Source organism: Drosophila obscura, unplaced genomic scaffold (assembly GCF_018151105.1).
Source record: "Drosophila obscura isolate BZ-5 IFL unplaced genomic scaffold, ASM1815110v1 contig_74, whole genome shotgun sequence".
Taxonomy (NCBI): domain Eukaryota; kingdom Metazoa; phylum Arthropoda; class Insecta; order Diptera; family Drosophilidae; genus Drosophila; species Drosophila obscura.
The window spans coordinates 400,419-627,593 of NW_024542866.1; the positions used below are offsets into that span (position 1 = coordinate 400,419).

General features: G+C 38.0%; 7 protein-coding genes, 1 long non-coding RNA gene and 2 other non-coding genes across 24 annotated transcripts; 6 read left to right on the top strand and 4 right to left on the bottom strand.

Moving 5' to 3' along the window:
- Positions 1–6,078: 6,078 nt before the first annotated feature.
- LOC111075299 (neuronal acetylcholine receptor subunit alpha-7) lies at positions 6,079–167,120 on the top strand. 5 transcript variants are annotated; one of them, XM_041595670.1, is made up of 16 exons: positions 6,079–6,389; positions 6,671–6,935; positions 25,449–26,554; positions 58,894–59,033; positions 70,641–70,685; positions 85,142–85,251; positions 87,866–88,046; positions 93,330–93,405; positions 93,592–93,786; positions 95,393–95,479; positions 117,149–117,258; positions 125,504–125,658; positions 125,783–125,899; positions 162,121–162,283; positions 166,055–166,198; positions 166,251–167,120. In XM_041595670.1, the coding sequence occupies exons 3-16, from the start codon at positions 26,461–26,463 to the stop codon at positions 166,257–166,259; spliced, it is 1,626 nt and encodes a 541-aa protein (XP_041451604.1). In that variant the 5' UTR covers positions 6,079–6,389; positions 6,671–6,935; positions 25,449–26,460; the 3' UTR covers positions 166,260–167,120. The 5 variants fall into 5 exon arrangements, with proteins under 5 accessions (XP_041451604.1, XP_041451605.1, XP_041451606.1 ...); XM_041595671.1 differs by having other exon boundaries at positions 6,759–6,935; XM_041595672.1 differs by having other exon boundaries at positions 6,079–6,360; positions 6,797–6,935.
- LOC121405084 lies at positions 158,245–158,412 on the top strand. Its single transcript, XR_005968371.1, has one exon. It is a non-coding gene; the product is annotated as a U1 spliceosomal RNA (small nuclear RNA).
- Positions 159,501–160,842, top strand: LOC111075296. Its single transcript, XR_002607912.2, has 2 exons — positions 159,501–159,981; positions 160,056–160,842. It is a non-coding gene; the product is annotated as an uncharacterized LOC111075296 (long non-coding RNA).
- A 20,165-nt stretch (positions 167,121–187,285) lies between the features above and the next one.
- Positions 187,286–189,175, bottom strand: LOC111075294 (28S ribosomal protein S30, mitochondrial). The gene is made up of 2 exons (XM_022368481.2): positions 188,618–189,175; positions 187,286–188,558 (listed from the first exon to the last, which is right to left on the bottom strand). Exons 1-2 carry the CDS (start codon positions 189,073–189,075, stop codon positions 187,340–187,342), a joined length of 1,677 nt encoding a protein of 558 aa, XP_022224173.2. The 5' UTR covers positions 189,076–189,175; the 3' UTR covers positions 187,286–187,339.
- A 1,668-nt stretch (positions 189,176–190,843) lies between these two features.
- On the top strand, positions 190,844–198,844 carry LOC111075288 (peptidoglycan-recognition protein LE). Of its 6 annotated transcripts, none has more exons than XM_022368471.2 (7): positions 190,844–191,018; positions 191,148–191,408; positions 191,504–191,803; positions 191,863–192,095; positions 194,638–194,702; positions 197,890–197,901; positions 198,365–198,445. In XM_022368471.2, the coding sequence occupies exons 2-5, from the start codon at positions 191,171–191,173 to the stop codon at positions 194,686–194,688; spliced, it is 822 nt and encodes a 273-aa protein (XP_022224163.1). In that variant the 5' UTR covers positions 190,844–191,018; positions 191,148–191,170; the 3' UTR covers positions 194,689–194,702; positions 197,890–197,901; positions 198,365–198,445. The 6 variants fall into 6 exon arrangements, with proteins under 6 accessions (XP_022224163.1, XP_022224162.1, XP_022224159.1 ...); XM_022368467.2 differs by having other exon boundaries at positions 190,845–191,018; positions 191,863–191,976; positions 198,365–198,844; XM_022368470.2 differs by lacking the exon at positions 197,890–197,901 and having other exon boundaries at positions 198,365–198,451.
- On the bottom strand, positions 198,810–199,890 carry LOC111075291 (protein stunted). 2 transcript variants are annotated; one of them, XM_041595660.1, is made up of 4 exons: positions 199,765–199,890; positions 199,525–199,655; positions 199,236–199,277; positions 198,810–198,992 (listed from the first exon to the last, which is right to left on the bottom strand). In XM_041595660.1, exons 1-3 carry the CDS (start codon positions 199,794–199,796, stop codon positions 199,264–199,266), a joined length of 177 nt encoding a protein of 58 aa, XP_041451594.1. In that variant the 5' UTR covers positions 199,797–199,890; the 3' UTR covers positions 198,810–198,992; positions 199,236–199,263. The 2 variants fall into 2 exon arrangements, with proteins under 2 accessions (XP_041451594.1, XP_022224167.1); XM_022368475.2 differs by lacking the exon at positions 199,236–199,277.
- Positions 199,891–200,266: 376 nt separating this feature from the next.
- LOC111075287 (glycosyltransferase-like domain-containing protein 1-like) lies at positions 200,267–202,700 on the top strand. Its single transcript, XM_022368466.2, has 3 exons — positions 200,267–200,417; positions 200,481–200,763; positions 200,820–202,700. The coding sequence occupies exons 1-3, from the start codon at positions 200,333–200,335 to the stop codon at positions 201,574–201,576; spliced, it is 1,125 nt and encodes a 374-aa protein (XP_022224158.1). The 5' UTR covers positions 200,267–200,332; the 3' UTR covers positions 201,577–202,700.
- Positions 202,701–204,193: 1,493 nt separating this feature from the next.
- Positions 204,194–205,614, bottom strand: LOC111075290 (abscission/NoCut checkpoint regulator). The gene is made up of 4 exons (XM_022368474.2): positions 205,469–205,614; positions 205,150–205,409; positions 204,608–205,094; positions 204,194–204,540 (listed from the first exon to the last, which is right to left on the bottom strand). Exons 1-4 carry the CDS (start codon positions 205,514–205,516, stop codon positions 204,277–204,279), a joined length of 1,059 nt encoding a protein of 352 aa, XP_022224166.2. The 5' UTR covers positions 205,517–205,614; the 3' UTR covers positions 204,194–204,276.
- An 835-nt stretch (positions 205,615–206,449) lies between these two features.
- LOC121405073 lies at positions 206,450–206,617 on the bottom strand. Its single transcript, XR_005968360.1, has one exon. It is a non-coding gene; the product is annotated as a U1 spliceosomal RNA (small nuclear RNA).
- A 7,825-nt stretch (positions 206,618–214,442) lies between these two features.
- On the top strand, positions 214,443–218,132 carry LOC111075297 (DDB1- and CUL4-associated factor 6-like). 5 transcript variants are annotated; one of them, XM_022368482.2, is made up of 5 exons: positions 214,443–214,532; positions 214,998–215,127; positions 215,196–216,482; positions 216,534–216,934; positions 217,004–218,131. In XM_022368482.2, the coding sequence occupies exons 2-5, from the start codon at positions 215,016–215,018 to the stop codon at positions 217,193–217,195; spliced, it is 1,992 nt and encodes a 663-aa protein (XP_022224174.1). In that variant the 5' UTR covers positions 214,443–214,532; positions 214,998–215,015; the 3' UTR covers positions 217,196–218,131. The 5 variants fall into 5 exon arrangements, 4 of the variants coding, with proteins under 4 accessions (XP_022224174.1, XP_022224176.1, XP_022224178.1 ...); XM_022368484.2 differs by lacking the exon at positions 214,443–214,532 and adding an exon at positions 214,858–214,878; XR_002607913.2 differs by lacking the exon at positions 214,443–214,532 and having other exon boundaries at positions 214,896–215,127; positions 217,004–217,510; positions 217,876–218,129.
- Positions 218,133–227,175: the final 9,043 nt, after the last annotated feature.

Genomic DNA, 227,175 nt, shown 5'->3' on the forward strand with positions numbered 1-227,175 from the left:
ATCAGATTAAAAAACCTTTAAGCCTTTGCTTTCGATAGTGTTTCATTCCCAAATTGTTTTGCAATAGATATCTCGAAAACATCTTTATTTGATTTGGAAATGAAAATATTTTTGCGTTGGCAATCGCATCATATTATCCAAAAAAAAACAAAAAGTGGGTAAACTAAGAACAGACGACATTTTTACCCCTGGCCGATATTGATATCGATATTTTATTTGTCAAATCCGAATTTACAAAATTTGCAAAAACGGTCCTTATAGCATATTTCCACAGGCCAGCATCCATTTCGGGGGTGGTCCGTAAATTTTTGCCGTTCCGAAAATTTCCCAGTTATTCCACCATCCATCTGGGATGTTCCTAATTCTCACGTTTCTGTGCGGTATTTTTTCGATTATTGTTAAATGCAACCATAAATATTTGACACTCACAACAAAAAATCGGAATTCACTACGAAAATGTAAACAATGACAGACAGGAAAATGGTAAAAACATCTGATATGTCAGAATTGTCTCAGGCAGTAAAACTGGGTTTGTTGACTATCCTCTGGGAATTCTTTTATGAATGCTCTGCAAAACTCATAGTATATTGCACACGCTGTTTGCTGACAGCCGACTGTTCTGTACTCAGAAAAAGAACCCAAAGTATGCAATGCTATGGCTATACAACTTTCCTTAAAAAACTCCTCGTTGTTTTCGGGTACATCTTCCTCCCAAACCGCTTCTTATAAAACATAGAATATATAATTGTATTTATAACATTGATTGAATTTAGTATAAGCAGTCACAAATGACTACGCTTCAGTGTTTTCAAATCAAATCCATTCCAAAAAATTATCCTCGTCAATGTTGACCACGTTATTATCATTATCCATGTCCAGCAATATGATTAGATTGTGCAAGAATATATTTTGGTGCTGAATCAAATTCACAACCATTGCAAAAATATTAATATTAATTTAAATTATAAAAGAAAACAATTTTCCGTCGCACCAAATTGTGTGCATCAGCTATTTTTCATGGATGGTGGATGGCTGATGGTGTCAGTGGTAATCGGAGTTTCCCATCTGTCAAAAATTCCCATCGTTCCTCATAGATGTGCTGTGTGGGAAAAGGCTATTAAGCATTAATACCATTTGATTTTATATTAATTGGCTAAAAACAGCTAACTTAAACATTAGTGACTGGTTGTGCTGTACAAAAGTAATATTATACAGAACACACGTATTTTTGTTGGTATACAGCTGAAAATACACTCGAACCACACTTGGGCAATTCAATATAAACACATAACTATCCAAAAACATGTATTAACAATAAATCTACATAGCGTGACCTGCTTTTTCCATATTTACACATTCAGTTAATATTTTGGATCGAGTTAACATTCAAGCTGCAAGTTTTTCAATGTGTTCCAACTTTTTTTTACAACTTAAAGCACCACTGAATCAGCTGACTTTAAAAGCGCGCAAAAAATGGTAATGGTATTCCGTAAAAATGTTCTAAAATTAGTTTTATTATAACCGTAATGAAAAAAAATTAAGGGGTATATTGTATTTAGGTAAGATTGGATGTGTACAACGCAGAGAAGGAAACGTTTCCGACCCCATAAAGTATATATATTCTTGATCAGCATCAATAGCCGAATCGATATATCCATGTCTGTCTGTCCGTCCGTCTGTCAGTCCGTCCGTCCGTCATGTTTGTCGCCCACATCTCGGAGACTATAAACGCTAGAGTATCCAAATTTTGTTTCCAGGATCATGTGATATCACACTGCCACATATATGTTTCAAAATACCCCTTTTTTTTAGATATGACATTTTTTGAAGTGTCATATATTTTCTAGCGGCTAGTGCACTATGGGAAAAAGTAAAAAATGTTGGCATTAATGTTATGTTTTTTTGTGTAAAATATTTTAATGCGGTTTTCATTTTTCGATTCCTTAAAACCAAGATAGAACGAGAAGGAACATGTGAGTTGCTTCTGTGGACGCGACTCTTCTTTTATACCCGTACTCAGTCAGTATATAGATTCGTGAGATTATGACTTTTTTGGAACTTTAAAATAGTTTACATTTTTTTTGTTACTTCTGTTATCTACATCTACAATGTCGATTCCACATTCAAAATGTAGATTATATATACACAATGTAGATTATACATCTTCTCCGCGAAAGGTCGCGCATTGCTAAGGGCAGAGTGTGTGCGAGCGAGAAAGAGAATAAGTAGTGTCAGCAGCGCCGGAGGAGGTGGGGGTAGCCACTGCCAATTAATTTATTGGCTCTGGCTATAATAATGATGCGATATGATGCAGATTCGGCAATCTGGTAGATATGGTCATTCTCTACGATAATACGCTTTTACTTCTCTGGTATCTTTAAAATTGTGGCTGCCACAGATTTTCGTTCTTTGTGGCAGCGAAAGGGGCGGAGTAAAATTTTGAAATACACTTGTAGCAGTGTGATATCACATAAGTCTGTAAACAAAATTTATTTTTTCTCTAGCTGTTATAGTCTCTGAGAACTATGCGCTCATCGAGACGGACAGACGGACGGACGGACAGACATGGCTTTATCGACTCGGCTATTGATGTTGATCAAGAATATAAATTCTTTATGTGGTCGGAAACGACCACTGCGACCCTCTGCGTTACTCACATTCAATTTTACCACAAATCTAATACACCTCTTTACTCTTTTTGAGTACGGGTATTTAAACGCATGTGGAATGGCCTGTGTCACAGTGACACAAATACTTTTGAATGATGCTAATAAAATTGTATTCTAAAAGATCGGAAAAGATCGACAGCTTAGTCAGTGGAAATCTTATAGGGATATGTCGAATGCATTGTAGCAACTGTAAAAACCAGACAAAAGTTTTGGCAAGAGGTTCAATAACTATTGGCTAAAATCCTTTTGAAGCGTTGGCAGGACCTTATTGAACCATGCCCGGCCTGTGTTAGGCCTCACGAAATATGTAGAACATGTAACATATGTAGGTTTTAATTTAAGTTTCGATGCTTTTTTCGATTTTCTTAATAAACAGCAGACTAAACATTTTTCAAAAATAGATTTGAGTGTGATAAGATGCGGTATTTCCATGACACAGCTGTATGCAAGTACATACATGTACATATGCATCATTAATATCTGAGCCGGGTTCAGAGTACATCGGTCATCTTTCCATTGATTCGGGAAAAGCAGACACAATTGGATCGTTCTTCTCTTGTGGCAAATGGATTTGATGGAACTGCTGTGAACACTGGACATAAAAATGTAGTCATTTGCTTATTGGAAAGAAATATCTATCAACCCTCGCAGTGGTTTGTGTCGTATGCGAATGAATTCCACCATCACTTCGCCATTTGCTTTTTACTGTGCACGGTATCACAGCAAAGCCTAAAAGCTTTACCGTCGGAACAATAAAATACTCGAGAAGTGTCTTGGCTCGAAACCTGAAGCTTTTGAGGCCACACAAATGGAAAAGAGAAAAGGAATGAACCCATCTGTCACTAGCTTGACGCATATTTCCACAGCTAAAGTGTTTCGAGTAAAATTCTCAAATTGTAGGAAATTAGTACCTGATTAAATCAAGTTCGCGAGGTTCTATACTTTATTTTCATTAGTGGTTCTCTAAGCTTTTATTTTTCCCAATCTATTGAACTGGAAGTTTTTATTCCAGTTATATTATATTTTTGCCTCCTCTCGCTCATCAGTATCTTTCGAAGAGACAGTTAATAATATTGGTATTGGGTCATGAGGTAAATTGAAATATTTATTTGAAAATGTATGTGTTCAAAAAACTTTATTGTACATTTAACAAAATTACAATATTTATCTTGTCTTACTTTTCGCAAAATTACAATCATCGAAAAAATTTAACTTTTTAATTACGCTTCGAACAGAACCGACTTTTTCCGAAAGATTAAATTTTTACAGCCGTACTCAAAAATAGTAAAGGGGTATATTAGATTTGTGGTAAAAGGGGATGTGGGTAACGCAGAGAAGGAAAACGTTTCCGACCCCATAAAGTATATATATTCTTGATCAGCATCAATAGCCGAGTCGATATATCCATGTCCGTCTGTCCGTCTTGATGAGCGCCTATATCTTAGAGACTATAAGAGCTAGAGCAATCAAATTTTGTTTCTACACTCATGTGATATCAATTTGAAAATTTCGCCCCGGCCCCTTCTGCCACCACAAAGGACGAAAATCTGTGGCAGCCAAAATTTTGAAGATACCAGAAAACTATACGCAGTATGATAGAGAATGACCATATCTACCAGACTGCCGAGTGAATCTGAATCAGATCGGATCATAATTATAGCCAGAATGAAGAAATTAATTTTCAGTTGCTTCCCCCGCCTCCTCCAGCAAGAGACCCGCTACTTATTTTCTTTCTCGCTCGCACACTCTACCTCGTTATGTATGCGAGCACCCTCTAGCGGAGGAGATGTAGAATCTAAATGCTACATGTATAATCTACATGTACGATGTAGAATATACATTGTAGATGTAGATAACAAATGTAGCAAACAAATGTAAAAATTTTTTTTTTTAATTGTACATAAATCATAATCTGAAAAATTTATATACTGACTGATTACGGGTATAAAAGTAGAGTCGCGTCCCCAGAAGCGACACACACGTTCCTTCTCGTTTTTTTTTTAATTTTCTTTAGTTTTTAAAGTAAAAAATGTTGAAAAGTTGACAAAAATGCCGCACTAAAATCATCATCATTGCATTTGAAGAAAGCTTAATAATTCCCAGACGGTAAGCTGACACAAAAAAGGGCTTAGATTCAATTTAGAGCTGGATCTATTATCTTTTCAAAATGGCAAAGATGATTTCAACCAGATGTAAGATAATTAAGTAATGTAAAAAACCGAAGCGCTATCTCCAAACAAAGCATAAACAAAGTTCAAATTTGTTAGAATTCTTTAAGAAAAATTCTGCCGTAAAAAAATAAATCATTAAAAAATGTTAAGCCCCAAGTTGAACGTAAAAATTCGGTTCGGTTCTTTGAGAATCGTTTGTGTGTGTTATCAACACGGTGGTTTTCAGGACGGAATACATTTTTTGGGATCAACCTAAAAATGAACAAATTAGCTACAGTCGTGTCTCCCACTCCCACTCCAAAGCGGAAAGCATGGCTTGACTTTTTTATTTCTAGGTGTGATTGCATTTCACCGAAATATATAAAATCTTTAGAAAATACTAGCTGAAACGAGCTTTATAGACGAGCTTTTTAGGACAACTGATTTCGTTATAGATTTATTTGATAGCCAAAACCATAAAATTCATATATAGTTCCCCAATGGATATTCCATTCCTACCGTGAGTATTTTAAGACAAACCAAACAATTTTATCTATGAAGCCATGATGTCTTTGTCAAACGTAAAACTGACGCCAAATAATCGCCTACTGGAATAAATTATAAACATAAAAAGGTATAAAAAGCCAGCTATTCAAAGCTTAAATTATGGTGAGTACAAGATATTCCGGTGGCTGTACATAACTATGTGCAATTTAAAAGCTTTGCTTTAGGGTAAACAATGGTGTGTAGGTAGTAATTGTACCATTTATGGTTAGTTTTGCAACCATCATTGTTCGAATGGATATCATCTGGACACGACTAGCACGGCTTTCCCATAAAACTGCAAGGCCATGTGGACTCTATATTAATGATTCTCATGGTACTGAGGATTCTAAGCTAAGCGAGCTTTTCCATTCCATTCTATCTATGTATGTATATAGCTATGTTTATGTTATACAGCTGCAGAAAACAGTATAACAGTTCTAAGGGGAAATCATCAAATGTGGGACGAAGTTCACTTTTAATTCTGAAAGGGGAAGCTTTGATGATTTTATTTGTTTACTTTTCGTAACAGAACGGTAACAGTAACAGTAACGGTAACAGCCCAGTGTACAGTGGCAGGCTTCGCCGTAACAGGATTCGAGCATCCACTGTAAACGGTCTTACGCTTCTGGCCAACTATTAGGACCAGAATGAAGCGACAGCCGAGCCACGTGCCTCTGTCAGACGGTAAGAGAATACGGGTTCACTTTTAGTTTAGTCGAGGCTGCGTAGTCGTGCACATCGTGTGTCGTTCATTTTCCGTAGTCGTGGTTATCGTCCCGTCGTTGGTGCGCTGTCGCTAAGCTGTCAATGCTCTTGTCGCAGTAGTTGTGGAATCGTGTGGCCTCGTGCATCGCCTGCCTGCATCTCCGTCGCTTTTTCCGTCTCTCATTCAAGTACGTGGTCTTGCACGAAACGGTCGAGGTCGAAGCCCGCAGGAGTAGGAAGGCAGTTCTGTTTTTGGCAGCAGCACCAGGAGCCCACAGCCAGCGAAAGCGGTAGGACACGGACACGTGCGAAGTGCGAAGTAAGCAGCCAGTATACGTATACGCAGAGCACTGCAGAAGTAGGGGAATACATTGATAGCTTCGAGTCTGGGCTCTCGACGCGCAATAAAGTATCTACAAGAGATCAGGCAGATCAATTTTTTTTTGTCGTGCAATTTTTTTTCGGTTACTGTTGGGCTTTCAAGCTCGTTCATCGTGGGTCCACACTAACATAAAACACTACAGATGCAAGTGGCAATGAGCGACATGCCAAATAAAAATAATTTTTTTGAGGGATTGTATAGATTTTGTGTCATTATAGCAATGTTAGGTTTTTAGTCATCCCAATCATACCATTCCGTTTTCAATTCGATTGTCATTCGTCCTGGATTAAATGACCATCACTTGAGGTCAGACATTTAGCCCGGTTCTTTACGTAAAATAAAAGTCCCAGCTGACGTCGAGAAAGGAGCGAGAACAAAGTACATAAATTCTCTAAAGAAAATATGTATACAATGTAACATACAAACCACAAATCAAACCGTCAATGACAGTTTCACAGCCACAGCGGGAAAATATTACGACTGGTAAGCAAAAACAATTTAATAACATGTTAAACGGTATGACATGACTTTGATTAATATGAATAAATAATTTAGTCACCTACACATTCCTCACACTTACAATCCGATGGAAGGATTGTCGACGCAAATTTAAAATTAAATACATCAGGTGCAACATAAGAAATGCCATCTTTATGGTGGTTTGCCGCTTTCCATTTTTTAAACTTTTTAAATGAGAAAAGTTAGCAAGTCACACTGCCTCTAACTACACTACTCGACAAAATCGAACTTTTTTTTCCTCAAGGATCCAAACCGACTTTTTCTGATAGATATGGGGATTTAAAATTTTTTAAAGAATTATGGTTTCCGCTTTTGGGTTTTTTTTAAGCTTTTCAGGGTGCGAAGCTTGCTGAAATGACGCTAGTAAGCCCAAACCTTTGTGTTACAGCTTAGCGATACTGAGCGTACCTTAAACGACCAAATAACGCACCTAATAGGGCACAAGAAATTTTTTTTCGACACCCTAGTTTAAGCAAGTCGCACAAAACTCCTATTTCCAGCGGTGACCAGTTGGGCTCCTGCTGTTAATACCCAAAAAGAAAGCTCAACCGTGTCTGGCTGGAAGCGCTACCCTGAAAAAAGCAAAAAAATACCAGTTTCAAAAACAAAAAAAGCGCCATAAAAAAAAAAATATATCATCAAACCATTTCTAAGCCCCAAATCTTTAAGAAAAAGTTCGTTTTGTTCCTTGAGGAAAAGGATCGTGTTGCTGGATTATTCATAGTCCCACATGTAATTTACATATACATATCTATGTATTAAGAAAAAATGTTTGTATATTGAGCTATGAAGATTGGTGATTTACTGCAATTAGAGCTACAAGCAGGCTACATATTTGAAAGGTAAATTTTAAAATTTCAATTCTTTTCCATTTTTTTCCCGTTGGTTGGAGATTTTGGGCGACCTCCTTGAACAGCGTCTGCAAGCGAAAAAGCCCCAGTCTGAATCTTTGGAACCACTTTAATTAGATGTTATCAGATGGTGCACTTATGTACATGCAATCTGGGATTCATTACACATTTATCTGTCTTCATTTTCTTCAAAATCTTATTGAACCGTGTTTACTTCATTTCCCTTGCTATCAATTAAATGTGTTAATTTAGAATTTAAATGCAAAACTTATAGAGTACCGACTAGTCGAACATTGGTTAGATTTACTATATTTTTAATTGGTGAAATCTTGTCTGTCACCCCCGACACTCAAACAGTATTGTTTTGTGGTGGAATTAAATTTCTCCGTTGCAGGTACTATAGAGGGCGCAGCCTCGCAGATTTTGCATTAGATTAAGCCGTTTTCAAGTGGAATTTCCCATAACATAAGAACAAGCACAAGAACGTTTCCGGCCACATAAAGTAGATATGTATGTATATATTCTTGATAAGCATCAATAGCCGAGATCTCAGAGACTTTAAGAGCTTTAGCAAGCCAATTTCGTAATCAGACCACACCTAAAAGATTTCTGAATCTATACAATATATACATATAGCTTTATATTTAGTTATCTGAATATATTGCTAGAATAAACAAAAAATCTTCCGTGGCTACGCTACCCCTTCCACGCACTTAATCTCTCTCTCTCTCATACACACTCTTCTTCGTGCAGTGTGCGCCTCCTCCTTGCGGAGGAAATCGAGATATAACTGCTGGTGTTGTTGTGAGAAAAGTGGGTGGGGGCAGAGACGCAGAGATGTAGCGGAATAAAGAACAGTTGCGGACAATCAGAAACAGGTTATCAGGTGGTGAGGGGCGCGACGTCGTTTTTCCGCTTTATGTCCCCTATTTCTCTGTCTGTTAAACGGTCGAATATAGTTAATTAACTAACGATTTCAAAAAACAAGCATGGAAAACTCATTAAAGATTAATTTTGGCCTTGCCAGATGAGAAGGATTCGTTAGATGTAAAAATTGTCAAGCAAAAGAAATCTGGCCATTGGTGGTGGTTTTTTTTCCGTTTTTTTTGGGCATAAAGTCATTTACAATTTTTATACCCGTACTCAAAAAGAGTTAAGGGGTATATTAGATTTGTGGTAAAAGTGGATGTGTGGAACGCAGAGAAGGAAACGTTTCCGACACCATAAAGTATATATATTCTTGATCAGCATCAATAGCCGAGTCGATATAGCCATGTCTGTCTGTCTGTCTGTCTGTCTGTCCGTCCGTCCGTCCGTCTTGTTTGACGCCTAGATCTCAGAGACTATAAGAGCTAGGGCAACCAAATTTGGTTTCCAGACTCATGTGATATCACACTGCTACAAGTGTATTTCAAAATTTCGCCCCGCCCCCTTCCGCCCACACAAAGGACGAAAATCTGTGGCAGGCACATTTTTAAAGATACGATAAAACTAAAAACGCAGTATCGTAGAGAATGACCATATCTACGAGACTGCCGAATCTGAATCAGATCGGATCATAATTATAGCCAGAATGAAGAAATTAATTTTCTGTTGGTTCCCTCTCTTTCTCCAGCGTTGCTGACGCTACTGATTCTCTTTCTCGCTCGCACACTCTGCCGCGTTCAGTGCGCGAGCAACCCCTAGCGGAGGAGATGTAGAATCTAAATGGTACATGTATAATCTACATATTAGATGTAGAATATACATTGTAGATGTAGATATCAGATGTAGCAAAAAAATGTAAAATGTAAAATTTATTTTTAAATTCTAAAATTCTAAAAAATCATATGCTCAAAAATGTATATACTGACTGAGTACGGGTATAAGTAGAGTCGCGTCCCCAGAAGCGACTCACACGTTCCTTCTCGTTTTATTTTTAATTTCTACACACCCTAGTTAGATAAAATAACATTTAACTTTAACGTGTGGAGCAACCATAGTCTGTTAGCGCGCTGTTAAAGTTAGCTGATTTTGTACATGTTTTGTATGAAATTGGCGGGTTAAATTTTACAACTTTGATTGCTTTTTCTGTCGAAAGTTTCCACAAAAGTGAAAGGGATTGCTATGCAAAACGATTGTCCAGGTATTTAAAAATGAAGTTTACAAATATTTGTGTCTATGTTGTGTTTTTGTCCAATTGTGACGTGTTTTGTCTATTTGTAGTTTTAGAATGACCTTAAGATATTTAGTTGTGTTTCGTGGATCAGTACTTTTACATAGCAAATATTAGCAAAGAGTTTTAAATGACTAGTTATTAACCAAAATATGCAGATTAATGAGACGTTTGGAGCAACAACAACCGCTCATAAGACGTAGTACAGCAGCATATATTTTAAACCAGAGTTGGGCACGCCGTGGCTCTTTCAGCTCCCGCGGCTCTTTCCAAAAGGTTTTTCGGGAGGTGCCAGCAAGTCGGCTCAGACGGTCGTCGCTCGCGTTCAGCGATCCATGAATTTTTACAAAAACAATGCCACAGAAATTTGGCGTCAAAGAGACGGCAAAAATCCTTCGAAGGCGCGATCTCGAGATTGCAACAACACATCATGAGTCTTGGGCTACGCACATGAAAATCAGAGCAACAACAAAGTGTATTCACTTTTCTCGCCCATTCTGTCTGGCTCATGGCTGCGACGCGTCGCGACGGGGGTTGTTTTTTTTGGTTTTTTCTTCCTGGCTCTTTCCGTTAGTTTTCGTGCCTATCACTGTTTTATACTATCACTCAAAAACATTTAAATGACAAGCATATAATGTATGTTAATAAAGGAAAAAGTGAAAGAACTCGTCAAATTTATTAATACACTCTTGCCGAAGTGTAATCTAACACCTCGTTGCAAGTCGGCCATATCGGTTATATGACAGCTATTTGAAATAGTGCTCCAAATCATATAAAACTTGGTTGGTGGTCTTGGGACCGTAAAATATGTACACAAAACAAATTTTAACTCAAAAGCTTTAAATTTTGAGTTTATAAAAAATAACGGTCTGTGTAAACTGTGTATTTTAATGGAATCATTTTAATGAGCACAATAATAGTCCAATGCATAAACAGATAAAGTACGTTCCCTTTATATTTTAAGTACCATCTATGATTCTATTATATCCGGTACTAAAAGAGTATAGGGGCTTATTCGATTTGTGTAGATGCATGTATATATGTAACCGCCAGAAAGAAATGTTTCCGACCCCATGAAGTACGTACTATATATGTAAATATATATTCTCATTTGGAATGAATAGCCGAATCGATATATGCATGTCCATCCAACGCCTAGTCTTATAGACTGTTATAAGAGCCCAGAATCCTGTGATATCACACTGAAACACATTCACAAATAGTGAAAATCTGTGGCATACACAATTTGGAAGATGCGAGACAACTGAAAAGAATCATCGAGAATGACTAATTTTATACCAGGACGAGTCATCTGGATCAGGTCGGACTATTTTTAAAGCCAGAGTGAAGAAACAATTCGACGTGGATGACTTTTCCTGTAGCAAGCTCGCACTCGCTAGCGCCACTTCTCATTGTACTATATCTTCCTTGTGCAGTGACGTCCCTTTAACGGAGGAAGTGAAATACAACGGCTGGATGGTCGGTGGGTAAAGAGAAATGTAGCGGAATGTGCGGTGTGGACATCGCCATAATATTTATCAGTGGGTGGAAAGAGGATAGATGACTAAATTGTGTTTACATAAGCCATACGATTGCTTATATACAAACTGAGTACCGTTTAGAAAAGTGTAACAGCACGTGTGTCCCGACTTACGTCAAGACCGGCTTTACTTGTAATGAAGCCTAGGGGCGAATGTTCAGAAATTTTGCTAGGAATTAATTTAGTTTAAGTCCATTATATTTTCTGATGAATTAGTGAATATAATTTTTGGAAATGCTCCTGTGATATTCCACTGCATCAAGTGTATTTAAATGGTTTGTCAGGCCCGCTGATGTCATTTCAAATCAGGAAAATCTGTGTCATCCACAGAAGACACAATAAGTCCAAAAACGCATAACTTAAAGGACAGTCATAAATATTGGGTATGAAAATGCGTAAAGATAGTCAGGATGAACGCAAAAGGTGGAAGCGTTCCTATCGGTTTGGTCCTTAGCTTTATATTACTTTAAGTACTATTAATGTGGTCCCGGGTTTTTCAGTTATACATTAATCCAGGACGACAGGTTTTATTATATTTAGTCTTTATTTGTGGTATTATTTAAGATTTGTTTTGATTACAATTACAATTTACGGGAAATGAATTCGCTCTTAGTTATTATGCATGTTTCTCGAGGGAGACTGGCACCGAATTACTTGACTCCGTGTCAAGTTGCGGCTTTGTTCTCCCCTCTCTTTGCTCGAAGGCAGGCCCCTTTTAGTCTCTCTCCTTTTCTCTTCCTCTGATGATAAAATTATATAATCGCATCATGACTCTACAGACTCTGTTTCTCTCTGCAGCTTCCCACCAAATCGTACATTGATGCTAATGCAATAGTGAATTTTTTGAGGATGCATACGTAGATCAACCCTAAAGTGGCAAAACATCGTATAAAGCACATGATTTTGCTGATAATATGACACCCTTTCCTTCGCACGCTATTCCTCCAAAATTAAATACACTTACATTTTTTTTATTTTGTTTATTTTGAAAAAAATACCGCCCTAAAATCACCAATTTTGCATTTGAAATCTTAGTATTTCCCAGACGGCAAGCTGAATCTACAAAAAGTTTGGGTCTACTTATAGCTGAATCTATAAGCTTTTCGGAATGGCAAAGCAACTGAAAGTACTTAAGTTATGTGAAAAAAGAGATACCTTTAAAAAATAAGCAGAAAAAAAATTATTTTTTTGAATACTTTCAAAACAAATTCTGCTTCAGAAAGAAAATGTCATTAAAGATTTGTAATGCCCCAAATCTATCAAAGAAGCTGTTTTAGTTCGAAAAGGAAAAAAAGTGTGTAATTAGTGTAATTAACATCTTTGGAACGACGGTATCAAAGTGCTTGAGATTCCAAAATGATGGGCTCATGCGTGAAACGGACTCTGATGACAAAAGTGGTTTGGTTTTATCATTTATTTTTGCTGGACCTGCTCCCAAACTTAGAATGTGACTTAAAAATAGAGCATGCCAGCTGTTCTCCGTGGCCTGCAGCAACACGTCTCTTTCACGAGTGGACAGCCTTAACCAGAGGCTATTCTTCTATCAGTAGTTGTTCCCCGGCATCTTCTCCACCGTGCTGTACAACAACCTCAAAAGGAGACTAGGGCTGCATGGCGCTCATTGCAGGATTTGGTATCGGAGCCAATTAGTGTTGCATGCTCTCTCTCTAGATCCCCTGGTATCGCTGTTCGAACAAGTGATAGATTGATTTGTTGGTGAAGTCTGGGAGGTACAAAGATCGAAGTGGGAAAAAATTGAAATAAACAGAGAAGGCGCGACCGCTATTAAGTTTTGTTATAATGTTTATTCATGCACTGGAAGAGAGAGAGAGAGAGAGAGAACGACCGCGTAACAGTGATTAAGCCTATTAAGGAAATTAGTTATTTCATTATGGGTATAATAACACTAGTCAACACGATTTTTCCTCAAGGAACAAAATGAACTTTTTCTTAAAGATTTGGGGCTTAGAAATGGTTTGATGATATTTTTTTTTTTTTCTATGGCAGAACTTTTTTTTAAAGAATTTTTGAAAACTGGCATTTTTTTAAAGCTTTTTTCAGAGGTAGCGCTTTTTTTTCACATAACTCTAGTATGTAACGTCTGGTTGTAAAGAACTTTGCTATTTTGGAAAGACAATTAAAACATCTAGAAGTTTAGCCCAAACACTTTGTGATTTCAGCTTACTGTCTGGGAAATATAAAGCATTGAAATGCAAAAATGATGATTTTTGTGCGGTATTTTTTACGAAATTTTGACTTTAAAAATTGATGCAAATTTTGTGCATTGTTGTCCATTTTAAATGGTTTTAATTTTACTCAAATATGACTGGTTTTTCTTTTTCTAAATTTAATTGAAACCTCTGTCGCACGGGATAAACATTCCTAGGTAAATAGCAGCTACAAATATACAGGTTAGCCGAGATTGAAATATATTTCTTGTATATTTATACCCGTACTAAAAAAAGAGTTAAGGGGTATATTAGATTTGTGGTAAAAGTGGATGTGTGTAACGCAGAGAAGGAAACGTTTCCGACCCCATAAAGTATATATATTCTTGATCAGCATCAATAGCCGAGTCGATATAGCCATGTCTGTCTGTGGGTTGCTCGCGCACTGAACGCGGCAGAGTGTGCGAGCGAGAAGGAAAATGAGTTGCGTTGTCGTAGGCAGGAGGGGGCAGGGGAAGCAACTGAAAATGAATTTCTTCATTCTGGCTATAATTATGATCCGATCTGATTCAGATTCGGCAGTCTGGTAGATATGGTCATTCTCTACGATCTCGTCCTTTGTGGGGGCGGAAGGGGGCGGGGCGAAATTTTGAAATACACTTGTAGTAGTGTGATATCACATGAGTCTGGAAACAAAATTTGGTTGCTCTAGCTTTTATAGTCTCTGAGATCCAGACGTCAAACAAGACGGACGGACAGACGGACAGACAGACAGACAGACATGGCTATATCGACTCGGCTATTGATGCTGATCAAGAATATATATATTTTATGGGGTCGGAAACGTTTCCTTCTCTGCGTTCCACACAGCCACTTTTACCACAAATCTAATATACCCCTTAACTCTTTTTTGAGTACGGGTATAAAAAGGTCGGTATATACTGGAAAAGTATCCGAAGTATTTGCTTGTTTTTTGGTATGTTTAGACCCACCTCACCTCGAAAATTATATTAATTTTATATATATTTTGCCAGCAAACACGAAGCAAACATTGCAATAAGAGTACACAAAACCAAATGAAATATTTTAATAATGAAGACAAATATAATCTAATTAATGCATTGTTATATGAATGACAATTATATGGATATTATAATTTATTATTTTTTATTAATTTTCATAAATATAAAACAAATATTGTTTTCAAAAAATTTGTCATTTACGGTGGTCGGCACGGGAGGCGTCGCCATCTGCTGCTGCTGATAGTCAGACACCAATAAACTTGCCAATAAAATGTTGGGAAGCCCAGGATGTGACTGGGGAAGAGCGGCCCCAGCCGAAGAAGTGCATTTTATTAACTTTAAACAAAACCAAGCAGCGGTCTGAGCAGTGTAACCGTTCGGAATGCAGTGCACACCTCTGGTCACACCACTGGTCGCTCGAAAAATATATGACATCTGTTTGCTAGCAAAAAGTTTTTCAATCTGAGTACTAGGCTTAATTATAAAATTCTAAAAAATCATATGCTCAAAAATGTAAATACTGACTGAGTACGGGTATAAGTAGAGTCGCGTCTTTAGAAGCGACTCACACGTTCCTTCTCGTTTTATTACAAGCTTTTAGTGTACAATTTTTTTTAAAATTGCGATTTGTTTTTATTCCTATCTGGAACATTTTACTCGAATTCAATGTAGCATAATTGCTTAAACAGGCCAAAACTAATATTCCAAAAAACGGAAAATTCAACCCTAGCCAACATTTTGTCAATTTTGTTTGCCCAAAATGGGTTTATTGTCGCCATAAGCCCCAAAATCAATATCGGATTTATGATCCGCTGCAACTGTTCAATTTTTACTTTGAATAAAATCATTTTTTTGCTCATTTTGTTTAAAACGATCCATATGTGCAATATAAGATGTTGTAAAAAAAAGAGATAGTCGGACTTGTAAGTCGGCACACTGCAGCAACTGAGCTATGGCTGGAGTTGTACGGAAATGTAGCAATAAACGACAAGGGTTAACAGGTCTAAGGGACGAAAATAATAGATCTGAAGAAAGTGCAAATATATTGAAAAGTTGTCTTTAACGTCTTTAACATCTGCATTTTCTGCAATCTTTGTGTGGAGTGAACTGAAAATTCACCTAAAAATTGTCCGAAATTGTATAAATCCTGGGATTAAGCTTCTAGCTTCTGGACTTTGCAAGTATTTGGTGTTACCTTCCATGTGGGAGGAACAAAGGTAAGGGATTTTCCAATGGCGCGGACCTGCATATCCTGGCACTCCCTGGAATCTTGCTTGCTGTCTGCTCGTTTGTTTGCTTATTTGTGGCTGGCGATGTTTTCGACCGCTTACGCCATTCAGCCGCAAACACATCGCACCTCACGACTCGGCTCAACATACATAATTAAAGCGTGTTATCCTTGTTGACTCTGTTATTAATCCACTCCAGCAAGTCGCTGTGTTGCGCTCCGCTCCTCTCCTCTCCATCTCCCTCTATAGTACATACTATCTCTATCCTTTCTCTCTGTTTTGCCTGCTCTTCGTCTAATTCCCTCCCATATCTCGTCTTCTTATTCGCTGTACCTGGTTCCTTCTTTCGAGTCAGCAGCACTATAGCTTATGTGTGTGCATGTATTTGTGCTAGAGGTCTGAAATTTTATTAAGGGAAGAAGGTTAATAAATGGAATTTTCAAATTGTAAAATTGTTTATTTAGGTTGGCCCCAAAACATCCCCTGCATCCGCAGCTACTGCCCTTCTTCCTGCCCTCTTCCTTTGGCCCATAAACTGTTCAGAGTACGAAACATTTTTGTTCTGGGTTCTCCGCATTCCCAAGGCCATTACAGGCTACGCAACTCCCTCCGACAGCTTCGGGGTATGCGTTGCGAGTGCGAGTGTACGAGTAAAAGTATGAATGTACGTACATACATACGTATGCACATATGTACATATATACATATATAGTCGGAATCCTTTTTCTTCGGAAGGAAGCGGTTGGCATATTGGCATAGCACTTTGACATTTTACGGGTATTATCCAAAGCTACCCAACGTGGAAAAGTCATTACTCTGCCATGCCGTGTATTTCATCTTACGCGATTGGGTTTCTCTGGTTTAAGACCTTTAAGAATAAACAAAGTTTGTTTGAATCTTCGGCTGCAGGACAAACACAATTTCCCTTCATATTTCTGCGTATTTTTTTTTTAGTTTTTTTTATTATTAAGGTACTTTCCACCTAAGAGTTTCTTCATTTAGGAGATACGCTATGGACAATGGACCTTTATCTTTATTCCACCTGAAAGATGAATAATGGTTAAGCTGAAAAAAGTGTCATTAAATGTTGATATCTCCCAGAAACCGATTTACTTGAAGCTTGCAGATTTGAAAGCTATCCAGTATTTATATTATATTCGCATCATATCATATTATCTATAACGCTCACGAAATTGTTTGCTTTTGCCACTTCATTTGGATTAAGGCCGCACTGTGCAACGTCAGAGCGATGGACATGACCCTTTTAAAACAATTTTACCGGTACACGCTGTCGCGTCCGGCATGGACGCGTCCACTTGGCGGCACACTGGGCACCAGATTATGGGTGTCTCCGCATGTTGTCCTTATTAGCAACAACTTCAGAGTCTACAGCTAGCTTCCCGTATATACTTATGTACATATATTAAAACATTTCATAAGGAGTCCGCTCCCGTGATATCTCACTGAACGTGTGTTCATTTTATAACTACGATCAGCGCCTCTCCGCCCTCATAAAGTGAGAAAATCTGTGGTGCTAACCATTTTTAAGATACAACGAGAAGAAACGTGTGAGTCGCTTCTGGGGACGCGACTCTACTTATACACGTACTCAGTCAGTATATACATTTTTGAGCTTATAATATTTTAGAATTTTAAAATTAAAAAACAAAAATTTTTTATTGTACATTTTTTTGCTACATCTGTTATGTACATATACATCTACAATGTATATTTTACATCTAACATGTAGATTATAGATGTACCATTTATATTCTACATCTCCTCCGCTAGAGTGCTAGCTCGCAGAGTGTGCGAGCGAGAAAGAGTTAGTGTAGCGGGTCTCTGGCTGAAGTAGGCGGGGGAAGCAACTGAAAATTAATTTCTTCATTCTGGCTATAATTATGATACGATCTGATTCATATTCGGCAGTCTGGTAGATACTGCGTTTTTAGTTTTATCGTATCTTTAAAAATGTGCCTGCCACAGATTTTCGTCCTTTGTGGAGATAGAAGGGGGCGGGGCGAAATTTTGAAATACACTTGTAGCAGTGTGATATCACATGAGTCTGGAAACAAAATTTGGTTGCTCTAGCTCCTATAGTCTCTGAGATCCAGGCGATTATCAAGACGGACGGGCGGACAGACGACAGACATCCACTTTTACCTCAAATACAATATACCCCTTAACTCTTTTTTAATAAGGCTATAAAAAAATTTGATTGGTTTCACGCTGCAACAGCCTAAATTCTTTTCAGCAAACTCACTTTTCCTGATATTTTTTTAGCTAAAAAATAAATATTTAATGAATTTGTTTGTGGGTAGAGTTTTTGTTTCATATGTAAAATATGGTATTTCTTGGTAATGTTTTTTCCAGAGTTTAGCTTGCTTTTTTCCATGCATGTACATAATCCAGAGTATGATAGACTTAGTTTGGAAGAATTTTGCAATCTTGAACCTTACACGTCAAGTCAATTTCTGTCATTTACTTTAATGGTGTTCGAGCTCTATGTTTTTCCAGAGCCAAGTCGCCACCGCTTTTGGTTCTGTTGTTTCATTTCCCGATGTCAATGTCCATTTCCATGTCCTATCCAATATTGCTCTCATTATTTTTTACTCAAAAAGATAGTTAAAATTCTTAGTGCATGAACATGTCTGCGACGGGGATCGATATTTCTCTCATTCAGACGTACATTTAAAAAAAGAAAGAGAAAGCGCAAGCATACATACATATTAGGCTGGGACAACATTCGACCAAAAAATTATTTTTTTGTTTTTTCAATTTCCAATTGAATTTTTCCAATTCTATTCTTTGTTATTCAATAAAATTATACAATTTGTTTCAAGTTTTTAGTTTAATGTTTGGGGGTTGCTACCACGAAAAGAAAAAAAAATGTTTGGGTAAATATACGATAAAACTAAAAACGCATTATCGTAGAGAATGACCATATATACCAGATTGCCGAATCTGAATCAGATCGGATCATTATTATAGCCAGAATGAAGAAATTAATTTTCAGTTGTTTCCCCCGCCCCCTCCTGTCGACGACCACGCTACTCATTCGCTTTCTCGCTCGCACACTATGCCGCGTTCAGTGCGCGAGCAACCCCTAGCGGAGGAGATGTAGAATATATAATGGTAAATGTAGAATCTACATGTTAGATGTAAAATATACAATGTAGTTGTAGATAACAGATGTAGCAAAAAAATGTAATATGTACATTTTTTTTAAATTCTAAAATTCTAAACTTCTTGAATTTCACCAATCGATAATTTTTTAACAGAAACTAAAAAAACGACAAGGAACGTGTGAGTCGCTTCTGGGGACGAGAACTTATATCTTATACCCGAGGTATACCTAGTTTTACTTAGTTAAATCGTCCCCATCCCCAATTCTTCTTCTTTTTTCAGTGTGACCATTCGACTATCGGACTGTTGATAGTATCGATGACGCCTCGCATATTAGAAAATACAATCATATTTGTCTTTGACACATCTGCTCCTACATAAATAAATATTAATTAAATTCTTAGACCTAATTGATTTAAAACTAAAGTAAGTACTACAATTCCTTGACTTACAAGCTCAAAAATGTACATATATACTGACTGAGTACGGGTATAAGTAGAGTCGCGTCCCCAGAAGCGACTCACACGTTCCTTGTCGTTTTTTTTAGTTTCTGCTAAAAAATTATTAGTGAAAATCAAGAAGTTTAGCTGCGGCTGATATATTTAGTTAACTAGTTCGCAAAAACTTGTGCAGGTTTCTTACTGCCAATTACTGATTAATGACGATATGAGTGGTATCAATATATATGCAATAGATTTCACTAATTACACTAGTCAACACGATTTTTCCTCAAGGAACAAAACGAACTTTTTCTTAAAGATATGGGGCTTAGAAATGGTTTGATGATATTTTTTTTTTTCTATGGCAGAACTTTTTTTTGAAGAATTTTTGAAAACTGGTATTTTTTTTTTAAGCTTTTTTCAGAGGTAGCGCTTGTTTTTTTTTCATAGCTCTAGTATCTTACGTCTGGTTGTAAAGAGACTTTGCTATTTTGAAAAGATAATTAAAACAGCTATAGGTTAAGCCCAAACACTTTGTGATTACAGCTTACCGTCTGGGAAATATAAAGCATTGAAATGCAAAAATGATAATTTTTGAGCGGTATTTTTTACGAAATTTTGACTTTAAAATACTCAGAAAAGTCGAAAAAAAATTGTATCTTGTGTCCTCTATTTTTGTGTATAGGTGCGTTAATTTGGCGTAGTTTAAGGTATCGCTCCTTAAAATCTATGGAGAGACTTTGGAGCTAAAATTCGTTAACCAAACCTAAAATATGGAAAAAATACCTTTTTGAAGGCGGCGGGCCCAACTGCCAATTGGGAACAAAGCAAACGAACAAGGGTTGTTTATTTGGTACCTGATCGCGATCCCAATTCCCAATGGGCAGTTGAGCTCGCAACCTTCCAAAAGGTATTTTTTGTTCATTTTTTCCATATTTTAGGTTTAGTTAACGAATTTTAGCTCCAAAGTATAGATTTTAAGGAGCGATACCAATATGCCAAATAATACTATACAAAAAAAATAGGACACAAGATAAAATTTTTTTTCGACTTTTTAATTTTTAAAGTTAAATTCGTAAAAAATACCGCTCAAAAATCATCATTTTTGCATTTCAATGCTTTATATTTCCCAGACAAGCTGTAATCACAAAGTGTTTGGGCTAACTATAGCTGTTTTAATTATCTTTTCAAAATAGCAAAGTTCTTTACAACCAGATGTAATATACTAGAGCTGCTACCTCTGAAAAAACCTTAAAAAAAATACCAGACTTCAAAAATTCTTCAAAAAAAAGTTCTGCCATAGAAAAAAAACCATAATTCTTTAAAAAATTTTAAATCCCCATATCTATCAGAAAAAATCGGTTTGGATCCTTGAGGAAAAAAAAGTTCGATTTTGTCGAGTAGTGTTATCCAACTCATTCAAAACAAATTTTTTTTAAATTTTCTTAATTAAAATTAATAGCCTAATACAGCCTAATATAAATGTACATACGTAGGGGCACACCAAAATCCTGTCACTAAACCATAACAGAACTTGGCTGGAAAAAGGTCAATGCACAGAACTCTTTCCTGCCACCCCTCGGAATGGTGGAAAGTCAAATATGAGAGCTGCCGAAAATAGTGCGTATGTTCGGCCTGTGACCTTCATAACGATTTGCATCCACTGGGTGTAAAAAAGGTCACTTTACAAAGGGCGCCCGAATCGTGGGACCCCATCCAGCCACACATTTAGGCATATGTTTGTACGATTACCAAGCAGTACGCATTCCTGGGCAAAAGCACTGTTAAATTATTGTCGCCTCAATTTTGTGCCTCCTGGGGCACACACAAAGCTATTCTTCCCGACATACACCTTCAGGTTTGCTGAATTTTCGAAATCGTTACTTCGGAACACATTTATGTATATACATATATACTTATAGGTATATACTATGGAAAATGCGATGGAAACTGCGAGAGTTTTCACTAGGTTTTTCCGCGTTACGGGCCTACAAGATTTGTCCTGTAGGGCTGTATCCTGTGTCGCCATCAATGTTCATCAATCAGAAGTTAAGATTACACGCTCAAATGCGCAACAAGGCAAACAATAGATCAACACGTGGCAAAACTATCTCCTTCACTGGTTTCATCTGCATGTGGATGGGCTGGGCTGGGGGCAAAGATTAGGATTTGACTTAACAGCTCAACAAATATCACTGCTCCCTCTATGACAGTCTAAGTACAGTACAACGACAAAAAATAAAATTCCCCGTGTATTTTCATTTTGTAGTACTCATAGTATTTCTCTTCCATTTCGATTACCGCTCCGCAACTCGGCGAAAGAAATCGAACGGCGAGCAAAAACGTTTCCTTAATCCAAGAGTTCTTGTGGTTGGAATGCCAGTGAAGTACATACATACAGACATAAATATATGTGTAAATATGTATGTATGTGCTACATTTTGCAAAGAGTTTCATATGTCGCTGACTTGAGTATCGACGGAAGCTTCCTATTTTGTTCTTCCATTTTGCCCCATCCTGCGGGACACTTATTTCTTTCGTTTATTTCATTCAAAGCAAAAAACAAAACTGCAAAGTAATGCAATTTATCGGAAAACTTTGCTGCCGTTCTGCGAACTTCGCAAGCCGATATTCCCACTATGGAATATGCGCTACTTAGTTTTACATTCACTTAATACTAGTTGGTAAACAATTATTTACATTCATTTTATTGATAATAAGAATATCATATCTGAAAGCCATTAGGTAAAAAAGAGCAATACTACCGAATAGGTGTAAGTACATTTAGTTGGAAGGTTATAAAATTCCCTTTTCAACCCATTAACTTTTTTATCCGAGCAAAACTTATAAAAAAAATGAAAAGCCATGAAATCGCGATTTTTAAATTTTTAAATACAATTTTTTTTTGGAGTATATTGCAAGTTTTAGGTATGGGGCGGGGGATATATACTCATTCAGGCCTACACCCTAATTATACCCGTACTCAAAAAAGAGTTAAGGGGCCTATTGTATTTGTGGTAAAAGTGGATGTGTGCAAGGAAGAGAAGGAAACGTTTCCGACCCCATAAAGTATATATATTCTTGATCAGCATCAATAGCCGAGTCGATAGAGCCATGTCTGTCTGTCCGTCTTGTTTGACGCCTGGATCTCAGAGACTATAAAAGCTAGAGGAACCAAATTTTGTTTCCAGACTCATGTGATTTCACACTGCTACAAGTGCATTTCAAAATTTCGCCCCGCCCCTTTTCACCCCCACAAAGGACGAAAATCTGTGGCAGCCACAATTTTAAAGATACGCTAAAACTAGAGAATGCCAAAATCTACCAGACTGCCGAATCTGAATAAGATCGGATCAAATTTATAGCCAGAATGAAGAAATTCATTTTCAGTTGCTTTCCCTGCCCCCTCCTGCCAACGACCGTGCTACTCATTTTCCTTCTCGCTCGCACACTCTGCCGAGTTCAGTGCGCGAGCAACCCCTAGCGGAGGAGATGTAGAATCTAAATGGTACATGTACAATCTACATGTTAGATGTAGAATATACATTGTATATGCAGCAAAAAAATGTAAAATGTAAAATTTTATTTTTTAATTCTAAAATTCTAAAAAATCATAAGCTCAAAAATGTATATACTGACTGAGTACGGGTATAAGTAGAGTCGCGTCCCCAGAAGCGACTCACACGTTCCTTCTCGTTTTTGTCTCGTGCAGAGTACAAAAACATTGTCGCGCTGTGTAATTATTATGTTTTTAGTAAATGATTTAGTACCTACATTTAATTTGATGCTAATCTAAAATGCTCAATTGTTAAACTCAAAAACCAATCTCTGTCAATATAAATTATAAATACATAGATACTGTGCAGAAATGGAGTCAGATTTCATCTGGGGATAGTTTTTGAAGGTTTCGAATTTCAAGCAGTTCACGCCAGTTCCCTTCTTTTTATATCCGTACTCAAAAAGACTTAAAGGGTATATTGTATTTGTGGTAAAAGTGGATGTGTGTAACACAGAGAAGGAAACATTTAAGACCCCATAAAGTATACATATTCTTGATCAGCATCAATAGCCGAGTCGATATAGCCATGTCTGTCTGTCCGTCTTGTTGAGCGCCTAGATCTCAGAGACTATAAGAGCTAGAGCAACCAAATTTGGTTTCTAGACTCATGTAATATCACAGTGCTACAAGTGTAATTCAAAGTTTGGTTGCTCTAGCTCCTATAGTCTCTGAGATCTAGGCGCTCATCAAGACTGACAGACGGATATGGCTATATCGACTCGGCTATTGATGCTGATCAAGAATATATATACTTTATGGGGTCGGAAAAGTTTCCTTCTATGCGGTACACACATCCACTTATAGCACAAATACAATATATCCATGAACCAGATTATACAATTTAATAATGAATACAATTACAATTCAAGTAATATGAATAAAAAGCAAGAGCTGGCAGTCCCAAGTAATATAAATTTATTATATTTGTAAGTACTTTTCTTCTACATATGTACATATGCCCATGCCTATGCTCTTCAAAACATGATATCTTCACGAAAATCCTTTTTCGAATTTAAGCAGTTATTTAATATGCTAATTAATACATATTACCATGAATTTAAATATGAATACAGAAAATATAATTATTTTATTATCCAACCAGTCAATCGCGAAAAGATTTTTAAAGAAGAAATTTTTTTAAACATCTTGCGGTCTCGAAAATTGTCTTATTCGCACACTCGCACTTGCAGGTTCTGTGGGTACTCACACATGTAAGCACATTATATTTTTATACCCGTAGTACGGGTCCTGTACCCAGCCAGTATATAAATATGTGAGCTTATGCTTTATGTAGAATTCTACATCTTCTCCGCGAAAGGTCACGGACTGCACAGGGCAGAGTGTGTGCGAGCAAGAAAGAGAATAACTAGCGTCTGCAGAGCTGGATGGGTGGTGTAAGATACTGAAAAATAATTTCTTTATTCTGGCTATAATAATGATCAGATCTTATTCAGGATCGTCAATTTGATAGATATGGTCATTCTCTACGATACTGCGTTTTTAGTTTTCTCTTATCTTCAAAATGGTGGATGCCACAGATTTTCGTCCTTTGTGAAGGCGGATGGGGCCGGTGCGAAATTTTGAAATACACAACGTTCTGCTTTATTGGCTTCTTTTTCTCTTCATTTTTCAAACACTCTTGTCGGCATCTAGATCAGGACTGCCAACTCATCTTAAATCAGATTAGCTTAAAATGCAGAGGTGTGAACTTCAGTCACACTCGACAAGATCAGATGTGTTCCCTTTTGCCTCTCAAAATTAGGTTACGATCGTAAAATTTAAAAATATATTTTTTTGCAACTATGATTTTTGAACCAAAATCTGTCCTGCTGGTGACATTGACCCCGCTCTCCCGCTTCTGAAAACCAATAGTCCCAGGAAAGCTTTCCAATTATCCACGGATGAATTTGGTATTTTTTAAGATTAAAGTTAGAATATTAAGGACTTATAAGAGAAAAAAAGTCTGTTCTGGTATAATCCAATAGCAAGGGAAAGCTCGCTTAGTGCCTCAAGAACCTATTCTCGCTCCACCAAACGATCGAGTTAACATGCTTTCTTCAAATTTGAATGTGTTGCGAAATTCGCAAATTATAACTGCTGACGTAATGCTTTTAACTTTCCTGCCAAATCGCTTTCAAAACGAGAGGGGATGTTGTGAGTAGCTGCAGTAGCCACTACTGTACTTTTATACCCGTGCTCAGTCAGTATATACTCGTATGTACATTGTACATATGTCAGCTTATAATTTATGTGGAATTTTTATATATTTTATCAGTTTACATTTTTTGTATACAACTGTCATATACATCTACATGATTAGAACATAGATGAATTCATTTTATTAAATACAAATGTTATAAGATATATTATTCCCACTTCTTTTGCAGCTCTCCTAAAAAAAATGCCAACTGTGAACTACGCCAACATTTTTCATCGAATGAAGATTGTGACAAATATTGAATGAAAAAAATGCAATTTTTGAGCATAAGCACTTGAAGAAATCGATTAAGAAAAGCTATTAATTGAGATAGAGTATTGTCGGAGCTTAAAAGCAATCAGACTGGATATTCAATCAGAACATACAGGGCGGTGTCGTAAAACCAATATCCCTCGACTGATCCGGACCAAGATAGAAACAAGAAATTAAAAGTCCTGTGTAAACTCCGGAAACATTCTGCAGATGCCCATCTCTTCATAAATCAAACTACCCCAAGCCAAGGATAAGTTACACACAATAAGTACAATAAGTAGTGCTTGTCACCAATGTTAAGAAAAATTCCTTGTCGGGTTGCCATGACAGTCTGAAATAAGGACAGAGATCAAGAGACCACCGAGCCGACCTAAACCCAGGCAAAGGCACCCAGACCAAACCAGACTAAAGCAACAGTTCAGCTACAACGGTTACGCGAACAATTTTCTCTGGGTATTTTTGATAAATGGCACCTTAAAGTTAAAGACCCATACCTGAAAGGACAACGATAAACTTGAACGCCACGAAAAGTATGCCGAGATAACCAAACCGAAGAGCAGCCACTGACTGACACCAACGGTTGAATTTTTGGCATCACATCAGCACCATTCCAATCCCATCCTATCACATCGCTCGAGCATCAAGAGATTGTGATGACATAAAATGGGCAAGAAATAGGTAAGAAAGAGCACTTGTCGTGGAGAACTGTTAGCGCTTGTCTACTCGTCCGTCGGATTCAGTTTGGGTGGCTTATTGATTACGGCGATCGACCGGACATTTGTCTAGATAGCATCCTCGTCTTTGTCGATGTATTTTTGTATTTCTGATTAGCACACATTGCTGCCATAGCTCGAGTGATACAATAAGGTGATAAGACCGGGCAAAAAATAAATCGGTCAAGCCAATCTATTCAAACTTAGTTGGGGAGAATGAGTTTCTTGGAGCCGTACGTATCCTCTAGATCCGCCGTTGACGCCGTCATATGGCTGGCTTATGGCCTGGGACTTCTCATTATGCTGCCAGGTGAGTGGCTTGATAAATATTCATAAATATTGAAAACGTTTTCATAGAAGTTTTCGTGAATTCGTGAATTGATATTTTAATTAAACTTCTCAACTAAAATTTTTCCTCTGTAAAGAGGGAAAATTTGTAGATTCTTAATTTTAGAATTATAAAAATACGTAAATATGTACATTAGGCTATGCCAAAAATTGAACAGAATTTAATTTTTTTTAAGCGGACACCCCTTATTCTGTTCTTTGTTAGAAAATAATTATTAATTATTAGAAAATAGTTATTACAAACTTTTTTTTTCAAATTTTAGTGTAATGTTTGGCGGTTGCTACCACAAATAGAAAATACATTTTTTTGGTTAAATATACATTAACAAAAATTACATTCGTCGGTTTTTTCAAATAATATTGAAACTTAGAAACTAGTTCATATTAAAATTTTTTTCAGTTACTGTTAAAAAATGAACTATGCGTGAAAATCTGGAAGTTCAGCTGAGGTTGATATATTTAGTTAACTTGTTCGCAAAGACGTGTGCAGTTTTTTTTACTGCCAATAGCTGATTAATGACGATATTAATGGCATCAATACATATGCAATAGATTTCAACACATTATCCAATTCATTCAGCAAAACAAATTTTTTGAATTTTTTTTGTTTCAAAAATTTTGTAAAATTCGGTACCAAACTCTAAAAAATGTTTTTAAATAAAAAAAAAACTTATTACTATCCAGCTCAAGATAAGAAAATTAAGGGGTGTCCAGTTTAAATTTGAAAAAAATATTTTTCTGCTTCAATTTAATGTACATACATATATATTTGATTTTTGTTATCCCATTTTGGAGTTTTCACTGTTTGCCAGTTCTCTTTTCCACTTGATGTGGCCAAGTGCCTTAATAAGTGTATCCCTATGTCCCTTGCCAAATCAAGCTTTATTCATTCGAAAAGTTAATGCATTGATTTTAATAAACGATGTTTGTATGTATGTACATATGTGTCCACGTATATTGAGACCATATAGTATGGTTAAAAGATTAAAGATAAAATATCATTAAATTATATTAAAAAGATTACTGAGCCTTTAGTAAACATAATTGTTTGAATAATTCGCAGAAATATCATGATTTTATATTTTTAAAGATCAATATACAAAAAAAAACCTTTATAAACACAGGAAACACATTTTTTGAAGCAGTAATGAAAAAAATCAGGAGTGTATTCACTGAGAAAATTTAAATAGATTCTTCTCTATTTTCATTCTGGCTGTCATAAAAAATTGTAATTGTTAAAGCATAGTATCCAGCACCGCAGAATCGGAAAATTCCTGTCAAAATTCATATAAAAAAACTGTGGCAGGAATTTTTCGTTTACGTTTCCTGGCTTGAGTATCCAGCAACATGAGCGAAATCCACAGATTTATATTGATGGTTGCCTATCGGGACCGTGTGTGGACTGCGAGAACAGATGATGCACAGCTCAGGAATATATACTTTACAATTCTTCCTGAAGTGAATGGTGCAAGATGTAGGCAAAAACTGTCCGCAAAACCAAAAAGAGAGATGAAAATTATTATTTTTTGTTTTTCAACAATATATGCCCCCACTAACACAATCACTTCATCGTCAGAGTGTATTTTTATACCCGTACTCAAAAAAGAGTTAAGGGGTATATTAGATTTGTGGTAAAAGTGGATGTGTGTAACGCAGAGAAGGTAACGTTTTCGACCCCATAAAGTATATATATTCTTGATCAGCATCAATAGCCGAGTCCATATAGCCATGTCTGTCTGTCCGTCCGTCCGTCTTGTTGAGCGCCTGGATCTCAGAGACTATAAGAGTTAGGGTAACCAAATTTGATTTCCAGACTCATGTGATATCACACTGCTACAAGTGTATTTCAAGTAATTTCGCCCCGCCCCCTTCCGCCCCCACAAAGGACGAGATCGGAGAGAATGACCATATCTACCAGACTGCCGAATCTGAATCAGATCGGATCATAATTATAGCCAGAATGAAGAAATTTTCTGTTGGTTCTTCCGCCTACTTCAGCCAGAGACCCGCTACCTATCTCTTTCTCGCACACACACTCTGCCGCGTTCTGTGCGCGAGCAACCCCTAGCGGAGGAGATGTAGAACCTAAATGAAACATGTACAATCTACATGTTAGATGTATAATATACATTGTAAATGTAGATGTAGATAACAGATGTAGCAAAAAATTTAATTTAATTATTTAATTTAATTTAATTTTAAAATTCGAAAAAATCATAAGCTCAAAAATGTATTTACTTACTGAGTACGACTCACACGTTCCTTCTCGTTTTACCTTTTTTTATTCTAGAAGAATTTCAAAGTTGGCTCTGTTTAAAAGGCCTGGAGACAGGCCTTAACAGAACAAATTTGTTAAAAAAACTGAGCGGACTGGCTGTAACTTACAGTACTTCCTTTTTATTTAGTGTGCACTTTTAAACCCCTTTTTTCAAACCTCTGCAACCACTTTATGTGGAACTTGTTTCGCATGTTTATTGTATTACACTACTCGACAAAATCGAACTTTTTTTCTCAAGGATCCAAACCGAGTTTTTCTGATAGATATGGGACTTTAAAATTGTTTAAAGAATTATGGTTTTTTTCTATGACAGAACTTTCTTTTGAAGAATTTTTGAAGTCTGGTATTTTTTTTAAAGCCTAGTACTCAGACCGAAAAAAACACTTCGCGAACAGAATCAGGGTTGATATCCGTATGAAACCGGTAAGAAATTTTTTACGGCAAAAACTGTTTTCTAGGCTCTGTACGGAAGGCAGTACTCAGATAAACAAACAAAATGGTCGTTATATACTGGAAAAGTATCCGAAGTATATGCTTGTTTTTTTGGTATGTTTCGACCCACCTCGAAAATTATATCAATTTGATATAATTTTCCAGAAAACACGAAGCAAACATTGCAATAAGAAAACAAAAAACCAAATGAAATATTATAATAATAAGACAAATAGAATCTAATTAATGCAGCATTATATAAAGGACAATTATATGGATATTATAATTTATTATTTTTATTCATTTTCATAAATATAAAACAAATATTGTTTTCAAAACAGTTTGTCTTCACGGTGTCAGACACATTACCTTGCCAATAAAATATTGGGGAGCCCAGGATATGGCTGGGGAAGAGCGGCCCCAGCCGAAGAAGTGCATTTTATTAACTTTAAGCAAAACCAAGTAGCGGTATGAGCAGTGTAACCGTTCGGAAAGCAGTGCACACCTCTGGTCACACACTGGCTGCTCGAAGAATATATGACATTTGTTTGCTGGCAAACAGTTTTTGGATCTGAGTACTAGGCTTAAAGCTTTTTTCAGAGGTAGGGCTTTTTTTTCACATAACTCTAGTATCTTACGTTTGGTTCTAAAGATGTGATTCCAGCTTACCGTCTGGGAAAAGCATTGAAATGGAAAAATGATGATTTTTGTGCGGTATTTTTTACGAAATTTTGGCTTTAAAAACTCAGGAAAAGTGAGAAAAAAATGATATCCTATATTCTTTATTTGTTTGTGTATAGGTGCATTAATTAGACGTTGTTTAAGGTATTGCTCGTTATATATGGAGAAACTTTGGAGCTAAAACTCGTTAACCAAACCTAAAATATGGAAAATATGAACAAAAAATACCTTTTTGAAGGTTGCGAGCCCAACTGCCCATTGGGAACGCGATCAGGTACAAAATGTACAACCCCTTTTCGTTTGCTTTGTTCCTCCTCCTCCCAAACGGCTAGACCGATTTTAAGGAAATTTTTTGGAATATTTAATAGGTAAATTTAAAATATAAATTTTAAAAAACAAAGGAAGGAGGCGGGGCGAAATTTTCAAACACTTGTAACATTGTGATATCACATGAGTCTGGAAACCAAATTTGGTTGCCCTAGCTCTTATAGTCTCTGAGATCCAGGCGACAAACAAGACGTTCAGACGGACAGACGGACGGACAGACAGACATGGCTATATCGACTCGTCTATTGATGCTGATCCAGAATATATTTACTTAATGGGGTCGGAAACGTTTCCTTCTCTGCGTTACACACATCCACTTTTACCACAAATCTAATATACCCCTTAACTCTTTTTGAGTACGGGTATAATTAGGGCAATGTACCATAAATTTAACAGGACGACAATTTTCATTGTTGGCAAGTTCAATGCTCAGCCTCGACGGGAGCAATGAACTGACATCTGTATCACAGCCAAACATAAAGTGAAAGAGTAAAAACAAACGGCACAACGACACAAACCATAGCCATATCCTAATGACGGAAAGAGGAGAGGATTGCCCAAACTAAAGGCCAACCCAGCCGTACAAGTTTCGCCGGGTATTCCTCATCATTGGAAGGAGCTCAAACCACAGCAAATGTACTCGATCAATTCTGCCCTCGCCTCTGCTTCATGGCAGTGCTGATGGTGAGGACTGTTTGTCGGTTGCTTGAATCTGAAAAGTCGCCCAATATACTATGGTCTGAAGTTCAATGATCTTTGATGTTCGAAAAATGATTTGGAATTGTAAATTTGTGTACTTGATTGTTATAACATACAACCGCAAATGACACTATCAAAAGTGTCAAAGAAATCTATTACAGGCGAATTTCAACTGAGTTTCGAACCATGTGTACTGACAAACGTCGCTTCGCCCCCAAAAAAGACGAAAATCTGTGGCATCCACAATTATAAAAGATACAAGAAAACAAAAACTACAATTTCGTAATAAATGACCATGTCTACCAGATTGTCGAATCTGGAACAGATCGGATCATTATTATATCCGGTATTTTCAGTTGCCTACCCCGCCCCCTCCAGCGATGCGGCGCTACTGAATATTTTTCTCGCTCGCACACACTCTGCCCTGTGCAGTGTGCGTGAAGAGAAGCTATATGTGAGCTCTCTGAGTACGGATATAAAAGTAGAGTAGCGGCCACTTCAGGGACTCACAACGTTCCCTCTTGTTTTTTCTTATTACGTAAAAGTTGTCACTGACTGCGATTGGATTTTAAGCTGTTCTAAGCTGTACGGACTCAAATGTGCTCACGTAAACAACCGTCTGTACGCGCTACAGCTCCGGGCTTTCTATACTGGGACTGTGCGCTGTGCACCACTGCAGTGGTCCAAATGGCCCATATTCTGGCAAAAATTCAAATATTTACATTTTTTTAAAGTTTTTTTTAGGTTTATTCCGATTTTTGCGAACTTCCGATGCCCTGGACTTTTGCTGCTTTATCAGACCATTTTCACTTCGTTTTGCTCAAGTCAAAGATTTGTACGAACCTGTATGCAAGCTATTTAAATGGGAAAATAAGCAAATAAATATGGAAAGTAGGAACCGGTGTGTGCACACTACGTATGCTATATATAACGTTCTTATTCACTTTATTTGTTTTTGTATTTTTTTTGCTGTTTTTGTAAGAGGCATTTGCAGACTATCCTACATGGAGTAAATGTGACGGGATTACGAGTAACGCGGGTTATCCTCTATGTTTTCCACATGTCCACAAGTCTTCTAAAAAATTTTACTTATCTTAGTCTATTCCTTTTTTAGCCATTTCCTATAAATTTATTAAAATTATCAATAAAAATGAAAAAATAAAAATCTCATTCTCTGTACTATTTTTTGTTAGCGATGAAATACAACAAACCTTTTGTAATATTAATCGTCATACAATATTTTTTCATTAAATTTACAAAATGTCAGATTTTCCCATTTTTTTCAGTTTCTGGCAAAATTTTGACCATTTGAAGCATTGTGCAATGGCTGAAATGTTGTCACAGTCAAAGCCACATTCGTATATCGATTTTCATTATGAAATAAAGTAAACAGCATGTTTATATGTGGCGACGTTCGTGGTGTGGCCGGTAGATTTGACAGGTTTCACTGCTGTGTTCTCTCCAAACTTAATCAAAAAAATTTGCCAAGCTTGGAAGGGATGCCGCGCAAAGATTACTGTCCCATCTGCTTGGTAACGATGGGCATCAGGTTTGCGATGTTCGTGCGAAGCAAAGCATAACCAAAATGAACGACTACGATGTTCCAGAGTAAAATGTTCAAGACTCCGAACCTTTTGCAAGTATGGAATTTTTCGCATTTGGCCACATGTGTGTCTTTAGCGTAAAAATAAAAAAATCGATTACCAGAACCAAAAGACTTTCATTTAACGAGAAGGAACGTGTGAGTTGCTTCTGGGGACGCGACTCTACTTATACCCGTACTCAGTCAGTATATACATTTTTGAGCATATGATTTTTTAGAATTATAGAATTGCTACATCTGTTATTTTACATCGTACATTAGATTATAGATGTACCATTCATATTCTACATCTCCTCCGCTAGGGGTTGTTCGCGCACTGAACGCGGCAGAGTGTGCGAGCGAGAAAGAGAATGAGTAGCGTGTCTTTGGCAGGGGGATGCGGAGGAAACAACAACAAAAATTAATTTCTTCATTTTGGCTATAATTATGATCCGATCTGATTCAGATTCGACAATCTGGTAGATATGGTAATTTTCTACGATACTGCGTTTTTAGTTTTATCGTATCTTTAAAATTGTGCCTGCCACAGATTTTCGTCCTCTGTGGTGGCGGAAGGGGGCGGGGCGAAATTTTGAAATACACTTGTAGCAGTGGGATATCACATGATATCACACCAAATTTGTTTGCTCTAGCTCTTTTAGTCTCTGAGTTTTAGGCGCTCATCAAGACGGACGGACGGACAGACGGATGGACAGACAGACATGGCTCTATCGACTCGGCTATTGATGCTGATCAAGAATATATATACTTTATGGGGTCGGAAACGATTCCTTCTCTGCGTTGCACACATCCACTTTTACCACAAATACAATATACCCCTTAACTCTTTTTTGAGTACGGGTATAAAAAGGTTCACTTTTACTCCACCACACTGATCTAGAGGTGAGGAGTATATGTACATACTTAAATTCGTAAAACCAAATAACAGTATCTTCATTACAATGTATTAACAGAAAATTTTTTTCTTGCCGTTTAAAATATGTACTATCTACATATGTATGTATGTATATATGTATGTTTTCTAAAAGTAAGCCGTTAAGGATTGGTGCTGCCATTAAAGGCGAGAAGAAAGTAGAGTACTTCTTAGCTTAAGGTAGGGGTACGGTACTAGCTTGTTGCTGTGTTCCGTCTGGTTGCAATGATGCGCTCTGTCATTGCACTCCCAAGTATTTTAGACATTTGCATAAGTAGGCAATGCCAGGGAAGCACTAGCACTCTCCTCCAACATACTTGCCTCAGCATGTCTTGCGTTGGTGCAGCCTTGTTTGCGGTGAAGGGCAGTCTGGTCTGCCAGCTTTGGAGGAGGCTAAGCATCAAATGAGGAAGTTACGTACATCTTGATTTTTTCCCTAGCAGAATGGGGAGCTAGCCGTGAATGATGGGGAATCGAGTGGAATGGAGAGTGAAGCGGCGCGCCGCGTATACATAAGTGGATGGGGGATGGGCGTTTTCGAGTTTCGTGTGCATAAGAAGCTTATTAATGTCTGCCTCGTACCGCTTTCGTTACATTTTTACACTTTAACCATGCTGCGGGCGTGTCAAGACGACTTTGAAAAAAAGAGCATAAATCCCAACTAACGAGCCTACATACATATATGTATATGTGTGTATCTATGTATGTATGGTTTTAAGTATTTATATATGTATGCATGTATGTGCATACGTAGCTAAAAAGGCAACTGGAAATATGTGTGTGCCTGCCACAATCCAGAACCGAAAAAACAAAACAGCAAAAGAGCAAACTCGTTACAGACTTGGCAGACCTCTCCATATTAAATATTTAGACGCATATATCTAAATACACACATACATATATAAATATGTACATATATCTGTATAAGTCTCTTTTTTGGCCCTGCATGTCTCCACCTCTCTTTAATAAAACGAGCGAGGGTACTAAAACCTCGTTGACCTGCAGACTTCGGGGCTTTTTTGCGGCCCCCAGGCTGATGAGGTATTTAATAAATTATGCGAAGCAACAACGTCTCTTTCTATTTTGTTCTTGTCACTTTCCCGTCACAACGAAAAATGAATGCATCCCTTCAGACGAGGCATATGCATGAATATGCCGCCTGTCCCCCATGAGATTAGGGGCATCCTTGTGTGCGCCATTATGTGGAATAAAAGGCCTGGCAAAGGGCGTGCTTTTTTTTAATATTGCATAGATATTTAATTAATTAAACAGTTGCATTGGCAGCAATTCTTTACATTGGGCTCTTAGCTCGGTGATTGCGGAGGTGAGTACTACCCGGGTACTCGTAGGTCCATCCCCATCCTGTTCTCAATCCTTGCTATATAATGCCTACTATTAGTGTCTGCTAATAATAATATAAATGAATAGATTACACTCGCCCGAACCCATTATTATGTATTTTTATACCCGTACTCAAAAAAGAGTTAAGGGGTGCATTAGATTTGTGGTAAAAGTGGATGTGTGTAACGCAGAGAAGGAAACGTTTCCGACCCCATAAAGTATATATATTCTTGATCAGCATCAATAGCCGAGTCGATATAGCCATGTCTGTCTGTCCGTCCGTCCGTCCGTCCGTCCATCTGTCCGTCTTGATGAGCGCCTAGATCTCAGAGACTATAAGAGCTAGAGCAACCAAATTTTGTTTCCAGACTCATGTAATATCACACTGCTACAAGTGTATTTCAAAATTTCGCCCCGCCCCCTTCCGCCACCACAGAGGACGAAAATCTGTGGCAGGCACAATTTTAAAGATACGATAAAACTAAAAACGCATTATCGTAGAGAATGACCATATCTACCAGACTGCCGAATCTGAATCAGATCGGATCATAATTATAGCCAAATTGAAGAAATTAATTTTCAGTTGCTAACTCCGCCTCCCCCTGCCAAAGACTCATTCTCTTTCTCGCTCGCACACTCTGCCGCGTTCAGTGCGCGAACAACCCCTAGCGGAGGAGATGTAGAATATGACTGGTACATCTATAATCTACATGTTAGATGTAAAATATACATTGTGGATGTACATGTAGATAACAGATGTAGCAAAAAAATGTAAAATTTAAAATTTTTTTTTTTGATTTTAAAATTATAAAAAATCATAAACTCAAAAATGTATATACTGACTGAGTACGGGTATAAGTAGAGTCGCGTCCCCAGAAGCGACTCACACGTTCCTTCTCGTTTTTCATACAAATATTGTTCGCAACTCATTCACATTCGCAGATAATAATATTCAGTTTAATTTCCAACAAAAAAAAAAGTCTGATTTTCAATATTCCTCCAAATATTGTATCAAATCTACTAGTTTTAGTTAAATGTGAGTGAGCAAACGAAAGACTGTCGATATAGAAATGTTTTCGATTCCACATCCAACACCATCAGGGCCATCGGGAGGATGTTGAGGCTGTTCAGTACTGCAGGAGGAAATTCACGGCTAGAGCAGAAGTTCGGACAACTGTACGGCTCCCGGCGATACGAGGGCGGGTATCGTTTGGCTCGGGACAAATAAACCATAAAAAAAACAGCAATTGTCTGTCCGTAATCAATTTGGTTTTTTAGTGCTGCTGGTATTTTAAATATGTTTCAAGTTTGTTGGCTATCTTCTCTCTAGCGGCAGATTCTCTAAGTTGATCATATTGTGATCCCAAACACCTTCATTCCGTCGTACCATTGATTTTAATTATTGGTGAATTCTGTCTCCGTGTTCATTAATATCGTGCCCTAGGTTTGCGAAAAATATGTCAAGTGGGAGGACGTGCATGAAATGAAAATGCTTTGCATAGCAAATCTGGGTAGGGTTGCCTGGGCAGGAGTGTATAAATTTAGTCCGTTCCATATGGACAACCAGGCCCAAAAGCTGCTGACACGGTCGCGAATAATGGCAAAGGTCAGGGTGCCTTGCCTTGCCAATGAGGAATAGTTGCGGAATTTGGGAAGGTAGAATGAGGCGATTGAAATGGCACAGCGGAAACTTTTTTTCGAGCTGCTTTTAGTAGGGCGGGTTCTGGGATATTCAGAGTATGCCAGTGCCAAACAAATTTTGCAAAATTCGGTAGCAACCTCCAAAAATAAAAATAATAACTTTAATATTACTATCAAGCCCAAGATAACAAAATTATGGGGTTTTCCGTTTAAATTAAAAAAAAACATTTTTTGGCTCAACCTAATGTATTTCTTTGTTAAATTGGCCTCCAATATTAGTACTTCTGAGTACAAGCTTTACATATTTAACTTTTGAAGTCCGAACCTTGAGTTTCGTGTCCATCAGAATGCATTCAATTGATCATGGACGCAACTAAGATCTAGGCACTCATCGAGACGGACATGCCTATATCGGACTCGGCTATTGGTGCTGATCAAGAATATATACTTTATGGGGTCGGAAACGTTTCCTTCTCTGCGTTGCACACATCCACTCTCAACACAAATACAATATACCCCTTAACTCGTTTTTGAGTACGGAAATAAAAAGGAATCACCAATATAAAAAATTTTAATTTTAAAGTTCGTTAGATTGCAAGGCGGATGCATAAAATCTAAAAAAAAGTTTATTTGCACAGAGCGACAAAATGAACCACCTGCCATAAGTCGTATTTTTCTTCTTTCAGCTGTCCTTAAACCCATAGAGTTATCCTCGTATATTTTTGTAAGTTTGTACAATTTTATTGCTGGCTGTGTTACTTCGGTTTGCGTGTTTTTTACTCACATTTGGCCTCCATTGTTTGTGCCGTTGACCCCAAAAGTTCCGGTAACGGAAGAAGAAGAAAAAGAAGCACCGGAAAACAGATGCGTTGGGTGCAGGTCGGGGCCAGCGACAACATAGAAATAATTGTATAGCTGGCATACACTGAAACACTATGGGTTCATAACACCAGTTCAGTGCTTGGATATGATCCTGCACCATCTTCCTGTTATCTTCAGACCCTGTGCACAATCAGCGATTCGGATGATCTAGCGAAAAGTAATAAAGTTTTCTTCAAGATGATACCAGTAAGGTTCAAAATGAAAATAGTTGTCGCAGAAGTAAAACGAGAAGTAACGTTGTGAGTCACTTCTGTGGCCGCGACCCTTCTTTTATGCCCATATGTGAGCTTATGATTTATGTGGAACTTTTAAATATTTCATCAGTTTAAATTTACATCATTCTTAATGTAGATTCTACAGCTACAATGTAGATTATACATCTCCTCCGAAAGAAGTCGAGGCAGAGTGTGCGAACGAGAGGGAGAACGAGTAGCGATGCAGCACTGGAGGGGTTGGCAGCTGAAAATTAATCTCTTTATTCTGGCTATAAAATTGATCCGATCTAACCAAGATTCGGCAATCTGATAGATATGGGCATGCCACCGATTTTCATCCTTTTTTTGGGGCGAAAAAGGGCCGGGGGAAATTTTGAAATACACAGTGTGATATCACATGAGTCTGGAAAAAAATATTGTTGGTCGAGCTCGTATAGTCTTTGAGAACTAGGCGACCAAAAGGACGGAAGGACAGACGGACATGGCTAAATCGACTCGACTATTGATGCTGATTATGAATTTATATCCCTTATGGAGTCGGAAAAGTTTCATCTCTGCGTCACACGCATCCACTTTGACCACAAAACTTATCTCTTCGAGTACGAGTATAAAAAACTATACGTTATAACTTTAACATTCAAAAAATCAAAAAAAATCTATTATAATATTTTTATTTATTTAATCTAATTAAAAATGTTCTAATAATCTGGATTTGTTTAGTTCGATTTGATAATAATGATCTAACCATAAATACAGGAGAGGTCATATGTCATACTGACTTTATCTCCTCTGGAGTCGTCTCAGCTTTTGGCAGATTACGGGCAGGACTTAAGCTTTGACTGGTTCGGATGCATCTGAAACTAAAAAAGTAGTATCTAGTTTCGGCTAAAAGGTGACAGTCGACTAATTGGAAGAAAATCCACATGAGAACAATTTGCTGAAGCCTAAAGTGGAACGATGCGGGCCCTGATGTGGGCCCTTCTTCTCTAATCGACACTCTGGTGGTATTGTCTGTTTTTCATTCACTTGCAAAGCTGCACAGCCATACAACGATGTCAAGTTGTTTCTTTGCACATCTTCATCTTCTTCTGTCAACCAATTAATCAAACAATCTATTGAGCTCCGCAGGGTGCAATGACAGACTGCCTGCCACCTGAACCACTTCAACTACTCAGAATTCAGCTCTCATTGTTGTCCGAAAAATGAGACCTGAGATTTTGTGTTACCCACGTATTTTTCGGAGGATTTGGCAAACCTCTCGAGTCCAAGACTCTAGTGTTTTCTTTGGCTCCCCCCTATATATAACATTTTGAGAACTGTATACGCAATTTTATTAAAGAAATGCTAAATATAACATACAGTGGCTCACAGCCTAAATGAACCAGACGAGAGAAAACTTAAAAGTGGTATAACTTCTGAACAATCTAACTTACCATTGAAAATCAAAGTACTGATAGAAATCTATTTAAACCTCAGCAAAACTAGCTTAATTTATTTTTAAATAGCATTTTTGTATAGCAGTTTCAACAATCAATTTAAAAAATACTGCCTTATATCATCCCACAGCATATTTTACTTTTAAACTAAAAGTTTATTTATTTTAGGTTACTGTCATTGTTTAAAAGCACTTTTCAGCCATTTTTTCACGGATTCGACCAATTTTATTGTGATATATGACGTAATTTTTCCCCACCCCTCTGTAAGTTCTGTTTGTAAGTCCTTTTTTATGTTTTATAATGTTCAGATTTCCGAAATTATACCACTTTTATGTTCTTCTGGTCGTCTTCTTCATTTAAGCTGTGACCCACTGTATGAAGCCTTAAGTAAGTTCTATGCCAGCACTTGTTCGCAGGCACATCAAGCGCAATTAGCCCACGTCCTCGCAACGGACGTGCGGGCTGCATCTTCCAGTGCTTAAATTAAATTAAGACGCAACTGGCTCTTTCTAGAAGTACATAATAAAATATTTACACCCGAGAAAGTATAGTCCAGCCGGCCTGCATTTTCTTCAGCACTCAGTGCCGTGGTACGTCGTGTCTTAGTGGACCATCCCTTCCTTTCTGTTTAGAAAGAGGCAAAACAATTGATGTCTAATGGCGTTTACATGCCCGATTATAATGCCGTGAGTGGCGGCGATAATGCATTTAAGAGTTGAGGGCAGATGCGGCCTCTGCTTCAATGTCTCTGCTGCATTGTTCATGCACATGCATCTACCTTGCCAGTGTATATGTATATATGTATAAAAGTACCTATGTACGTAGGTATGTACGTCCCTCGTTGCCTGCCTTTGTCTCCACTGGACTATGGGAAAAAAGTCTACAATTTTGGCATAAGTGAAATTTTTGTTGTGTTAAATATTTTAATGCGGTTTTAAGTTTTTTAGTCCCTAATGACAAGATATTGTAAAACTAATTTTAGAAAATTTTTAAGGAATACCGTTAATTTCTTGCGCGCTTTCAAGACAGCTGGTTCAGTGGTGCTTTGAGCTGTAAAAAAAACTTAACTCGATCCTAAATATTAACCGAAAGTGTAAATATGGAAGAAGCACGTCATGGTATGTAGATTTATTGTTAATACATGTTTTTTATGTGTTTTGATTGAATTTTCCAGTGTGAGGCTCAAGTGAATTTTTAGCTGTATACTAAGAAAGTTACGTGTGTTCTGTACAATATTACTTTTGTATAGCACAACGAATCACCAAGGCTCAAGTTAAATGGTTTTAACCAATTAATATAGATTATATATTATAGAATCAGCTGGTTATAATGGTTTTGGCCCGTTTTCGAGAAATTTTACATTTTGCAGGTGTCTATGAGTTCACTCATGCAGTGCTGCTTGATGTTTGGATCAACAACAAACGCGAAGCAGACGCTGTAAAAAGTTATATTTTATGTTGATGAAAACTATCTCACTGAAGGCCAATCGATTAAAATTTCAAAGAACGTGACTAATTTATTGCCTATTTAAACAACCACTAACTGACATGCAATCGCATGTTGAAGAGATTCAAATAAACTCACAATCAATCAAATATATTTTTTAAGTTCAAGCATATTTGTAAGTATTTTTATCATAAATAATGACTAAAACCCATTTTGTATAATAAATACGACATAAATGGGATTTTTTTTAGCATGGGGGCGGAAAGAAGACTTGGTCCCAAAAACTAAATTTGTTTTCCGAAATTAAACTTTAGTCTAACGAACATTCATGAAAATTTGGAGAGGTCTAGCTTTTTTAGAATAAATGCCAAAATGTGCTCAATTTTTCCCATAGTGCACTTGCCCCATCTTCGATATCTTAGTGTGGGTAAATACCAGCGCACATCTACGAGCCTACCCTGTAGTACGGATAAGCGATGTGTAAGCAACCACACATCGATGGCAACGTCATGCAGCTCGATGACATAAGCGATGAACTGCCATACGATGGGCTGTTTACTTTAACACAGAGATGTCTAGGAACATAATCGATGACATAGTAAGCGAGAAATAACCGAAAGTAAGGCCTTAATAAGCGATGAATTTCCCTAATAAAGTAAGGCCTTAATAAGTGATGTATTTAAGTAAAAAATTTGGCTATTTTGAGGAAAAAGACATGGGTAAATTCTGTTCTAAAATTATTAAATTTATTTTATTTATTGTTTTCTTTTAAAAATATAGATTCACATTTTTGTGCTTTGTTTTCTTTTTTCCACAGAACCTTTTTAGTTTTGTTGATTTGCTCATGTTCGTAAGGCCGTCATGCTCATTCCGAGCATTTCAACTGAATCGCCTTTAAAATCAGATAGGTTAATTAAAATATTTGTATTCGAAATTTATAGAATCTGTTCAATTTATTAACAATTCTCTGAGTAGATCAGCTATGGTAGATCAGCAGTGCATTTGCGCCAACAACAAAACACCCGCCAAAATATGTACCTGTTCGACTTAAGCCTCGCATTTAAGTTGGTTTTTTCTGTTTTCATTGTTGGAAATGAAAAATTTCGTGCAAAACGCATATAATTACGCAGTTTCACATTTTCTTCATACAACGCACAATAGACGTATTTTTAATTAAATGACACACTGTACTAACCTGATAAAAATTTTACCCAAAATAAACAAAACCTGCGTCTCACTTTTCACCGCACAATTCTAACTACGTTGTCGACTCCGACGGCAAAACCGAATTCTGTTACGGAACGCATCGTAACAGAAAGAAACAAAGAAAAACGAGAAGGAACGTGCAAGTCGCTTTTGAGGACGCGACTCTACTTATACCCGTACTCAGTCAGTATATACATTTTTGATTTAGATTTGATTTTTTAGAATAAAAAAAAAAAGTTACATTTTAAATTTTTTTGCTACATCTTTTATCTACATCTACAATGTATATTCTACATCTTACATGTAGATTCTACATGTACCATTTATATTCTAATATCTCCACCGCTATCTGAAGGAGGCGGGGGAAGCAACTGAAAATTAATTTCTTTATTCTCGCTATAATTATGATCCGATCTGATTCAGATTCGGCAATCTGATAGATATGGTTATTCTCTACGATACTGCGTTTTTAGTTTAATCGTATCTTTAAAATTGTGCCTGCCACAGATTTTCGTCTTTTGTGGTGCCGGAAGGGGGCGGGGCGAAATTTTAAAATACACTTTTAGCAGTGTGATATCACATTAGTCTGGAAACAAAATTTGGTTGTTCTAGCTTTTATAGTCTCTGAGATCCAGGCGCTCATCAAGACAGACGGACGGACAGACATGGCTATATCGACTCGGCTATTGATGCTGATCAAGAATATATATACTTTATGGGGTCGAAAACCTTTCCTTCTCTGCGTTGCACACATCCACTTTTACCACAAATCTAATATACCCCTTAACTCTTTTTTGAGTACGTGTATAAAAAGACTAAATAGAAAATGGGTCAACAATGAACAACCTCAGCTGGCATGCAGTAAATTAGCTTTGACATCCACTTGTATTCCTTACTAGTATTTTGGCTTTTAATAGAGACTCAAAGAGTCAAGGACTGAAGTCGTGAAAATGGATATGTTTTAACAAAATGATGTTTATATTTTCGACGCCTTAAGGCCAAGTTATTATTATGTATCTCTGGGACTATTCCTGTATATAAGATATATAGAAACCTATAGAAATGTTAGCATTTTGCATCTTCCACTTTCAGCAAATCGAGAGAATGTTGGGGTTTTTCCTAAATATTTTTTACCGATACACTTAAATCTTCGCGACCGGATAATGAAGAGTATTGCATAAGAATTGATAAAAAATGTATGCACTATGTTGTCAGCAGCAGTTAAATACATTTTTTTTTTGGAATTTACATAAGCTATTTAAATATGATATTTACATTGTGATAAAGTGGATTGAGTAGATTTCAAGCAATATATCTTATATCTTTTGAATTAGCAATATATATGTATTCCCCAAAATCTTGTTATACCTGGTACTTAAAGAATATATAAGAAATAGGGGTATATTAGATTCCTGGTGGTGTATGTAACAAGGAAAGCGTTTGGTTTGATAGTAATGTTAAAGTTTTTATTTTTATTTTAAAAAATTGTTTAGAGGTTGCTACCGAATTTTACAAGAAAATTTAAAAAAATTTTGTTTGCTGAATGAGTTGGATAATTTGGTGAAATTTATTGCATATATATTGATACCATTAATATCGTCATTAATCAGTTATTGGCAGTAAAAAATCTACACAAGTTTTTGCGAACTAGTAAACTAAATATATCAACCTCAGCTGAACTTCACGATTTTCCCCAATCGTTAATTTTTTAATAGTAACTAAAAAAAATAAAAAAATATTGCATTTGTGGTAAAAGTGGATGTGTGTAACGCAAAGAAGGAAACATTTTCGACCCCATAAAGTATATATATTCTTGATCAGAATCAGTAGCCGAGTCGATATAGCCATGTCTGTCTGTCCGTCTGAGCGTTTGCCTGTCTGTCTGTCCGTCTTGTTGAGCGCCTAGATCTCAAAAAATTTAACAGCTAGGGCAACCAAGTGTGGTTTCCAGACTCATGTGATATCACACTACTACAAGTGTATTTCAAAATTTCGCCCCGCCCCCTTCCGCCGCCAAAAAAGACAAACATTTTAAAGATACGATAAAACTAAAAACGCAGTATCATAGAGAATGCCCATATCTACCAGATTGTTCATTTTCAGTTGCTTCATCCGTGTCCCCCTGAATGAAACACGCTACTGATTCTCTTTCTCGCTCGCACACTCTGCCTCGTTCAGTGCGCGAGCAACCCCTAGCGGAGGAGATGTAGAATATACATTGTAGATGTAGATGTAGATAGCAGATTTAGCAAAAAAATGTAAAATGTAAAATGTTTTTATTTTAATTCTAAAATTCTAAAAAATCATATGCTCAAAAATGTATGTACTGACTGAGTACGGGTATAAGTAGAGTCGCGTCCCCAGAAGCGACTCGCACAATCCTTCTCGTTAGTTTTAAATATTCTTGCTTTAAGAATTTAAAAGAAAATTCTGGACTATAGTGCATTGGATACAACTTCTACAACGTGTTACGACTTCTTACTTTGGAAATAAGTAAATAAGTTTTTTTTTCAGATCAACAATACACTCTCTAGGATGCTGCAGGGCGGAAAGCTACAATGGGTTGAATATAGGCGGAAGGGGTCGGCGTGGTCCGATTCGTCCGACATATACATTTAACTTCCTACATTTTCGTCATAAATATGTTGGCACAAAATTAATTTTGTTCAAAATAGACAAAAAAAAAATATTATATAAAAAGAAAATCTATTTTTATAGACACATTTTTACTCCGGCCAGTCTGTTCCATTATTCTAATTCACCTTTTTTTTTAAATCAGGCCTCGTCACGGCAATATTTATTGTGGTTAGGAAAAGGCGCTGCAGCTCACGTACACGTGTATTACAGTGGTTTGTATCAATACAATGATTCGTTTTGCCTGCTGTATATACATAACTAAGACAATACGCTTTCAAAGCCAAGGAAATGTTTCCCGCCCTTCAAACTCCACTTAAATTTTTTTCTAGCTAGACTATGCAGTTTGAAAATTAAATGTAGGCATTTGTTACAATATTAATCTTTACAAATATATAAATATGTTGGAAAGCTTATGCACAAATAAGGAGGCCAGCGACTGGAGGCAGGAAGTGAGAGCTGGACACCAAACATCAGTGATCGGGTAAAGTTGGAAGCTGAGGTAGAAGCATTCGTCTCCTGCCAATATCTCGGCATAAGTCTCCAGACACCGACTCCAGACATGCAAGCTATTCTTTTAGTTCCTGTCTTGACTCCAAGAAGGAACGTGTGAGTCGCTTCTGGGGACGCGACTCTACTTATACCCGTACGCAGTCAGTATATACATTTTTGAGCTTATGATTTTGTATAATTTTATAATTAAAAAAAAAATTCAACATTTTACATTTTTTTGCTACATCTGTTATCTACATCTATAATGTATATTCTACTTCCAACATGCAGATTCTACATGTACCATTTATATTCTAATATTTCCTCCGCTAGAGGGCGCATAGTCTGCGCATAGTCGAGGCATAGTCTGCGAGCGAAAAATAGAATGAGTTGCGGGTCTCTATCTGAAGGAGGCGGGGGAAGCAACTGAAAATAAATTTCTTCCTTCTGGCTCTATTTATGATGTGATCTGATTCAGATTCGGCAATCTGGTAGATATAGGCATTCTCTTAAATAATGCGTTTTTGGTTTTATCGTATCTTTAAAATTGTGCCTGCCACAGATTTTCATTCTTTGTGGGGGCGGGGCGAAATTTTGAAATACAATTGTAGCAGTGTGATATCACATTAGTCTGGAAACCAAATTTGTTTGCCCTAGCTCTTATAGTCTCTGAGATCCAGCCGACAAACAAGACGGATGGACAGACAGACATGGCTCTATCGACTCGGCTATTGATGCTGATCAAGAATATATATACTTTATGGGGTCGAAAACGTTTCCTTCTCTGCGTTGCACACATCCACGTTTACCACAAATACAATATACCCCTTAACTCTTTTTTGAGTACGGGTATAAAAATATAACAGCGGCGATGGGCACGTTCATCAGGACGATTTGATCAGCGCTCAATAATGGATTTCCATAATGGGGCAGATACAGTTTTTGGGGGATTTTCATTTCTTTTCAGTTTATTTAATGAATATATTTTGATTCGTTTTACTTTAGCAAGCTGAAATGGAAAGCTGGAATGCCCTGTACGTCGCTCGATATTGTTTATTTTGGGTCGTCGCCCGATATATTATTCAAAGCATACATATGTGGGCATAAATGAAATGTCTAACTCCCAAATAGCTACTGCACGTAAATTCCTTGATAAATCGATGGTATTTTTATACCCGTACTCAAAAAAGAGTTAAGGGGTATATTAGATTTGTGGTAAAAGTGGATGTGTGTAACGCAGAGAAGGAAAATTTTCCGACCCCATAAAGTATATATATTCTTGATCAGCATCAATAGCCGAGTCGATAGAGCCATGTCTGTCTGTCCGTCTGTCCATCTTGTTTGACGCCTGGATCTCAGAGACTATAAAAGCTAGAGGAACCAAATTTTGTTTCCAGACTCATGTGATATCACACTGCTACAAGTGTATTTCAAAATTTCGCCCCGCCCCCTTCCCCTCCCACAAAGGACGAAAATCTGTGGCAGCCACAATTTTAAAGATACGATTAAACAAAAAACGCAGTATCGTAGAGAATGACCATATCTACCAGATTGCCGAATCTGAATCAGATCGGATCATAATTATAGCCAGAATGAAGAAATTAATTTTCAGTTGCTTCCCCACCCCCTCCCACCCACGACAACGCAATTCATTTTCCTTCTCGCTCGCACACTCTGCCGCGTTCAGTGCGCGAGCAACCCCTAGCGGAGGAGATGTAGAATCGAAATGGAACATTTACAATCTACATGTTAGATGTAGAATATAAATTGTATATGTAGATGTAGATAGCAGATGTAGCAAAAAAATGTAATATGTACAATTTTTTTTTTTTTTCTAAAATTCTAAAAAATCATAAGCTCAAAAATGTAGATACTAACTGAGTACGGGTATAAGTAGAGCGACTCACACGTTCCTTCTCGTTTTTGTTTCTTTTGATACTATCATCCGTGTAATGTTATTAAAAACGTAGTTAGCAGCACAGCAGAGCTGTGGGCTGGCGAAGCGAGTGCCCAGGGAGCTTGCCCCCTAGTCTATTATATACCACATACATATGTATAGGGTGTCAAATAACACTACTCGACAAAATCGAACTTTTTTTTTCCTCAAGGATCCAAACCGCTACTCCTCCATATCCAATATCAGACAAAAAATTTTTGCCTTTAATTCAAAATCATTAATTTTTCTAAATAAACTGGTCCCATCATTTCGCTGCCGCTAGCACATCTATTCCAAAACGTTTTAAGCTTTTACACATAGCTAACGAAGAAAGATTTTAAAAAATTACAACAATTTCGAACTAAACGAGAAGGAACGTGTCAGCCGCGTCCCAAGAAGCGACTTACACGTTCCTTCTCGTTGAAGTTAATTAATGTTATTAATACCGCGTTCATTCAAAAAATGGTCGCCATGACTTTATTGGCTTAAAAAAGCCACCTTCACCTTGTTTGTCCCAGAATCTCCCTGAGAAACTAACCGTTTTGACTGCTTTGGTCTCTGGTGTGTTGTCGTCGATCTACGGCTTATCCAAGGTCACGAAAGAGTACAAAAACTCGTCCTTGTTTTGGTTAAACAACGCCAAAAACTCCCTCGAAGTTGTCTCACAAGTGCGTTTTTGGTCGCAATCTTGCGGAAAACTTTTTCATGTATAATTTTTCGGTCAATATGCAATTTACAGCTCTTTTTGTAAATGCCTACACATTCATTTAACTCAAGAACTTTCAATCGCCGATCATCCAGTACATATTTTTTAATTTTTACCATCATTTCTGATGTGGTCACCTCATTTGGTGGCCCATTACGATGTGCATCTTCCCAGCTCGAACGACCTCGCTTAAACTCTGCCACCCAATATTTTATTGTTGTAAGCGGAGAAGAATTTAATTTTAATTTTTAATTTTGGTTGGGCTAAGACCTTTCAAATGAAAGTATTGAATCAAATAACGATGACCAACTTTGTCCATGTTTGCAAATTAATTTAGAGCGTTCTCAAAATCTCTAAATCGAAAAAACTGCGCAAGGTAAAGGCTGCTCGTGTTTGGTCTTTCAGTAACAATAATGTAAAATATAGAGTAGCATTTGATGCTGTCAAAGATTGTGTGAGCATTGTATCAATTGAAATACTCATTTGCGTTTTGAGTCCCGAACGGGCGGTTCAAGAGTTTAATAACCTTTTTACACTGGGCGCGTCTGCTATCGATATAAAATAGACGCAATGAAGCAGAAAAGGCGTTTACATTGGCAGACGTGCGTCTTGAATTTTGATTTGGGTGCTTAATGACAAGGAAAGAAAAACAAATTTTGAGAAATCAACAGAATTATGCAAGACGACAAGAAAATAGACGAAAGAGAATTGATTCTCATATTTATTTATTATTTTCAGACAGTTCTTTGTAGTTTGTTTGAGTTCTTCTTCAAATTATGAAAACCATCGAAGTTTGTCTCCAGCAGTGTCCTAATGGCATCAGGGGGTCCCAAAAATACCGTATGATAATAATACAATCAGTTTCAAGTATTTTATTTAATGATTTTATGTATATTTTCACCTTTTAGCACAACCATACATTTTGACCGACAAAATCAAATTTTTGATCTAAAAGTTTTTGTTGTTATTAGTGGTGATAGTTGCGCTGATAGGCAGAAAATTGTAAAAATGTGCTGTTAAGCGCAAAAGCAATCGAATATATCGAATATACGCACATTATTCAGAGACCGACGAAACTTTTTGCCACCACTAGGGCCCTATGCTTAACCTATGTAAAAACGAGAAGGAACGTGTGAGTCGCTTCTGGGGACGTGACTCTACTTATACCCGTACTCAGTCAGTATATACATTTTTGATCTTATGATTTTTTAGAATTTTAGAATTAAAAAATAAAATTTTACATTTTACATTTTTTTTGCTGCATATACAATGTATATTCTACATCTAACATGTAGATTGTACATGTACCATTTAGATTCTACATCTCCTCCGCTAGGGGTTGCTCGCGCACTGAACTCGGCAGAGTGTGCTAGCGAAAAGGAAAATGAGTAGCACGGTCGTAGGCAGGAGGGGGCAGGAAAAGCAACTGAAAATGAATTTCTTCATTCTGGCTATAATTATGATCCGATCTTATTCAGATTCGGCAGTCTGGTAGATTATGGCATTCTCTAGTTTTAGCGTATCTTTAAAATTGTGGCTGCCACAGATTTTCGTCCTTTGTGGGGGTGAAAAGGGGCGGGGCGAAATTTTGAAATGCACTTGTAGCAGTGTGAAATCACATGAGTCTGGAAACAAAATTTGGTTCCTCTAGCTTTTATAGTCTCTGAGATCCAGGCGTCAAACAAGACGGACAGACAGACATGGCTCGATCGACTCGGCTATTGATGCTGATCAAGAATATATATACTTTATGGGGTCGGAAACGTTTCCTTCTCTGCGTTACACACATCCACTTTTACCACAAATCTAATATACCCCTTAACTCTTTTTTGAGTACGGGTATAAAAATGTTTGTGCTTTTATAACGTCAGTGCACAAGTACAGAGCGGACCAATCAAAATCCCTAATGAGGTTATTAAGCTTCGTAAACTCGGCTTTACGAAAGCAGCGGACACGTTCAGATAGCCTACCCGTTCGATCCAATACAGTATGCCCAATATCGACCAACACTTCGAATGTAGGATGGTAGGAGTCTTCAGGTATAGTGAGCGGAAGGGCCCGGGTTAGCAACGCTATGGTCGGATCCGTGACAACGCACAGACCAAGCAATCGACCCGAGGAATATTTTACTTGGTTGACTTGAGACAGGGATAGGTCTAGCAAGCCGTCGATAAAGTCATGTCGTGACATGGGTACAAGGTTATTAGACTTGTTTACCTAAGACCAAACAGTACCTGTCAAATTGAAATCTCCAAGAACTATCATATGGTCTTTATCTGATAGCGATGAAGAAACAGTTTGTAAAGCGGACAGGTGTTGCTCGTATATTAAGATATCCGAGGAAGGTGGAATATACGAGCAAGTAATGAAAATGGAAAAGCCTGGGAGAATCAGTTTTACGCACAGGAATTCCAGGTCTTGTTGAACCTGGACCATGAAATATTCCGACGTGAAGTTTGAGTTCACTGCAATGAGGACCCCACCTCCACGTCGAGACGAACGGTCATTTCTAAAAATTGTGTACCGACCTGCCAAAACTTCGGAACTGAGGATGTCCGGCTTTAACCAGGTCTCGGTAAACACAATAACATGGGACGAGAATGCGAGACTCTCAAGAAAAAGAGTGCTGAGCTTACTACGCAAGCCTCTAGAATTCTGGTAGGTAACTAAAAGAGAGGAAGTTAGTTTTTTGGATGGGTGGAAGTAGAGGTGGAAGATGAGGGTAAAGATGGAGCACTGGTCTGACTACTAGGAAGAGTTATGGGGGGCTTATTCTTTTTCTTAGCCTTACACTCTTTGACGACCAAATTCTCCGGCCAAAACTTGGCGGAGCAAATGGTGACAAATTGAGTCGGGGAGACTCTTATCTTAAAGGAAGATATCTCCCTGGCGTAAGAAAAGTTAAATTTGTCCACCTTTAAGCCAACGGCTTTTATTTTGCTTTGTAAAAAAGCGGTTACATCATTGGATGTGAGGTCAGGGGCTAGCCGCGAGACAAAAACTTGTCGCTTTGTTGGGACTCCCACCAGTGGTTTTGGCACCACAGACCTAGTACCTGTGATGCCAGTATCCGGTGGTCCTGGGGCATCTATTAGCTGGTGGGAACGAAACTGATGGGATAATTAAGGAGTTGGGTGCGGACTCGACGGACACGGACGCTACAGACATGTCTACCTGCATACTCTCCGAAGTGACGCATTCGGCTCCCGAATCTGCATCACCAGCAGCGATCTTTGCCCTTGGAATAGCAAACGTAATCAAATGCTGCACTAAGGGAGTGGTCGGAGTAAGTTTTTCGGCTGCCGGCGAACATGAAACAGCCGGCTCTTGCAAGTCCCGCGGAGTAGACTTCTTGCGCCTCGGAGACTCAGCCAGCAGCTGTAAACTGCTGAACTGAGTGTCCATGGCCAAGAGCCGATCTTATTGCTGTTTAAAGCCTACGATCAGCTCTTTGAAGCCTTTCCGCGTCTGCCTCATGAACAAACGCAAGTCGTTTTCCACAGCACGACATTCCTCACAACTATAATGCAGGCCGTTATTTAGGGAAATGGCCTCACCGAGATCCCTACACGGCTGTAAACAGCCTATTAGAGTCTATGCGACAGGCAGGCCGCTTTTGACTTCCGGTTCTGACATTCGCTATCGATAAGTTGGGGTCTTGCCCCGAATCCTTTGGTGGGAGAAGTAATTTGCATATATACACAGTTGGAAAATTACTTGGCAATTTACAAGACGTGCTGCATGGGGAGGGAGTGTAGTGGCAGTAACCACTACAGAATGTTGAAGTGCAAAAGCGCAATTAATAACAGGCAAACACATTCAGGCTATGCTAGACTATTCCATTCAATCACGCTCCACTCCCAACCAGTCTCACCGTAAGCTGCACATCCCCTCCCCCTCATCGGATTCGTTTCGGCCTTAATCGCAACCCGTGTTTGTGATTCTATGCAACTTTAAGGGTGAAACTTTCTGGAGGGGCTGCATTTTATGACTTCCAAAGCGGAATTCGATTTGGAAGACTGGAGGGGACTGCTACGAATATTTATTCATTTATTTATTTATTTATTGGTCAAAAGTTATTAGGAAAAAACAACAGCCCGAAAGAAAGAGTTTCTGATAGCACAGTAAATATATACATGCATATGTATCTCCTTAGTATCCATAGTAGAATATCCATAGCTGTCTGTCCGCCCGTCCGCACTGATGGGCGCCTCATCTCAGATCTCAGAGACTATAAGAGCTAGGCAACCGAATTTCGGTCACTGATGAAAATTATCTGGCTGTACGTTTCACGAGACTGCCGGCAGGGCAATTGACCCTGAATTAACCGAACCCCAAGAACGCGGTGAACTAATCCATGAACCGTCGAAATGTCCAGTAAACAAGAACTAACTCGGGATGGGAAGTCAAGTCATTGTCGCACTGTAGGACCTCAGCCGAAAAGACGTGGCAAAAGTCAAGAATTTGATGAGCGCTTTGAATAAAATAAATACACTTATCCACTTATCTAATGGAGAGTTTTTTCAGACACTAAAAAAAAGTGATTTTTTCTGTTTTAGAAAGTTTTGGTATGTTTTCAAAGAAAATAAACTTATTTATTTTAGATAAAAAATTTTTGGTATAAAGGAAACTCCAAAAGTTATAACACAAATGTCCTTGTTTTCGAAAGAATCCTTAAATCAAAAATAATTTACTTCTTCATATAATTTTTATATATACAAAAAAATTCATTACAAATTTTGGGTAAGGAAAAACAAAATTTCTTTTATGGCGTTTAAGAACACGACTATTAGGAAATACAAAATTTGTTATATTAATATTTAGTTGAACCTCCTCTATTTTTATACCCGTACTCAAAAAGAGTTATGGGGTATATTAGATTTGTAGTAAAAGTGGATGTGTGTAACGCAGAGAAGGACACGTTTCCGACCCCATAAAGTATATATATTTTTGATCAGCATCAATAGCCGAGTCGATATAGCCATGTCTGTCTGTCCGTCTGTCTGTCTGTCCGTCTTGTTGAGCGCCTAGATCTCAGAGACTATAAGAGATAAGGCAACCAAATTTGGTTTCCACACTCATGTGATATCCCACTGCTACAAGTGTATTTCAAAATTTCGCCCCGCCCCCTTCCGCCCACACAAAGAACGAAAATCTGTGGCAGGCACATTTTTAAAGATACGATAAAACTAAAATCGCATTATCGTATAGAATCCCTATATCTACCAGACTGCCGAATCTGAATTATATCGGATTATAATTATAGCCAGAATGAAGAAATTAATTTTTTTTTGGTTCTTCCGCACCCTCCTGACAGAGTGACAGTGCGCGAGCAACCCCTAGCGGAGGAGATGTAGAATCTAAATAGAACATGTACAATCGACATGTTAGATGTAGAATATACATTGTAGATGTAGATAGCCGATGTAGCAAAAAAATGTAAATTTTTTTTTTATACCCGTACTCAAAAAAGAGTTAAGGAGTATATTGTATTTGTGGTTTACCAACCCGAAAGGAAGACAAGTGTATAACGCTATAATAACCCCACCAAACAAGCTAGACTTTATCTCTCCGGGCAAGCCCACATATTGGCCCACAGATCCAAACAAGCAACCCGACTTGATTGATTTTGCAGTTACACGAAGGGTGCTGCAAGCTCAGACTAATGTAGATCACTTAACAGATCTATCATCGGATCAATCGCCCATTCTACTTCACCTTTACGACCATCCACAGCTTTCGGAACGCCCACACTTTCTAACTTCTAGGAAAACAGATTGGCTCAAATACAGGAAGTACATAAGCTCTCATATTGATAGCTGCCCAAACATTAATTGTAAAGATGACATTGATAGGTCAGTCGAAGCATTAGTATCCTCAATGTCACTGGCGGCAAAACACTCAACACCAATATTAGCACCTAATAAACTTTCCAACAGCAGTCGTATTTCTAGGCACATTGAAAAGAAGGCTTCGCCGAGAGTGGCAAGCACACAGATCACCTGCCTCAAAAGAGCGGCTAAAAATAGCTAACCACCAACTACGCAGAGCCCTAGAAGATGAAAAAAACCGAGCTAAAATATCCCATATGGAGCACCTCTCCCCAACTAGAAACGATTCCCACTGTGGAAAGCTACATCAGCCGTATGTCCACATATCGAGAGTGAATCACCTTTGCCTACACAAACAGAAGAGTGGGCTCGCGGCAACAAAGAGAAAATTCATTTTCCGTCCATCTAGAAAACGTCTTCAAACCACACCCAGCAACAAATAGCTTTGTGCTCCCACCAACCAACAATCCCGAAGCTACTCCGCCTATCATATTCCAATCAGGAGAAGTCACAAGGGTCATTAAAGACCAAATCTCAAAGCAAAAGAAAGCTCCGGGCCACGATTTCATCTCCCCTTAAATGATCATAGAATTGCCGAGCTGTGCAGTGTATTTCCTTACTCTGATATTCAACAGCATGATCATATAGGGTTATTATCCTCAAGAATGGAGGAAATCAGTCATCACAATGATCCATTAAGCCGGAAAAGACAAGTCCAAGCCATCATCATATAGACCTATCAGCCTTCTGCCTTGCCTATCAAAGATATTTGAAAAGCTGCTCAAACAGCACCATCCCGATGCACCAATTTGGAAAAAACATGGAACCATTGAACAAGTAAACCGTATAACCTCTGAGATAAGAAATGTATTTGAAAGACGAGAGTATTGCTCCACTGTTTTTCTGGATGTCGCCCAGGCTTTCGACCGCGTTTGGCTTAATCTACAAAATCAAAATATTACTTCCACAGAACATCCATGGAATATTGGAGTCATACCTACAGCAAAGAAGTTTCGCAGTACGATGCAAAGATTACCTCTCTGAATATCATCCAATTGAAGCTGGTGTACCGCAAGGCAGCGTGCTTGGACCGACACTGTATATCATGTTCACAGCAGATCTACCGACAAACAGCCTAACGACAACTTCGACATTTGCTGATGATACTGCCATATTAAGTCGCTCCAAGTGCCCAAGAAGGGCCACGGATCACTTATCATCTCATCTCGTGGCCTTAGAAAAATGGCTAGCAGACTGGCGGATACATGTAAAAGAGCAAAAGGGCAAGCATGTCACCTTCACGTTAAACAGACAAACTTGCCCTCCATTATGTCTGAACAATATCAACATTCCACAAACCACCGAAGTAACATACCTTGGTGTTCATCTGGATAGAAGACATACTTGGCGTAAACATATCGAAGCGAAGAGAAATCTACTTAAATTTAAAGCTAGTAATCTACATTGGCTAATAAACACCCGTTCACCACTAAAACTGGAGTACAAAGTCCTCTTGTACAATGTAGTTCTCAAACCCATCTGGACATACGGCTCCGAGCTATGGGAAAATGCTTGCGTTAGTAATTTAGAAATAATCTAGAGAGCTCAATCGAAGATAGTAAGATTATTAAATCTAGGATCAGTTAAAGATGAAATTGCCAAAATAAGAGCAAAGTATCAGGCCAAGCTTCAAGCCCATCCTAATAGACTTGCGCAGTCTTTAACTTGGCACACTAGCCATACACGACTCCGGGGAAGAGACCTCCCCACCCAGCAATAATATTTAGCTAGGGACGTACTCCAAGTAATTAAGTGTAATTAATTAAATAAATATTATTAGGTTAAGATTTGCATACTTGTCGTTAGTCTCTAATAGGGAAGATTCGATAAATATAATGCCGTAATAAAAAAAAGGAAGTAGAATCTATATGTTAGATGTAGAATATACATTTTAGATGTAGATAACAGATGTAGCAAAAAAATGTAATATTTAACCGCGTTTACAGATCCGTTAATTAGTGCTAGATGACCAACCCCATAATAAAAACGAGAAGGAACGTGTGAGTCGCTTCTGGGGACGCGACTCTACTTATACCCGTACTCAGTCAGTATATACATTTTTGAGCTTATGATTTTTAAGAATTTTAGAAAAAAAAAATTTTACATGTTACATTTTTTTGCTACATCTGTTATCTACATCTACAATGTATATTTTACATCTAACATGTAGATTATAGATGTACCATTCATATTCTACATATCCTCCGCTAGGGGTTGCTCGCGCACTGAACGCGGCAGAGTGTGCGAGCGAGATGGAAAATTAGTTGCGTTTTCGTCGTCTGGAGGGGTGGCAGGGGAAGCAACAGAAAATTAATTTCTTCATTCTGGCTATAATTAGATTTGGCAATCTGGTAGATATGGGCATTCTCTACGATACTACGCAGTTGAGCTCGCAACCTTCCAAAAGGTATTTTTTGTTCATTTTTTCCATATTTTAGGTTTGGTTAACGAATTTTAGCTCCAAAGTCTCTCCATAGATTTTAATGAGCGATACCTTAAACGACGCCAAATTAATGCACCTATAAACAAAAAAATAGAGGACACAGGATATAAGTTTTTTTCGACTTTTCCTGAGTTTTTAAAGTCAAAATTTCGTAAAAAATACCGCACAAAAATCATCATTTTTGCATTTCAATGCCTTTTATTTCCCAGACGGTAAGCTGTAATCACAAAGTGTTTGGGCTTAACTTCTAGCTGTTTTAATTATCTTTTCAAAATAGCAAAGTTCTTTACAACCAGACGTAAGATACTAGAGCTATGTGAAAAAAACAAGCGCTACCTCTGAAAAAAGCTTAAAAAAAAATACCTGTTTTCAAAAATTCTTCAAAAAAAAGTTCTGCCATAGAAAAAAAAAAAATATCATCAAACCATTTCTAAGCCCCAAATCTTTAAGAAAAAGTTCGTTTTGTTCCTTGAGGAAAAATCGTGTTGACTAGTGTTATTCGTACGGTGCGTTAAATATTAGCTGTTTTGATTAAAAACATAATTTTTTTTAATATTAATATTGTGTAACATCTCCTTTGGCCTCTACAACGCATTTACAACGCTTTGGCATAGATTTTAATAAATTCTGGCATTGTTCTTTTGAAATAGAGTCCCACATCTCTTGCAGTTTTATTTTTAGGTCAGAATAGCGATTTATAAAGGGGTACAAAATCCGGATGGTCTTGTTTGTTTTTTCAATAGTTTTTATCCAGATTGATCCCTAGGAATTTAAACAAGCATTCCCATGAGATTCCCATGAAACATTGGGCTGAGCTTCAGTTTAGCATTCAGTTTAATTTTCCATTTAGCAAGGAAACTGGACATTGAGTTAAGTGAGTGCAGCAAGAATTGGTATGTCGCTAATGCAAACGTTATACAGGATGGGACCAAGCACTGAGCCTTGTGGAATCCCAGCTCGTACTATTTCATTTTGGAGCTACTGCCATTTACGGATACATAAAAGTTCCTTTCAGATAGGAAACTTTGTACAATTTTTAATAAAAACGAAAAGGAAAGTGCGAGTCGCTTCTGGGGACGCGACTCTATTTATACCCGTACTCAGTCAGTATATACATTTAAGAGCTTATGATTTTTTAGAATTTTAGAATTAAAACAAAAAAATTAACATTTTACATTTTTTTTGCTACATCTGCTATGTACATCTATAATGTATATTCTACATCTAACATGTAGATTGTACATGTTCCATTTAGATTCTACATCAGAGGCCGGCAGCGTCGTATGCACTGTCACTAACCATACAGTATATAGATGTGCCAGTTCATACAACGAAAGGGGCGCAGCTGAGTTTGAAGCGTACGTTCCCAGGTCTTCGGCTCTGGGGCTGACCGCGTTCGGCTCTGGGAATGACCGCGTTCGGCTCTGGGAATGACCGCGTTCGGCTCATGACGTGACACGAGCCGACGGACAGCAAGCATGTATGTGTTGTGTACGTGTAACACTCCAAAATATATGATTGTATGCATAGAATAATTTTTAGCTACCGAAACTGACTTTGCTTGAGATTTCAGTTTACGTAAATGTGTGTGTGCGATGTATTCTCACATTCTGTGCTTGTGTGGGTTCTACAATTTTTCGCCGCTTGAATTGGTTTTTCGTTTTGTTTTGAGGGCTGATGTAGCGACCTGAGCTGACCTGGCGCAACATAAATGAGGAATGGGCAGAGTGGGTGGGGGTGGGAAATAAATACAACATATAAAAATAAAGGATTTTATCTCCGCTCATATCTCCTTAATTAAAATTAGATTCGCTAAAGCTCTGGAAAATGTTCTACTAGATGTGTACATTTATTTTATTCAAAGCGTTCATAAAATATTTTTTAATTTTGCCACCTCTTTTCACCTGAGTCCCCAATGTAAATATACACAGTACACACAAATAACAACTTTAAATTTTAAAGTTTAAAACCAAAATCGACCTATTCAGGGCCGGATCACGGATTTCACGCCAGTTCCTTCTCTTTTCATTTGAAATAAAAACTTATAAATTTAATGTTTGTTTAATTAATTTGTATGTTTATCAGTGGCTATTATATTTTTTATCCATTATTTGGAGTTTTGTTTTTTCAACAAATTTTTCTGTTAGCCCTATGGGGGCCCTCGGCAAATGCTAATCTGGCCCTGGACCTATTCCCGTCGTCAGACTTCATATTTTGTTGGCGTATTCTGTCGCTCGACTCGACGCGGGCCGAGGCATTGACGAAGCCGAAAGCAGAGGCAAAGGCTAGCTCAAAAGAGAATGGAAGAAATTCCCCGCGCACCCGTACCATGAAACGTCAAACGAAAATTGAACGAGCATTTGCTCCTCGTGCAACATCTTTGTATTGTATAGTCTTTGCTAAGAGTTATACCCCGAGAAACAAGTCATTCCCACCAAGCGGCATACAAAATATGTAAATTCTGATTTGGCAATAACCGAACGATTATAAAAAGTGATGGGTGTTATTTATGGAGCTAAACATCTAAATAAACTCATACTTAAAAAAAAACACCACATTATCCTCCCCGCAAGGAACCTCGACTGATCATAATGGCCGTGCCGAGCCCTGATGTATATCGATCTCTTAAAGTTAACATAACTCTCCAATGTTGTTTGCTTACTTGGCTCTAGTGCTTGTGCTCGTATATCATTGTGTCGTCCATCATCGGCTTTTGTTTTCTGTGCGAGTCTTGAAAAGGGCGTCTGCATTGCAGAACCACTTCAAATCCGATCATCACTGGACGTTTCTGACTGAAACACATCCCACAAATATTATAAACTTAGCGAAACTAAGCCAAACTCATTGTTATCGTCTAAAAACGGTTCCATCCGGGTCCGCCTTTTTTAGTTGCATATCTCGGCAAATCCTTCAATCGGCCCTGTGCTGCAAAATAAAAAATTATTCATTAAAACTCAAAATGGCGTTTATGGCATAAATGATAAGATTACACATATACTAACTAAGTATCGGGAACAAGTATCACGTGTGCCGCGACTCCCAATGTACCAACTGGTTTTTCATCGCAATTTTATACGTTTTGTTGTAATTTTTCCATAGCTTGCTTTGCTGGCCCGCACGAGAAGCGCTTGCTGCATGCCCTTCTGGACAACTACAACAGCTTGGAACGGCCAGTGGTCAATGAATCAGATCCATTGCAGTTGAGTTTCGGACTAACGCTCATGCAAATAATCGATGTGGTAAGTGCCAAGCTAAAAAATTATAGAGTCAGATTGGGTTCCATGTAGTTTCGGTTTCGGTTTTGCCTACATATACATAAATATATAAGTACATATCTAGCCAGAGCCCGTGTAAAGGAAAATTTTTGCACGGGGCGAAGTTGTTAAACGGCGCCCCATATCACCCTTTATATTCCACATTTTTGTTGGATGAAAATTAAATAAAAACGAGAAGGAACTTTGTGAGTCGCTTTTGTGGGCGACTTTATGTAGAATTTTAAAATATTTTAGATTCTAAACTTTTTTGCTACATCTAATGTCCTAGGGCATAACCCCCTGGTTCCCGATCGATAACCTTGCGATTACACTACCCGACACAATTTTTCCGCTTCGTACCAAACCAACTTTTTATACCCGTACTCAAAAAAGAGTTAAGGGGTATATTAGATTTGTGGTAAAAGGGGATGTGTGTAACGCAGAGAAGGAAACGTTTCCGACCCCATAAAGTATATATATTCTTGATCAGCATCAATAGCCGAGTCGATATAGCCATGTCTGTCTGTCCGTCCGTCTGTCCGTCTTGATGAGCGCCTAGATCTCAGAGACTATAAGAGCTAGAGCCACCAAATTTGGTTTCCACACTCATGTGATATCCCACTGCTACAAGTGTATTTCAAAATTTCGCCCCGCCCCCTTCCGCCCACACAAAGAACGAAAATCTGTGGCAGGCACATTTTTAAAGATACGATAAAACTAAAAACGCAGTATCGTAGAGAATGCCCATATCTACCAGATTGCCGAATCTGAACTAGATCAGATCATAATTATAGCCAGAATGAAGAAATTAATTTTCTGTTGGTTCCCTCTCTTTCTCCAGCGCTGCTGACGCTACTGATTCTCTTTCTCGCTCGCACACTCTGCTGCGTTCAGTGCGCGAGCAACCCCTAGCGGAGGAGATGTAGAATATAAATGGTACATGTACAATCTACATGTTAGATGTGGAATATACATTGTAGATGTAGATAACAGATGTAGCAAAAAAATGTTAAATGTAAAATTTTTTTTTTAATTTTTAAATTCTAATAAATAAAAAATCATAAGCTCAAAAATGTATATACTGACTGAGTACGGGTATAAGTAGAGTCGCGTCCCCAGAAGCGACTCACACGTTCCTTCTCGTTTTTGATAGATTTGGGGCTTTAAAAAGGCTTTATGACATTTTTTAAGAATTTAAATAAAATGAGTTTTTTTATGCCTTTTAACGCCTATTTTTTTACAACTTTAGTATCATACATCTGGTTGTAAGCATTTTTGCCATTCTAAAGAGCTATATGTGCAGGGTCTTCTTTTTGGGCCGAGGAGATCCTCAACGCAACCACAAGTTGCTCTGCTGCGTCGGACACGTGCCGACGAGCATCCTGTAGCCGCCGCCTTAGTCTCCTGACCTCTCGGCGTTTTGAATGTAGCTCGGCAGTCCACCAAACTACTTTCCTCGCGGCTCTGGGCGTGCTGCGTCCCAGCACTCTGTCGCACACACTGTGCACTACAGAGCGCAGTGCAGCCAGTCGGTTGTCCAACGGCGATTCGGCGATGTCCTCCGGCAATTCGGATGTCTCCCTTGCCACCTCTTCCTTGAACAATCGCCAGCGCGCATTGAAAAGCTTCCAGGACGGCACAGGAGCAATGCTCTCAACTGTGTCGGTCGGATCACGCGTCACCTCAACATGGATCATGTTGTGGTCGCTCGTATCCCATTCCCTCACTTCCCAAGCGTATGTGGCCTACATAGTCGCAGCTTGATTGGCGAATGTTACATCAATGTCGCTGTGAGCTCTGCGGTTATCGAATTTAATCACCCGACTGGCCTCGTTGAGCACGCCGGCTCGGTTCTCGGTAATACACTCAGACAGCAGCTCACCCCGTGCATAGTTAGCTTGCATGCTCGGAGAGTTTGCTAAACCACGCTGGGGATACTGCGTTCGCGTCGAGCCCAAAGATGACGGGAGTGCGACTGGCCAGCAACAGCACCGCATCTAGGTACCTGAGGTACGGCGCCAAGTCGGTGTTGAATTGGCAATATACCGAGCATAGGATGATTGAGCCAAATCTTCCTTGCACTCTGACGCATACTCCATGTTCGGTGGTAAGGGGGTCTATTGGCGTGCAGATGGCTTCCGGTTCATCGACGATGATTGCAGCTTTCGGGTTTCCGTCACGAAAGGGGCGGTCCTGGAATACTCGCATTCCCGAAGGAAGGCCAGTAATCCGCCCTGCTCTATCGACATACGGCTCCTGGATCAAGGCGAACAGATGGCCAGAGTTGCGGATGATGGATCCAAGATCCACCACAGCCGCTCGGCCACGGCCACTAATAGCTTGCATGAAGCTGAGCACCCTCGCCAATACCGCTGCGTAGATCGGGCATGCCGCTTACAGCGTGGAATGTGCTAACCCTTGAAGCGGCAGTTTCGGCAGTCCACCGGGTTGGGGCACTTCGAAACGTTGTGGCCGCGCTGTCCGCACCGGTGGCACACGTTCTCCTTTAGGCGGCACTGGGACAACTTGTGGTCGAAACCCACACACCTGTGGCAGGCGTAGGTCCTGACCAGGGAACGACAGCGGCATCGGAACCACTTGATATATACGCAATCGCGTAACACCACCTGTGCCTTCGCATCGACCTCCAGCATCACGTTGACCGTGGCGCCGTCGGTGACCGACCAGGGTTTGCTGCCCAGGTGAACCGTCTTTTTAAATTCCGCAGCGGAAATGGAATCCTCTAGGTTCTTGGTGAAGAGCTCCTCCATGAACTCTTCAGGCGTGATGGACGTGTCGACGTCATACACCACGACCTGAGGCCTGGTCTCCGGGCTCTTCCTCACTTCCAGTCCTGCTTCGTGGAACTTCGCGCTGTCCACTACCTTCTTGAGCTCACTGAACGAAGGCGTGCGAATGATCGCTCCTCCGCTCTTCAGCTCACGAACCTCGTGCACTCGGACTCCGAGTTTGGGCACAACGTCCTTCCTCACTCGCTCCACTAGTTGCTTCCCCGTCTCCTCCGGGTTCGTGCTCTTAATAAGAGCCGACCAGGTTTCGCGCGGCCTCGCGATCGGTGGGGCGACAGCGCTCGGTGCCGGCAAGCCTGGGAAGGCTGCCGCATACGCAGCGGTGGGAACAGCGGTGGTGGCAGCGTGGGCAGCGGCAGCGGGACTCTGTGGAGGCGGCATACGTGCCCTCTCCTCCAGGCGCACCTTGTCCCCAGCCAGAGCCATAACCAGCTCGTCGTACCTATTGGTAGCGACGAAGACTGCCATGGCGGCCTCCGGGGTCATGCCTCCATTGAGGACTGCCTCGCTAACGCTCATCCTAATGGACGATATCTCCGCAGCAACAGCCGAAAATCCAGCCGCAGCAATGTCAGTTGCCTGGCATGTGGCAGCGGTGACGGTAGCGGCGGTGGCAGCAGTGGTATTGGCAGCGGTGGGCGCGGCGACAGTGGTAGTGGCAGCAGTGGTGGCGGCGGCGCTGTTGGCGGTGGCCGACCCCGCCTACGGGCGGGGACACTCGACGACGAGCTCGCCCCAACACTAGCCAGGCTAGCGTCGCTGGCGTCGGCCTCCGTGTCCACCACCATGCTCTGGCTCCCTCTACCGGTTCTCTCTGACACTAAGCCTTAGCGGAGACACGAACCAAAAGCGCTGCTATCAGAGTTTTCAACCAAGCTTCGAAAAAAGCTCGACTAGAAAGCTCTAAAAGCTCAAAGCTAAACAGCTGATGTCGAGCTAAAGCACGTGGCCAAGTCCGTGCCAGTTCTTAATTGATTGTTAAGCATAGTATCTAGCCCTGCGGAATCGAAAAATTCCTGTCACACTCCATATAAAAAAAACTGTGACAGGAATGTTTCGTTTACGTATTCCTGGAGTGTGTATCCAGCAACACGAGCGGAATCCACAGATTTATATCGATAGTTGCCTATCAAGAACGTGTCTGGTCCCGCTCCCAGTGTGTGCGATCAAGTGATTCTGTTGGTGGCGGCAAAGATTCTATAACACAACAAGATGCGTAAAGAGGAAGAAAAAAATGTATGCCAGCAGCACAATTTTTAAAGAAATCTAATGAAAACGAAATTAAGGTACTGCAAAACTTACGAAAACAAATACGGACGGTGGTGCAGCGGCAAAGCTACATGTACCATTTAGATTCTACAACTCCTCCTCTAGAGAGCGCTCGCGTACATACCGCTGTGGCAACCCGGATCGCGGCCCTCTGGCAGGGCCAGCAACAGCCTCGAGACGAGATGGCAGCTCCAGCAACGGACTCTCGACAAGTTAGCAGCTTCAGCAACTACGACGACACGCGACAAGACATTGTAATAAAATATTAAGAAATAAAGAGTTATACTAAACGACAGATAGAGCGTACATTGGCCAAGCCGCCAAAACGCGGCAGAGTGTGCGAGCGAGAAAGAGAATGAGTAGCGTGTCTCTAGCTGAAGGAGGCGGGGGAAGCAACTGAAAATTAATTTCTTCATTCTGGCTGTAATTATAATCCGATCTGATTCAGACTCGGCAATCTGGTAGATATGGTCATTCTCTACGATACTGAGTTTTATCGTATCTTTAAAATTGTGCATGCCACAGATTTGTAGGGTCTTTTGTAGGGGATCTGAATCAGATCGGATCATAAATATAGCCAGAATGAAGAAATTCATTTTCAGTTGCTTCCCCCGTCTCCCCCTGAATGAAACACGGTACTGATTATCTTTCTCGCTCGCGCACTCTGCCGCGTTCAGTGCGCGAGTAACCCCTAGCGGAGGAGATGTAGAATATGAATGGTACATCTATAATCTACGTGTTAGATGTAAAATATACATTGTAGATGTAGACGTAGATTAGAGTTGTAGCAAAAAAATGTAAAATATAAAATTTTTTTTAATTCTAAAATTCTAAAAAATCATTTGCTCCAAAATGTATATGCTGACTGGGTACGGGTATAAGTAGAGTCGCGTCCCCAAAAGCGACTCACACGTTCCTTCTCGTTTTTTAATATTTTATTTTGTTTTTAAACCTTGAAAAAATTGATATTTTATCGATCAGTCAAATAGACTCAAGTGCTTATAACACTACTCGACAACATTGAACTTTTGATTTAAGCTGTGAACCAAAATGACTTTTTCTGATAGATTTCGGGATTTAAAAATTGTTGTAGTACTTTATTATTTTTTTTATGTTGTCATTTTTTTTAAGGAATTTTTAAAATCTGGTATTTTTTTTCTTGGTTTTTTTAGAGGTAGTGCTTCTATTTTTCACATAACTTTAGTATCTTATATCTTGTTGCATAGAACTTTGCAGTTCTGAAAAGCTAACAAACGCAGCTATAAATCCGACCCAAACCTTTTGTATCTGCAGCCTAACGCCTGGACGATATTAAGCTTTCAAATTCAAATTTCATCATTTTTTGCGGTATTATTTTTCGAAATGTTGATTTTAAAAACTCGGGAAAAGTCGAAAAAAATATCTCTTGGCCAACATTTTAGATAGACGCATTAAATGGGCGTCGTTTAAGCTATTGCTCATTAGAATCTATGGATAAACGGTCAATTTGGAGCCGTTTGACCAAAACAACTAAAAAATAATTTTACCTGAAATTAATGCTTTTTTTCTTCACATAACTTAAGTATCTTACGTCTGGTTGCATAGAACTTAGCAGTTCTAAAAAGGTGCTCAGTGCACCTATAAATCGTTCCCAGAAACTTTGTATCTGAAGCTTAACGCCTGGAAGATATTAAGCTTTCAAATTCAAATTTCATAATTTTTTGCGGAAATTTTTTTTTTACGAATTTTGACTTTAAAAACTCGAGTAAAGTCGAAAAAAAAATAATTCTTGACATGCATCTTTAGTTTTAGATAGACGCATTAGCTAAGCTCGTTTAAGGTATTGCTCATACCGTTAACCAAACATCAAAAGTGAAAAAATAGACAAAAAATACTTTTTACCAAAAATTCAACCCCCTTTCGTTTGCTTTGTTTCCAATTGGCAGTTGGGCCCGCAACATTCCAAAAAGTATTTTTTGTCTATTTTTTCACTTTTGAGGTTTGGTTAACGAATTTTAGCTCCACTGTTTATCCATAGATTTTAATGAAAAATACCTTAAACGACGCCTAATTAATGCGACTATCTAAAAATGTTGGCCAAAAATTATTTTTCTTTCAACTTTTCCCGAGTTTTTAAAGTCAAAATTTCGAAAAAAAAAAATACCGCAAAAAATGATGAAATTTGAATTTGAAAGCTTTTCAGGCAATAAGCTGCAGATACAAAGTGTCTGGGTCGGATTTTAAGCTGCATTTGTCAGCTTTTCAGAACTGCAAAGTTCTATGCAACCAGATATAAAATACTTAAGCTATGTGAAAAATAGAAGCACTACCTCTGAAAAAAATACCAGATTTTAAAAATTCTTAAAAAAAAAATTACACCATAAAAAAAAATTAAGTACTACAAAAATTTGTATTTCCCGAAATCTATCAAAAAAAGTAATTTTGGTTCACATCGTAAATAAAAAGTTCAATTTTGTTGAGAAGTGTAATCACTCGAAGCAAATAATATAATATTTTAAAAAATTACACTACTCGCCAAAATCGAACTTTTTTTATCCTCAAGGATCCAAACCGACTTTTTCTGATAGATATGGGGATTTAAATTTTTTAAAGAATTATGGTTTTTTCTATGGCAGAACTTTTTTTTGAAGAATTTTTGAAGTCTGGTATTTTTTTTAAAGCTTTTTTCAGAGGTACGCTTTTTTCACATAGCTCTAGTATCTTACGTCTGGTTGTAAAGAACTTTGCTATTTTGAAAAGATAATTAAAACAGCTAGAAGTTAAGCCTAAACACTTTGTGATTACAGCTTACCGTCTGGGAAATATAAAGCATTGAAATGCAAAAATGATGATTTTTGTGCGGTATTTTTTACGAAATTTTGACTTTAAAAACTCAGGAAAAGTCGAAAAAAACTTATATCCTGTGTCCTCTATTTTTTTGTTTATAGGTGCATTAATTTGGCGTCGTTTAAGGTATCGCTCATTAAAATCTATGGAGAGACTTTGGAGCTAAAATTCGTTAACCAAACTTAAAATATGGAAAAAAAATGAACAAAAAATACCTTTTGGAAGGTTGCGGGCCCAACTGCCAATTGGGAACAAAGCAAACGAAAAAAGGTTGTATATTTGGTACCTGATCGCGATCCCGATTCCCAATGGGCAGTTGAGCTCGCAACCTTCCAAAAGGTATTTTTTGTTCATTTTTTCCATATTTTAGGTTTGGTTAACGATTTTAGCTTAAGTCTCTCCATGATTTTAATGAGCGATACTTAAACGACGCCAATAATGCACCTAAAACAAAAAAATAGACACAGGATATACGTTTTTTCGACTTTTCCTGAGTTTTTAAAGTCAAAATTTCGTAAAAAATACCGCACAAAATCATCATTTTTGCATTTCAATGCTTTATATTTCCCAGACGAACTGTAATCACAAAGTGTTTAGGCTTAACTCTAGCTGTTTTAATTATCTTTTCAAAATAGCAAAGTCTTTACAACCAGACGTAAGATACTAGAGCTATGTGAAAAAACAAGCGCTACCTCTGAAAAAAGCTTAAAAAAAAATACCTGTTTTCAAAAATTCTTCAAAAAAAAGTTCTGCCATAGAAAAAAAAAAAATAACATCAAACCATTTCTAAGCCCCAAATCTTTAAGAAAAAGTTCGTTTTGTTCCTTCAGGAAAAATCGTGTTGACTAGTGTTATGAGAAATACGTTGTACGAAAAGAAATTAAATAATATTTCCAAGAAAAAAAGAAAAACAACCGCCTGTGTACTGACATATTACAGCAAGTACTGCAGCAAATCCAAAATCCCCCTCCCCCGCAAAAAAATTAAAACAAAACAAGACGCCAGCGCGCTGGTGCAAAGTCCATCCAAGCGTATAAGAAGCTCAAGTTTTGTGACTAGCAACGCAGAGGCTGTCAAGTACAGGCAAGTCAAGTATATACAAGGGCGTACCTAGGTTTTTAGCGAAGGGGGGCCCCCTTTTTGTGCCCCGTAAATATGTTCGCTGGGAGTCATTTATTGTATTGACTCGGAAAATCACATTAAACAGCAAAAATGTTCAATGTAAATTAAATTACAATTTTGTTTCATACTAAGAAGTATACCGAAGGGGTTAGTCGCTTCCCCCCTGGGTACGCCCTTGCATATGCATATATTGTATACATAAATACGCGTATAAGAAGAGAAAAATATGCCCACAAAGAAATGAAGGATAGACAGTGGAACAAAAATGTATTTGAGGTTTGTTATTTATTTGATATTTGGAATGAAAAAGTTGAGAGAATGTTATAAAAGGGAGTATTTAGTATAAATTATTGAAAGAGTAGTAATATATAGTAGCATGATTAATTATAATAATAAATAATAATATGAAATCTATTTTTTTTTTTACTTATAATGTATGACAGTATTGATTCTCTGATCTCTTTAGCCTCATTTTTTTACCTATTATTTTTTTTGAAAAGTCTTTGCTTGTGCTAACTGATGTCTCGCTTTCAAAAGTATACAAATAGTCTTGAATATTTTCTACATCAATAATAATGTTATGCAGAAGGCACTTTGCTTTTATTAATATTATGGCCGTTTTAGGAACAAAATCTATTTCTCTTTTCATCAAGCGCCACTTTTCCGTTAAAATGCCAAATTCGATACAACGGCGGGCAGAAGAAGGTCTTTCATTAAAAACTGATATTGATTCAGTTGAACGTCTTGGGTAGGGCCTCATGAGGTATTTGGTCAATGGATATGCTTAATCTCCAATAAAAACGAGAAGGAACGTGTGAGTCGCTTCTGGGGACGCGACTCTACTTATACCCGTACTCAGGCAGTATATACATTTTTGACCATATGATTTTTAAGAATTTTAGAATTAAATAAAAAATTTTACATTTACATTTTTTTTGCTACATCTGTTATCTACATCTGCATATACAATGTATATTATACATCTCCTCCTCTAGGGGTTGCTCTCGCACTGAACGTGGCAGAGTGCGCAAGCGAGAAAGAGATAGGTAGTGGGTCTCTGGCTGAAGTAGGCGGGGGAAGCAACTGAAAAGTTCTGCATTCTGGCTATAATTATGATCCGATCTGATTTAGATTCGGCAATCTGGTAGATATGGGCATTCTCTACGATACTGCGTTTTTAGTTTTATCGCATCTTTAAAATTGTGCCTGCCACAGATTTTCGTCCTTTGTGGGGGCGGGGCGATGTTTTGAAATACACTTGTAGCAGTGTGATATCACGTGAGTCTGGACATCAATTTTTGGTTTCTCTAGCTCTTATTGTCTCTGAGATCCAGGCGCTCATCAAGACGGATGGACGGACAGACGGGCATGGCTATATCGACTCGGCTATTGATGCTGAACAAGAATATATATACTTTATGGGGTCGGAAACGTTTCCTTCTCTGCGTTGCACACACCCACTTTTACGACAAATCTTATATACCCCTTAACTCTTTTTTGACTACGGGTATAAAAAGGAGCTTTAATATCTGACTTTGGCAATAATTCTTCCGAAGGAATGTCCAACTCATTTTGAATGATTGCCTTTTGAAGTCTTGATGCAGCAAATATTCCTCCATTACTTTGAATACCTTTAAATCCCAACTCAATAAAAATAAATTTAGAATTGGAGTCAGCAACGCCTTGAAGAACAATTGAAAACAATTTTGTATAATTAAAAAAAATCGAGCCAGTACTTTTTGGACATTTTATTCGGCAATGTTTGCCATCAATGGCCCAATACAATTAGGGAAACTGGACTTTTCGAAAAAGTCGTGCGCAATTTTTTTTTACTCCGTGCAGTTTGGTGGCATCATATGAGTCATGTGTAACTCTTCCCAAATAGCCGAGCAAGTTTCCGGGATTATTTTCCGCAAAGTGCTTTCGGCAATTCGAAAGCGAAATGAAGGAGCTCTCATGGAAATGCCAGTCGACAAATATCTGAAACATTTAAATTTTTTTATTTTTAGATGAGCATTGCAAGAAAAACCTCAAATATTTAAAAGACGAATTTGCAAGGCTAAGCGAAATGTGCCAAAAAAAAAAGCATCAGGAGCAGCACCAGCGGAGCCCCACATAACGAAATTTAAATTTTTTAAAAATTGATATGGTATCAAAAGCTTCTGATTTAAAATTAGGACATTTTTCGAGCATTTTGACAATGCTGCCAGTAAAGCTATTAGGGCCTGTGGTGATTCCGTCCACAGTAATAAATAAAGGGCGAAGTGGTAATTCATTCGCATGCAACAAGCACACAAGCCACTAGCCACTGCAAGGGTCGATTGAGATGTTTTTCCAATAAGGAAATGACTCCATTTTTATGTCCAGTGTTCACTGCAGTTCCATCACATCCAATTGCCACAAGAGTTTTCCAATTGTGGCTGCTTTTCCCGAATCAATAGAAAGATGTCCGATGTATTCTGAGCCCGGCTGAGATATTAATGATATATGTTCTTCAGTGATGGTTTTTCGAGAAGAAATATTTTCATAACAGGCCATAAATAAAGTTTTGTCTTTACGACCGTCAAAATAAATAGCCATCATAGGGTTTATCTCGTTGAACACACTACAAATATTTGCGAACTTTTTCGCGCTTTATGTTACTTAGGTCTATTACATTTTATTATACCCGTACTCAAAAAAGAGTTAAGGGGTATATTGTATTTGTGGTAAGAGTGGATGTGTGCAACGCAGAGAAGGAAACGTTTCCGACCCCATAAAGTATATATATTCTTGATCAGCATCAATATCCGAGTCGATATAGCACAATTTTAAAGATACGATAAAACTAAAAACGCAGTATCGTAGAGAATGCCCATATCTACCAGATTGCCGAATCTGAATTCAGATTTGGCAATTTGGTAGATATGGGCATTCTCTACGATACTGCGTTTTTAGTTTTATCGTATCTTTAAAATTGTGCCTGCCACAGATTTTCGTCCTTTGTGGGGGCGGAAGGAGGCGGGGCGAAATTTTGATATACACTTGTAGCAGTGTGATATCACATGAGTCTGGAAACCAAATTTGGTTACCCTAACTCTTATAGTCTCTGAGATCCAGGCGCTCAACAAGACGGACGGACGGACGGACGGACAGACAGACATGGCTATATCGACTCGGCTATTGATGCTGATCAAGAATATATATACTTTATGGGGTCGGAAAATTTTCCTTCTCTGCGTTACACACATCCACTTTTACCACAAATCTAATATACCCCTTAACTCTTTTTTGAGTACGGGTATAATTATGTTTGAAAAAAAAATATTTTGGCATATGACATTTCAAACCATCTTCATGCGGAACCTCAAGATGAAGTGATAGAACTTTAATTTTTATTTAACATTTTTTATTTTTATGAGGTCATCAATTAACAATCCAGGAGTTAAGAAAAGAAAAAAATTATTTTTTAAATGACGACACTTATGCCCCCCCGGCGGCCCCCGGCCCCCCCCCCCCCCCCCGGCGGCGACCCGGGCCACCTACTTCAACCTATCTAACTAACTTTTATTTACTCTCTTTACAGGATGAAAAGAATCAATTGCTTATAACAAATATTTGGCTTAAATTGGTAAGTTGTCTGGTTTGTTAGATTAAATTCACAGTGGAAAAAATACATTGTATTTTATATTATACTAGGGAGCAAGCCCCCTGCTCACTAGTGTAATGGATAACGATTAGTAGGAAAGATGTTTAACTCAGATATTGACCAGCACGCTATTATTTCGGCTACTGTCTCGTCGGCAAAAGGGTGGTATTCGTTTCTTGTCAATTCTGAGAGCTACGGCGTCTCTATATGGGCAGTTCCTATCTGGCGTTACTTTACATTCGTACGACAAAATGTTGAAAAAAATAGTCAAAAATCTGAAATTTGGGAAAAAGATTATCCTCGTTGAATAAACTTTAGTTAGACCTATATTCACTAAAAAAAAATGGAAATAATCGAGCGTACGGTTTTAAAGATATAAGCCAAGGTATGACCTAAAAGTGCGTTACATAAAACAGAAGTGGTTTTCGAGGTTTGGGTACAAAATGGAAAAACTCTGCGAATTGGATAGGGCTATCTGTTTAACATTTTTTGTGCTAATAAATGAAGTATTGAGAGTTAATTTTCAAACTTATTAAATGTAAAAACTTTTCCTCTTTTTTTGTTAAAAGTCCGCGGAGGCATCTGGCGAACGTTACTGGCGTGACGTTACCAAATTCCGCGATTGTAAAAGCCTAAAAATATACTGTTAGCCGAGGTTGGACAAACACTCTGATAATGGTTTTAGGTAGTTTAATATGTTAGAAAGACTTTAAGGAGAAACTTTTATCAAGAATCATCTTCTTCCTAGGAGATAATAGTAAAAGAAAACATGTCTATAAAAATACCAGAAAATACCAAAAACGTGAACTTTTGCTTATTTTCATAGCTTTTAGGATGAAAGTTAATGAAATTATATGTCAATTAAGTAAATTATTTACCTTTCAATAAATTTAGAAAAAATTATCCGGAAAAAATTATATGGAAATCGGTTTTTATTGACTTTTTATGATTTTTGGCCTGGTGGACCTTTTGGCGGAACTTTTACATCAACAAAAGTTAAAAAAGTCATAACATTACTCCTCATTCAGCGATTTTCAAAAATTGAACTGTTTTGCAAAGCTTTCAGCTACATATTAAGAAAAAAATATCTAGGTTTAAAATCGCCCGATAAGGAGTAAAGTTATGACTGAAATTTTGAAATTTTTGGAAAAAAATCAAAAATAATTTTAGTACCTGTAACTTAAAAACGCGATCTGATGGAAAAAAAATAGAGATCATATTTGAAATCAGCGACCCCAAATTAGTAAAAAACTTCAATCAGTTTTCAATCAACATATGGCTCAGTAATAGTTATTTAATTAAAAAAAAATTAACAACATTTTTTTTTCATCAAGTTTGTTGGCTGGGATTGGCAATTGGCAATTGTGCTTTTATTAGCTTTATGTTAAATCATATTAAAGTAGCTTCCTACGTACATTTAATCTCTAAACAAAATATTTATAATTTAAGAAAATCTTATAAAAGAAAAATTTTTGATTAGTTACAAGTACATTATAATACTTATAACTTTCTTTTTGGACTACCGATTTGAATGAAATAAATTTTATCTCATTTAAAATATGTTTACCTAAATGATTTTAGATCAAAACTTTTACTTTTGTGGCTATTTTTTTTTATTCATTTTTATACAAGAAAATATTTTTCTTTTCGGTAATTTTTTGTTTTTTTTTTTCAATACTGTAACGAATGTGTTGGGCAAATTCAAAACCAATGAAGGCACGGCTTAAAGACAGTATTGTTGTCGGGTTTTGGATTTTTTTTAATCTGAATACGGTTAACGGTTTTCAAGTTAGTCAACTATACATATGTAAGGGAAGTGCCTTTATTTTGGATATAACGGTAACTCGATCTGATAGGAAAAAACCAAGTACAGGGTTGGATTCAGCGTCCCCGATTACCTTAGAAACAACATTTAGTTCTTAATCAACAAAACCCTTGTTCCCATGTGTAATTAAAGAGCGTGTGAAAAGAATTAAAGCCATAAACAAGTACATTTACAGAACCGGAGAGAAAACAACACTTTTGGCCAATATAATTCACTTATACCCACACGCAACACAAACGAACAAGCCCACCCTCGGTCATAAATTGCCAGTGCTATTAAATCACTATGACCCCTTTCTCAAGGCCGCTAACTACAGGGGCTACCAGGGGGGGGTATCATTATAAAATTTTTGTATTATTAGTTAAAATGACATCTAAGTAAATACTAAACGCTTAACTCTTAACATTTAAAAACTTCAATAATTCCCCTAGAAATATTAAATATATGTACCAATTTACAAGTTTCAATTTACTTCCCCTTCTTCGAATTTCTCTTTTTTTTTTATATTGCTGCGCTACAGCTGATCGCTCTCTCCTAAATTTGAGCTCAGAGCTCTTGGCTCGCTCCCCTTTGTGGTCATTGAAGTTTTAAATGAAATAATATTCCCATCGCAAAATTAAAACGTTTATTCACTCTGCTCCGGTCCTTCGGCGAAAGCGCTTTCACGATGCCTGCTGTAGATTTTGAGCGTTATGCAATTATGTTTAACGCCCACGCTACTCGCGCTAATTTTCCTCCACGTAAACACCTTTCTCGGGATCACTCGCTTTCCTTTTAATCAGTATTTAAATAAAAAATTCTTTTTTTTTCCCCGACGAAACCACGATATTATCTGAGCTACGCTCTCTGATGCTTAACTCCGACTATCTGTCTGTTCTTTGCCCTTCTGGTCAATGTCGAATTTCGATCTCGCCTCGCACTCTGTGCGTTCCCATTGTTTTTCATTCCCCGCCGCTTTATATTTCCCACATTTATGATGCATTGGGGTTCGGTCAACGCTTTGGCGCTGCTTTTTGCGTGAGTTTATGAGTATATGTCTGTGAGTATATATACATATGTCTGTTTTCGAGGTTAAGCACTAAAACGCAGCCCACTGTACAGGGCACAAATGAAAAGAACGATCGCCATTCTGCCTTGACTCTCGAAGCCTACTTTCCATTTTCGACCATAGTCCTGTCAACTTTCCTTCTCCTTCACCCCAAATGTGCACCTTGCCCAGTAGATGGCGTTGCTTGCCCCTTCTGCGCTGTTAAAGCGCATAGTTTAAAGGAACTTCAGCTTACTTTAATAAAACCTAAGGAGGAACCTTACACTCGTTTCGCTCGTTCGACAACCCCCAAGTTTTGTATATTCTTTTATATATATTTATTAAAAGGTTATTTTTCTTTTGTATTATGTACATACTTGCAAATGTATTTGATAGATTTCACTGAACTGCAGAACTCAACATTAATGTGGCGCATAGGAGAATATAGTTCTACCCATCGATTGTCAATGTGAATGTTTGCGTTGTTGATTTTTGTTATAAATGATTGTCTACCATTATCAATATTTCTTTTTCGATATATTGGATATCCATCGACGTTTGTGATCGTCTCACTGCACAAGGGGCAGACTCCCGTTTTTTTGGCATAAAGTCGTAAATTGTTGTAAAATCTATTTTGAATTTAACTTAATATTTTGAGAGGGCACACATTGGGTACATCCAAATAATAAACAAAAACTTTTTAGTGGTAACGGTGCATTTTTGCAGTGTCAGATGTCAAAATTGGCACGGAAGATTTCACTCAACTTTGCACTTCTGTTGTAAAAACACCAGGTATCCAAATCTTTGTTAAAAAAATGCAAAATGACCCTTAGTCAAGGAGTTGCCGAATATAATTATTATTCGATTTCGAATTATGCGTTCAATGTTGTAGTTGTGGATTGTCTTGGTTATGTCTTATTTAAGAAAAAATCTAAGCAAAGTGTTTTTGTATTGTGGACTAAAAAACTATTTTCTGCCAATTTGTGCCAAAAAGTAATAACGCAAATGTATACTCTTAACTGTGATTTTAAACTTGGTATTACTACTTTTTACCCAATTTTGCCCATTCTCTTCATATTTTACATTTTAAACCAAGTTTGAAGTTAGCCATTCTGTACTACTGGATGTGTGCAAAACAATGGAAAACAAAATGAAACGAGAAGGAACGTGTGAGTCGCTTCTGGGGACGCGACTCTACTTATACCCGTACTCAGTCAGTATATACATTTTTGAGCTTATGATTTTTTAGAATTTTAGAATTAAAAAATAAAATTTTACATATTACATTTTTTTGCTACAGCTCTTATCTACATCTACAATGTATATTTTACATCTAACATGTAGATTATAGATGTAACATATTCTACATCTCCTCCGCTAGGGGTTGTTCGCGCACTGAACGCGGCAGAGTGTGCGAGCGAGAAAGAGAATCAGTACCGTGTTTCATGCATGGGGAGACGGGGGAAGCAACTGAAAATGAATTTCTTCATTCTGGCTATAATTATGATCCGATCTGATTCAGATTCGGCAGTCTAGTAGATATGGGCATTCTCTACGATACTGCGTTTTCAGTTCTATCGTATCTTTAAAATTGTGCCTGCAACAGATTTTCGTCCTTTGCGGGGGCGGAAGGGGGCTGGGCGAAATTCTGAAATACACTTGTAGCAGTGTGATATCACAAGAGTCTGGAAACCAAATTTGGTTTCTCTAGCTCTTATAGTCTCTGAGATCTAGGCGCTCATCGAGACGGACAGACAGACAGACAGACAAGACAGACTTAACTCTTTTTTGAGTACGGGTATAAAGAAATCGAAAATAATATCAAAGCTGCTCATAAATTGGGGCTTAATATTAGAGCAATTGTATGTGACCAAGGCTCAAATAACCGGAAAACACAAATTTCATAATTTTTTGGTGTATTTTTTTTTCGAAATTTTGACTTTAAAAACTCGGGAAAAGCCGAAAGAAAAATAATTCTTGGCCATTTTTAGTTTTGGATAGATGCATTACGGTATTGTTCATTAAAATCTATGGATAAACGGTGGAGCTAAAATTCGTTAACCAAACCTCAAAAGTGAAAAAATAGACCAAAAATACTTTTTACCAAAAAATCAACCCCATTTCGTTTGCTTTGTTTCCAATTGGCAGTTGTTCCCGCAACCTTCCAAAAAGTAAAAAATACCACAAAAAATTATGAAATTTGAATTTGAAAGCTTTATATCTTCCAGGCGTTACGCTGCAGATACAAAGTGTCTGTGTACGATTTATAGTTGCATTTATCATCTCTTCAGAACTGCAAAGTTCTATGCAACCAGATATAAGATACTTAACTTCTGTGATTAATAAAAGCACTAAACGACGCCTAATTAATGCGACTATCTAAAAATGTTGGCCAAAAATTATTTTTCTTTCAACTTTTCCCGAGTTTTTAAAGTCAAAATTTCGAAAAAAAAAATACCGCAAAAAATGATGAAATTTGAATTTGAAAGCTTTTCAGGCAATAAGCTGCAGATACAAAGGGTCCGGGTTGGATTTATAGCTGCGTTTGTCAGCTTTTCAGAACTGCAAAGTTATTTGCAACCAGATATAAGATACTTAAGTTATGTGAAAAATAGAAGCACTACCTCTGAAAAAAAAAAACCAGATTTTAAAAAATTCTTTAAAAAAAAACTACACCATAAAAAAAAAACAATAATTCGTGCAAAATTTTTAAACCCCAAAATCTATAAGAATCTATATTTTGGGCCACAGCCTAATTCTAGTGTTGACTACTTTAATCCAATGCTCTTCGAATTCAACGTAATCATTTCAAACGGGGCGTGCGGTCGCTCTGGGCGCGCCCATACCCGTACCAGTCAGTATACTTTTTGTCTATGTTTTAGACAAAAAAAAATTACTTACGCCCCCTACCCGCTCGGTTGTACAATGTACTGCCTTTGCACATCTCCTCCGCGGGGTTGCCGGCTGAACGCGGCGTGTGCGGCGGGGAAGGTTTCGTGTCGTGGGGGGGGGCGGGAGCACTGAATTTTCCATCGGCTAATTTGTCCGTCTGCGTTCGGCGCGGGGCCCCCGGTCGTCAAAGGCCCCACGTTTTCGCCTTGTGGGGCGGGGGGGCGGGGCGGATCCGTGCGGTGCACTAGTCGACCGGGCCCTGCCTAGCTCGGAGGCGCTCACAAGCGGACAGCAGCGCGGACAGCGGACAGCGGCGCAGCGGCTCTGCTCGGCTTGTGCTTGTATCTATGGGGTCGGAAACGTTCCCTCGTACACACACCACACCAAATCTATACCCTTAACTCTTTTTTGAGTACGGGTATAAAAATGTTGTCAATGAAAATCATTACCTCAAAAAGTACAAGTGGAAACTGTGAACCGGATGATGACTACATGCTTATACATGTGATTGATGAGGCAAAGCGAGAAATTCAAGTCGAAATCTCGGAGACCAAAGAACAGTTACCTTGCCAAGAGGTTGCCTTAGAAAAATGCAATAATGAACATAGCCCTCATATAACCGAGACTATGGATTTTTCTTCCACTAATATTATTAGTGCAAGTAGTGAAAACGCATTGCGTTATTTTACAGGTTTTGTGTTGTATAAGTCGCAACAAAAGTTTAATTGCGACATTTGCGTCGAACTTTTAAAGGACAACATTGTGCACTGCGAAAATTGTTCAATAAAAACTTTCAAAGTATTAATAATAATTTAAAGCTCAAGGGCCCATAAGACGATGCGGAATATCAAGCAAATTATTTATAACCAATGCATTTTACAAACTGAAAGCGATGTGAGATACAGCAATTGGTTTTCTGAAACACACGTCTGCAATGCACATAGAAAACATATTCTTAATTATTTTCAGCTAGTTCTGCTTCAAAAGAATAGTATTTGGCTTTCAGAAAAATTATAAGGTACGTCTGGAAATCAGAGTTCAAATAAGATAAAAATATTAAAGTCTTAAACACACAATAAAATACGTTTGTTCACATGTATGTATATATTATATTATTATTATTTACACATATTTTTATATAAAAACGAACATCAAAACAAAAAATAAATGACAAAAAAGATTTTCGTTGCTAGGCGTCAGAGTCAGAGGACACAAATACAGGCATAGTTACACACGCACACGGTTTATATTCGACACAGCTGCAAAGGCGCTCTCTCTCGGCTCAAGCCGGAGAGAGCCGGGTGCCCTGCCGAAGCTATCGGCTCCCGACCCGAAGGCCTGGGAGCCAATCTTCCAAAAATTTTATGCAGGCAGTTTTTAGTCGATTTGACGCCTCTATGTGTTGTTTGCTTAGTGGTTATGTTCTAAAAAAGCTTTTAAAATAAATTCTTAAAAAAAGGTCTGCATATGAAAAAATTCACTTACTGTAACTGTTGATTAGCAACTTTTGTTAAGGGTCAAATTTCCAATTTCCATTTACTCTTTACTAATTTAAGTTAAATGCGGGACCAACGGACGACAACGGAGATTGTGCAAAACGAGTTTATATGTTCCTGGTGGCCAAGTCGGACGTCGGATGCGGTTTAACCTTCGCCTGGTTCTGGTCCTTACCAATCTTTAGCGAGGACGCTCGGGTGGCTCCTTAGTTTGCTAAGTATCTTGTGGCTTGCTTGTTAATAATGTCACCGACTAAGGGGACTCCAAGGTCTTTGGCGATGTCTCTATTACGGATATACCATTGAGCACCACAGATCTTTCGGAGGGTCTTGTTCTGAAATACCCTGACCCTGTCAAGGTTCGTTTTCGTTGCGATACCATAGACCTGGATGCGATACCTCCATGCAGGCACCAGGATTACCTTATATATGCGTATCTTGTTGGCCAGGCTGAGCGTGTTGTTAGGCTTAAGAAGCCAGTTAAGTTTTCTAGCCTTGATTTCCAAGGCGCTTCTGACCATCCTTGTATGGCTGGCAAAGGTCATGCGGGTTTCCAGCGTGATTCCCAGGTAGTTATGTTTCTTTCGCTGCTCCAACAGCTCGCCGTGAAGAAATACCCCAGGGCACGTTCCTTTTCTATGCGTGTGTGTCACTACACTTCTCAGGGTTCTCACTGATTTTTCACCTACATGCCCAGTTATCAAACCTTTTAAGGTACCGCTGTAGGTTGTCCGCGGCGTCGTAAACGCAGTTGGCCCTTGACAGAACTGCCGTGTCGTCGGCAAATATGGCAAGTTTCCATCGATTGGCTGGGACGTATTGTCAACGCTATCTTTAGGCATATCGTGCGTGAAAAGGCTGTTCAGCGTTGGCCCTAGCACGCTGCCTTGCGAGACTGCGGCTTCAATCACTTTCACCGTGGAAACTGCTCCGCTCTGTGCGACTTGGAACGTTCTTTCCTTTAGGAAGCTTCCAATATACAAAAAAAACTATAAATAATTTTAGGTTAAATGAAAATATTTAAAAGATATCAATGCACAGAATTCCAAAATTAGTCAGATTGAAAAATTAGTATTGGCTCAAGTTTCAATGAGGCTTTTTAAATTTCGCTGAAATCGGAATAAATGACTTCTGTTTTTGTCCCGCGCGGATTCCTTGAAATTTTGTTATTATCTTGGAAACAGTAAAGGGTATAGGCATTGGGCTACACAAATAGAGACCTAAAGAGTATTATAGAGCTACTGAGGTACGGGCAGCCACCACCAGCACCGACTTTTTACACTCTTTCTAAGTGACCTGCCTTCATTATTATTAAACTCTCCTCTCCTATATGCGGATGATTTCAGTATATGCAATCGGGCCTCAAAACGTTGTAGCTTACGCTTACCTTTTACTGTCTGGGAACTATGAAGCTTTCAAGTGTCAAATTTTTGACGTTATTTTATTTCGAAATTTTTTACTTTAGTCTGGTTTCCCAGCCTGAAATTTCCCAAAAAATCCTAGAAATTCCTCAAATAATAGCCAGTGGTACAGAATAACGTAATTCTACCTTGGTTTGCTATTTGCACTGCCCACTGCATATAATTATTGTAACCACTTATAATTACGAACGGCAGCGGCCGTTCTTTCGCCTCTTTATATCGCCTTCTTCGTTTCGCTACTGCAGCTGCAGCATCTATGCTGTTCTCTCGCATTCTCTCTCTCTATATATCGCTCGTACTCGGCTTAGCAGCCACCCGAGCTTCTATCGCTTCTTCCGTTCTCTCTCTCGCTTGCATTAGGGCACGGGCACTTCGGTCCGCCTGCCCTCTTATAGACTGGAACTGATCTTAAGCTTATATGGTCGCTAATCGCTCCTACTCACTTCTGTCGTCTTGATCATAGAACATATTCGGTCTCACATTCGGACATACGAATCGCATACGAATATCTCGCAACTAATAAACTAAATATGTATATAACTACCTAAAATCGACTTCTTATTTAGAATAAATTCAATAGCTTGTGAAAAAGCTCGCTAGTTCAACAAGTATAGTTCTCAAAATAAACTTAAAACGAGAAGGAACGTGTGAGTCGCTTCTGGGGACGCGGATCTACTTATACCCGTACTCAGTCAGCATATACATTTCTGAGCATATGACTTTAAGAATTAAAAAAAAAATTTTACATTTTACATTTTTTTGCTACATCTGGTATCTACATCTACAATGTATATTATACATCTAACATGTAGATTCCACATGTACTATTTAGAATATACATCTTTTTCACTAGAGGGCGCTCGCGCACTGAACGAGGCAGAGTGTGCGAGCGAGAAAGAGAATGAGGAGCGTCAGCAGCGCTGGAGAAGGAGAGGGAACCAACAAAAAATTAATTTCATCATTCTGGCTATAATTATGATCCGATCTAGTTCAGATTCGGCAATCTGGTAGATATGGGCACTTTCTAGGATACTGGGTTTTTAGTTTTATCGTACCTTTAAAAATGTGCCTGTCACAGATTTTCGTCCTTTGTGGGGGCGGAAGGGGGTGGGGCGAAATTTTGAAATACACTTGTAGCAGTGTGATATCACATGAGTCTGGAAACCAAATTTGGTTTCTCTAGCTCTTATAGTCTCTGAAATTCAGGCGCACATCGAGACGGACAAACAGACAGCTATATCGACTCGGCTATTGATGCTGATCAAGAATGTATATACTTTATGGGGTCGGAAGCGTTTCCTTCTCTGCGTTGCACACATCCACTTTTACCACAAATCTAATATACCCCTTAGCTCGTTTTTAAGTACGGGTATAAAAAACTAAGAGCTAGTTTTGTTATCATTGGAGTGCGAAGTCAAAGTTAATAACCTTCAATGAGGTCCTTCACTTGGTATACTCCTGTATTTTCGCCAGTGACTCGTTGGCTACGGTAGGCTCCATAATATTTATCAGAACTTGATTGTTGTAGGCCACAATGAACTGTGCCTTCAACGAGTTCCTCCCTGGCTTCCAATGCAACATGCCCACACCACGAACTGCATATTCAGATGGTATGGATGGATATTCAGATATATGTACGTATATTCAAGTATTTACAGATATATCCATATAAATAATAAGAATTCCAGGGTTCAAAAGTAGGCTTTTAAAAAGGATGTTTTTATTTAACCGAACTTATATTAGAACATGGGATATGACACTGAATTCTCCAGCTCAATGTTAGAAAAACTCAAACGGAACTGTCTTGTGAAATTGTGAAATTCAACTGAAATTAAAAATGGAACAAAAATTCACTCTGACGATCAAGTGATTGTGTTGGTGTATATTGTTGCACAGCAAAAATATTCTTCCCTATTAGAGACGGACGACAAGTATGCAAATATTAACCTAATATATTTATTTAATTAATTACACTTAATTACTTAGAGTACGTCCCTAGCTAATTATTATGCTGGGTGGGGAGGTCTCTTCGGCGGAGTCGTGAATGGCTAGTGTGCCAAGTTAAAGACTGCGCAAGTCTATTAGGATGGGCTTGAAGCTTGGCCTGATACTTTGCTTTCACCTTGGCAATTTCATCTTTAACTGATCCTACATTTAAGTCTTTATGGATATTTTCATTCCGTATGTACCATGGTGCCCCGGTGAAAGTTCTTAGTATCTTCGATTGAGCTCTCTGGATTATTTCTAAATTACTAACGCAAGAATTTCTCCATAGCTCGGAGCCGTATGTCCAGATGGGTTTGAGAACTACATTGTACAAAAGTACTTTGTACTCCAGGTTTAGTGGTGAACGGGTGTTTATTAGCCAATGTAGATTACTAGCTTTAAATTTAAGTAGATTTCTCTTCGCTTCGATATGTTTACGCCAAGTATGTCTTCTATCCAGATGAACACCAAGGTATGTTACTTCGGTGGTTTGTGGAATGTTGATATTGTTCAGATATAATGGAGAGCAGATTTGTCTGTTTAACGTGAAGGTGACATGCTTGCCCTTTTGCTCTTTTACATGTATCCGCCAGTCTGCTAGCCATTTTTCTAAGGCCACGAGATGAGATGATAAGTGATCCGTGGCCCTTCTTGGGCACTTGGAGCGACTTAATATGGCAGTATCATCAGTAAATGTCGAAGTTGTCGTTAGGCTGTTTGTCGGTAGATCTGCTGTGAATATGATATACAGTGTCGGTCCAAGCACGCTGCTTTGCGGTACACCAGCTTCAATTGGATGATATTCAGAGAGGTAATCTTTGCATCGTACTGCGAAACTTCTTTGCTGTAGGTATGACTCCAATATTCCATGGATGTTCTGTGGAAGTAATATTTTGATTTTGTGGATTAAGCCATCTTACCAAACGCGGTCGAAAGCCTGGGCGACATCCAGAAAAACAGTGGAGCAATACTCTCGTCTTTCAAATGCATTTCTTATCTCAGAGGTTATACGGTTTACTTGTTCAATGGTTCCATGTTTTTTCCAAATTGGTGCATCGGGATGGTGCTGTTTGAGCAGCTTTTCAAATATCTTTGATAGGCAAGGCAGAAGGCTGATAGGTCTATATGATGATGGCTTGGACTTGTCTTTTCCGGATTTATGGATCATTGTGATGACTGATTTCATCCATTCTTGAGAATAATAGCCCAATTTCATCATGCTGTTGAATATCACAGTAAGGAAATACAATGCACAGCTCGGCAATGCTATGATCATTTTAGGGGAGATGAAATCGTGGCCTGCAGCTTTCTATTGCTTTGGAATTTGGTCTTTAATGACCCTTGAGACTTCTCCTGATTAGAATATGATTCGGGATTGTTGGTTGGTGGGTGTGGTTTAAAGACGTTTTCTAGATGGACGGCAAATTGATTTCCCTTCTCTTTGTTGCCGCGAGCCCACTCTCCTGTTTGTGTACGCAAAGGTGATTCACTCTCGATTGGTGGGTATACGCCTGATTTATCTTTCCACAGTGGGAATCGCTTCTAGTTGGGGAGAGGTGCTCCATATGGGATATTTTAGCTCGGTTGTTTTCATCTTCTAGGGCTCTGCGTAGTTGGTGGTTGGCTATTTTTAGCCGCTCTTTCGAGGCAGGTGATCTGTGTGCTTGCCACTCTCGGCGAAGCCTTCTTTTATCGCGTAGCAGCACTTCAATGTGCCTAGAAATACGACTGCTGTTGGAAAGTTTTTTAGCTGCTAATATTGGTGTTGAGTGTTTTGCCGCCAGTGACATTGAGGATACTAATGCTTCGACTGACCTATCAATGTCATCTTTACAATTAATGTTTCGGCAGCTATCAATATGAGAGATTATGTACTTCCTGTATTTGAGACAATCTGTTTTGCTAGAAGTTAGAAAGTGTGGGCGTTCCGAAAGCTGTGGATGGTCGTAAAGGTGAAGTAGAATGGGCGATTGATCCGATGATAGATCTGTTAAGTGATCTACATTAATCTGAGCTTGCAGCACCCTTCGTGTAACTGCAAAATCAATCAAGTCGGGATGCTTGTTTGGGTGTGCTTGGCATTGTAGTCACCAGCTGCTATAATTCGGTCACCTAGTAGGTCGAAGAATGTTACTAATTCTGTTTCGGAAATGCAGAAGCGTGGTGGGCAGTATACTGCGGCTAGGTTTAGGTAGATTTGATATTTTAATATGAATTGCTGTTGCCTGTAGATAAGATGTAGCAAATGAAGGTGATTCTTGATCAGAACGCCAGTACCTCCATGTGCCTTACCATCGGGATGATTTGTCGCATAGTTATAGCCATCGAGGTGAAAATAGTTTTGATTTGTTAGGTGAGTCTCTGATATGAGCATGGCGTCAATGTCGTGATGAACGAGGAACTGTAAGAGCTCGCATTTGTGCTGCGAAATGCCATTTGCATTCCAGAAACATATATTTAGACAAGCCATTTAAACAGATTTCTGTTTGATTAGGAGCTCCAGGAGGAGATTTTGGTTGCGCATAAGCTCTTGCATCGTTTGTTGTATTGGAATCATTGTGTTTGTTATAGTTACCAGCATTGACTCAATTCCACTAGGCAATTGGGAGGGATTTGCAGGAGTATGTTGGGAAGAATAATTTGCATCTCTCTTTTATGTTTTGCGCACAGTTTTGCCTACGAAAAATTCCTGTCACGGTTTTTTTATACCCGTACTCAAAAAAGAGTTAAGGGGTATATTAGATTTGTGGTAAAAGTGGATGTGTGTAACGCAGAGAAGGAAACGTTTCCGATCCCATAAAGTATATATATTCTTGATCAGCATCAATAGTCGAGTCGATAGAGCCATGTCTGTCTGTCCGTCTGTCTGTCTGTCCGTCTGTCTGTCTGTCCGTCTGTCTGTCTGTCCGTCTGTCCGTCTCGATGAGCGCCTGGATCTCAGAGACTATAAAAGCTAGAGGAACCAAATTTGGTTTCAAGACTCATGTGATATCACACTGCTACAAGTGTATTTCGAAATTTCACCCCGCCCCCTTCCGCCCCCACAAAGGACGAAAATCTGTGGCAGGCACAATTTTAAAGATACGATAAAACTAAAAACGCAGTATCGTAGAGAATGCCCATATCTACCAGATTACCGATTCAGATCGGATCATAATTATAGCCAGAATGAAGAAATTAATTTTCAGTTGCTTCCTCTGCCCCCTCTTGCCAACGACCACGCTACTCATTTTCCTTCTCGCTCACACACTCGCCGCGTTAGCAGTGCGCTAGCAACCCCCAGCGGAGGAGATGTAGAATCTAAATGGTACATGTACAATCTACATGTTAGATGTAGAATATACATTGTATATGTAGATGTAGATAAAAGATGTGGATGAAACAGGCGGCCGCAGCTAGCGATCGGTATCGGGTTTCATCTTGAGAACTCACTTGTTAACAAGAGTTCTCCATTCTATTGCAGTTTGATAACGAGCTGTTAACGGATTGGTCAGCGACGTTCGATTGCATTCCAGAATTTTTGGTTGCATGAGACTTCCTGTTGATTTCGGCTTGGACGACTCTTGCTTTGTTTATGCAGGTGTGTTGGGGCATCTTCTTATATGTTTATCATACTTCCTACAGATACAAGTACATAGGTGTAAAGGTGAGTGCTGGGCATATGCATAACGTCTATAGGTGTGGGTGTGGATATGTCAAAGTGCTTAACGTATACGTAATGCGTGTGCGATGGTGGGCATTATAGTTATGTTACTAAATATATTTAGTTAATGTACATTTTTGTATTTCAGGAATGGAATGATATGAATCTACGCTGGAATTCTAGTGAGTTTGGTGGTGTTCGGGACTTGCGAATTCCGCCGCATCGTTTATGGAAGCCGGACGTTCTCATGTACAACAGGTAGGTATAGGTGCATTGCTTTTCAGCTGCGCAAGCCACTGATTACTTACAATATGTTTGAAGCTAGCGTTTGTTGAGTTTGTCTGTCTGGCTGACAGACTCTAAGGTGAAGAGCAACCGGACTGTGTTTAGACTTCTGTGATATGTCACTAAGTCAAATGTATTTCAAATTTTTTCAAGAATAAGTTTTTTTAGACCAAGACTATTTAAGATTAGCTCAGGTAAATGCGCTTTTCCATTTTTAGCGAGAGGGACTGGTGTGGGTCGCTGCAGTGGCCGCGACTCTTCTTTTATACTCAGTTGTACTCAGTCAGTATATATATCATATGCTCGATTTATGTGGAAGTATTAAATCTTTTATTTGTTACATTTTTTCGCTACAACTGCCATCTACATTATTTTTTTTACAACTTTGCCAGAGAGCGCACACTGCACAAGGTAGAGTATGTGAACGAGAAAGAGAATAAGGCAGCGTTGGCAGGTGGTAGCTTAGCCACTTAGCTTAGCCAACATTATTTTCATCGTTCTGGCTATAATAATGGCAATTTTCTCGTATCTTCCAAATTGTGGATGCCACAGATGCTCGTCCTTTGTGGAGGCAGAAGGGTCAAAATTGTTAAATAAATTTGTAATAGTGTGTTATCACTAGGAGTCTCTAAACCAAATTTGGTTGCTTTAGGTGAAATAGTCTCTGGGAACTAGGCAAAAAAACAAGACGCACGGACATACAGACATAATTTTATTGACTTTGATCAAGAATATACACACTTTATGGGGTCGGAAACGATTCCTTCTGTGCGTTACACACATCCACTTCGACCAATATAAAATTTCAAATTTCAAATTCAATACCGCTTAAGTCTTTGAGTACACTTTTGAATTCAAACGTTTTTTTCATAGACATAGCATTTTGGAAAGCTTTATTGATATTCTAGAATGAATTGAATTCAACATTGTCGAAATATTAAAATGTAAGCAATCCTACAATCCTATTTTCATCTGAGAAATTCCGCATACGCCTACACCAAACTATTTTCTACGATTTAAAAATTATGCATTCTTTATTTATTAAATTAATTATACCCGTACTCAAAAAAGAGTTAAGGGGTATATTAGATTTGTGATAAAAGTGGGTGTGTGTAACGCAGAGAAGGAAACGTTTCCGACCCCATAAAGTATATATATTCTTGATCAGCATCAATAGCCGAGTCGATATAGCCATGTCCGTCTGTCCGTCCGTACGTCCGTCTGTCCGTCTTGATGAGCGCCTAGATCTGAGAGACTATAAGAGCTAGAGAAACCAAATTTGGTTTCCAGACTCTTGTGATATCACACTGCTACAAGTGTATTTCAAAATTTCGCCCCGCCCCCTTCCGCCCCCACAAAGGACGAAAATCTGTGACAGGCACATTTTTAAAGATACGATAAAACAAAAAACCCAGTATCGTAGAAAGTGCCCATATCTACCAGATTGCCGAATCTGAACTAGATCGGATCATAATTATAGCCAGAATGATGAAATTAATTTTCTGTTGGTTCCCTCTCCTTCTCCAGCGCTGCTGACGCTACTGATTCTCTTTCTCGCTCGCACACTCTGCCGCGTTTAATGCGCGAGCAACCCCTAGCGGATGTGATGTAGAACCCAAATAGTACATGTATTATCTACATGTTAGATGTATAATATACATAGTATATGTAGATGTAGATAACAGATGTAGCACAAAACTGTAAAATTAAAAATTTTTTTTTAAACTTTTAAATTCTAAAAAATCATAAGCTCAAAAATGTATATACTGACTGAGTACGGGCATAAGTAGAGTCGCGTCCCCAGAAGCGACTCACACGTTCCTTCTCGTTTTCTTTCAAATTATTACAAATTGTATTTGTAATAATAATGTTAATAATCCCCTTAACACATAAAGAACTATTTTACTAGCATTTTATAATATTTTATCTGTTTCCATTTTTCTTGTACTGTTTTTTATGCCACTACATCTGTGTCTTTCTTTCCTCTCACACCAACACGCCGTTCTATCGCGCTCTCCTCCGACATCGGGTGCACCCTGCACAAGGAAGAGTGTGTGTGTAAGGGAAATCATATCCACGGCATATTTATTGGTTCATTCTGGCTATAAAAATAATCCTTTCTGAACAAAATTCAACAGTCTGGTAGATATGGCATTGATTCGCTATGATTCTGCATTTTCGGAGTTCTCATATCTTCAAAACTGTGGATGCCTCAAAATTTCGCACTTTGCGAGGGCGCATGGAAAAAATTTTAGTTTGAATTGAAAGACAATCTGGTTCTAGCTCTTATAGTCTCTGAGATCTGGGCGTTCATTAGCACAAACCGACGGATATTTTAATTCGACTTGGCCGTTTATACTGACTTTCTACTGGCTATTACATACACTTATACGAATTTTATACACCCATGTACTCTTTAAGTATCCGGTATAAAAACCATTATTCCTTTTCATTGTACGGAGCTGCAAGTCTGTTAGAAAAAGTCGGTTTCGTTCTTTAAAGAAACGGTCGATTTTATTACATAATGTAATCGTAATGGAATTGAATTTGATTAATCAAAGCATTCTATTACACGTTACAATTTCAGTGCAGATGAGGGCTTCGACGGCACTTATGCTACCAATGTGGTGGTGCGCAACAACGGGAGCTGCTTGTACGTTCCACCGGGCATTTTTAAATCAACTTGCAAGATAGATATCACCTGGTTCCCATTTGACGATCAACGATGTGAAATGAAATTTGGTTCTTGGACCTACGATGGCTTTCAGGTGAGTGAACGGCGGCAAAAATCGGTGGACATAATTTTAATTACTTAATTACTTACTCCTCGTCTAATTAAAAAACCAGTAAGTAAGCTTACTTTTTTGAGCTAAGTTTATATACCCTCCCAACAAATCTCTCTTCTATTCAGAGAAAAATATAACCGACCTTTGCAAAAGACTGTACAGCTAGTCTTTTTTTATCAGAATCAACCAAATTTTTATTGGATTGGTGCTACGAATAACAAAAATTTACGAGTATATTTGTTTGCTTACACCATTTACTCAAAAAGTACCTAGGCGGTGTCGTCCGTTTAGGTGGCGGTCATTAACTTGGGACTGCGTGGGAACGGAAGTTTAGACGGGAAGGTGGTGTTGAAAAACACAGATCCCAGCACACTCCCCTGTGTTACACCAGCGTGGATGAGTCTGGTTGATATGCAGTCCCTGACTTCAACTCTTATATTCCTGCTTAGCAGAAATAATCTAATGTACAGGGTGAAGTACAATGAAGAATCTCTCTCGGTTGGTTTTCAACTCCCTAGTACTACTGGCAGAGATTTGGTTAAATAAACCGGTAAAAAAAATTCCACTCAAAGAATGTTGTACAGTTTCAGAGAGGATATTTAATTTCTGATTTATCTACATAATTTAAGATTAAAAAATGTTTAATCTCTTTATTTTCATTTTACGAAACCTCCAGAAAATCCTTTTTGGAATTGCCTTGCATTGGCGGTGGACACCATTGCTTTTAAAGCTTTCAATTTCCTATCAAATTTACATTCGCAATAACAATCAATAAATCGTAAAGCCAAAGATAATGATAGCACTACCCGACACCATTTTTATACCCGTACTCAAACAAGAGTTAAGTGGTAAAAGTGGATGTGTGTAACGCAGAGAAGGAAACGTTTCCGACTCCATAAAGTATATATATTCTTGATCAGCATCAACAGCCGAGTCGATAGAGCCATGTCTGTCTGTCCGTCCGTCTTATTTGTCGGCTGGCTCTCAGAGACTATAAGAGCTAGGGCAACCAAATTTGGTTTCCAGACTCACGTGATATCACACTGCTACAAGTGTATTTCAAAACTTCGCCCCGCCCCCACAAAGGACGAAAATCTGTGGCAGGCACATTTTTAAAGATACGATATAACTAAAAACGCAGTATCGTAGAAAATGCCCATAACTACCAGAGTGCCGAATCTGAATTAGATCGGATCATAATTATAACCAGAAGGAAGAAATTAATTTTCTGTTGGTGCTTCCGCCCCCTCCTGCCAGAGACCCGCTACCTATCTCTTTCTCGCTCGCACACTCTGCCGCGTTCAGTGCGCGAGCAACCCCTAGCGGAGGAGATGTAGAATACACATTGTAGATGTAGATGTAGATAGTAGGCTATAATTATGATTCGATCTGATTCAGGTTCGGCAATCTGGTATATATGGTCATTCTCTACGATACTGCGTTTTATCGTTTTATCGTATCTTTAAAAATGTGCCTGCCACAGATTTTCTTCCTTTGTTGGGGCAGAAGGGGGCGGGGCGAAATTTTGAAATACACTTTTAGCAGTGTGATATCACATGAGTCTGAAAACCAAATTTGGTTGCCCTAGTTCTTATGGTCTCTGAGATCTAGCCGACAAACAAGACGGACAGACAGACATGGCTCTATCGACTCGGCTATTGATGCTGATCAAGAATATATAAACTTTATGGGGTCGGAAACGTTTCCTTGTCTGCGTTACACACATCCACTTTTACCACAAGTCTAATACATATACCCCTCTTTTTGAGTACGGGTATAAAAAGTCCATTTGGCTCTTTGAGGTGAGTTTTCAAACATACCGAATTTTTTCAAAATAAATTTTGCGAAGGAATGGCTTTTGAGTAGAATAGTAGTGTTTATTGGATATAATAAGTTAAACAATATATGTAGAATGAATTAATTGAAAAAGAGGTTTTCTTGAATATCTTGTTCAATTCGACTTCTTAAGTAAATATTACCGTTGTTGGTATGGATGGCTATGGAGCTATCGTGCGTATATTAGCCCCGATAGAATTGACAGCTCCTGTTGACTAACAGCTCTTCACAGTCGGCCTTTCCTGACAAATCGTAGCGTCCTCGCGAGATTCGTAGGGTGAGTCGCCTTCAATGTCGTCATCTTCATCTGGTTCATCGGGTGGGAGTTCGCACCAGCGTTTCATCCTGTCAGATGAATACGCCGCCTTATAGTGCCTTTGCATTCGTTGGGCATGAGGGATATCTTCTACCAGATATCGGTCGTTTGGCAGCACCTTGCTGATAATAAATGGACCTTTATAGCGAGGCTCCAATTTGCGTGACGTTCCCGTGCTGAACGGCTCATTCTCGACCAACACAAGATCACCAAGGGTATATACGGTTGGCTTGGAATGTCTGGCATCGTAACGTTTCTTCGCAGCAGCCCAATGATCGTTGACTGTAGTCGCAACATCTGCTCGCAGCTTTTCCAACTCGTCATCTGTCAACATCATCTGATCCGGGCCTTGGATCGCTTTCGTCACTGTGTTCTTGAGGATATCTCGTGGCTCGTAACCATACAATAGCTGAAATGGGGAAAATTTAGTGGTACCATGGTAAACATGGTATTGATGCTCAATTGGATTGATCGTATCTGGCCGTCCAATCGTTTTTCATTTTCATTTGAAGGCAATAGCATTGACAAAATAATCCGGTTCGTTCGTTCTGCATGTCCGCTCGCTCTCGGTGTCTTTACAGCAAAAAAATCCTTTCAAAATCCTTTGAAGTAAAAGCGGTACCGCGATCGGTAATGATTCGATCTGGCATTCCTAAGTAGCTGGCTACCTCCTCCAGGACATCAATTACGTGTTTCGTGGCTGTACTTTTTACAGCTCGCACTATGGTAAATTTTATAAATGCGTCGACATTCACAAGAATGTGCTCATTCCGTTTTGAACTCTTAGAAAAGGGTCCCAGGTGATCAATATGTACGGTGGAAAAAGAGATTGGATTGATGTCATAGTGGTACTGTCCTTCCTGACGTCCACCTGGTATCTTATACAGCGCACAGCCCACACATGACTTTATGTAGCTTTTAACGTAGTTGCGCATTCGGTGAAACCAAAACAAATTTAGAATCCGATTAATTTTTTTCTCTGTGCTCATGTGTCCAGCCTTGTCGTGACATTCGTTTAAAATATGGAATCTTAGCTGCTTTGGCACAACCCAAAGCAGCACGCTGTCATATTTGCGAAACAGGCGATCTTGCTCGATCACATACTCGTCGCTCTCAGATTTCTTAAATGGGGAAATGGGAAACCAGCACAGTTTGTAACGCGTGAAGGGGGAGCAGAGGAGCGGAGGGTAGGTGTCTTTGTCGCTTGTGGAATCTTTGGGGCGAACTCTAAAAACGCTCAGTAGGGTAGGCAAAAGTAACCTTCATTTTCATTCTCTTTTTAGGAGCCCACGGATAGCTTCATATAAAATTTCATCAAACAATTGTAAAAAATCCTTACTCAATAAATCGTAGCCTTTACGACTCGATCTTAGTCATCTCGATCTAGGAAAAAAAAAACCTGAAAGACACACAAAACAACTCAGTCTAAGGAGTTTAGCTTAATCCAAATCAATTTGGGTCGTAAGCAAACACAGGCCTCAGTTCATTATTCAGCTGTGTTCGATTCAAGTAACATCCACATGCTACTGCTCAAATGATAAGTTTTTTTTTAAGCTTTTCCTATTTCTGGTACAGTTCAAACCTTCAAGTTTTCTTTTTATTTTACCCGTACTCAAAAAAGAGTTAAAGGGTATATTGTATTTGTGGTAAAAATGGATGTGTGCAACGCAGAGAAGGAAACGTTTCCGACCCCATAAAGTGTATATATTCTTGATCAGCATCAATAGCCGAGTCGATATAGCCATGTCCGTCTGTAATCCTTCTCGTTATAATTCAAATTGTGAACAATATGAGCAAGCAGCATTTTTTCTTTCTAAATTCCAAAGAAAATAGTGTAATTATAGCGCAACACCCTTTTTACAGAGCCGAAAATGTGTCAGAAGAAAGAAGAAATACCAACGACCGCACGGTGTATGTGATTGAAAAACAAACAAAATTTTAGCAACATGATTTGTACAGTTAAAGTAACGGATATTTAAAAATTACAGTTTTTCTGTACTTGCTTGGGTACAATGGCTACGAATGGGTTAATTGAATAAATTTTGGATAATTCCCTAAAAAGTCGATGATTTCGAGGAAAAATAAACAATTATTACTTGCTGTAAATCCTAACACGTACTCGTCCTAGAAAAAAACACCTAACGACGGAAATGCTCCAGATGTGGAATAACTCGCGATAATTTTAGGCCAAAAGGTTTCCTCGTAATTATCGACAATCCTTACACCAAAACCAAACGAACCAAAAAATGTATTCAACTTTTATTTGCATACTGCATCTTTCAGGTTAAAAATATAGTAATGCATGGAAGGTACATATGATTCTGTTTTTGGGATTATTTATTAAAAGTATTCAATTCAATGCATAGCTAGATAAAAACATATGTTCTAAACCATCTAATTCTTTAGGTTGTTTTTCCACTTTAACTTGACTTTACAAAAGTATATCCTTTAATTTTGTCGAGATGGCGTCAGAAAAATTGATCTAGATACCGAACGACTCAAAATTGTCAAGCGCGCTTTTAAACATATGTAGTTAAAGGAATATTTAAAGAGCAAGTACAACAATAATGTCGACAACATTTAAGGATATTAGTCAAGTGAATATATCAAACATATGATGTTTCAACCATTAGACATACATTAAATTGGTAAATAGTTATTAGATATTACTTCCAATGTGGTATATTTAACAAAAAATTTGAATAAGTTTTATAATAAAAAATTATAATAATTAGATATTTAAAAAAATTATTTTAGATTACAAATCAAATTTAAATAAAATTATTGTGTGTAACGAAAATGACCATTCAACTTTTTGTATCGAAAGTTGTACCCAAAAGTTACAAGCAAGTGCTTAAAGCTATCAGACAGACAGAGACTCGGCAATTGATGCTGATAAAGAATATGTATACTTTATGTGGTCGGAAACGTTTTCTTGTATGCGTTGTCCACTTTTCCCAAAAATCCAAAGTATCCCGTAAGTCTTCGAGAACGGGTATAACAAAGAACATAAAATACTGCATACTATTTTGTTTAAAGATAAGCATTGAAACCTTTTCTAAACTTGTTCCTTAATGTAGTATTTTAATTATATTAATTGTTCCCTTTGACAGTTGGATCTGCAGTTGCAGGACGAAGCTGGCGGAGACATTTCTAGCTTCATAACAAACGGAGAGTGGGATCTGCTAGGTAAGTTGAAAAGCCGGAAACCGAACATAGCATGGTGAGATATATATGTACATACATATGTAAAATTAATCTAAATTTGAATATCACAAGTCGATGAAAATGTAATATCTTAATATTTAATCTTTTCTTCTTTATCTAACTCATCATCTTTCATTAAATTCGTTCCCATCCCAAAAAAACAACCAGGTGTGCCCGGCAAACGAAATGAAATCTACTATAATTGCTGCCCAGAACCTTATATTGACATAACATTCGCCATTTTGATACGACGTAAAACCCTATATTATTTTTTCAATTTAATTGTGCCGTGCGTACTAATTGCCTCCATGGCACTGCTAGGGTTTACACTTCCGCCAGATTCTGGTGAGAAGCTCTCACTTGGTAAGTGTTGTCCAGTTCTACACACTCTGTCTCCCTTCCTCCTTTTTTCTGCATTCTCTCTGTCTTTCCCCCACTATCAGTAGATTAATGAACCATTTAGGGCTCGGCTGAATCCAAATATGATCAGATTAGGCAACTATGTTCATGCAAACAACTTAACCACATAACTTAACTTTTCCAACCTTATCTAACATGTTCCCGGTACAAATATTGCGAAAGTGCGCATACATTTTTTTTCAACTCGTTGTTACTCCACTTATTATTTCATCTCAGGATCGACAACAAAGCCAAATCTTTATCTCGAAATTATGAAAACTCTCAAGGGCTAGTGAATAGGCAGAGCTCTGTAAGTGAACAAGCCCGAACACAATTGGGATGCACTTTGTACGGTAGCAAGGCAGCCGCGAATTGCTTAGCTGGTAACCCGAGAAAAGAGAGCGATATGATGAGCACGACCCCTATCGGAAGACATAAGGACCCTTTCAGTAATGAGACCAGTTTTGATTTGCGAGGGCACTAGAGAACAGCATGAACGCATTCCAATCGGTATTTGAATGATTCATTCATGGCTCATTCAGACAGAATCTAAAAGTAGTGGCATGAATTTGAATGAGAGGCTTAAATCTTTCGAGCTAACTAATTTCAACCCAGTGGTCAGGTTTAAAGAGCCATCAGCCTTTCCATATTTTATTGATACCGATGGAATAAAAAATCTCCGTTCAAAGAGTTCAAAATGCACAGTGCCCTCGTGTCACCGCATCTCGAAATGCCATGCCCCAAGTGGCCCTAGTTACAATGCTTAATGCTAGCCCCAGAAGGCATTCATTTTAAGTGCACGGGTAGGACAAGTGCCGTCAAGCTACTGGCCACTCACCTCTTTTAGCATATACTCGGAGGAGCTACATACATACATATATATGATAAGGTATAATTTTTGGCTTAGTTATACAAAAGACTTTCTTCCGCAACAATAAAGTTTAGAAAATCTAGAATAATTCTCACAAGAAAGCTCGCTCTAATGACCTATACAAATACATATGTATATGTAATTGATCACTTATGGAATGAAACGATTTGAGGCAAGTGGAAGTTAATAAAACAGTCACAGTAAAGTACTGAGCTACCATTCCCAGTTTGGGTTTCACTGCACTAGAAAAAGGAACCCGTGGCAGCAAGATAAAAAATACCTAAAAATTAACTCAAAAGACTCGATGGACCGACTACAGACCTACAGACCGTGAGGTTCAGCGCAGAGAATATGGTAGTAGTTTTTTATTGAACGCGGCAAAAGCAAAAGTGAAAAAAAACACAGCACCACGATTACCATCACACTCCCATTTGTACGTTCATGCATAAGTATCAGCAGTCTCAGCAGCAGGAACTGAGGGATCAGCCGGACCGAAGACCTCTGAATAATATTCTCAAATCTTTATTTTAATTGTGCTTGTATTTTAGCGTTTTACTCAAGTAATACAAGTATAAATGTAATAATTTCACAATTTGATTTCACGCTGTCTCTTTCTTCCCTTTTACTATGCTCGTGTTTTTGTTTGTGCAGACAATATCACAAAGACTGTCATTTTAATCATGTTTTGCGTATTTCTAGGAGTTACTATTTTACTATCGCTCACAGTCTTCCTTAACATGGTGGCAGAAACAATGCCGGCGACCTCCGACGCCGTGCCGCTGCTTGGTAAGTACGGAATGGCAAGGGAAACCTACTATTCACACTAAGTACTATTTATCTAAAACTTCTTAACGCACTCTCAATTCACTCAGAAACTAATCAGCAAAGATTCTTATTTTCCGCGCAGCCACGATGTCTTAACGTTTGTATAAAACGTTTTTATATTATATTTTTCGTCTATCTAGTACGAAGTTTATGATTTTTAAGTTGGGGCACACACATCTAAATGGACGGCAAATAACAATTCAATGACAGGACAGTCGCAAGATTTAACAAAGTGTAAGATTCGGCACACACACATACAAATTTAAGTTCGCTGTCATTCTTACATTCGAAAAAAATAATTGAAAATTTACTACCAGTCATTTGGTCCGTATTCCACTACACTTCAAATGAAGACTTTCAAACCAGATATTGCAAGCCACTTACTTTCCCGTAAAATTAATCGATACAAAAGTTATAGATGCATAATAGATGACTTACGAGTATACGAAAATTTAATAGATAAAACATCGATGACTTTTACGATAAAGTCATCAATGAAAATATAAATATTATGCTGTTTTTTTTTAATTTTAAATGTTTGTATTGTGTACAAACGTACATACTTGCATATTTTTTAAACTATTATACACTTATCGGCAGGATCATTTGGTCACTTTATTTGCGCTGCCACTGAAATGATATGGATTTATTTATATATGTATTTGTTCAGTGTTTTTGTTTGCACTTACTTTTCACGTACTTTCATTAATCTTAGTCTCCAATTTGTTTAAATGAATTTTGGTCTGTTTATGGTTAGGGAAAAGTCAAGGAATAGTGCCTTTCAATATTCCCGTTGTTCAAATTCAGTACGTACCCGAATCTCTGATGTGATCTGAGCGGTTGATCTTCTCAATCATTCCGTGGTCTTCTCGAGAGCCAAATTGGTGCGATGGTGATCGAAAAGATGGCAGATGTGTAAAACCGCTCACCTGGGAAGTACTATGATCATTTTCGAATGATATTTAGGTCAAAACAACGTGATTTTCGGGGCTCTTCGATGGCTTTGAAGATTTCGCTTGGCCGGAATTTGATGGGTTTTTCGGAAGGTGCTTGAAAAGTTTCACGTGATAACGATGGGAGCACAAATGAATTAGTGGCAACAACAAATGAATTTGCAAAAAAAGTTTCTCAATTCGCAGAAAAGTTCTAATTTGGTTGATTTGCACAGAAATCACTTGGTATTCAGTTTTTTGCTGCTATAACGAGTACAGATTCCATTGCATCCGCAGAGGAAAGAGGGCAGCTCATATTTCTTGTATTGAAGCCAGTTGACTCCATTCGCCATGAGCCTGTAAGATTGCTCAACGAACTTTGTGCGTTGAAGAAGACTTAGTAAAACAGGCGAGCTATCGGACGATAGATCCATTGGGACTACGTAATGGACATTTTTCAATTGGAGCGCTTATTTCTTAGTAGACAAAAGCAGTGGTAAGACTTCCATTACCCATTGCAAATAAATTGTTGCAAACCTCTAATGGTGGTGGTATTTGATGCGGTTTCTATCTAAGACGCCTGTTTCACGGTGTTTTCCATGCGGAAGATCTGTACCATAGACCAAATAACCCTTTATTTGAATGTTGTATTTGCTTGTGAGGTGCGTCTCTGAAAGAAGCCTTACGTCGATGTGTTTGTCATGCAAGAATTCGGTTAGTTCAAGTTTATGTTGTGAAACCCCATTGGAAATCCCCAGAGATGTTCTTAGGGAAGTCATTGATCATTGGTCAGACTCTTGAGATGCAAGCATCTGAATCAGTATATTTTGATTCTGCATAAGAAGAAAGACATAAAGTCCATAATACTTTGTGGCAGTGTAAATATCATAGTTCAAAAATAATTTTAGATGGTACATGTAGTATTTTTGTACTCGTACTTAAAAAGAGTTAAGGGGTATATTAGATTTGTGGTAAAAGTGGATGTGTGCAACGCAGAGAAGGAAACGTTTCGACCCGTAAAGTATATATATTCTTGATCAGAATCAATAGCCGAGTCGATATAGCTATGTCTGTCTGTCTGTCTGTCCGTCCGTCCGTCTGTCCATCCGTCTTGATGAGAGCCTAGTTCTCAGAGACTTTAAAAGCTAGAGTAATCAAATTTTGTTTTCAGGCTCATGTGATATCACACTGCTACAAGTGTATTGCAAATTTTCACCGCGCCCCCACAAAGAACAAAAATCTGTGGCAGCCACAACTTTAAAGATACCAGAGAAGTAAAAGCGTGCTATCGTAGAGAATGACCATATATACCAGATTGCCGAATCTGAATCATATCGGATCATTATTATAGCCAGAGCCAATAAATTAATTGGCAGTGGCTAACCCCACCTCCTCCCGCGCTGATGACGCTACTTATTCTCACACTCTGCCCTATGCAGAGAAGATGTAGAATCTACATTGAAGATGTACAATCTACATTTCAGATATAGAATAAACATGTTAGATGTAGATAAAAGATGTAGCAAAAAAAATGTAAAATGTTTGTAAGTTCTACATAAATCACAAATTTACTAGCTGAGTACGGGTACAAAAGTAGAGTCGCGTCCACAGCAGCGACTCACACGTTCCTTCTCGTTTATTGTTGTCATTTAGATATTTGGACACCACTTTAAATTGATCTTCAGTTATGGATTGAAGTTTCTCTTTGGTAAGAGGAATGACATGAACATTTGTATTTCCAATAAGCTCATAAATTTTTTCATCAGCGCACTATTCTACCGGTCGCATCATCAGCCAGCAATGCAAATATGAATATTATGTTGGTGTTGTTTGGGGTATATTTTCTATGTGATTTGAGCTTCCACAATTTATTTGATTTATCGCCCTGTAAGTTTTGAGGGCTGAGTTTTCTCTTGATTTGAGTGTAGCGGTCCAATCCGATCTGCCCAGCCGGAGCAGCTTTTCAGTTTCAGTTTATTTATTGTCATCTTTCATATTACAGTAGCACAGCTTCTGCTTCTGCTTAAATATATAGTGATACAAGAGTGACAAGTTCAAGCTTACTTTAACTTATGTTTATAAATCTACTCTACGCTTTATGCTTTTCAGGGTGTTAGTCTTTTGGTTACTATTATTAGACATCTAATTTTATGATTAGTTTAGGTTATGTTATTATATCTAGTAGTTAGGTGTATATTCCAGGAAAAAATGATTATGATAAAAACCTGATTAAAGTAGCTTTTTGGTTTTGTTTTGATTCTTATGTTGCTATTGCCGAAATCGGCACTGGAACTTTCACTCGATGTTTTACTAGCATTTTCGCTCTGTTGGCGACGAAGACCGTTGCAGTTGATAATGTTGCGGTGCAGTAGTTGAGGGTGTCAATGTACTTGTTGTTTGTGGCGAGCCACACTTCGAGCTCCATGAAATGGGAGTTACAATAAGCACAGCAGAAAGAACAGCAGAAATGTGCTCTCTGGCTGTCAGTGGTCATGTGAGCGGACTTGCTCTTCGTTTCTTTCCGAATCGTTATCACAAGTTGAAACGAAACGAAAACATCATTTTTGTATTCTATTGAGCTTCTACGCTCTTTCGTGTGACCTCGGCTCTTTCTGCACGAGTAACTTGTGGCACTTATTGAATTTTTATTGATTATAATTATTCACCGTTTTTATGCATAACAAAATTTGTTGTTAGATTTTCAGCGTCCTTTCGTTCCTATTGGATGTCTCGACTAACCTGATAACAATAATCACTTATTAAGGCCTGTCTCCAGCACCGCGGAAAATTGCGGCAAGGAATTTGCTAGTTATTCCGTGAGGGTGTGGAACATAGCTTAAACCGGGTTGATGAATCAGCTGTGTTTTGTAAACAGAGGCAACTGTAAAATTCTGCTAAAATTAAAAAAGGAAAAAAATTCACTCTGATGATGAAGTGATTGTGTTGATGGCGGCATATATTGTTGCAAAACAGAAAAGAATAATTTTCATCTCTCTTTTTGGTTTTGCGGACAGTTTTTGCCTACATCTTGCACCATTCACCATCACCATTGTAAAGTATATATTCCTGAGCTGGGTATCAGCTGTTCTCTCAGTCCACACACGGTCCCGATAGGCAACTATCGATATAAATCTGTGGATTCCGCTCGTGTTGCTGGATACACACTCCAGGAATACATAAACGAAACATTCCTGTCACAGTTTTTTTATATGGAGTTTGACAGTAATTTTTCGATTCCGCAGTGCTGGATACTATGCTTTAATAAACAAAAAACAAACAAAAATCGAAAAGACAGAGCAGCTTCTCATTCTTTGGAGCGAACAATGTTAATATTGTCATGGAAAATCGAAAAAACGAATAGAATACTGCCGTCGTTGTTGTCAGAGTAGTTTAAATTCTATTGGAATACGACTATAAAAAAGGAACAATCTCACTGATAAAAAATATGATATATATAAACTATGCTCAGTCAGCTGGGTATCATACACGGTCCCGATAGGCTCGGTCCTGCCCCCCCCGCCCAACGACGGCAGCTCCTTCTTTGGAGCGACTGTTATGTCATGGAAATCGAAAACAGTACGCCGCGTTTTTACGAGTAGTTTAAATTCTATTGGAATACGACTATAAAAAAGGAACAACATTTTTATATTCACTTCTTCCAGCTATTTGACTTAATACAAGCTTAAAACAAGTTTTTTTCAAAAACAGAATTTGTTCCATTGTCAAACTACATATGTGCATACGAGTATGTATGTACATGTATAATGGACGCTGAATGTGAATTTGCTGTTATAATTTCAAAATTTTCAGTAGTTTATTTTTTTCGTCTTAAAACACAAAGTATACCAGAATTTTAGAATTAGAATGAAAATTCAACGATCATGAAACTTTCTCACTGAACTGAAACATTTTGTATTGCTCCATCTTCAAAATTAAACACTTTTTAACTACTGATGAAACCACAAAAATTACACGGTGATCGTAACGATAGTTTGCAGATAGGTAGTAAATTATTCGATCAGGCCCCTGATAAGAACATAGTAACTATACAAATATATTGGTTTAATTTGATAAAAAACTATAACACTCGTGAAATGTGCATTAGGAAAATAAATTTTTATTGTTGATTTTCTTGTGATGTCCTAAAAACATTTTCTAAATAAATAATCATGGCTAATAATTCCTGCCAGGAATTTACTAGTTTTTCTGTGAGGGTGTGGATTATAGCTAAAACAGGGTTAATGAATCAGATGTGTTTTTTAAACAGCGCCAATTGTGAAATTCAACTGAAATTAAAGCATAGTATCCAGCACCGTGGAATCGAAAAATTCCTGTCAAACTCCATATAAAAAAAATTGTGCTAGGAATTTTTCTTTTCCGTTTTATAGGCGTGTGTATCCAGCAACATGACCGGAATCCGCAGACTTGTATCGATAGTTGCCTATCAGGACCGTGTGTGGACTGAGAGAACAGCTGACACCCAGCTCAGGAATATATGTTCAACAATTATTCCTGAAGTGAATGGTGCAAGATATTGGCAAAAACTGTCCGCAAAACCAAAAAGAGAGATGAAAATTATTCTTTTTTCTTTTGCAACAATATATGCTGCCACCAACACAATCACTTTATCAGCAGAGTGCATTTTTTTCCTTTTTTAATTTTAGCAGAATTTTACAGTATGCACTGTTTACAAACAGTGGAGACAGGCCTTCAGAACTGATTATTTATTTAGAAAATTTTTTTAGGACATCACAAGACGATTTTTAATTTTTTTTTTCTAATATTTGGTTTTTGGTATAGAGAATAGAATAGAAAAGATAATGATCACGGAATAAGACCAGAGGGTACCAGATGTCAAAATTCTAAAAATATGTAGGATACTCTTTATTAAAAGTTACTTTTCACTTTCGTTTATAACATGTAAATCAAATTTCAGAGGGATTTAGAATTTTGACCAGAGCCCCGCGTTTCCCACCGCTTTAAGTATGCATATACATATGTACAGTTGTGTTCAATGAAATAGTAGTGCCGCACCTCATCACTTTCCAAACCCTTTTTGAGATATTTCTAGTCTTTCAAATTGAACAAGTGATACCTTTACGGAAAGCCTGGAATGTAAGCATTAGAAACTTGAAGAAACCCCATTACATTTGCATTCTATCTTGTTGTTATTTATGACTTTAGACAACAACCCATGATATCTGCTGTTCAATGAAATAGTAGTGCTGGGTTAAATTAATTTTTAAAAATGAAAAAGCAAAGCAAATTTTTTTAAACAAGTCACCATCCGTAAGCTCAATTTGGTTATTGAATAATTTGATGAAAGAAAGTTTTGGACATAGCGGTACTTTTGATTTTGAGGCGTTGAAGAAATCTTTGCTCGGTCCAGAAGAGGAGACTAAAAACTTAAGGCAGGAGGCATAATGGGATTGAAAACTAAGTTGTAGGCACTCTCACTATTGTATTTAGCCCAATTAACTAAAAGAAGTAGACTGGAAATCGATTTTGTATGCGAAAAAATTATTTTTTAGAGGATGGTCGGCGATGGTCGAAGGCAAGACCAGGCCTTTAATATCCTCAAAAATTATGAAAAAAATTTTTAATCGCTCTGTCAGTGATGTGACGGTTCTTAGACGGTTGATTACACATTATTTGAATGCAAGAAGTCCCAGAAAGCTCCGCGTTTGGGTCTGAGAGTACATGGGTGCACTACTTCAGTTTGTAAAAACGCATGTGGAATGGCCTGTGTCACAGTGACAAAAATACTTTTGACTAAAGATAGTAAAGTTGTATTATATGTTAAGATAAACTCAAAAGATTATGTTTGGCATTCACAGAAACCCGATTACCACCTAAAATCAGGAAAAAATTAGCATTGGGCATGCTAGCTGCTAATATAATTGCTGGACATTTATTATTAACTCTCTTAGGAAATACAGGCCCTTCAATATCCTACTTTTTAGTAACATTTTTGCTAATTGCTCAAATTGCTCTATTAGTTTTAGAATCAGCTGTAGCTATAATCCAATCAATCCAATCCAATCTTATAAGCTAGTACTTTCTAGCCTGGCGTTTGAGTATAGTGTGGTTTTGAGCGAAACTGTGTATGTAGGTATACTTTCCAATACATTACATTCATATTACAGTTGAAAAATTCATGTTAACAGGATAATGACTTTAAATGCCCAGAAAAGCTCGCTAGGAATTGTCCAACTGGATATAAATCTCATCGAAATCTTATGCTGGAATACCAAATACATTGTTGCAACTGCAAATCCGTGAACCAGAGCCAAGTTTTAGCAAGTGGTTCATGGATTATTGGCTCAAATCCTATTGAAGCGTTGGCAAGAGATTAATGACCCATAGCCGGCCGGTGCAAGTTCGCAATGAAAACCAAATTAATAAAAAACTAAATATTAAAGCTCAAGAAACATGAAGAACATGAAATATATGTTTTTATTTGAGTTTCGTTGTTTTTTTTAATTTTCTAAAAAAACACTAATTTTTCATTGAACAGCATATTTTATGGGTATTCGGCTTATGTCATGTCATCAAGAAGATGGAACTGAAATGTATAATAATTTCTTCGGTTTTCTAATGCTAACAGTCCAGTCTATTTAAAAAGGTATCATTTGTTCAATTTGGATAACTGGAAGTGTCTCAAAAAGAGTTTTGAAAGTGATGAGGTGCGGCACTACTATTTCATTGAACACAACTGTATGTGTGTATGTACATACGAATATATTTATGTACACAAGCTCTGCAGTGCTATTCCTGGATGAATTCATTGGTGATTTTCAATTAAAATTCCTGGGTTGATTCAAGTAATTTTTGTTCTATTTATTGTTTTTTTTTCTGTTTTGATTTAAGTTAGAATTTAAAAATAGGTATATGGGCATATCCGCGGGTCGCGAACGTACGTTCGCACGCTTTTAATGCACAAAAAAGATAGAAAACGAAAACTTTCCAAGACTTTTTTTCTGCGTTTCAATAGCATTTTGTTAGCTCTATGCTTAGTGCAAATGATGGGGTTCATCGAGTTTTAGATTTTAAAATAATTTAAAAAAACATGCGGTCGCGAACGTACGAAAAATAGAAGTCGACTTTGACTTAATCTACAAAAATGCAATTATCTGCGAATTGGAACGGAATATTCTAAAACGATAAATTGACTTGAAAAGAGGATTAATGTATCTTTCTATAAAGTATATTGACATAAAATTATCTCCATTGGTTTAAAAAAAATTAAATTAAGTACCGGTCGCGAACGTACGGGTCGCGAACGTACGGGTCGCGAACGTACGATTTTTCCATATGTATTTAAAATTTTTTCTCCTTACGTTTTCCCTTGAATCAGTTCATATTTCCCTTAAAACCAACTTATTACTCCATTTTATGTACGTAATAACATTAATAGTAAGAAGAGAAAATTTTATTTAAAATGAAAAAAAATGAGCTGCTTTTTCGCGCAATTCATTTAACTTTTGTGGATCGCTTTTAATTTTATTGAGATATCGGGTCTGTTTTTCACTTGTTTTAGCCATCTACGAATATTTATTTGCGTGTTAAACAATTAAAAGTAAAAGTAACAAATAAAAAAAATACTTACGGTCGCGAACGTACGCTACTTCGAAAATCAAAATAAAAAGTTTGGTTAATAGTAACCCCAAAGTTTTTTTATATTTAAAATAGTTACACAAAACTTACTTTACACATGCAGTTTCAGCCACCTGCTTGCATTCAATGCGAAGCAATTACAATAAAATGATGTTTTCGGTCGCGAACGTACGATTAGAATATAGATAAGAAGCAAAATAAAAATTAACCATTAACTGAAGATTTTTTCGGTCTCTTTGCATTTTTATCTTCTTAACAGATTGCAATAGAGAGATTGGGTAGAAAAAGTGCAAACATATCAGATGTTTTGCATGCAAAATAATTAAATATAAAAATGCCTTTAAAAAAAGCCAAAAGTGAAGAAATCACATTTTTCAAGTTTTCAGGCAAATTTTCTCATGAAAACCACTGAGATATGCCATAAAACCATGGCATTATGAAAATTTGGACATTTCTTTATAAGAATAAACAAAAAAATACGATGATTATGAACATTTTATTTTTCGGTCCTGGTTGACCATTCGGCGGATATGCCCATATGTCAAAAGTAAAAAATTAATTTTTTTTTTAAATAGTTTAGATTTCTGCGGCACCCGCGCTTTTTCGGCAACCTTAGAGGAAAACTTACGCAATTTATTTATTTTTTTCTACAATCTTCTTTGTTGAGTTTTTTTTTCACCAATTAATTGAGATTTGATTCGCTTCAACTTTTTTTCTTTGCACAGTTTCATTGTGAAGTATCGAGAAAAGCGTGGTTCTCGAAATTTTTCTTATAAAATTAAATCAAAACCATTAACCATACAAACCTACGGTGAAGAGCAGCTCTATGATGTTCAATTCCGTGCACGTCCAGCTCTTGGGGAATAGTCTCGACACTCTCACCAGCTCCGAGAGCATGAATCGGAGAGGTCGGTCTGCCTCTTCTCGTTCTTTTGAAATTTCCATTATCCATCTGGTGACTTATACGGAAAATTTTTTTCCTGATCAGGGCGCTATGTATCGCTGTTTACCATGCCAAAAAAATTTAAATTTAATAAAAAGAGATTTTCATATTGTTTTGTCCCGATATTATTTTTAAAATTTATTGCCATATAATTTCATTAACTTTTGTGTGCAAGACTATTAACATAACAAAAAGTTCGCTGATTTATATAACATATTCGCAGTGCTTTGCCATTTTGCACCCCAACCTCAAAAATCACTTCTGTGTTCGGTACAGGTTTCTTCCATTGAGTCACTCAAATAGCGGACCTGCATTTGCAGTACGAAAAACATACATATCCCTGCAGTTCCAAAAGTCGTTTTCACTCGTAATTCATTCGGTGAATCACTCATGGCATGTCCTCTGCCACTGGTGACTCACTGGTGAAAGTCCAGATGAAATTTTTATGGACATGTCCGCTTTTGTCACTCGTGAAACTTCATATGAAATTTTCACTGAATTTTCTAGTGATTTCCGAAATGTCCTATATGAAATCACCTGTGAAACTTCTCATGAAATTAAAAGGAATTTCACGGATAATTTCATATTTTTTTTCAAATAAAAGTAAATATATTTATTTTACGCCGATTTTCTAGATTTTTTGTTGATTTAAATATTTTTAATTATCTGTAGGGCCTTCCTTAACCGACTTGATCGGGTTAAGACGCAGCAATGCTCCTGAAATGAAATAGTCGGGCGGGGCATTTTAAACATTTTTTTGCCGCAAATCCCGTTTAGGTTGTACTCCTGGACTACTGTTTCGTCCAGCACACCATTGAGGCACCTAGACAATGGGTCCTCCTCCAGCAACTTCCGAACTGTTTTGATCTGTAAATAAATAAGTCAAATTGCATATGTATATACAAAGACAATATAAGTATAAGATGCGTAACGACATACGAAATTTCTGCACACGAATTTTGAATGCTGGCTCTAGAGCTGGCTCCAGGCTCTCTTGAAATTTTTTAGAGAGAGAGCGATCTAGAGCCAGCCGCTCTCTTGTATGCATACAGCATACGAAGGCACACGAAGTTAGTTCTTTGCCGATGCGAAAGCCGAGCCGAGTCGTCGCGACGACTGTATGTGTGCACATGCATACATTTTTTACAGCGCTGTCGAAATATACCCTTCACTTTATAAGTGTAAGTTAATTTTGCAGGACGCTTACCACCCCAATATTAAAAAACTCATATATGTATTATATGTATATATCCCTCCAATGATAATTTCTTTTCAGATGGTATATTCGATAATAATGATCGGATATACATATATACAAATACATATGTAATATATATTTAATACATGACTTCACATTGGAATAATTTTCATTAGGGTATTTAGCATGCAACGTATTCAAACCCGGTAAATAATTTCGTTTCTCAACTCACAAAAAGGTTTCCGTCTCGAAAATCGTCCGCTTAGCACAAGTACGCACACATACGCACTTGCTGGTTCTGTGTGTATTCACACATGCAGCGAGATGGCGCGAATTTCGTCGCTGGCCGAAAAATTGTCTTGCATATCGCAATTGAAATGTATGAGCGTTACGCATCTTATACTTATATTGTCTTTGGTATATATTTTGAAAAATTAAAAATCCAGTATTTACAGTTACATGGGTTTCCTCGAGCGAAAAAAAACACGCGCAGCTACACACTCGGTTAACCACGCGGCTAGAATGTTTTAGAATCTAGACATATTTTTTCTAGCGAAACCCATGTAACAATTTAAGTTAACTAACAACAAACACTGTAATCGCTGAATCCTGAATTACCTGACTTTAAGAACACTGAAAAACTACTTTTAAAAGGAATAAATATCTTAATAGACCGCACAACAACAAAAAATCAGAGGCGCTCGCAACAAAAGGTTGCACCAATTAATCGGTTTTTCTCCCATCATCCCTTTGAGGAGACGAAATGAGCGAGCGTAGAAAAGTTAGGGTCGAATGCAGGTAGAGGAAACTAAAAATATGAGAGAGAGGGAATTCTATGGATATCTGCTTCTCTTTCTTACGAGTCAGCTTCGATCTGCAGCAGTTGAAGCTGGACAGAATTTCATGCTGACGTCGACGTCGCTGCCTTTGTCGACGTCGAGCCCGAACAATTTTTCCTATGACACTTTCATGCCGTGACAGCCAGAACTGCAGGGTAGATTTCTTTTAAAATTGTGCTGCTGTCATACATTTTTTTCTTCCTCGTTACGCATCTTGTTGTGTTATAGAGTCTTTGCCTAAACCATCTAAACATGTGATTGTCATAGATGGCAATGTTTTATAGTGGAACCAGGATACAATAAGTTTATTTGTAATTTTTTCATTAAATTTGTCGCACATCTGCGTATTAAATGGAAGAACAATTCCACAACTTGGTACTGATCACTGGGTGTGAAATTTTTTCTGTTTTACTAGGTTAAGCCGATGGGAGTATTCATTTTATTTACACGTACATATGTATGTACATCAATTCAAATCAATCTTGAGTTTTCTTTTAAATCAAGTGGCGGTGTTGTATTGGTGGTTCGTACCACATGAGGATTCAGAAAGGTAAAGCGGATTACATTCTCATTCGTTTTCATTACGTTAAGTTACGGTAACGATCGTTCATATAATTTAATACTTACTTATACATTGACGTTTTTTTCATAATATCGTGAATTGTACACCTACAAACTGCATGCAAGCCCAACTCCCACAGCACAATTTCAACTCCAGAATATTACGCTATGTACTTGAATATGTATCTATAATACGCATATGTATGTCTCTAAGATACATACATATGCATAACACAATACGTTCACACTGAACACCAACAAAAATACATGAATACATACATACATACATACATACATATGTACGTCGACTCATTCAGAACACCGAAACATACGCTCACACAAATCCTAAGTGAATTACTACTTATAATATAGTTGTTGTACGACATATGTACATATTTGTTTGTAACGAGGACTGGTATGGCCGCTGAACATGAACCCGAACCCGAACCTAATCCTCTGTCCTACCGAGTACTAGCTCATCTGTAGCCCAATGTGCGAGTAAACTTATGTAATATACTTATACGAGTACTCGTAGATGGTCAATTCAATGCAACTTCTATAAAGCATTTATTTTTGTTGTTTTCTTTTCTTTTTTTGTAGTTGCCTTGAAACTGTTCTTGTATACATATACATACATATGAATGTATGTATTTATGTTCATACACATATATGTAGATAAACATTATTCGTATGCAATCGCTCGTGATATTTCGAGTATATTTTATAATTATGGATTTCTGATTTTGTTTTTTCCGATTATGTTCAGTTCCGTTGCGCTTGTGCCAGTGAGGTTTTGGTAGGGACCACTACCACATAATGTAAAAGAAAAAATGTTCTTGTTGGCATGCAGGAACACAAATGTGCCAAGTCCCATAGCTTGACCTTCCTCCACCTCGAGTCCAATTCATCCCCTAAATGACCTATGGCTTAGGTTCAGGAGCTGTTCACTGTATGCAAAGAACGATGTTGATTCGTTTTAAAATTAAATTGGTACATACATACTCAAATGGAATTTGTCACATGTGATAAGAATTCTTTTTAATTCAAAAAATATTATAAAATAAAAATAATAAGTCCCATCAGTATCCAGCAGCTGATTAAAAGCTTCAAGGACTGAAAATCCATTTAAATTGGTAAATATATGAAATATTTATTCAACGGTGTTCGATTTTTGGTATAATTAATACCAACAGCTGTTGCATTACATATTTAACAATTTCGATGTTCGACACTAACTAGGGATAATAATACAAAGTACTTCCATATACTTTCGTTCCAAAATGAGGATGAACTATTATTGAACCAACTCGACCCGATCTCGCCAACGCAAAGTCACCACACCCTAAGACACAAACACAACCGCAGACAAATATATATACATATGTATATATACCAATATTAATCGAAATATACTGCACAAACGCGAGGGCGGCTGGAGAATCTGGTCTAATCAAAACTGAAAAAGCGGTAGGATACCATATGGGAACGGGATTGCGGATACTGATTGTGAAATATGGGGTTTGGAATTACTGCCACACTTTTAGAATACGTTACTTAAACAATCTGACTAGTTTTTCGCTTAATACCCGTAAAACACGCGAGGGGAGACAAAAATGTAAATAATAATGTCAAATAATGTAAATTATGTACATACACATACATATATACCAAATGCATACATTTGTGCCCTATGTACAAAGGACTATGGCCCAAATACTCTTCGTTTTAATTTATTTCTTTGACTGCCTTTTATCCTTATCTTCCTTTCTCTATATCAAACATACTTAATCAAGCTGTAAATATTTTTATATTTACACTAGTCGACACGAAATTTCCGCTGTGGCCCAAAATGGTTTTTCTGATAGATTTCGGGATTTAATTTTTTTTTAAGAATAATGTTTTATTTATGGCTTATTTTTTTTTAAAGGAATTTTTCAAAATCTGGTATTTTTTGTCATGTTTTTTTTCAGAAGTAGAGCTTCTATTTTGCACATAACTTAAATATCTTATATCTGCTTGCATAGAACATTGCAGTTCTGAAAAGGAGGAGCAGGAAGCGTAAAGCCTTGACCAGATTGTTTCGGGTAACCCCATTTCATGGATCTCTCGATTCCAGTGATTTTAAATGAACAAAAGAAACATTCAGAGCCGTGAATCTCTGGTTTTCTCCACAGCATTGGAGTAAAAGTAACTGTCCACAACATTTACAGCCCAAATGGATATGAACATGTAGGGTATATATCCAAGATATATCCATACCTAGGACTCGGTAAAACCAAAATTACAGGTGCTTTTTGTTTCCTGCAATCCCATTTTGGCATTTGGACCAGCAACGTACCGTACGGTATTTTTTCAGGTAAAATGCATTTTGAGTCGTTTTGGTCAAACGGCTGCAACTTGGCCGTTTATCAATCGATTCTTACAAGCGATGCCTTAGACTACGCCTATTTAAAAAAACAAACAAAAAATCTAAAACCAAAAATGCATGCCAAGAAATAAACAAAAAATAAAATAAACTGAAAAAAATGAACAAAAAATACCAAATTAAAAAAATTCTTAAACACAACACTAAACCATAACAAAAAAAAACATAATACTTTAAAAAATTTTTAATTTCGAAATGTATCAGAAAAAGTCATTTTGGTCCACAGCGGGATAAAAGTTAAATTTTGTCGAGTAGTGTTACTGGCGCTCAAATGATTTTCTTCGAGCTTTCTCGATATAGATATTAAACTGATGACACAGAATATGGTTATATAGTCATATTACACCAGACTTCAGTCAAAATAACTAAGTGGCCGAGAGAACTTATCTAAAAAACCTTATTGGGAAAAGTTTAATATTTAGTTTAATTTTTGTTGCATTAAAAATGTTTTGCCAATATATCTTCAAACATTCTCACAATACAAAACAACAATATCGTTCTACTGTCGTCTCACAGTGGGGCCTCATCCAAAATAAGGTGGAAAAAAATCAAAGAATTTTATAAGTGCTTTGTATAAAGTGATTATACGCCTATAATAGGGAATTTTCCAGAGTTTTCACCAATTTAATTTTTTAGAAATTCAGACCTTTGGCTTAGGAGATATGAGCACACAAAGTTGAAAAATATTACTGTGTGCAAAAATGTATTCAAATTTTATTCACATACTACATCTTTCAGGTGGAATGACAAGAAATTTTTTTTTTAATTTTATATTGACTTTAAAAAATTATTTTATGTTATTTTATAATATATTTTAATATATATTTTGCCGAGACTTTTTTTGGACATGCTCTTATATTATATATTATATATATATTATATTATATTATGTTTTAATATATATTTTGCCGAGACTTTTTTCGGACATGCTCTTTAAATATTCCTTTAACCATAGGTAAAGAAATTAAATAGTTACAAAAAACTTTCTCAAAAAAATCTCGCGAAAGTGTAGAGATACATTTTTGCAAAGTCAAGTTAATGTTGAAAAAAATTAAAGTTAGTTATTCCATAGAAATGTTAAGATTATTCGATTTTCCTTCCAATGAAGATTGTTTACAACCAAACTATATTTTTTTTATATTTTTTAAAATTATATCAGATTAAAAAGAAAATTTTAAATTATTATGTCTAGCGAAAATAACCATTAAACTTTCTTTATCGATCAAAAAATATAAAATTTTAGCGTTTTATGCACCGCAAACAGACACAGGAATCAGTGAAAGTTTACTATTTATTTTAAAGCTTCTAGACATTGTAGCAGACTATATTTTGAAATATTTTCCTTGCAAGTTTATTGCAGTTTATATCATGAAAATATCTTGATTCGTTCAAAAGCTATTAATAAAGCAAGCTGAAATGGCCGAAGGCCCCACTGTGCGTCGGCGAGAAATATACGACATAGTGAACCTTCTTCTTTCATTACCTAGACCGAATATACTAAAAAACGAGAAGGAACGTGTGAGTCGCTTCTGGGGACGCGACTCTACTTTTATACCCGTACTCAGTCTGTATATACATTTTTGAGCTTATGATTTATGTAGAATGTAAAAAAAATTTTAATTTAGATTTTTGCTACATCTGTTATCTACGTCTACATCTACAATGTATATTCTACATCTAACATGTAGATTATACATGTACCATTAAGATTCTACATCTAACATGTAGATTATACATGTATCATTTATATTCTACATCTCCGCCAGCAGGCGCTCGCGTACATAACGAGGGAGAATGTGCGAGTGAGATAAGAATGAGTAGCGGGTCTCTTGCTGGAGGAGGTGGGGGAAGCAACTGCAAATTAATTTCTTTATTCTGGCTACAATTATGATTATTTTTTAAAGCTAGAAACATTACCGTATTACCGCAAGAAAACGAATATTACACGAACACCTAAAAAAATTCTGGAAATGTTTCCGACCCCGTAAAGTATATGTATTCTTGATCAGCATCAATAGCCGAGTCGATATAGCCATGACCATATCTACCAAATTGCCGAATCTGGTTTAGATCGGATTATTATCATAGCCAGAATGAAGAAATTAATTTTCAGTTGCTAACACATCCCATTCCAGCGCTTCAGCCGCTACTCATTCTCTCTCTCGCTCGCACATATGTACTCTGCCCCATGCAGTGAGCGTGAGCCCTCTGGCGCAGAAGATGTAGAATCTACATAAAACATACAATATTAAGATATTAAAAAATTCCATATAAATCATAAGTTCACATATGTATGTATTTACTGACTGAGTACGGGTATAATACAACGTTCCCTCTCATTTATACCATATGACATTAGACTTAGACAGTTTTGCTGCGTAGAGAGGGATAGCTCTAGAGACAAAATGCAACATTATTGTTCGTAGCCGTCTAGACACGCTTTATGGCTTTTAGTAGAACAACTGAGGCACTACTTGACACTCAATGATGTTTTCCAGCAGAACACAGACACCAAGCCAGCAAAATTGTATCCGCAAAGTAAAATTTTCGATAAATTCTGCCGCATCGCTGCTTTCAGCTAAACTGGACAGCAAAAACAACAAAAAATCTGATATGTCAGAATTGTCTCAGGCACAAAAACTCGGTTTGTGGACTATCCTCTGGGATCCTCTCTTTTATTAATGCTCTGTGAAACTCATGCATGATATTGCACACGCTATTGGCTGACAGTCTTCCAACTATTCTGTACTCAGGAAAAGAGCCCAATGTGTACACTTTACATACAAAACATTCCTTAAAAAACGACTTGGTGTTTTCGGGTACATCTTTCTCAAAAATGTCCCAAACCGCTTCTCAAATAACATGCAATATATATTTTTATTTGAAACATTGATTGGATTTAGTAGAAGCAGTCACAAATGACCACGCTTCAGTGTTTTCAAAACAGATATCCATTCCAATAAATTCTCTTCGTCAACGTTGGCATCATTATCATCATCCATGTCCAGCAACATGATTAAATTGTGCAAGAATATATTTTGGTGCTGAATCACATTCCCAACCATTAAAATATTATTAATATTAATTATACCCGTACTCAAAAAAGAGTTAAGGGGTATATTGTATTTGTGGTAAAAGTGGATGTGTGCAACGCAGAGAAGGAAACGTTTCCGACCCCATAAAGTATTATATTCTTGATCAGCATCAATAGCCGAGTCGATATGGCCATGTCCGTCTGTCCGTCCGTCCGTCTTGTTGAGCGCCTGGATCTCAGAGACTATAAGAGCTAGGGCAACCAAATTTGGTTTCCAGATTCATGTGATATCACACTGCTACAAGTGTATTTTAGAATATCTTTCTCGCTCGCACACTCTGCCGCGTTCAGTGCGCTAGCAACCCCTAGCGCGGGAGATGTAGAATATAAATGGTACATCTGTAATCCACATGTTAGATGTAAAATGTAGATGTAAAAACATGTAGCAAAAAAATGTAAAATTTAAATAATTTTTTTTTATTTCTAAAATTCTAAAAAATCATATGCTCATAAATGTATATACTGACTGAGTAGGGGTATAGGTAGAGTCGCATCCCCAGAAGCGACTCACACGTTCCTTCTCGTTTTAAATTTAAAAGTATACATACTTTCCGCCGCACCAAGCTGTGTGCATCAGCTGTTTTTCATGGATGATGGATGGTAGATGGTGCATGGTGCCAGTGCGAATCGGAGTATCACATCTGTCAAAAATTCCCGAATCGGAGTATCACATCTGTCAAAAATTCCCACCGTTCCTCATAGATGTGCTGTGTGGGAAAAGGATATTAGCTTGAGGTTTTCCATATAACTTAAGTATGATACACCTAGCATTAAAGAATACAGAAAAGCCTTTAAGTCCAACTATCAAAAATGTAAAAAAAAAAATTATAAGTCAATAAACATCTTTAAAACCCCAAATGTATCAGAAAAATTTGGTGTAATTCCAGAGTTTCTTTGGCTGTTGACTAGTGTTATTACTTCCATAGGGTCTCAACACCTTTGGGCCATGATATATGTAGATATCTTTTTTCCCTTCTGTTCTGCAACGAATGTCTATCAACAGACTTAGGGGCTAACATTAATTAACACTAGGCTGGGCCACTACATTTTTGTTCATATTTGTAGTGTAATGTTTGAGGGTTGCTACCACGAAAAGAAATACACATTTTTGGTTAAATATATATTAAAAAAAAATATAATTTGTCGGTTTTTTTCAAATAATATTGAATCTTAGAAACTAGTTCATATTGATAAGGTATTTTTATTTTATTTTAGTTACTGTTAAAAAAATTAATGATTAGTGAAAATCAGGAAGTTCAGCTGAGGTTGATATATATGTAGTTACTGCTAATAACCGATTAATGACGATATTAATGGTAACTTTTAACTTTTTTGTTTCAAAAATGTTGTAAAATTTGGTAGCAACCTCTCAAAATATTTTTAAAATAAAAATAAAAACTTAAATACTATTAAAGGGTGTCCCGTTAAAATTTCAAAAAAACATTTTTTTGGCTCAACCTTTTTACACCTATAGATATTAGTCATATCTATTGAATTTAATTTTTTCTATCGTTTGGGACTCTATATCTGCGTAAGATTCTCTTTCAGACAATTAATAGTTTTTTTTTGTTCTGCAAAAGAATTCTGTTTTCGTTTGAATCGCGAAGTAGTGTTGTAGAATTTAAATACGGTTAATATTATTATTTTGTATGCTACTTATGACGTGTTTTTGAATTTCCAACCACCAACTAAAGGCATTTCCATCTGTTTCTCACATACTCGTGCTCTGTACCAATACCATATGTATATCAGATTAGCATCTATACGTAGCAGACTCTTCTTTGTTTCCTATACATGTAAATAAAATACACGAAATACATACCCACATACATACACATGTACATACCTTCATATATAAGCAAACGTAATTCTTGTCATATATCTTTGTATACACGTTAGTCTACCAGTACTAAAAACAACATGTAGTGCTCCTACGAGTGCATTCATCAATGCGTTAGACTAGCGGCCGTACTCAGAAGAATAAAAAATTTCATGCTCAAAAGGTTTAGAGTGTTCCATGCAACTAATGCGATAGGGTGAGCGTGTGTGCCCCAAGAAACATATTTTGTAGAGCCATATACATACTCACTTAATATTATAAATTGTCCCGATCGATGACTCTAAGCGCAGTGATTGTGGATTTGAAAACAATTGACATAATCAAATGATTTTTTTAAATAATCATCATCACATATCATAAATATCTATCGATTTATACTTCTCACAACGAAATTAATTCACAAAACTATCAATAAAAATTAAATTTTGTTCCTTTATTTTTAACTCATATGTTAATAACATCATTATAAAACAATTTTTAGATCATTAAACTGATCAAAATACTTATAACAGTAAAATGTTAGATTCATGGCCCGATATCGGAAACCTCCGTAAGGAATTTTATTTCCTTATTCAAAAAGAAAACTCATTCCATACATACATAAGTTCATTCCCGATATTCAGTTGACTTATTTTGGTATCAAGGCATCCCTCTAACTTAAAATAGTCGAAAACTAATATACATACAAACATATATATTAAATGGCTATAATTATATGTTAATTCAGTACAGAATATATTTCTGAAACCCAATTTCCAACCTAAAGTTTGATGGCAGTCAACAGCTAAAAATCTGAGACGAAGTTTACTTTTTCTACCAAAAAGGCGAGCTCTGCGTATAGTTTTCATACTTATGCTTTCATCATTTGAACTCATGATTTTTAAAACGCAAAGCATTTTCTGTCCATCGCTGTGCATAAAATAAATAAATGAGCTATAATATTAACAATAAACAACCCAGGTTTCTTAAATAAAGCAAATAAAATAACAATTTTCTTATAAGATTGAGCCCCTTAAAAATCGCCTCTCAAATTCAAATTCAACTTAAATGAACAAGAACATCAAAACCCACAACAAAAACATAACCATTGTGATACAAAATCAACCTTTATACTCGTACTTCCCCCACCATAGAAAACGTCTTCAAAAATCTACAGCTCAAAAACTGGAGAAAATTTTAGATTAGATCTCGATTTTTAAACAAAAATGATGATTGCGGATAATTGGTTGTACACTTAAACAAATGACGTAAAGCAGATTTCAGAATTAGTCAATTGTCTAGAAATGAAGAAGGTGAGGTGTGGGTGTGTCGTCACTTCAAGCCTTTAACAGTGGGAGGACGACCTAAATTCGCGGCTCAGTTCAAAACCAGAGCTCCAACTCCTGCAACAGCAGCGGAGCTGGGATCGTTATGAAATGAGTCACAAATTTGAATTGTGCCAGGCCGCCTGTGGACCGAAGGACCATTGAACTTAGGAGTAAAAATATTATTGTATATTTAACTGAAGCGAATTAGATTGTAAAATAAGAAAACATTCACTTACGTAACGGCTTAACTTAATTTATTGTTTTTCTCCTCTCTTTCTCTTATACCCGTACTCCTAAATAACAAGAAAACAGAATTCAACTCTTTTTCTTACCTTATTTCTACTCGCCTAAAAACACACTCAAGTGGACTTCTTTTAAAATAGTCACAATCAGAGTACACACATAACTACGCTAACACACACACACATGAACATGAAAGACAAACAATCTAGTAACTATATTACTTCAATGTCTTTCCAATTTTTCAGTAAACTAAAATATACACAATTATGTACATTAATTTATACCATAAACTTACATACATATACCGGACGACAGTAGAGGGCGCTTTAATTATGTTTAAACCGTATAAAAAAGCATATATAAATACACTAGAACGCAAACAAAACCAAACCCGCAGAAGTAAATGCAGATGTGACTGTACTTACGAGTATATATTACTGTACTACATACATATGTACATACATACATACATGCACCAGTAGGTGCGATTAGGAAGCAATGTAGGAGCGGTCAGTCATCCTCCATCATCGATATCGGTTTGGGACTAGGCTAAGAAAAAAAAAAAGAAGAAAAACAACAAAACGAATCGAACAATTACCACAATGTTTGTGTAATTTTTGTGTCCTTCTAGGAACTTATTTCAATTGCATTATGTTTATGGTGGCCTCATCAGTTGTGTCAACCATACTTATCCTCAATTATCATCATAGAAATCCAGATACGCATGAAATGAGTGAATGGGTAATGTTTATATATTCAAATTAACATAAATAACTACTTACTTATTTTATAAAAAAACCAAATTCCACTGCCGAGTCTTAGTTTTCGAACAATACTAATTACTTTTTGCATACATATATCATTTACTCATCTGAGGTTTATGCATACAAACATATGTATGTACATATATTTACATACATATATATGTATGTACATATATTTACATACATATAACTAACTTTAAATGCTGCCCAAATCTACACACTTGCATACATATGTACATACATACATACGTAAATATTATTTCGATCATGTGCCCTGCATGAATGCACAGGAAACGAATCTTTCGACACAGAACAAGTGTAAAATTTACACTGTAAATACATATAGTACGTACATATGTACATACATTCGTATGTAAATATGTTTTATTTATTCAGTGATCTTTTGCAATGTATTGCAATGATCCAAAACTAATGCCATATACAGTACGTACATGGATCCAATCTAAACGAATCTTTTCACGAAAATTTCATTACAAATGAGAGTTCAAGCTAACGAAGCGAACATTTACAATTTCTATTCTCTGTTATATTTAGAGTTAAATCGAAAGCAAGATATGCTCGTTCTGAAATCCACTTCGTTTCGTTTCAATCAGTTTTGCAACTTACGTTCAGATTCTTCTAGCGTATACATACATACATATTGATGCACCAAAATAAGTAGATTCCGTGCAGTACATATGTATGTACAATGTACATCCATGCACGACATTGACTACCTAATCGTATATATGTATGTATATACATATGTACATGTGTACACACATATGCAAATACATATCTAATATTACATAGGCTGACAAAATCAAATTTTTTGTGTAATGCGGGCCCACACTAACTTTATTACGTTAATTTAGGCTTTTCTAAGTTACATACATACATTTATACACATACGTATATGTACATATGTTCGTACATATTTCAGTATTTACTTTTTTGTTTTAAATACATAATAATAATTAAAGAGGGACTGTGATTAATAGCCTTTTTACACTGGGCGCGTCTGCTATCGATATCGGAATAGACGCAATGAAGCAGAAAAGGCGTTTACATTGGCAGACGCGCGTCTTGAATTTTTTTTTGGGTGCTTGATGACAAGGAAAGTAAACAAATTTTGAGAAATCAACAGAATTATGCAAGACGACAAGAATATGGACGAAAGAGAATTGATTCTTATATTTATTTATTATTTTCAGACATTTCTTTGTAGAGCTTGTGGGAGTTCTTCTTAAAATTATGAAAACCATCGAAGTTCGTCTCCAGCAGTGTCATAATGGCATCAGGGGATCACAAAAATGTCGTATGATAATAATACAATCAGTTTCAAGTATTTTATTTCATGATTTGATGTATATTTTCACCTTTTTGCACAACCATTCATTTTAGCGCCAAAATTTTATTTTTTAACTACAAGTTTTTGTTGTTCTTAGAGGTGATAGTTGCGCTGATAGGCAGAAAAGTGCAAAAATGTACAGTTAAGCGCAAAAGCAATCGAATATATCGAATAGACGCACATGAATCAGAGACCGACGCAATTTTTTGCCACCACTAGGGCCCTATGCTTATGTAAAAAAAACTGCGTCTTCGCCAAGACGCAAAGAAGCATGACGCAGTCCCAATGTAAACAGCCTATAAAAAAAAACATTTTATAAAGATTTATTGATATAGTATGTATATTTTGTAATTTTTAGTTGGCTTTGATGAATTATACAAAAAAATGACTATATGCGCCCATTTTTATTTCAAAGTACAACAGTGCCCAAATATCAAAACGTCATAACCAACCATAAAAGAAATTATTTTCCGACGAACTAGGCCATTCAATAAATTTGTATACTAAATATTTAATTGGTGAAAATTAAAGTGACAATTTTAAGTAGTCTTCTTTCTTTTCCACTTACATACAAGAGGGTTTTTAGTCCAAATTGGGCAATACAAGATAGTTCCCCCTTTCCATTAGGGGTTACGTCCTTACTCGTTTAAAAAAAAGTAATTGTATAGACTTCGGTACTGGGACTTAGCGTAAAAAAGTATGTGTAGGCCTGTAGCAAATATCACTATTGGTCGGTGCTATGAATAGTCTAACTGCCATGTAAATCATATTAAAAGAGTTACCCGCCGAAACTACGATTTCATTCTTTAGCTACATATAAATCCTTTGAAAAATATGTTGAGTTCACGTCTTCCCCAACCGGATGCCGTCGTCAAAGTGTTCATTAGTTCATGCAGAGCTCCAGTATCCGCACAAACACGCACTTCACTCCACAACACTACACTGCACTCCATCCGCTGACGAGTAAAGCAAATTATCCAATATGTATTGTACATAAATACACACATACTTATGTACATATGTAAAAACTTATATGTATACATATGTACATATGTATGTGTGTTGATGCCACAGACAACACTAGAATTAGGATGTGGCCCAAAATTTAAATTCTTATAGATTTCGGGGTTTAAAATTTTTTAACGAATTATAGTTTTTTTTTATGGTGTAGTTTTTTTTAAAGAATTTTTTTTTATTTATTTTTTTTTTTTCAGAGGTAGTGCTTCTTTTTTTCACATAACTTAAGTAGCTTATCACTGGTTGCATAGAACTGTGTAGTTCTCAAAAGCTGACAAATGCAGCTAAAAATCGTACCCAGACACTTTGTATCTGCAGCTTAACGCCTGGAAGATATTAAGCTTTCAAATTCAAATTTCATAATTTTTTTCGGAATTTTTTTTCGAAATGTTGACTTTAAAAACTCGGGAAAAGTCGAAAAAAAATAATTCTTGGCCAACATTTTTGGGTTTAGATAGACGCATTAATTGGGCGTCGTTTGAGGTATTGCTCATTAGAATCTATGGATAAACGGTCAATTTGGAGCCGTTTGACCAAAATAACTCAAAAATAATTTTACCTGAAATTAATGCTTTTTTTTTCACATAACTTAAGTATCTTACATCTGGTTGCATAGAACTTTGCAGTTCTAAAAAGGTGCCCAATGCAACTATAAATCGTACCCAGAAACTTTGTATCTGAAGCTTAACGCCTGGAAGATATTTAGCTTTCAGATTCAAATTTCATCATTTTTTCGGTATTTTTCCCAAAATTTTGACTTTAAAAACTCGGGAAAAGTCGAAAAAAAGGTTGGAAGGTTGCGCCCCAACTGCCAATTGGAAACAAAGGAAACAAAGCAAACGAAAAGGGGTTGAATTTTTGGTAAAAAGTATTTTTTGTCTATTTTTTCACTTTTGAGGTTTGGTTAACGAATTTTAGCTCCACTGTTTCTCCGTAGATTTTAATGAACAATACCTTAAACGACGACTAATTAATGCGTCTATCTAAAACTAAAAATGCATGCCACGAAATTTTTTCTTTCGACTTTTCCCGAGTTTTTAAAGTCAAAATTTTGGGAAAAATACCGAAAAAATATTATGAAATTTGAGTTTGAAAGCTAAATATCTTCCAGGCGTTAAGCTTCAGATACAAAGTTTCTGGGTACGATTTACAGCTGCTTTTGTCAGCTTTTTAGAACTACACAGTTCTATGCAACCAGATATAAGCTACTTAAGTTATGTAAAAAATAGAAGCACTACCTCTGAAAAAAAATACCAGATTTTAAAACTTCTTTAAAAAAAATTACACCATAAAAAAAATAATAAAGTACTACAAAAAATTTGAAATCCCGAAATCTATCAGAAAAAGTCATTTTGGTTCACAGCCTAAAGCAAAAGTTAAATTTTGTCGAGTAAGGAAAGGAAAGAAAAACAATCAACAATAGCCAAAGGGACATTCCGATAAGTAAATATTTATATTAACTATAACTTACACACATACATATGTACAAAAAACTCTCTGAAAATCACATCACACTTACACGTTAGTTACTAGTAAATAAATATGTACATATGTACATACATCCGAGCACAGTTGCGGTCGAAATCGTATTTATAATGACACCCTAAAAATTGTCCCCTTTGGGTATAATTTTACTGTACGGTTTCATTCGAAGCGTGTTTTTTGTTGCTCGCTCCTCAAATTATGGAAACCCGTTCGGGAAAACCTTGGTTTAAATTTAGATCAGCGCTGCAGCGATCGGAAAGCCTTAACATACATACGTAGGTGCATCTGCGCTGCCGATTACGTACACGTGTATAACAACGAAAAGGATACACAAGATAAGAAACAGTTCCGGTTCGTTCAACAAATATTACCCGAATCAGGAACTTACATACAGTAGGCACACATACTATTCGGACACCCTTGTCACTCTAGTTTAAATACATATAACTTTTCATCCAATTAAGTTTGATTTCATATTGAAGATTAACATTCCTACTTCAAGTTCATAAAAACAAACTCGCAACTTTACATTTGGGAACAAATTTTTTTCTTTCATGACTTCATCACTAAAAATACTGTATTTGGATTCGTCACTAAAAATTACGTTATCCCAAAATGCATCTGGCTTTTCCAAATGGTCTTTGGCAAAATATTTGCGCCTTGCAACTCATCCACTGTAACCGGAATTGTGCAGGTAGTTGCGAATACTTTGGGGCGACATTTTGTTTTTTGTCGATTCTTTGACATTTTAAGAATTTGTGTTTTTGGGATTTAGGTGGACGGTTGATATTACTTTTCGCTCTTCTCTGAGTGTCAGTATCTTGGGTCTTCCAGCTGACTTGTGGTTTGCAGCCAATTCCCCAGTGTTTACAAATTGTTTTTACCACGCTATGTATGTTGCTAGGCGATTTAACAATTATTCTACCAATTTCGCGAAAACTGCGGTCTTCCAAATATAATTGAAGGATAGTTTTACGCAAATCAAGAGATAGATTCTGATTTTTTCAAATATTGAATATCTTTGCAGAATTGAAATGAAACCAGGTGATCCTCCGATAACTGTTCCAACCAAATATTCTAAAAAAGTAGTCGATTACCGATCAATTCGATAATATCAGTTACCAACCAGAATGTGTCCGAATAATTTATTTTTTGCTTAAGTTAATTTTTATAAGGATACCATAGTAGAAAATTATAATATATTTTTTTTAACGGATAGTAGATATATTGATCTTTGATATAAAATTAATATTATCTGTTTAACTTAACTGTATGCCAAGTTATAGCTGTTTAAACTAGAGCAGGTGTCGGCACACAGACTCACACATTTTTTTGGTGCGTTTATGTGCGAAGACAACAGACACGAAGTCAAACACGTTACTTATTTCTCTGCCGCTGCGATTATTACAATTTTTTGGATATATTCATAAAATAATAATAATATGACCGCAGCTGTACATATGTATGTTTGTATGTAGGTTTACAATAATAATAATTTATTGCAATTTTTAAGGAACTTCACAAGCCAGATACGAAATATTTCTTTCTTATAAATTTTGGTTTCCATATAATAGCTTTTATATATTTTGACTTTACTTCTAAGTAATATTGATGATGTACAGGTTAATATAATAACGCGTTTTTATTAGCGGGGGTGGTACAAAGAATACGGAACGCATGGATGTATGCGTGTGCAGCTGTGATTTCGGCCAAAGACAATATAAGTATAAGATGCGTAACGCCATACAAAATTTCTGCACACGAATTTTCGGGGCTGGCTCTAGAGCTGGCTCCAGGCTCTCTTGAAATTTTTTAGAGAGAGAGAGCGCTCTAGAGCCAGCCGCTCTCTTGTATGCATACAGCATACGAAGGCACACGAAGTTGGTTCTTTGCCGATGCGATAGCCGAGCCGAGTCGTCGCGACGACTGTATGTGTGCACATGCATACGTTTTTTACAGCGCTGTCGAAATATACCCTTCACTTTATAAGTGTAAGTTAATTTTGCAAGACGCTTACCACCCCAATATTAAAAAACTGTTATATTGTATATGTATATCCCTCCAACGATAATTTATTTTAAGATGGTACATTCGATAATGATGATCGGATATACATATATAAAAATACATAATATATTTAATACATGAAATTCCATGAATCACATTGGAATAATTGCCATTAGGGTATTCAGGATGCGACGTATTCAACGTCGGTATATAATTTCGTTTCTCAACTCATAAAAAGGTTTCCGTCTCGAAAATCGTCCGCTTAGCACAAGTACGCACACATACGCACTTGCTGTTCTGTGTGTACTTACACATGCAAGCGGATTCTATTTTTAGATTCGTACGCTCTCAAATTTGTGCGAGCGAGATGGCGCGAATTTCGTCGCTGGCCGAAAAATTGTCTTGCATATGGCAATTGAAATGTATGAGCGTTCCGCATCTTATACTTATATTGTCTTTGTTTCGGCTATGCGTGTGATGTTGGTAAAACTACGTTTTGTGCATAGGCGAAAAAAACACCATTATGAACATAAAAATTGGTGCTCAAGCGTTAGACACAATGATAAGCATATGAATAGGAAAAATTAACATCCACAATGCCTGAAAAATAGTAATGTTTTCACAGAACGAAAAAAATCGTACAGTATTGCGCCAGAAACATATGTAATTTAAACATATAACAGACAACTACAGCAACACGGCTCAGTCAGCTGAGTTTTCTCAGCCAATTAATTTTATTAAAAATTCATAAATTATTACGAATATATACATATGTACATATGTATATGTAGGGACGGCTTTTGATGTGGCTCTGCATACATATATGCAGGGAAACTACAAAAAGATCATTCCTTGGCACCATTCCCAATAATCAAAAAGAAAGTATTTGTGTGCTGAATTTAAAACCGACTGCACGAAGTGATACTGGAAACTAGCGCCTTATTTTGATTACTGAGCTTGAAGTGCGAAAATTGACTTAAATCAAACTGCTTAAGTGAAGTTAACACGCTATAGTGAGCAGATTACTGAAAAAATCAGTAAAATTCTACTCAAATTGTATCTCTCACTTATTTAGCTATAAAAAAATGAATTTGTTTTGATGATCCAATCTAAGTCAGTCAGAAGTAGTATGAAAATTAATATAAACAAAACGCCAGAGATGTACATACATATATGGAATATAGTTTTACTCGAACATATAAGCACATCAATCACATTTGCTATTCATTTCTGAATATTGAGAATAAATATAAATAAAAAATTTTTTTAAGCACCTGACCTACAATAACCATGTCACCCCTTTCGCACAAAGTGACTTGAACTTTCTAAATAAATCTAAATAATAGAATAAAAGTCAATTTAATATATAAAGTAAAGTATACTGTCGAGATTTACTAACAATACCATTTTGCGCTCTTAATAGTAATAAATAGTACATTTGCTTTTAATATTATTTAAGCAGAATAATTTCGGTTTTTATCATATTTATTACTCACATTGCATTTACTCGTCATATAACTCTCCCTATATTATTTCATATACTCGTAATTACCTACCTGATCAAGACAATAACACCACCAATAATCTCACAAAATTCTTATTTTTCTAACAAAAACTCTGGCCAACTACTACAAATACAACCAACCAACCAACAACTACGCTAACCGGCAACTCAACTACTCTCAACGCTAACAACTCAACTTAACTGCCTCCTCAACTGTCTCTCTGTGTGTCTCTTTCTTTGTCTCACGCTCTCCGTATATATGTCTCTCTACCTATCCCTGTAACTTCCTGCATAAACAACACCAAAAACTTACAAAAATGAATGATATTCCTAAAACCGACAACATTAAATACAATGGCAACAACGCGAATCCCGATCACTTTCACAAATCCCATTCCATCCCGCTCCACTCTAAAAAACTTTATGTACATATATACTAATCCACAATACATATATCCCATATCCGACCGTTGAGCTAAAAATCGTATTAAACTTTAAAAATTCAAACTTACAAACCGTCACGTAATAAACACTCCAACAATAAACCAAATACTACTAATCCAAAAACTTTAAACTGAAATGACTTTCATTCTGTCCATTCAATACCATATCATGCGTATCATCGAAAACTGGAACAAAAACTGCTGTGTCAAATAACAAATAACGGAAACAAAATAATATAAAACTTCGCCAAACCAAAAAAAAACTGACATTAACATTAATCTGAATCATAATTTAAAAATCAATTAAAATTAAACGAAATCGATCAAATTGGAAAACCCTTTGAAATACTTATTGCTATTATTTTTAACCGCATTACCCAAACACTCCGTCTCTCTGTCGAACTCGCACACACAGATAAGAGTAATATTCCTTTATTGGTTACCTTGCATATTGCGCATGCAAAGACCCGGACAGGTTGGATACGAATGTCCGCCACCGCCCTCCTCAGCGGGCCCGTCGACTGCAGGCGACAAAAAGCAACATATGCAAAACGTTGAGCTCAAGGAAAGGTAACCGACGGCTGACTCTAGCTTTTCAACTCTTCTACACATCAATCGCATTATTACCTTATCTGATACCCTGTGAAATTCCATCAGTTCCTAACTATATTATGTTGTTCCAACGCAAATGCAGATCCTCGAAGTCGCTGCTCGCAAACGTCCTTGACATAGACGATGATTTTCGCTGTAATCATCGATGTGCCAGTTCCACGTTGCCGCACCAGCCGACATATTACAGGACAATGTACAGGTGAGTTCTTTTCACAGTATTGAACTGGATAATAATACTTCAAAATAATCAGGGTGGTCGGGTTAACATCTCAACAAGTCAAATATTGATATTCCAGAAATATTTTTCGGTTGGTTTTAAATCTGTCATGTTTTCTCAAAAGATTTATTAAAATACATCCCGCTTTTACTCTAACAAAAGACAAAATTCTATTAAAAACCACTTTCCTATGTTTATAAGAAATCTGCATCAAAAATAATATTATAAATTTTTTTTTTTAATACTTTACTTGACTATACTTACCAACTTTTTCTGATAGTCTTTTGGCCAAAAATTTTGTAATGAATGAGGATTTGTATAAATTTCAATTCCCATTTTTTTGAGGTTTTTTTCAGAGGTAAGCTCGTTTTTTTCCACACAACTTGAGTATGCTACAACTAGTTTTTAAGAGAGGCCGAGTGACAGCTCCATCCATAACATAAGAATTCAGTTTTATAGATATACTATCAAGACTCAGTTCCCTTTGAGTAATGCTTTCCTCCACCTAATAAAAATAATTTTAACTTTTAAATGTTAGTATTTGTTCATCATTTTTAGACTTATTTAAAACGAGAAGGAACGTGTGAGTCGCTTTTGGGGACACCACTCTACTTTTATACCCGTACTAGTCTGCTTTTTGAGCTTATGAATCATGTAGAATTAAAAAAAATTTTAAATATTACATTTTTTTTCTACATCTGTTATCTACATGTACAATGTATATTCTACATATAAAATGTAGATTATACATGTACCATTTAGATTCTACATCTTCTCCGCCAGCGGGCGCTTTCGTACATAACGAGGCAGAGTGTGCGAGCGAGAAAGAGAATGAGTAGCGGGTCTCTTGCTGGAGAAGGTGAGGGAAGCAACTGAAAATTAATTATGATAAATTATGATCTGATCTGATCCAGATTCGGCAATCTGGTAGATATGGTCATTCTCTACGATACTGCGTTTTAGTTTTATTGTATCTTTAAAATTGTGGCTGCCACAGATTTTCATCTTTGGTGGCAGCGGAAGGGGGCGAAATTTTTGAATATTTTGTGATATCACATGAGTCTGGAATTAAAATTTAGTTGCTTTAGCTCTTATAGTGTCTGAGATCTAGGCGCTCATTAAGACGGAAGGACGGGCGGACAGACAGACAGACATGGCTATATCGACTCTGCTATTGATGCTGATCAAGAATATTTATACTTTATGGGGTCGGAAACATTTCCTTCTCTGCTTTGCACACATCCACTTTTACCACAAATACAATATACCCCTTAACTGTTTAAAAAATTTCCGCCCCAAAAATGTTAGCTCGATAGGTCTATATTTAAGCAAACAATAAATACTTAAGTTTACATTTAAGTACCAATTTCACATGTATTTAAATATAGAATTGCCGCGCTGGACTTTATCTGTCAATATTCAAATGATCAAAAGTTTGTGTACAATTTAATTAATTATACCCGCTACATTTTAGATGTTTAATCGACATTGTAGATGTAGATGTAGATAACAGATGTACCAAAAAAATATAAAATGAAAAATTTTTTAAATTCTACATAAACCATAAGCTAAAAATTTATATACTGACTGAGTACGGGTATAAAAGTAGAGTCGCGTCCCCAGAAGCGACTCACACGTTCCTTCTCGTTTTATTCTCAGATGTCAGCAGTGACTCATTGGGATGGTAAAATTCTTCATGAATTGACTGGGTATGGCAAAGTGGAATGATTGCCAATTATCTTTTTAGATATGGAAGGAAAAACGTCCGGGACATCAAATAAGCGAAATACATTCGCGGTCTGAATTTGAGTCACTTGCCGAAGCTACATCAGGAATAAACGATCCACTCTTTGTCATTCCCGAATCCCTTAACCAATGCAAAACGCAATCTGCATGTCAAAGGCGATCTTTACTTTCAAAAAATTATTGTTTTTCGAGATCAGTTTCAATTAACAAATCAAGAAGAGTAATATTTACGCGACGTATTAATTGTTGGGCCAAACATTTTTTTTTTCGAAATTCAAACGGGACACCCCCTAGTTTTGTTACTTTGCATTTAATAGTAATTTACATGTTTTTGATTTTATTTCTTTTTATTTTTTAGAGGTTGCTACCGAATTTAAAAAAAAATTTTAGTCATGAAATTAAAAAAAAAATGTTTGCTGAATGAGTTGGATAATTGGTGAAATCAATTGCATATATATTGATACCATTCATATCGTCATTAATCAGTTATTGGCAGTAAGAAACCTGCACTAGTTTTTGCGAACTAGTTAACTAAATATATTAACCTCAGCTGAACTTCTTGATTTTCACCAATCATTACATTTTTAACAGTATCTAAAAAAAAAATACCTTATTATCAATATGAACTAGTTTCTAAGTTTCAATATTATTTAAAAAAACCGACGAATTCAATTTTGTATTGAATATTAATAGACATATTGGGTTTTTTATACATTATTGGTTTCGGTCAAGCTGTTGAATTTCCAAATCTGGACTTTAAATTTAAATTCTCAATGTACAATTATTAAGACGTTGATCCGAAACAAAGACTTTGCAGTCATTTGTGGTATTTATGTGATGGAAATATCTCACTTGCACTGTTTAACGATAACGTTACATAAGTACATTGTGAAACGAGAAATTGTGGCATCTTTGCATTTTGTTAACGATGATGATGTCGAAACTTCTTTAAACCCAATTATGCAAAATATTTTATTTCTGCTTTAAATTTCCAAAGACTTTTTAATAGAAGATCCTTCAGAATCACAACACATAAAAAGAAGATCGCGCGAAGAAGGTACTCATTCTGTACTCATTTTGCTCATCTACGTCACAAATGTCGATTTTCAATATAATGCATATATGCATCTCGCTCACTCTCATGGGGTTTAAGGCATTGGGTTTAAGGCAGCAAGTTCATGAAAAATTTCAAGTTATAATCAAAAAGTAATTTTTATACCCGTTACTCGAGAGTGTAGTGACGCTTGAAGTAAAGATATAGGATTTATAACCAGCCGAAACTATGAAGTGGCTTGTCGCTAGACTGTGGATGAAGATGTAGAAAATTTAGGTACATCTAGTAAGGTATAAAGAATAGGGAACAGAACGGAAACACTCTGGAAAAAGTACCACAAGGGAAATTTATCTCCGTTCATGGTTCACTCAATTGGAACCCAAAATTTAACGCAAAGGAAAATGAAGGAGAGAGTTCTTGAGTTGAGCGTTCTAAAATGAGTACGGCGTTAAGACGAAAATGGAAGATGGTCGATCCGAATGCTGTAATTGGGGTTCTAAGTCCTGCTCATGGCGAGCATATTTCTTTTTTGAAGGAAGCTAGTGGTGAAGATAGACGTGATTTTTTTTACCAGTCTAATAAAATTCTGTAAAAGCAAAAAAAAAGTAAATAAAGTCGGATGACAGCAACAACCTACGTACAAACTGCCAGTAAAGGACACTGCTTTCATTGCCAATAAAAGAAACAAAACCGAAAAGTGCTAATTTTAATTGGTATGACTTATACCCGCTGGAGTCTCATACCCACATGGTCTTGGCAGGGAAGTTGAAAGAAGTTGATTTTTCAGATTGCCGGTTACTACTGGACCTAAATTGGGGCAATTATTGTCCGTTGGCAAAACCACCCGTATTGCCCTGGGCCGTTGACCCAGCACGAAAGCCCCAAAAACTACAAATTCCCTTCTTATTAGAGCGGACGCTATCACTGCGGGATTTCTGCTCCCCGCTCACCTACTGCACACACGCAAAATTACCTCGCTCGACCTAAAAGCACAGAGGGGACGGAAAGAAAAAGAAGAGAAGCTCAGCAGTCATAATGCGGGAGCGACTTAACTTTGGTCGACGGTTGGTCGAGCCGGTAAAATGTGGATTGTTTGAAAATTCGGTGGAAATCGTCGGTATGAAGAGGAAAAAGTGGAATTTAATATAAGTGGAATAAAAGGTCGATCATATTGACCGCATAAAAAGAGTGTGAGTTTTTTTTCAGGAAACCTTGCAGCAGCCCATGAAAGCGCTTTCATCGGTGGATCAGCAAAAATAATTACCTTATAAAAGCTGTAAGTTGCACCAACCAATATTTCATGTATTAAAACAGAAAAAAAACTAGCATTTGGGTATTGTTAAATAAGTGTTCGCGAAAAGAACCTCACGTAACGGAAAGTATCTTCGCTTAAGAGAGGCTATTCTCTCTCACTCTCTCACACCTATACGCCTAGGCAGCGCATTTGAACGGCTCTGTAGGGCGCTCTTAAGAACCAAAGCACAAAGGGGAAGATGAGAGGTAGTGCGCTCTGATTTCTTTTTCGTTGTCTTCTTTTTGCTTGCCTATGCGCTTTCATTACCGGAGTTTATTGTCACTGACCTACGCAACTGATCATAGCGAAACAGTTTGACATGTACTTTGTGAGGACCTATATCAGGCTGAGGTATGCATCAGTCCGTCCAGGGTCCTGAATCACAAGTTATTTGTAATTCACGAGGACTTTATCGGGAAAAAAACCAGGAACTTTGCCAGGAACTGAAAGAGAACGGTTAGGCATTCACAACACTTTTTGGTTCTTTTAGAGTTTTAATAGTTTTTTTTATTGTGTCGGGTTATTATTATTGCTACTTGGTTAGTTTGGTTGTTGGGCCGCGGCGTGTAGGTTACTTCTTGATTCCCGATGGACTGCCTTGCGTATTTGTTATTAGCCTGACTGCTATGGCTGATGGACTGCCGATCGATTGCCGATTGACTTTGGCTGATGGACTGCCTATCGACTCGAATGCGAACTCAGAGCGAACTCAAAGCGAACTCAAAGCGAACTCAAAGCGAACTCAAAGCGAAATCCTAGCGAACTACAAGCGAACTGCCGATTTGCAAACTCCAAGCGAACTGATCTAGAACAGGGAGAACTCAGATATATTTAGCGTTTTCCCTTTCTTGATAGGGTCAGTGCTGCTATGTAAGGGACATTGCTCCGAGCTGGGCTCGGGTTTCGCTTTAGCGTATTGATCGGCACTTTTGTTGGTTATATAATCTTGGCCAACGCCTTCCCGTCGATTGGCCGCGCGTGTGCTGAGTTCGCGCTTTTCTTTCTTTCTTCGGTCGGCGTCTTTCTGTCTTTCGACCTGTGCTGCGTCTTCGAATTTGTTGGTGTTGATATATTCTCCTTGGAGTAGCGTTGGTTGCACCGACTGCTTGTGACGAACCATGGGATCCATGGTTCGTTACCACTTTTCTTTTTGTTTGTTTTGCATTTAAGATAATCTGAAAGTCATGTGTTTAAATTTTCAAAAACTATATTAATTTTCTTCATTATATTTACTGTATTCTATTAATTTATTTCTTTAGTTATTAATTATTATGTTTTGATAATTCGCCCATAATAATTTTATTTTATCTTTTATTATTTTCTATCGAAATCTTTCCTAATATTGAAAAATCCCAAATATAGTTTTAGTATGAATCGGTTCTAAACTTCTTATATGGGGGAGCTATAACTCGATGTAGTATGGAAGTAGAATAGATAGAGTGGTTGATACAAGGATCATCGGACACTAATTGGGTCTTGGGGCAAATATGATCATGATAGGGTGGGCAATTAGCTGTTGTTATAACAAAAACGCAGCAGAACAACTAACACAGCTGTGTCAGAACATCAGACAGCGCATTAGATATCTGTGCCATAGTCAATTTTAGTCAATGTATTCTTTTTTTCCGTCTTTTCTGTCTGTCAGAGCGATCTGGTGGTTGGATTAAACCAGCACGCGAAATTGTTGTTATGTAATTATATATGTACAAAGCGAGCATGTAGCACAATGGTTTTTTTTCCACTTTCGCTGGTGTTTCCTATAGAATATTGGTAGCAGGGGCTTAGTGGGCTAACTTAAGCAGCGTCTAGCCACTCGCACTAACTTATATTCTATTTTCATCATTTCTTTGTATTCTCTTTTATTTTGACTAGCACATACATGGTAAGCTGTTATAAACCGTTACAACCATATTGAAAGAATCTCATGGCCCCACACATTTTCCCTTCGATTTTTTTGTTAGTTTTATTACTGATTAATATCAGCATTATTAAAGATAAATTCACATACTTGGTTTGAGAGAAATGCCTTGTAAACGAAGCCCAGAAAAATGCACTAATCTGAAAGACACTAAGACGCTTTGCTATTTGTGTTCGAAGAACATTGTAAGTAAAGATCTAGCATTGGTGACGAGTTGTGGTCACACCTTCTACCCAGAGTGCTTTGATTCAGCCAGTGGGCAAAGAAAGCATTTTCCAGTGTGCAAGCAGGCTTTAGAAGTAGGAACCTCAACGTCAATATCAAACCTTTGCACCACACGTGCATACACTTCGAATTATAGAGCACTTTCAGTCAGTCAGTCACTTCTTACTAGATCGAAAGCCAAACAAATCGAAGTAAAATCATGTCTGACCCTGTACCTGATCAGGAGAATGTAGATGCTTCCACCCCGTCTTCAGGGAGCTACGAGTGATGTATTGCAAAAAGTATTGGCGGGCACAATTTCAGCTGAAATGGCAAAGCAAACTCTCGATAGATTAACCCAAGCTATTAGTTTAGGCTTACAACCTAATTCAACCGCTTCAGCTAGAGAGAGATCTCCAATCGGAATGGACGAGGTGCCAACAGTGACACGTTGAGCAGCAGAATCTTCAGCAATTTTTGTCCAATTCACAGTCTCATTCAGCTTCTATTCAAACAGAGGAATCTGATCGAAGATCCAGTCAGACGCCACTACCTTTTGACGTGCGTCCTGACCGCATAAGTCAGATAATGGCAAATTGAAAGTTGCGATTTAACGGGAAGGATTCGATGTCTATAGATGACTGTATTTATAGAGTCGAATCTTTGACCCATCAAACCGTGAAGGGAATTTTGAACTGGTTGCTCGCAATTCTAGCAACTTATTTGAGGGAAAGGGTAGTGAATGGGACTGTAGATACCACAAAACTGTATCTCAGATTCGTTGGTATGACTTATGGGTTGCTCTAAAAGGCTACTTGTTGGAATTGTGAAGCGAAGGGCCATCGTTACCAAGAGTGTTTAGCAGAACGGCGAGTCTTCTGTTTTGGCTGCGGATAGGCTGACACGTATAAGCCTAACTGTCGCCGTTGCAACTTAAAATTCACAAAAAACTCAGCAGCGCGTGCACCGACGAGAAGTGCACGCAAACAGTTTGTATCCAAGGGGACGAATACCGATTAGATGATACTCCACAATTGTTACATAAACTAATACCTGCCACGTCAAACCACCCGGACTTTAAACATTTCATTTATCATTCTACTCCCGTCAACAAAACTGTTGTCGGATTATTGGACACTGGAGCCTCGGTGTGCTGCATTGGCGGACCGTTTTCTAAAGACGTAATAGGGACAACAACATACAAGCTTTTATCGGCCTCAGTGAAAAAGGCAGATGGTAAAGCGCAGGATATAATTGGTCGACTGACTACTGAGGTAGACTATCGAGGTGAATCCAGGAAGATTACCTTCTTTCTAGTCCCCTCTTTATCTGGAGACTTGTATTCAGGTATAGACTTTTGGACTGCGTTTCACTTGCTTCCAAATTCTCTTTTAATTGAGCCGTTTTCTGTTTCGTCTTTGAGCGATCCTTTAAGTTGGTCATAAACAGAACAACAACAACAATTTTAATCAAAAACTATGCACCAGTTTCCTTTGTTCGCTATAAAAGGTTTGGGACGAACTACATTAAAATTACATTCGATTGATGTGGCGGACGCGAAACCAATTAAGCAGCGACATTATCCTGTTTCACCCGCAATAGAAAAATCGATGTACGACGAGTTAGATGGCATGCTGAGTCTGGGCGTTATCGAAGAATCGAATAGTAGTTGGTCCTCGTCAGTAGTGCTAGTGCGCAAGCCTGGCAAAGTTCGATTGTGTATAGATAGCAGAGAAGTTAATGACCTCACAGTAAAAGATGCATATCCCATGCCACTTATTGATGGTATTCTGGCAAGATTACCCAAAGCCGAGTTCATTACGAGCTTAGATCTTAAAGACGCCTTTTGGCAAATACCTCTTGAGAAGAAATCGCGCGACAAAACGGCCCTTACTGTTCCTGGTAGACCCCTTTACCAGTCTACAGTGATGCCATTTGGTTTAACCAATTCACCTCATACCATGTCAAGGCTCATAGGCAAAATTATTCCAGCCAATTTCGCAACGAAGTTTTCACCTACCTTGATGACCCCTTGATCGTGTCTGACACCTTTGAACGGCATCTGGAGGTATTGGGGATTGTAGCTAACCAATTAAAGATAGCCAATTTGACCATAAATGTGGAAAACAGTCATTTCTGTCTGAAAGAGGTCAAGTATTTAGGCCACGTAATTGGTAATGGCACCATAAGTACCGATCCAGAGAAAATCACAGCTATCACCTACTTTCCGGTACCTCGTTCAATCAAGCAAGTTCGTTGATTCCTTGGCCTAACGGGACGGTAACATCAATTTATCCAGAACTACTTTGGATGCCTTAAAGCAGAAGCGAAATTTTGTTTGAAACAAGGAACCCCAAAAGTCGTTCGAGTTGTTAAAAGAGCATATGAGTACAGTTCCAGTATTACATAGCCCGAATTTCAACATACTCTTTAGCATACATTGTGATGCAAGTAACACGTGCGTAGGAGCCGTTTTGATGCAAAACACGGAGGATAAGGATGAAGTGCCTGTAGTTTTTATGTCCCGGAAGCTAAAAAAATGTCAAAGAAATTACACAGTTACCGAAAAAGAGTGTTTGGCAGCAGTTTTAGCGGTTAAGAAGTTTAGGGCATATATCGAAGGGCAAGAGGTTAGCATTAGTACCGACCATGCGTCGTTAAAATGGCTAATGACCCAAGCTGATCTCAGTTCCCGGATAGCTAGAAGGTCCTTAAAGGTTTCCATTTTAAAATTCATCATCGAAAGGCCAGTCAAAACATAGTCCCAGATGCTCTTTCACGTACACATACAGAAGACTTATCGTCATTAGCATTGTCCAGTATCGTAGATCTTCAGTCAGAAGAGTTTAAGTCTGAAAGTGATAGACGGTTATATTTATCGACGTGCCAAACACGCCGGCAAAGACAAAATAGCTAACGATGTGTGTTGGAAGCTTTGGATACCAAGAGGACTAGTCAAAGAAGCCTTAAAAGGTGCTCACGAAGACCCACTAGCATCACACTGTGGCATAAATAAAACTTTAGAGAAACTTGTTAGGTTTTATTATTGGCCCAATTTGGTAGCTGATGTAAAAACTTACGTAAACCAGTGTCATGTGTGTAAGATCGCAAAATATCCCAACCGCACCCTGCGACCTCCGCTAGGGAACACTGGTCGATCTGATAGGGTTTTCCAGAAACTTTATGTTGATTTCCTTGGACCTTATCCCCGAAGCCGTTCTGGTCATATAGGATTATTTATCGTTTTAGACCATTTGTTTAAGTTTCCTTTCCTAAAGCTAGTAAAAATTTACGGCTGATATAGTAACGCGATATCTGGAAGAAGATTTGTTTCACTCTTTTTGTGTTCCTGAAACAATCGTTTCGGACAACGGTTTGTAGATACTAAAAAATAATCACATTGTACACACCTCTACTGTGTTCTACGCTCCGCAGGCAAACGCATCAGAACGACTGAACAGATCAGTGATAGCGGCAAAAAAAAGTGTACGTTCGCCCTGATCAAAATAATTCGGATGAGCAGCTAAGTAGCATTTGCTGTGCTCCATTCCGCTATAAATACGACTCCATATTGCTTCGTCTTCGGCCAGCACATGGTAGTCGATGTAGCCAGCTACAAGCTTTTCAGACAGTTACAGATGTTGGAAGATCGTACGGTACAAGTGAGCAAAGAAGATTCGTTTGACCTCATTAGACACAAGGCCAGAGATACAATGCATGCCCAAGACCAAGAGTACTTATAGAACTTATAAAGAACTTATAATTTACGTAGTCGGGAGGTGTCATTTAGTGTGGGTCAGAACATATATCGCCGGAACTTCCAGCAAAGCAACTTCGCAAAAGGCTTTAGCGCGAAACTAGCACCAGCGTTTATAAAAAGTCGAATAAGACGGAAGCTGGGAAATTGTGCATCACACTTTTAGTTTTGTTCTCATCCAAAATTGTAGTGATGGCAGAAGCAAGTGACTTGTCGCTAGACTGTAGATGTAGAAAATTTGGGTATAAAGAATAGGGAACAGAACGGAAACACTCTGGAGAAAGTACCACAAGGGAAATTTATCTCCGTTCATGGTTCACTCAATTGGAACCCAAAATTTAACGCAAAGGAAAATGAAGGAGAAAGTTCTTGAGTTGAGCGTTCTAAAATGAGTACGGCGTTAAGACGAAAAATGGAAGATGGTCGATCCGAATGCTGTAAGTCCTGCTCATGGCGAGCATATTTCTTTTTTGAAGGAAGCTAGACGTGATTTTTTTTACCAGTCTAATAAAATTCTGTAAAAGCAAAAAAAAAGTAAATAAAGTCGGATGACAGCAACAACCTACGTACAAACTGCCAGTAAAGGACACTGCTTTCATTGCCAATAAAAGAAACAAAACCGAAAAGTGCCAATTTTAATTGGTATGACTTATACCCGCTGGAGTCTCATACCCACATGGTCTTGGCAGGGAAGTTGAAAGAAGTTGATTTTTCAGATTGCCGGTTACTACTGGACCTAAATTGGGGCAATTATTGTTCGTTGGCAAAACCACCCGTATTGCCCTGGGCCGTTGACCCAGCACGAAAGCCCCAAAAACTACAAATTCCCTTCTTATTAGAGCGGACGCTATCACTGCGGGATTTCTGCTCCCCGCTCACCTACTGCACACACGCAAAATTACCCTCGCTCGACCTAAAAGCACAGAGGGGACGGAAAGAAAAGAAGAGAAGCTCAGCAGTCATAATGCGGGAGCGACTTAACTTTGGTCGACGGTTGGTCGAGCCGGTAAAATGTGGATTGTTTGAAAATTCGGTGGAAATCGTCGGTATGAAGAGGAAAAAGTGGAATTTAATATAAGTGGAATAAAAGGTCGATCATATTGACCGCATAAAGAGAGTGTGAGTTTTTTTTCAGGAAACCTTGCAGCAGCCCATGAAAGCGCTTTCATCGGTGGATCAGCAAAAATAATTACCTTATAAAAACTGTAAGTTGCACCAACCAATATTTCATGTATTAAAACAGAAAAAAAACTAGCATTTGGGTATTGTTAAATAACTGTTCGCGAAAAGAACCTCACGTAACGGAAAGTATCTTCGCTTAAGAGAGGCTATTCTCTCTCACTCTCTCACACCTATACGCCTAGGCAGCGCATTTGAACGGCTCTGTAGGGCGCTCTTAAGAACCAAAGCACAAAGGGGAAGATGAGAGGTAGTGCGCTCTGATTTGTTTTTCGTTGTCTTCTTTTTGCTTGCCTATGCGCTTTCATTACCGGAGTTTATTGTCACTGACCTACGCAACTGATCATAGCGAAACAGTTTGACATGTACTTTGTGAGGACCTATATCAGGCTGAGGTATGCATCAGTCCATCCAGGTCCTGAATCACAAGTTACTTGTAATTCACGAGGACTTTATCGGGGAAAAAACCAGGAACTTTGCCAGGAACTGAAAGAGAACGGTTAGGCATTCACAACACTTTTTGGTTCTTTTAGAGTTTTAATAGTTTTTTTTACTGTGTCGGGTTATTATTATTGCTACTTGGTAAGTTTGGGTGTTGGGCCGCGGCGTGTAGGTTACTTCTTGATTCCCGATGGACTGCCTTGCGTGTTTGTTATTAGCCTGACTGCTATGGCTGATGGACTGCCGATCGATTGCCGATTGACTTTGGCTGATGGACTGCCTATCGACTCGAATGCGAACTCAGAGCGAACTCAAAGCGAACTCAAAGCGAACTCAAAGCGAACTGATCTAGAACAGGGAGAACTCAGATATATTTAGCGTTTTCCCTTTCTTGATAGGGTCAGTGCTGCTATGTAAGGGACATTGCTCCGAGCTGGGCTCGGGTTTCGCTTTAGCGTATTGATCGGCACTTTTGTTGGTTATATAATCTTGGCCAACGCCTTCCCGTCGATTGGCCGCGCGTGTGCTGAGTTCGCGCTTTTCTTTCTTTCTTCGGTCGGCGTCTTTCTGTCTTTCGACCTGTGCTGCGTCTTCGAATTTGTTGGTGTTGATATATTCCCCTTGGAGTAGCGTTGGTTGCACCGACTGCTTGTGACGAACCATGGGATCCATGGTTCGTTACCACTTTTCTTTTTGTTTGTTTTGCATTTAAGATAATCTGAAAGTCATGTGTTTAAATTTTCAAAAACTATATTAATTTTCTTCATTATATTTACTGTATTCTATTAATTTATTTCTTTAGTTATTAATTATTATGTTTTGATAATTCGCCCATAATAATTTTATTTTATCTTTTATTATTTTCTATCGAAATGTTTCCTAATATTGAAAAATCCCAAATATAGTTTTAGTATGAATCGGTTCTAAACTTCTTATATGGGGGGAGCTATAACTCGATGTAGTATGGAAGTAGGATAGATAGAGTGGTTGATACAAGGATCATCGGACACTAATTGGGTCTTGCGGCAAATATGATCATGATAGGGTGGGCAATTAGCTGTTGTTATAACAAAAACGCAGCAGAACAACTAACACAGCTGTGTCAGAACATCAGACAGCGCATTAGATATCTGTGCCATAGTCAATTTTAGTCAATGTATTCTTTTTTTTCCGTCTTTTCTGTCTGTCAGAGCGATCTGGTGGTTGGATTAAACCAGCACGCGAAATTGTTGTTATGTAATTATATATGTACAAGGCAAGCAAGTAGCACAGTTGTTTTTTTTTTGTAAACCGGAGGCGTGGTGGAATTTCTTTTAATATTCTAAAATATAATAAAAACGCAATTCGATCACAGGTATGCATGGTAAGGCTGATGTGGAAACCATAGAGCAAATTTCGTATTTGAAAATTAAATTTGAGCTCAAGTAATAACCATACAGTTCGTACTGTGTGGTTAGTGGCTCAAGTCTACACCAACGTTGTCAAACCGGCCTAAATTTTTTTATGTTATTGTTGTATTCCAAAATAAACATTTTTAGACTCAGAGACACTTAAAAGCTTAAACGTAAAGTGAAACATAAACTTTTATAAATAACTAATTTGCTCTTTGAATATCAGGTATTTTCGTTACGCAGGGATTTCAATTTTTCGTTGCATGTCATTCTTTGGGAAATTTTAATTATAATTATTGGTCCCTTATTTGGGTTGACTCTAACGCGACCAAAGACATAAAATCTGTAATAACTTATCATACAAAATACAATTTGAAATCATACAAAGCGTTGGGCGTCGCGGCGCACGTGCGACAATGATAAATGCAATTTGTGCAATATATTCCCGCACTTCTGTATTCTGTTATTCAGGCAGAATCCGGCTGTCATTTTCGCAGAAGCTTACCGATCTATTTTTGCAAATTTTTGAAAGTTTGGTGCTCTTATTTTGCAAAAAGCTAAATTTTTCCATTTTCAAAACGGAAACATTTTCCTAACCGAAAAGTAAACGGCTTTTTTTACACCAAAACATATCTTAATTGCAAAAGAAAACGAGAAGGAACGTGCGAGTCGCTTCTGGGGAAGCGACTCTACTTATACCCGTACTCAGTCAGCATATACATTTTTGAGCATATGATTTTTTAGAATTTTAGAATAAAAAAAAATACAATGTATATTCTACATCTAACATGTAGATTGTACATTTTTCATTTAGATTCTACATCTCCTCCGCTAGGGGTTGCTCGCGCACTGAACGCGGCAGAGTGTGCGATGTATGATCCGATCTAATTCAGATTCGGCAATCTTGTAGATATGGTCATTCTCTACGATACTGCGTTTTTAGTTTTATCGTATCTTTAAAATTGTGCCTGACACAGATTTTCGTCTTTTGTGAAGGCGGAAGGGGGCGGGGCGAAATTTTGAAATACACTTGTAGCAGTGTGATATCACTTGAGTCTGGAAACCAAATTTGGTTGCCCTAGCTCTTATAGTCTCTGTGATCTAGGCGCTCATCGAGACAGACAGACAGACAGACATTGCTATATCGACTCGGCTATTGATGCTGATCAAGAATATATATACTTTATGGGGTCGGAAAATTTTCCTTCTCTGCGTTACACACATCCACTTTTACCACAAATCTAACATACCCCTTAACTCTTTTTGAGTACGGGTATAAATATTACAAGTGCAATTTAGTTTATGCCTTTTTCAAAAACAAATTTTTTTTAGCCCAACTTTAAAAGTGGCTCTGAAATAAAATTTGGGGGTTAAAAAAGATTTCCTTTTTTTTTTTTTTTCTTCTCTCCCGTTTTTTTTTTTAGAGGCATTATTGAGAGCATTACACTAAGGCATGCTAACAGAACTAATTGTGATCTTAAAAGGAGAGGGCTTAAGGGAAAATCCCAGCCTACGTTAGTATACCTTTTTCTTTTCCGATATGTCTCGTTCAGTTCACAAGGGGAAATTGCTTTTGATTCTGTTTTTCTGTTTTCTTTTTTTACTAGCTGTTACGAAATGTTCAAATAAATATGGCAAGTCCTTTTTCTTTTAATTTTTTTTTTTTTTTTTAATTTTGTTTTTTTTTTTTTTTGGGGGGTTTTTGGTTTTTTATAGCTTTCTTTTTTTTTTTTTTTTTTTTTTTTTTTTTGGTGGGTTGGGGGTTTCGGGGTTCCGACACACCTAGGCCGGTTTCGGCCCGTTGTGATACCGCATATTACGTTCCCTTCTCCCTCGTGAGACCCTATGTTATCCATTATCCCATCCGGATGCCCTTATGAAGCCTGCGATCCGTCTGGGACTGATTGTAGACATGTCCGAAATGTCAGTTAGAAAAGGAGCGCCCAAGTATTTCAGTCTCCTTCTACTGAGAGCCGGACAGGAGCAGAACAGGTGTTCCACAGTCTCCTCCTCGTCCTCATCTCTACAGCTTCGACAGAAGTCGTTATATGGGGCGCCCAGCCTGCTTGCATGTGTGCCTATTAGCCAGTGTCCCGTGAGAGAGCGTATGACTGAGCTGCACCTACTCCTACTGAGTTTGCAAAGCTCATCGGTGCGCTTCTTATTGATATTAGGCCATGTTTGCCGAGTTACGCGACATAGTGACACGGTTTGCCATCTGTCATTTATTAATCGCTTAAAGTGTTCTTTTATTTTGAGCTTGCAGGTGGCCATTGGCATACGAATATCCTCCTTATCATGGAGAAGGGGGATTGTAGTGCCAGCTCTGGCCAGCTCGTCCGCTATGCAGTTGCCTTCAATGTCCTGATGACCCGGGACCCATATTAGGCTGATGACGAACTGATAAGCCATCTCATGAAGAGATTTGCGACAGTTTGCCACGGTGGCCGAGCTTGATGTTATCGCATTCAGCGATTTGATCGCCGCTTGGCTATCACTATAGATGTTTATATGAGTTGCCGCAGGGGCTATTTCCTGAAGACATCTCAAAGCCTCCTTGATCGCTATGACTTCTGCTTGGAAGACACTGCAGTGATCCGGGAGCCTGAAGGACTGTCTTATGTTCAGCTGTTCGGAGTAGATTCCTCCTCCGACCTTGTTGTCCAGCTTTGAGCCATCAGTAAAGATTCGAATGGCTCCCTTTGGACCAGGTGGTCCCTCAAGCCAGATGTTTCTGTGAGGGATGATTGTCTCGAAGGGGGTATCTGTATACTCCCTCGGAACGCAGTAGTCCGTTTTTGTGGGGACGATTTTGTTTCCATTTAGGATGGACGCATGACCGGTGTGATGTGACACCCATTGGTCAGAGTCTCTAAGACGGATTGCTGCCATTTCTGCCTGCTCCTTACCTGCAAGGTCAAGGCTCTGCAAGCATAGGATAGCATTTAGCGCATCCGTTGGTGTTGTGCTGAGAGCTCCACTGATGCATAGGGCTGCAGTGCGCTGCACCTTGCCCAGTTGTTTAGTGATGGTCCCCTTCGATAGGGCTGGCCACCACACTGCGACTCCGTAGAGTAGTATTGGTCTGACTATTGCCAGGTAAATCCATTGGACTATTCTTGGGTTCATGCCCCATCTTAGCCCAATGGCTTTCTTGCAAGTGTAGAGTGCTATCGTAGCCTTCTTCACTCTGTCTTTTATGCTCAGGTTCCAGCTAAGTTTTTTGTCAATTACCAACCCTAAGTAACTGGCACTGTCGCTGAATGAGAGCCTACATCCGTTTAGTATTGGGGGGTTGAGGGACGGGATTTTGTATTTGGTTGTAAACAATACAAGTTCCGTTTTAGAGGGATTGATTCCCAGTCCACGCGACTTTGTCCATTCTGAGAGTCGCGCGAGCTTTGCGGTCATTAGATCGCAGAGTGTTTGAGGGAATTTTCCCGAGAAAATAATGGCAACGTCGTCCGCGTATGCTACCACCTTGCAGCCCCCCCCTTCCAGGTCACACAGTATCTTATTGACTGCTATGTTCCATAGAAGGGGAGACAGGACACCACCTTGCGGGGTGCCTCTGTTGACATACCTAGACTGAGTGGACGATCCCATTGATGATGTCACTGTCCTGCATGTGAGCAATTGATCTATGAGCATCATCAAGTGACGATCCACTCCCAGGTCAGTCAGGGCCTCTGTGATGGCTCCCGGTATGACGTTGTTAAAAGCTCCCTCAATGTCTAGGAAAGCGATTAAGGAGTATTCGTTGACTTGTAGAGATTTCTCTACCGCCGAGATTACTTCATGGAGTGCCGTTTCCGTGGATTTTCCTTTTCGGTAGGCATGTTGAGCGCCTGACAGCCACTGAGGATTTATAGTTGTCCTCAGCTGCAGCCCTACTAGTCTCTCAAAGGTTTTGAGAAGAAAGGACGATAGACTTATTGGTCTGAAGTCTTTTGGGGTTGTGTGTGAGGGTTTCCCTGCCTTGGGGATAAAGACTATTTTAGCCTTTAGCCAAGCTCGGGGGATTTTTCCCACTGTCAGTATCTTCCTGAAGATACTTTGCAGCCAGTTGATGGCCATATCCCCGGCTTTTTGCAACTGAGCCGGAATGACTTGGTCCGGGCCAGGCGATTTGTAGGATTTGAAGCTGTTTACTGCCCAGCTAATATTCCGTTTTGTGAGGATGTGCCCCATCGAGGTTTCCGGGCCTTCACTTGGGGTGTCTGCCGGCTCGATGGTCGTACACCCAGGAAAATGAGTATCGAGTAGAATGTGTAGGGAGTCCTCACTAGAGTTAGTCCACGTACCATCCGTTCTCTTGAGGTATCCCACCGAGGGGGATGTTTTTGACAGGATCTTGCGTAGCCTTGAGGCTTCTGACGTGTCCTCAATTTCGGAGCAAAATTTGTGCCAAGAGGCCCTTTTTGCTCTCCTTGTTTCTTTTTTGTATAGGGTTAGCTTACTTTTGTAATTTTCCCAGTGCGCTTCCTCGCTGCTGCTTTTGGCTCTGTTAAAGAGAGTCCTGCAGTCTTTCCGGAGGGTATCTATATGTTTAGACCACCAGGGGGGTTTCTTTTTCCCTCTTGGTTTGGTTGGGGTGCAAGCTGCCATGAAGGCCTTGTTGCAAGCTTCCGTGAAGTTGTCCACAAGACGATTGAGATCGTCTTGAGTGTCAGGGCATTTTGGGGCTAGGGGGGGAGTAATTCCTCCATTTTTGCACTATACATATCCCAGTTGGCTTTCCTTGGGTTAGTATAGCTAGTGGGTATGGTGCTTTCGAGCGATAGGATTGTCTCGATGTACCTGTGGTCGGAGAAGGAGTGGTCCTCTAGGACTCTCCAACTTTTCATTATGTCTGACAGTTTGTGAGACAATAGAGTGAGGTCAATAACCTCTTGATGGTTTTTATGATAAAAGTGGGGTCATTACCCCGATTACCGATAATTAGGTTGGAGTTCAGGATGAAGCTGAAAAGTGACTCACCCCTTGCATTTGTATCCGAGCTCCCCCATTGGGTGTGATGAGCGTTGGCATCGCAGCCTATTAGTAGGCTTGTATCCGACCTCTCGCTGTCTCTGGCAATCTTGCGAACGAGGTCACTGGGAGGATCGCTTTCCTCGTGAGCCATGTAGGACGACACCAGGTTTAGGCGTGTCCCTTGTAGCTCTAGGCTAGCTGCCGTATTGTCGCCATTGCTAAAATTGTGGAGCAGAAAGATATTTAGGTGCTTCCTTGCTAATATGCAGGTTCTAATTTTACCTTCAGTTTGGGCTACAATCAGCTTGTAGTCCTTCGTCACTAATCCACAGACCCTGCCTCCTACCACCCAGGGCTCTTGGATTAGGACTATGTCCCCTCCGCTTGCGACCAAGCGGAGTATCAGGGCAGCAGATGCTGCTTTACAGTGGTGGAGATTTATCTGCAGAAGCCTCAGAGACTTCATTAGAAACGTTCTCCACCACTGTTATGTCGGCGTCAGAGTCGTCGAGTATCCTGTCCCGACACAACGCCTCAAAATCGAGCATCAGCTCCGTCTCTGAGGAGTAGCTCTCCAGGGCCGGCTCCGGCTCCGGGTCTACTTCGGGTGCCTCGATCTCCAAGGCAACGTCCTGCTCAACTGGGTTGTTGACAGAACGCGCCTCGGTCGCTGCGTCCGACTTGTAGACCTTCATGGTCACCGAGCTGAACCCGAAGTTAAGCTCTCCTCTGGCTGCCTCGATCGGGGCTAGCGATTCCTTATTTAGGACTACCACTGCCTGATTTGTGGGGCCCTTTGATGCCTCCACTTTGACCACCCTCCAGTCTGAGGTTGGCAGTGTGGGATTGCATCTTTGCAGCATCGTCAGGATCCGCTCGGGCTCCTTGAAAGTGGCCGGTACCCATATACGGGCCCTTGGCCTACTGGGCACCTCGCTCCAGTCCACAGCGACGAGCTTTGCCCCGGCGTAGACCTCACCGATTTGCGCCACCGCAGCTTTGTATAGCTTTACGGAGCGCCCATCCTCGCAGGCTACTACCTTGATGCTCCCCTGGAACCATCCCATGTCTTTGCAGACTGGGGGTGGCCCGGGATCCTTTTCAAGAAGCTCGAAGCAGCGGTCGGCCAGTGCCGCTTCCACCCACTTCCACTGGCTTCTGGGTATTTTTCCCCTCCGCGCTGCCTTTGTCGAGAACGCCTATCAGCGTCCTCTCCTTGGCAATCTGCGCGAAGGATACATTTGGTACGACCCTGGATCGCTTCGCGACAGGTCCGGGCGTCTCTTGAGAGCGCTGCCTCTTCGGTTGGGCGGCCACCTTCTGTGGCTCCATACTGAAGTTGGGCAACACCACCGAGGCCCATTCCACTTTCTTCAGCCAGTCTGCTGTTGGACTGACTTCTTGGCTTGTGTTCTGCCGACGGAGTATGTGCCCAGCACTCCTCTTTTCGGCATAACTAAATCTTTTGGTTTGGACGCTGGTTGATGGCAAGCCATCACCCGCCGCTTTACCAGAAGGTTGAGCAGCCGCAATATTGCTTAGCTGCCCTACCATGGTATCAGTTTTGGGTGTTGTCTTTCCACCCATCCCAGGATTGGGATGGGACCCACCCGGATTCATACCCGTGTCCTTCACCGTGCAGGTCTTTCCTGCGTCTGAGCGGATCGGGCCAGGCCTTTGGGCCGCTGCCTTCTCCCGCTTGGGATTTCTCCCTGCAGGCATTTGGGGAGTGCCTCTCTCGTTTTTGTTTTTTGTTTATATTTTTGTTTTTATCCATGTAGTTCCCACGAGCTGCAGAGAAGGGGAACGGTCCACCCGGCAGAGCTCTGCGTTACCCGGGTAAGGCATAATTAGAACAGGGGGCTGCCAAGTCCCTGAGCTCTCCGTTCACGACTAGGCTAGTTTTTATACCGGGCCCCCAGCCAGGCTGACTCTTGGCACGGGTTGAGTGACACCTTAGTCCGGCCCGGTGTGAGGTGAGTGTTGGGGCTGGGATGTGGGTAGGTGTTGTGTAGGGATGGGATTGTGTGAGCTACTTAATGAGAGGCGGCACCACAAGCGCATCGTCAGTGTTGCTGCGTTGCGAACACCCGCTGGCTGTCCGGGACTGCTTATTTCGGTATCTTTCCTCAGAGCCAACTTAGTTGATACTCTTTAGGATGCCCGCTTATTCGCAGCTGACCTACCCACTAGGGTAGGCCGTTCGCTATCCGCAACCTGCGACCCGTCCGGTGGCCTCAGCTAGGCCCCCTCTGAGCCACCTCAAAGCCCAATAGGATCATCGGATATATGTAGATTAACAATATGTTCTGTATATGTAGATTAACAGAACATATTTTTTTTTAATTTTGCACAGTATAGTCGAAAAACGATAGAGAATGTTTCAAGATATGTATGCATGTATGCTGATCAGGGGATGGCAGGGACGTATCTCATAAGCATAGGAAAGTGTTCTGCTGCCGCACTGAAACTACACGTACAGTGTACAACAGTGATAGGCAATAATACAATAACCATTTTCCGTCGTGTTTTGTTCCTTTTTACGCACACAAACGAACTGCAAATCATTTGAATGTAGTCGTGTCATCCATTGATGTAGATGTTCAAGACGAGAGTTCACTATGAGAGTAAATTCAAAACGATGTCAGTTGATGACTAGGGTCGATTCTAGACAATGTATCACGGGCAGACGGGTTAATATGTTTGAGTACGCACATTCGCAAACAAAATAAAACAAAGTTTAAAATTTAACAATAGAAAACCATAGTTCAGGTATGTAAAAAAATAGTTTACTAAAATATTTGTCAATGTTGTGTGTGTTTTTCCCGCATGCATCGTGTGTTTCATGTGTTTTAATTAGGTTTAGATTTTAAAAAGGTCTATGTGTTTAGTGTAATAGAACTTTTGAATGGCACAGAGGTGCAAAAATGGACTCGATTTCTCCAGAATTTACGTGCAGAAACTATTATGACGCAAATGTCACTGCTAATTACATTACACTAATGTCATTATCAATGGCATCAAAAGTATCCATTTTTTTGTTGCTTAAGCAATTTTTATTTTACCATCCACCTCAGTAGCAATGCAAAATAATGATGTGTTACTCGTAGTAAGGCGCAGCGTGAAGGGTTGTGTGCGAGCTAGCGAAGCGAGTGCGCAGGGGGCTTGCCCCATAGTGCAGAAATATTATGTATTGTTATATATATGTACATATATTATTCTTCGATGGGCTACGACGCTTCTCCATAGCCTCAATCATGCCCTATTTCTTCTGAGCCTTGGTCTCCTCGGGCTCCGATATCAGTGTGGGCAGAAGACAGAACCCACCATTCTTCTTTCAGAGTGGTCCTAAGGTTGGCGTTGATTAGATCGTAATTAGATCTCTCAATATAGACGCATCGTCAACTGGACCGACCGAACAAAAGCTCACTGCGAACCACAACAAAAAAATAAGCAATGTAGGAAATTATATGATTCCAGAGTTTATGGGTAATTGGTACTTTGAATCTTTCCGTAAAAAACTGCGAAAGTAAGCATTCCTTTGGTGGTCTGAAATTACTTTTTTTAATCTATGTAATTTAGCTGACTTTCGATGTGGAAACGTTTCATGTACCTTTGCGATTCCGTATTAAAACTACTTTTAATTTTAATTAATAACATTTAAATAAAGATGTTTTTGTGAAAAGTTCTTAATAGCCACACCTCCTCTCTGGTAGACTTGAAGCTGAACTTTCGAGTAGTAATCAAATTATTAAGAAAACAACAAACTTTCGTTGTTATTGCTTAAATGTACATACATATGTACGTAATACGTAACTCTTTGTATATATGTACATCATATTTTTTGAATATTAGAAAAGTACCAAAACTGATATCAAAACTTGAGTTCGCAGTTTTTTTAGTAGTGCACTGTTTCTCGATTCAAAAAATAATAATAACAAATTTCTATTACGTATGAAAATGAATTTAACTTGAAAGTAGTCTTCATACTAAATAATTATACATGTATGTGCATTTTTAATTTTTCGTATTTTAATATAAATAAATAAATAACTGTAGTACTTAATATTGTTCCATTGTTTATTATAACTGAGTTAAGCCGAGACTGCATGGAATCATCTAGCGATTTATGGTCGGATGGATTTATATTTGTCCATTATCTCTCTACTGCTATTTAAGGTTACGTTTTTGTCACAAACTGCGTCCCGTTCTTTAAAAAAATGACAGAGAGGATACTACAGAGCATGATGAAATTATATATTTACATATAGGGCGGAGCCCTAGTTCCCATATAAAATCCAAAGTTGGCCTTTTTTCGTGTGAGGTAGCGTTCCTGTTATAGACTGAAAAGAGAAAAAAGCGTTTTAAAACTTACGTAAAGGAATATTCAAGGAGCTTGTACAATAAAAATCTCGGGGAAATAAGGGATACATTTTTTAATTTCAAGTTAAAGTTGAACGAGAAGAAACGTGTGAGTCGTTTCTTTGGACGCGACTCTACTTTTATACCCGTCTCTGTCAGTATATAAATTTGTGAGCTTTACGTCGAATTTTAAAAATGTCTTACATTTTACAGTTTTTTGCTACATCTGTCATCTACGTCTAACATGTTTATTCTATATCTGAAATGTAGATTATACATCTACAAAGTAGATTCTACATCTTCTCTGCGAAAGATCGCGCACTGCACTGGGCAGAGTGTGTGCGAGCGAGAAAGAGAATAAGTAGCGTCAGCAGCGCCGGAGGTAGGTGAAGCAACTAAAAAATAATTTCTGTATTCTGGCTATAATAATCTGATTAAGATTCGGCAATCTGGTAGATGTGGCCATTCTCTACGATACTTCGTTTTTAGTTTTATCGTATCTTTAAAGTTGTGGCTGCCACAGATTCTCGTCCTTTGTGGTGGCGAAAGGGGCGGGGCGAAAGTTTGAAATACACTTGTAACAGAGTGTGGAAACAAAATTTGATTTCGCTAGCAGCTAGAGACAATAATAAAATCATAACAAAAGTGGGGTTAACACCAATCAGAGAAGAGACAAAACCGGTTTTTGCTAGACGGATCGCATACACACAAAGATGTTTGCATGTGTTGGGCTTTCGGTATGCTGGTACACAGCACAAACTGTGTATGCATACAAGAATTGGTTTCCTATGCTGAGGGCAATTACAAAAACAAAAGGGCTCGGTGGGCAATGGGCTCTAGCTGTTATAAGGTGCGCGAAAGAAGTCACCTTACAAACATAAAAACCCTTACAAAATTTTCAAAGTTCCAACTATTTAAATTTCTTTAATTTTATATTAAAGTCAACAAAATAACAAGTCAAAAAAGGCCAAAGAAAGTTTTTTATACATTTGAAATATTTTTAATTAATTAAATGAATACTTTCCGTAACGAAATAAGTGAACTTATAATTTAATTAGAATGGTATTTTCTTAAATTTAGTTATATTTAAAATTCTTAAAGGGTATTCAATTGCCTAAATGTGGCCTCCTTTGCTATTTAAACCCTTTGTAATGCGTCCTGGCATTGAAAGGATCAATTTTTGGAGTAAGGATATATCCAATTTCGCTCACTCCTTTACTATTGCCTCTTTCAACTCTCGTACTGTGGTAAATTGTCTTCCGTTCATGTAAACTTTGGCAGAAAGTATGCCCCAAAGGTTTTCAATAGGGTTGAGATCAGTGCTTTTTGCTGGCCATTTTAAAAGCGGAATTTTTCGGTCTTCAAAATATGTTTTTGTGTACTTTGACACGTGGATCGTGGCATTATCCTGTTGAAAAATCCAGGAATCTCCATAATGCGCTTCCCCAAAATCAACAAGAACTTCGTCCAATAGTTGAACATATTTCTCCGAGTTCATTTTGTGGGTAACGAAACATATTGGACTCTTTCCAGCAAAGCCAAATGCAGCCCACACCATTAGTGAACCTCCTTGAAAATTTCTAGAAATTTTCACCTGCTTTGGAGCCCTAACATCCCTATAATAGTATTGGTATCCATCTGGACCATCTAAATTGAATTTTTTTCATCACTGAATATAATATTTTGCCACTCCAAGTCCCAAAACTTGTGATTTTGTGCAAATTCAATGCGGGCAACTTTATGTCGAGCAAGTAGCTGACATTCGACTAGTTTTGTTTCGTATGAAACGTTTAGATCTGCCCTCAAAATTTGTTGCACTCGACGCTTTGAGATTGGGAGAGCCAGTTCGTGGCAAATTTGGGCTGCGCTGTGGTTTTCTTTAACCGCTATGCTTTTAATAAGGCGCTTGTCATGCTCTTGCAGTAATGGTGGGCGAGGTTTTTTTCCGTGGTTTTCAGGATCTTTCAAAAATTTTTGGACAGTATATTTGCTGTAGTGGCATCCCAATTTCATGATATCATACCATTTTTGTACGCTCTTCATTGGAAAGATATCGGCTTTGAGACATTCTATTGAAAATAATCTAGTTATCTAATTATAACAATAACAATATAACTCACTTTAAATTTGGTTTTAAGCTAAAACGCAAAAAAAATCAATGAATTTGGAGCTCTGATGCACTTTTAAGATGTCATTGACTATTAATGTAAGCTCAATTATTTCGTTCTGCATTAAGAGGCGCATGAGCTTTTTTTAAATTATAACGGAACCTAACTCTATTTTGTACTGCATTTTGTTGTTGCCATAAAGGTGAGCTTTTTGTACGAATTTATGCCCAAAAAGAAATAGATAAAACGCAGCACAGAAGATTTTACAGCAGATAACAAGCATTGTAAGGTGACTTCTTTCGCGCACCTTAGTCTCTGAGATCTAGGCACTCATCAGGATGGACAGACAGACAAACAGAGACTCGGCTATTGATGCTAATCAAGAATATATATACTTTATGGGGTCGGAAACGTTCCTTTCCCTGCGTTGCACACATCCACTTTTACCACAAATAAAATATACCCCTTAAATCTTGTTGAGTACGGTTATAAATACTTTGGGGATACTATTAACCAAACTTTTTTATTTGATTTTCAAAGTAGCGTACGTTTGCGACCGTAAATATTTAACACGCATATAAATATTCGTAGATGGCTCTACGAATGAAATAAAATGAAACAACGCCGCTCAGCATTGGCAACAAGAACATTTTTCTTCAACAGATGCAAGAAAAAGAACGTGAAAGGCTGAGAGATTATAAAGAAAAGAATAAAAAAAAGCTCAACAAAAAGAAGAACAGAAAGAGTATACTTGTAAGCAAACTCTGAGAAAGGCTATAAAATAGGCAGAAAAGGCATTTCCAAGAGACTTAAAGAAAAACGAGAAGGAACGTGTGAGTCGTTTCTGGGGACACGACTCTACTTATACCCGTACTCAGTCAGTATATACAGCTTATGATTTTTTAGAATTTTAGAAAAAAAAAAAATTTTACATATTACATTTTTTTGTTACATCTGATATCTACATCTACATATACAATGTCTATTCTACATCTAACATGTAGATTATACATGTACCATTTAGATTCAACATCTCCTCCGCTAGGGGTTGCTCGCGCACTGAACGCGGCAGAGTGTGCGAGCGAGATGGAAAATGAGTTGTGTTGTCGGTGTCTGGAGGGGGCAGGGGAAGCATCTGAAAATTAATTTCTTCATTCTGGCCATAATTATGATCCGATCTGATTCAGATTCGGCAGTCTGGTAGTTATGGGCATTCTCTACGATAATGCGTTTTTAGTTTTATCGTATCTTTAAAAATGTGCCTGGCACAGATTTTCGTTCTTTGTGAGGGCGAAATTTTGAAATACACTTGTAGCAGTGTGATATCACATGAGTCTGGAAACCAAATTTGGTTGCCCTAGCTCTTATAGTCTCTGAGATCCAGGCGTCAAACAAGACGGACAGACGGACAGACGGACAGACGGACAGACAGACATGGCTCTATCGACTCGGCTATTGATGCTGATCAAGAATATATATACTTTATGGGGTCGGAAACGTTTCCTTCTCTGCGTTACACACATCCACTTTTACCACAAATCTAATATACCCCTTAACTCTTTTTGAGTACGGGTATAAAAATGATATTATTGACCTAAACATTACCAATGGTAAATGGTTGCACAACAGTTATCGAGTCTCTTCTCAAAACCTTCGAAAGTTTTTTGCAAATAACTTGTAGCAATATTTAGAATAAAAATTTTCAACGATTGTGAATTTGGGGACGACTAGGGAATAACTTTGACTCATTCTGTTTTTAAAACACACTTCTTTGTTAAGCGAGGCCAACAAAATTATTTTGAAGCCATAAGAAACGATAAGAAACGTGTGAGTCGCTTATGGGGGACCATACACGTACTCAGTCAGTATATACATTTTTGAGCTTATAATTTATGTAGAATTTTAAAATATTTTACATTTTTTTGCTACATCTGTTATCTACATCTACAATTTATATTCTACATCTAGCATGTATAATCTACATCTTCTCCGCTAGCGGGCACTCCCGCACTGAACGAGGCAGAGTGTGCGAGCGAGAAAGAGAATGAGTAGCGGGTCTCTTGCTGGAGGAGGTGGGGGAAGCAACTGAAAATTAATTTCTTTATTCAGATTCGGCAATCTGGTGGATATGGTCATTCTCTATCTTTAAAATTGTGGCTGCCACAGATTTTCGTCCTTTGTGGGGTGGGGCGAAATTTTGAAATACACTGGAAAAAAAATTTGGTTGCTCTAGCTCCTATAGTCTCTGAGATCTATGCGCTCATCAAGACGGACAGACGGATATGGCTATATCGACTCGGCTAATGATGCTTATCAAGAATATTTATACTTTATGGGGTCGGAAAAGTTTCCTTCTCGGCGTTGCACACATCCGCTTATACAAGAAATACACTATACCCCTTAACTCTTTTTTAGTACGGGTATAAAATAATCAAGCCCGGGGAACAAATTGATTTAGCAAAAAACTGTAGGCTGCTCTGCCAAAATAAAGCTTAAAGCGCTCACTTTTCCTACAAACAAGCTTAAATTTTTACTTGCGTCCCATGGGTGTTTGAAAAAACTATGTCATTTGCAGTAATAAGCTATAGCTTAGGCAATAGCAAAGTAGATGTGCAGGTGCTTAAAGCGATGATTCTTGAACAAATTAAAAACCAACATGGCAATTTTGAATGTAGATTTTTTCGGACGGAAGTAGCTGCCAATTAAAATGTTTTTTGGAGCTGACCCGATTTAAGGGTTGTAAAAGTTTAGTTCCACTCAACACTCCTAGCGAAAGGTGCAGTCGATGACGTTGGAGCGATTATAAAAAGAAAAGTTTGGTCATTAACTAAAACAAAGAACCTTGTTTTAAAATTTAATTGATTCCTTGCCTTTTACAACTGTACCCAACAACACATTACTGGGGTCAAAATGTTATATATTGGAGCTGATAGAGTTAATAAGATGTCCCCAACTATAATAAAGAAATGGGAGGATATACCGAATTTTCGCGGTATCAGAACGATACATTCAATTTATTCTGATGAAAATGTTAAATTAAACACAGCTCGAACGGCATATTCATTAAGAACCAAAATACCATTCATATTTAATTACTTTATATTGAATACAGCTTTTATTTTCTTGTTAAAAATAAATTTTCATATATCATTTTTTAATTTAAAATAAAATTTTCTATTCCTGCTATAAATGTTATTAGTAATAACTTATTACACACGTAAGATGGAGTAAGTGATTCATGAGAAAACGTAAGGTGAAAAAAAAAACCATGGAAATCGTTAGTTTGCGACCGGTACTTCATTTAATTTTTTTTAAACCAATGGAGATAATTTTTTGTGATTACACTTGATAGAAAGATAGAAAGTCCTCTTTAAAAGTAAATTTATCGCTTTAGAACGGATTTTTGACCATTATGGATTTTGCTGTCGTCTGTGCCAAAAAAACCTTCAAGAAGCAGATCACCCATGACCAGACCAATATTCCTTACTGGCCTTGCGAAAGCGTACTGCGAGCAAAATGTGTGGGGATCTCGGGCCGTGTAGGAGATGCCATTTCCCAAAATAACGGCCTGCAATATAGTTGTGAGGAATGCCGTGCTGTGGAAAACGGCATGCGTTCGTTCATGAGGCAGACGCGGAGTGGCTTCAAGGAGCTTACAGCAATAAGATTGGCTCTTGGCCATGGACACTCAGTTTAGCTGTTTACAGCTGCTCGCTGAGTCTCCGAGGCGCAAGAAGTCTAATCCGCGGGACTTGCAAGTGCCGACTGCCTCACGTCCGCCGGCATCCGGAAAACTTACTACGACCACTGCTTCAGTGCAGCTGTTGATTACGTTTGTTACTCCAAGGGTTAGAAATCTCTGTAGTGTCCGTGTCCGTCGATTCCGCACCCAACTCCTTAACGATCCCATAAGTTTCGCTCCCACCTGCTAATAGACGTCCAGGACCACCGAAAACTGCCATCACAGGTACAAGGCATGTGGTTCCAAAACTATTGGTGGGAGTCCCACCAAAGTGACAAGTTTTTGTCTTGCGGCTAGCCCCTGACCTTACATCCAATGATGTAACCGCTTTTATACAAAGCAAAAAAAAACCCGTCGGCCTAAAAAAAAATTTAAATTTAAAATTTAACTTTTCTTACGCTAGTGAGATATCTTCCTTAAAGATAAGCGTCTCCCCGACTCAATTTGAAAACATTTGTTCCGCCAAGTTTTGGCTGGAGCATTTGGTGGTCAAAGAGTTTAAGGCTAAGTAGTCAGACCAATGCTCCATCTCAACCCTCATCTTCCACCTCTACTTCTTCCCATCCAAAAACTAACTTCCTCTCTTTTAGTTACCTACCAGAATGCTAGAGGCTTGCGTAGTAAGCTCAGCACTCTTTTCCTTGAGATTCTCGCATTCTCATCCCACGTTATTGTGTTTACCGAGACCTGGTTAAAGCCGGACATCCTTAGTTCCGATGTTTTGGCAGGTCGATACACAATTTTTAGAAATGACCGTTCGTCTCGACGTGGAGGTGGGGTCCTCATTGAAGTGGACTCAAGCTTCACGTCGGAACATTTCATAGTCCAGGTTGAACAAGACCTGGAATTCCTGTGCGTAAAACTGATTCTCCCTTTTCCATTCCATTTTCCATTTTCAGTACTTGCTCGTATACTCAACCTTCCTCGGATATCTTAATATACGAGCATCACCTGTCCGCTTTAAAAACTGTTTCTTCATCGCTATTAAATGATATGAAAGTTCTTGGTGATTTAAATTTTCCAGGTACTGTTTTGTTTTCGGTCAACGAGTCTAATACGAGTCTTTATCGACGGCTTGGTAGACCTATCCTTGTCTCAAGTCAACCATGTGAAAAATTCCTTGAGTCGATTGCTTGATCTGTGCTTTGTATGCCCTTACGCTCACTATACCTGAAGACTCCTACCATCCTACATTCGAAGTGTTTGTCGATATTGGGCCTACTGTATTGGATCGAACGGGTAGGCTATCTGAACGTGTCCGTTGCTTTCGTAAAGCCGAGTTTACGAAGCTTAATAACCGCATTATAAATTTTGATTGGTCCGCTCTGTACGTGTGCACTGACGTTATGAAAGGCACAAACATATTCTTACATTTACATTTAACACTTACATTTTTTATTCTTGTGTCCCACTTTCATGTCCGGTTAGATCTGGGAAAGCCTCCTTAGTTTACCAAAGAGCTATACAGTCTAAAAAACTCAAAATCAAGACTTTTTAACGCTCAATGCTATAGAATGATCTATCTCGATGTAAGATACGATTTTCACAGGACCCTAAACAGTTTTACAGCTTCGTAAATAGGAAGCGTAGAACGTCCGCACATTTATCCTTGCTATCATTTCTCAATATGTCAGCAAACAATGATCAGGCAAGTGCCGATCTTTTTGCAAAATTTTTCCAAACAACCTATTCTCATGAAAGCTACTCTGGTCAGCCGTATCCATACAGTTTACCAAGGTCGAACAGCATTTTTAGCCCCTTTTTAAATGAAAGCTTATTGCTTCATGATCTTCGACTAGATAAGCCGATGTTTTCACCAGGTCCTTACGGAGTTCCCGGCTGTGTACTTAGGTACTGTGCCGACGCTCTGTGTGGACCCCTGCTTAAACTATTCACCCTATCCATTAACTCTTCATGCTGCGGTGGTTCTCTTGAGAGAATTACCTTGGTTGAAGATTTTTGTGTTAAACTAGACCCCAAGTTAAAGTTTTCTGAACACATTTCTACTATGGTAAATAAGGCCATGCTTGGGTTTATAAAAAGGTGGTCAAAGGAGTTTGACGATCCATATATAACGAAGACTCTATATCTCGCTTGTTCGTCCGATTTTAGAGTACGGCTCTTGTATATGGTGCCCCCAGTAAAAAACTGTTTACTTACAGGTGTGAGATTGCCATCTTACCCTCTTAGATTGCTTTTAATAAACCTTCCAACCTTAGTTAGTCGTGGAAAAATGCATGGTGTGATTTTTATGCACATTCAATCAAGGGTGACGTAGATATCCCTGACTTGTTGAGCCACATAAACTTTACGATTCCGATTAGATCTACTAAAAACTTTATTCCTTTGTTCCTTCCGCTTTGTAGATCAAATTATTCCTTGCACGAACCATTTAGGGTCCTATGCTCGGACTTCAATTCCCTCTACCATATAATATCCACCACTAATTCCCTTCCTCTTCTTAAATCACTAATACTAACATACCTTTTCCGTAATTAGTACAATTTCTTAGCTATCTTTGCATTTTTAGCTCTTTGAGATGTGTTTAGCTATAATTTTCCTGCATGCTCGCGATCGGTTTGGTAACACGCGTCGCGCGTCATGCGGCTGCGCTCCTCGGTCGGTTGGGAGGGAGGAGGGGCTGCGTTTCTGCCTGGGTTCCGCGCGTAACAGGCTTCGGCTTGGTGTCGCATGGGCCACTTGATGGTGCAGTCATTGCATTTCAACGTCCAGACAAATATTCCGTTCCCATTCGCAGATTTTTGCATTTTACTAGATGAAGCCAAAGTCGACTTCTATTTTTCGTACGACCCACAAATGGGCCCATACACCATTTTTATTTGGTTTTTTAATACATTTTAAAATGCAGTTCATATGAGAGTTAAGTATTTTTTAAATATCTGTGATTTTCGTCCCGATTTCAGGCATTCGTCGTCCATCATCAGACTAATTAGTTCCAAAACGCATTGCAAAAAACAATTGTAAATTATTGAAAACTTATGCACAATTTTACACAACTACGCACTTTCATTTACTTCTAACAAAAAATGGAACAATATTGAGTACTAAAGTTATTGCTAACGGTAACGGTTATACGTTATTTATATTAAAATAGGAAAAATGAAAAATGCACATCTAATTATTTAGTATGAAGACTACTTTCAAGTTAAGTTTATTTTCATTCATAATCAAAATTTGTTACTATTTTTTGTTGGAATTACGTAACATTGCACTAATAATAAAACTGAGTACTCAAAATTTTGATATCAGCTTTTGTACTTTTCTTATTATAAAAAAAGGTGATGCACACATAATTCTTTGTATGACGTAATGTCATTTATTTTTATTTTTTATTTTATTTTATTTTTATTGCAATCTTTACCAAACATCGCACATATCCTACATATATGTATGTTTGTATGTAAGTACGTAGTACATACTACGAACATCAAACCTCTACACACCCACATAAACACAGTAACCAAAGACATTATAAGAATAAGATACATAACGCCATACGAAACTTTTGCACACGAATTTTTTAGGGCTGGCTCTAGAGCTGGCTCCTGGCTCTCTTGAAATTTTTAGAGATAGAGAGAGAGCGCTCTAGAGGCAGCCGCTTTCTTGTATGCATACATTTTTCTTAACTCATAAAAATGTTTTCGTCTCCAAAATCGTACGCTTCGCACAAGTACGCACACATACGCACTTGCTAGTTCTGTGTGTACCCAGTGGACACAAGACGATAGTAAAGCGGAACTATCGTAAAATGCTCGTAAACGGACTTAGAAATGATAAAAATCCGTGAGCTATTACTGAAGCCTCGCTCAATGTCCGCAAGTGGACTCAAAAAAGAGCATTTAGCGGACGAAAACCCTGGGCCGTTTAAGTATCGCAAAACTATTGCAAACGGTCTTAAAAATGAGTGAAAAATTAACAAGAAATTAAAACATAACGGAGAAAATAGCAAGCCACCGGTAAAGAGCATTTATTGTACTAAAACCAAGCGTCCACTAAAGTCGCGCAAAATTACCGCAAACGGAATTAAAAATGAGTGAAAACTGGACAATTCTTAAAACTATACAGTGTTCTTGGGTAGCACTAGGTTCGGTTTATAATTCCCAACTGCTTCCAGCTGTGAGGACATGGAAACCCCGATGCCGATCAGAGGCGCAGAGGTTAACCGTGATCACGAGGGCGTGTTCCTCCGGAGTGAGACTTGGTCATTGCACGTCGGCTGAGTTGACTTTTGCGATTATTCCTAATGTGAATAACTCATCTGTGTACATTTTGATAGCCGGGAACGGCGTTTGCGCCGTCCCTACTTAAATATTAAATATGCGAACAAAATACGAGACAAAAAATAGTATTTTTAATTTACTTTTAATATTACTAGTGGGCTACTTTTAATATAGTAATATTCGGCTTGTTAATGATATTAAAATCGTATCGTAAAATATAGCATAAAAGGCTCGCAAAAGATTTTATAAAAGGTCCGCAAACGATACCTTCTGCGAGCTACCGAAAACGAAACTTTCACTGCCACAAACTGAGCGACTAGTGATTCATTTTCTTATCGTTTTTGGATCTGAATTCGATAGTTTTACCCGCTTGAGTTTCGCGTAACTCACGTTTGCGATATCGTTTACGAAGTTTTGGTCCACTGGGTACTCACACATGCAAGCTCATTCAATTTTTAGATTTTTACGCTCTTAAATTTGTGCGAGCGAGATGGCTCGAATTTCGTCGCTTGCCGAAAAATTGGCTTGCATATGGCAATTGAAATGTTTGAGCGTTACGCATCTTATTCTTATATTGTCTTTGGTTAGGTTAGGTTGGGTTAGCCCGGACGGCCCTCAAGGGGCAACGCATAGGCCAATATGGCCCTTAGTTGTGCGGATGGGGGTGTATGAGCCATCTTGAGTGTTGTTAATAGGTTTCGAAGTCCTTGAGGATCGAGGTATTTTTTGCAAAGTCATTTCTACTTGGAGCCATCTTTCAATGATGCCAGCACCATGGCGAACAAGTATTTTCTCCATGCCGCACTGACTTTGTCGTGAAAAGGAAATCTAGTACCTCCCTGCTTGCCCAGACATTTTTTTGCATGGATTGCATGGATTGGACTGCATGGATTTTATCGCCGCCTGGCTGTCCACGAACAGGTTGACCACGTCGTGGGGACGATGTAATCTGAACAGTCTAAGTAGCTTATAGGACAGCATTATCTCAGGGTCTGTACAATATATGCCCGCTCCTACTCCTCCTTCCATCTTCGAGCCGTCTCTGACTCTGGTCCCGACCCTCTTTCCAGTCTTCGGGTCCCATGAATGAGGTTTTTTCGACATACAGGCAAGTTCGGGGGATCATGTTGTCAGATATACTGATCATGTCCCTAAAGTGAAAATATTACAAATGTAAATGTGCTTGCCGTTTCTATTATTTTTTCCATCACTGTACATTGAGCGCGATTCGTATGTAAGCAATTGTAAGTATGTATTTACATATGCGACGATAGAAAGTAGGAGAGATTGCGAAGGAAATTACCAATTAGGTACGGTGGGCAGTGCAAACAACGAACAACTAACAGAATTTACTATTGACTATTGATTACTCTCTAACGTTAGGCTAGCAAACTAAACAGTGTTATGCTGTGTATAACATCTACGCAGGTGACGAATCGTGGATATATAAATATGAGCCCGAACAAATTAGTTATCGACGGTATGGATGTTTAAAAGCGACCCAAATGCAACAACCATTTCAAATCGCCTGTTTTGTCGGAAGCTAGTCAACAGCAGCTGGTCATATCGCAAATTTTCGATAGAGAAAAGCAGGAAGATAAATTCTGAGTGGTAAATAACCATTTTTTGGCCGGAAATTATAGAAGAATCGAGGTAAACTAACCTTCCAATACGGATTGTACTTTAATACCACAGTCCAAACTCTCACACATCGCCCCACTTAACAGAGTTGTTGAGCATCCAAAATATAGCATCAAGAGGTCATCTGCCTTGCTGACTTGTCCTGACATCTAACAGGATATTTTTATTCCAAGCTATACAAAAAATAGAGTTTTCAACGTTTTTTACGTCGCACAGTGCCTCGTTTTCCTGTTGCAAAATTAATATTAATATTAATAGCTTAGATCCATATATTTTCAAAACTTCAAATAAATTTAAAAAAATATTAAAGTAGGTGTGGCGCTGGAATGGTCGTAGTTAATGGTCGAACTCAAATCGTGTTTTTTTACCCTAAAAATATAAATAAAATTATACATAGACAAACAACATTTTTTTGCATGTAACAAATCTTAATTTTGTATAAAAAAAATGTCTTAAAGAAAATTATTTACGTTGCATTTCTTGAGCGGACAGCACGTAAAGTTAACGTACAAACTAGGGCAAATAAAAACCTTGAAGAACTGTTCTGCAATCAATAGAGATGCAATCGAAGCGTTTTTAAAAACTGTGCAAGATATCCTTCCCAGCAAATGGCTAACACCTACAGTTCATAAGAAAAGCGACAAAACGAAGATTTTTTTAAAATTAGTATATTCGTGTAAAATGGTTTCCCCATTTGAAAATAAGGAAAATTGCTTTGTTAAATATTAAAATATTAAATTAAATGCATATATGTATATTTCTAGTAAGGGCGGTGGCTTGGCTAATCCTAAAATTTACGTATTTGTACCTTATGAATGTGATTCTTAATTGTTAGCTAGTTTGAATTTGAAACAAAGAATATATTGAGCAACATCTCTGCAGCGTTCTTATATGGCCGACTACTTAGGGCCGTTTAGTTAGCATGGGTTGGAATGGAAAATAACTAATATCTCCACAAGATTAAATTGTGCCAATGGTTTTTTCTTTTGGTTGTTTGCTGAATATCACAACTATTTTTTCGTGCAGTCCAATGCTGGGCCAAATATTGCCTTTTTTATATCCCGCTTAAAATTGAAAATAGTGAAAAAATGGCGTTTCTTAAAAAACTCTAATAAAATATAATCGCAACAATTATTTCATTTTTTTTTAAATTCATATTTTAAATTTCTTCATAAATTAGGGAGAAAAAATGTTCTCCTACCTTGAGTACTTTTTGAGAAAAATGCATTAGCCTAGGCTTTTAAGCACGGTTTTCTTAATTTTTCCAAAAACAGAAAAATGGTCCAACTTTGAACAACGATTATAAATCTAAAAATTATTTTGTAAATTATAAAATTTTGGTTTTGAATAGCTTGATCAATTCCTAATTGAAGTGTAAAAAAATTTTTCCAAATTTAACAACGCGATATTCGACTTTTGCAACGAGATTTCAGAAAACGAGCCACGGTGCGTCGATTGTAAGAACCTGGGCATCCTCCTGTTCGGTTTGTTAGAACGTTCCGCAATCTCCAGGACTTCACAGGAGGAGAGCTCCTTGGCTTTGATATGAATGAGACACGCTGTCCCGTGCGTCCAGCTTGGCAATCCCAGATATTAATAAGTCATGTTAACATCCTCCTTAAGTGATGGATTAACATATGAATATTTTTTTTGGTTTGCTCCCTAATTGCACAATATTGCCGTTTGGCCAGCTGCAGACTGCTAGCTGTCTGTCGTTAGTTATTAGGTGGAAAGGGCGTGGAGGAATTTATATGGTATAAGTTCGCGTGTGCCGACTTTGCACTTTTTCACGTGGCACGGCTGGGCCACGTTAACTTATACCAACTGAGTACCGCGTACATACATATACATATTAGTAGTCCCGCGACTCGCTACGTGTCGACTTTTTTATGTTTAATGTTATTTAATGCTATGCTCATATGTATATGGCGGGTAAAAATTCTTCAATTAAACTAACCATAGTGCAACGCCCATATACAGTAGGTAGTTCACTTCATTAACTCGGATAAGAGGTAAAGTGACAATATGTAAGCGTTATCCCCGGATAATGAAGTCTTTATTCGCCAGCCGGCTACTTCGGTACCTGCCGGGTTTAGCTATAGGGTTTTTTTATTAAGAAGAATACCCTAATACCAACAACGTCTCCAACAGGCAAGGGGATGACAGCAGCGTTGGACCCGTGGGCCAAGTCGGACCGGTAGCCGCTGTTGCCGATGCCCGTATGCATGAGGCCATCTCCCACACCTGTCTGAGCTCATCGGCGGAATACGAGCTGGCGCTGATATTGAAGGAGCTACGCTGGATAACCGATCAGGTAAGAATCACTTTGACCGGGAGTTACGTTTTACCTATGTATGTAGATATGGGGGTGACACAAAACGAAGTCCACCTAAGGTTTGAATGGAAATCTGTGTCAACCCCGATAGAGTTTAGAGTATAAATTAATTGACTGGTTTTGTTAAGAAGAATTAATTTAATACCCATAATCCGGTACTCAGTTTTTAAAATCATCTATTTTTTTATATTTACTTAAAAAAACGAGAAGGAACGTGTGAGTCGCTTCTGGGGACGCGACTCTACTTATACCCGTACTCAGTCAGTACATTCATTTATTAGCTTATAATTTTTTAGAATTAAAAAAAAAAAAATTTACATATTACATTTTTTTGCTACAGCTCTTATCTACGTCTACAATGTATATTTTACATCTAACATGTAGATTATAGATGTACCATTCATATTCTACATCTCCTCCGCTAGGGGTTGTTCGCGCCCTGAACGCGGCAGAGTGTGCGAGCGAGAAAGAGAATCAGTACCGTGTTTCATGCATGGAGACGGGGGAAGCAACTGAAAATGAATTTCTTCATTCTGGCTATATTTATGATCCGATCTGATTTAGATTCGGCAGTCTGGTAGATATGGTCATTCTCTACGATATTGCGTTTTAGTTTTATCGTATCTTTAAAATTGTGCCTGCCACAGATTTTCGTCTTTTATGTTGGCGAAAGGGGGCGGGGCGAAATTTTGAAATACACTTGTAGCAGTGTGATATCACATAAGTCTGGAAACCAAATTTTGTTTACCCTAACTCTTATAGTCTCTGAGATCCAGGCACTCAACAAGACGGACGGACGGACGGACAGACAGACATGGTTATATCGACTCGGCTATTGATGCTGATCAAGAATATATATACCTTATGGGGTCGGAAACGTTTCCTTCTCTGCGTTGCACACATCCACTTTTACCACAAATCTAATATACCCCTTAACTCTTTTTTGAGTACGGGTATAAAAAACAAGCACTTATAGAATTTATTTTTTTCTTCTTAAATGTTATTTAAATATTTTTTACCGATGTATGTGTAAGGGCTCAAATTTGGGCAGCTTTTAAATATGTATTTTGTTAAGACCCTAAATGAAAGTCTAGACATTTGCGAGCTAAGTTTTAAAAACTACTACAAACTACATTTTATTATTAAAATCAGAGCCCTAATAAGACTTTGTTACGATGTGTGAGGTACAATTGGCATTTTATTTTTATCACTAGACCAGTGGTAGGCACGCACACAATCAAATGTTCTTCAGTGCGATTGTGTGCGTATACAGAAACTAAAAAAAACGAGAAGAAACGTGTGAGTCGCTTCTTTGGACGCGACTCTACATTTATACGCGTACTCAACCAGTATATAAAGTTTGTGAGCTTATGATTTATGTAGAATTTATAAAATACTAGCGGACCCGGCGAACTTCGTCTCGCACCAATTTAATATCTTAAGAAAACCAAAGGTATGGTTGATTTATTAAAAAACTTGCGATTGAGCGGTGTGCTATTAAGTGAAATTTGTTTTTGTAAGTAAGTTTTGTTTCAGTCCGTTGATAAAACAGAAATGATTTTGAAGTTTGATTGCGGTGATATCAAATGTATATTCTTTTGTCCGATTTTCCGACAGTAAACTAATTTTTCAGCTTCGCCGTTTTACCCGTTTGTTCCGCAAGAAAATAATTTTTAGCTATACCCGTACTCAAAAAGAGCTAAGGGGTATATTAGATTTGTGGTAAAAGTGGATGTGTGCAACGCAGAGAAGGAAAAGTTTCCGACTCTAAAAAGTATATACCATATATTATTGATTAGCATCAATAGCCGAGTCGATATAGCCATATCTGTCAGTCCGTCCGTCGGGTTTGTCGCCTAGATCTCAGACACTATAAAAGCTAGAGCAACCAAATTTTGTTTTCACACTCATGTGATATCCCACTGCTACAAGTGTGTTTCAAAATTTCGCCCCGCCCCCACAAAGAACGAAAATATGTGGCAGTCACAATTTTGAAGATACCAAGTAAAAGCGTACTATCGTAGAGAAAGACCATATCTACCAGATTACCGAGTCTGAATCAGATCAGATCATTATTATAGCCATTATTATTATTATTATTTCTCGCTCGCTCACACTCTGCCCTATGCAGTGCGCGACCTTTCGCAGAGAACATGTAGAATTTACATTGTAGATGTATTATCCAAATTTCAGATGTAGAATAAACATGTAAGATGTAGATGTAGATGGCAGATGTAGCAAAAAATTGAATGTAAAAATGTAAAATATTTTAAAATTCTACATAAAGCTCAAAAATTTATATACTGACAGAGTACGGGTATACAAGTAGAGTTGCGTCCAAAGAAGCGACACACACGTTCCTTCTCGTTTAGTTTGTCTCCTTCCAGAATAGCAAAATAGCTATTAAAAACATTGGAAAAAGCGACCGCGACTCGGAAAATCGCGGGGGGAGTAGGTCTTTCCGGAGTGTCTTTCTGTTTAGACTGATTTGGCTAATTGCACTACTCGACAAAACTGAACTTTTTTCCGCTTTGAACCAAACCAACTTTTTCAGATAGATTAAGCGTTACATTTTTTTAAGGAGTTATGGTTATTTTCTGTCAGATTTTTTTTGGAAGAACTTTTTAAGTCAGTTATTTTTTTTTTTAAACCTGTTTCAGAGGTAGCACTTATTTTTTTTCACATAACTTAAGTATCTCACATTTGGTTGTAATGAACTATGTCATTCTAAAATGCTTAGAAATGAAGCTATAAATAAAATTGGTACAATTTGTGATTTCAGCTTACCGTTTGGGAAATATTAAGCTTTCAAATGCAAAGATTATGATTTTTGTGTGCTATTTTTACGATATTTGAACTTTCAAAATTCAGGATCAATAAGATTTTTAGAATGGTAAAGTTATTTACAACCAGATGTAAGATACTTTAGTATTTTTTTAATTTAAAGCTCCCAATCTATAAAAAAAAAATTTGGTTTGGTTCGAAGCGGAAAAAAGATAAGTTTTGTCGAGTAGTGTTATCCAACTGAATTTTTAAACTCTTTAGAAAAACAATGGAACTGATGAGTAATGTGATTCACGAAACGATACTAAAAGGAGATTTAAAGATGAGTTATTCCTTATTCCGAGAACTTCAATGATCCAATGCCGATTGAGTTTAAACGAATTCATTACCCGATTCGTCTTGCCTTCGCCATAACGATTAAAAAATCACAAGGCCAATCCTTTACTGTTTGTGGTCTAAATCCATGTTTTTCTCTTGGCCAGTTGCACGTGGCATGTTTAAGTATCGGCAAATCATCCGCTTTATTTGTTCTTGCACCTGATAAAAAACCAAAATATAACAAGGTGCTGCAGTGAAGACCTGATTTCGATTCCATTTAAATAATCGTATTGAAATTTGATCTAACTATGTTTTATTATCACTCTGAAGTTTATCTCAAGGGCGAATCGAAGTTCGCCGGGTCCGGTAGTATATAAAATATATCAAACAATTTGAAAACCCCATAGCGTCTTGGTGAAAGATTCATTAAATTCTTTGTAGATTCTGATTCTGGTCGCCGCTTCTTGCGAAAAAAATTGACCCGCCCTAATGTACATACTCGTACATATGTATATACCAGTTTCCAGAACTGAAGATAAATTCGATTTTTACTAATTGTTTAAGTACAAGAATATACGTATTATCTTTCCTTTTTATTTTCAAATTGATATAACTTTCCATTTTCCACTGAATTTTTTCATCGACTAGCTGAAAAAAGAGGACGAGACTGGCGACATAACACGAGACTGGAAATTCGCTGCTATGGTCGTAGATCGTTTGTGCCTTATTATTTTCACGCTGTTCACTATAATTGCAACCCTGGCAGTTTTATTCTCAGCACCACATTTCATCGTAAGTGTTCTAATTCCACCTTTTGAATACTCTGTAACGATCTTCATTGCAGTTCCCGTAAAAACGGACGCTGGATAAGGAGGATAGGTGGGAGTAAACGCAGGAGGAGGCACGACTGCCTACAGTGGCTTGTTCGCGTGATACGGACAAACATTCAAACATTTACTTTTGTAAGATGTGCGAGAAAAATCAAAAACATACAAACATATTTGTGCATTAACCTTTCGGCATCCAATCAGTTGATCCTTTGGTCTTCCTGTTTACAATTTCGATAGATGTATCGGCAGCTCATAATGTGGAATCTGAAAAGTACATATATGTACATATATACAAAATGTACATATGGATTTTGTATGGATAATAAAATGGAGATGAACTAATAATACTTACATACATATTTGAATACATGTGCACAAGTATGCATGTGTGCAGGACAATACATACATATGTATGTGCATGTTTACATACCCGTATATTGATTTGTGTTAACGACAGCTCGGTTATTCCCCTCAGTTTCGAAATTGAATACCAACAAATTCATTTTTGATATTTGTGTATTTTTTCATGCTTTTGGTCATATGTATGTACGAGTATTTCTTTGAATTTTGATAAATAAAATAGTGTATACAAATATGTTGCTGTGATAGAAAAATGTATTAAAAAAAAACGTTAACCAGTCACAATAAATTCAAAGTAAGAAAAGAATAGAATATGGTAGTGCTGGTACCACTTTCATACTTCCATTGAATCGGTGAATAATGTGAAAATAATCAGAAATGAAAGAATATACTGTCAAAGCCATATGCACAAACGCATTGAAGAGATAAGCCAAAGTTGCGAGGAAAATAGCTCGGTTATCAAAATATTTGACAAATCAAACAAAATATTCGTACAAAAAATTCATTCATATACATATATAAACATACATTTTTATATACCTTTCTGGTACGATTACACTACTCGACACGAGTTTTCCTCAAGGAACAAAACCAACTTTTTCTTAAAGACTTAGGGCTTAGAAATGGTTTGATAATAATTTTTTTTTTTATGGCACAACTTATTTTTTGAATTTTTGATTTCTCGTATTTTTTTTAAAGCTTTTTTCAGAGGTAGCGCTTCTTTTTTTCACATAACTCAGGTATCTTACGTCTGGTTGTAAAAAACTTGACTAGTTTAAAAAAATAACTAAAACAGCTGAAAGGTAAACCCAAACTCTTTGTGATTTTAGCTTAGCGTCTGGGAAATATAAAGCGTTGAAATGAAAAAATGATGATTTTTGTGTGGTATTTTTAACGACATTTTGACTTTAAAAGCTCGGGAAAAGTCGAAAATTCGTTTAAGGTATTGTTCATTAAAATCTATGGTGAAACTTTGCAGCTAAAATTCGTTAATCAAACCTAAAAAATTAAAAAAATTAACAAAAAATACCTTTTCGATGGTTGCGGGCCCAACTGCCAATTGGGAAAAAAGCAAATGAAAAAGGGTTGTACATTTGGTACCTGATCGCGATCCCAAATCCCAATTGGCAGTTGGGCCCGCAACCTTCGAAAAGGTAGTTTCACCATAGATTTTAATGAATAATACCTTAAACGACGCATAATTAATGCACCTATACACAAAAAATAGAGGTTACAGGATATAATTTTTTTTCGACTTTTTTGCCTTTTTTGAAGGCAAAATTTCGTTAAAAATACCTCACAAAAATCATAATTTTTGCATTTCAACGCTTTATATTTCCCAGACGCTAAGCTAAAATCACAAAGAGTTTGGGTTTACCTTTTAGCTGTTTTAGTTATTTTTTTAAACTAGTCAAGTTTTTTACAACCAGACGTAAGATATTAGAGTTACATATGTGAAAAAGAAAAGCGTTACCTCTGAAAAAAGCTTTACAAAAAATACCAGAATTCAATAATTAAAAAAAAAAAAGTTCTGCCATAGAAAAAATCTATAATTCATTAAAAAAAATTTTAAAGTCCCATATCTTTCAGAAAAAGTTGGTTTGGATCCTTGAAGAAAAAAAAAGTTGGATTTTGTCGAGTAGTGTTATGTATGAATGTCCATATGTATTTTCAGTCTGGCCAGAGTATTCGGCTATGCGAATACGATTAGTTGGAAGACCAAACGTTGCTATTCTAATGCAACACTCCTACAAAAATATATGCTTACATACGAGTATGTACGCCCTTGTGTATTTTACGCACTGCTTGCATTTCAAATAGGAATATTTTGAGGCGGTACATACATATGTATGCTGTATAAAAAAAGAATGATTAAAAACCATGTGAAAATTGAGAGTATTTTTAAGGATATGTAAAAGGGATAGAAATGAGGAAGAAACAAAATAAAAAATTAAACACAACGTACATGTGCAAGAAAAGCACAAAGAGAAAAATGTTGAAAACAAAGTATAAAGTTAACTATTTTTAAATTTAAAAAAAAGCAATGGCAACAAAAATCGGGGTATAGAAGATAAAGTTTACTTAAAAACAAAAACTCAATAATATAAACAAAATTATATGAGTATGCATACATATGTATGTATGTTGGTACATACATATATCACAAATATAGACGAAAGGATAGAAAAATATACATACTCGGACATATAAAAAAAAGTATAGATATTTACATAAAACTCTTAAACAAATACATAAATACACACATATGTTACAGTTAGTCATTACGATTTTTAAAACCAAACAAAACAAAAAACAAAGAACCTTAAAACAGCAAAGAGTTAACAAAAATTCGTGCGTAGCGTAAAAATAAAGAAACTACAGTCCGCGAATTTTATCAAATGAGAAATAAACAGGTAACGATAAAAGGAATATTTTTTTCAAGCGTCTGCGACTTAAACATTTTTAGCCAAACAAATTTGAATTTGCATATTAAATAAAATAAATAATGCGAGTATCGCTTCCCCTTACGTGGGCTTGTAAGATCACATTCACCAAATGATGATATCGATAGAAACACCGCGATATGTTCAACTGATCAAAATATTGCGCTATAAACGGGTTATCATTAATTGTGTCACATTGACATGCTTCTTTTTACCAAATATGTATATACCAAGAATCGATCAATATAAAAGGATTAGCGTATAGAGAGAAGACATTTGCATATATAGGGGCGAGCGTCGAGAAGCGTACATATGTATATATAAAATTTATATATGTATGTGTATATATTTACAAGCGATAAGTGTTTGTGAATATGTACTAAGTACTTGCGTTCTAAGCATGCATATGTACTTATACAAATATGTATACATATTTATATGTACGACAATATACGCGATGCCATAGTCGTGAAAACTACTTACATTAAAAAAATCAAATCAAATGAACTAAATCCAGGCATTTTATAGGTACTTAAAGCTTTTGTATATTAGTATAATCTCTAATCTATTGAACAGTTGCAAATTAATATCCAATGTGTGCTCCAAGAAAGCCCCCACGCTCCTACATCCATTGACACTCGCGACTACATACTCGTGCATAACTGGCCATTCAGAAAAGTTGCAACGTTCAAGCAAAAGTCTTCCTTAATTATAAAAAAGACTTAGATACCAGAGCATAAAAAGCAATAATTCAGTAAAACAAAAGCCATAAACTAACAACTATTAATTAGCATGATTAAATAAATGATAACCACAAATTGAAATCCAATTCCTGTAACTTTAAGTGTTAGTACGCCAAAGTGGGAGAGACGTTGGCGTTGGCTTTAGACGAGAAATCTTCACTATGAAACTTGTCGCCGAAAGTTCTATTAAGATCCAATGCTTTCCTATCCCGACAATAGCATACCGCTCTTGCAGAGACTTGTGCATAAAAACATCGTAGAAATTAGTTTGAGTTAAAAAATGATGCTGTTCACATATGTATGTATGAGCTTTTATAAATATTTTAACATAAATTTATACACGGATGCATTATAACTTCTCCAACGAAAGCACCCCAAGTCCGAGTTATCTTTGATTCGAAATATATTGATTGAGTTAAATACTTAACAGAGCTTAAATACAACACACAATGTTCATTAAAAAGGGCTGCCAAATAATCTAAAATCTATTTTTTTTTAATTGCATAGAGAGAAATTAGAGTATATCATTAATAGGGTTTTCCATCTATTAGTTACTCAATACATTTTTCAAATGACGTAGAATAATGGATCTCCCCGAATTCCATATCAATTATGATACATGTTTATATGAAAATATACATCGTTCGATACTAAAGATACTAAATAATATTGTTGTGGGTGTTAACTATTGGTAAACAAATAATGCAAGGATATACTTTTAACGATTATGCTGGGCATTTATGTACGTTAAAAAAACAAAGTTTTGCAATGACTTAGCACATCCAGTCGACTGCCTTCCAGCCGCTGATAGTGGTCTCGTTATATATTCGAAACTCATAGTAAATTATTACAGCAGTTCCATTGGCAGCACATAAATATTCAACGAATATATATCTGACTGGCAATTTGGCCATTAATTGGAAGAAAAAATATATAGTTTGCAGATTCCAAACATTACTTACTATATTTTTCCCAATAATCGTGTTACACCGAATGCATGTTTATTTTACTAAAATTTCTACTTTTATCTAAAACCCAAACGTATGCATATCATTTAAAAAATTGTCGAATCGATTGAAATAATCTCACTTTAAATGCTCGGATTTGATCAATGACAAAAGTACAATGCCAAACACATGCATACACACGTAAGAGAATCAAACCTTTTGCATGGAAGGAATTTTTCTAATAGACTTGGATTTCTAAAAATGTATGATGAATTATGGTTTTTTAAAGGTTAAGGTCTCTCTTCAAAACAATTTTAAGAAAATGGTATTTATGTTTTAAGTTTATTTAAGTTTTAAGGAATTTTCCAGTTCTGAGAAGCTAATAACTCAGCTATCAATCGGCCCCCATAACTTTTTAGCTTAAGTGTTAGTCGAAAAATATGAGTTTCTTGTTTTTTATACCCGTACTCGAAGAGTTAAGGGGTATATTAGATTTGTGGCAAATGTGGATGTGTGCAACGCAGAGGAAAAATCGTTTCCGACCCCATATAGTATATATATTCTTGATCAGCATAATAGCCGAGGTGATATAGCTTTGTCTGTCTGTCCGTCCGTCCGTCTGTCCGCCTGTCCATCCGTCTTGAAGATCGCCTAGTTCTCAGAGACTATAAAAGCTAGAGCAACCAAATGTTTTTTCCAGACTCATGTGATATCACACTGTTACAAGTGCATTTCAAATTTTTGCCCCGCCTCTTCCGCCCCAACAAAGGACAAAAATCTGTGGCAGCCACAACTTTAAAGATACCAGAAAAGTAAAAGCGTAGTATCGTAGAAAATGACTATATCTACCAGATTGCCGAATCTGGATCTGGAATATTATTATAGCCAGAATGAAGAAATTAAATTTCAGTTGCTTCCCCCCCCTCTCCTCCACCGCGAGACTACGCTGCTCATTCTCCTTCTCGCTCGCACACAATCTGCCCTGTGCAATGCGCCACCCTTGCGGAGCAGATGCAGAATCAACATTGTGTATGTATAATCTACATTTCAGATGGATAATCAACAATTTAAAAGATAGAGACAGGTCATATCTACCAGATTGCCGAATCTGGTACAGATCGGATCATTATTATAGCCAGAGTAAAGAAATTAATTTTGAGTTGCTTTCCCCACCTCCTCCGGCGCTGCTGACGCTCATTATTCTCTTTGTCGCTCGCACACATTCTGCAGATGTAGATGTAGATAACAGATGTAGCTAAAAATTGTAAAATGTAAAATATTTTTTAATTCTACATAAATCATAATAGTCTAGTTTAGTTTTACTCATAGTCTGTATTTTCCCGCGTAATTTTTAAAGAAGCCATAGTCAATTTTGACTGTTTCATCTTATAACCATACCATTACTATTGTATTATGTAATAATATTCCTAAGTTTATATGTATATATTTCATTAAAACCAAAGCATAAACACCCGAGCTATGGCATTTTATAGCTTGACATGGCGATTGTCGCTCATATCTGAGACCTCGAAACAATCAAAAATTGTCTTTTCAGTAAGTATTTATTCAATATAGGATTTTATTATTCAGTTTTTTTGTTACTACAAATAAGTAATTTGGGTTTGGACACCCGTAACAATTTACGGGTGCCTTTTTGATTATGATTAGAGTATCATAAAATTATTTTTTTCCAAAAAAAATTTTGTTCTAACTTGTCCATATTCAAATATAAAAGAATGGATACTCTACGTTACTAATTTTAAAGTGCAATTTGGGAGGATTGGTCAAATGAATAGAGCTTTCCCGCTTATAGTAAGATTTGTATAAACGATACCTTAAACGGCTCTAAATTAAAACACCTGTACAAAAAAAAAAATCATATTTTGTTTTCTACTTCTCTTAAATTTTAAAGTCAAAATTTAAATTATAATACATACCGCTAATTCTACGCAGAAAAGTAACCTAACAAAAAAAAACTATTATAAATAATAATAATTTGAAAGAGCCACAGGTCTATCAGAAAAACTGTCTTTGATTTCACAGTTTACATACATTTACTTAATGTTGTTGTTGCATGCTCAGTGCACAACATTACCTAAAAACGAATGTAATAAGATTTAGCCCCATTTTTTACACAAAGTTATTATTAAAAAAAAAAAACACTTAGATTAGGTTTAATGATAAAGAAAACATAAATAACTGGCATATTTAAGTCAACGGCTGCTAATGCTTTTCGTATCCCGCAGTAGAAAATTTACTACGTAAGATATTTGAGTAAATATAACAAAGAATACAACAAAAATTATTTAATTGAAAAAGTTCAAAATCATATGATATATACATATGTATGTTCAAAAAACAAAAACAATAAAATTTAGCTGAAGGGTAATTTTTCATCAAAGTATTGCCAATTACACTACCCGACACGATTTTTCCTCAAGGAACAAAACCAACTTTTTCTTAAAGATTTGGGGCTTAGAAATGGTTTGATGATATCTTTTTTTTCTATGGCAGAACTTTTTTTTAAATAATTTTTGAAAACTGGTATTTTTTAAGCTTTTTTCAGAGGTAGCTCTTGTTTTTTTCACATAACTGTAGTATCTTACGTCTGGTTGTAAAGAACTTTCCTATTTTGAAAGGATAATTAAAACAGCTAGAAGTTAAGCCCAAACACTTTGTGATTTCAGCTTACCCTCTGGGAAATATAAAACATTGAAATGCAAAAATTATGATTTTTGTGCGGTATTCTTTATGAAATTTTGACTCTAAAAACTCAGGAAAAGTCGAAAAAAAATTATAATTATATTTATATAAATTATATAAAAAATGAAAAAATGTAACAAAAAATACCTTTTGGAAGGTTGCGGGCCCAACTGCCAATTGGGAACAAAGCAAACGAAAAAGGGTTGTACATTTGGTACCTGATCGCGTTCCTTTGGTATGAAAGGACCTTCGACTTTTCCTGAGTTTTTAAAGTCAAAATGTCGTAAAAATACGCACAAAAATCATCCGTTTTGCATTTCAATGCTTTATATTTCCCAGAGGGTTATCTTTTCAAAATAGCAAAGTTCTTTACAACCAGACGTAAGATACTACAGTTATGTGAAAAAAACAAGCGCTATCTCTGAAAAAAGCTTAAAAAAAATACCAGACTTAAAAAATTCTTCAAAAAAAGTTCTGCCATAGAAAAAAAACCATAATTCTTTAAAATATTGTAAAGCCCCATATCTATCCGAAAAAGTCGGTTTGAATCCTTGAGGAAAAAAAAAGTTCGATTTTGTCGGGTAGTGTTATTTATGTTGTTTATACGACAGATTGTTCTATAGTAATACAGTTGAATGAATTTATAGAAGAATAACGTTTTGATAACAATTTTTTATGCTGAGAAAATTAAAAATATGAGTTTATATTAATAATGAAAATGGTTTCATGCACAGGATATTTCTGATGAAAACAATAATGAATTTATTTTACATCAGAGGTATGCATAAGTTTCCCAACATAGTACAACAGATTGCAACTGGGACAACTTAATTGGGTTTTTATAAGTTTTTGAGGTGGTGCACAGCGATGTTTTAAAAGTTCCACAACTTGAAAATAAAAACAGTTTTTTTGTTGTGAACTGCCTCTTAAATCATCGCGAAGTACAAGAAGCTTCCACCAGACAATCGCCGGAAATCTACAATATGTAAATAATTTAGCCATCAGGGCAAGACACGAATTATAGGCAAACTAGTTTAATTTCGTGTTATTTATTTAATTTTTTTTGCTCAATCTCGAATGAGTGTCTTCCACCATTTTTTAATTCATTATTTCAATTAGAATTTTCTTTGTATTCGTTTTCAGAACTGTCCCTGAAATAACACTTATCGACACGACATTTCCGCTGTGGCCCAAAACGACTTTTTCTGATAGATTTCGGGATTTAAACATTTTTAAACGAATTATGGTTTTTTTTATGGTTTAGTTTTTGCTTAAGAACTTTTAAAAAAAAACTTTTTTTTTTTTTTTTTTTCGAGGTAGTGCACCTATTTTTCACATAACTAACTATCTTATATCTGGTTGCATAGACCTCTGAAAAGCGAAAAAATCCAGCTATAAATCCGACCCAGATACTTTCGCTACTTTGGCTTACTTCAGCTTAACGTCTGAAAGATATTAAGCTTTCAAATTTGATAATTTTTTTCCCGAAATTTTAACTTTGAAAACTCAGGAAAAGTGGAAAAAAATAATTATTGGCTCTTTTGGTTTTAGATAGACACATTAATTAGGCGTCGTTTGAGGTATCGTTTGTAAGAATCGATAGATAAACGGCCAAGTTGTAGCCGTTTGACCAAAACGACTCAAAACTCATTTTACCTGAAAAAATACCATCCGGTAAGTTGCTGGTCCGACTTCCCATAAGTAGCTGATATAGGATTTCATGCTTTAACCCATACAACCATCCGTAAGTTTCAGTCTTTTCAGTAAGTTTTAATAAAATAAAGAATTTTTTATTCAAGTGTTATGTTACTACAATATTTTTAAGATTAGTGATGAATTGGGTTTGTTACTGTAACCAGTCGGAATGAGATACGGGCTACTTTTTTATTCGTAGATAAATATTTTCAAATCCATCATCTTTTAGTAGTTTTCGTATTTGGGGGCCATCAAATACGCCTTCATTAACTTTTGCCAGCGACAGGCGTAGAAAAACAGTTTTTAGGTAACTCATCGATTCACCTTCCTTATCCATTGCTTTAACAAATTTAACAAAATTAGTCCCAACTTAATATGTAATAGTGGTAAAATAACGTCTTCAAACTTCACGCGAGCTGCGTTTCTTGTATTTTGTAATTTTTCAATGTATTTTCCTCCCGTTTTGGCCAAAGTTTTCTTCAGTAATGCTCAAATCTAACTCTACTATCTCATAGGCACAGGAAGCAGCAGTATTTTGTGTAACCACCTTGCATTAACATTTTAAACGTTAACGTTAACATTTCTACGACTTTTAAGGTACACGCGACCCTGGTGTTCTTTATATTTTTAAACAATTTAGCCATTGCTTGATATGTTTCTTTCATAATTAACAGCATGGGCGATGGAACAGACGTCTTTTGGTTTCCATTGTGTAACAAAACAGCCTTTAAGCTTTCCTTACTGCTGTCAACATATAACCTCCAATCTTTTTGGTCGTAAGCTTTACCCAATTGCTTGAAGAGTCCGAAAATATCGTGGCCAACGCATATGTCATCCTTCGTCATATAAAATTGTGCGTGAGCCAAATTACGCATCCGGAAATCAGTTATTTTGACATCCTTCAATAAAAAAGCATCCTTTAAAAAAGATCCAAGAAGCTTTACTTTTAGGAAGATCCAGGGGCCTCACAAAATCGTTCAATTGTTCCTGTGAAAGATGCTTGCAATATTTATATTATCCTGATTGGTCATTACTTGAATCCATTGTTCCATGCGACGAACACGACGTCTCCTCTTTTTTGCGATTTACTGGCGGTATTTCATCTAAATGAGGAGCAGGAAGCGTAAAGCCTTGACCAGGTTGTTTCGGGTAACCCCATTTCATGGATTTCCCGATTCCAGTTATTTTTAATAAAAAAAAGAAACATTCAGAGCCGTTATTCTCTGGTTTTCTCCACAGCATTGGAGTAAAAGTAACTGTCCACAACATTTACAGCCCAAATGGATATGAACATGTAGGGTATATATCCGAGATATATCTATACCTAGGACTCGGTAAAACCAAAATTACAAGTCTTTTTTGTTTTCCTGCAATCCCATTTTGGCAAATGGACCTGCAACGTACCAGACTGTATTTTTTCAGGTAAAATGAGTTTTGAGCCGTTTTGGTCAAACGGCCGCAAATTGGCCGTTTATCTATCGATTTTTACAAGCGATACCTTAAAGGACGCCTAATTAATGCGTCTATCTTAAACCAAAAATGTATGTCAAGAAATATTTTTCCTTAGTTTTTAAAGTCAAAATTTCGGGAAAAATACCGCAAAAAAATTATCAAATTTGAATTTGAAAGCTTAAGCTCTTCCTTACGTTAAGCTGCAGCTTAAAGTGTCAAAGTGTCTGGTCGGATTTATAGCTGCATCAGCTTTTCAGAACTGCAAAGTTCTATGGAACCAGATATAAGATAATTAAGTTATGTGAAAAACACTGGAAAAAACATTAAAAAATATACCAATATTCTAAAATTCTTAAACAAAAACTAAAACAAAAAAAATTAATATTTTAAACATTTTTAGATCCTGAAATCTATCAGAAAAAGTCATTTTGCTCCACAGCGGGAAGAAAAAGTTCAATTTTGTCGAGTAGTGACCAAATCGAGAACTATTCGCAGCTAATTTGCTTTAAAACTAAAAAGAGTATTTGTAAGCTTGAAGTTCTACGCAGTTTACAGTTAATTGGTGTCCAAAAGCAGATTTACTGAAGTAGTCAGATTTTTAGAAAATTTGGCTGAGCTATTAAGAATAATAATAGGCCGGAATTAATTAAATCTCTTAGAAATATCTTCAAAGCAAAAGATTTGTTCACAAAATCTTTTTTTTTTTGTAATAAGTCGCCGATAAGTCCGCCAAATATAGTAAAACTATTTCCAAACTAATTTTATTTTTTTAGAAGGTACGAATTTGTATTAGTCTTGTTGAAAATTTTAATTTCCGTTGGACTCTTGATTTGTGTGCAATATTTATTTATCTGACGCTCCTAAGACAATTTTAGCAACCAAAGTGTTTTTTTAATAAAAACTTTTTGTATCAGAAATTAAAAGAAGTTCTCCAATCCAAAAAAAAAATATAAATCGAAATTGCAGTGTTTGACGCTATTTTTGGGGCGGACCACAATGGTGTGGAAATGCCAACATTATCACCGTAAAATTGATCTACGTAAATATATTTGTACAATTTACATTGTAAATTCCAATTCCAATTGACAAAGAAAATATCTTTCTGTGTGAAATCGGTAACTTACTGAACCATGTGCTAGTCACCATGGCAGCTTTATAATGAATATATAAAATTTTTGGTTTAAAGTTCTGGAAAATATTTGGCTCACATTGATTGCGACATGTTACGATGATACACGATTTATTCCGACAGGAATGGAATGTTTCCTTCTGGCCTTTTGGTGAGGAATACATCCTGAAATGGGTGTATAACGCGAATCCATATTTTTTCATGTTAATTTATAAAATTAAAAGTAAACAAAAAGTCTTTACATATTTACAGCCTTTAAGGAAGAACCGGAGTTTATTTCAATACCAGACAAAGTAAAAAAAACACGGATACAGCGATATTTAGCTTATAACGAAATCGAAAAGAACTGCTAAAATTGTGTTTCCAAATTAAATCACCTTTTAAAAATATAGCAATTAAATGAGTTTATACGGTCACAAATCTTTAAAACATACATACGTATACATATTTACTTCTACTTGTACTAGTACTTATACTTAACAAATTTAATAATATCTAAAGTATCGTGCTTGAAAAGGATATTTACTACAGACATACATATATCATAGGTATATGCACATACATACTTTCCTATAAATTGTAGCAGTAAAAATATAGGAAAATAAAATTAAAGCCATTAAACATACACGAATCCACTCAAACAAAGAAAACTTTTGGTTTTTTTTCTACGGCATAACTTTTTTTAAATTAAAAATTAAAATTTTAGAAGTGGTCCAGCCACTTTTTATTATAGCGGCATTTATCAGATTTAAAGAATGTCAACATTTATTACAACCAGATATACTATAAGATACTTATATATGTGAAAAAACGAAGCGCTATTTCAGAAAAAAACTTTAAAAATTATGTAAAAAAAAGTTCAATTTCAATGCCCAAAATCTATCAGAAAAGGTCGGTTTGGTTCCTTGAGGAAAAATCGTGTCGGATAGTAAAATTGATTAATGGTATCTTTATAGATGCTAAAGATTTAATTTTTAAAATTTTTTCAGATAAACAATTTTTTAAATTTCGGTAGATTGTTTTTGAAATTTGTTTATATATAAATAAACACATTAGTAATTACAAAATTAAGAGGTGTCCCATTTAAATTTCAAAAAAAATTTTTTTTTCTCAGCCTTTTATGTATGTGTGTTTGTATGTATAAGCACTTAGGTATCGTTACACAACCTGCCTAAGGTTGACGACAGATTAACAAGATAAAGTTAAAAAAGCCTATGGTTATGATATTTTAATAAAAAAAAACCAATATAAAAATCAGAAATGATTTTGAAAATAAATTTTCATATTCATTTAACGATTTTCCAAATATACAGGGATATACATACATAAATATGTATAAGCAAAATCCCATGCTTAAATCTGCTGCTGAGAACAGTTAATGACAGAGAAATGGAAGAGAAGCGTAAAATTCCCTCATCAAAAACCAAATCGCGAACAAATAAGTGAGAGTACTGCGGATACAAATCAGGAAAACTTCGTTCGCATTTTTTTGAGAAGGTCAAAATAATTCTTCCGTTTGGTCGTTCATTTATCGTGTTAATGTGGCGGTACCGTTCATATACAATCATTTTTTGGATATGTATACTATAACTACATATTTATAATTTGAGGCGTGGAACACGGTTCAAAGGAGAAGATACAGATCTGAATATATGATTTTCGGGAAGATTTCTAGCGACTAATCTTTGCGGTGAGAAGGCAAAATAAGACCAGGTATTTTTTTTACTGCTTTCTCTTTCCCTCAATCAGAAAACAAATGGAGATGGAGCGAGAAAAAAGTCTTTCAACTTTCTTAAAAGAGTACATTTTTAAAGTAAAACTTCGTAGCAAATATGGTTAGAAAGTGAAACTTTATTTAACCTGCAATGGAATGGGAATCTGATAAACCGAATGTAGTCTTTCTTTCTAAACCCGTACTCAAAGAGTAAAGTATATTCGACTTGTGGTTAAAGGATGTGTGCAACGCAGAGAAGGAAACGTTTCCGACCCCATAAAGTATATGTCTTCTTGATCAGCATCAATAATTGAGTCGATATAGCCATATCTGTCTGTCTGTCCGTCTTATTTGACGCCTAGTTCTCAAATATTATAAAAGCTAGAGCAACCAAATTTTGTTTCCAGATTCATGTGATATCACATTGAATCAAGTTTTTTTTCAAAGTTTTTCCTCGGCCTCTTCTGATTTTGTAAAGGACGAAAATCTGTGGCATCCACAATTTTGAAAATACGAGTAAACGCAACACAGTTTCGTAGAGAATGACCATATGGTCGTTACGCCCATACGCAAAGATTTCCGAATCTGGATCAGATCGGATTATTATTATAGCCAGCCGCTACTAATTCTCTTTCTCGCTCGCATACTCTATCTCGTTCAGTGTTAGTGCGCCCCTAGAGGAGGAGATGCAGAACCTACACTGTAAATGTAGATGTAGATGACAGATGTAGCTCACATATATACTGAATGAGTACGGGTATAAAAGTAGAGTCGCCGCCACAGAAGCGACTCACAACGTTCCTTCTCGTTTCTTTTATATATGTACATGCATATTAACGTATGTATGTACATCCTTACATTCGATGAAATCTTTATTTGAACATGTTTGAACTTAATTTATTGTTATAAAAAAATAAAAATAAAATTTACTCAGCTAAAATTCTAATTAAATATTACTCAAGATGTGAAGATCAAAGATTTCAAACAATAAAGAAGGTTCATTTAACTCTGTATCGGTTTGCATAGAGATACACGCAATTGAACTGTAATTTGAAATTACATAAATATTTAAGAGGTTACGAGTTATTAACATCACTTACATACGAGTTTATGCAATTTCTGATGAAAGACAATAAATTAAGATACCTGGTCTATGCTTTGAATTTAAAAATCAATGATCCTTTTATTAACTATCAAAATTAATTATCTATTAACGCTCGTATTGTTTTGTATTAATTTAATATACTGAACAATGATGAAGTCATAAAAAAAATGGTTGTACGATAATAACGACAAATACTGATATACAATATACATAACAGCTAATGCATACAAATGTGAAATACGAGTATATTATTTTAAACATTTAAAACAATAAAATCAAACGAAGAATACTTAAAATAGGAAGCGAATCGAGTCAAATCGAAGAATAAGAATAAACATGAAATACAGGAGAATTGTAAACACTAAACAACCGAAAGATAACAATGTACACTAAGTCTCTATAATAAAATGGAAGTATCGATCAAAGTGTGAAACCTAAAGCTAACAAATCAGAAAACTCTTAAATTTCAAATCAATGTTAACTTAGTTAATAAAACCGTAACAATATTCAATGATCATATTTTAAGCAGTGAAAATGTATATGGTAATTTTATATTATAATACATAATATAGATAAAAATTATAATATTGAATTAAATAAATGAAAATCAAAATATCTGTTTCGGTCACTAATGTCTTTAAGTCCTTCACAACAATAGGAATTCCAGGGTTCAAAAGTAGGTTTTTAAAAGGGATGTATTTATTTAACCGAACTTATATTAGAACATAGGATATGATAGTGAATTCCCCAACTCAATGTTAGAAAGTCTCAAATGGAACTGTCTTAATATTCTCGAGCTATTGATCTCGAGACCTCTGTTGGGAAGCTTAAAGCTTATCTTCTTAAGCTTTCGGCTTCGGCTGAGAGTCAGCTTTGGTGGCGAGAGGCATTGTTTTGGTGAGAGCGACTGATAAGCGATGCGTTGGCCTATGTATGGGAGGGATGCGTCGGCTTGGATTAAGCAGGCGGCCGCAGCTGGCGATCGGTATCGGCTTTCATCTTGAGAACTCACTTGTTTACAAGAGTTCTCCCTTCTATTGGAGTGTGGGAACGATTCTGGATTCTTGATTCTGGGTTGGTCATATGATGGAGTGTGGGAACGAGCTGATAACGGATTAGTCAGCGACGTTCGATTGCATTTCAGAGTTTTGCATGGGACTTCCTGTTAATTTCGGCTTGGACGACTCATTCTTTGTTTATGCACGTGTCGGGGCATCTTCTCATATGTTTATCATACTTTGTTGAATATGTAAACTTAAACAACGCACTGTGTCTTCTCTATTTTCCTTTCTGTTATGCATTATCCAGCACAAGTAAATATGTATGTATGAGTCGCAATGAAGCGGCGTTCTCTCGTCTCCCTTTTTGATTTATATTCCGTCTGCCTTTGACGGACATCTTTTTGCTCTTCATATTTAGTTAAAACGAATATGTAAATTGGGGAAACAATTATTTTTTTAAATCTAATAAATATAATCGCAACAAATATTTAACTTGTTTTTAAATTCATATTTTAGATTTATTCTTTAAATTAAGAAAAGAAAAATTTGTCTCCTACTTTTTGAGAAAAATGTACTTAACTTTGCATTTTAAGCACGTTTTTCTTAATTTTTTCAAAACAGAAAAATGATTCAACTTTGAACAGCGATTATAAATATTTTAAAATGTTTGTTTTGAATAGATTGATCAATTCCTAATTGAATTGTTACAAAACTTTTTCCAAATTCAGCAACACGGTATCCGACTTTTGCAACGAGTTTTCGGAAGACGAGCCACTGTGCATCGTTTAATGTATTGCTTATTAAAATCTATGAAGAGACGGCGGATCTAAACATGGTTAACCAACACTCCGAAAATCACATTTTACCGTTTTACCGTTGCTGGCGTCAAAACAATACTTGTTTTGATATTTTTCAATTTAACATGTAACAAAATTGGAATTAAATACAAAATAAACAAACATTGAATATCCTTTAATCATTTTTTTTAAATATTTGATTGATATTCGCCTAGCTATGAGCATTTAAAAGCAACATATGTTTTCGTTTGTGCATTAACAAACTTTACACCTTTATTTTTACAAGAAACTCTTTTCTGACTTTCGTGGATTGAAAATTTTTAAATTCACCTAAATTCAACTTCATTATTTTTTGTTGTTGTTAATGAAGTTAGTTATCTTTGGTGGTCAAAACAAATAGATATCCTACGTTGGTGCTACAGGACACTCTCCAACAGAGCCAAAAGCGCCAATGAGTAGAAGAACTGGGAAGACTGCAAACACAGTCTGGCCACATACAAAAAATAAACAAGAAAATCAACAATGACCTCTTGGAAAAAATGTTGCACCGAAATCGAGGAAACGTCTGAAGCAGCAAGACTGCGTTAAATCCTCTCAAAGTCTACCCCTTCAGTGGGGTGCATCAAAAGGAACAATGGTACGTGGACTAACTCCAATGAGGAATCCCTACACATCCTTCTAGACAATAATTTCCCGGGCTCGGGAGCCTCGCAGCCTGGCACACATCCATTCAAAACGGAATATTAGCTGCGCAATAAACAGCTTTGACCCGTATATATATTGTCATTCCGGCCCAACTGCAAAGGGCCGAAGATATGGCAATCGACTGGCTTCAATGTATCTTCATAAATATACTCATAGTGGGGAAAATTCCCCACTTAAGGCTTAAGGCAATTACTATTTATTTTTTCACTTTTGAGGTTTGGTTAACGAATTTTAGCTCCACCGTTTATCCATATATTTTTATGAACAATACCTTAAACGACGCCTAATTAATGCGTCTATCTAACTTTTCCCGAGTATTTAAAGTCAAAATTTCAAAAAAAAATTTGAAATTTTAATTTGAAAACTTAATATCTTCCAGGCGTTAAGCTGCAGATACAAAATGGCTGGGTACGATTTATAGTTCCATTTGGCAGCTTTTCAGAACTGCAAAGTTCTATGCAACCAGATATAAGATACTTAAGTTATGTGAAAAATAAAAGCACTAATTTCAGGTAAAATTAGTTTTGAGTCGTTTTGGTCAAACGGCTGCAAGTTGACCGTTTATCCATAGATTTTCATGAGCAATATCTTAGACGACGCCTAATTAATGCGTCCATCTAATACCAAAAATGTTGGCCAAGAATTATTTTTTTTCAACTTTTTCCCAGTTATTAAAGTCAAAATTTCTAAAAAAAAAAAATACCGCAAAAAATGATGAAATTTGAATTTGAAAGCTTAATTTCTTTCAGGCGTTAATACCAGATTTTAAAAAATTCTTAAAGCCTAGTACTCAGATCAAAAAACTGTTTGCTTGCAAACAGATGTCATATATTTTTCGAGCGACCAGTGGTGTGACCAGAGGTGTGCACTGCATTCCGAGCGGTTACACTGCTCAGACCGCTGCTTGGTTTTGTTTAAAGTTAATGAAATGCACTTCTTTGGCTGGGGCCGCTCTTCCCCAGCCATATCCTGGGCTCCCCAATATTTTATTCGCAAGGTAATGTAATATGACTATCATCAGCAGCAGTTGGCGACGCCTCCCGTTCCGGACACAGTGAAGAAGAGATGTTTTGAAAACAATATATGTTTTATATATATGAAAATTAATAAAAATAATAAATTATAATATCCATATAATTGTCATTCATATAATACTGCATTAATTAGATTATATTTTTCTTCATTATTAAAATATTTCATTTAGTTTTTTGTTCTCTTATTGCAATGTTTGCTTCGTGTTTGCTGGCAAAAGATATAAAATTGATATCTTTTTCGAGGTGGGTCGAAACATACCAGCAATACAAGCAAGTACTTCTGATACTTTTCCAGTGTATACCGACCTTTTTGTTTTTTGATCTGAGTACTGCCTTCCGTATAGAGCCTAGAAAACCGTTTTTGCCGTAAAACATTTCTTATCGGTTTCATACGAATATCAACCCTGATTCTGTTCGCTAGGTGTTTTTTCGATCTGAGTACTAGGCTTTAAAAAAAACTACACCATAAAAAAAAAACCATAATTCGTTTAAAATTGGTAAACCCCGAAATCTATCAGAAAAAGTTATTTTGTGCCACAGCCTAATTCTAGTGTTGACTAGAGTAATTAACAAGAAACTGAACTGGAACCATGAACACCAAAGAAAGAGTGAAAAAGACCACGATTGCCCTCTACACTTGCAAAAAGGCTATTGGCTTAAAATGGGGCATGAAACCATGTATAGTCCAATGGATATATCTAGCAATAGTTAGACCAACACTACTCTACGGAGTCGCAGTGTGGTGGCCAGCTCTATCAAAAAGGACTAACACCAAGCAACTGGGAAAGGTACAGTGAACTGCCGCCCTATGCATCAGTGGAGCTCTCCGTACCACCCCAAATGATGCGCTAAATGCTTTATTATGCCTTCAGAGTCTTGACCTAGCAGGTAAGGAGCAGGCAGAAATGGCAGAAATTCGTCTAAGAGACTCAGACCAATGGGTGTCACAGCACACTGGTCACTCATCCATCTTAAATGGAAAAAATATCGTCCCCACAAAAACGGACTACTGTGTTCCGAGGGAATACACAGACACCTCTTTTGAACTGGCTCGAGGGACCACCTGGCCCAGATGGAGCCATAAAATCTTTACAGACGGCTCTAAGCTGGAAAATAAAGTGGGAGGAGGTATCTACCCCGAGCAACTAAACATAAGGCACTCCTTCAGGCTTCCAGACCACTGCAGTGTCTTTCAGGCAGAAGTCAATGCAATCGGGGAAGCTCTGAACTGCATCCAAACAGTTGCCGTCACGGCAACTCCTCTTAATATCTATAGTGACAGCCAAGCTGCGATCAAATCACTTAATGCGATTACATCCAACTCGGCTATCGTAGCAAACTGACGCAAATCTCTACACGAGATGGATCAGCAATTTGTTTTAAGCCTGATATGGGTCCCAGCTCACCGGGACATTGAAGGCAATTGCTTAGCGGATGAACTGGCCAGATCTGGCACTACAATCCCCATCCTCCAAGAGAAGGAGGATATATGTTTATGCCCATGGCCACGTGCAAGCTTATTATAACGGAGCAATTTAGGCAACTAGCCGACAATATGTGGCAACAAGTACCACGATGTCGCATAACTCGGCCAACTTGGCCGACCATAAATAAGAAGCGCGCTTCGGAGCTGTGTAAGCTCAGCAGGAAAATGTGCAGTACCGCCATACGATCCCTTACGGGACATTGACTAATAGGCACTCACGCAAACAGGCTATGTGCCCCTTATAATGATTTTTGCCGTAGCTATAGAGGTATCAGGTGTCACAACGGGCCGAAACCGGCCTACGTGTGTCGAGCTCACAGCTAGTACTGACAGCCACCCTAACATAACCTAACCTAGCTAGCTTTGTAATATTGTAGTTAATACCACTCGGAAATTTTTTACAACAGACCGTTTTAAAAATGTAGTCCAAACTCTGAAGAACACTACTCGATAAAATCGAACATTTTTTCTGTTTTTCGTCGTCTGCCCTTCTGTCCGACCGTCTTGATGAGCGCTTAGATCTCAGAGACAATAAGAGCAAACAAATTTTGTTTCCAGACTCATGTGATATTACACTGTTAAAAATTTTTAGGTTGTATGCCGCCTGATGGGAATTTTAGGTTTCTCAGGGTATTACTCTTCGGTAGTTGCCTTTTTTTATGCCTTTTTTCTTTATGCTTTTTACATATTCTGGTTTATTTTTAATATAACTAAGCTCAAAAGTAGAGCTCCTTACGATTATTTTTATAAGTTCAATATAAAAGAGGTTTTGCTCTCTATATTTGGAGATTTTCTGCTTTTTATTCGGTTGTTAATATACTTTTTGTGTCAATTTTAAATAAAATATTAAAAAGATACCACAAACTAATTTAACCATATTTTTGCGAAACGATTCGGTAAAAAAAAAACAATAAAATTCGACAACTGCATTTATTATGTTTTATAAACTTAAGTATCCTACGTTTGATTAATCTTTGATACGATAAAGTTTCTTACAAATACTAGGGGAGAAGAAAGAACTAGGAAGAAACAAATAGCTACTTTGGTGTAGGTGCTGTGAGACTAATTAAAAAAAAACGGAGGAAAAAATAAATAAAACATATTATTTTTAAAGTGCGAAAAAATAGGTGTACAAAATGTTGAAAAATGTTAGTGTTTCGTTTTCCTTCCAGTGTTGTAATTTTTGGACGAAAATCTGTGGCAGCCACATCTTTAAAGATACTATAAAACTAAAAACGCAGTATCGTATCGCAGTACCAGATTGCCGAATCTTAATCAGATCGGAATATTATAATAGCCAGAATAAAGAAATTAATTTTCAGGTGCCAAATTTGGTTGCCCTAGCTCTTATAGTCTCTGAGATCTAGGCGCTCAACAAGACAGACAGACGGACAGACAGACATGGCTATATCGACTCGGCTATTGATGCTGATCAAGAATATATATACTTTATGGGGTCGGAAACGTTTCCTTCTCTGCGTTACACACATCCACTTTTACCACAAATCTAATATACCCCTTAACTCTTTTTTGAGTACGGGGATAAAAAGTCGTGTTTTCTTAGATAGACCAACTTTTTATTAGACGGCCCTCCTATTCTAGCATTTATTCAAACAAATTGACACGGAATGTTTGACTCGGCTAATCAACAGTGTTTCAAATGTCTGACCAAACTTTTGATATCCTCTGCAAAGGTATAAGAAGACTATTAAATACGAATATTTCCAAGGCGTGTATAACAAAACTCATTTTATTTATTACAAAAAAGAAAACGATTTTTTGGAACACTTAGGGGTAGAAAGTTTTCTTAAAGCGGTCTTCACGATTCTTACGGCCGCCCGGTCTCACCGCCCGCGGTACATACTCTTTGTCGTGTTTTTCAAGTGTTCGACGCCAAGGGTTTATGTCCAGCTCAAAGAAGCGTCGTTTTGCCTCCATGGCGCGAGTCTTATGGTCTATCTTGTATAACTTCTCCCACAAGTAGATCTCGGGCAGCTGAAGATGACGGGGTCGCTTGGAACACAAATGCTTAAAAGTTTTGTCAATAAAATCGCGCTGGTGCGTATTCTCATAGTCAGAGGTGCGAGCAGTCACATACGGGTGGAGCTCGTTGGCTGCGCGCTCGACCTTTGGGACGTTTGTATACAATCGGAGCAGCTGCTTCAGCGTAGCATCATTGAAGTCCACACACTTTCCCTTTTCTGATATCTCGGCGTAGAGCGGAAGAGGCGGTGTACCTCGACAGCAGTTCACTCGGGGATTTTCGTCTACTTGGTTGCCATGCAGAAGCAACGTGTTTAGTTGGTACTCGTAGAAACTCCATTCTCGACCATTTGTGATCACAGTTTGGGTATTCATAGGGTAAGTGAGATCGTTATATGTATTGAAGCCGTTGTAATTGGCCTGCGCTAATAGCCATGCGTATGAGGACTTTATAGCCAGTGCATTAAGCGCTTCTTGCAAGTCGCAGTCCCCATATGCCTTATGACGCATCTGGAGGAAAGCCCGCGATTGAAACGAGATTAATCCAAAGTTGGCCCCGTTAGCACTGGGCCAATAGCCTGGGACATTGACTGCATGCTGGTACGTGGTTGTGTAGCCCAAAGTACGGGCATCATGGTTAAATCGTGGTAGCTGTCGGGCTAGGTCCATATTTTCACTTTCCCCTTCTGTCATCCACGGGCACAGCTGCTGACGATGACGCAGCGCCAAGTAAGGAGCCCCGGTATATTGGACCAATCTATCGAAGCTTTCACTAGCATCGTCTTTTTGCCAGCCCCGACCTTTTTTTGACTTTTCCACATTTTTTGGAGGATCCACCCCGCCAACTGCCCAGAAGGCCTCGTGGCGTGGATTGTAGTCCACCTCGACATCATTTAGATGCGGATAATCAGCGCTGAGGACCTGCTGTAAGGCTCTGTTAACCTGCTCTACAATAATTTGCGTCAGCTGGAATTCGCGGGAAACAGAATCAGAGGGCACAATGTCGGGTAACGTCGCTTTGTGGCTACATGAAATTTTTGGAAGCTCATATTAGTTTAGAACTGTTTAATATGTTTAACTTACTTATAGAAGTCGTGTGCCAGTTCTAGAGCGTCAATAATATCATTTCGGGCTTTTTTTAGAATATCATCTGAACTTAATTCCGTCTGCTCGTATTCATTGGCAGTTGGTAGTGGCAACTCTTCTAGTACTGTACGCGTGTAATGTTGCGTGACTGGTAATGCGTTGTATGGAATTTTGTTGTCGTTGAAGTCGACCACTTTGTATCCATAATAACGAGGCATATTTACTTTGATGATTTTTTCTTCTACTGTCGCCACTTGACGAATTTCTTCATGCCAATCACTGGCTGCTCTGCGCTTAAGCGCCTTGTATGTGAGATCCCGAATTGGTGGATACTCAGGCTGGGAAGTGTATTCATTATTTGTCCCAGACGATGCTTGGGATTCTGCTTGAGGCTGCGCGGCCATAAATCGTATATACGATGCACGCAACTGATTTACACGACTTAACCTAAGCATGTTTGCAGGCCCTTAAGTTTCTTCTAGAATCTTGTAATTTAATTGTTGCGGCTCGAGGTTATGTTATGACATTGAACAGCGATGTGTTTTAGGTTCGATAGATAAGAATATAGTGATGTGTCTCCACTACACTTCAATTAAGGACTGCGAAACCAGATGTAATGACCTTAAAGACTAGTCCTCAGTTCCGAAATAAATGCAATATATTTTGCTATTGACCGAGTGTGACCAGTCAGCTGTGTTTTTTTTTAAATTTGTTTAAGCATAGTACTCATATCCAAAACATTTTGCTAGCAAAATTTTCCATATACCTTTTTAGCGGCCAGTGGTGTGCCCAGAGTATGCACTGTATTCCGTACGGTTACACTGTTCAGGCAGCTGCTTGGTTTTGTTTAAAGTAAACAAAGTTAATGAAATGCACTTCTTCGGCTGTGGTCGCTCTTTCCCAGGCATATATGTATGTCTGGCTATCAGCAGCAGCAGATGGCGATGTCTCCTGTGCATCCGTCGGCGACAGCCGTGAATAAAACATGTTTTGAAAACAATATTTGTTTTATATTCATAAAAATTAATAAAACTAATAAATTTAAATATGCAAATATTTTCCTTCATATTACTGCATAAATTAGGTTCTATTTGTCTTCATTATTTAAATATTTAATTTGGTTTTTGGTTTTTTGTTCTCATTTTGTGTTGTGTTACGTTTGTGTTTTCTAGAGTACCAAGCGGAAGATAGAACATTGATATCTTTTCGAGCGGCTAGCAAACATACCAACGAATACCAGCATCGGCTGCTTTTCTAGTATCTTTCTGCTTGTTTTTTCTTTGACCTGAGTACTGCCCGCCGTACAGACCCTAAAAAACAGTTTGTGCCCGAAAAAAATTTCTTATCGGCTTAATACGAATCAACCCTGATTCTGTTCGCGAGCTGATTTTTCGGATCTGAGTACTAGGCGTTAACACAGCGTTTATATAGTTACAAAGTTGTTTTATGGCTTCTCACGTAATGAGAACACCCTTTTTGTGTGTTTGATGACAATATGACAAGCAATCGGAAAATATAAATATGAAGACATAAGCTTTTCCACATGGTTATGTGTAATTGCAGTTGCACGGGAGGTGTCACCATCTGCTGCTGTTGATAGCCAGACACATTCCTTTGGCAATAAAATTTTGGGGAGCCTGGGAAAGAGCGACCCCAGCTGAAGAAGAGAATTTCATTAACATTGCTTACTTTAAACAAAATCAAACAGCTGTCTGAGCAGTGTAACCATACGGAATGCAGTGCACTACTGGTCGCTACTGGCCGCTAGAAGAATGACATAATTTTGCTAGCAAACAGTTTTTGGATCTGAGTACTAGGCTTAGTAGAGGAAAGAACAGAACACCGCAGCCGGATGAAATTTTCCTGACATTTATGAAGACACATTGGGATACTTCAGTACATAGCAATTTTAAGATATGAATTGAATGAATGAATGTTGAGCCCACTAAATTCTGCTTCCTCAAGGCTACAAGAAAATAAATCACATCAATTATAAACATTTACCGGAACGCCTAAAAACAACGAGTAAGCTCTTTGGTTGAAAACTTAAAATAGAGTAAAGAACAGGAGCCTGTCTGACTATGTTTAATATATCTAGAACTATATTGTCCCAAAATCGTATACATGATGCATTCCTTAAATTTTGTGTAGTCGGCTGTATGTAACATATCGGCGGATATAAGTGAAACAAAAATTTCAAAGAAAAAGTAGTTTCAAGAATACCATTATTGGGAAAGATATCGTCATTTGTTCAGCGTGCATATGATATAGCTTTTTACCAAAACATTAAACAAATTTAAGTTAGAGCCTTGCTCATATAGAAATCCTGATATTTCCCCTCCCTAACCCCTGTGCCACATTTAATTAAAACATACCACATAATGGTGTACAGGGCCAGGTGGGTTCTTATCTTATCATTCAAAATGGACACGGGTCGACAGTCCAAACTTATCGAAGAAGCGTATATATCTGTAACACATAGTATTGATAAACTAAAAGAGCAACGTCACTTGTGCATAATTAACAGACAAACAAGGAAAACTTAGAGCTATGTCCAACGTACCTATATCCAAAGTGGTCAGGTCATTAAATGAGGAACGAACCCGGGAGTGGCTGGCAGCACAGGCTGCTCCAGATGAGGATGAGGTAGAATCAATTGCCGAATCATCGGTTGTGGACAGCCTGGATTATGAATACAGCGAATACACCCAGGATGATGATGATGATGATGACGAAGACCAAAACACAGCAGAGGAAATCAGTACCATGACATTGGGCACTCCAATCAGTGAGTATATTCTTAAATTAGCAGCATAAATTATGGTACTGCACATTTAAACATATTGGTAATACAATTATCTGACCAGAAATATCATCCAACAGCTGCGACCAAGCGTTCCAAAATTAGTGACACTTTACGAGACCTTATGAACTCTATCAACAGTATTCAAACAGTGGGAAATGTTAACATCAGTAATTCCACAAATGTACATATTGGTAATGTGACCAACATCAATGGCAACATACAGATAATAGCAAACAGCTTGAGTCGAGCTCGACACGAGCGTCGAAAAACTTCGCTCACAGAGGTTCCAGCTCCAGACATTGAACCAAACAATAACAATAACAGCGAAGACGAAACGGAAGAGCGAGTTTGCTCAGATGTTTTCATCAATAGTCAAAGTAAACTTTGTTTTCAGGTTCTACAGTTTAGCGTAGTTACATATGTATATTATTTTCAGAGTTCAAAATACCAAAGGAGCTGTGTTCCATTATTCCCCGACATTCCTGGCTGGCCCAAACTCCCATGGAAAAGCCAGAAGTACTACAGCGACCCGTTAAATATGTGGTGATTTGTGAGTTTTTAAGCTACATAAGGAATCAACGAGCTATCATAACCATTCATACGCATTATCATCAAAATACCACGTCGCACACATTATCATTGATTTCACAGGAAGATAATAATTTTAAAGTAAGGCACAACCCAATTTGCCCACGGAACATCGCTGATCCATACAGCCTAGTTCTCAGAGACTAAGATAACTAGAGCAACCAAATTTTTTATCCGAAGATATCAAATTGTGACGTGTATTTCATAATTTTGTCTGCTGCAACCATAATTTTAAAGATACGTGAAAACCGAATCATAGAAAATTACCATATCTACCAGATTGTATAACCGATTCTGACGTTATCAAGCGAAAATTCAATATCAATTTTGTGTTCAGTCCAGCATGTCCAATGATATTTTTATACCCGTACTCAAAAAAGAGTTAAGGGGTATATTAGATTTGTGTTAAAAGTGGATGTGTGTAACGCAGAGAAGGAAACGTTTCCGACCCCATAAAGTATATATATTATTGATCAGCATCAATAACCGAGTCGATGTAGCCATGTCTGTCTGTCCGTCTGTCTGTCTCGATGAGCGCCTAGATCTCAAAGACTATAAGAGCTAGGGCCACCAAATTTGGTTTCCAGACTCATGTGATATCCCACTGCTACAAGTGTATTTAAAAAATTTGCCACGCCCCCTTCCGCCCCCACAAAGGACGAAAATCTGTGGTAGGCACATTTTTAAAAATACGATATAACTAAAAACGCAGTATCGTAGAGAATGCCCATATCTACCAGACTGCTGAATCAGATCGGATCATAATTATAGCCAGAATGACGAAATTAATTTTCAGTTGCTTCCCCTGCCCCCTCCTGCCAACGACAACGCAACTCATTTTCCTTCTCGCTCGCACACTCTGCCGCGTTCAGTGCGCGAGCAACCCCTAGCGGAGGAGATGTAGAATCTAAATGGTACATACATATATAATCTACATGTTATATGTATAATATACATAATATATGTAGATGTAGATAACAGATGTAGCAAAAAAAATGTAAAAAGTAAAATTTTTCTTTTAATTCTAAAATTCTAAAAAATCAATTGTTCAAAAATGTAAATACTGACTGAGTACAGGTATAAGTAGAGTCGCGTCCCCAGAAGCGACTCACACGTTCCTTCTCTTTTTTTTCATGATTTTGGGTGGTAATCGGATTTCTGTGAAAGCCAAAAATATTTTTTTTAGTCTATCTTACCATATAATACAAAAGTATTTTTCGTCACTGACACAGGCCAATAAACAGGAAGAAACGTGTGAGTCGCTTCTGTGGACGCGACTCTACTTTTATACCCGTACTCAGTCAGAATATAAATTTGTGAGATTATGATTTATATAGAATTTTAAAATATTTTACATATTAAATTTTGTTGCTACATCCGCCATCTTCATCTACAATGTAGATTCTGCATCTTCTCCGCGAAAGTTCCCGCACTGCACAGGGCAGAGTGTATGCGAGCGGGAAAGAGAATGAGTAACGTCTGAAGCGCCGAGAGGGACTTTCTTCATTATGGCTATAATAATGATCCGATTGGATTCAGATTCGGAAATCTGGTAGCCATGGTGATTCTCTGCGATATTGCTTTTTCCGTTTTCCGGTATCTTCAAAATGTTGGCTGCCACAGATTTTCGTCCTTTGTGGGGGAGGAAGGGGACGTGGCGAAATTTTGATTTACACTTGTAGCAGTGTGATATCACATAAGTCTGGAAACAAAATTTCTCTAGCTCTTATAGTCTCTGATATCTAGGCGCTCATCATGACGGACGGACAGATAGACATGGCTATATCGACTCGGCTATTGATGTTGATCAAGAATATATATGTTTCATGGGGTCGGAATCGATTCCTTCTCTGCGTTGCACACATCCACTTTTACCACAAATACAATATACCCCATAGCTCTTTTAGCACGGGTATTAAAAAGTCAAAATTTGCACCCTGTTGTGGACACTCCTAAACAATCCGCTTAAAATAAAAATATGAATGGAAATCAGCCCAAATAAATATGAAATGAAACTTTATTTATTTTAAAATCCTTCACTGGCATAAAGAACAAAAAAATATAACACTTTTCACATTACTCATCGAAATCAGGAGCGCAATGCTTTCACATGCATGCATTGTGTTTCTGTGCTTTTAGCGCATTAAAAACAAATGTTTGTAGATTAAATCATTTTTCCGGTGTTGACTTGGCTAAAAACACGGAAACTGAAGAACAACAGTAATAAAATCAGTTACGTCAACATCAACACCGATATTATGCAGTTTCTCAACCAAATACACGAAGTTAATACAACAAAACCAGGGTGTCTACAACTGGGATCTTGAAGTGTGTTATCACAAGGCCTGACAGCCATGTTATGCATAGATTTTGGTTAAACATGACGATAAATCACAGGCTAAAATGACAACATCGCGCTTAAAAAATAATAACAGTCACTTTGACGTTTTTATTTCTTTAAATTTTCTTTATTATGCTCACAGCACCTACACCAATGTAGATATTTGTTTCGTGCATTGTCAACAAATATGAGTCACAATACTAAAATATATTGCATTAGTTACATAAATCACAAGATTAGCTTCCTTACTTATTTTTACTTTAATATAAATATTCCTAACAGTACACACGGCCACCGAGAGTTCCGAGAAACGCGCCATTAATGTGCGTCTAATCCGTGACATGCAGGTGAGTTCTAGGCAAATCAAAATATTATGATTTCATAAATTTTTAATTGGTATGTTTACACTACTCGACAAAACCGAAATTTTTTTTCCTCAAGGATCCAAACCGACTTTTTCTGATAGATATGGGGCTTTAAAATTTTTAAAAGAATTATGGTTTTTTTTCTATGGCAGAACTTTTTTTTGAAGAATTTTTGAAGTCTGGTATTTTTTTTTAAAGCTTTTTTCAGAGGGTAGCGCTTGTTTTTTTCACATAACTCTAGTATCTTTCATCTGGTTGTTAAGTACTTTGCTATTTTGAAAAGGTAATTAAAACAGCTAGAAGTTAAGCCCAAATATTTTGTGATTTCAGCTTACCGTCTGGGAAATACCAAGCATTGAAATGCAAAAATGATGATTTTTGTGCGGTATTTTTTACGAAATTTTGACTTTAAAAACTCAGGAAAATTATATCCTGTGTTCTCTATTTTTTTGTGTAAAGGTGCATTAATTTGGCGTCGTTTAAGGTAGCTGTTTTAATTACCTTTTCAAAATAGCAAAGTTCTTTACAACCAGACGTAAGATACTAAAGTTATGTGAAAAAAACTATCGCTACCTCTGAAAAAAGCTTTAAAAAAATACCAGTTTTCAAAAAAATTTCAAAAAAAAGTTCTGCCATAAAAAAAAAAAAAATCATCAAACCATTTCTAAGCCCCAAATCTTTAATAAAAAGTTGGTTTTGTTCCTTGAGGAAAAATCGTTTTGTCCAGTGTTATTAGGTCTACGAATAGGATATAGTCTACTTTTTACCTTCCTACCACCACCCACCATTTTTTAATCGCAATTTTAGTATTTTTGTATGAAAAATATTCAATATTTGTCTGTTTGATTTGTGTCATAATATTCTAATTAGTATTTGGTCAATTTTTGTGTAGAGAAGTAAACATACAAAATAGTAGAGCAAAAAAATCAGGCGAACGAATACAAGATAACGAAAATGTACGTGTGGGCATGTAGCAATAGCGTGAATCTTAATGACAAGAGATACGAAATCAAACGAGAAGGAACGTGTGAGTCGCTTCTAGGGACGCGACTCTACTTATACCCGTACTCAGTCAGTATATACATTTTTGAGCATATGATTTTTTTGAATTTTAGAAAAAAAAATAAACATTTTACATTTTTTTGCTACATCTGTTATCTACATCTACATATATTATGTATATTCTACATCTAACATGTAGAATATACATGTACCATTTAGATTCTACATCTCCTCCGTTAGGGGTTGCTCGCGCACTGAACGCGGCAGAGTGTGCGAGCGAGAAAGAGAATCAGAAGCGTCAGCAGCGCTGGAGAAGGAGAGGGAACCAACAGAAAATTAATTTCTTCATTCTGGCTATGATTATGATCCGATCTGATTCAGATTAGATGTACCGGCCCCTCTGCTCGAATTGTCTTTTTATACCCGTACTCAAAAAAGAGTTAAAGGGGTATATTAGATTTGTGGTAAAAGTGGATGTGTGTAACGCAGAGAAGGAAAATTTTCCGACCCCATAAAGTATATATATTCTTGATCAGCATCAATAGCCGAGTCGATATAGCCATGTCTGTCTGTCCGTCTGTCTGTCTGTCTGTCTGTCTGTCCGTCTGTCTGTCTGTCTGTCCGTCTTGTTGAGCGCCTAGATCTCAGAGACTATAAGAGCTAGGGCAACCAAATTTGGTTTCCAGACTTATGTGATATCACACTGCTACAAGTGTATTTCAAAATTTCGCCCCGCCCCCTTCCGCCCACACAAAGAACGAAAATCTGTGGCAGGCACATTTTTAAAGATACGATAAAACTAAAAAAGCAGTATCGTAGAAAATGCCCATATCTACCAGATTTCCGAATCTGAATCAGATCAGAGCATAAATTTAGCCAGAATGAAGAAATTCATTTTCAGTTGCTACCCCCGCCTCCACCAGCCAGAGACCCGCTACTCATTCTCTTTCTCGCTCGCACACTCTGCCGCGTTCAGTGCGCGAGCGCCCTCTAGCGACAAATATGTAGAATCTAAATGGTACATGTGTAATCTACATGTTAGATGTAGAATATACATAGTAGATGTAGATAATAGATGTAGCAAAAGAAAAGTAAAATGTAAATTTGAAAATTCTAAAAAATCATAAGCTCAAAAATGAATGTACTGACTGAGTACGGGTATAAGTACAGTCGCGTCCCCAGAAGCGATTCACACGTTCCTTCTCGTTTTTTATCCTTATGTTTCATTTACTAATCGTTTCTGACAACAAAAAACAGCTGACCCATAAAAAATATATATTCTTGATCAGCATCAATAGCCGAGTCTATATAGCCATGTCTGTGTATCCGTTCGTCTGTCCGTCTTGTTTTTCGCCTAGTTCTTAGAGACTTAAAAAGCAAGAGCAACCAGACCAAACCAACCAGACTCATGTAAAATCACACTGTATTTAAAATTTTCGCCCCGCCCCCTTCCGACCCCACAAAGTACAAAAATCTGTGGCATCCACAATTTTGAACATACGAAAAAACGAAAACACGCTATCGTAGAGAATGACCATATCTACCTGTTTGTTGAATCTGGATCAGATCGGATTATAGTTATAGTCAGAATGAAGAAATTAATTTTGGCTCACCCCATTCCATAACCTCACATAGTACATATAAACTGACTGAGCTCGGGTATAAAAGTTGAGTCGCGGCCACAGCAGCGACTCACAACGTTCCCTCTCGTTTTTAAATATTTTTTTTTATTTATATGGTTTTTACTGGTTTCTGAAATATTCTTTAAATTTTTAATGTTAAATTGTGTTGCGCTCCTAATTTATTTAAGGAAAAATTGTTTACGAAACACTTAAGTAAACTTTCTAATATATGTAAGCACAAACTATAAAATATAATATAAACTTTCAACCTGCCGTCGCACAGTGTTGCCTCAGTCGAAAGAGGTGACAAAAGTCGTTGTCTGAGTGAGCGCTTTGGATCATTTTAATACACGCATTTGATAGAGAATTTTCTAAGCATTTAAAAATATTTAAGAAAATCGGAGTTTTGGTTTGGGAGATATGAGCATTCAAAGTTGACCATTTTTTCAATGAACATTTTCTATGCACATACTGCCTCTATTACATAGGCCGAATAAAAAGTAAACCATGTCATGTATAATATATGTTTTGTTCTCTATTTTTAGGTATACTTACAGGTAAAATTTTTCAATTCGACCAAAAAATCAATCTAGTTTTTCAATTTACATACAAAAATATGCACTGGCAACAAAGTTCCTCTTGGTCTATCTATTGTGAAGCTTTTAGACATTATAGCACCATGTACTCGTGCAGACTAAATTTTTTTCCTTTTAAATTCAGTTAATTTTATTTTATCTTGTTTCGGTCAAAAGTTATTAATTTAGCCAGCTGAAATGGCCGAAGCCCCCACTGTGCGTCGTACAAGTGCATTAAAAAAATATTTGGATTTTACAAATGCTTACCAATTTTTAATAATTTTGAATAAGTGAGAGATTCAATATCTATTTAGACCACCTATACTGTATACATATTCACTTAAGGCTTTAGTTTTGGGCCTAAATGGTATCTTATCCTAATTTTATTTATCACCACATATATTAGAGGAATGTTTCGTTAAATGATATTTGATCACATTTTCAGTGCTTTCACATCGAGTCGCGGAGATGGAATGACATTGCTTATAACTTTCTTATTGGTTGTGATGGCAACATCTACGAAGGACGCGGGTGGCATGCGGTTGGGGCGCACACATTGGGATACAACAGGATCGCACTGGGCATCAGTTTCATCGGTTGCTTCATGCGAGAATTGCCCACGCCGGATGCTTTAAACATGTGCCGTAATCTTTTGGCCCGCGGTGTGGGGGATGGGCACATTGCACCCGATTATCGACTTATCTGTCACTGCCAATGCAACTCAACGGAAAGTCCAGGCCGGCGGCTGTATGAGGAGATACAGGCCTGGCCACATTTCTACAATATTGAGAAGGAGAAACAGTAGTCTTACTGCATTTAAAAAGCTGTTGTTACTTCTCTTGCGATACCCTTACATGATCGGTTCGGACAAATATTCTATGGCTTTGATATTTGTTTGTTGAATAAAGTTCTATATTGAAACTAACATTGTTTTTTTTTAATAGTTTAATTCAACACATTTAGTTTGATGTAAGGATTAAAATTGAATTATGGAATCCCCGCGGCATTCACAAATCGGTACTTCTGATAAGTCCCTGGGACCAACGTTTAGGATTCCGACTGGGTTTGGCGCGCTGTACGAAAAGAAAAAATAAGTTAAAGCAATATAAACAGACAAAAAAAAGACCATATCTAGTAGCAGGTTTCTCAACGCTTGTATGTTAGGGTCACAGTTCTATCCATTAAATGGGTAGGGATTAAGACACTCAAAACGAATGTGAGCAAGTATTTCAGATTTATAAATTCGCACAGGTGTTAGTAAGATGGTTAACAAATTAAACAAGACGAAAAAATTATTTGGGGTTCAGGACTCACACCTGTCTCGAGAGCCAAAATTGGGCGAACTTAAGCCTTTTCGTCTGTAATAATACATAAAAATACAACAAAATGTGTCAGATCCAAACGAAATCAGCATGAACGTTTGATTGACTGTCCTGATATAACCCGTCTATGCCTGCTTCGGGACAAATAATCGTTAAGACTCCAGCAAATCCAACTTTTGCTGAATATCTTTACATTATGTAATGTATATGTTCTAGTAGCCGTTTTAGACGGTCCCGTAAAAATCTGAAATTGTAGAGCCTGAAAATACGGGATAATACTTACGAGCTGGCCTGCCGTTGGCCCATGGAGTAAATTTCACATGGCTTGCATTACGTTTGGCTGCATCTGCACGCAACTCCGTGCGCAAGGCTTCACGGAGAACTCGGGCTGCAATGTTCGAGTATTGGATGTAGCTGCAATTGGAAAGATATCAAACAATTACGTAATAATTATAATTTAAATATAACTATAGCCGCAACTGAAAAGCATCTGCTTTGTAGCGTACAACTTAAAAATCCTTACGTAATTCCAGCAGCTCTCCAGGCGTTGGTCATTTTGATAAATTTTGTATGCAAAATATTTTCGTCTTGGAACAAAAATTTCAGCTAGTGCGTGCGAACTAGGTGGGCTCGGAATATGCTAGATATATAACTATCGATATAACGCCAACTTGACATTCACCACGATCGATTTGAAATATAAATGCTATTGACGGTATTTCTGCTAGTGCAGGAAATAGTGAATTTCAGCTGTCGTTTGACGGTTGCTACTGCGCTGGCAGTCAATCTATTTAAAATCTAAACTAAAGCACATATTTCTCTAGCTCACACAGCATGCTACTCCACTCCCATAAGGTTTTTATTTCTGGTCTCACAGCCATTAAGTGTAGTGGAATACGACCATTTTCTTTAAACTATCGATAAATCGAAATCAAAATATTGATGTCTAAATAGTCTCGTCACTAATATGGTACAACATATAAACAAAAATACATATGGACATACATAAATTAAAGCAAGTAAGTATGTAAAACTCGCTACATATTTTTCAAATTGCACGCTCTTGTAGTTGTGCCGACTGCTGTTGAGACATGTCTTCTGCCAAGCCGCAGATATTAATAATAGAGCCGTTTTATGGTGGAAGCCATAAACAACTAATAGATGCATTGGTCGAGTGTAGGTCTTGTAAATTTATCCAACAGCTTTTATCTAATATATTTCATAACCTAACCATTACAGGCCTGAATCTAACCGACTATGAGCTTTTCAGTCTACCAGCAAATAAGTGGCACTGGCGAGCCCGCACCTCTGCACTTTGCGTTTCACAGCTTATTCCGACCGATCACAATTACAAAGTGCTCTTCACGAGCTCAGTTCTTTGCTTGGCTGAGCTAATAGGTGTACGTCCCGACTTGGTCACATGTCGAAAAATTGTCTATTTTCACGAAAACCAGCTCGTTTACCCAGTGCGCGAAGTGAAGAAGCGTGATTGTCAGTACGGATTAAACGAGATACTCTCTTGGTAAACTTAGTGGGGATGTGTAATGCAGTAATTATAATGTTGTTTCCATCTTTCAGTTTGGCCGCAGACATCGTACTCTTCAATTCAAACTTCAACCGCACATCATTTCTGGACAACGTGCAGCCCTTTCTTAACATTCAGCCGGATTTTAAGCTGAAGCACATTCGCGAGAAAATAGAAAATAAGTGTGAGGTGCTTTACTTCCCCATTAAATTTCATGCGTTCCCCAACAGGCGTCGCGTTTTGGATGTGGAAGTTGATGAGGATGTTAAACTGGAAGAAGATTGCTTGCATTTAATTTGGCCCCATCGTTGGGAGCACGACAAAAACCCAAGTCTGTTGGTTGCGGTGCTACTCGAGCTTAACAAGAGGCAGGTAAACTTCAAGGTTACCATCTGTGGCGAAAGGTTTCAGGAAGTGCCACAGGCCTTTGAGGAAATACAGGAAAAACTGGGAACCAAGCTCATTAACTATGGGTACCTATCGCGCGAAAAGTACATAAAGACGTTGCTTACTGGGGACATCGTCATATCGACGGCAAGCCATGAGTTCTACGGTGTGTCCATGCTAGAAGCTACTTACTGCGGCTGTTACCCAATTGCCCCTAATAAGCTGGTATACCCAGAAATCTATCCAAAGGTAAACCTGTACAATACGCCCAACTCCCTGATAAAAATTCTTTACAATTGGTGCTGCCATCCGGGACCTTTCCGCAGGCACCGCGATAACTTCTTCGAGTCATTCACATTTGATAAGTACTCCTCTAAGCAATTAGTGCCCAGATATCTCGATAAAATGGGGATTAAGATTTAATTGATAGCAGAGTGAAAGCTAACTGAATCTATATCTATTGGTTACAGACATATTATTCATAAATTTGTAAATCTATATTAATAAATCTGCACTCCGTTATCAAACTTGATCAAACAGATTGAAAAGGCGATTAGAGTATAATTATACATTGTACAGCTGCTACATATCATAAAGCTTAAGAAGCAAAGAATAGGGAAAAACTTCCAGCCACACGTGATGTTTAATCTGGTGTCTGTATAAAAAAGTGGATATCGGGGGAAATTCCGAGAGGTTTGAAACAAGTATGTATGCTTATTTTTTTCGTTTATTATAGAGTCTATCATAGACCGATCAAGCACAAATCAAATGAATCGTATAATTTGTTCTGTATGTAGTTTTTGTTTGTTGCCAGCAGTACAAGCCAAATTCTGTTGGCAGTATTGCCATCTCTGTTATTTTCATATTTATGCAAAGTCGCCTGTTTACAATTATTTGTATATTTAGTTAAGACAAACTTTATACTAATCGGATGACTTCATTATAGAAACGATTGATCGTATGGGTATTAACCGATGACCATCCTTTCTAGTTGATTACTAAGACTATCCAAGAAACATTTCAATTTACTCAGTACTCAAAGAGTTAAGAAATATATTAGTTTTGTCGTGGATGTGTCCACCAGAATCGGAATCTACGAAGAATCTAAGAATCTTTCACCAAGAAACTATGTTTCTAAGATCAATTCGTACCCCCTTCATGCTTCTCAGCCCGCCCTAATATACATACATATATTGTTGATCTATAGCCGGAGTCGGTATAGCCATGTCTGTTTGTCCGTCCATTTTGATGAGCAACTAGATCTCAGAGACTATAAAAGCTAGAGCCACCAAACTTTGTATCCAGACTCCTTTGATATAACACTGTTACAAGCGTACTTCCAAATCTCTCTCTGCCCACTTCCGCACGCACAAATTACGAATACCTGTGGCTTCCAGAATTTTCAAGATAGAATAATGACCATATCTAGCAGATTGCCGAACCATGTTCAGATCATAATAGTCAGAAGGAACAAATCAATTACACTAGTCAACACGATTTTTCCTCAAGGAACAAAACGAACTTTTTCTTAAAGATTTGGGGCTTAGAAATGGTTTGATGATATTTTTTTTTTTTTCTATGGCAGAACTTTTTTTTAAAGAATTTTTGAAAACTGGTATTTTTTTTTAAAGCTTTTTTCAGAGGTAACGCTTGTTTTTTTCACATAACTCTAGTATCTTACGTCTGGTTGTAAAGAACTTTGCTATTTTGAAAAGATAATTGACGCAGCTAGAAGTTGATGCCAAACACTTTGTGATTTCAGCTTACCGTCTGGGAAATATAAAGCATTGAAATGCAAAAATGATGATTTTTGTGGGGTATTTTTTACGAAATTTTGACTTTAAAAACTCAGGAAAAGTCGAAAAAAAATTATATCTTGTGTTATCTATTTTTTTGTGTATAGGTGCGTTAATTTGGCGTCGTTTAAGGTATCGCTCATTAAGATCTATGGAGACACTTTGGAGCTAAAATTCGTTAACCAAACCTAAAATATGGAAAAAATGAACAAAAATACCTGAAGGCGGCGGGCCCAACTGACAATTGGGAACAAAGGAACGCGATCAGGTACCAAATGTACAACCCTTGCTCGTTTGCTTTGTTCCCAATTGGCAGTTGGGCCCGCCGCCTTCAAAAAGGTATTTTTTGTTCATTTTTTCCATTTTTTAGGTTACAAAAAAATAGATAACACAAGATATAATTTTTTTTCGACTTTTCCTGAGTTTTTAAAGTCAAAATTTCGTTAAAAATACCCCACAAAAATCATCATTTTTGCATTTCAATGCTTTATATTTCCCAGACGGTAAGCTGAAATCACAAAGTATTTGGGCTCAACTTCTAGCTGTTTTAATTACCTTTTCAAAATAGCAAAGTTCTGTACAACCAGACGTAAGATATTAAAGTTATGTGAAAAAAACTATCGCTACCTCTGAAAAAAGCTTAAAAAAAAATACCAGACTTCAAAAATTCTTCAAAAAAAAGTTCTGCCATAGAAAAAAAACCATAATTCTTTAAAAAATTTTAAAGCCCCATATCTATCAGAAAAAGTCGGTTTGGATCCTTGAGGAAAAAAAAAGTTCGGTTTTGTCGAGTAGTGTTATCAGTGGCTACGCCGCCCCTTCCACCCGCTTACTGATTCTTTTTTTCTCTCACTCTTCTTCGTGCAGTGAGCGCCCTCTGGAGGAGGAGAGCAATTTAGAGCGGATGGTGTTGTTATGAGAAGAAAGAGAAAGGTGGAAGGAAGGTTGAAGCAAAATATTCTATAATTGTAATCAAACAGATCCTGAGGTGGAAAGATGCTAAACGAAGTGTAAGAACTACTATTAGAACATAAATAGCGGTTGTAGTTCCTCCTTTAACTATATGTTTTTTCCATTTCTCATGAAAAGTGTGTGAGATAGCGCGAGGGCGTGCCAGGGGAGTCAGCCACGGAAAAGTATTTTCTTCATTCTGACATGCCCATTATTTATAATACCGAATGGGTATCTTCGTATCTTCGAAATTTTGGATGCTACAAACAAGAGTTTGATTTTTAACCTATGTATTGAAAAGAACATTGCAAAATTGTTTAATTCTTAGCAGAGAAAAAACACTTACAAATAAAAAACAATTAACCTAAACAGTGAACTAGAAGTGGTTTTCTGTAAATTTAGGCGGAGAACTGTACTTCACTTTAACATGCGCTCGATACTCTTCATCTTCGTCGTGGTACTCTCTATAACACTGGGAGCAGAATAGTTCGCCATCGCATCCACGGCAACGGAAGACGGCATCCTCATCACAAATATTACACCAAGGCAGCTCCTCAGTAATGCTGTTTTTGGTCGGGTCGCCATCGACGTCATCATTAAGGCTACTTTTCCCAGTTAGTAAACTTGATTCTGCAACGTACTGTTCGATGATGTGTTAAACATTCTGTTAATTATCCAAATATAATGTAGAATGAATTTGTACCAACCTTTTTTATTATATTTTTTAAAACATTTTCATCATCCTCGTTATCGCTGGGAGTATTTGAAGTTTTAGATAGCTCTGCACCCGAACCTGCTTCATCACCGATTGGGGCATCCCGCAGTGCACGCAAACGTTGTTCAATGTCGGAAATTGCATCGTTACGTTGGGTGTCAACTTTCTGGTCCAGATGTGTTTCGTCCATGAACTGATCAAGCAAATCTTTAATTTTGTCCTGGTCACTTCTTTGGTCCGTGGAAAGCAGCAAATCCTTTTTGTAGTAGTTCTTCTGACAAGGAATGCCGCTTATGTTAGAGAGACGCGTTCGAATTTCATCGTCGGTTGCATCGACATCTTTAAGATTTTGCAACCGTTTTGCTATGGCACTATCCAAATTTTCGTCAATACATTCATTTGTAGAATGTGCTGCGGTGCAGAAAGTACTGCTTATGGGTGCCAGCACTGCTGCCAGTTCCTCCGACGATGAAACATTTCTGCAGTGAAAGATAGCTTACAATTGGTATTGCATACGTATGTGTCTGTACCTACTTAAAAAGAACATCTGCATTGTCGAGTTCCAACCGGGTGGAGCTATTTAAGGGATTTGGTAGGCGCAGTTGGGTAACAAGTTCTCCGGGCAATGCATCGCAGTCTATGACTTTATTATGATCGACATTAGTCTGCATCTTGGACAGTTTATCGTAGCAAATTAAGCATACATTCAGCACCTTCCCTGCGAACCGAGGTACTGGCATTGGCCTCTTCAGACACTTTGAGCAATAGGAGAAGCCACAGTTGGGACACCCATGCTAACAATATAACAAAATATTAGTCAAGAGTATAATGCAAATATACATTCCATTCTTGCCTCCTTGCTGAATAATCCATATTTGCGGCTACAGCCGAAGCAGCTCATGATGGCACAGAAAAAAAATGTATAGTCGAAATAAAAGTTTAACTTCGAAAAAATATAAACAAAGGCTATTGATTTTTTTATTTTAACTAGTTTAGCTCTTACGATATTTTCTCATTTATACGATCAATAGCTATCGAGTTTATGCATCTACGGTATTCATGGTTAGAGGGATTTGTGTAAAAATATTACACATCCTTTAAAAGGCAAGGAAACGCAGCGGAACGAAATCTAACATGAGAATCCTGAGATATTCTAATTTTCTTTAAATAATATTAAAAAAATGCTTTAAAAAGCCAGCAATCGATTTGAATATTTGTTGAGTTTTACAGTTAGCAGAACCAGCTGTTTACGCGCTGTTGGTTACGCCCTTTGCAACTATTGCAATTTTACGCACGGGTAGAGTACAGTGAGGTTTTAAAAATTGATGTCTGTATTCCTTTAGATTTCACTGATAAATCAGAGCATTTGTTTAAAAGAGGCTGGTTTTACGTATGGGAAACGCTATTGTGAGACCAGATATAAAAAACCTTGTCGAATAGCATGCAGATGCAGTGTGGCAGCGCAGCGGCCGATAAACGGCAGAATTATGCTTTCCCAGAGAACCAAAACTTTGTAAACGATATCGCAAACGTGAGTTACGCTAAACTCAAGCGGGTAAAACTATCGAATTTAGATCCAAAAACGATAATAAAATGAATCACTAGTCGCTCAGTTTGTGGCAGTGAAAGTTTCGTTTTCGGTAGCTCGAAGAAGGTATCGTTTGCGGACCTTTTATAATATCTTTTGCGAGCCTTTTATGCTATCTTTTACGATACGTTTTTAATATCATTATCGAGCCGAAAGTAATATTAAAAGTAGCCCACTAGTAATATTAAAAGTAAATTAAAAATAATATATTTTGTCTCGTATTTTGTTCGCATATTTATTATTTAAGTAGGGACGGCGCAAACGCTATTCCCGGCTATCAAAATTTACACAGACGAGTTATTCACATTAGGAATAATCGCAAAAGTCAACTCAGCCGACGTGCAATGACCAAGTCTCACTCCGGAGGAACACGCCCTCGTGATCACGGTTAACCTCTGCGCCTCTGATCGGCATCGGGGTTTCCATGTCCTCACAGCTGGAAGCAGTTGGGAATTATAAACCTATCCTAGTGCTACCCAAGAACACTGTATAGTTTTAAGACTTGTCCAGTTTTCACTCACTCAATAGTACAAAATGCTCTTTTCTAAGTCCGTCTGCGAACATTTGGCGAGACTTTACCGGTAGCTAGCTACTTTCTCCGTTATGTTTTACTTTCTTGTTAATTTTTCACTCATTTTTAAGACCGTTTGCAATAGTTTTGCGATACTTAAACGTCCCAGGGTTTTTGTCCGCTAAATGCTCTTTTTTGAGTCCACTTGCGGACATTGAGCGAGACTTCAGTAACAGCTCACGGATTTTTATCATTTCTAAGTCCGTTTACGAACATTTTGCGATAGTTCCGCTTTACTATCGTCTTGTGGTCCACTGGGTTGAATCAGAGTTCGGCTACTGCGCTGCCGCTCACGTACACGTGTCCCTGCAGTTCCAAAAGTCAATTTTCACTCGTGATTCATTTGGTGAATCACTCATGGCATGTCCTCTGCCACTGGTGACTCACTGGTGAATCTCCAGATGATATTCGTATGGACATGTCCGCTTTTGTCACTCGTGAAACTTCATATGAAATTTTCACTGAATTTTCTAGTGATTTCACCGGTGGCTTATACGTATAAGCCATGAGTGAAATCACTCGGGACATGCCACGAGTGATTTCACATTTCCGAAAATGTCCTATATGAAATCACTCGTGACTCATTGCCATACGAATATCATCTGGAGTTTCACCAGTGAGTCACCAGTGGCAGAGGACATGCCATGAGTGATTCACCAGATGAATCACGAGTGAAAATTGACTTTTGGAACTGAGGGATAGGTCAAGAAAATTAAGTCATGTTTCGAAAACATTGGCATGGACAGTCCCATATGAAATCACTCGTGACTCTTTTGAAATGTCCTATATGAAATCACCTGATAATTTCATATGTGAAAGCCACCCAAAAATTTCTTTAAACACTTCATTCAAATAAAAGTAAATATATTTATTTTACACAGATTTTCTAGATTTTTCATTGATTTAATTATTTTTAATTATCTGTAGGGCCTTCCCTAACCGACTCGATCGGGTTAATAAGCACCAATGCTCCTGAAATGATAAAAAAAAATATATATATTTAGCCACGGAAGGTAATATTTTCTGAACTAACTTCTGAGCTATGTTCTGATTTTTATAAAGCAATACACATATGAAATTTGATTTTACCTTTGAGGCATTTTAAACAATTACTCCGGGACTAATTTTTCGTCCAGCACATTTTTAAGGCAATGGGTCCTTCTCCAGCAACTTCAGAAATGTTTGGATCTGTAAATAAATAAGTCAATTTGTACATACATATATATTTTTTAATTAAAAATGCTGTATTTGCAGTTACATGGGTTTCCTCGAGCAAAAACAAACACGCGCAGCGACGCACATGGTTAACGGGACCACACCGCTTGAATGTTCTAGAATCTAAACATATTTGTTCTTGCGGAAACCCATGTACAAATTTAATTTAACTAACAACGCGCACTGTAATAAATGAATCCACTCACCTGACTTTAACAACACTGAAAAACCACTTTTAAAAGGAATAAACATATAAATAGACGCTCAACTCAAAAAAATCACAGCCGCTCGCAACAAAAGATTGCACCAAATAATCGGGTTTTCTCCCCACATCCCTTTGAGGAGACGAAATGCGCGAGAGTAGAAGAGTTAGGGTCAAATGCAGGTACAGAAAACTAAGAATATGAGAGAGAGGGAAGTCTATGGATATCTGCTTCTCTTTCTTACGAGTCAGCTTCGATCTGCAGCAGTTGAAGCTGGTCAGAATTTCATGCTGACGTCGACGTCAACGCCTTTGTTTACGTCGAGCCCGAACAATTTTTCCTATGACACTTTCATGCCGTGACAGCCAGAACTGCAGGGGTATTACAGTGGTTGGTACCAATACAATGATCCGTTTTGCCTGCTCTATACCAGCTGGTAACCCTAGGGGTAGGCACACAGACTCACACATTTTTTTGGTGCGTTTGTGTGCGAAAACAACAGACACGAAGTCAAATACGTTACTTATTTCTCTTGCGCTGCGAAAGCCGAAGAATTGTGCATAGGGCACACGAATGCTTCTCTGCCGCTGAGGCAAGCGAGCAGAATATGAAGCTGTTTTGTGCATAGCCCGAAGCATGTTTCTCTGCCGCGACGTCAGCAGGCAGAATAACGAAAACACACGAAGTCTTTACGCTGTACGTGTGCCGACTGCGCTGCCAGAAATTTTGTCCTATGCACAGTGCATACGACGCTGCCGGCCTCTGTTCTATACCCAGTGGACCACAAGACGATAGTAAAGCGGAACTATCGAAAAATGTTCGTAAACGGACTTAGAAATGATAAAAATCCGTGAGCTATTACTGAAGCCTCGCTCAATGTCCGCAAGCGGACTCAAAAACGAGCATTTAGCGGACCATCGGACTGCACGACATTTGATTGTGTGTGTGCAGACCGCAGACTATAGCGATAGGAATACAATAGCAAATATACCCCACACATCGTTTCAAAGTCTTATAAAGGGCTCTGATTTATAGGTATAAATCAGCTATGTGTGCACAAATAGTCAGAGTTCTTCGACTCTCGAACAGAGAGAACGGCTGTCAATACTAAGTTATCATTATGTCTCATTTTATCTCTGTCTTTCAAACTAGATTGGCCCTGAATTGTATTGGAATACGACCATTACAAATCATACCTGTTGTTCTCTATAGTAATTTTTAAATGGTCTAGTACTCGGGCAATATAAGTTTTTTTTTTTTTTTTTATTACGGGATTTTATTTATTGAATCTTTCCTATTAGAGACTTTCGACAAGTATACAAATCTTAGCCTAATATATTTATTTAATTAATTATACTTAATTACTTAGATTACGTCCCTAGCTAAGTATTATTGCTGGGTGGGGAGGTCTCTTCGCCGGAGTCGTGTAAGGCTAGTGTGCCAAGTTAAAGACTGCGCAAGTCTATTTGGATGGGCTTGAAGCTTGGCCTGGTACTTTGCATTCACTTTGGCAATTTCATCTTTAACTGATCCTACATTTAAGTCTTTATGGATATTTTCATTCCGTATGTACCATGGTGCCCCAGTGATAGTTCTTAGTATCTTTGATTGAGCTCTCTGGATTATTTGTAAATTACTAACGCAAGCATTTCGCCATAGCTCTGAGCCGTATGTCCAGATGGGTTTGAGAACTACATTGTAAAAAAATACTTTGTACTCCAGTTTTAGTGGTGAACGGGTGTTTATTAGCCAATGTTAATTACTAGCTTTAAATTTAAGTAGATTTCTCTTCGCTTCGATGTGTTTACGCCAAGTAAGCCTTCTATCCAGATGAACACCAAGGTATGTTACTTCGGTGGTTTTCTAAGGCCACGAGATGAGATGATAAGTGATCCGTGGCCCTTCTTGGGCACTTGGAGCGACTTAATATGGCAGTATCATCAGCAAATGTCGAAGTTGTCGTTAGGCTGTTTGTCGGTAGATCTGCTGTGAATATGATATACAGTGTCGGTCCAAGCACGCTGCCTTGCGGTACACCAGCTTCAATTGGATGATATTCAGAGAGGTAATCTTTGCATCGTACTGCGAAACTTCTTTGCTGTAGATATGACTCCAATATTCCATGGATGTTCTGTGGAAGTAATATTTTGATTTTGTGGATTAAGCCATCTAACCAAACGCGGTCGAAAGCCTGGGCGACATCCAGAAAAACAGTGGAGCAATACTCTCGTCTTTCAAATGCATTTCTTATCTCAGAGGTTATACGGTTTACTTGTTCAATGGTTCCATGTTATTTCCAAATTGGTGCATCGGGATGGTGCTGTTTGAGCAGCTTTTCAAATATCTTTGATAGGCAAGGCAGAAGGCTGATAGGTCTATATGATAATGGCTTGGACTTGTCTTTCCCGGCTTAATGGATCATTGTGATGACTGATTTCCTCCATTCTTGAGGATAATAACCCCATTTGATCATGCTGTTGAATATCACAGTAAGGAAATACACTGCACAGCTCGGCAATTCTATGATCATTTTAGGGGAGATGAAATCGTGGCCCGGAGCTTTCCTTTGCTTTGAGATTTGGTCTTTAATGACCCTTGTGACTTCTCCTGATTGGAATATGATGGGCGGAGTAGCTTCGGGATTGTTGGTTGGTGGGAGCACAAAGCTATTTGTTGCTGGGTGTGGTTTGAAGACGTTTTCTAGATGGACGGAAAATGAATTTTCTCTTTGTTGCTGCGAGCCCACTCTTCTGTTTGTGTACGCAAAGGTGATTCACTCTCGATATGTGGACATACGGCTGATGTAGCTTTCCACAGTGGGAATCGTTTGCTAGTTGGGGAGAGTTGCTCCATATAGGATATTTTAGCTCGGTTTTTTTCATCTTCTAGGGCTCTGCGTAGTTGGTGGTTAGCTATTTTTAGCCGCTCTTTTGAGGCAGGTGATCTGTGTGCTTGCCACTGTCGGCGAAGCCTTCTTTTATCGCGTAGCAGCACTTCAATGTGCCTAGAAATGTGCCTGTTGGAAAGTTTATTAGGTGCTAATATTGGTTTTGAGTGTTTTGCCGCCAGTGACATTGAGGATACTAATGCTTCGACTGACCTATCAATGTCATCTTTACAATTAATGTTTGGGCAGCTAACTATATGAGAGATTATGTACTTCCTGTATTTGAGCCAATCTGTTTTGCTAGAAGTTAGAAAGTGTGGGCGTTCCGAAAGCTGTGGATGGTCGTAAAGGTGAAGTAGAATGAGCGAGTGATCCGATGATAGATCTGTTAAGTGATTTACATTAGTCTGAGCTTGCAGCACCCTTCGTGTAACTGCAAAATCAATCAAGTCGGGTTGCTTGTTTGGATCTGTGGGCCAATATGTGGGCTTGCCCGGAGAGATAAAGTCTAGCTTGTTTCGTGGGGTTATTATAGCGCTATATAGTTGTCTTCCTTTCGGGTTGGTAAGTCTAGGTTTAGGTAGCCGCTCTGAATTTAAATATGAATTGCTATTGCCTGTAGATAAGGTGTAGCAAATGAAGGCAATGAATAATGCCTAATGCGATTCTTGATCAGAACGCCAGTACCTCCATGTGCCTTACCATCGGGATGATTTGTCGCATAGAAGTTATAGCCATCGAGGGGAAAATAGTTTTTATTTGTTAGGTGAGTCTCTGATATGAGCATGGCGTCAATGTCGTGTTGAGCGAGGAACTGTAAGAGCTCGCATTTGTGCTGCGAAATGCCATTTGCATTCCAGAAACATATATTTAGACAGGCCATTTAAACAGATTTCTGTTTGATTAGGAGCTCCAGGAGGAGATTTTGGTTGCGCATAAGCTCCTGCATCGTTTGTTGTATTGCTACCATTGTGTTTGTTATAGTTATCAGCATTGACCCAATTCCAATAGGAAATTGGGATGGATTAGCAGGGGTATGTTGGGCAGAGATTTCTAGGATCTGATTTGATGCCTGATGCTGCATTATTCCAGCTGTGGTTGGTTGAAGTGTGGGCTTAGAGGCTGAGGCGTACGACCCGTTGTTGTAACTTAACGCCTGAGCAAAAGAAACTCCTGGAGTCGTAGTTATGGTATATATGGTAAGTTTTGTCGGACGACCGGGTTTCGAGCTGCAGTTATTTGTTGGTTTAACCGATTTTTCAATTCTTTATAGACAGGACAGCCTCTATAGTTGGCAGTATGGTTTCCCCCACAGTTGCTACATTTTTTGACAGATGTCCTTCTTATTTACGGGGCAGGCCTCAGTGAGATGAACATTACCACAGGCAACGCAGACTGCCCGTAGAGTGCAATAGGTTTTCGTGTGTCCATTTTCCTGGCAATTTGTGCATTTGGGCAATATAAGTAAAAGACAGTTTTAATTATATGGAGATTTAAAAAATTTTGATTCCATTTTTTTCTGCAAGTATGGATTTATCCAATATTTTCATCGCTTTCTCCGTTTATCGCCTTCCTCCAGCGCCACTGTAAAAGCAATTTCCACAATAAATACAATCCTGCTTGCTTGTATTCTTGCCTTTAAAACAAATATGCAATTACAAAACATTGTAAAGTATACTCTTTTATACTTTTTTTTCGCAGTCAACATTGAAACACGCATACTTGGAGTCCCTTATTTTTCGCAGACTAAATGTCGACACATGCGTGCAGACTTATTTTATTTAGTACATATACATACATATTATAACTTAATACTAGAACAAAAAGGTTGTTAAAAATTACTTAACTACGAGCCAAATCGTGTTAGAAGTTGTAAATTTACGTACTCATAAAATGTAACATTTTGCATTAAATAGAATGTTATAAGTCTTGTTATTTTTTTCGTTATCGCCTCACAATACATACATATGTAGTTATAGTTGGCCCAGGTAGACTCTATGGTGTAGGACAGCACCGGTGAGAGCGGTGATCCGTTACTAAGGAAAGAAAGAGGAGAAAATTAGTGGGTGTATTAATAAGGGCGCGCATGCGTGAGAGGGATTAAGTAGGAGTGAAAAAAAAGAAAAATTTGGACAGAGTAATTGCATGTCAACCAGTGCGGATGCACAGAAATTTGTCTTGCCCAAAATCAAGGCAAAGTGTTGTTAAACCCGAGTTTGGTAGATTTTTGAGAAAAGTGAGTGGTGATAATAAATACATATTTGAATGTTTACTAACCAGCGGTGCATTTCCGATAGATTGACCCGGAAGATTGCCCACTGCAGCCGGGTCAGCAAGTCTACCCCAAGAGGAATTTGAGCTGGAAGGAATCGAGGTGTGCCTAGAACTTGTTGGGTGTTCCTCCACCACCCTTATTGAGGAGTCATAAACCGTGAGTCCGTTCCAAGTATGTGTTGTGGGTGAGCCGTGCGTAAGAGGCAGACGAAGGGGTGGACTGGGCAGATCCAGATCCAATGCCTAATTCTCGCATTTTCGAGGACGAGCCGTTAGACTCTGCAGAAGCCACTCAGCTATGCACTCACATCTTCTCGCATATTTACACTCAAGTTTATACGAAATATATTGACAGACCGACGTAAACGTAACGTAAACATATTATTCCAGTACAACGCCAAACATTGCGCGACAGAGATAAAAAGCAACAACATATGATAGGATTAACCGTTGTGCGCGGCGCAGGGTCCCACAAGCCCACTGTTTTGGTGGAGTCGGTGGAATATTGTTGTGTGATTTTTGTTGTCGATGGCCTTGTTTATTCCTGCCATATGACCCTTAACAAGAACTCTGCTCTTGGTAGGTTAGTCTCGGGAGGGCCCAAAGAAAGTTAACGCATATCCAAAATAAATCTGCATCGATACGCACATTACACAGGGTAAGGGTACTCCCGTAATGACATAAGCCTAAGTTGATCAGTAAGTATTTATTTGAGTTTTGTAGTTAAAATAGTTGGTGTTTTTTTTTTGTTATTTTCTTATTTATTTAAATTATTTTTGTGTATTATCTAGGGAAGAAAATATTAGACCTATATTAATAGGTCGAGAGCTAGCCGGCGTTGCCCCACGAACCGCAAGCCGAATGTAACAATTTATATAAATACATACATATATGTATGTACATACATATATGTACTTTTTCAAAAGTACCACCTCAGATTTGTCATGCATGCAGATGCACATATGTATGTATGTACGTATCACTCAGACTGGCCACACAATATTCATATATGTATGTACATATGTATGCACGTAAATTTTATTTTGCTTATACTCTTGCAAAGGCTATTAAGATTTTTTGTTAGATGTGGGAAACCATAAAGTTTAGCTGCGCCAACATCGGATCACGTATCTATATAACTGCCGTTGAAACGGTCTATCGAAAAGAAGTCTGAGCGAAGTATGTAAATTTTAGGCTGAAGATATTTTAACCATAAAAAATTTTTTAAAGAACGTTTAAAATCGTTGGAAGGTACATATGTAGTTGTAGACCTTTAAAACTATCTGGATCGATTTTGGAAATTTTTGCTAATGGCAATCGAACTTTTTACCATTGAACAGCCAAAAAGAAACTCAGAACAGATAAAATTGAATCAATCGCTGAGGGACGTAATATTTTGTTTTTATATTTTAGAAACGTCGCAGCTAGGGTAACAAAATCCTCGGCTACCGTAAGCTATCCGTTCTCTCATTGTTTTTTTGTATTTATTACTCAATTGCGCAATGTTCGTCTGCTCTTCGCTTTTGTATTTATTTTTTTATTTTAGTCTAGCGAACAAGAAGTTTAATGTAAAAAAATTTGAAAAAAAATTCATGCATACATATGTAGATATGTTAGTACATTATGTACGACGTTCAATTTCAGTGACGACCAGTATCGACAATGTACAAAAAAACAGCTGCGCAACTACGTCACAGTGTACACCAGAGCATCGAAAACTATCCATATAATGAGCCTAGCAGTGCCCAGGCCACTCTGCAGGCCAGTTGCAAAAGTGAGACAAAAAGCTAACATATCGGCATGTACATACATATGTAAATAAACACGTCTAAACACTTTCAGATTCATTGAGCTTTGTGCAGCGCTTAGATATACTGCAAACGCTATACGTCCATAATGGCTGCGTGAACACAGTGAACTGGAATGCAAGCGGTACACATATTGTATCTGGCTCCGATGATAATCATCTGGTCATTACTGAGGCCAAGAGCGGTCGGGTAGCTCTCAAGAGCAAAACCCAGCATAAACGTCATATTTTCAGTGCACGTTTCATGCCACACAGCAACGATCAGGCTGTCGTTTCCTGCTCTGGCGAAGGCCTAGTCATTCATACTGAGTTCCTGATTCCATATAGCTCAGAAAACTGTACAAAGACGATAGACTATCTAGTTGGAGAGGAGAGCCGAATCGTCAACGTTTTTGATTGTCACACATTTGGGAGCACCTTCGATGTTTTGCCAATACCTGATGAACCACGTTCCTTTCTCAGTTGCGGAGAAGATGCAACTGTACGCTGCTTCGATCTTCGCCAATCCAGTAGCTGCTCCAAGCGTATGTGCCAAAAGCACATTCTTATAATGGCGCCCTGTGCCGTGACAGCCATGGATGTGGCTCCATTTAATTACAACAATGTGGCCATTGGCTGTTCAGACTCGATAATTCGTCTATACGACAGGCGCATGCTAGCAAATACAGGATCTGCATCCTTTTCGGTGGGCTCAACAATACCGCTTAAGGCCTACCCTATTCCGATGGAATACACGCGTCGTCACTATCGCCCCACCTGCGTAAAGTTCAATATTAACGAATCTGAGCTTCTGGTCAGTTACTCAATGGAGCAAATTTATCTGTTTGATCTGAAACACCCCGGATATAACGACGCAGGTCTTTTAAAAAGCGGTTGTTATACGCCCAAAATGCGCCGTGAAGACGATCCAGACCCGCAAATGCCTCGTCTTCGCTTTCGTGGCGATTGGTCGGACACTGGGCCCAACTCCCAGGCCATTGCCGAGCAGAGTTTCAACCGTCCCAATGTGGGGCAAGCTCGTCCACCCCTTGAACCAGGAGTACTTAGTCGGCTTAGTGATGAAATCTTTCGCATGCTTAATTCGCCCAGTCGTCAAATGCGTCAAACTTCCCAAGCAGCCGAGTCAAATACAGATCCAACCAGCAGCCGAACAGCAGGAGCATTTTCCTGGCAGAGTGACCTGCTGCGTACGACGGAAGGGCATAGCGAAGCCGCAACATCAAACCGCGATTCAAATAGCACCCTTCTTGCCAGAGACCATGACACAATTTATGCAAATATGATCAACGAATCGGATGTGCCTAACATCTCTGTCAATTCTGGTAAGTGTGCCTTATTTAAGCCCGCATGATTTATATATATATTTCAAATAGAAATTAAAGGAAGTCCTGAGAACAGGAAGGACGCTAAAGAGGCCAAAAACGAGGACAAAAATGCCATAACAGCTGGAGATGGACAAACGTTTCCTATTCGCAATTTTGATTACGTGAAAATGGCTTTCAGTGGGCACCGCAACTCAAGAACAATGGTAAAGGGAGCATGTTTCTGGGGCGACGACTTTATTATGTCGGGTTCCGACTGTGGCCATATATTTGTTTGGAATAGACAGACCGGAAAGGTAGTCAAGACGCTTCTGGCAGATAATCGTGTCGTCAATCGTGTTCAACCACATCCCACGCTCCCCTACCTTCTTAGTTCCGGCATCGACTACAATGTGAAGGTGTGGGCGCCAATCGCTCCTGATCCCCATTTCGACGAGGTTGAAACCGCTGGAGTACGTGTTATGTATTTCGTTGACATTGACAAGCCAAAAAACATTGCATTTAATTTTTTCTCTTTGCAGCTTATAAAGAGCAATGAGATTATGTTGGTGGAGACTCGCGACACTATAACCGTGCCTGCCCAGATAATGATACGAATTTTGGCAAGCCTTCATCAGTATCGCCGGTTGATGCACGAAGCTGGTAGCGAAGCCAGATCGAGGCAAGAAGGTCTGTCTAACAATGGGGCAGAAGCTCCTAATAGTGATAGCTAAGTCAAATCGTGATCGCTACAACGCTGAAGTCAATCCAAAAAAATTTGTGAAGTACTTACTTACCTGTACTACTGTAGTAAAACAAGCTTGAGCTAATTATTGTTCAACGTCCGAGGCAAGTACACTCCCCACAGATGCACCGAAGGGACTGAAACGGAAACAGTGATCAGACCAGTCCTCCGCCTCTTTTCATATTTCTCCTGTTTCCGCATGTTTTTTCCTTCCGACGGATGCGATTAAGGCATTGCAGAAAATATCAGCCCAATAAGTAGAGAGAGGGACACGTTTCTTTGTGTAATGTAAATCTTATAAAAGGTACATACATATATCGAAAATAATCCCTTTTCCACTTACGTAAGATTGCGATAAGTTTTTAAATGACTGTTTCCAAATATGAAAACAAATGATTTCATATTTTGTTAAAAAAGTATAAAGTATAAAAAAAAAAAAAAGACCTGGATAATTCCATATATTTAGTCAATACTCAAATTAGTCAATTTCGTTTTGTTTACTCTGCTAAATATATAATGTTATGCTTTATCAAAGATACCCACTAAAATAACCATACGTGTCCCTTTAATATCGTACTTTATATATTTTCTCTTTACCTCATCTATCCATTTAAATGTTACTCTTTTATTTTTTTGAAAATATTTTATGGCTTCAAATTTCTTCACAAGATGAAACTCCTCCTCCTAACCATCCACAAGAAAGAATGGCCTATGCACCGCTCAAAAGCCACAGGAGTACATTCCGAAGTCGTGGCATGAAAGGACATGAGCGTGGCATGAGCCTGAAATTCTGAAAAAATATAATACCCGGTTTTTTCCGTCTGACGGATGCAATTATGATTGCATGTGTGAGAAAGCACAAAATACAATTTTATGTCAAACAAAATGTTAATTATATATATTACAAAGACCAACCTCAAAGTTAACGAATTTTATTTACTAAATGAACAGGATGTTCTATCCATGTTGTATCCATTATTTATTTTTCCATATCAATATATAATTTTTATACCCGTACTCAAGAAGTTAAGGGGTATATTAGATTTGTGGTAAAAGTGGATGTGTTCAACGCAGAGAATGAAACGTTTCCGACCCCATAAAGCATGGGTGCGTGTCATAACGCCCAGTGTCACGATTTTTTAGAAAAAATATATTTGCCTTCGTCCTTATCTCCCGCAATCAGCAGTCCAAAACCAGCAGGTTCTCCCTATTCCTTAAATTTTCTTTATAATAGGTAAGGATTGAGGGGAGTAATTAACTTAAGTTTAACAAGGATTGTTTTTTATAATAGGCATTTAATATTTATTAGCTTCGGGCGTTATATTGTCATCAGGGCCGGTGATAGGTGTTATGACGCCCGGGGCGTATATGAGTAGAGGCGCCCTCTGATAAATACATATGCAGTTTGGTTTGTAGTTTGGTTTTTTTCAGATTTTCAGAAAGTTTTTTGGCAACTTGCAGAGCAGATTCAAGCCTTTATTCCTGTAGCTGTAGTCTAGAAATGCAGAACAATTTCATACTGATAATGTGGGAGCAGCGATATTTATGGTTTGATACAAGATAACCTTAAAATAGAATGTCATATCCAACATAAATTAGAAAAGTATAATTTCATCAGCCAAGCCTTTTGCTTGGCAACTGAGAAGCTTCAAAAGGCCGCGTACAATGTGAATATTAAAAAATTATGAAATAAGGTTTAAAAAAAGAATAACTTAGTATTTTAAAGATACGTAAATTGGCCAAGCTGTGAAATATAAACGAAATATATACTCATATATATTTTCAATAAATTTCACTTGGGAATTTGGCGCCCCAAAAATTTGCATCATCCCGCCTCCTTCCGCCCCCACAAAGGACGAAAATCTGTGGCATCCACAATTTTGAATATACAACAAAACAAAACAAAACAAAACGCAGTATCGTAGAGAATACCCATATCTACCAGATTGCCGAATCTGAATCAGATCAAAACATAAATTTAGCCAAAATGAAGAAATTCATTTTCAGTTGCTACCCCCGCCTCCACCAGCCAGAGACCCACAACTCATTCTCTTTCTCGCTCGCACACCAAAGACAATATAAGTATAAAATAAATAACGCCATACGAAATTTTTGCACACGAATTTTTCATGCTGGCTCTAGAGCTGGCTCCAGGCTCTCTTGAAATTTTTTAGAGAGAGAGAGCGCTCTAGAGCCAGCCGCTCTCTTGTATGCATACAGCATACGAAGGCACACGAAGTTGGTTCTTTGCCGATGCGACAGCTGAGCCGAGTCGTCGCGACGACTGTATGTGTGCACATGCATACGTTTTTTACAGCGCTGTCGAAATATACCCTTCACTTTATAAGTGTAAGCTAATTTTGCAGGACGCTTACCACCCCAATATTAAAAAACTCATATATGTATTATATGTATATATCCCTCCAATGATAATTTCTTTTCAGATGTTATATTCGATAATAATGATCGGATATACATATATAAAAATACATAATATATTTAATACACGAAATTCCATGAATCACATCGGAATAATTGCCATTAGGGTATTCAGGATGCGACGTATTCAACGCCGGTATATAATTTCGTTTCTCAACTCGTAAAAAGGTTTTCGTCTCGAAAATCGTCCGCTTCGCACAAGTACGCACACATACGCACTTGCTGTTCTGTGTGTACTCACACATGCAAGCGGATTCTATTTTTAGATTCGTACGCTCTCAAATTTATGCGAGCGAAATGGCGCGAATTTCGTCGCTGGCCGAAAAATTTGCTTGCATATGGCAATTGAAATGTATGAGCGTTACGCATCTTATACTTATATTGTCTTTGCTCGCACACTCTGCCGCGTTCAGTGCGCGAGCGCCCTCTAGCGAAAAATATGTAGAATCTAAATGGTACATGTGTAATCTACATGTTAGATGTAATAAAATGTAAATTTTAAATTTCTAAAAAATCATAAGCTCAAAAATGAATGTACTGACTGAGTATGGGTAAAGTAGAGTCGCGTCCCCAGAAGCGACTCACACGTTCCTTCTCGTTTTAGATTGTATAGTGGCTTTTAAAGCTTCTTTGAAACACTCTTTATAAGGTAAAAGTATTTTTTCCAACTCACTTAAGTCGTCTTTCGATGAGCGGATCAGAATTTATAAAGCACTAAAACTATTCGGTAAAACCAAAATTACTAAAAAAAGGAAATAAACAATGAAAAAAAACCATAATTGCTTAAAAAAATGTATTAGAAAAATTGTTTTTTGGTCACACCGGAAAAAAATTAAATTTTGTTTCCTAGTGTTATTACATCTGACAGCTCCGATTTGAGATTTCCCTTTTTCTACGCGCACCCCATGCGTAGTGTTGCATACAAAAAAACACTCACGCATAATTGACAAAAAAAAAAATACATTTCGATATTTTGCAATCGTGTAAGAACTATGTTTTGAGCGTGTTAAAAGGGGGAAAGGAGCTAATTTATAGCCGTGAAGAGGAAGTTCGTATTAAATAGTTCGTGTTAAGCGAGGGCCAGGTGTACATCATAAGCTCACAAGTTTATGTACTGAGTACGGGTATAAGAGTAGAGTCGCGTCCACAGAAGCGACTCACAACGTTCCTTCTCGTTTACCATTGAAGGCGTCGACGAAGAGATCCAAAGTATTTATAGTGCTGATTCAGCACACAAAACTCAATTTTGTTTCATATTATCTTCAAAGCACGAGGAAGCTTGCTATCAATGGCTGTAGACCTCAAACCAACTGCGCCAGTTTTTTAAATTTTTACAGATCTTAGGTAACACTACTCAACAAAATTGAACTTTTTCTATCCGCTGTGGACCAAAATTACTTTTTCTGATAGATTTCGGGATTAAAAAATTTTTTTAGTACTTTATTTTTTTTTAATGGTTTAATTTTTTTTAAAGAATTTTGAAAATCTTGTATTTTTTTCAGAGGTAGTGCTTCTGTTTTTCACATAACTCCGTATCTTATATCGGGTTGCATAGAACTTTGCAGTTCTGAGAAGCTGACAAATACAGCTAAAAATCCGAACCAGACACTTTGTATCTGCAGCTTAACGCCTGGAAGATATTAAGCTTTCAAATTCCAATTTCATAATTTTTTTGCGGTATTTTTTCACGAAATTTTGACTTTAAAAACTCGGGAAATGTCGAAAAAAAAAATAGTTCTTGGCCAAAATTTTTTGTTTTAGATATACGCATTAATTGGGCGTCGTTTAAGCTATTGCTCATCATCGTAGCAGGCGTTTCGCAGACCGGTACTCAGTTCCGAGAAAAAGCCATTCGATACATACTAGAAAAGCAACCGATGGTATTTTCCCATCTCGATCGGAACATTGAAAATTTTCATCTTCCGTCGTCTAATGACCTGACACAATAACACACACAACACACACACATTAAATATTCTGTCGCTCGACTCGACGCGGGTCGAGGCATTGACGAAGCCGAAAGCAGAGGCAAAGGCTAGCCTAGGTTAGGTTAGGTTGAAGCGGCTGTCGGGATTGTCAGAGACCCGACACACCTAGGCCGGTTTCGGCCCGTTGTGATACCGCATATTACGTTCCCTTCTCCTCGTGAGACCCTATGTTATCCATTATCCCATCCGGATGCCCTTATGAAGCCTGCGATCCGTCTGGGACTGATTGTAGACATGTCCGAAATGTCAGTTAGAAAAGGAGCGCCCAAGTATTTCAGTCTCCTTCTACTGAGAGCCGGACAGGAGCAGAACAGGTGTTCCACAGTCTCCTCCTCGTCCTCATCTCTACAGCTTCGACAGAAGTCGTTATATGGGGCGCCCAGCCTGCTTGCATGTGTGCCTATTAGCCAGTGTCCCGTGAGAGAGCGTATGACTGAGCTGCACCTACTCCTACTGAGTTGCAAAGCTCATCGGTGCGCTTCTTATTGATATTAGGCCATGTTTGCCGAGTTACGCGACATAGTGACACGGTTTGCCATCTGTCATTTATTAATCGCTTAAAGTGTTCTTTTATTTTGAGCTTGCAGGTGGCCATTGGCATACGAATATCCTCCTTATCATGGAGAAGGGGGATTGTTGTGCCAGCTCTGGCCAGCTCGTCCGCTATGCAGTTGCCTTCAATGTCCTGATGACCCGGGACCCATATTAGGCTGATGACGAACTGATAAGCCATCTCATGAAGAGATTTGCGACAGTTTGCCACGGTGGCCGAGCTTGATGTTATCGCATTCAGCGATTTGATCGCCGCTTGGCTATCACTATAGATATTTATATGAGTTGCCGCAGGGGCTATTTCCTGAAGACAGCTCAAAGCCTCCTTGATCGCTATGACTTCTGCTTGGAAGACACTGCAGTGATCCGGGAGCCTGAAGGACTGTCTTATGTTCAGCTGTTCGGAGTAGATTCCTCCTCCGACCTTGTTGTCCAGCTTTGAGCCATCAGTAAAGATTCGAATGGCTCCCTTTGGACCAGGTGGTCCCTCAAGCCAGATGTTTCTGTGAGGGATGATTGTCTCGAAGGGGTATCTGTATACTCCCTCGGAACGCAGTAGTCCGTTTTTGTGGGGACGATTTTGTTTCCATTTAGGATGGACGCATGACCGGTGTGATGTGACACCCATTGGTCAGAGTCTCTAAGACGGATTGCTGCCATTTCTGCCTGCTCCTTACCTGCAAGGTCAAGGCTCTGCAAGCATAGGATAGCATTTAGCGCATCCGTTGGTGTTGTGCTGAGAGCTCCACTGATGCATAGGGCTGCAGTGCGCTGCACCTTGCCCAGTTGTTTAGTGATGGTCCCCTTCGATAGGGCTGGCCACCACACTGCGACTCCGTAGAGTAGTATTGGTCTGACTATTGCCAGGTAAATCCATTGGACTATTCTTGGGTTCATGCCCCATTTGAGCCCAATGGCTTTCTTGCAAGTGTAGAGGGCTATCGTAGCCTTCTTCACTCTGTCTTTGATGCTCAGGTTCCAGCTAAGTTTTTTTATCAATTACCAACCCTAAGTAACTGGCACTGTCACTGAATGAGAGCCTACATCCGTTTAGTATTGGGGGGTTGAGGGACGGGATTTTGTATTTGGTTGTAAACAATACAAGTTCCGTTTTAGAGGGATTGATTCCTAGTCCACGCGACTCTGTCCATTCTGAGAGTCGCGCGAGCTTTGCGGTCATTAGATCGCAGAGTGTTTGAGGGAATTTTCCTGAGAAAATAATGGCAACGTCGTCCGCGTATGCTACCACCTTGCAGCCCCCCCCTTCCAGGTCACACAGTATCTTATTGACTGCTATGTTCCATAGAAGGGGAGACAGGACACCACCTTGCGGGGTGCCTCTGTTGACATACCTAGACTGAGTGGACGATCCCATTGATGATGTCACTGTCCTGCAAGTGAGCAATTGATCTATGAGCATCATCAAGTGACGATCCACTCCCAGGTCAGTCAGGGCCTCTGTGATGGCTCCCGGTATGACGTTGTTAAAAGCTCCCTCAATGTCTAGGAAAGCGATTAAGGAGTATTCGTTGACTTGTAGAGATTTCTCTACCGCCGAGATTACTTCATGGAGTGCCGTTTCCGTGGATTTTCCTTTTCGGTAGGCATGTTGAGCGCCTGACAGCCACTGAGGATTTATAGTTGTCCTCAGCTGCAGCCCTACTAGTCTCTCAAAGGTTTTGAGAAGAAAGGACGATAGACTTATTGGTCTGAAGTCTTTTGGGGTTGTGTGTGAGGGTTTCCCTGCTTTGGGGATAAAGACTATTTTAGCCTTTAACCAAGCTGGGGGATTTTTCCCACTGTCAGTATCTTCCTGAAGATACTTTGCAGCCAGTTGATGGCCATATCCCCGGCTTTTTGCAACTGAGCCGGAATGACTTGGTCCGGGCCAGGCGATTTGTAGGATTTGAAGCTGTTTACTGCCCAGCTAATATTCCGCTTTGTGAGGATGTGCCCCATTGAGGTTTCCGGGCCTTCACTTGGGGTGTCTGCCGGCTCGATGGTCGTACACCCAGGAAAATGAGTATCGAGTAGAATGTGTAGGGAGTCCTCACTAGAGTTAGTCCACGTACCATCCGTTCTCTTGAGGTATCCCACCGAGGGGGATGTTTTTGACAGGATCTTGCGTAGCCTTGAGGCTTCTGACGTGTCCTCAATTTCGGGAGCAAAATTTGTGCCAAGAGGCCCTTTTTGCTCTCCTTGTTTCTTTTTTGTATAGGGTTAGCTTACTTTTGTAATTTTCCCAGTGCGCTTCCTCGCTGCTGCTTTTGGCTCTGTTAAAGAGAGTCCTGCAGTCTTTCCGGAGGGTATCTATATGTTTAGACCACCAGGGGGGTTTCTTTTTCCCTCTTGGTTTGGTTGGGGTGCAAGCTGCCATGAAGGCCTTGTTGCAAGCTTCCGTGAAATTGTCACAAGACGATTGAGATCGTCTTGAGTGTCAGGGCATTTTGAGGCTAGGGGGGAGTAATTCCTCATTTTTGCACTATACATATCCCAGTTGGCTTTCCTTGGGTTAGTATAGCTAGTGGGTATGGTGCTTTTCGAGCGATAGGATTGTCTCGATGTACCTGTGGTCGGAGAAGGAGTGGTCCCTCAGGACTCTCCAACTTTTCATTATGTCTGACAGTTTGTGAGACAATAGAGTGAGGTCAATAACCTCTTACGGTTTTTTATGATAAAAGTGGGGTCATTACCCCGATTACTTAAATAGTTGGAGTTCAGGATGAAGCTGAAAAGTGACTCACCCCTTGCATTTGTATCCGAGCTCCCCCATTGGGTGTGATGAGCGTTGGCATCGCAGCCTATTAGTAGGCTTGTATCCGACCTCTCGCTGTTCTGGCAATCTTGCGAACGAGGTCACTGGGAGGATCGCTTTCCTCGTGAGCCATGTAGGACGACACCAGGTTTAGGCGTGTCCCTTGTAGCTCTAGGCTAGCTGCCGTATTGTCGCCATTGCTAAAATTGTGGAGCAGAAAGATATTTAGGTGCTTCCTTGCTAATATGCAGGTTCTAATTTTACCTTCAGTTTGGGCTACAATCAGCTTGTAGTCCTTCGTCACTAATCCACAGACCCTGCCTCCTACCACCCAGGGCTCTTGGATTAGGACTCCTCCCCTCGCTTTGCGACCAAGCGGAGTATCAGGGCAGCAAATGCTTTACAGTGGTGGAGATTTGTCTGCAGAAGCCTCAGAGACTTCATTAGAAACGTTCTCCACCACTGTTATGTCGGCGTCAGAGTCGTCGAGTTTTGTCCCGACACAACGCCTCAAAATCGAGCATCAGCTCCGTCTCTGAGGAGTAGCTCTCCAGGGCCGGCTCCGGCTCCGGGTCTACTTCGGGTGCCTCGATCTCCAAGGCAACGTCCTGCTCAACTGGGTTGTTGACAGAACGCGCCTCGGTCGCTGCGTCCGACTTGTAGACCTTCATGGTCACCGAGCTGAACCCGAAGTTAAGCTCTCCTCTGGCTGCCTCGATCGGGGCTAGCGATCCTTATTAGGACTACCACTGCCTGATTTGTGGGGCCCTTTGATGCCTCCACTTTGACCACCCTCCAGTCTGAGGTTGGCAGTGTGGGGTTGCATCTTTGCAGCATCGTGAGGATCGCTCGGGTCCTTGAAAGTGGCCGGTACCCATATACGGGCCCTTGGCCTCTGGGCACCTCTGCTCCAGTCCACAGCGACGAGCTTTGCCCCGGCGTAGACCTCACCGATTTGCGCCACCGCAGCTTTGTATAGCTTTACGGAGCGCTCATCCTCGCAGGCTACTACCTTGATGCTCCCCTGGAACCATCCCATGTCTTTGCAGACTGGGGGTGGCCTGGAATCCTTTTCAAGAAGCTCGAAGCAGCGGTCGGCCAGTGCCGCTTCCACCCACTTCCACTGGCTTCTGGGTATTTTCCCCTCCGCGCTGCCTTTGTCGAGAACGCCTATCAGCGTCCTCTCCTTGGCAATCTGCGCGAAGGATACATTTGGTGCGACCCTGGATCGCTTCGCGACAGGTCCGGGCGTCTCTTGAGAGCGCTGCCTCTTCGGTTGGGCGGCCACCTTCTGTGGCTCCATACTGAAGTTGGGCAAACACCACCGAGGCCCATTCCACTTTCTTCAGCCAGTCTGCTGTTGGACTGACTTCTTGGCTTGTGTTCTGCCGACGGAGTATGTGCCCAGCACTCCTCTTTTCGGCATAACTAAATCTTTTGGTTTGGACGCTGGTTGATGGCAAGCCATCACCCGCCGCTTCACCAGAAGGTTGAGCAGCCGCAATATTGCTTAGCTGCCCTACCATGGTATCAGTTTTGGGTGTTGTCTTTCCACCCATCCCAGGTTTGGGATGGGACCCACTCCGGATTCATACCCGCGTCCTTCACCGTGCAGGTCTTTCCTGCGTCTGAGCGGATCGGGCCAGGCCTTTGGCCGCTGCCTTCTCCCGCTTGGGATTTCTCCCTGCAGGCATTTGGGGAATGCCTCTCTCGTTTTTGTTTTTGTTTATATTTTTCGTTTTTATCCATGTAGTTCCCACGAGCTGCAGAGAAGGGGAACGGTCCACGGCAGAGCTCTGCGCTATCCGGGTAGGGCATAATTAGAACAGGGGCTGCCAAGTCCCTGAGCTCTCCGTTCACGACTGGGCTAGTTTTTATACCGGGCCCCCAGCCAGGCTGACTCTTGGCAAGGGTTGAGTAACACCTTAGTCCGGCCCGGTGTGAGGTGAGTGTTGGGGCTGGATGTGGGTAGGTGTTGTGTAGGGATGGGATTGTGTAAGCTACTTAATGAGAGGCGGCACCACAAGCGCATCGTCAGTGTTGCTGCGTCGCGAACACCCGCTGGCTGTCCGGGACTGCTTATTTCGGTACTCTCCCTCAGAGCCAACTTAGTTGATACTCTTTAGGATGCCCGCTTATTCGCAGCTGACCTACCCACTAGGGTACCGTTCGCTGTTCCCTATCCGCAACCTGGCAAGTGTGACCTGTCCCGGTGGCCTCAGCTAGGCCCCCTCT

What these genes read in the sequence shown, in the direction of transcription:
- LOC111075299 (XM_041595670.1), top strand. Translation starts at nt 26,461, where the DNA reads ATGAGTTTCTTGGAGCCGTACGTATCCTCTAGATCCGCCGTTGACGCC. An exon ending in TCATGCAAATAATCGATGTG is followed by an intron (nt 59,034 to 70,640) that starts GTAAGTGCCAAG and finishes CTCTCTTTACAG; the next exon opens with GATGAAAAGAATCAATTGCT. An exon ending in GGACCTACGATGGCTTTCAG is followed by an intron (nt 88,047 to 93,329) that starts GTGAGTGAACGG and finishes TCCCTTTGACAG; the next exon opens with TTGGATCTGCAGTTGCAGGA.
- LOC111075294 (XM_022368481.2), bottom strand. Translation starts at nt 189,075, where the DNA reads ATGCTTAGGTTAAGTCGTGTAAATCAGTTGCGTGCATCGTATATACGA. An exon ending in CTGGCACACGACTTCTATAA is followed by an intron (nt 188,559 to 188,617) that starts GTAAGTTAAACA and finishes AATTTCATGTAG; the next exon opens with CCACAAAGCGACGTTACCCG.
- LOC111075288 (XM_022368467.2), top strand. Translation starts at nt 191,171, where the DNA reads ATGTCCAACGTACCTATATCCAAAGTGGTCAGGTCATTAAATGAGGAA. An exon ending in TGTTTTCATCAATAGTCAAA is followed by an intron (nt 191,804 to 191,862) that starts GTAAACTTTGTT and finishes TATTATTTTCAG; the next exon opens with AGTTCAAAATACCAAAGGAG. An exon ending in CGTTAAATATGTGGTGATTT is followed by an intron (nt 191,977 to 194,637) that starts GTGAGTTTTTAA and finishes TATTCCTAACAG; the next exon opens with TACACACGGCCACCGAGAGT.
- LOC111075291 (XM_022368475.2), bottom strand. Translation starts at nt 199,796, where the DNA reads ATGACCAACGCCTGGAGAGCTGCTGGAATTAC. An exon ending in TGGAGAGCTGCTGGAATTAC is followed by an intron (nt 199,656 to 199,764) that starts GTAAGGATTTTT and finishes TTCCAATTGCAG; the next exon opens with CTACATCCAATACTCGAACA. An exon ending in GGCCAACGGCAGGCCAGCTC is followed by an intron (nt 198,993 to 199,524) that starts GTAAGTATTATC and finishes CTTTTCGTACAG; the next exon opens with CGCGCCAAACCCAGTCGGAA.
- LOC111075287 (XM_022368466.2), top strand. Translation starts at nt 200,333, where the DNA reads ATGTCTTCTGCCAAGCCGCAGATATTAATAATAGAGCCGTTTTATGGT. An exon ending in AATAGATGCATTGGTCGAGT is followed by an intron (nt 200,418 to 200,480) that starts GTAGGTCTTGTA and finishes TAACCATTACAG; the next exon opens with GCCTGAATCTAACCGACTAT. An exon ending in TTAAACGAGATACTCTCTTG is followed by an intron (nt 200,764 to 200,819) that starts GTAAACTTAGTG and finishes TCCATCTTTCAG; the next exon opens with TTTGGCCGCAGACATCGTAC.
- LOC111075290 (XM_022368474.2), bottom strand. Translation starts at nt 205,516, where the DNA reads ATGAGCTGCTTCGGCTGTAGCCGCAAATATGGATTATTCAGCAAGGAG. An exon ending in ATGGATTATTCAGCAAGGAG is followed by an intron (nt 205,410 to 205,468) that starts GCAAGAATGGAA and finishes TTATATTGTTAG; the next exon opens with CATGGGTGTCCCAACTGTGG. An exon ending in TAAAAAATATAATAAAAAAG is followed by an intron (nt 204,541 to 204,607) that starts GTTGGTACAAAT and finishes ATCATCGAACAG; the next exon opens with TACGTTGCAGAATCAAGTTT.
- LOC111075297 (XM_022368482.2), top strand. Translation starts at nt 215,016, where the DNA reads ATGTACAAAAAAACAGCTGCGCAACTACGTCACAGTGTACACCAGAGC. An exon ending in TAACATCTCTGTCAATTCTG is followed by an intron (nt 216,483 to 216,533) that starts GTAAGTGTGCCT and finishes TATTTCAAATAG; the next exon opens with AAATTAAAGGAAGTCCTGAG. An exon ending in ACGAGGTTGAAACCGCTGGA is followed by an intron (nt 216,935 to 217,003) that starts GTACGTGTTATG and finishes TTCTCTTTGCAG; the next exon opens with CTTATAAAGAGCAATGAGAT.